Source organism: Solea solea, chromosome 20 (assembly GCF_958295425.1).
Source record: "Solea solea chromosome 20, fSolSol10.1, whole genome shotgun sequence".
Taxonomy (NCBI): Eukaryota; Metazoa; Chordata; class Actinopteri; order Pleuronectiformes; family Soleidae; genus Solea; species Solea solea.
The window spans coordinates 4,856,689-5,114,506 of record NC_081153.1 but is presented as its reverse complement, the minus strand read 5'-3'; the positions used below and the strand labels follow the sequence as shown (position 1 = coordinate 5,114,506).

The 257,818-nt window shown below is 41.1% G+C and overlaps 16 protein-coding genes, 1 long non-coding RNA gene and 4 other non-coding genes across 36 annotated transcripts; 8 read left to right on the top strand and 13 right to left on the bottom strand.

Annotated features, from left to right (window-relative positions):
- Positions 1 to 4,988: 4,988 nt before the first annotated feature.
- On the top strand, positions 4,989 to 63,425 carry gatad2b (GATA zinc finger domain containing 2B). Of its 3 annotated transcripts, none has more exons than XM_058618678.1 (11): positions 4,989 to 5,148; positions 40,753 to 41,142; positions 46,507 to 46,642; positions 48,246 to 48,377; positions 49,202 to 49,330; positions 50,986 to 51,156; positions 51,725 to 52,094; positions 52,191 to 52,393; positions 53,075 to 53,185; positions 53,642 to 53,855; positions 55,403 to 63,425. In XM_058618678.1, exons 2-11 carry the CDS (start codon positions 40,754 to 40,756, stop codon positions 55,537 to 55,539), a joined length of 1,992 nt encoding a protein of 663 aa, XP_058474661.1. In that variant the 5' UTR covers positions 4,989 to 5,148; position 40,753; the 3' UTR covers positions 55,540 to 63,425. The 3 variants fall into 3 exon arrangements, with proteins under 3 accessions (XP_058474661.1, XP_058474659.1, XP_058474660.1); XM_058618676.1 differs by having other exon boundaries at positions 53,615 to 53,855; XM_058618677.1 differs by lacking the exon at positions 4,989 to 5,148 and adding an exon at positions 30,190 to 30,285 and having other exon boundaries at positions 53,615 to 53,855.
- A 19,104-nt stretch (positions 63,426 to 82,529) lies between these two features.
- On the bottom strand, positions 82,530 to 86,187 carry txnipa (thioredoxin interacting protein a). The gene is made up of 6 exons (XM_058619948.1): positions 85,826 to 86,187; positions 84,842 to 84,917; positions 84,576 to 84,720; positions 84,103 to 84,462; positions 83,713 to 84,015; positions 82,530 to 83,614 (listed from the first exon to the last, which is right to left on the bottom strand). The coding sequence occupies exons 1-6, from the start codon at positions 86,079 to 86,081 to the stop codon at positions 83,567 to 83,569; spliced, it is 1,188 nt and encodes a 395-aa protein (XP_058475931.1). The 5' UTR covers positions 86,082 to 86,187; the 3' UTR covers positions 82,530 to 83,566.
- Positions 86,188 to 89,164: 2,977 nt separating this feature from the next.
- Positions 89,165 to 93,424, bottom strand: LOC131447958 (uncharacterized). The gene is made up of 9 exons (XR_009234107.1): positions 93,293 to 93,424; positions 92,136 to 92,205; positions 91,782 to 91,814; positions 91,552 to 91,596; positions 91,161 to 91,223; positions 90,536 to 90,603; positions 90,058 to 90,109; positions 89,624 to 89,661; positions 89,165 to 89,330 (listed from the first exon to the last, which is right to left on the bottom strand). It is a non-coding gene; the product is annotated as an uncharacterized LOC131447958 (long non-coding RNA).
- On the bottom strand, positions 89,883 to 90,015 carry LOC131448018 (small nucleolar RNA SNORA18). Its single transcript, XR_009234148.1, has one exon. It is a non-coding gene; the product is annotated as a small nucleolar RNA SNORA18 (small nucleolar RNA).
- LOC131448011 (small nucleolar RNA SNORA8) lies at positions 90,355 to 90,492 on the bottom strand. The gene has a single exon (XR_009234141.1). It is a non-coding gene; the product is annotated as a small nucleolar RNA SNORA8 (small nucleolar RNA).
- LOC131448017 (small nucleolar RNA SNORA18) lies at positions 90,995 to 91,128 on the bottom strand. The gene has a single exon (XR_009234147.1). It is a non-coding gene; the product is annotated as a small nucleolar RNA SNORA18 (small nucleolar RNA).
- Positions 91,347 to 91,486, bottom strand: LOC131448012 (small nucleolar RNA SNORA8). Its single transcript, XR_009234142.1, has one exon. It is a non-coding gene; the product is annotated as a small nucleolar RNA SNORA8 (small nucleolar RNA).
- Positions 93,425 to 94,454: 1,030 nt separating the features above from the next.
- Positions 94,455 to 99,516, bottom strand: chtopa (chromatin target of PRMT1a). The gene is made up of 6 exons (XM_058619339.1): positions 99,286 to 99,516; positions 98,027 to 98,118; positions 96,820 to 96,970; positions 95,941 to 96,115; positions 95,685 to 95,828; positions 94,455 to 95,372 (listed from the first exon to the last, which is right to left on the bottom strand). The coding sequence occupies exons 2-6, from the start codon at positions 98,089 to 98,091 to the stop codon at positions 95,158 to 95,160; spliced, it is 750 nt and encodes a 249-aa protein (XP_058475322.1). The 5' UTR covers positions 98,092 to 98,118; positions 99,286 to 99,516; the 3' UTR covers positions 94,455 to 95,157.
- Positions 99,517 to 99,575: 59 nt separating this feature from the next.
- On the top strand, positions 99,576 to 104,495 carry snapin (SNAP associated protein). Its single transcript, XM_058619340.1, has 4 exons — positions 99,576 to 99,735; positions 101,526 to 101,572; positions 101,670 to 101,788; positions 103,950 to 104,495. Exons 1-4 carry the CDS (start codon positions 99,620 to 99,622, stop codon positions 104,055 to 104,057), a joined length of 390 nt encoding a protein of 129 aa, XP_058475323.1. The 5' UTR covers positions 99,576 to 99,619; the 3' UTR covers positions 104,058 to 104,495.
- Positions 104,496 to 105,743: 1,248 nt separating this feature from the next.
- Positions 105,744 to 116,834, top strand: smad10a (SMAD family member 10a). Its single transcript, XM_058618646.1, has 13 exons — positions 105,744 to 106,059; positions 110,524 to 110,599; positions 110,696 to 110,936; positions 111,299 to 111,473; positions 112,545 to 112,568; positions 113,204 to 113,404; positions 114,373 to 114,630; positions 114,816 to 114,914; positions 115,003 to 115,056; positions 115,157 to 115,340; positions 115,979 to 116,147; positions 116,259 to 116,397; positions 116,495 to 116,834. The coding sequence occupies exons 1-13, from the start codon at positions 106,056 to 106,058 to the stop codon at positions 116,704 to 116,706; spliced, it is 1,836 nt and encodes a 611-aa protein (XP_058474629.1). The 5' UTR covers positions 105,744 to 106,055; the 3' UTR covers positions 116,707 to 116,834.
- An 11,405-nt stretch (positions 116,835 to 128,239) lies between these two features.
- On the top strand, positions 128,240 to 132,221 carry pex11b (peroxisomal biogenesis factor 11 beta). The gene is made up of 4 exons (XM_058619723.1): positions 128,240 to 128,437; positions 129,363 to 129,478; positions 129,565 to 129,766; positions 130,226 to 132,221. Exons 1-4 carry the CDS (start codon positions 128,382 to 128,384, stop codon positions 130,617 to 130,619), a joined length of 768 nt encoding a protein of 255 aa, XP_058475706.1. The 5' UTR covers positions 128,240 to 128,381; the 3' UTR covers positions 130,620 to 132,221.
- A 72-nt stretch (positions 132,222 to 132,293) lies between these two features.
- Positions 132,294 to 137,894, bottom strand: ilf2 (interleukin enhancer binding factor 2). The gene is made up of 15 exons (XM_058619721.1): positions 137,756 to 137,894; positions 137,309 to 137,368; positions 136,367 to 136,409; positions 136,008 to 136,112; positions 135,832 to 135,909; positions 135,621 to 135,723; positions 134,810 to 134,875; positions 134,505 to 134,621; positions 134,261 to 134,339; positions 134,073 to 134,160; positions 133,389 to 133,450; positions 133,184 to 133,298; positions 133,003 to 133,093; positions 132,721 to 132,882; positions 132,294 to 132,492 (listed from the first exon to the last, which is right to left on the bottom strand). The coding sequence occupies exons 1-14, from the start codon at positions 137,758 to 137,760 to the stop codon at positions 132,731 to 132,733; spliced, it is 1,164 nt and encodes a 387-aa protein (XP_058475704.1). The 5' UTR covers positions 137,761 to 137,894; the 3' UTR covers positions 132,294 to 132,492; positions 132,721 to 132,730.
- Positions 137,895 to 138,419: 525 nt separating this feature from the next.
- Positions 138,420 to 146,806, bottom strand: si:dkey-81h8.1 (uncharacterized protein LOC100034657 homolog). 4 transcript variants are annotated; one of them, XM_058618329.1, is made up of 9 exons: positions 146,605 to 146,806; positions 144,903 to 145,005; positions 144,697 to 144,810; positions 144,123 to 144,179; positions 143,218 to 143,355; positions 141,944 to 141,991; positions 141,673 to 141,786; positions 141,477 to 141,566; positions 138,420 to 140,549 (listed from the first exon to the last, which is right to left on the bottom strand). In XM_058618329.1, the coding sequence occupies exons 2-9, from the start codon at positions 144,996 to 144,998 to the stop codon at positions 140,439 to 140,441; spliced, it is 768 nt and encodes a 255-aa protein (XP_058474312.1). In that variant the 5' UTR covers positions 144,999 to 145,005; positions 146,605 to 146,806; the 3' UTR covers positions 138,420 to 140,438. The 4 variants fall into 4 exon arrangements, with proteins under 4 accessions (XP_058474312.1, XP_058474314.1, XP_058474313.1 ...); XM_058618331.1 differs by having other exon boundaries at positions 138,420 to 140,546; XM_058618330.1 differs by having other exon boundaries at positions 144,903 to 145,002.
- A 1,924-nt stretch (positions 146,807 to 148,730) lies between these two features.
- Positions 148,731 to 163,255, bottom strand: sema4ab (sema domain, immunoglobulin domain (Ig), transmembrane domain (TM) and short cytoplasmic domain, (semaphorin) 4Ab). Of its 3 annotated transcripts, XM_058619730.1 has the most exons (16): positions 162,988 to 163,255; positions 161,714 to 161,876; positions 160,062 to 160,289; positions 159,223 to 159,383; positions 157,725 to 157,784; positions 157,393 to 157,491; positions 157,203 to 157,296; positions 156,765 to 156,887; positions 156,513 to 156,640; positions 155,620 to 155,801; positions 155,225 to 155,369; positions 154,911 to 155,100; positions 153,688 to 153,803; positions 153,390 to 153,553; positions 152,716 to 152,810; positions 148,731 to 151,538 (listed from the first exon to the last, which is right to left on the bottom strand). In XM_058619730.1, the coding sequence occupies exons 3-16, from the start codon at positions 160,156 to 160,158 to the stop codon at positions 150,703 to 150,705; spliced, it is 2,490 nt and encodes an 829-aa protein (XP_058475713.1). In that variant the 5' UTR covers positions 160,159 to 160,289; positions 161,714 to 161,876; positions 162,988 to 163,255; the 3' UTR covers positions 148,731 to 150,702. The 3 variants fall into 3 exon arrangements, with proteins under 3 accessions (XP_058475713.1, XP_058475712.1, XP_058475715.1); XM_058619729.1 differs by lacking the exon at positions 162,988 to 163,255 and having other exon boundaries at positions 161,714 to 162,028; XM_058619732.1 differs by lacking the exon at positions 162,988 to 163,255 and having other exon boundaries at positions 148,731 to 151,523; positions 161,714 to 162,027.
- An 896-nt stretch (positions 163,256 to 164,151) lies between these two features.
- LOC131447845 (uncharacterized) lies at positions 164,152 to 166,991 on the top strand. Its single transcript, XM_058619927.1, has 2 exons — positions 164,152 to 164,855; positions 165,170 to 166,991. The coding sequence occupies exons 1-2, from the start codon at positions 164,794 to 164,796 to the stop codon at positions 166,989 to 166,991; spliced, it is 1,884 nt and encodes a 627-aa protein (XP_058475910.1). The 5' UTR covers positions 164,152 to 164,793.
- An 87-nt stretch (positions 166,992 to 167,078) lies between these two features.
- Positions 167,079 to 174,780, bottom strand: s100v2 (S100 calcium binding protein V2). Its single transcript, XM_058619796.1, has 3 exons — positions 174,620 to 174,780; positions 170,177 to 170,308; positions 167,079 to 168,844 (listed from the first exon to the last, which is right to left on the bottom strand). The coding sequence occupies exons 1-3, from the start codon at positions 174,626 to 174,628 to the stop codon at positions 168,674 to 168,676; spliced, it is 312 nt and encodes a 103-aa protein (XP_058475779.1). The 5' UTR covers positions 174,629 to 174,780; the 3' UTR covers positions 167,079 to 168,673.
- Positions 174,781 to 179,734: 4,954 nt separating this feature from the next.
- On the bottom strand, positions 179,735 to 185,767 carry thap7 (THAP domain containing 7). The gene is made up of 5 exons (XM_058618523.1): positions 185,687 to 185,767; positions 183,613 to 183,692; positions 183,017 to 183,154; positions 182,791 to 182,901; positions 179,735 to 182,251 (listed from the first exon to the last, which is right to left on the bottom strand). The coding sequence occupies exons 2-5, from the start codon at positions 183,690 to 183,692 to the stop codon at positions 181,012 to 181,014; spliced, it is 1,569 nt and encodes a 522-aa protein (XP_058474506.1). The 5' UTR covers positions 185,687 to 185,767; the 3' UTR covers positions 179,735 to 181,011.
- Positions 185,768 to 187,458: 1,691 nt separating this feature from the next.
- LOC131447844 (protein TMEPAI-like) lies at positions 187,459 to 193,809 on the top strand. Its single transcript, XM_058619926.1, has 3 exons — positions 187,459 to 187,849; positions 192,332 to 192,483; positions 193,336 to 193,809. Exons 1-3 carry the CDS (start codon positions 187,840 to 187,842, stop codon positions 193,807 to 193,809), a joined length of 636 nt encoding a protein of 211 aa, XP_058475909.1. The 5' UTR covers positions 187,459 to 187,839.
- A 4,930-nt stretch (positions 193,810 to 198,739) lies between these two features.
- Positions 198,740 to 224,566, top strand: arhgef1a (Rho guanine nucleotide exchange factor (GEF) 1a). 8 transcript variants are annotated; one of them, XM_058619793.1, is made up of 23 exons: positions 198,740 to 199,044; positions 203,871 to 204,033; positions 205,043 to 205,110; positions 205,257 to 205,287; positions 205,427 to 205,559; positions 206,756 to 206,865; positions 206,962 to 207,105; positions 207,504 to 207,754; positions 208,888 to 209,013; positions 209,138 to 209,255; positions 209,549 to 209,625; positions 210,265 to 210,436; positions 211,313 to 211,389; positions 211,490 to 211,662; positions 212,532 to 212,599; positions 213,568 to 213,756; positions 214,748 to 214,834; positions 215,314 to 215,363; positions 215,931 to 215,990; positions 217,984 to 218,034; positions 218,936 to 219,289; positions 219,381 to 219,549; positions 220,463 to 224,566. In XM_058619793.1, exons 1-23 carry the CDS (start codon positions 198,982 to 198,984, stop codon positions 220,489 to 220,491), a joined length of 2,763 nt encoding a protein of 920 aa, XP_058475776.1. In that variant the 5' UTR covers positions 198,740 to 198,981; the 3' UTR covers positions 220,492 to 224,566. The 8 variants fall into 8 exon arrangements, with proteins under 8 accessions (XP_058475776.1, XP_058475773.1, XP_058475775.1 ...); XM_058619790.1 differs by having other exon boundaries at positions 205,257 to 205,317; XM_058619792.1 differs by having other exon boundaries at positions 205,254 to 205,287.
- Positions 224,567 to 228,167: 3,601 nt separating this feature from the next.
- tpm3 (tropomyosin 3) lies at positions 228,168 to 237,831 on the top strand. Its single transcript, XM_058619916.1, has 10 exons — positions 228,168 to 228,413; positions 229,888 to 230,013; positions 231,151 to 231,284; positions 232,168 to 232,285; positions 233,007 to 233,077; positions 233,547 to 233,622; positions 236,337 to 236,399; positions 236,730 to 236,799; positions 237,245 to 237,323; positions 237,565 to 237,831. Exons 1-10 carry the CDS (start codon positions 228,300 to 228,302, stop codon positions 237,566 to 237,568), a joined length of 855 nt encoding a protein of 284 aa, XP_058475899.1. The 5' UTR covers positions 228,168 to 228,299; the 3' UTR covers positions 237,569 to 237,831.
- A 3,074-nt stretch (positions 237,832 to 240,905) lies between these two features.
- si:dkey-240h12.4 (death-associated protein kinase 2) lies at positions 240,906 to 257,177 on the bottom strand. Of its 2 annotated transcripts, none has more exons than XM_058619548.1 (12): positions 256,903 to 257,177; positions 249,508 to 249,664; positions 249,129 to 249,350; positions 248,864 to 249,002; positions 247,755 to 247,884; positions 247,180 to 247,228; positions 246,865 to 246,891; positions 246,062 to 246,214; positions 245,115 to 245,160; positions 244,925 to 245,014; positions 243,999 to 244,085; positions 240,906 to 243,875 (listed from the first exon to the last, which is right to left on the bottom strand). In XM_058619548.1, exons 2-12 carry the CDS (start codon positions 249,567 to 249,569, stop codon positions 243,795 to 243,797), a joined length of 1,086 nt encoding a protein of 361 aa, XP_058475531.1. In that variant the 5' UTR covers positions 249,570 to 249,664; positions 256,903 to 257,177; the 3' UTR covers positions 240,906 to 243,794. The 2 variants fall into 2 exon arrangements, with proteins under 2 accessions (XP_058475531.1, XP_058475532.1); XM_058619549.1 differs by having other exon boundaries at positions 256,913 to 257,177.
- Positions 257,178 to 257,818: the final 641 nt, after the last annotated feature.

The window sequence follows — 257,818 nt, the reverse complement described above, 5'->3', positions numbered from 1 at the left end:
CAAAAACCACATGAAAAAACCTATCTTTGTGAGGACATTTTGATCTGTGTCTTGACCCCTGCTGCCACGACTTTAAAGGGCTTAAGACCTGGTTTTAGGTAAGGCGCTTAGTTGTAAGGGTAAGGGTAAGGGTAAGTGCTAGGCACTTAGTTGTGATGGTTAAGGGGAAGGGGAAGGGGCTAGGGAGTGCATTATATCAACGATAGTGTCTTCAGTAAGATAGAAAAACAGGTTTGTGTGAGTGTGTGTCTGTGTGTACACTTGTGTATATCTTTGTGGGGACCAGAAGCGTATAGGACATTTTGGCTGGTCCTCATGTTCTTTCACTGCTTAAAGTCAAAATTACCAAAGTGTTGATACCTATTACGGTTTTTAAACAATAACAGTTTCAGTTTTGTACTCTTTTTTTTTGGACGTTTTCAGATATTAGAATGAGTGTGTATTGCGGCGTTAGAGTGGCACACTCTAGCTGAGGTCCATGAAAAAAATCACAAAAATCTCTAAACAAATTCTTCTCCTCCCACAATTTCCAAACTACACAGACAAAATGTTTGTTTTCACTTTCATATGATTTGCAGTTTTTCTTAAAATCAGCTAAAAGCGCCGGGTTCTGTCCAAACCTCCCATTGACTCCCACGTTAAAACTCAGCCATGAAGACGAGGGTGATTTTAAAACTGTCATTTCTCTGTCAATTCACACCCGTTTTTCACAAATTTAAATGTGGGAGCTCCTGAAAGTGTCCTGACCTGATTTTCACTGTTTTTTGACAGTTAGAAACAAATGTTTGAAAGGGGGAGGGGGCTCAGGAAGGGGGAGGGGTTTGTGCAACCAGCTGCAAGAATCACTCTCTCTCTCTCTCTCTCTCTCTCTCTCTCTCTCTCCACGTTTTAAAGGTTCAATCATCAGTTTAATTATTATTGTTCTGAAGTATTTGTGTGTCTCAACCCTCGCTGTGTGGGAGTGGAGTGAAGCTGATGACTAATTCTATTATGTTTGAGGTGTTGCCACCAAAACAATAAACACACTTAAATATGGTTCAGAGCCTCGGTATAAGCCTCAGGTTATCACTGTCACATTCTTATCTGAGGGGAAGATGTGATGAATACATGAATAAATACAAACCAAACCATGTAAGGTTTGGTTTGTACGTGACTGGATGTAAGTCACGTATACTTAAACTGCATGAAAAAAAAAAAAAAAAGCATTTTATTGGAGTTAAGAATCTTCATTAATAATATTTGTATAATACACTAAACACTAATGTTCATCAATAAAGATTTTTCAAAATTTTTTTTTTAAAAGTACATAATTTAATAATAGGTTACTTTGTTGTTGTTGTGTCACACTGAAAAAAAATAAATTCCAGCTTGTTTACAGAAATAACATATATTATATCTGTGTATTTGCCAGTTATGCAAGTCAGTGGATAATTTTCTTTTGGAGGTATGTGAAATTTGTTTGGTAAAAGTCGTGTTTTATTCAACTTTATTTCTTCTAAATATGTGTTACAATAAAATTTGTATTATTTTTTCAGTGATATCTCTGACAAATATGTTCATTTTTAAATTCACTGTCTAAGGAGCTAACTTACAGTATGAATATACCTTATAGGGCTGCAACTAATGATTATTTTCATAATGGATTAATCTGTTGCTTATTTTCGATTAATCGAGTGCTCTCCTCCTCTGTAAAATGTCAGAATTTTTACCAACATGATTCAGTTTTAATGATTTCTTTGTTAATGTGCAGCAAAGGAACCAGAAAATAATTACATTTAAGAAGCTGCAGTATCAGCTATAAAACACTCAAACTGATTATCAAAATAGTTGGTGATGAATTGAGTTACAGATTAATCATTGGTTAATCGAATAATCATTGCAGTCCTGATACCTTATAATGCAAAAACATGTTAATATGCTGCCATCTACTGGTCAAAGAATGAATAGCTGGTGGCTCAACTCCATTGAAGGGATAAAAACGAAACATCCAGATAATGAGAGATGTAATTGTTTTTTTTTTTTGTTTGTTTTTTAACATTTTTAATCAGTTTTTAAACAGCTGGACTGTGACACTCAAACCTTCATCCCATAAAGGTTTTTATTATCAATATCACTATCAAATCTACTTAAAGGTGGACACTAAATTGGCACAGAAGCTCGTACAATTTGGTTATTGACAGCCCAGGCAGCATCTGCAAATAATATTTATAATTACATTTATAATTCATCTGCCAAAGTTACCAAACACGACGGTATTCCAACCGCAAAATGGAATTAAATAAGTGAAATTATAGCGATGTTATAGAGTATTTTATAATGTAATTTCAATTAGAAATGTTCTAAAGATGAATAATGATAATAATAATTATATAAACACAATATATAAACGCACTAATTTGATTGAGCTGAGAAACGACAAAGGAAATACATGATAAATAATAATAATCCTTCCAGTTTCAATAGGTTTCTTGCAACCTTGTTGCTCGAACCCTAATGAGCAAAAATAATATTTTATCTTGAAAATCACTGATTTAAACTGAGGTTTTCACCATTTAGGTGGTGCAGTCTGTGCATGTGTTCATCTGTGGACACTTGATGAATGGGTCATACAAAACTATTACTACTATTAATGGAATTTATTTAATATCTTTATTCGTTTTAAGATATTAGAATATAAGATTCTCAAAAACGTTTAAATTAATAAATCATCATTAAATAAATAAATCAACAATAGCAACACAAGTCTTACTCAGGGAGTGGAGATCTTTACTGCATGTGGCCACTAGAGGGCTCAGTCTCCACGGTCATGGACATGAGCAACAACATCTTAACTTGAGTCATTGTCCCCAGTGATATTAACATGTATGTCACAGCCTGTGTTTGCCTCCTGTGGTTCATCACACAGTCGACAAACACTTTCCACCCCCATTCAAAAACATAATGTGTGAATCACATGACACACACACACACACTATACCTATGTATAAGTATCGCAGGGGTCAGGGGTCACCACCAACTGTTAGGGTATATATAATAGTGCCAGTCCTTTGATGTGTGTCACAGTTGAAGAACACTGTGCAAAAGGATGATGATTTTTCTCACAAAACAGAACATTTTTCAATTAAACTCTGAATTCTCACTTTTTCCTCTTGAAAGGAATTCTATGACTAAACAGAAATTCTTCTCTCGTCTCTCATACCCCAGTGAATAAATGATGTTCACCCTTTTTCTGACCTATTCCTTTCAGGATTTATTTGAACTGTGGTTGTCACATTATCAGTACTTATTTTTAAATCTTGTAAACTGCCCTCTGGGGGCCACACTGTTGGTGTAGTGGTTAGCACTCTTGCCTTTGCAGTAAGAAGATGCAGGTTCATGACTCAGTCAGAACAAGGGCCTTTCTGTATGGAGTATGTTGTATGTTCTCCCTTTGTGTGTGTGTGTGTGGGGGGGTTTCTCCAGGTTCTCCAGTTTCCTCCCATAGTCCAAAAACATGCAAATTGACCGTAATGTGGGAGTGGGCGGTTGTTTGTCTCTATGTGTGGTGCTGTGATGGACTGGCAATCTCCAAGTTAAAAGATGACTCGTTCTACCACTGAGCTACTGTCACCAACACATGTTGAAAAGGTACTAAATACCAATTTTCCACGACATGGTCCCAGCACAACTCGCCTTGGCACGGTGATTCCATTAGTGATAGTACCTGACACTTTTTTCAGTACCTGCTCTGACGAGGCGATACTATGCGTGACGTCGACAGAATGTTAGAATTAGAATTTTATTTTATTAATCCCCTTAGGGAACGTATTCCTCTGCATTTGACATTTGACCCATCCTAGAATTAGGAGCAGTGGGCTGCCACACTGAGTAGCTCCCGGGGAGCATTGGGGGTACCCCAGCCCTTTTTGGCCAGGTGGGGATTTGAACCGGCGACCCTCCAGTTACAAGCCTAGTTCCCTTTCGACTTGGCCACGGGTTGGTCACTGATTGGTCAGAGAGTGTCGCCACTGGAAGAGTCATGAGTGCGATGTCCAACACAAGAATCAAACCGAAGAACTACGCTGAGGAAGTACTGAACGATTCTTTTTCATGAACTGATTCTAATGATTCAGTTACACTGAAAACAACTGGTTTACAAGTCACCAGTTTGTGTGTTTGTGTCACGTTAAAAAAAAAGCCATGCTATGATAAGGAGGTACTACATTGTAATGGAAAACAAATGAACTGTGCCGCTCCACGATGAGGCGTGCCGGGACCATGTAGTGGACAAGCGCCAGATAGTCAAGCACCAACTCTGAGGTGGTGGGAGGGAGGGGGCCCCAAGATGAGTTTAGGGTCCCATAAAGGTTTGGGCCGGCCATGAATGTCTGTGAAAATGGCAATGCAGTCTCTGAAGTCATTTTGATAACGTGCCAATACCTGAAACAATCATACTTAGAACAAAAATACTCACAACTATCCTTTTAATTGCATCGCTCTTGCGTCATACATCATACCTGTTATGTTGTGAATAGTTTTTTTTTTCAAAAAAGGATGAATAATAGTCCTTGGTCGATGTCTAAAATGCTTTGGACTGTCTCGCTTTAGTGGTGACGTTTCCTGTCACAGCTGTTAGCCCCGTTTTGGGTCTTTTGTCACGTACATGTGCACGGAAGAACGCCGCTATAATCCCACTATTACAACAATCCGGGTTATTTTAACCCGTGACACGTGTCAAGGAAGTCGGCGGCGTCTAATCTCCCTCATAAAGCGAACGACAGCGGCTTGTAAAAACAGGCCGCTACACGCCGAATGCTAATCAACACTTTTGTTTCTTAGCCCCACTGGAGGTAACATGGCTCTCCATCTCAGACACAGACAACAACACAAGAACCCACCAATCAGCGCGGAGTCCGGCGGCCAATCAGGTGCCTGGCTGCGTTCAGCGGAGGAAACAAACAGCCAATCAGCGGCGTGTCTGGGTGCTCGCTCAGCCAATGAGCTGCCGGTCTGACTGCACCGAAGGGGTGAGCGTCTGCCGAGGCCCAATCAGCGGTTTAGTGCTGCCTGCCGGTGCCGGGGACTGGTGGTGAGGAGCCGCTGCAGCGCTGTCAGGACCGGACCGTGAACCCGGAGACGGTACACACTGAGGCCGTAAGGAGAACACAGGTGAGTCCGAGGATACGCGCGGGGCCTGTCTCCGGTCGGGGGGGACGTGTTTTGAAATGGCAGCGGCGGGATTCGTGTGGCGGCGGGACGGCAGCTAACGAGTCGTCGTGCCGCCGGTGGTGGATACGCTGATGTGCTTTGATAGACAATAGAGCGGCGTCTCCTCGCTTATTTATTGATACGAGGCTGACATGTTGGCGTCCAGCAGCCGTTCGCCTCCAACTGTTTCACGTTTACATTTAGCGGTGTGGAGTTTCAACGTTTAAAAATCGCCACCCGGCGCCGTTGTGTTTCGACAATAACCGACCGTGTTAACGGAGACGTTTTTGTGGGGGGGTTTACGGTGGTGATGGAAACAGTGAGCGGAATGCCTCTAGTCGCTTTTCATTGTTTGATCCGGAGTCTCTGGGGGTTAACTGAGGCTGGAGAACGAGCCAGCCTCCTCCGAAATACTTGTTAATGCTCGTTTAAACAGCACCGGGATGAGACGAGATGTTCCAGCGGCGGTAATGGACTTAAAGCCGCGGGAAGTAGCGGATTACACGGCGCTAGGAGGAGGCCGGAGCGGCTGATGGCTCTGAGCAATTAGGAAGAAAAATTCGAAATGCATCAGCCATTTACGTAGACACTCAACTGGCTCCATATGCACCTAAATGGCTGCCTTGCGCCCGAGAGCATTTACCTCCACACACTGACTGCAACCAAGGGCAAGGCTATTATTCGGGCTGCGAGGCTTATTAAAGGAGGTAGATGTCTGGATGACGTTAGAGAGACAAAACGGGGATCAATATTTAATGTCTGCTGCCTATTATTCTGCAGTGAGTGTACACGAGCTGCTGCACCGGCTCCTCCTCCAGATTTACATGAGGCTCAGGCATTCACATGTCTGGGTCCATCTTTGACATGGACATAGGTTGATTAATGGTCACATTTAAACTCCCACTTTCCCCTCCATTACAGAACATTTTGCACAAACTTGACCCCATGTGAGTTTGTGTCAGTTCACTCAGCAGCAGTGGAATAAAAAGTTGTCCAGTAAAAACTCATATTTTTTATATTTTCATCACTGTGGTGAGGTGTTTGTCCACAGTCAAACTCCCCCCCCCCCCACACACACACACACACACACCACAGCCTTTTTAGTTTGCAAGATAGAAGTTGGCAGAGACCTTGATACACACAGTCAGCCCTCCACTCACATAGTGATAGTAGTGGGTCCGCATGAATGAAAGGTCCTTGCGGTTGAGGAGCTGTGAATGAACTGTAGTATTCTCAATGATGGAGCCCTTCCTTTTCCTATTTCCAGCTCAGAGTCCCCTGGCAGCCCCCAGCAGCAGCAGCATACAGATGAAGCCTGCCATACTCTGACTATGACAGGCTTTTTACTGTACCTGCAGACTGTTGCTGGAGTACTGTCATTTTTGATGAGTGTGCAGCCGGCGCAATAAGGGCTCCATGTGTTTTGAGGCATCATTTAGCTGCTGGTGCTTGAAATATAAGAGATTCTGGTTTCTTTTGCCAGCATGTATGCAGACATTGGATGTTCATTTCTAGGGTCAGGTACTGTTCACACTTGATTCAGCCTTGAATTTGGTTCCCCCTTTCAGCATCGTGTCTGTGATGGTTTGGTACGGTACATATTTTGCGTTTCCTTTTAGGAATAGTGCCAAAATAACTGCCACCAACCGTTCCATTTTTTGGCACCAATGTAAAATGGTATGGTACGGCCCAGGTGGAGCGAGACTGGACTCCATCCACGACAGTCCGCTGATTGGAAGACATGAAAAACGGCACTCCTGCCTTGCGACCGCAGTCTATTCTCATACAACGCTTTGCGTTGTTGTCTGCTGTGTCAATTTCGCTGCTGTCGCACGACGTATCTCACCGCCCACGCCGCCATCGGACACACCTGCCTACCAAGTAAAAGTACTGTTCTCAGTCGAAATGCAAGCTTGACAGGGCTTTACTATTCCAAACCGTACCATACCATACCATGATTGAAACAGGGATAGGTGTTAGGAATTGATACGGTTGTCTTATTGGTCAGTATCAAAGCACATCTGGACAAAAATGGGTTGGGTCCAAGAGGGACCAAACCAGACTCTTAGTTCACATTTCTCTCCTCATTTAGCTGAGCCTTCCGGTACTTAAATTGGGCGTTTCATAAAAACCTGCATCAGTTACCCAATAGTGCCCAAGTTATTGGCTTAGTACCGTTAAAAATATTTAGTTTGGTACCCTTCCCCCCGTTACCTGCTTGTGAAATTGTAGTAATAATGTTGTATTAAACCACCGTCTCCCAGTTTGTCTGGATTTGAAGTGACAGTAATATAGTTGGACTGCTATTGTGTCTTTGAGGGCAACATCATCATCAATATTGAAATTTGAGGCTGATGCGTTTGTTTCTGCGAGTCATGAAATGTATAAGATCAATAGCAGGATGGTTTTAATTTAATATGACACAAACGGCTCACAGTTATACTGTTTTATTTTCCCCAAACTTTCTTAAACAGCTGCTCACTCAGGGTTTTTTTTTGTTTTTTTAATTGTTATTAAATGTCGCTCAATTGGAAAAACTGCTGCATTCTTTCATAAAGTGCGTATAAAGTGAGGATGTGAGGCAGCAGGACATTGGAGTTAAAAACACATGTCATCAATGTGGCTCACCGATGTGTCTGTAATAGTTTATTTACAGTCTGCCACACATGAATAACGTATCAGGCTTTGATATTATTCAATACAATTACATTGGACGTCAGTTTGGCTCCACATGTCTGCGTTAGTAGGATATCGCCAGACACGTCCAATAAGAAAACTGTGGCAATAAAGAAAGTCGACCTTTATGTTATTGACAGCATTCCTCTGCTGCATGCTGGATTCATAAAGGCACCGTTACGCTGTTTTTATTACATGTAAAAGCTGAAGGTAACCCAAGGCTTTATGGCTTTATGACCCAGGATTTCACAGGTTTTCATCCCAGTCAATCAGTGCAGACAGCAGGTGATGTCACTTATCAGTGGGCTGGTAATTACGCCGCGTCTGTGTTATTATAAGGTTCTTATTCACTGGGCGGTTCAGCAGAATTCAAATTATAGCAGGGAAAATGAGTGTTTGTTTATCTTCCAGAGGGAGTTTCTGTGGCATGTCGCACTCCGTGGTCGTTTCTCTGTTGACTCGTGTCTGAGGGTTCAGGTGAAACAGTGTCTGACCGTTTTCGACACAGACGTTTTTTTTCCACACACACTGAAACAGTGGCAGTGTGTGTTACCAGGTTGCTTGTGCTCGTTGGTAGATAAAGTTCTCATATTCTGCACAGGAAATGGCTCGCGATCGGGACCCGGCCGCATAATGTACCGCATAGTCTGCAGAGGTTTACACAATAATGGTGGAGACAAAGTTGTTTGGATTTCCTAGAAGCACATTTGTCCGTTTCTGGTGAAATGTAACCTTTTAAGATTTGTATTTGTAAACAAGAGATGTCAGATCAGAACCACCTCCTTTTTTCGCCTTCAGTTGACCTAGAATACAAACTTTTTAGACTTGTGTAACACAGCTCATTGTGTTGATGACGGGTTCACAAGAGAGACGGAATTGTAGTCGTGCAGGCAATGGATTGCAAATAGAAATGTTTGCCCCTCTCTCCTAACACACACACACGCACACAACAGGTTAAGTGACTGAGAAACGTCATCGTCAGTCGGTGTAATTTGTTGTTTATTGCACGTTCTGCACACAAAGCCAAACCGGTCACGTATTACCATTTGTGTGTGTGTGTGTGTGTGTGTGTGTGCGCCATTATATTGCATTAGCGCTAAAGATTAGGTAAAGAAGTACAGGGTTACAAAATGACTGCAGCATTTTCTGTACCCACACACAAGTGTGTGTGTGTGTGTGTGTGTGTGTGTGTGTGTGTGTGTGTGTGTGTGTGTGTGTGTCGGGTAGAGCTGATGCCTTACTCTGTATTAGTCAGATACTTAATCACTGGATTGGATAAGGGGAAAAAGAAGAAAAATCTGATACCATCCAAAAAATATCACATAAAGGCTGCAAACATGTACATAGACGTCTTAATGTGGGCTGCTAATTTCTTTAATTATTTTTATGAATTAGTTACACATTTGGAGCATTGGGTTATTGATATGATTGGTTATGGATAGGAAGTACATACATCAGCTCAAACAACTTAATGGTTTAAAACATGTATGCATGTTATATAAGGATCTGACAAGACTCCGACGTATTGAGCCAACCTTTTATGTGCGCTATGTACAGTCACATTAGTTGTTGTTGTTATGTTAATTCTTTAGTCCATACCACTTCAGGAAATGCTGTTTGAAAATAGCGTTTTAGTCTGGGGGAACAGACAGGATGATGTCATACACGATGACACCCGCGTTGACTTCCTGAAATCCAGGTTTCCAGTTCATTGTTCGTGTTATTTTCTTGATTCAACTGCCAATGACAAGCGAATGTGAGTAGTCAACACTCTGGAGTGCGACCAAAAAAAGTCTATGTGGTCACAAATTGATTCTGACAGGGTTTTTTTCCCCAACGCAATTCAAAAACGCAGTGTACCACTCCATTCATTCACCTCCCTGGTGCGTGGGGTGGTGGTGACTAAGGACATACTCGCTATCGTAGACCACACTATCGCACTATCGTATAGTTGTATTCATTATAAATTATTGCCATTAATTAATTAAGTGTATTGTGTTATGTGTTTGTGTGCAGCCCTATATATTCCCTACCTCAAAAAAATCAAACAATTTTCCCTGTTGACCTAACGGCGAAAACAATGCCACCATTTAATGTGCGTGCATGCATGTGCTTGTCTGTACACACACACACACGATATTTGTTCTACAAATGAAGACAAGCGTGTACCTACACCTTATGCGTGTTTACGTAAGAATTTAATGTATGTAAATTTAAAATTGTCATCACTGAACACGACATGTGAACACCTCCTTTTGAAGACATTCAGATTCCCCTCATTCATCCATCCATCCATCCCTCCCCCATCTGTGATGCCTCCTTTACCACATCACTTGGGTGGAGGAGTTTATAAGTAATCTATCTGCGGCGCATAACCCCCAAATACTTCCACACACCACTTTTAACGGTTTGTTTTCTTCAGTTAGACAGATATGGTCATGTATCGCGATATGATTGTAATTGCAACATATTGATTATCACAGAATCGTTGTACCGTGATATTATTGGTATCGTGTATCGCGAGGTTACCGGTGATTCCCACCCCTGACACTGAATACTTTATTAATCCCCAAAAAAGGAGTCCGTGTTCGGTGTGTGACACGGCAGCGTGGCCGTCTTGACTCTAATGTAATTTGTCCTGCCACACTTCATAATGATAATTATATAAAAGGTCTGTAACTTGATGTTTTGCTCTTTGCCCAGCTGTGGCTCTAATCAGAATATAGTAATTAGGTTGAATTAATTGAACATGCTGTGCACGGTGGCTTTTTTATTTTTTTGACTTAGTAGCTTTTAACAACTCCAACAGTCGTTCCCGTCCTTCAGCTGATTGCATCACAGAGTTGCGTCCTGTAAGTTTTTAATTCGTTACATATGGCATCATTTTATGACTATTTCAGATTTTGCAGAGAGCAGAGCTGCTGCTGCTTTATAATAACAATGGAGTGATTACATATGCCCAATGTTGAAGGAGTTACACCACAGCTGAGGTGAACAATATGTGATTAGGACACCACCAACTGATGGCAGTAGTTTTATTTTTAGTATAATACACACGATTATGTAGAAATGTTTGGAATTTTATAAACCTGTGAAGACTCCGCTGTGTCACAGTTGAGTCTTCACTCGACGTCCCTTTGTGTTTGAGAAGATTGGAATCAGTGAAGTCACGTCTTCATTAAAGGAGCAGGTGTAGCTAATACCTGTGTTTTGGCACTAATTGATGAGTGTGTGTGTGTGTGTGTGTGTGTGGACTGTAATGAAACGGGGGGAATAGTTTTGATCCGTCGGTTCTTCTCGGTTGTGGAGACGGCTGAGCAGTCAGTAGCAATGCAGCTGTGGCTAATCCAGCCAGTGAATAAGCAGCGTGCACATCAGTGCTGCATTGCTGTGCTGCATTTAGCCAGGTGCAGCACAAGGTCACCCCCAGTCAAATTGTCTGAATGTAATTCTGCCAAATGCTCCTGTGCATTAAAGGACACGTCCAGGTTTAGGGACTTTAACGAGGCTCCTTTTCTGCCGTGTTACAAATGTGATCATGACCAAATGTGTATGATGTGGGTGGTTGTTTTTTTTCCCCTTTTAGATTCTAGGTGCAGATATTGATCAGTATTGTAAGATGAATACTAAGATGGGGGCAGTGACGAAACACCAGTTAGTACAGAGGCATTGTGCAATGTTGGGGTCATTCTTGGATCTTCATCGTTCACCTGAGTCAGACAAAATCATAAAAAGACACAAATTAGGTTCAATAGCGGTACATGTTGCAATCCTAGCTGCAGCTTATGATTATTTTCATAATCGATTAATCTTTCGAGTATTTTCTCAATTAATCAGGTAATCGTTTGGTCCAGAAAATGTAGAAAAATGTTGATCCGTGTTTGTCAGACCTGGAAATTCTGATGTCTTAATCATTTCTTTGTTATATGGAGCATAGAAACCAGAACATATTCACATTTAAGAAGCTAAAATCTTGTTTTTAATAATGAAAAAAAAAACCTCAAACCAATAAATCGATTATCAAAATAGTTGACAATTCATTTAGTAATCGATTATTCAACCACTGCTTCTATTGTGCAAAAAATTTCTCTTTTTTGTGTCATTTTTAAACCGATATTAACTCCTCAACATTCGCTCTGAAGCAAATCTCATCTGACATTTTATAGAAATGCTTATCGATATCGACTTCTGTTGCACCGTTATCGTGATATTGACTTTGGCCTGATTGCTCAGCCTGAAACAGAAAGGTTTGCTTCTTTGTTCTGTCTTGTAATAACACATTTTCTGTTCAGTCGTTGTTGTTGTTGTTGTTGTCACTGCTGCAGTGCTGGCACAGTAAACTTGAGTGTGGACTAACGAGCTAATGTCATTCATTTCCAGTAGTTTTTCAGTGCTACTGTGTTTCCACAGGTGAAACGTGTTGCCTTCATTTTTACATTTTATATCATAATTACACAAGTGCGTGTGTGTCATCTTTGTCAACTTTTCCAAAAGCCTTTGACTCCTGTTCACCGTTTCCACACACAAAGTCGAGTAACTACCCCGTTCAATCACACTACAAACACCAGTGGGTAAGCGGTTAATATTGATTTAATTATGTCCAATTCATAGCTGTTTTGTTTCTGAATCAGAAAGGACTGTTGGGTTAACGGTAAGCGCCACACACATTGTTGAGGAAAACGTCTAAAAGTCAGGTTTAGGCTCAGTGGGAGACAATGACAGGATGTTTTAATCATAAATTACCTACGTAATTCCCTTTTGACCTGATGAAGACCAGCCGTGAGTTTCTGTCGTGTTCCAAATTTCCTTGGAGGAGTTTGCAGCATGATATACTGTGTGTGTGTGTGTGTATAATATATTAAACTCACACTCTCGCTGCTCTGTGTCAGCATGCTTCCCTCTCATGTACTGACCTCAGAGCAGCACTGACAGCCGCTGCCTGCTGCCCTCTTCCATGTGGTCTTTTAATATTAGCCGCGCTGAAAGTCAAACTAACTGAGCGGAGCGAGGCCAAGGATGCTTTTGTCTCACACGGATCTCCCACTGTCGTCTCAGTCAGGATAAATGAGTGAAACTGGTTAAATACTCTAACTTTTTAATCTACGGTTTTCTGACTTAGACAAATAACAATTAGTTAAAAGAGTAAATTTTAAAGTTATTACGATGGTGCTTTGCCCACCTTGTTCCATACATTTAATATATACAGAACAAAACATCTGTGGTTTGTGTATTGTGTGCGCGCCCATGTGTTGTGTCTCAATAGCACTGGAGTTGAGAACCTGCCTTCTCTTTCTGAAAACACAGCTACCAGCAGGGACACTGGGAAAAGCAGATTCACTTAACCTAACAAACGGCTTAAACCTTTGACAGCTTAAGAATGTGTCTGCCACTTTAAAATTAGCTCTGAGACGACCTTTTCACACTGGAAGTAAAGTGTGTGAACGGCTCACTCTTCCTCTCCAAACTCCATGAAGAAAAATCAGCGTTTTTATCTCGCTGTTTCATTTGAAGAAGTCACAAAATGAGACGATTGCTGTTGTGTTGTGTTGTGATGTGACGTGATTGCTGATTTTCTCAGTGGACTTTGGTGTGGCAGAGTGAGTGTTAACAAACCTCTCTGTACAGTCTGAAAAAGACTTGTTTTTTCCTCCCCTCGGTCTGGCCTTTGCTCTGATCTCCCCGCTGTACTTTTAGGAGGAGCTCATTTGTAGACACTACAGTGGTGCTGCGAGTCTGTGGGGACTGGTTTTGTGGTCGTTCTCTGGTCCGTGTTGGAATTTTCATACCGGGGATACGAGCTCCCCGGTCTCTGGTCTCTCTGGTCTCTTTGGTCTCTGGTCACAGTCGTCTTGCATCACATTTGCTCTCCTCCATGTTTGTTTGTGTGTCGCTGTCATGCAGATTCCACCCCCACCCGCCCCCGCCTGCATGCGGCGCGTTTAAGAACGTGGAGTGAATTGTAGCAGAACGACGTAACGCCATTGTCGCCCGATGCATTTGCTCTATAGTGTGTGTGTGTGTGTGTGTGTGTGTGTGTGTTAACGAGCTTTAGCGTCGGAACAATGACGCATTATCCCATTAACTACCCCAGGATGCAGCGTGATGATGAGAGGGTGAATTTGAGCTGTTGTGAACGATGTTGTGTAATTCAGCGTTGTCGGTCAGGGAGTAGTAAATCTAATATCTCTGCTGATGAGTTGTTGTTATGTGTGTGTGTGTGTGTGTGTGTGTGTGAACATGTCGTGTGCGTGTAGTTGATTGTCTCTGTTGTGTGCTGGTGCTGCTCCTGGCTGCCACATTTTCAAAATGTCTGTCTACCTTTGTGTGCCTCGCTCTGACTAAATGTCTCATGTTCCCGCTGTTTTTTCTCTCTCTTTCTTTCTTTTCTTTCTTTCTTCTTTTTCCTCTCATTTGGCTGGTGAGGCAGTGTATGCCCCACCCTGTGGTCTGAAGTTCTGCTCTCACTCTTTTCTTGACAAAGTGCCAGCTCCTAAAGGAAGAGATTTTCCTCTTTCTGCTCTGAAAACACCGGGGCTCGCTCCTCCTCCTCCTCTTCCTCCTCCCACCCCCCACCCTGGCTCTCTCTCTCTCTCTCTGACTGTCTTACTGTGTGACGTCTTGACCACTAACGGCTACATATTAAGAGATAATTCCATACCCTGAGGTTACAAACCGGCTCAGACTGGCTCAGTGCGTTTTGACTGCGCTCTGTTCCCTGCGTTAACATAAATACATTTAAAAAAAGAAAAAAAAGGAGAGAGAAGAAAATGATGTGTGCCTTTGTTAAAGGAACTTGAGACTTATTTGCAGCAGGAGTGAAACAGTGACAAGAACAGCACCTCTGTTGTCTGAAAATAAGCAATCACCTTCTAAATACCTTCTCGTTTTACCTCCCGGAACAAATCCCACTTTCTATTTTCAGCTAAATTTTTCTGTCTTTTGTGTAAAACTCACTTCATCACAAAGCATCACAGGAGTCCACCTGACAAATATACTACACTGTATTTCAGTCAAAACACAAACAGGAATTTAAAACCGCGTGTAAAAGCCACAGCAGACGTGCTACCCGACGAAGCAGTATAATCTTAATCCACGAATCCGCTCAGGCCTCAGCCTAAATCCAGATTCACACTGGATGTGTGTGTGTGTGTGTGTGTGTGACGGCAGCAGCGCTGACCTGCTGCATCATCACCTTCCGTGGTTTTACAAAGGGTTTGTCTTTAAAAAAAATCATAAAACACACTTTTAAACGCACTCAACTCAATACCAGGAATTTTCAGTATGAAGCCGCTCGGCGCTTCACAATAAATCTTTCTTTAAACTGTAAAGATAGGTTACGTTCACTTTATATTGTGTGAAGAATAGGTGAAAGTTCTATTCACGAAGAACTAATGTAGCAGTTTTAAGCGATACAGATTCTAAGTCGACCTATTTTTCGAGTAAAATGTCCAGTGTGAGTGAAAACACCTGAGGTTATTACCTGCTGGGGAAAATGTATACACTCTGCAATACATTTCTGATTGTTTGAGCTTCTTAAATGGGAATATTGTCTGGTTTCTTTGCTCCGTATAACAAAGAAATCACTACTGATCAATATTTTTCTACATTTTCTGACATTTTATGGAAAATACTCAATAGATATATAATGGTTAGATGCAGCACTAGAAAGGATCTTTATTGTCATTATACAAGCGAAATTGCGAGGTCAGGTGGAGGGTCGGCTCCAGCGCCTTCTTGCTGCGAGGCAACAGTGCTAACCACTACACCACTATATTTACATGGGCATCACCCAATAGTGTAAATAAGTGAGAAGAAGCTCGGTTGTGTTCAGTCCTGGTTTGAACATCAGTCCCGAAAAGCTCCAATTACAACTGAACACCTCAAAAGTTTGTCCCGTCGCACTCGGCATTAAAAATACATCCCAAATTTCTCTCCCGTGACCACTTCGCGATCTCATTTTCCGCCCCCGTGTGCAGAAATCCAAGTACGGCCGCTTCTTTTTCACAAAGACAAAAAAAAAGATGTGGTTTTAGCCAGTTCTTGGTTTCCTGTGTGGTAGAGGACGAGAGCTGTGAGCGTGTTCTCTCCTCCAGGTGAACCTCCTCCTCCTCCTCAACCTTTGGTTTTAAATCCCAAGTCAAACACCAAACCCTCCCCCCCACCCTCCCGTATGTAATCTGTATTTGTTTACTGCAGATCTGTAATCACCTACCGGCTGATAAGCAGAAACATTTTAATGGCAGTCTAATTAATGTTGACAGCCTGTAGCTACGAGCTGAAAATGAGATGAGCGGGCGAGGCTTTAACATGGCTGCTTAAATGTGTATAATGAACTTAAAAATTTAAATGATTGGCCCGGCTGATTTTGACAACTTGTTTTTTTCCGGATGCCGCGGCTCTGGGGACGGAGTGCAGTGTCGATCAGTCAGTCCTGATTATGCCCGTCCTTGGTCGAGACATCCAACCCCTAAAGTGTCTTTTAATGCTTTAAGAAAGGTTTTTTGATCCAAACACTGGAGTTTCTGAGTCAGAACTTCTTGTAATTGAGTCGTCTTGAGAAACCAGTGAAGGCGCTCAGCCTTAATATTATCGTGTCAATGTTTTGATTCAATTTTTACACTAATTCATCCTGAATTTTCTGTATTAACGCATATGGCTTACCTTTCCATTAATTGGTACAAACACTCGGATAAACATGAATTTTACAAACTAATGCTTCTGCAGAATCGAACAAATCATGATGCAGCTTCTGTTTTAAACAGGATTTAATCGTGAAAGTTAACCTCGGAGACCAAATCGAGATGTTTTACTCGGTATACTCATCACTCCTGGAAACATCTATATCTTTTTGAAGCTAAATAGAGCTTCTTTTTTTGGTTCTAAATTGTGATCTGGTGCTTCCTTTCCACCACCTGTGGACCAGCTGCATCAACCGTCTCCACTGAAACGGTCAAATCAAACGCAGGTGAGCCCAGCCTTGAGAGAGTGGAGAGTGTGCAACTGCTGCCAAAGAAAGTCTTCACTGTAGCTCCGAGTTAAACGTTTAAGTATTGTGACATTTCGGTTCCGTCATTTATTAAATTATATATAAAAAAACAACTGTTTTCAATTTTCTTTTTTTTGTATAGCCCACCATATCACAGTAGTATTACAGGCCCAGCAGATCCCACAGTATGAACTCTCTCTGGTGTTAAAGCAGGAGTCGGTGTTTACAGCCTCAGTGAGAGCATGAAGCAGGACTATCCCGCTGTTGAACTCCAAAGAGAAAAAAAACAAACACCCTGAGAGTGAGCTGCGTGAACAGCATCCAGATAAACTTGTCTTCTCCCTCGTGCCAAGTTTGATGTCAGCAAATAATAGTAAGCCAGTGTTAAGTGCACGCTTTGCAGTGCATCTGTCTTAAGTCCTCACTGGTCAGTGCAGGCAACGGGTCAGTCTGTGTCTTGCTTTCTCAGCCCACTTCTATGGCTGCTCTGTGTAGGGCCGGGTACCGAACTTTGGTTCTTTTATGGCAATGACCGAAATACTTGATACTAGAGAACCTGGAGAAAACCCACACACACAATGAGAACATGCAAACTCCATGCAGAAAGGCCCGGGTCATGAACCGGTCCTTTCGGGTCGTCTTGCTGCAAAAGGCAAAGAGTGCTAACGTCTGTGTGGCCCTGCTCTTCTCTACCTGTCTATATAAATTACAAACATGTGCGTATTTAAAATGTAAATGAGAAATGAACTCACCGCTCAGACAATCTGAGCATGATGGCACTTGTCATTGGCATTTTTTAAAACATGCAGATGATTATCTTACTCTGGACTAATGCAAGAACGAGGTGTCATTAATAACAAAGAAGCCCAGAAAAGATTGTAACCCAACACAGTCCAGTGAAGAAACTCAAAATAACACAAAAGGGCACAAAAAGAAATGTAACCGTGGAGTGAAGATGGTGGGGGGGGGGAGGGACGGAGCACAGAGAAGACACGGCGAAGGGAAAGAGACGCAGCAGAGCAACATGATGTGTCATGTATGTGTGGGCCGACCTGATGCTCGGTGCTAGAGGTAGATATCAGTTGTTAGCAGTGCAGTGTTAGTCACGGCTGACTACACGGCAGGAGTTGGTATTAATGTTGGTTAAGTGATGGTGATGTGATGTCCGCCTTGTCCGCCATCTGTGGACAAATGTAACAAAAACATGTCGTGTGCAGTTTCGTTTGTGCCGTGTAGTGAGTCAAACACATTTAAATGTAATTTGATTGCCTAACGCCTTTTGTTGTATTTGTTTGAAAAGCAATGTGTGGAGACGCACCAGGTAATTGGTTTGGCAGATTAATCAGCTCGATATTTGACATTTCTTTTTTATAATATGACCTTTTCCATCCAAAGATTTCTGATGACCCGTTTTGTGTATTTAAAATTAAATCTAAACATGATTTTTATGGAGAATACCGTGTATGTATCGGCATCGGTCAGAGAAAAACCCACATCCGTCGACCTCTGAACAGATTCTTAATGTAGTTTGGCAAACCAAAGCGATTGGGAAGTGTTTCAGTTGATGGCGTCTACGTGTGAGGCGTCAGTAAATGAGCGCAAACGAGAGACGTCACGCTGTAAAGAAACACACAGTGTTTTAAGAATGATGAGCTTTTCGTGTGTAGCTTTGTAGAAGATGTCAGAGGTTCTCGCGCCACGTCGCTGAGTTCATGCCATCTGACCGTTAAACAGTCACAGAAGTCTGGGTATGTAGCGATCGAACGGTTATCAACGCGATCAGATTGAGAGCAGACGGTTTAACGTGACGTGAAACACTCGCAGTCATGTCGATGACGACCTTTTGTGGTATGGAGTGTGATGGTATGAGACGAATCCCCGACACGGTTTCCTTTCTCTCACTTCCTTTTGCGCCGTTCTTTGTCTCCAATGGCACACACACACACTCACCCCCTCCTCCCCTCTCCTCCTCCTCCCCTTTGCCCTCTACCAGTGCCCCCCCCACCCCCCACCCATCAGTGCTCTCTCCACCCTCACACGCACATGCACACCCCCACCCCTCAGGCGACAGCAGAGCAGGAATTGATTAGTGGCACGGCATAAAAATAGACGACCGGTCGTCATAGCAACGCCCACAATGAGCTGTTGTCTTGTTTAATAAAGAGCAGTGTTGTGTCTGAGGTGCTAGGTGGAAGGTGTGTTGCCGTCGTGCTGTGCATCCAGACAGAAGGTGGAGGTGTGCGTAATCGTCACACTGCAGTCCTGCTGAATGGGGACTGGTGTGTGTGTCTGTGTGTCTGTGTGTGTGTGTGTGTGTGTGTGTGTGTGTATGTCTGCGAAGTCAACAACGCACCAGTCACTTCAACCCAAAACAAAGCAGCACCACCGGCATCATCCTCCTCCTCCTCCTCAACTCTCATTGGCTCTGAATCTGCATCCCACAACCATCAGCTCTCGAGCCGTTCCACACGACCAATTACAACTCTGTTGCTATGGGCTCCGCTCTGATTGGCCTCATTAGTGTCAAAAAACTAGCCATATGCAAATGTTGATCATATTCCCAGAAGTCCTGTCATCAACATCCTTTACATACAGTCTTTGTGTGCGTGCGTGTGTGTGTGTGTGTGTGTGTCTGTGTGCGTGTGCGTGTGCGTGTGCGTGCCACTGTCTCCTGTTGGCATAGGGAGGGGTTTGTTGTTTCTGGACATCTTTCCATCTCTTCTAGCAGCGGCTAAGAAAGCCAGATGGTGACTGCCTCTGGTAAATAAACTGTTCTTACGCCTCTTATCCACCTTATGCATATCCTATATGCAATTGACTCATTCTGGTCGTCCCACAATAAGATTATATCGCCGTAAAACAAGCCTGTGGTACAATATTTACATTAAAATCGCATTGGTGTTCAAGGTTTATTGTGATTTAGGGCTGTGTCTTTGCAAGATTTCGGGGATATGATACATTCGCCAACACGGGTGACAGTACCATTTCCCCAAAAATAAATAATAATGAAGAAAAAATCATACACATTCACAGCTTTACTAAGCTCTGAGTAGCTTGTGAAGTCCACCCCATCCACGGTGAGTGACTTGAGCTTTTGTCTCGTTGTAAAGACCTGGTAATGGTGTTTGACTAAAGAATGTCCTTGACGGGGAATTGTGGCTTTGACATGTTTACTAACTTCCCGAATCTTTTGTTGTCCACTTGAGAAACTTGTCGTTTGGTTCTCGGGGCTGTGTGCTCACCGCTGGTGAAAGGTTGTGATCTCTTAAGCTCTTGTGCTGTCACGGGGGAAGTGGGATTGTAAACACTTCCTTTTTGGATTCTTTTTTTTTTTTTTTTTTTCCTTTGCATGTTCTCAAAGCTTTTCTGGCTTTTTGAGTATTACTCATATGTCCCCCCACCCCCAACGTGTAGGTTACTTTAGTTCGGCAGTGTCTGCACTTTATTTTTTCACCTCTCCTGAGTTCCTGAGGTTGCACACTACAAATATAAAAGCAGCTGCCGCATCCACACTTTCACAATCTTCCATCCCAATCTTCACAAAGGCGGCGACTGAGGTGAAGAGAAAATACAGATTTTTGCGACCCGAGTCGCTGGTTTATTACCAGTCGGAGATAAATCAGAACAAAGGCTTTGGAGCTCCATTATGCAGTTAAAAAAAACGGTTTTGCTAACTGTTGTAGGAACGGAGCTGCACACGGATGACCTAGATGGTTATTTTAAGATGCATAGTACAGTAAGATATATGATAGGTGGCTACGTGAGCCGCCCTGAGACACGACAGTGCTGTGACAGTGCTCACTCTCAGGCCTGTGGTGACTCAGGACGGTCAGCCGACTCCACTGATGGACTGAGAGGACGAGAAAACAACTGTGTGTGTGTGTGTGTTTTTGTCGTAGAGATGATATCCGTGTGGACACGCAGTGAAGAGTGCGAGGATACTAATTTATTCAGTTTGTCCCTGCTGCAGAGTGAACACCAGCTCACAGCTGTCTGCACATGTCTACTCAACATAAACAGAAGAGATGAATTAACGAGCTCATTTTTTTTTTTTACATGGTCTGTGTCGGTGATTAATACATGTAGAAATCTGGATGTTGGTACCCGTTCATAACCAGTGTCCAATACCGATAGCGCATTCCACGTTATTTACTGATTATCAATTAAAAACACAATCTTTTTACTAGAGCTGAAACGATTAATCGGTTATTAATCGATTACTAAATTAATCAACAACTATTTTGATAATCGGTTTGAAGCTTTTTTCATGATTAAAACAAGATTTCTGATTGTTCTGAAGTTAATCATTTTGGTTTGTGGACAAAACAAGACATTTGAGAATGTCAACATTTCCAGGTTTGACGAACACTGATCAACATGTTTTAAGGTTTTCTGATATTTTATGGACCAAACGTTTAATCGTGAAAATAATCATTAGTTGCAGCTCTACCTTTTACCTATTTTAAACAGCTAAGCTGTCACTCACAGAACTGTAGTGTTGCACTTGCCACTTTACTCATTAACAACTCTCTCAAAAAACATTATTCTCCATCAGCATGGCAGCCTTCACTCACTTATATATCTATTAAGTATATCTCTATAGAACGAAGAAGAAGTCGCCTGAACTTGTGACGCTTCTTAACTTCTTTTTCCAACATCCGATCATGTGATGTTGTCCCGTGTTGTACTGATTCGGAGTATTGGTTTGGTTCATACCGAATAACTAGAAAATAAAGTTTAGGCGGTGCAGTTTATTCTTCTTAAGATACCAAACGATGATCAGATCAGTAACTTGAAACAAGGGTTTGGAATCGTTTGTTGTTGGGTTTTTTTATGCTTAACTGATTCTTTTAAAACAATAGCTCGTATGAGTACAAATATAAGGGGCCGTCCACAGGGAAACGGGTTTAGGTGAATATGCATACTTTTTGTGTTGGAGAGGCGTTCCGTCCACATGGAGGCGGTGTTTTAGGGGACCTGAAACGGTTTTCTTTTGGAGCTATTTCCTGAAAAGTTACCATCTTTACGGGGAACTTTTTGAAAATTATATTTTTCCGTCTGGATGCTGCCTAAGTCAGCATTGTTGACAAAAATGTATTGCAAAATTAGTTGCTGACAATTGTGGGCCACTTCATTGCACATCTTTTTCATGGTGTGGAGCTAGATGATTGACTTTTGGAGTGGAGCGGTTAGGTAGTAGATATGGCACACACATTTTGTGTTTAATAGGAACAGTACCAAAATAGTACCAATAGTATCAAAATAACCAACCCCAACTGTTCCATTTTCAGCACCCTTACCTTTGGGTACTAGAGTTAAAGGTACGGTACAGTAGTTTTTTGTTGATGTTGCAACGGTACAAAGTCACGTGAAACCTGACCCAGGGCTTTATCGTTCCAAACCGTACTGTACCAAACCAAACCGTACCATGATGGAAACACTGTTTAACAGCTAACTAAACAGAGGTTTTTCAACTTTTAAGTTTCAGTCTTTCAGCAATTATCACCATAAAATGCCACAACAATTAAAGATTGAGTTTTGCTCTTGAGAGACAGTTATTAAAAAACAGTTAAACTTGTTTTAAACATGAAAACATCTTATTGAATCATTGCCCAATCCTAAAACTGACAACACTGTCACACACACACACCAAATGCAACTCTTGTGTTGTTGTTGTTGTTGTTGTTGTTGTGGTTGTGTTGATGTCCCAGACAGAAAGTTTCCTTTCGTGTTTTTCAACTTGCAGCTTCTACCTCCCAGAGATAGAACGATCTGTGAGACAGTACACACATGTGAACCAGTACTCTCGAAGTTGTTGTTGTTGTTGTGTTCTACCTAATCACCAGCATCCTTGGATCTTCCTCACAGATACTCATGGGTATTGAAATGGGGTTAGAACCAAATGATGAGTCCTTTTTTTTGGATTCTCCTTCGGTTTGGAACATTTCGGTCGGTGTAAAAAACCATTTGGTATCCAGCAGTTTACTTTGTGTTTTAGTATTCCATGAAAAATTAGTGACTGTCATGTTTGCGATTTTTTTTGTAGATTCTATTTAGTAGGAAATGCTGTGTGGCCCATGTTCAACGCCATGGAGACCGAATGTCCTCCGCTCTTTGTCTCAATTGAGCTTCTGCTTTTAGTAAAACAGAAGATGTTGGCGAAACAACTCTTTACTTTGTGCTCTGGAACCGTAAAATAAATAAATAATAGAGCATGTCTTGTGAAGAACATACGCTCTGTTCTGAAAGGTCTCCAGTGGACTTTGAAGCAGAGATGGGGGGTGTGGGGGGGGGGGCATCACTGATCCAGATGCTGTGCGGGTTGAGAGTGTACATCTTGCTGCTGTTCACCCGGTGTAACCTCAGCAGGAAGCCCCACTGTACACACAGCCTAAAGCTCAGCACTGCCACAGTTAACATGACCTACATGCTGACGGATAAATGCATGCGACATGATATAGACTGCTGATGTGAACTGGAGGTATCGTGTGTCACTGTCGGGGTTATGACACAGCAGCCATTTTGACCCCTCCTTCCTTTCGGACTTTATTTGAATAGGAAATTTGCATTGATATGGCAATCAACGCTGTAATATGTGCATTACGTGGTAAATACGTATGTTCACACTAAATGTGATGCCAGTTTTTCACATTATGAGATTTTGGGCTGCAGCGATTACTCAACTCATACATTAAAACAAGGCATCTGATTTTTTAGCTTCTTTAATGTGAAGATTTTCTGGTTTCTTTGCACCATATAACAAAGAAATCACTTGTGAACAAAAACAGGACATTGAGTTGAGGTTTGGGAAACAGTGGTCAACAGTCTTAAACATTTTATGGACCAAACCTATGAAAATAATAGTTATTTGCAGCCCCAATGAGACTGCATACAAAGTCGAGTCCAGACAATCCCACAAAGGCGTGAAATTTGCATTGTTTGCTCCAGTCGAGTTGAGATATTTGAACTCGGGAGGGAAAATTTGCCTGTAGCCATATAGTAAAAGCCAAATAGGAATTCAGAGGTTCTTCCAGGGTCCTGACGTTGCATCAGAAATTGTCTTTACATGCACACACTGAGCGTATGGATGTTGGATTTAACTGGTAACCTCACTTGATTTGAGCTGTTGGACGCACTGTTCATTAGTTGTTGTTGTTGTTGTTGGTTTAGCTGTAGCTTTTAGCCTCAGGCGATTAGGAGGAGGAGGAGGAGGAACAGGTTGTGTTAACATTACTAAATTCAAATAATCCTGTGACCACACTCGCATTAGTAATGCAACACAAAATAAAAAAAATCACCTCAGTCGGTACTTCCTGTACCCAAGTAATGGAAATGACACAGTTTGGTGGTAGAAATGTAGATCCTTTGTTTTGCAGCTTGACCTCCTCTGCTGGCTAAAAGTCAGGACCATTTATTATGTCCATTTTTATTATTAAATGACAGAAAAGGAAGTAAATCACTATGTTAGAGACTTAACATGATGTTGGGAGACGATATTTATTATAATGGAGTAATAACCTTTACTTGTGTGTTGTCACAGTGACGGCCTGTTATTTATTTTGGATTGGTTGCCGTCCTCAGGAGGGCGGGTCTTATATAATGTGAGCTGGCCTGAGGGCAGACAGGCGCTGTAGATGAATGTAACAAATAACTCTCTTGAGTGAGAATGATGGACAATGAACATTAGCCCTCGCCCCTGTTGTATTTCTGCTTTCTTGCTTCTGTGTGTGTGTGTGTGTGTTAACCTAAACAACGTCAGGCTCAGTGCACTGCTGTTGACTCGAGAACAGGCCTACAATTTTTCCTTTTGATTGGCAGCAACAGGGCGTCTTTAATATAAGGCCTATAGGCTGTGTTCAGATCAACCACTCCTCTCCTATTTGAATGAGGCCCGTCTGTTGATACAGTCGCAGTATCTCTGTAAACAATGTAGAATTCAAATAAATCAACTTCAACTGTATCATGGCATCATTTGCAGAGTAAGATGAGATGAGATACAGTCGATGCAAGAGCACTTTACGGGTTGATTTCTGCATTCTCATAAGAAACTGGCTTGGAAACTAATGCTGTGTTTCCATCGAGTGGTCAAACAGGGCCTTGAAATCCTTGAAAGTCTGTGGATTTAAAACCCTCTCAAAGCCCTTGAAGGTTTTTGTCTCCCACTGCCGATGCCAACTACTGCTTTTAGCACATTCCTTGAATTTGAGTGAATTGGTCCTGGAAAGTCCTTGAATTTGGTGTCAACTAATGTCTGGCAACCTAAAATAACCGCCCCTACCATGACATTCTTCAGGACCCCCTTCCCTTGGTGTACCAGAGTAAAATGGTACGGTGAGGTCAGGTTGGAGCTCTGCCCCCGAGTCCGCTGATTTGGCGACAGTTAGAGATGTTCCGATACCATTTGTTCCCTCCCGATACCGATTCCGATACTTGTGCTGTGGGTATCGGCCGATACGAGTACCGATACCGATACCAGTGTGTTTAAAAAGAAGTATGTAGAGATGACCATTAATCGATACAGAATGACCCAGGAGGAAAGTATGACAAAGGTCAGAGACAGTAATCTGTAGACACCGTGTGGATACGGCAGTGGAAGTAGGGGTGGGCGGTATACCGGTGTCATAGTCAGCACCGGTGTGACATTGCGCCATGATATGGATTTTGCAATACCGTCAATACCGTGATAAATCAATTGAGCGCCAATAATCTCCTAATTCTAAATAATAATGCATTACATTTTCTTCAAACGTTCAGTGCTCTGAATATCTGTCCTTATATACTGTATATCTTGTTGCAAATAAAAAAGTAAAACATATTCGGTGGTAAAAGGGGAGTGGCCATTAAATTAGCTTAACGAGCACTTGCCAGAGCTGTACACGGAGGTACGGGACAGAGTAATGAACGAAATTCGCCACCTTGACGCCTACTCGGCCACTACTGATTTATGGTCCAGCCGGACTACTGAGCCATACATTAGCCTCACCATCCACTTCATTGACAATGTCTGGAAGTTGCGCAGCAGATGCCTCCAGACTGCCTTCTTCCCCGAAGACCACACCGGAGCAATAATTGCGTTTCTGACTGGTGCTTGGATGAAGCGCGTCTGATGTGTATGACAACTGACAGCGGTGCAAACATGGTGCGCGCTCTGGAAATTAATAAATATACGAGACTAGCATGTTTTGGACACAGACTGCACAACGCTATTGGTAAGTTACACTATGTAAACCTAACATTTTATATTCAGAAAATTTGTCAAGTCCTTTTATGTTTGTATTAAAAAAAGAAAACAAAAACAAATTTAAGGCCACCACATTAGTATTGTATTGTTCGTTGTTAGTATTGTTTAGCCGTGATTCCTCTGGGGACCGGATCAGAAAGGAAAAAAAACTACAAATATCAGATTAAAATATTATTAAAAAATATGTACTCCTCCCAAAACCTACCAAAAAAAGTAATACCGTGATATTATACCGTCACCGTTCAAAAGATGAAAAATACCGTGATATTAATTTTAGGTCATATCGCCCACCCCTAAGTGGAAGCAAATGTAACCAAACAACAGCTGACATACATGGAGTCTGATTGACTGTCTAGAGCTAGATTGCTATATATATACACACATATATATATATATATATATATATATATATATATATAAATCATTGGTCGTAAGGTTTGGCTCAGGTTAAACCCTCTGTAAAACATGAACGAATACAGCAAATGGACATCATTTATTTGTATCAGTGATATGTTATTTCGTTTTTCAGCTTGTACGTTTGTTTTCACTCTGGTCCAAACACCGCGGCACTGGCAGAGCTTCATGTTTCCATGACGACTGACCGGGAAAGGACGTGCGTGACATCATTTTTACATGACTCCAGATTGTTAAAATGAGTCTCTGAAGTAACGCTAAACTTTAAAAACAGAGGCATACATACGCAGGACACAGGTATGCTGGTTCGCTGTAGCGCTGCTCTTTTTGTTTAATAAACGGGCCACTCCAGTTTCACTGTAGACGCGCTAACGGAGCTAGCGCAGCTAACAACGCTAACGGCGCTAACTGGTAAATACTGCCAAACCGCCGACATGATGAGCTAACGTTAGCTCCTTGTCTACAGGTGTCGGGTGATCAGTTCTTCGTCACACCTCTAGAACAGCACAGCGCAACTGTTTCAAGAGCGGCGAAGAAGAACCGCGTCAGAGCTAACAGAGCTCTATTAAATAACGTGGTATCAGATCGGTGCATGGACTCCAGTACTCGCCGATACCGATACCCACATTTTCGGCAGTATCGGAGGCATTTCCGATACCGGTATCGGAATCGGAACAACTCTAGCGACAGTAAAACGTCACCCCCTTGCGACGAGAAACCATTATCCCTTGAAACTGCTGAACCACCTGGTTTAACTCCTCTTATCTTTTCAACCATATTCCAACCATGTTTGCAGCTGTCTGTCGCTTCACAGCACAAAGTTGAATCACTTCCTGTGCGCAGCATGGGCATGTTGTCAGGTGACACGAGATATAAACGCTGCTATATTGAGAAACACAGAGGGAGGCTGATTAATCAACATTTCAAGATTTTGAATGAACTTTTAGGACAAAAGAAGCACAAGGAACAGATGTGGTTGGTGAAATGAGGGGAAAAAGAGAGCAGAGAGACTACGCTCTTGGTCCCACCGTTGAAAATGAAAGGTCTAAACGGAGACAGTGACCACCGACGACATTACACGACTGTGTCTTGTCTATTTTTGTCGCGCTACAGTGCGTAAATCAAGCTTTTCCTCCTCCTGCTGAGATGGTGGTAAACACTTAATTTCATGTTGTAGTAGAGTTTGGGGAACTCTGTAACACGGAGGACATTTTCCCACCATCCTCCACTGGCCTGTCCCCCTTCAGACGACTGCACACGCAGCTGTTATTTCATTGGTTTGTGCTTCTCAGAGGTCGGGGTGTGTGTGTGTGTGGGGGGGGGGTTCACTGCCGGGTTCAAAGTTGAAATGATTTGAACTTTGAGCACAGTGCTCAGTGGCAGTTTCCAGCCCGGTGCTACACCAGCGCAGCGCTTTAACGCCTGGTTGAGCGCCACCGCTCGCTCTTCCCATAGGACAACAATGGCAGAGTCGTTGCAGAGAGTGTTTTTTTTTTTTTTTTTTTCACTGATCATGTATGAGCTGCTTTAGTACTCGAGATAAAATAGTCACGGTGAGTATTTACACGCTGATGTACAGAGTTTTTGGCATCAGATGAGGCCTTTATTCACATCAGTCTGTTGGTACAAATGGACTTCCTGGATCATGTTTCATTGTCTCATGGGTACATTATATAAATCCAGCCCTTCTACTGTTTTTTAACACAAGGTTGTTTTCTGAAACCCTGTATAATAGAGAGAGTAGGGCTGAACATCGCAATATTGCAGTAAAATCTGTCTCAGATGACCATAGATTACTGCAGATTGAAGAAAAGTCTTTGTTTCTCACCGATCATTTTAAATATGTGGTTCAAATGGAAATTAAAATATTAATGTAAACATAACTGTTCCCTCTGATATCACGAATCAGAATCATATCGCAGTCGCGTTTCAGTCCGAAATAATCACAATTTTATATTGTTTTTATTCAAAATCGTTCAGCTCTAATGGAGAGTAGATTCACAAGCATTCATTTAGGGCTGAAACAATTACTCGATCAATTTAATCGATTACTAAATTAATCGGCAACTATTTTGAGTGTTTTTAAGGAGTTTTCTGATTTTTCAGCTTCTTAAATGTGATTATTTTCTGGTTTCTTTCCGCCATACGACAAAGAAATCCATTAAAAACAGAATGGTTTTTGGACAAAACAAGACATTTGAGAACCTCGTCCTTTCAAGGTTTGAGAAACACTGATCAGCATTTTCTGACATTTTATGGACCAAAACGATTTCTCGATGAATCGAGGAAATAATCGACAGAATAATCGATTATGAAAATAATCCTTAGTTGCAGCCTCACATTAATTACATAATCTGTACCAGAAAATGATTGGAATAATGTTAATTTCAATCCAAAATTGTGGCTCAGCTGCTTCTCATTGGTCCCAAAGTTCTTGTTTAGTCGAAGACGTCGAACAGTGTGTAGTCAGTTTGCTGCGTCAAGCCAAAGTACGACGCCGTTTTTGCTTCAGGGTTCTGCCGACGTTGTGCCAATGCCACCATTTTACGCCCATCACCACCATTTTGACAGTGGGATTAATGACGTCAGTGGAGGTGTTTTGGTGATCTGCTGCACCGGTTGCACCTTTTCTTTCTTTCTTTTTTTTGTCTTTGGGTAGAGATGGGATGTCAGGCATGGCACGTCGAGCTCCTGCACCTTGGCGATAAGCACGACATCAATGAATCAAACAGTTTTTTGGGGGGGGGGGAATGAAGCGCGGAAACGCTTCCCCGGTCGTGTGTGAACAATTCGGGAGTCCACGAGGAGGAGAAGGTGAAGGTGGTGGAGAGACACAAGGCAGACGGGGAGGAACGGAATTGCATCAGCCAAATGAATTGTCATGATGCAGATCATGCGTGAAATGAGCCGCAGATTCCTCAATGCAGTGGCAACGGGCCTTACTGCTATTACTCTCAGTTACTTTTGGACGTGGGCCTTGTTTGATGGTCGGGCCGCACCGGACACGACCAGAGGGCGCCGCTATTCCCGTCCAAGGGTCTTGCGTCGTCATGAGCGCGAGGAAACGACGCTCTGGTTTAATTCTGAGGAAGACATTTTAGCAGCCGCCATCAGATCGACAGCTCTGTGCATAAAGAAGTGTGTGTGCGTGTGTGTCTGTGTATGTGTGTTGGGGGATGGGAGGAGGGAATTAAGAGTTGGCATTATGTCAGGAGAGAGCTGCCATCGCTGCCTCTTTTCTAGCACACACACACACACACAGCCAACAGACAAAGACTTGTGCGAGGATTGCACAGGATGAAGAAAGAAAAAAAAAAACACACCCTCTACTCTCAGTTTGTCTTGGCTGTGTCACTTCTTTATTACCCCCCCCCCCCCCCACGTACACACACACACACACACACACACACACACTGACATGCTCCTGCACACATGCCTACACAGACTTCATGTGCACTCCTGATTGGCTGCTGTAATATGAACAAATGAATCCCTCAGCTCTGGCTACATTTAAGGGGCCCCTGAAAGTAAGCATGTGTTTATTTTTACAGTGAGACGAGGGGGGGGGGGGCAGCGGCGGAGGAAAAGACGGAGGGTTTGAGGAATTGGGGGAGGGTAGAGTTTTCTTTGTGGTACAGTACAGCTGGAGCAGAGTAGAGGGGGGTTACAAAATCCTGCCTTCTGTTGGAATGCAGCGCTGTACGTGGATGTCTGGACACCGTCTCCGAGCTGTTTTATGACAGAGGGCTACGTCTCCACGTCTCCGCCTTTCTCACCCGTAGTAGGAGTCTTTCTTAAAAATCGTCACTTTTAAGATTTTATCGTCTACCTGTCCCGTTTTTTTTTTTTTTTTTAGGAAACTGTGATTTTGTGTGTGTGTGTGTGTGTGTGTGTGCGACGTTTGCCCTCTATCACCTTCCGGTCCACTGTATTCCTACCTCTCCACCACCATGTCTCTTCTTTTTTTTCTCCCTTTCTTTTCCATTATTGCATTGGCCTGGCAGCGTGCCCAAATCTAGAGGGGTGGGGTGGGAGGTAGTAGGAGGGATTATGGGAGGGTTGGGTGAGGGGGGGGGGGAGTTTGAAGAGAAAGAGTGCGCGGCTTGTGTAGCAGCTGACTGAAACAGTCATTATATTATGTAAAGGCAGGCGGCGGCAGCAGCGGCGGTGGTCGGGTGCGGGGTGGGGTGGGGTTGGTGGGGTGCAGTTAGTGACGTGCGGCACAAGCTCTGCCCTGATAGGCTCATCAGCTCCATTCTGAGCAGCGCTCTGTGTCTCATTAAAGGTGGAGGCTTGGCAGAGAGGTTGCAGAAGCTGCTTGTGTTTTTTTTGTTTTTTTTTTCTTTCCTCTCAGCAAATGGAGGCGACGACTGGGCCCCGCCGCTGCGTCACAAATTAATTAGAAGAAGAAGAAGAAGAAGTGGCAGGCAGGGTGGTGGTATTGTTGCGATCATTAAGGCTCCTCCCTGTGTTAAAGGAGGCTGCTGTAGATGAGAGGAGGATAACAGAGATGTGAGAGGAGGACAGAATTAGCAGATTAGAAAAGCGCCACGATACAGAATGATGAGTGGGGAAGATAGAACGACACCGGCAGGAATAATCTGCTAATAGGAAGCCGATGTAGAGATAACGGGGCAATTATGGTCGCTGTCTAAACAGTCAGCCATGCTGTCAAACAGGATTTTCCTTTCTTCTTCTTTTTTTTTTGACATTTCCAGCGAGGCTCTCCAGGTGTTATTGACGCCTTTTGTTGCAGTGCTGGAAATCATCAAAGCGTCCATTTGCATGTTGTCTGGCCGTCTGTCTCTGAGCAGCAGGAGTCTGCGGATGCCGAGTCCCGGTCGCTCGCAGGACGTCAGTCGTAGTCCCGGCGTCTCATTTCTGTCTCACAGCACACACTCTGTGAGACTGTGTGTCACACAGAACTTGTGCTGTTGAGCAATTCATTATGATAATGATTCTCCAGATCTAGAGCTTAAAAAAATGACTCGATTAATCGATCATTTAAGTAATTGTCAACTATTTTGATAATCGATTAATCGCTTTGAAGCTTTTTTCATGAATAAAACAAGATTTCTGATTGTTGTAGCTTCTTAAATGTGAATATTGTCTGTGTTTCTTTGCTCCATATAACAAAGAAATCATTAAACCTGAATCATTTATCAAGATATTCGAGATCATCATCATTTCAAGTTTTTCGTTTCTTGATTAATCTTGAAAATACTCGACAGATGAATGGATTATGAAAATAATCGTTAGTTGCAGCAAATCACAAATCAAGTTTCTGGGGCATCTTTATCAAAATGTGTAAATGTAGGGTTATGCTGCAATGATTAATCAATTATTCATTTAATTGACAACAATTATAATAGTTTTTTAGTTGAACAAACTCTGTGATTTCAGCTTCAATATATTCTGCTTAATTTGTCATTTTCAACATTGATCGACCTTTTACCCGTTTTCCGACATTTTCATGGACCAAATCACCGCGTAGTTCATCAAAAAGATAACGCGGCAGATTAATCATGAAAATAAAAGTATACAATACATGTTCATAGGTTTGAATACCACAAACTCAACCCAAGGTACCATGGGATTGCAGGTATATGGCTGATCACCATGGAGTCATGTTGGTCCACAGTCGACCGGTCGTCATTTACCACATATGTGTAAACTCGCTGCTCCTTCATTTGCAGAAAAAGGGCTGAAAGGAGCCAAATCACTGGCACATGTGTTTTAGGAAGCAATAAAATAAGGAGTCCAATGCAATGTTTCTTTTCAAATTGTGAACAATGAAAGCAATAAAAATGTCTTTTACAAGCCTGAACATTTTTAAATTAAGACGCAAAGAAGCCCGTTTTAAAAGTTGTGAGTGTATTACTGTGGACGGATTGTGGAAGTGTGATTTAGGCAGAGCTTTGCCCAGTTCAGTTCCGCGACAGTTCCGCCATAAAGGGTGTTTTTGAGGGCTTTGCGTTGCCGGTGTTTATAGTTCTATAGTTTCTCCCCAAAGGCCGACAGGCTGAAGAGATAATGGCAGAGAAGAGCTCCGTCTCTCCCGCCGACTGCTGCTGCTGAGGCCGTGTGATCTGACGGTGTCATCCAGTGAGGAGGACAGGGAGTGGCAGATTATGTCCCGGGTCTTGTTTATGTGCGAGTGTGGGGAGAGAGAGAGAGAGAGAGAGACAGCTCTGCCCCTGTGAGACTCCGAGCCAGTGAAGCACAATGTAATGCAGTACATTAGTCCGCTCTGTGTGGAGCAGTGGGAGAATTGACTTAAGCAGCTTCGCTCACAGGGCTGGTGAAATTCCCACAGAGTTGCAGAGTTGCTGCTGTGTCTTCCTCAGCAGTGCAGGTGAAGCGCTTGTTCGTGTGAACTCTCTTTTCCACACGGTCTCCGTCCCCGCTCAGAGGACAGAGGACGCTGTTGTGTCTCCTGAATGCTCATTCACGTATGCAGGGTCGTTAATTGCCAGGTGATTTTATTAGCGCGGCCTTCCACATTGTAAGCCGTCGTGTTTCGTTTTGTCTTCAAATCCCCAATCACTGTTGTATGTGTCCAGGATTGATTTTTCACTTACTACAAACCACAGTACAAGGCATGGGACGACTTTTTTGTTATTTTTAGATCCTTAAACAGGTGCAGTCTTCTGTCTGCACTCACCGTGGTCACATGCATCGCAGATCAGATACACATTTCTTTCATGAATACGATGATAGATTGATGAATGAACAAATAATAAGTCACATGGAAAGGTTCAGGCACTGTATGCTGCTGAGTTTATCAGAATTTTCAAGCCAATTATTGGTATTTTTCTTCTTTCGCGATTCACACGATAATAAACAAATCACCACGATGAATTCATTTTAATCCCAGTATTCCCATATGCTAATCAATAATATTGTATATTGTCAGGACACGGTAGACGTGTAGTGTTCTCTACAAACACTCTTCAATTCACATGTATTTGTACAGCGCCAAATCATAACACACATTATCTCAACATCATGGAGAGCACAGAAACTCAACAATTCACACAATGAGCAAACACGAGCATCAGTGGTGAGAAAAAAAACTCCCTTTAACAGAAGAAGAAATCTCTGACAGAACCAGACTCACAAAATAATCACAAAATAGTGGCTTTGGAGGTGAACATTTGAATTAACTTTTTTGAATTAATTTTATTTTCAGAATAAAAGCCCCCGTTTTGTAACAATCGATTTGTTTGGAGCCAGGTTTTTATTAATTACACAGCAGAGAGGACATGGCACATGGCGTCGCCATATTGGAAAAAAGCTATTTTATTTAGCTATATTATTGTGATCTTTTCTGCATCATATTGCGATTTAAATATTATCATAAAATAATGTAGTCATTTTCAGCAGATTTAGCTCACATGCTGCTCTATTGCTGCTTTGTTTGTGCTTTAGAGGTTAAAAATCCTTCATTTAGATTCAACAAAGTCATAAAATAACATATAGCTTAAATACGCCCTTTAAGACATCGTCGCCTTCAGCAGGTGTTGGGTTTTATTTGGTGAGCTCATTGTGAAGTGGCGAAAATCTGCAGTGTTTCTAGTGAGTGGACAGAAATGGTGAATTATTATTCTTTTAAATTCTGTTAAAGAGGCTTTGTAGAAGATTGACCTTACATCAACTCTCCCTGGGTCCTTTTTTCAGCGTAAATACCCCACTAAGTTTGCTTGGATTCGTAAAATGAATGTCAACATTAATGAGGCAGACAGTGTAATGAAGATGGTAGCATCTGGACGTAACACATACGCACACCTTCAGTAGAGTATTTGCCCACAGTGAAACGGTTAGAACAATAAAGATCAAAGGGGGGGAAAAAAGCTTCACTGATACCGAGCTGACGCCTCGTTCCTTGTAAAACGTCTGCTATAATCTGTAACGCCGCTTTATCACGCAGTCGGAAAATCCTAAAAGTCCTAATGGGGGTATAAAGAATGGTCCCCTTTAATCACGGCGTTGCATTTTACACAGTTTGGGACAAGGAAAAGTGCCCGGGGGACGAAGAGAGAGTGTAGAAAATACAGTCTTAACATAGAGATCCGTCTTTTACGAGCCTGTCCCTCAAATTACGCAAATAACTTCGAGGTAAATATAGAAGAGTTTTTTTAATGCTCTGTAGCACTGGGGTCAATAGATACAATATGCTATTTGACGACTAGAAACTTTAAAAACAGGTGAAATTGGACGGTTCGTGGACAAATGTTACTGAAAATGATCTTAAGTCTTCCTCACATTGTATTTATTCTTAACTTTTGACAATGAGACATTTTTCTTCTTTAATGACAACGTGAGTGAAGTTAAGTTACTCATTTTTGTAAAAGACTATAATCTGTAGTGAGTCAGGAACGTGGATACTCCCTGATACTCTCTGCTTCTCGCTGCTTCTGCTCTTACATGAATATGAAAGTTATATGTTTTTTTTTACTAGTATTTTTCACTCCTGGGTCAAATAACTGCATGCGTGTTTTTACCAGCGCTGTGCCATCATTTCCATTAATGTTTGTAATGATCGTTACTTTTTAAAACTTGTTTTTAGTTTGACAGAAAATAGAGGACGTGAGGGGGAATTAAGCTTTGGCTGTGAATGAAAAAAACATGTATGGACTAATCCTTTTTATAAAAGATGTTCATGAATCATGTGATCATAAAAAAGTCAAATTCCTTCTCTGGTCCTGATAAATGCAGCCAATAATGCTGATTCTGTTAATAGATAAATATCAGTAAATATGATTTATTGCCCAATAGAGTTGAAACAATTGCTCCATTAACTATTTTGATAATTTGATAACAAAGAAATCATTAAAAACTGATTTGTGGACAAAACAAGACATTTGAGAACATCATCATTTCCAGGTTTGTCAAACACTGATCAACGTTTTTTAACGTTTTCTGATATTTTATGGACCAACCGATTACTCGATTGATCGAGAAAATAATCGTCAGATTAATCGATTATGAAAATAACCGTTAGTTGCAGCTGTAAAATGTGAGAGGGTAACCTGATTTATAAAAATCAGTTTTCCGAGTTTGTGTCTGTGCAGTGTTTTTCTTTCCTTTATCTGCACGACAAGGGATTCATTATCAAACTTAATCATTTCGTAGCCCAACAAACTTTCAACTTCAGCGGCCCAGAAAGTTGTGCACGGACTTGGCCGGGTCTACCTTACACAAGAGAGATTAAAATCTTGACTGGAGTTAGTAATATTATATTTTTAAAGTAAAGCAATGATGATATGTCATGAAGTTGTGAGGAATGAGGTCAAAGATAAGAGGAAAGAAAAAAAGAGGAGATTGCAACATTGCAGTTTGGTACCTGCCAGAACAAAAACAGTAGTAATATTGATGTTTTTTGGATATTTAATGGATAACATTACATTTAATGCTGTTTTAGCTGAATGACGACCTAAAGCAGTCGATGTGTGAATCAGATAAGACTCCGTACAGTCTCTCTGTAACGTCTGCAGTTACAGTTGACTGTTTGTGCTTTGTCACTTCCTCATCCGACTGCAGCACTCCACTGGATAACTGCCTCCGTGCTGGTCACATGACTAAGTTCATGTGCTCATAAGACTTGTCATCTTTAGAAAAAAAAAAATCTTCCTCGCTGGTATGAATCACATAGTAACACACACACACACACACACAGATTTCTCCAATGTACATATTTGTTCCCTTCAAGTACAGAATCTCAGGCTATTCTTAGTCCGCTGTGTTTAACCCACTTCCATCTGAATGAGCTTATACAGTCAGCTGCTCATATCGTCCGATTACTTCTTTATCCCTGTTTCATCCTGGCACGTCGCTGCACTCGTTCTCAGCGAGAAATTGACGAGTTAAAAACCTTCATTTGACTGTGAGGTAGTGTTGGATATACTGTAAAGTCCCTCTCCATTGTAGCAGCGTATACTGGGGATACTTGAGGGTTTTTGTTTTTTTAAAGTGTGGTTGAATGAGGTACTGACACATTGCAGGTTTTCAGACACTGACTGAAAACATGGCTGCCAGCAGTGACTGCAGGGAAACACCTCACCTCATAAAATCTACATCTGCTGGAGTCCATGTCACTGGTTCCCAACCGTATTTCCTTGAAGCCCCCAAGACAAACCTGGCCCCCCAACCTAAACCCCTGTCCAAACACATGCACCAAAAGGAATAAATAAGTAATTACAAAGGTTTATATGTAAAAATTAACAGCAGCTGTAGGTCTTCTCTTCGGTGCTTCCAGATGAAGATCAAGATGAACTCTTGAGAACTCTTGAGATGTTGCCTTGTTTTCTTGTTTGATACCAGTAAGTCTTAAGTACTTTTACATTCCTCAGACATAGATATTTTTATTGTACAGATGCTGACAACAGGAACGCAATCAGCCATAGCCCATGGCCAGGTGGAAAGGGAACTTGGCTTGTAACTAGAGGGGTTGCTGATTCGAGTCCCACCAGGTCAAAATGGCTGGGTTACCCCAGTATAGGATGGTGTTTAATGCAGAGAAGGAATTTCCCCTGCAGGACTGATAAAGGACTAATTTATTTATTTATTTATTTATTTATAGCCGCTAACTGAACTGATGAGACTTGCTTACGCAGTAATGGTCACAGAAGTTCAGAGGTCACAGCCGTGTTGGTTAAATAAGTAGCTTAATAACAATAGCAAAGGTCGGCCAAAAATGGTTTTAATTTGGGTGATGCCAATTTCTGGTTATCCAATAGTGTGTGTGATTTGGGATTTTCTAAATTTAATAACCTCACAACCTCAGAGTAAACAAAGCGCTCCACCCCCATGTGATCTCTGGCGCCCTCCAGAGGGGGCCTTGAACCTCAGGTTGGGAACCATAGGTCAGTATGTTTGCAGCTTCAGCTCACCATTACACGGCCGTTTCTGTCTGGAAACTGACGTTTGTAAATCACTCTCCTCCTCTGGTTAGTTTGAGTCACTCAAAGGTAAATCTGAATATAACACATTCAAATTTGCACACAGAGGCTCCAGTGGATCAGCAACTACTGTGTGACTTTGGTGTGAGGAGTAAGAAGTTTTCAGAGTGACAAAAACTACATTTTCCACACTGTAGACTTGACCAGGTTCTTGATTGTATCGGATGCCACCATCTCATTTCTACATGTTTGTAGACTGTATTGATAGCTATTATTTATTAAAATGGAAGGTGCAGGTGCTACCACTGCTAAACAAGAATTAACTTAATGTATTTTGAAAGAAAGAAAGAAAGAAAGAGCCGGTGGGCAAGTTATGTAACTTATGCTGTGTGTAAAACGGGTAACACCAACTACCATGGCAACCCGACTGGTCAGATTTCCTGTTCCACCTGTAAATGTGAGCTTTTCAGATAAAAAAAAATGACATGTTTGGAAAAAGTCTCCCAAAAAAGTACATGTAAGTTTGTTTTCCATCATGTTTTCAAATCTGCCCGTGCAGACTTAAAATGTAGCCTCATAGTTTTCAACGGTAGCGCACCAGGGTCATGTGGAGAGCAGACTTAGCTGGAGCAGAATTGATGTGTTTTTAAATAGAAAAAAGTAGTAGAATACATGCAGCCTAATCAGACTACATGGTATTTTTGTCTTTCACGATGGTCACTGTCAGATTAGCCGCCAAAGTGGCCCGGATTCTTGCCGGGTCTTATTTAGGGATGGGCAACATTCCAAGTATGACCCTGGCCAATCATCATTCACGCGAGTTCATAGGTCATCAAATATTCACCGGGTTGCTGAAGTGCTTCCGCTAATTCTCATCAACATTTTTGTTTTTTATAACTCTGTCATGGTCGTCGTACGTAAGACGTCAAAGAGGCAGAGGTTGTGTTGTCAAAAGCTCAACGCAATGTTTTTCGGGGTCACTACTCCACCTAACGATAGTGTCCGCATCCTCTTCTCCATGTTTATTTCTGTGTGTCACGCCGCGTCAGGGCACTCTGTTTTCCTGTCGTTCAACGTCCAGGAACTCGTCGTAGGAGATGTTGGACTAGGCGGGAAAATAGGAATAATTCTAACATGCTGGACTTCTTGTCAGGGTGTCCTCTCTACTGTGTTGCACATAAAATCAGCCTGAATTTGTGTCGCCTGATTTCAGCATTAGCTGTTTCAATAAAAGGATATTCATGTGTTACTTGTGATGGGCAGCTTGAGACAAAGGGAACAGGAGAGTTTAGCCCAATTTATCATTCCCACATTCTGTGACTCGTCTTCCCAGTCTGCTTCTCATCAACTGACTAATTTTTTAGACCATAATCATTCTTTTATGATTCACTTTTTTTGGCCTATGGTCTACAAGGCTGCATATTTATAACGGGGTTTACGCTGGTGCTTCACAGCGAGGTTCTCAAGTTTGAATCTCCATATAGTCGTGGCCTTCCTTCCTTTCTCTATGGCGTTTGCATGTTCTCCCAGTGTGTCTGTGGGTTTTCTGCGGCTACTCCAGCTTCCTCCCACACTTTAAAGACATGCAGATTGGGGTTAGGTTAAGTTAAGACTCCAAACTGACCATAGATGTGAATGTGAGTGGTTGTTTGTCTCTTTTGTGCGTTGGCCCTGCCTCTCTCTCGCAGCGTCAGCGAGGATGGACCCTCGGAGGATTTGTAGAACAGATAATGGTTGGGTGGATGTTATTTCCAGGAGTGGTAGTCTGCCCGATCAGTTGCCGTTCTGATTCCCGCGTGTGTTATTTTTGGCATAAAGTTGTAAATCTTTTAATAATTCTGCCTTTGAAATCAAGCCAGTGCTCTTGTGAGACGGCAAAGCAGAAACCACCCTCTCTGCTGCTCTGATGTGCTCCACCCAGCCCTCCACCTACATCCTTGTTGCATATACTTGTTGTGTTTGCTAATAGAAGAATCAGGAGCTTGTTAGCCTGTGACTCAGAGGCGGTGACGTCTTCTATCAGTGGATACTATCAGGAAGCCTCAGTTTGAGATGACTGAGTCATCTCAGGACTGGTTGTCCTCTAACCAGAAGGTCAGCATTTTGATCCGCGGCTCCTCCACTCTGCATACCAGCGTGTCCTCGGGGCCAGACACTGAACCTCAAACCGCTCTCGCAGACTGTGAATGGGTTCTGAATGGTGCACTTACTACATGTGAATGGGAAAACTGTAATGCAAAGTGATACGCGAGTGTCCCGAAGACGAGAAAAGCACCACATAAACACGGACCGTTGACCGTTGCGTAAACATTTAGCAGAAAAATGTCGAATAGCGGCTGTAAATTTCCACGTCTGACTCCAGGATTTATTCCTCTCCGACTGAATGTATCCGTGGATATATATATATATATATATATACACTTTTCCTGTATTTACACCTGTTGTCAACAATACTGTGGAGTTTACTGTTAGTCACTGAGGCTCCGTATGTTTATGTACGCATGTTGAAAAATAATCGTTGCTAAGGTAAACTGCGAGCATGGATGATTCTGCGACGGTTGATGCAGGGAAACAGAACATTAACCCTTTAGAGCAAAGAACATTTTGGCTGCTTTTTTCCCATTAATACAGTATATACAGAGGCTATAAGAATAAGTGTCTTATGTATATCCTTTTTTTTCAGCACAACCTAGACAATCTGATGAAACCATATTTTAAACATTGGGGGAAAAATGATGTGTAGAGTTGAGCAAACATGTCTAAACGAAAGTTTGACAGTTGATGCACACGTGACATCATTGCGATGTTATTTTTCATTCTGCCCAGTGTCAAATGAAGGTCTTTACTTTTTGTTCCTTCTCTCTGAACGGCTTAATTTTTATTTTTAATTCAAAATAAATGTCATCACAGGTTTTTTTCTGTGTTTCCCAAGCTGCTGCTGCTGCTCTGATTTTATTGATGATTTCATGTCACAAAGTCACCAACACTAGTCAAAGATGACCTGTGTGCGAAAGGTGACGTCACAAATGCACCAACCACCACCACCGTGGAGCTCAATGATAATTTAGTATAATTTACTTCAGTCCCTCATTCAAACTCAACAGCGAGTGAACGAAAATGAAATCAATAGAAATGAATATAAATATTCTATTATATAAGTCGTAAACAGGAAAGTTGTGGCTAACGGCTGCCAGCTTCGTGTGACACCAGTGTGTGTTGTTTAAACTTCGACATTTAAAAAATGGGAAAGTGCAGTTGGGTGTTTTGAGCTAAATTCAGCTGTGTGTCTTACTGTAGACCCTGACGAATGACGTCGGTGGCTCTAACTCTTGTGTCCTCTCCTCCAGGATGGAGCGGATGTCTGAGGAGGCGCTGAGGCTCAACCTGCTGAAGCGGGGCCTGGAGTCCCCCAGCGAGCGAGAGGAGGCGCTGGCCAAACGCCTCAAGATGGAGGGTCACGAGGCCATGGAGCGCCTCAAGATGCTGGCGCTGCTCAAACGCAAGGACCTAGCCGACCTAGCGGCGCTGGAGGTGGCGGGGCCCCTGGGAGACGGGAAGGGCCCCGGGGCCAGCTCCCTCCACCACCAGAGCCTCATGGGCGCCGCGTACGAGGAGAAGCTAAACGGGAGTCTGAGGCTCGGTGGCCACAGCGGCCACAGCGGCCATGTCGGACCCAGTAAGAACGGGAAGGAGAACATGCTGGATGAGCCGGTGGATATGAGCGCTGGAAGAAGATGGTGAGTACATTTACACGTAAGGAGCGGGCGGGCGGGGGATGGGATGGGATGGTGTGAGTCGAAAAGCCTACAGGGGGGAATAAAGAAACCACTGTTTTCCCTCTGAAACACTAGTATGTACAGAGAGCGAGACGCCCTGCGCTGTAATGCAGGATTAGGAGTAAACCATCTGTGAGACTAGTTAATATTCTGACAACTTAATATCGAGGGGTTTATTTGCATGACAAAGTGACATAAATGTACATACGTGTATATAACACTGTGAGGGCGTTCTAATCTCTCTGGGAAAAAAACAGTTTCACCGTCAATAAAACCCCACTGTTAATCCCTGCGTCGTTCAGAAAGTGCTGTGTGAGAGTGAACGTGTTTTCAGAGTGTCACTGTGACAGTGAGGCGACATCCCATAATGTGCGACAACATGATTACTTGAGCTCTGCCTGTATGTGAGACGTAGGGCTGGTCAGTGATAACATCGACATATACATTATTTTATCATTATTTTTAACCTTAATTTTACGAGGTAAAACATAAGTGCCAGAAAAAACAGATATAAACTAGAGCTGAAACAATTACTCGATTATTAATCGAGCACTAAATGAATCGTCAACCATTTTGATAATGGATTCATCGGTTTGAAACTTCCTTCATGTTTAAAACATGATTTCTGGTTGTTTCAGCTTCTTTAATGTGAATATTTTCTTAATTTCTAACAAAGAAATCATAAAAGAACTGAATCATTTTGGTTTGTGGACAAAAGGAGACGTTCAAGAACATCCTCATTTCCAGGTTTTGACAAACGCTGATCAACATTTTTGAACGTTTTCTGACATTTATGGACCAAACGATTACTCGATTAATCGTGAAAATAATCGTTCTATCTCCAACATACTTTGAGATTGAAGTCATATAATGAATTTGAAATATTTCACTTGTTTTCTGTCCATAGGAAACTGAGACTTTCACTTGAGAGCAAAAATCTGTCTTTAATCTTCACGATAATTATGAATCTCGCCTGATTTATCATAAGAACGTGTCTTTTTTGGCCGTCTTCTCCGGCCCTAATGAGAACACGTCTGCAAACGTCGCTCCAGACGTTCAGCAGAACTTCTCCTGACATCTCCACAGGTCAAATTTCCCCCAAAATAATGCTGCTGGACGTGGCCCATATGAGAACATAGCAGGAATAGCTGTGAACAATCCACAGCTGTCCTGACTGACCTGAGAGGCCGTGTTCCCGCTGTCTCGTCACCTGAGCAGCTGATCGAGCGATTCCTTCTACCAGAAGGAGCACAAGTGATAATACTGTACAAAAAGAGGCGACATGCAACACACGGGCGTCTGTGCTTGTGTCTGTGCAGCGTCTTGACAGAGACCTTGAGATTTACTTCACCTGCCTGTCTGGTGTGTGTGTGTGTGTGTGTGTGTGCTCTGCTCAGGGGAGAGATACAGATAGGGATTTAACCGTCAGTCAGAAAGACGTTTGACTCGAGTCAGCTTCATTTCTAAAGCACATTTAAAAACAACCAGGGTTGTAAATACACTGTAAAGTAGTTAACTAATAAAATGGTCAAAAAAAATGTGGTTAAATATAGAGCTGCAACTAACAATTATTAGTATTATCATTATTATTATTATTATTATTATTATTATTATTATTATTATTAATCGTTTGTTCCATAAAATATCAGAAAACCTTAAAAAATGTTGATCGGTGTTGGTCAAACCTGGAAATGATGACGTTCTCAAATGTTTTGTTTTGTCCACAAACCAAAATGATTAACTTTTAATGATTTAAAAGAAGCTTAAACATTCGGAAATCTTGTTTTAATCATGAAAAAAGCTTCAAACTGATTAATCGATTATCAAAATAGTTGTCGATTAATTTAGTAATCGATTAATTGTTTCAGCTCTAGTTAAATACGTCTGGGAACAATATTCTCATCCTTAAAGGTGACATAGAATGCTTGTATCACACATATATGTTAGTTATGGAGGTCTACTTACATATATTAACTTGTTTTCATGATTAAAAACCTCCTAATCGCTGCAAACGAGCCGAATCAAAATATCTCCTCACTGACGCTCTCGTCAGCCGCGCTGTTTCAGACCAAAACCACACCCCCAGAACGTGGACTGTGTTGTGATTGGCCAGCCAACGAGAGCTTTCCTACTGTACTGTGATTGGCCAGGTACCTGGAAGTGACGTAATTGATAGGCCAGCTCTCAGATACACAGCTCCCCCTCTGGCACGGTGGATGCTCTGCATCTCAGCAGCTACAACGAGAGTAGTTCTTCTTCTTCTGCGGTTGAATGTACGCAACCGGATGTGCCCGGACTAGTGCCCGCACCAGGAGGCGCTACGGTGGTGAGAGGAGTGGTGAGGATTTTTGATGACGACATCAAACTACGGAAGTGCCGATCCGCTTCGCGGAGCCCAGGAAAACAATACAACACTATTTTCTCAGCAGTGGCTGAACTGTTTGTTCTGAAACTTTAGGGTTTCATAAACGAGGTAATGACGCAGATACACACACAAACGTGTGCGTTAATTGGAGCTTCCGGTCTATGTGGGCTTTAAGTAAAGGCCGTGGAGAAAAGGGTCATTGTTATAATTATTCCATAGTTTGCTAATTCCTAAACGATTGAATAACTGCCACATATGTTGTTGTTATCTTGGAAAAAAGAGGCATAAGCACTCACTCATTGAACATTTTTTTGGTCACAATTCTTCATAAAATCAAAATAAAATCAAAATAAATCCAGACGGCCTGATTATCATGACGGTCTTAAAAGGGTTTAAAAAGGTTGATTGAATTTAAAGAAGTCTTTGAGCATGGATTCACTTGAATCACAACATACATGTGAAGTAAAAATCACCGCAGATAAGAAAACGATCATATTCCAAAACAATACTGGCAGCACAAAGCACAGGAAATGAGACATTTAACCTGCGACTCTGACAGACTCGTTTAGAATAGCAGTGTAACATTTAAAATAATAATAAAGTTGAATCATCAGCTGCTATTTTTACATGTTTATTGTTATGTAATGCGTCTATGTTTAGAGTGAAGGTCACCGCTTTCCTTGCTGCGTTGCAAGATGACGTCGAAATCTAAAAACCTGCAACTGGTGGTAAATGTAGCGTCAGACATTTATAAGACATAGAAATAAAATAAACCGTAAGCGTTTGCAGCTGCTGCCTCTCACAGTTGGACCACACGGGATTGCACATGCTGTGCATTAAACTCTCTGTCGTTCCGCCGCGTAGCCGCTGCTGGAGTTCACGTAGGGTTTTCCCCCCACGACTGTCGACATAAGTAATAACTTTTTTCTTTATTCTGCGACGCCTGCTGTACTCAAACTAAATGTCAGGACTCTTCAGTGTGAAGACGTGCATTTGTCGTTCCTTCAAAATATGTCACACAATAATAGCCTTGTTACAAAAATAACACAAACTCTATAAAGTACTGACATGCTTAAAAGGTTACACACACACACACACACACACACACACACGGAGCGAGTGTTTGACAGATTTAGACATCATCACTGTTTGTCTACTTTAAAGTTAAAGTATCTCCTAACATGACGCCAACATGTGAACTTTAAAGGCCACGAAATGTCAAATTTCACAGTAATGTTCCCAAAAACATGACTCGGGAACAGGCAGAGGTTGTGACTAAGGCCTATGACTATTTTAATTATCGATAACGATGATTAAAACAAGCTCTCTGATTTGTAAACGTGCATATTTTCTACTTTCTTTTGCTCCACATAACAAAGAAATAATTAAAACTGAATGATTTTTTTTTTAATTTCTGGACAAAACAAAAAAAATCATTTCATGTTTTGGGAAACACTGATCACCATTTTTCAACAAATTCTGAATTTTTATGGACCAAACAACGAAAACATTCATCGAGAAAATAATCGACGGATAGTCAATAATGAAAATAATAATTATTTGTTAGTTGCAGCCTGAGTTGTGACCATATTTCCTGTATTTGCAATGACTTCAGGACACATTATATACACCTATTTAGCGTTGAAACAATTAATCGGTTATTATTTGTTTACAAATTCACAACAATTCGACAACCATTTTGATAATGGATTAATTTCTTTGCTCTGGATAACAAATAAATCAGTAAAAGTAAACATTTGACATTTGAGAACATCATCATTTCCAGGTTTGACGAACGCTGATCAACATTTTTTAAGGTTTTCTGATATTTTATGGACCAAATGATGAATGATGAACGCGATGAATTGAGAAAATATCGACAGATTAATCAATTATGAAAATAATTGTTAGTGGCAGCTCTAGAATTATTGCTATTTTTGCTTTAAATAACTAAAACAAGCCAAACATCCATTCATTTAGATATAAATGTAGCATTTTGCTGCATTTCCACCAACACTCCCTCACTCTCTTCCTTCTTTGTCAATGGTTTTTGTCCTCCATGTCCTCACACTGAAGAGGAAACTGAATTTGTTATGCAGTTTCTTCCCTTTGAGGATCTTTTTCACAAAAAACAGAATCACAAAATCTTAATATAATCAAGCTTGACTGAGTCAGATTACATTTCAGCTCAGCCAGGCCAGGATTAGGAGGTGCAGCTCTAGGTCAAGTCAGGTTTAAGTAATTCAGATTCATGCACCTCTGAGACTCTCTGTATCAGAACATAACACTGTTTTTTAGCGCAAAATGTTGAATATTTAACACCCAGAGAAAAAGAGCGACCAATAAAAGGCAAAGTGAAACTTTCAATATGCAAAACAGGAGAACGCAAGTAACAAAAAAAAGTGTCAGAATGTGTAATGAAGAGTAGAAATGTGTATTTAACCACAGTAACTTTCTCATTTACACAAATTAAATGATGCCACGCTCGTGGTGAAACATCTTCTCCCTGATGAAGAGTGCGATTGTTAAACACCTGTGTTCATATTGACATGCAGAGAGGAAAGGGAAGTCTTCACAGAGTCGGTGTAAAAGGAAGCGCACTTCATCTGTAAATAATATCCTGAAACAAGTTTCTGATCAGAGTGACGCAGACTGAGCAGATGAGGCACCAGGATCGCTTAAGCCTGGCTGTTGATCTGGAGCAGGGCTAGCTGCACATAATCAGTCTCCGTGGCAGCATTCGTGCCGCTGCTGCTTTCGTGAAACAGAGTCTTTGGCGTAACTGGAAAGTCCCGTCCGCTCGTCTTTAAGTTCTGCGGAACAGCACTCAGGGGGTTGGGAGATGTTGTAAATCTCAACGTCTTTACATCTTTGAATGAAGAAACCGAAGCAGATAAATCTCTCTGTCGTCGGCTTCGTGACATTGACGAAACCTAATTTTTCTTGCCTTGTTTTCCCAGTTTAAGTGACGCGGATCGTGACAGAAGAACTCCATCTCCTGACGTAATCATCCTGTCGGACAACGAGGCATCCAGTCCCAGGACAACACCTCGCCCTGAGGAACGCCTGCACCAGGCCAACCTGGACATGTTCAAGGTAAAAAACTATCCCTTAAAAAACACACTTATACTTTCAACTTTTTATCAAGATTTTGGTTGCTTGTGGAACATTGTCGGGCAATATTGAAAATGCATGCCCTGCCAACGGCAATCAAGCGCTCCCTGATCTTCCATTACAGCTGCTGCTGTTTCCTTCACCATGCAGCTCCAACTGAGTTTCCTAAATGCAGTCGGGACGTGTAACGCTAGTTAAAAGACAGATAGAAATCTAACAAGAAATAAGCTTAAATGTGTCTGTTTGTGTCCAGAGTTACCATGGCCGATGAAAAATGCAAAAAAGATGATCCAAAGTTCGATGTGAATTAGAATAACATGCACAATACATAACCAAATCAATTAATTGTATAAATTATATATATACTGTGTATATATACCTACATATATAGATGTATATATTCTGGAAATTGTCTAATGTACATTCTATTTTAACTTTTTATAGTCTTATTTTTAATATCTTTCTATATTGTACTTTCTTGGAAATGCATGTTTGTTATATATTAGCTTTATCTTTACTGTCTTTGCTGCTGTGACAATGTAAATTTCCCCACTGCGGGACTAATAAAGGACTATCTTATCTTAAAAGAATTAAAGATTAATTTGATGCCTTTACCATTGTTAAACCATATTTTTAAGCCATATGATAATAATATACAAAAATAAGAAATGGCTATAACACTTATGCTTTAACTTGAAGAGATACAGTTGTTGTTTTTTTAACTTAGAGAAGTATATGCACGTGGTGTGTGTGTGGGCTAGCACTGTTGCCTCACAGCAGGACGGGTGCTGTGTGGCTGGTGGAGTTTCTCTATTGAGTGTGCATGTTCTCCCTGTGTGTGTGTGTGTGTGTGTGTTTGTGTGTGTGCGTATATGGGTTTTTCCTCCGGTTTCCTCCCACGTGTCCAAATACAGAGGTTAAATAGACACTACAAATTGACTGTAATTGTGGTTGAATGGTTGTTTGTCTCTATATGTTGGTCGTGTGATGGACTGGTGACCTGTCCAGGTTGTATCCTGTTTTTTGCCCTATGTCAGCTGGGTTTGGCACCATTTTCGTCCCTGTGACCCTCATGTGGAGAATAAAGTGGTAGACTTAAACTTGAAGAAAAAATATGTACTCAAAAAAATGATTTTAATAAAGAATATGCACTTATTAAAATTATGCATTCGTCATCTACCGCTTTATACTCCACATGAGGGTCACTGGTGCCAATCCCAGCTGACATAGCCTGAACAGCAGGGTCCACTGGACAGGTCGCCAGTCCATCACCGAGCCACACACGAGCAATCATCGTCTGTCACTCGCACCTATGGGCAATTCGGTGTATTCTGCATATTTTTTGGGCATATGGGAGGACACAGGAGAAAACTCATGCAGGGAGAACTCCACACTGAAAAGCCAGGACCAGGACACAAACCAAAAATGCACTGATACTCGACTTTAAGAAATATACAATAAGCCTATGTACTACATATCTGCAACACATGACTTGGCTGTTGTTACCTTAGTTAACCTTATAGGTGTGTGAAAGTCCACCATGTGTTGCTGCTGCTATATATCTGATTTGGATGGTTTGTTCCAGGGGAAGAGCGGCGAGGAGAGGCAGCAGATGATCAAAGCTCTGAGAGAGGAGCTGCGTCTGGAGGAAGCTCGTCTTGTGCTGCTCAAGAAGCTCCGGCAGAGTCAGATGCAGAAGGAGAATGTGGTGCAGAAGGTCAGTGCTGCTGCTGCTGCTGCTGATGATGATGATGATCCCACACAGATTTACACTCACCTCTCTGCTGAACACTTTAGCTGCTTTCAGTTTTCACAACTGTAAGTCAGACTCATTCCCGTCAGAGCCCCTTGCACCTTTACAGTCTACCAGACACTCGCTGGCCACTTTATTAGGTACAGGGGAGACCTAATGAAGTGGCAGGAGTGGTTACTTGAGTTACGTCGTACTTGTAATCGTCCTCCTCTGAACTCTGAGGCGTTTTTCTCCCGGAGAAACAACGCTCGCAGGGCATTTTCTCTCTTTCACGCTGTTGTCTGTAAAAGACGATTGTGTGTGTGTGTGTGTGTGTGTGTGAACATCCCGGTGCATCAGCACTTTCTGAAATACTCCCCGACATGCGTGCCGTAGCGCGCAGCTGTGCAGGTTTACCTTACACAGCGACAGGTGAGCGTATATGACATGAAATGGGATCTGACCTCAAAGTGTTACATCTGTAATTGTATGCAAAGAGGTGAAAGCCTCTCATTAAAACCGGGGAACACGATACACACACGGCGAGCGACGTTTGTGTGATTAGTGTTACACTGTGGTATTTAATTACGGTGAATTAATTTGACGTCGTTATTTAAACACCCTCAAATATGATTGACGTTGCATTTCACTTGATTAGTTGATAGTTTACCCTTAAACCAAAGAGACTAGAACCCGCACAGAAGCTCCCAGTGTTCCCAGTTTAAAGAGAACATTACTACAGAACAATCCTCTGTTAAGTGTGTTGCCGTTGAAGTGCTCTGTTGATGTCGCGTCGTCGCTGTGTGCAGGTCGCAGTGGTCCAGAACGCCTCGTCCTCGGTGCAGCCTCCCTCCATCCACAGCTCTGCTGGCCTGGGGAAGCTGCCTGTGAGGCCGGGCCTGCACAACCCGGAGCCCCAGAACCTCCGCACTGCACAGGTCTGTGTATGTTTTTACTGTTTTATTCAATGAGAATGCGGTTGAAACTGTACCATTTAAGCACCATGGAGGCACGTGGTGATTATATTGGACAAAGGAACAGAGAAGGTTCATGGCTGTAGTGACACAAGGGAGAGGACAAGATGGAGGCAGGTGATTCGCCATGACGACCCCCAAAACACAAATGTCATTTCAAATATTTGGAGAGTTAAAGTATGCATTTCTGCAGCTAATCCAACGGTTAAAAAAGATCACTCGACAGAGGTTTTTGCTCTGAATCGTTAAAGGAGTTTTAACTCAACAAAGTGTTTTTCCCTCTTACACGTTCAGCCACATCATTAAACCAGGCAATGCGTTTTAATGCCGCGGCTGATCAGCGTGCTGTTGGATAACCGCGCATGTTTTAAAAGAGGCTGAAAATGAGCACATTACAGTATTCTGCTTTAACACGTTATTAAAACCAGTCACGGGTTTTATTGTTGTGTACATGTTGATTGTGTCTTAAATTCCTGTGAGTGAGTCCTGGGAGCAAATACAGCAGAAACGTCTCTTCCTCGAGGTGTAAGTCAAAATATTGAGTCTCTTGTTTTCTTGTGTTTGATTTTTGAGCTCCTTCAGCTTTTTGTGTTTGCACACAGACGAGAACCTCTCTCTCTCTCTCTGTGTGCGTGTGCGTGTGTGTGTGTGTGTGTAAGATCAGGGTTAAGGTGTTGGTGTGGACTAACATTAGGTCTGGGTCTGAGTTATTTTAGTGTTTTAGTAGAAGATCCTGCTCTGATGGTGGAGACGGTCGCTCTCCTGCTGGAAGCTTTTGTTCTTCCCCGTGTTGCCGAGCTCCTCCATTACATGTTGAGATGTTATTAAATATGCAGCAGATCTCTGTCTTTATGTGTGTGTGTGTGTGTGTGTGTGTGTGTTGATGTTTTGGGGTTTGTAGCCACTAAGCAGCTGCTGCCCTCTGCTGTCCTTAATGTGTACTGCGTGTTTAAACATTTAAATACTGGGTCTGTGAAAGCAGACGTTTCTTAAAGGAATGATTAATTTGGGCAAAATTGTGTAAACGTGTTCATATCCTATTATTATTGTTGATATTATTGTTGTTATTATTATTGGGTGTCAATCAGTTCAGTGTCATTTTTTGAATTGTCATTCATTCAGGTTTAACAAATCCGAATCAGCTTTATTGGTGAAGTATGAGTGCACATACAGGGAAATTACACTGAACTGAAAAAGGAGACACAGCAAGTACAATAAACGGACAACTGACTGTCAATAAGTTAACAAACTGACAAATGATTGAAGGGGCTTGGTCTGTACAGCACAGCCTTTATTTTATTTAACCTTTATTTAACCAGGTTGGCCCCATTGAGATCAAAAGATCTCTGGCCAAGAAGGTAGCAGCATCATAATTACATGAAAAACAAATTAAAGTCACATAAAACAGTTAAAGCACACAGACTGAAACGATTTCACTGGAGCTTTGAACTCATTCAATGTAACGAGGGCTTGAATTTGAAGTTCAGATTGTAATTTGCCTCATGCATTAGGTGCAGATGATCTAAATGATTTCTTGCCCACTTCAGTTCGTACTTTGGGGACGAGAAACATAGACGAGATTTCCTCAGAATCATGACATTGTTTGCCTCCGTCCACAGGGTCACACGGTCATCAGGTCAGCGGCCAATGCCAACCTGCCACCGATGTTAATGTCCCAGCGAGTGATCGCCCCGAACCCCTCCCAGCTGCAGGGTCAGAGGGTCTCCTCCAAGCCTGTCATGTCCCGCTCCGGCTCCGGCAGCTTGGCCAATGCCGTCAGCTACCAGCAGGTATTCAGTCGTCCTGGATTGTTTGTTTTTGTTTTTTTTTATTTTTGAATGCAGTATATCCTCGATGTGACCCCCGTTTTGTCCACAAACCAAATGATTTAGTTTAAATGATTTCTGTTCTGTTATGTGAAGCAAAGAAACCAGGGAATATTCCTATTTAAGAAGCTGAGAAATCAGAAAACTTGTTTTAATTCTTTAGCAAACGCTCAAACCGAGTAATCTATTATCAAAATCGTTGAAGTTTAATTTAGTAATCAATTAATAAACCAGTAATTGTTCAGCCCTAATGAATTTGCATCTATTTACATCACTTTTCACTGAATTTAAGGCCTTGATTTTTGGAAAATGAACGGTTCCAACCAGCGATGAGTTAGCCACACTTGGCAGTCGTGAAATAAATAAGATAGGTTTGCTACTGATGGCTAATTAACGAGCTAACACCTGAAAGTCATTCAAATCATTAAATTTGACAGAAAAAAAAAACAGTTTCCTGTGGGGTGAGATGTTTTTAATCACTTTACTTATCACTTTAATAATGCGATTTCACACATCTTGCGTGTCCCTGCAGGCCAGCCAGCAAGTGGCAGCTTCCCAGCGCTCAGGCTCCAGTGCCATGTACATGAACCTGGCCCACATGCAAGCGGCGGCAGCAGCGGGGGCCGGCGGGGTGGCAGGCGGCCTGGGGGGAGCCTCCGCCGTCAGCCCGTCCACCCTGTCCGGGTCGGCCAGCGGCGGCGTGAGCTCCATGGCCGACCAGGCCAGCAGCCAGGCAGCGGCCAAGCTGGCCCTCAGGAAGCAGCTGGAGAAAACCCTGTTGGAGATCCCTCCGCCCAAACCCCCCGCCCCACTCCTCCACTTCCTGCCCTCTGCCGCCAACAGCGAGTTCATCTACATGGTGGGGCTGGAGGAGGTGGTTCAGAGTGTGCTCGACAGTCAGGGTGAGCAGCTCTCACACACACACACACACACACACGCAGAAACACACCCACACTTTGTCTCAGGTGCTGTTGGCTAACGCTGAGTCTCCTCCGCAGGTAAACTCAGAGGCTCGCTGCCCCGCATGGAGCCGTTCTTCTGCGCCCAGTGCAGAACCGACTTCACTCCTCACTGGAAGCAGGAGAAGAGCGGGCGCATCCTCTGCGAGCAGTGCATGACGTCCAATCAGAAGAAGGCACTGAAGGCAGAGCACACCAACAGGCTGAAGAACGCCTTTGTGAAGGCTTTGCAGCAGGAACAGGTCAGCGGCTCTTTCTCTGTATATATGTCGGCGTTCTTTATCACAAGATTCTGGATACCTGAAATATGCATCTGTAAGGAAACAGGACATTCAAAAAGTCACACACACATGTTTTGTCCCTAAAATGCAGACAATGATTTAAAAACAAAGATATTCTTTATTTATTGTCCAGTCTTGGGGAGAATGCATAATACTGTGTAAATAGTACATAGCAAATAGTTAATAGTGTTTAAAACAAGTTAAACTGTGTAACAGGTCAGCAAGAAAGTTACAACACCATGAAAAAGAGCATGTTTTTATCTTGTGGCAAGTGGAATTTGTTTCTAATGTATCATTATGCAAAACATCACTTATAGTTTACTCACATGTGTGTGTGTCTCCATAAACTGTGATCTGCAAGTTAAGTTTTTCAGAGCCGCTGATGTCGAGTTGTTTGTTTTTAAACATAAAATAATTAAAGCAAAGCAGAGAAACACGACTGTTTGGAGCCAAAGCAAAGAGTCGAGAGAGATTTCTCTTCATGATTGTGTGATTTAATGCTTCACACTGCAAAACAACAGACACACATTGTGTTAAACCACTAATGACCGCAGAGAGCACACGTATGCATGTGAATGTGATGATTATTATCATTACTATTATTAATAAAGCACTCACTGTGTGTGTTTGTGTTGTTTTCAGGAGATTGAACAGAGGCTGCAGCAGCAGGCGGCGCTCTCTACCAGCTCAGTCCCCACCGGACCCAACGCCTCCAAGACTGACACCATGATCCGACATCATGCTCTCCGCCAGGTACACAAAAAAAACCCCCACTCAGGATAAGTTTTTGATCAACTTTAGTCACCAATAATGACTCTGTGCTCTCACTGTTTTTACAAACATTGAGCTTGTAACGAGAATTGAATTGTTTTATTAGCAGGATTAAGAGCTGTCAGGCGATTTTTTTTGAGTCTTAACAATAAGTTTTGCCCCCAACAGATGCACGTCCATACTGTGATGCTGTGGCATTTCTAAAATGTGTAAATTAGTCCATGTGCACATCTGGGATTGTTAAAATGCAAACGGGACATTCCTCAGAGCATCCTGAAGTCCACCCTGAAACTTTTGTGTGACTCCCTGTGAATGCACCTCGCACATGTGTGATGTTTCTCTGCTTCAGTGTTGACATGCAAAGGCTTCACCTTTTTATAATTGTGTCATTGGTGCTTCATGTCGGTGAAGTTCAGGGCATCTCTGTCCTTCCACCAGGCTCCTCAGCCCCAGGCTTCCCTCCAGCGGGGCCTGTCCAACTCAGCGCGGGGCGTCCTGTCAAACTTCTCTCAGGCCTCGCAGCTGTCGGTGGCCAGCAGCCTCATGGGAATGACTAATGCCAAGTACTGTGGCAGCGGCGGAGGCGGCAGCAGCAGCAGTAGCAGCAACAGACTGCAGCATGACAGCCGTCGCCAGATCTACAACATCCCAGGTACGGACTGCACGCTCGCGCTGTGTGTGTGTGTGTGGTGTTTCTGTCTTTATTAGACTCATTAGTGTCAGTGCAGCGATCACCAAACACTGGGACTGGACCCACACATGGGTTTCCTCACAAGTTTTTAGTCAAGTTTTTTGTGTAAATGTTTTAAATAGCACGTGAAAAACTTAGTTTTAGTTCATTTACAAAGTGTCTATTGGAAAATATTTGTTTACCAACTAAAAATGATATTAGTAGGAATGGGTCATGATGATGTAAAAGGAAATTTCCTTTTAATTTCCGCAAGACATAAGACGAGGCGGATCTCAGAGTATATACTTGTGATTATGAGGTATCTACCGAATGTATGGTCTATGGAGAAAACACACAATTGTAGTAAAAACTAGGAATGAATCTTTTGAGACGATGTTATAGGAGGTGAAGCCTCAGGAACTAACTTTACTAATGTTTCAACTTTCAATAGTGTTTCTGCATAGAATGCCCATCCCTAGATATTAGGTGATACAGATATGACTGTAAAATCATGATTTTATGTTAAAAAGTGGGTACTCTTACAGAACGTTTTGGAAACACTGCTCAGTCTGAAACTACTGTACCTGTATCATACCTGAATGTATACGCTAACATAGTGTCTCTAATGTTGGACAGTCGGTTAACCATTGTGGTCCAGGCTGAGTTGTGAGTGTACTCACTAATTTTATTGTGAAAGAGCCTTTTTTAGGCCACGTCCAGACGGAAACGGCACGGAGGCGTAAACAATCTTTTTCTTTTTAAGTTCCCCGTAAAGACAGCTTCAGGAAATATCTCTGTCCACACGGAACCGTCCTGGAACCACTCAAAAACGCTGTAGTATATGCAGTATATGTGGTATACGCATATGCCAGAACTGTAACATTACACCGAAAAACAGAGAAGAAGACACTGGTACACATTACAGATATAATAAGTGAATGGCAGAGGGAATGAACCGAGCCAGAGGAAGAAAGGGAAATAATGTCTGCTTGTGGACGGGCCCGTAGTGTCTGACCTTATTGAAACTAAATAAGTTATTCTTATTGTTATTTTTCCCTCTAAATTAATCGCATTTGAGAGCCTAAGGCAGCCCGTGGCCAAGTGGAAAGGGGACTTGGCTTCTAACTGGAGGGTCGCTGGTTCAAATCCCCACCCGGCCAAAAGGGCTGGGGTACCCCTGAGCAAGGTACCCAACCCCCGGGCGCCACTCAGTGTGGCAGCCCACTGCTCCTAATTCTAGGATGGGTCAAATGCAGAGGAATAATTTCCCTAATCCCTAAGGGGATTAATAAAATTATTAACTCTGGGAATCAGTTGTGGTGAAAATGAACTTGTGTGTGGTCATTTAGAATCTGGCATGAAAATTGGGACACGTGTGTTTCCTATAAAGACATGTGTCTCTGTGCAGACGTCTATAAAGACATGTGTCTCTGTACAGACGTCTATAAAGACATGTGTCTCTGTGCAGGAGCAGAAGTAAACGCTTGTCCTCAGTGTCCTCTTCATGTGTCTGTGTCTTGTCCCCGCAGGGTTAAATATTGCTTATCTGAACCCAGCGGCAGTTGGAGCCCACAAGAGCAGCAGCTTAGCAGACCGACAGAGAGAGTACCTGTTGGACATGATCCCACCTCGATCCATATCGCAGTCCATCACTGGACAGAAATGAGCCCCAACCAGTCCCCCGCCCTCCCCCGTTTACTGCCCCTCTGATGTCACGCCCATCCCGCCCCACTTCTACCCCCCTCCCATACTGAAGCACTCCCCAATCAACCAACCACCTCCCCCCTCCCCCCCCCTCCACCGCATGCAGTGCCTGTCCGTGTGCCTACCTTAAACCAACCCATGAAAACCCAACCAGTCGGACAAAGACACTAAAACTGTCAGTGCATCTCAAATGTTCTTACGACAGTAAAACTCTTCTTCGTCAACGTTGTTTAACAATTATAATTCCCATTATTATCGCTGTTGGTAGCACTATTATTATTGTTATTATTATTATTATTATTATACCTGCTTCAGTTACTATTACTCATTATGCTTTTTTTTAAATTTCGTAAGTATTTGGTCCATTTATGTTCCTCTGCCGTCGCTCCTTTACTCTCAGGAGCGACGGCCAATCATCGTTTTACCCCCCGCCCCCCCTCCTCCTCTCAATTATTAAGCTTAGATGTGACAATTTGCTAGTAACAGAAGATCAACAGACTGCATTCTGGTTGCTATGCAACGTTAAGTTCCGACAACTTTAGCTCGCTAACTTGAAGTTTAAAAAAAAAAAAAGAAGAAAAAGGAAAAAAAGTGGATTTTATGTCATACAGATAAGAACAAACCCAGAAAAAATAAAAGTTAGAAAGTGTTCTGCATGCTCTTGAAAAGAGCTTCCTTTAGAAGTGAAGAATGTGAGAGCAGAGCGCCCCCTACTGTACACTCACTGTTTTTCTTTTGTTTTTGTGTTTTTTTAACACTGACACGCAGCTAATGTCCCACCTGGAGTTTCAGGGCAGCGTCACTTCTAATGAACTGGAAGACGAGTGACAGAAGGTGCACACGTGTACAAAAGAGAATCCTATGTGATCCGCGTTTTTCTTTCCTTTGCTCCCACCATTCCTCCTCCTCCTCCTCCTCCTCCTCCTCCTCATCGTCGTCCGTTTGTCCGCTTGACCGCTTGAGACGTCCTCGCCTCTCTCTGTTAAACAGTCGGCAGGTGGATGAACCACGCGGGACTTTACTGCAACTGTGTTAACCCCGGAAGCGTCAGCCATCAGTGGACACTCAGGTCCACACAGACTCCAGTGAGGAGGGAGCTGACGGGCGCCGAGGAGGACGTCGTTGACACCCACGCGAGGGCGCCATGTCTGAAACAAGTCAATTTGCCCCATCCACCCTCTCACCCCAAATCCATCCTGCCTCGCTACCTGCCTCTAACCCCCACCCCCCCCTTTCATGCCCCGCCCCCCTCCCCACTACCTTCGAGAAATCAAAACAAACTCTAATCTGAAGGTGGAAGCACACACATACACTGTGTCTCCAAGCCACAGATTTTGTACGTAGAAACCTGCAAATCTGGATTCCTTTGCTTCTCCTATTTGGGTTTTTTTAGATTTCCCCCGACCCCTGACCCCCCCTCCCTCTTCCCATTCTTTCTTTTTTAGTTTGTGTCCTTCTTTTCTGCCTTTCTTACTTCCTTTCTTTCTTTTTTTGCGGCGTCTCCTAATAAATTGGCGGCGTACCTGAGAGGTGTTAGCCCCCTGGAGACGATAATAATCAACATAGCTAAAAACAGAACCTATTGAAAAAATCTGTATGGATTATGTATAGATACCTAGCTTCAGATTTAAAAAAAAAAAACAAAAAACAAAACAAAAAAAAAACAGAAAAAAAGGGATGTGGATTATATCTTTTATGGGAGAGACATGGATCAATCATTGTGTGCACACTCTTGCACACAAGTTCCCTGACTCCAGAGGAGCACTTTGCATATTTCCAATTGGAAAACCTTTTTTTTTAATTATTATTATTATTATTATTATTATTATTATTATTATTTTATTTTTTTGTTTTTTTTTAATGGAGAGGGAAAGAATGTTACAGGTGGGAGTGGCTGAAGTGGCAGCTGACCGATGACCGACCACAGTGAGGGGACGTGACGTCAAGGTGTGTGTGTGTGTGTGTGTGTTTTTTAAATGGCTGAAACAATTCATCCTCATTTATTATATTTGCCTCACACGGGAGGTGATGTTTGCCTCACACGGGACACATTTGCGCTGTCCCTTACTTTATTAACAGTTACATACGTGTGAGATATGAGTGTTTACAACAGATACTGCAAACTCCTCACCGCCGGTTTTATTTTTATAAACATTTAAACACTTCTTTGGTTAGTTTTTGTGTGACAGCAACAGGCAGGGATTAAAAAGTGTCTGTAAAAACATTATATACACTGTATGATAGGGGTCTCAAACTCTAAATCTGGCCCAAAGTGACCAACAGTAAACAATATTTTTATAAATAATAACAATAATAATGAATAAGCTTATATTTATCACATTATTTTAAGCTTGTCTAAGTGTTTTAATTACAATATGTCTACTCTATTTTATTTCTGTCTGGTTTTGTTATTTACACTTTTACTTTAAAATGTTGTGCAATATCATACTAAATACTTTTAATTGCAACATCATGGTGGATTATCAGGATAGGATTTTAATTTCTAACTACTAAACAGGTCATTTTGAGTTTGAGGCCCATGCTGTATAATGTATATCTCTGTTTTGCTGCCTTTGTCTGACAACAGATGGCATCTGTTGTTAACTTCCTCTTTTGAGAGGAGTGAAAAAGTCCTTTTTTAAGTTTTGTTAACCTTCAGTATTTTCCCAATCTGTATCTGCAGCAACTAATAACTCTGCTGGCAACTCAGGCATTTAATTAACCCAGTTTGACCCCTGTGTGACCCCGTCACACTCCGTCATGTAGTGTGAAATCACAGTGACTCAGAATCCCAATCACATGTCGGCACATGTCAGGCTACGACTCTGAACGTCTCATAGCGTGAACTTAATCTTACCAGTTGTTTTTGGCGTCTGCAGTTTAAATGTTACAAAGTGATCCAGTTACATAATGACACTGATGCAAAAGGTCAAATCAAGACTGTGTTTGTACCTGTTTTGTCACTGAACTATTCAGTCTGTTGTTAACATAATGTGTCATTCAGAGGCAACTTTTCCCTTTTGTCTCCTTGTTATGGGAGCAAAGACGCAGTGAAGACAGAAATACACCTGTCAGTCATTCTTAGTGGCACAATTCAGAGTTGTAAAAACATCTTTATTGTTGTTATGTCATACTTTTAACCCACAGAGGAGCACAATGACAAGTGTTTCTCAGAGACTGTCGGTGTCTAATACAGAATAAATTAGGTTAAACAGGTAGGTAAACATTAGGAGATGTCCTCAGGCTGGTGCCCATGTCAAGACAACACGGCACGGGTCCATCACTGGCGATGCAGACTCACCAAGCGCTCGATAACAGTGCAGTTCATTTTGCGTCGGTTCAGTAAATCCTGATCCGACTGTGTGTTTATCTCTGTGACGATTCTGTCAACTCATCAACTATCAATTTATTTTGGTTTTGTGTCCTGCACAACTTTTGACAATCGAAAAAAAATAATTGTGTAACATACTGAACTGAACTGAACTGCACTGGGCTTAAACTGACAAACTAATGACTTTCAACTAGAACTGAGCTCAGTATTGAGAAGAAACTCTTAACGTAAACTAAAATGGTCACCAGTGTAAACATTAAACACTTGCTAACTGCTCTTCTAATATAAAAGGCAGCATGTTAGCTATGCTATGCTAAGCACAGCCACATAGCTAACGTGGCTTAACATAATATAGCAGTGCTATGCTAAGTAAAGCCACGTTAGCTAACGTGGCAAAACAAACACTTAAAAATGAAGCTAAAAGCAAGAGAAGCTATGGCAACACTTAAAACACTCCTCCTCAGATTAAGCTAACATTTAAAATAATCTAAAGCACTTCACATGGAAGAGTGTGTGTTCGTGTGGTTGTGAGGGTTTAAGCCAGAGGTTTCAAACCTGTGGCCCAACACTTAATATCATCATGTTTTTATTTTATCACTAGACTCATTTTAGTGTTATTTATCATTCCACATCAAAAGAAACACTTTTATTTTGAATTTGTGGGAAATATCAACATAAATATTGTTATTTTGATGCCCTGGTCATTTGAGTTTGAGACCCCTGGTTTAAAGGCATAAGATGAAAAGTTTAGGTTCAGGTTGTCCTTCGTTGTGATGGAGAGGGTTTGTGTAAGTGGTACGCAGCAGATAATTATTATTATTTAGAAAGTTAAAGAGTGTAGTCATCCGTCAACACTACTGCTCAGTTTCCATAATCCACATCAGACCAGAGTCGGCGCTCTGTGTGTGTGTGTATGTATGACAGTGACAAAAACATGGGTTAATGCTCTGTCAGCTTAAATAATGTTATATGTTTAAGTTGTGGATGGTAGGAAGGGCCACTTCTTGCTCACATGAAAAGCATAGTCGAGCTAAAACTACAGCTTGACTTGAGTGTGTTGTCAGTAGAAGCTTCCAGCAGCAGTGATCGTCTGTGTCAGTTGTTGTTAATTGGTGAAGCTAATCAGCTAAAATGGCTAACAAAGGCTCTTTTTGCTCAATTTGCTCAGTCATTATCTGCCACTGCGGCTAAACGAGAGCTAAGAACATCACTGTCAGCTGCGTCATGTGAACACAAAGAGCGTGGGAATCTGTCATTTCAACAAGACGGCTCACGGAACTGTCGGTGTTTGTTGTTTTGAAAGTTGGAGCCTTTTTTAGAAGTTATTGTCTAAAGCCTCCCCCACACTAGAGGAGCGTCTCTTAATCCCTCACACTACAGATGAATTTGGCCAAATATTCTGTTTACATCAGCCTAAAATCAGAAGCAACCACCATTGTCAGAATGTCCAGATTGGGACCAAAATCTGTCCAATTGTCTTCTAGTGTGGGACAGATTTGAGACTGCGTTGACACCTCAGTGTGTTATGAACTTGGTCTTCAGCCACAGTCTGATAGTTTGTCCTGGATTGTTGATGGAGGTCTCTGTCTCTCGGTTGGTTGGACCGTCCCCTCTGTGTCCCGGTCCCCTCACGTCGCCCTGCCCTTCACTGTCGCGACGTCATCGTGGTCTGATGATAAAACATGGGTCACTACTCTGAAACTACCTAAGGTTATATTCACAGGTGTTAAGTGAAAATCATCAGTTTTTGTTTTTCCCCTTCGATGGAACACTTGAAATTGGATGTAGAGATATATTTTTTTGGACATCTGGATCAAATTTATAATTTTTGGATGTTTTGGTCTCCTGTTTGCGGACACGCTGAAGTTGAAGGAAAAACGAAACGATAGTAATAAAAAGAAGCTCCGGTCTCTCTCGCTCTTCTGCAGAAACATCCTCACACCTTTGTATTTGGACTGCAGATTCTTTTCAAACGTCAAAAGATTTTTAGATTTCCAAAAAAAAAAAATCATCCTTTTTTTTTTTTTTTTTTCTCTGATGTCTCTAATGAGTTCTGTTTTCTTTCTATTGCAGTTAAAAAAAATAAATGTATTGACTATGAAATAAATGACACGATATTTGCTAGGTTTGAAGTAATAATGACTTATTGTACATAAGCATTTTTTTTTCCTCCCTTGTACTGAAAAAAAAAAGAAATTAAATGGTTGTATATTGTGTAGAAAAGCAAACAAAAAGCCATGAATATTGTGAAGCTTGTCATTTCGTTTTGTGATCACTGTGTATTATTGTGTAACTAATGTGCAAAATGTTTGGGATTCTTTTTTCCCCCCTCTCTCTCTCTCTCTCTCTCTCCCCCTCTCTCTCTCCCTCGCTCCCTGTCCCTCTCTCTCTCCCCTGGATGCATTTGCTTTGGTCTCGGCCTCGTTGGAGTTTGCAGGAAAGTGTTCATGGCTTCAGACAGACTGTCACACTCACACGTCTCAAACATTTCATGTTTCCTCTCGAAGCTTTGAAGCTTGAAGCGACTCTTTTTTTTTTTCCTCCCCCTGCTTTGATGCTTTGATGCTTCACTGTGTGTGTGTGTGTTGAATTAAATGGACCTTCCCGATACAATAGTTGGCTCCAACGTCAGACTGTTGCATCTGTTTTGCTTCTACTCAAAGAACCAGCGTGGTGTTTCTGCCGTGTTTTACTGTAAATCATGTGCTGACCTCTTCTTGCTTATACGTCCACATAATTCAGGGCTTTTTATTCTTTAACTGGACAGTTAAAATGGTACAGAACAGCTCGACTGACCCTGGTATACTCGCGCGTCAGGGTCCTGTAGTATCCCACTTCACCACCAGGTGGCGGTACAAGTCTGGACACAGGGAATAGAACGGAATAATCGGACACGCCTGGTTCGAGCGGGTCACAGCTGAAAGGTCCGTCGGCAGGGGAGTCAACTTCTTCTGTTGTCTTAATGTTTTTTTTTCTGCTTGGTGGGCGGGGCTTAATGCTCCACCTATCAGTCGGGCGAAAGTTCAGTTTGCGCATGTTTGGGGTTAGGGTTGCTTTGTGCGTTGATGACACAATTGGGTCAAGTATACGAGGGTCTTAAACCCTGATCTGACGTCAGACGGTGATAGCTGCATCAGCTACGTGAATAGTGTGACATCATACCGTCGTGATACAGTGTAACCTGCCAATTCAGCTGTCGTACTCGGTACTTGCGTGTTTTCCCGTTCCTTTTCTTTGTTGCCTGTGAAGTGACCGTTCTGTCGACCCGACCTATGGAAGTTGACTTTCCAAAAATAAGAAATTAGGTTTCCGATTACAAATCCCATTTTTAAGTCGTAAAAGGATATTTTATTGATTTTTCGCAACCACAAAATTCTTAAAAAAAAACAGGCACCTGTTGGACCAGCTGGTGTCCACTCAACGGTCATGGTCTACAAAACGTTGAAACCTGAAGGGATTTAGACCATTAACTCACTTTTTCCGTAGACTTCCGTTTGTACAAAGTTAGTTTTTTGCAACGACTAGAGTCGCCCTCCAGTGGCTAAAACTGAATCGCAGCGGAGGCGTCGCCTGAAATGTGTTCCATTCACTTTGAATGGAGCGGCATTGAGCGTTGCCCAACTGTAATTGTGAGTTTGTGCGGTGGAAGTTGAGAAAAGTTTAACTTTCCAGGGAATTACATCACATTTTAACATGTAGTTTTTACGGGGGCTCCCCTGGTCCCTTCTGCCCTTGGCCCTGAAAATCTCTAGAAGCACCCTTGCTCAGGTCAAACTGTGTCGGCTGTAAAACTGCGTTTCTGCTCAGAGGAGAAAAAGTTTCGTTTAATTCCAGCGCTGTGATGAAATGACTGGAAATCAGAAGCTGGGAGGAGCAGACTCAGTTTTTCAACGACCCGGGGTCAGTTATTTACTCATGATTTACAGTAAACGTGGTTCTCGTTCAGAAGAAGAAGAAGAATCCACTGTTTGTCTGAAGCTTCATTTTCCAGCCGTGTCTGGACTGAAACCTTGAATCAGTGATCACTTTCTCCTGCCGAACACACGCCGACACATGTATGCTCCTCTGCTGTTTCGGCTTTCTATTTCTATTAGTTATTGTTGTTGACGCTAATGCAGGGAAACATTGAATTGCAAAAAAAAAAAAAAAAAATCACTTTGGATTTTACCTGTCAGAGCGTTTTGTTTTTTTACCGAATGATGATGACAGTGTTTGAATAAAAACATCTGTGACGCAGAAACAGAACATGAAATCGACCACAGTATGAAGTGAAGTCCTTTTTATTTTCTTCTGTTTGTTTGTTTTTTGCTCACATCAATCCTGACCTTTTGCACATACTTGATATTTAACGGTCTTCAAAAAAAAAAAGGTAAAAGAAAATAATGCTGTTTGAATACTGCCAGTTGATTGACAATTATGCATTGATTGAAAAAATAAGCTAATTTTGGAGGAAATAACTTTGTAATATTTATCTCTTGCAAGCTATGTTTAATAAAGGTTGAAACATTTGCTTCCAAGTGTGCCTTCATTCACCTTTTGTCATAAATAGGACCACTAAAGGTAAACTTCAGGGGTTTTAGGAGGCAGGAATACTGGGGCAGGGTTTTTGAGTGGGAAACTGAAGTTTGTAATCCACACCAAACCCCATAGAGAAAATGTGTGTTTTTAGCTTGTGAGGTCACAGGAGCTGCTGTTCTACTTGTGCCTTGCTTGGTTAGTTTTTAGCCCTAAGATAAATCTAAACTAACAATTTCAAAAACTTAAGTCACAAAATAACATTTTCTGGACTTAGTGAATGAGGCAGAAGTGAAGTAACAACTCTATCTGTGCCATGATGTGAAATCACTGATTTTCTCTATGGGCTTTGGCGTGTGGGGGGAGAAAGACACACAAACTTCTATTTTTGGTCTCAGAGCAAGATAAAATGACAAATATGTTCTGAAGATATCTCAGACTAATGTTTCATTAGTTAGTAAGTTACAACAAAGATCATTTGTATCTCATATACAACCACAATGTGAGAAAATATTGTGACGATTATTTTCTGTTTGCTGGAAAAAATTCTTTTTTTCTGCACATTTTTACACAAAAGGTGAACACACACACACACACACACACACACATGTCGTGGTGACTCATTAGTGTCACTCATGTTGCACCTGTGCAGCTCAGTTAGAAGAACATCTCAATCACACAGCTTTAATACTACAGTTTCCCCCAATTTTATAGCCACAATTATACACACAATTCCACTAAATCAATGCTTCAAATCTCTAAATACAACTTGAATCACCTAGAAACTCTCAAAAATACAACATCCTGATTATGAATTAGTGTCACTCATGTTCCACCTGTGCAAACCTGTCACTCATGTGTCCCAGTATAAAAGAGTCGTCAGGAGACTTGATTTAACGCATTTCCATGTAGTGTGGCTTTCAGTTTTCTGAAAATGCAAAACTACTTTTTGTCAAAACTGCACTGAAAACAAACAACAGCTTTTATATACTTACGTCTTCCGGGGTGTTAAATAAACACTGATGTTTATTCAAATACAGCCATCTAAAGCACGGGTTCTCAGGCCTGAAACATTTAAAACACGCCTGATATAAAGAGCTCTCTTGGCTTCGTGAGGCCATGTTTCACGTCCGAATACAAACATCTGTGTGGGAATGAGTTCAATTTGTCCTGTTTTTGTGTGAAATACAGAGGGCTGCGTTTATACACTGCAACTCTTTCACGTCTTATGTAGCAAAACATTAAAAGAAAACCAGCACACGGAGATAAAAGAGTTCAAAAGAGTTCATTTTGGAGGAAATAACTTTGGAATATTTATTTCTTGCTAGTTTTGTTTGATAAAGGTTGAAACATTTGCTTCCAAGTGTGACTTCATTCACCTTTTCTCATAAATAGGACACAAAGTGACCACTAAGCATAAAGTTAAGTTTTTTTTTAAGGGGTTTTAGGAGGCATAAGTGCTCTTTTTCTGCTGCCACTTAACAACCTCATTAAATATATGCCTGCTTAAGACTCTGATATATGAGGAATACTGTTTTTTCAGTGGGAAACTGAAAAGTTTGTATTCCACACCAAACCCCATAGAGAAAATGTGCGTTTTTAGCTTGTGGAGTCACAGGAGCTGCTGTTCTACTTGTGCCTTGTTTGATCAGGTTTTGTCCCTAAGAATAATCTAAACTAAGAATTTAAAAAACTGAAGTCACAAAATAACACTTTCTGAACTTACTGATGGAGGCAGAAGTGAGGTAACAACTCTACCTGTGCCATGACGTGAAATCACTGATTTTCTCTATGGGGTTTGGTGTGGGGGGAGAAAGCAGTTTACAAAGTGACACAAACTTCTATTTCTAGTCAGAAAACATAGACTGCAAGATAAACTGAAGTTTGTTTAGGGAAGGGAACTGAGAGTGTGTGTGTGTGTGTGTGTGTGTGTGTGTGTCCTATACCAGCCACTAGGTGGCAGAAAAAAGCATGAAGATACTTTTATTCCAGGAAGCCAGGAAGTCAAGGCTGTGTGTTCATCCAGGATATGGTGCACATGAAATAAAACAAAAGTATTGCATGTGTTGTTTTCTAAAGCTTTTAAGCCATAGTTCAGCTTCGTCAGTGACAACATGGCTGCCAGAATGAAAGGAAAGGAAAAATAGATTTTTATCAGCAGCTGTTTATAACTTTATAACTTCATAAGTTCCTTTTAAATAGAAACAAATGTCCATGACATTTAAACCATTTTAAAAAAGAGTTCACGCAGTCCTGAGAGACAGAGACAGACAGACCGACCGACAGACAGACAGACGGGGACAACAGCAATCATTGTCCTAGTGAAATGAAACGACTGCAAACACAAAGAAGCGTCTACGAAAAGTTGCAGAAATTAGTTCTTCTGCTCAAAAAAATGACTTGCTTCTTGTTGTCCCCGCACGTGCGTGTGCTGCTGCTGTATACACACAAGCGCTCCCTCAGACAGAGCCCGTTTTATTTCAGGGTGAAGAAGAACGCAGCATACAAATTATTGTACGATATGTTGTTTCTGTTCCCAAAGACCAAACACAGGCAGAATAAAAACATTACGTACTGCAGCTTTAACTTTGACTGACTTTTTTTACCAGGAAACTGGAGTTTGTGTAACTTTAAAAACATAAAAACATCACATTCAACCCTCACGATCATGTTTGTGTGATTGCTTTATTTTCACTCGACTCGTATCAGCTCTGCTGCTTCTCACAGAGACCGTGTTGTGACTTAAACGGCGATAACACAGCTGCACAGGAATGTGTGTGACAGAAGCTTTTCCCCTCATTTCCCTCTGACTGTGTGTGTGTGTGTGTGTGTGTGTGTGTCATGTGAGCAGTGATTGAAGCATCTTCCCTGCCCCAGACGTCTTCCTCTGTGAGGAGGCTTTCACTGAGCATTCACAGAGGAAAGTGGGACTGCTCCTTTAATATTCATCTCATGCATCATTCAAGGACACTTGAACGTCCACAGGTGACTTTGGGACTCGTGTTTGTCAACAGTTTGGTCATAAATTGTCATTTTTACATGATTTTGTGATTCTTTTTATTTTTTTTTTTATTGTTGTAATACTCACTTTGACCACAAGGGGCTGAATAGCACCACATCTCCCCAGTGTAAGAGCACAAGGAACATACATGTCCTTTATTTGTGTGTGTTATGAAGTTGTGTAACCGCGTGTTTCGCGCGAGGTGTGTCACAGGTTTTATTGTTTACTGTCCTAACTTTTATTATTGTTGTGTATCATATCAGTGTCAGTGTTCCAGGTAAATCAAAAACACACACAGTCCACTGAACACATTCATTCATTTGTTGACTTGGTGACTCACTCACTCATTTATGATTAGGGCCCGAGCACGAACGCCAGGGCCCGAAACAGGTGAGGAACCTATTGTTTTCCTTCAGATTATAATTATTATTATTATAATAATCTGCGGTCAGTTTTTAGCGGGTTAAGTTCCACCAAATTTCACAAAACTTGGTGGGAACTTGTCACAGCCCAAGACAAACAAAAAAGTCAACCGTGACCACGGCCTCAACTCAACAGGAAGTCAACCATTTTGAATTTGGCGTCTATCTTAGTGTCCATCTTGGCGACCATTTTGGCGATTTGCACGCTTTGTAAATGAACAAACTCGTCTCAGCGTGTTTATCGTAGCAACATAGAACAGACTTTTTCTTCTCGTTACCTTAATGCAAACATTTGTTTGGTGTGACTCTGCAGGTCAGGTGTGCACCAAAGGCAAACACCTGCAACACCTGCAGGTCTGCACTGACATAATCTATTGCCCAACACACAAAGGCGGTCATGTGACCTGAGAAGAACGGCTGTAAACAGTGACAGTGGGTGTGACAGTGTTTTTCTAACATGAAGCTCCGTGTGTATGGCTGTAGCTCTGTCTCAAGGACACCCCATACAGGAAGCCTCTCTCACTCACACACACAAACACACACAAACACACACACGCTCACGCGTCTACAAAACAACCTGTAAATGTATATAAACAGTGTTTCCACAGCTCATTTTCCACCGTTCCACCGACACGTCCCAGTCTCTCTCTCTCTCTGTAGCTGCTGATGTGAGTCCAGTGAAACTGAATCCACAGCTGCTGCGTGCAGATCACATCTCTCCATCTGCCGCACAGGTTTGAGGTCAATGCCAACCATGGTGCGTTTCTATTTGTGCTGCACTGAACTTGTCTGTGTTGTGTGGGTTCGTTCTCCAAGGCCTTGTTTAGACTGCAGACCAAACTTACCAACCATCTCCACATTTATTTTATTTAGTTTAAGACAGATTTAAGAACCAATCAATCATTTACAATGTAAGAAACAGGGCAGACAGAAGGGACACGAAATATTAACCCTTAACCCTTTAACACCAAAATGTCCATCTTGACTTTTTTTGCTTATTTTAACCATTAAAGGGCCAGAAAATGTCCTGTGAGTAAATGCTTTTGCCCATTTTTCCAGAATAACTTCCAGTATCTAAGCAGTTGTTTACAGTTTACTGCATGTTAAAGAAGTGTATTACCAATTTAAATTGAAGAGAAACAAAAGGTTTTATTTAAAAAACAAAGCTTTTTTGTGTTCAAATTTGAACAGTATAAAACATATTTAAAATAAAATTTGTTTGAGTTTTTGTCTCAATGTCCAAAAACTGGTAACAAAAACACTGATTCTCCAGCTTCCTACAACAGCACAAGTGAAATTACAGTAATAACCACACGTTGGCTTCGGCGTGCAACTTCTCACCTTTCAGAAACTGCTGGAATTTTTCCGACAGCACAAACCGTGGCGTAATAACGGTTAATGCAAAGTGTGCCTGTGATGCGCTCGGTGTTACAGGTATTTTTAGTTCCTAGGGACATTTTCTGCCATTCCATTTTTTATTGTTGAGCCATTTTGGCTGTGTTGAAGGAACATAGCTCAAATTTGCCAGAGGATATACATTTTAGGTAAACTTTAGAACTGTCATCTCAGTTCCTTAAATTAGCCTGAAATGGCTAAGCTACACACAAAACTTACTCATTTGTTCCTAGTGGCAAAAAATGTCACCTTCCCAAAAACTGTGGTAAAAACATTATAAATTAATATTTTTTCTACTTGAAATACGTCGATCTTTTAAAACTACTTCAGCCTGAAATATGCATATCAAATATAATCATATTTTTGCAATTTTAACCCTTTAAATTCTCCTTCTTTAAACTCCACTGTTTTTTTATCCAAAAAAAAGCTGCAATCATTTCCATAAAATACATTTCAAGGAGAATTTGATTATAATTATTATTACAAATTGGTTCATGGAGAAATTAGTCTGGAATTAGGAACTGTTAAGGGTTAGTTAGATTTTTTAATAGGTGGTTTTGAATCTGCTGTAGTGCTGTAGAGAATAATAAATAAAAGACACAAAAAGCTCACATGAGGCAATTAAATATCAACCTTAAAACAACTAGAGACATAAAACATGGGTCAAAGTAACAGCCAAACACAAACTAGTGTCAAAGTCCAATAAAAACAGATTAGTTTTTGACGTCTTTTATTTCTCTATCTATCAGTTTCTGACGTGCTCTTTTAAATAAATTGTTGTCTCTGTCTTTATGTCTCTCTCTCTCTGTGCAGCACCTTTCTGTCCACCTCCAAGTATGAAAAGCGTTGTGTAAACCAGACTCGCTTGTCTTGCCCTACAAGGAAAGGAATTCTTAATTGTTAGTTGTTGATGAGTTTGTAGAACAAGGGTTTTTCTTTTTTCCAGTAAGCCCAGAGGAGGACGACGACTCAATGTTGACAGACCAGTCTCATAATAAAGGTCTGTCCTGGCTCATTAGAACCCAATCTGGCAACCTCGCTGCTCCTGTCAGGGTGGTGTGTTCCATGCTAAAAGAGAAAGAAAAACGACACCTGTTATTCACAGAGAAACCAAAAGTCTCTCATTTATGTTTCAGTGCTGGACAGCTGCTGTCCCCTCCCTGCCGTCCTCCTTTAATGTGACACCTGTATGTCCTCATCACAGATTATATAACCTGCAGCCTCGAAGACGGGGGAAAACACTGCTCTGACTAAACATAACCTGGCCGCTGCTTCTCTGTCACTCAGGGTTTTACATACTTGTTCGCTCGGTGCTGTCATGTAATCTAACCAGCTGCACAGAGAGCGAGAGAGAGAGAGAGAGAGAGGTTGACTGACTGTAAAGAGAGCGAGGACACTGAGTTGTTTCACCACGAGATAATGGAGAAAAAAACACGACATACAAAAACAACAGAGTCCAGGCAGAGTTATGTTTATGTTTGTGGTGATTTGTGTTGTTGCTCTGTCAGCCAGCATGTCCCCGTGTGTGTGTGTATGAGAGGGGGGGGGCTTAAAGGTTATATTTGGGCTGTCTATGTGGGTCAAAAGTGTTTTCCGCGGCGACCCCCGTCTCTGCCCACTCACTGGGCTTACCTGGGTACTGAGTGGGCACCATGGAAACCACGGACAAACCTGACTGGGACCCACATTCTCGGCACAAATATAAACCTTGTAGAGGTCCATGGTGAGAGTGAGAGACTCTGTGAGGCCTGACAGAGGGAGCGTTTGTGTGTATACAACAGCAGTTTTTAATCACCATTTTTAATTTTGGCGTTCCATTTTGGCGATTTGCACCCTACGAAAATGAAATTAAAAAGAATTATTATTGTATAATATCTGAGACTTTCTGTATATATAATATCTGAGACTTTGCACTCATTTATTTTTAAGGTGAAAATGTGAATTACACCAGGGCTCTATAGCATCCCTATTAAGGCTGAACATGGATGGAGCAAGCCAAAATTAAGAACTTGTCACAGACCAAAACGAACAAAAAAGTCACTTGGGACCATGGCCTCAACCCAACAGGAAGTCGGCCATTTTGAATTTTGGTGTCCACACTAAGTAGATAAACAAAACTTGTCTCAGCAACATAAAAAAAAGTGTCAATTTGTCATTTTTCTTCTTGTTACCTTGATAAAAATGTTTGTTTTTGACGGCAGGTGCAGGTATGCACAGGAAACTCATTTGACATGTAACAGCTGGACACAAAAAAACAAAAAAACAGGAAACAAAGCAGAGTTGTGATCTGCAGTAACTGCGGTGAACGTTGTTTAGTGACATCATGGGCGAGGTGTCGATGGTGCAAGAGTCAAAAGCAAAAGGACATTTCTTATGGTATGAAGGGCGCTATAAATACAAACAGTAAATACATCACGCCTGGTTTTATTGTTTTACTCTGACGTCCTGCTGCTTTAGTTGCTCCGAGTTTTACTGTTTCATGTTTGTGCTGTTTCTTTGCTTCGCTTCATTCTTTCAGAAAACACTTTGTGACGTTGTTATTATCGACCGGTTTCCTCCCACATGCAGAAAAACATGCAGATTTAAGGGGGATTGGGCAAATTGGACGCTCTGAAGTGAACGTATGTGTGAGAGTGAGAGAGTGAATGGTTGTCATTTACACCAATATTTGTTACTTCTATATTTTTATTTGCTACTATTTTGGTACTTCCAGTCACTGACCATGTAACATTATATATGATACATTTAATACTTGTATAAATGAACATATTAACTTATATATTTGTGGAAATGTGGAAAAAAGGTTCACATTAAAGTTACCCTGCTTTTCACCCTGTGTCAGCTGGGATTGGCACCAGCAACCCCCACATGTGGGAGGATAGAAAATGAACATGCTTTTTTGTAAAACACTTGCAGCTTCAGCATCACATGACGAGGGTGACTCAGGACAGTGGTGGCCACTTATCGTTTAATGTGGTCACATGATTTTATCACATGAGTCTGTCCTCCCTTTCCTGCAGCAGCAGCAGTAACAGTAACAGTAACATCAGCAGCAGCAACAGCAACAGCAGCAGCAGTAACAGTAACAGCAGCAAAAGCAGCAGTAACGGGTCAACAACAACCCCACTCATAGTCTGGTTCTGTTTGCGTTTTCTTCCTGTTCTTCTGGTTTTTCCCCTCTCTCTCTCTCTCTCTCTCTCTCGCTCTCTCTCTCTCAGTGTTTGCTCATTGATTAAACTGTTAATCAATGAGATCTAAGTAAAGTGCCTTCAGATAATATATGGTGCCATAAGGAACTATAAAAAAATTAAAAATGTCCACGTTCAGTAAAAAAATAAATGGCCTGGTTCCATATCAGTGCAGTCACTCCCTCTTTCAAGGAAGCAAAAACCTGCTGACGCATGAAATCCCTCTGAGAGTGGACGGATTTTCACATTTGTCGTGTAGAGTGTAGAAATAAGAAGTGTGCATGTGCGCGGTTATAAAAAGAGGACGTTGGATGGAGGAGGTGAAGTTAATGTCACACTCTCCTCCAGAGGAAACTTGTTTTTGCACTTTTTTTTCAGCTGAATGTGCACAAATATATGCATTCCACAAAGCCTCAGTCACACCCACCCACACACCCACACACACACACACACACACACACGTACAGCACATACAGGATGTGCACGTGCTCAGGCTCTCCTTACCTTCAAAGCCTCCTCATGTCCTCATATCTCAGACTCAATGTGTGTGTCTGTGTGTGCGTACGTGTGTGTCTGTGTGTGTGTGTGTGTCAGTGGAAAAGTTTGGGTGCTTTTTTTCTGCACCGAGGATCTAATTTCTTCCCTTTTTTTCCAGCCCATGCAGACACGAGAGCAATGACTGTGTCTGTGCAAAGTTTGCATCTTCTACCTGTGTGTGTGTGTGTGTGTGTGTGTGTATGTGAAATAGGGCCCGAGTACAAATGCTAGGGGCAGAAGCCCATAAAAGACAAAGTATGTTGAGATCTGTGTTTGATAAATGCCTTGTTGATCACAGAAGAATGATGTTCTGCAGGTGCACATGTGCAGACTGGTTCTCAAAAAACTCACACAACCACCTTCATGACTGAGGTATGAAGTTGAAGAGAGAAAATCCAATAGAGCAAAGGTGATTAAACTTTCTGGCTCATTCAATCAGGAAAGAAGCTCTTGAAGACCTGAGCTTAGCTGGTGGAATTAAAGGAAAGCGAGCTTGTTGTGGTCAGAGAAAATTGATTTGTATTGGCAAATTTGCAACAAGATAAAAAAAATGTGTGTCCCATGAAGACCCCGATCTCTCCTGAGCTTCAGACCTGTTTTAGGGACGACCAAGAGCAGCTCATCTTGATAACTTTAGGGACTGTGAAGGAGCGTAAAGCTGGAGTCAAACAATAATAACTTAAAATGGATCCTGTAGTGTACTGTGATGAGCCAGGATGGCAGCGATGTGCTCATATATCTGTGACAGCAGCCACTGAGTTAATGTCACAGACGCTGAATAAAGAGGTGGAAATAATCCCAATGAAATATCAAAAGGAAACTGTGAGTAGAAATCTGATGACATCTCAGATTCACCCGAGACCCAGTGCCATGCTCCGCCCGCATGCTCCACACATGCCCCGGGGGCCTCAGCCAATCAGAGAGCGCGTGGCAGCAGACTCCGCTCAATAATAGGTCCTCTGTGAGTGCCTTTTTCTGAATGGATGAAGCAACAGAGAGAAAGAGAAGTGGTGAAACTGGTCTCACATGAGAGAAAGAACGACCATGTGAGAGAAGAGACAGAAGAGAAGAGCAAATGGAACAGGATATGTTTACCACATCATAGTCAGGGCTGTAGTAAGAAATAACACTTAAAACACATATTATAAATCATTTTCATTCATCAGACCACTGTTCTGATGGAGGCATTTATGTAGTTTACTGAACTTAAAACTGAAAAAAAAAAAAATTGCAGAAAATTATATAAATGATTGTATACTACTATAAGTATGTAAGTAATTAAACATAAGAATTAAAGCTGGAAGTAGCATTGTGTGGGCCCCTGCAGCCACTGTCCTGCCAGCAGGTGGTGCTATATATGCCCTTGACTCAGTTTTCATGTGTTGATGTTTTCTGGATGGGTTTCTAATCTCACCTGTGAAGTTTCGAGCCGATCAGTCGATGTGCGGTGAAGTTACAGGGCACTTTCTGTTGTGAAGTAAAAACAAGTCAGTTCAGTGGATGTTCAAGAACAAAAATGAATGGTAGTTCTTATCAGTGCCACACCTCAACACCTACACCTGAAACTATGCATCACAGGTAACTCATTAATGAGTCAAACTTTATTGTCCCCGGGGCTGTAGGGAAAAATCAGGACGTGTTCAGTGAGACACAATAACCAGTGATCAAAAGTCTGGAATATCGATAACGATGACAATGTGAAAGGACATTTCAGGTCGTCACACTAACACAAATTAAACCTGTTACATGTAGACAACATCAGGATGAGTCACGGTGAGTCATCACAAAGTTTCAGCTTGGACACACAACCTTTGTTAAATAATAAATCAGGAAAGATGAATTTATTACAGGGTAATAAGAGAAAATTAGTCTTTGTATAGAGTCTTTTTGGTGCTTAGACATGACGTCAACGTCTTGAGCAGCAATTACGAAAATCTTACTTACTTACAAAAGACGATGACGATGATGATGATGATGATGATGAGAAGATTGCTCTGACTCATCCTCTTCCTGATTTAACTTGAAGTCCTTCTGTTGCAGTTTGATAAGTGTGGGGATTTTTTGTTGTTGTTGTTGTCAAAGTAAGCACAAGTGTAACTTTACTGTCTCACAGCCTGTAAATGTAAATGTCTTTTAACTCGTACCATGACAATTGGTGTGTTCCATTTACAGCGGAAGTCAGAAGTGGGAAGTGGGAATGAGGTCATCTTCCTGTGACTGTGTTACTGTGAGAGTAGCACAAAACACACATCATGGAAATGAATGTAAATGACTTCATGTTATAGAAATAAGTGAATGTAGCGGAGTGTTGGAAATCCTTTATCCTATCCTTGGAGTATCCCACTTCACCATCGGGTGGCGGTACAAGTCTGACGGACGTAGGGGATAGGACGCATTCCTACCAAAGAAGAAGAGAACCATGCTACAGCTCACTCGCTCACTTACTTTTTTCTGCTACTCCACCTACTGGTGAGGTGGGAGTTCGCGCACACGCTGCCCATGCACATCCGAGCGAGCTCTACCAGGGCCTTAAATCAGAATATGTCAGCATCTGCTTATTCTGTTGAATTATTCTCCTTATTATAATCCTGTCCCACACTAGACGATAATTGGCCAAATTTCAGTCCAGATCTGGTTCTCCCGACAATCGTGGGTTTCTCCTGATTTTAGGCTGATTTACAAATATTATCTGGCCAAATTTTTCTGTAGTATGAGGGATTAACAGACGTGATTACAACGTCATCGGACGCATCAGAGTCTTCTATTAAGTATTACTAAACATGTTTGATATTTTTATGACTGAACAGCGATTGAGGGCGAGAGCAGAAATAGACAGATGTTGTGTACTTTTTGGTCAGAACAGTAACTTAAAGAACAAGTAGATTTTGTCTTCTCAGCCGTGACTTCATCCATAAACGGTTTATTTTGTGTTTCTCAGCACAAAACATCGCACACACACACACACACACAACGGCTATTAACCGACAGTCCGCCTTCAAGTCTGTGTACATACTGAAGTCCCGTTAAATCACGCGAGATTCTGTGAGATCCCAAATCCCTTGAATCTCCTCCCTGACATAGTTTGGACTTCATCATCTAGTCTGGATTAAAACATTGAAAAATGGGTTACAAAGTTTGTTGTGTCTGTGGTTCTCCCATGTTTTTTTTTTTTTAAGATCAAGTCAGATTTTAAACTCCTCTAGTGTGGGACAGGCTTTAGTCTTTGTGCTTCGTGTTGAGCCCCCACCTTCCTGGAGTAAATCACTGTAATCCAGACCAAGATAAACCCAGTTTAAGACAAAGCATGATGGAAATGATTGATGTTTTTTTTTTTTTTAAACTGGATTTTAATCTCACAACTTTGGCTCTAAAGGCCAGTAACTAATAAAAACTGCAGTAAATATACAGTTAAACACGATAGAGATGTTTGGAATAATAAATAACTAAGGTATCACATGTCTCTAATTTGCTCCTATTGGCTGCACCTGTGTTGTTCTCACACAGCTGAGGATAATCAGAGGTCAGAGGTGATAAAGGCACCAGCGAGTGTGTCTGTGTCTCCACAGAGGCAAGTGGGCTGGGATTGTGGGTGGGTTTGCTGATTCATGTCAATACTCAAGCTTTTAATATTTGATGTTTAAATGAATTAGATTTAATGTAGATGTAACACAAAGGGAGTCACGTTGCTTGTTTCTACACTTTGAGATGACATGTAATACAAATGAAGCACGTTCACAAACACTCTGAGTTGTTCATAACGTCTTTTAAAGACACGTTTTAACAACATTTAGTATGTTGCAGCTGAATATCTTATAATCTAAAGTGATTTTCTCTCTAATCCCCTCCCTGGGTTCTTATTCGAAGCTTCCTCGTCTTTGTTTTATTTCCTTGAAATAATTCCTTTGTCTTTTATCAATAACAACCCAATCATATCATCGTTAATAACCTCACTGTCCTTGCCAAGTTCCTGCCGATGACTCACACACAGTCTCACTGCTGCATAAACAGATCCACGCTAAAACCGTGCCAATACAGTGCATGTGCTGGCTGCGTGTGCGTTCAAGTTCAGTCAGGGAACACGCAGCTCGTGAACACGCCTGCCCTCGTGGACAACCGCCCCAGCCAACGAGGAGCGAGGAGCAAGGCAGAGCTCGGCCAATCACAGAACATGTGCCCGAGGACAGAGCGAGGCACGCAGCGTGCTGCTATCATGACACAATAGGAATGATGTGGCTGAACACGTCGTGTCGTGTCTTGTTGAGTCAAAGAAACTGTAGTTGATCAAGTCAACACGATGAGTCAGGGGTGTTTCCCTGTCGGATTATTACAAATGACACCAGAATATCACTGACTTGTGAAGCGTCAGTAATTTGACAAAAGTTTGGACAGACATCTGTCTGTGTCATAGTTTCACTTTCTGTTAAGCCATGGGGGAAATGGGGGAGTTTCTGATTCAATGCTGTAGACCAGAGGTCTCATAGTCACATGACCTGAGGGCCACTGAGTGAGTGTCTCGTTTGCTCAGTAGGGGGAAAATATTTATAATTATGATGATATTTCACATAATTTCCAAATTAAAGTGTTTTGTTTTGATATAGTTCACAATATAAATGTATTTATGATGCAAAATAACTCATTTGTTCAGCACAAATGGGGGGGTGAAATTGATTCAGGGGGCCACATGTGACTCAAAGGGCCGCTCAAAACTCACTTTTGCTAAAGGTGTTGGGAAGTAAATGAGCCGTTTTGTCGCCATCGCAGAAAATTAATTGGCGCGACATCATAAATATCAAAAGTTCAATTTAAGTCAGACTAAGACAATAATTCGGTTTTCTGAATATCATGTAAAAACCTTAGTCTGACTAAAAACGAGCTAGTTTGAGGCATTAAGTCTTTAAGTGGTCAAAGGAATCCAGAATGCAGTATTAGTCTTCAAGACCTGCGTTATTTTTATTTTTGTTGATTTTACTCAGAACTCTTAGATGTGCCCATAAGTCCAATTTTCCAGTCGGCTTTGTGTCACTTCAGTATGGAATTGGCGTCACAACTTTTGTGACAAAAGGTTTTCACGTCACATGTTAAAAGTCCAATTTTAGTTGGACTAAGACAATAATTCGGTTTTCTGAATGTCATGTAAAAACTTTAGTCTGTCTAAAAACGGGCTCGTCTTAGTCGGACTATGAATAATGCGACTCATAGTCCAATTACTCCTGCATGTCTATGCTTAGTTGGACTGGAGTCGGACTTGGTGTTCTACGCTTGCACCAAAATGTCCCCCCCCGGTCTTTGACCCGGAGGTAGAAGGAGACGAGTAAAACCTTAGGGGGCATCTTTCTTCTGACAACTGAAACTAGCTTATAGAGAGAGACACAGCGCCACCTACGGAGGCGGAGTCAGACGTACACGGCCAATAAAACGATTTTCTTCTCAGATTGCCTGTCTTAGTCGAGCACGACTAATCTACATGTGCATGTAAACATAGTGAGTGTGACATACAAACTACAGAGCCCCAGAAGGGACAAAACATTTGTATCTCGCAAAAGTACACAAAGGTGTTTTTTTCTTGTCACTTGGTCATTAAAGGATTTGGCAGATCTTGCCTGAGGTCCCTTAAAGGTTACATTCACATTACCAGACTGAAAAGACACACATTACTTCAGCTTTACTTTATTGTCCCCATGGGGAAATTTGTGGTGCAGCCAAGGTTTCCACACATAAACACATAAAACTTTATAAAAACATAAAAAAGTGCAATGACAAGGAGTCATATTACAGTACACGGTGCACCGAGAATAGCAAAGCAGTCAATTCGGGTTGCTATTAAACAGAAAGAGCTCCATAAACACGTTTCTTTTATTGTGAATGATATATCCTCACATATCCAGACAAACACTTTTATTTTGAAATGATGTCAAATATCATCTCAAATGTCATTATTGCTGGAGTTTGATGGAATATTGAACTGTTGTTTTTCCCCCCACACAGTTGGACTTTATCCAGTCCTGACCAGACTTGAAGCTCAAGTGGCCCCCAGGGCGTCTGAGTTTGAGACCCCCGCATTAAGTCTTTTAGTCCTTACAGGTGCAGGAGACAGCAGATGTCAGGGGAAATCAGAATGTCAGTTATTTTTTCATTTTTGTTGATTTCACTCAGAACTCCAATAAATCCATTCGTCCAAATGTTCCACTCATCTTTGTGTCACTTCAGTACCAGGTCTGAGATCTGATATGTGGTCATGCAACGTGAATGAGAACAGTCTCTTTCACAGTAAAGCACTGCTTTTGTTTTTGTGTCAGAGAGTGACACTCCCCAAAATGACTCCACACATAACTCACAGAAGTGCAATTTATTTATTGTGAAGCAGATGAAAGAGAGAGAAAGAGAAGGTTGGGTCATAGAGACCGCAGTGTTTTTGGTAATTACTCCGAAGTCCACAGGGGGCGACAGAGGTTCTGTACTGGACTTTTTGACATTAGCTTGTTGCTCATGTAAAACATGAGCAACATTTCGTCATTGTGAAAAGATTTCCATCGTTTACATGGACGCAAAATGAAATTTTCTGATAATTATTATTATTTTTTTATTTTTTTGAAATTATCTTTTTATCTAGAAAGGCAGGTTTCCATCACATACGATAAATACAACTGTAGTCATTCAAGGTCACAGGAAAGGATGGATGCAGACAATCCTGATGATTTTGTCCATATTGTCCTTCTGGATATTATTATTATTATTATTATTATGACATGTGCAGTGTTTAATTCTCTGGAAGTACAAGTTGAAGAAGAAGATGTTCCGTGTGTCTGCTCGTCCCCTCGCTGCTCACTATAATTACATTTTCTGGGCCACACGGGTGGTGTAGTGGTTAGCACTCTTGCCTTTGCAGCAAGAAAACCCGGGTTCCCTTGTGTGCGAGGGTTTTCTCTTGGTTCTCCAGTTTCTGCAGATTTGGGGATTAGGTCAATTGGACACTCTAAATTGACTGTGTGGACTGGTGACAGAGTGGATGTTCCTGCGATGGACCGACGACCTGTCCAGGATGTGACCCCCGCCTGTCACCCTAACAACACATCACATTTACATGGATCAGACACCAAACAGATGACGTATGTTTATTCCGATGACTTGTGTCCATGTAAACAAAGCTATTGTTAACACTGTGCACTCGTGACAAATGAATGATGGAATGCCGCAGACGGAAACGGACAGAAGGATCAGTTTCTCTTCCATGTTGGTCTTTCTTGGAACACACATGGACACAGAACATGTGCGCTATATTTTCCTCCTCCATGCCGCTAACACCCACACCGATTGGTCAGCGCGCCTGTGGCACCTGCCCACTCCCACTGTGGCACTCACACACCATGCAGCCACACTTGGAAAGTATTAGATGACTACAATCCTCCACCACCTGTCATGATCGTTTATCTCACAATACACTGTAGTGAAAACCTACTACAGTTAAAAATAGTGCGTGTTTATTCCAGTGGCTAACATGTCAACAAAGAAGAGAGACAGTAGAAAATAATAATACTATCATCAGCGGTGGAATGAGTTATTGAAATATTCTACTCAAGTAAAAGTTTTTTAGACGAGTACTTCAGTTAAATAGTGGTATTTTTGATAACATTTAACTGAAGTACTCGTCTAAAAATGTACTCAGAGTAAAAGTTACTAAGTTACTTTTTTAACAAGGCTGGGGACACAAATCTCATTGTTTTTAATTAAAGGCAAACTTTACTTTTACATATTAAAGTACTGACAAAATAAAATATGTGAACACATAATGTGTCAGTCAAAGTGGGTCAAAGGTCACGACTATCTGACTCACTCAGGGACTTTAATTAGTCCTGTCCTCATCATTCGCTGCCAAAGTTTTCTTGTTTTTTGTGATTTAAAATATAGTGAAGTACAGAACTTGAGTAAAATTACAAATTAAAAAAATTACTAAAATAAAAAGTACAAGTCCACAAAAAACCTACTCAATTACAGCAACGCGAGTAAATGTGATTTGTTACTTTACATCTCTGTTGTTCAGGAACACTGATAATTTAATACATTTATGGACAATTAAGGCGAATTAAAACAATTATCATGTAGAACAGAGCTTCCACCGCCACTGTACATGTTCATGTGTCTGTTTGTTTTTGAATTGTTTTACTTGTTTAGTCCTGTTTTTATATTGTTATATCATTTAAAAAATATATATAATACCTTTAACTTGGTGTCACTATTGTTGAGCTATAGAGTCACTATAACAATAACAACCTTTTTTATTCTATTATGTGAATTTTCCTCTTCTAGTTTTTAAAGCAACACTAAAATAGTTCAATTTAACACAGTTCTAATTCTAACTCTTTCAGAGTCACTTAAAGCTAAATTGACTGCGTTCCACTCTTCACGGTCTTTTCTATTTTCATTAAAAAAGGTTGATGATTACAGTCAAATACGCTCTGTTAGAAACAAGTTTCTTCCTTTTAAATAAACCAAAGTTTTCATTCAGGTACAAAGCAAGCCACGTCCACGCCACAGTGTTGTCGCTGCAGCCTCCAGCAGAGGAGGAGGAGGAGGAGGCGGAGCCTCTGTCCTTATGAGATTCACAGATAAACAGTCTCCTTATCTGCAGCCGGCTGCTGCTGAGAGAAGTCACTGTGCTGTCGTATATACTTCAACATGCAGGAAGACTGTACGCAAGTGACATGGACGGCTACACTGTGGCCGATGTTCATGTCACATGACACGGGCATAACAAACAAGTCAACCCAGGTCCACCCTGGTCACATGGCAGTCTTTGTCTCTGTGTTTCACGCCTCACACGTTGTTTTAAAGTGAAAACTAAACGATACAAACAGTTTAAATAAACTTGACTTACAATTTCTAGTTGTTGTCTAAAACACTGTTTATGATGAATAAAACTCTTCCTGTTTGCGTTCAGACATCCTTTAAACTAAGTTTTAACTCATTTTATGTTTTGAAACTAGCAAAGTGAGAACAAATATTAAATAAATGAATACTGTTTTGAAGGTAAAGTTATGGAAAAAGTTTGAAATGTAAACGTCAACATTTCAGATTCCGGTTCCTGTGTTCCTGTGTGGGAACGCATCAACACAAGATCTAAACACCTGCTATACTAAGAAACATGTTTAATCAGCAATGTGTCTACATATCTGACGTTAGGTAGAAATGATTATAGCTGTAACGCAGACGCTGGTGTCAGGTGAGAGTTTGTTTTCCCGAGGCAGAATAAGCACGGACAGAGACAATGCTTTCCCCTGAGAAGACAGACATTCCTGGCATCTCTAAAGGCTGAGGTAGAAGTAAACAAAACAACTGTCTCAGCGACGTTTACATAGCTGCTGATAAACCCAGAAACAACACATCTGCTTTCAAAGAAGAGTCAGAGTGTTGTCAGTGTGAGGCCAAAACCAGATGCCTTTTCTGTGAAATATTATTCCCACATATCTTCCTCTTACTTTTAGCCGATTTCAAAAAGTATATTCTTCCCATATTTATATTTATTTATAAAAATGTGAATGGATATAGAATGGAACCCTCGAGCCTTCAGCTGGTCACTGCGAGCTTCAGAAACAGCAAGTGGGCTTCACTGACTCAGTGTTGTCAACTGTACACGGCTGCTGCTGCTGCTGCTGCTGCTGCTGCACCACCGTTACCACAGACTGGTACACAACGATCACTTCACGTCCTCTCGTTTCCATTTGTATCACGGGAATGTGGCAACAATCCAGGTGAAACTTCCCCCCCGCCAGGCTCCTCCTTTAGAACTCCAGTGATTTCCCCTGGTCACGCAGCAAACAAGTGCAATCCCGCCCTGAAACTTCCATCGGATGATCTTGGGTTTGTGACGTTTTCACAGCTTGTTGTCAGCAGACAAGAAAGCCTTCAAAAGTGGTTTCCAACTTAGTCAATGCAGAGTTTTCCACATTCATCCATTTTCCTTCTGATGGCCCGGGGTCGATGCTGGAGCCGCTGGTCCTCAGCCGAAGTCGGGCAAAAGTACAGGGTTTGTCCCGGGAAGGTCACCAGTCCGTCGCAGTGTCAGCACACTAATGAATGAATAAATAAATGAATCCTTTGTCAGTCCCGCACGGGAAATTCCTTCTCTGCATTAAGCCATTCAACCCATGAGCATGCAGCCACTGAGCAGAGCCCATGTACCTTGCTCCGGGGGATTCCCCAGCCCTTTTTATGACCTGGTGATGACCCTTTGGTTACAAGCCAACTTCCCCTTTACTTGGCCGTGCGCTGCCAGAAATACAGGGACCAATTAGGCTCATCCCCAAGCCGTCATGTTATTGTGCTGTGAGGAGGAGGAAGTCCACGTACCCAGGGAGGACTCGCACACAGGGAGAACAGGGAGAACACACTGCCTACCTCAGTTGAAGCGGTGATTGTCTTGCTGTGAGGCAAACCCGAGTCTTGCAAGGTGGTAAGTCATTAACAGTGGCAGCTCTATTTCCCAAGCTCTTACTTCTGCCGTCTCTTCCTGGTCCTAGAGGGGAACAAAAAGAGCCACAACTACACAGGAAGGAGCACAAACTCTGGTTTTGTTTTCAACATGTCTTTATTATAAAACTAACCCATAGGGTGTCATACAAAAATACTTTGAAGTATCAAGGATGCATTGCAAACATACAGTGATTTTTCTTTGCGCCCTGAAAAAAAAACCGGAAGACGTGAAACCAAGCGAGGAGGAGGAGATCTCACAGTTAAATGTTGTCCGGGACAACTGCAGATTTCTTTACAATATACAACGATTATCCTCACGTGAGGAGCGACATCAGATCGCACGTGTGCCGCGTATAAATGCTGTTTGGCACTTTACGAGAACTTACATCTGATCACCAAACTGAGCTATGAAAAGTTCAGTGAGATGACCAAACGCGCTACAAGATAAACATTGTCCAAACCAAACAAACATAATCTCATGTAGGCAGTATCTCAAAATGAACGCAACTATCACAAAAAGTGCAAAAAAACATGGGAGAAACCAATTCTTTTCTTTTTCAAATATTGGTACATGAGTAATCTTGATGCAGCGTGAGAGTCCATTTCCTCAACACGCCTCACATCTCAAAAGGCAACATTTGTAACAAAGGTTCCTCAAAGAAACCCGACAAACGGAGACCTTAGCTGGAATGACAAAAATCATCATAAGAAAGCAAACCCCAAGAAGCAAGGATGACACAGCAGGCCGTGGGGCTGACACATACAACACTTGGCCCCCAGTTTCTCGTTCACAATTATAAACTTGGCTGTGAACAAACAGCAAGACTCTATCAGTCTGAGTGTCTTGGAAGGAACAGCTCCATCCAGAAATGAATACACCTCCACGTCTGCGACCTGAAGACCATCAGGAGGAGGAGGTGCAGCGGAAGATCAGCATGTGTGATGTAGCGATGCAGACAGCCTGAAAGACCAGGCAAGCGTCCTCCTGTCCAACTCTATGGTCCTGACTTTACTTCTCCAGCCAACACATCTCTGAGTTTGGGGACTTTCTGTTCCTCTAAACGCTTAACGCTCTTCAAAATACACAGTCCCTGAGAATAGGGACCAGAAGTTTCACACTTCCTGTAAAGGCTTCAGCAGACTGGAAGCATGCGGCCAGCGCCGTTGTACTCCTCCTCGGTCTGGACAGAACAAAAACACAACAACGTCAGGTCACTTCTTAGAAGCTTGGCAGAGAATTTAAAGTCACTTTCTTGAAAAACTCGGTTGAGACACCTACCTCAGTGTACACCGGAGGCGGAGGGAAGGTGAAGGACGGCGAGTTCATGAAGATCGGACTCTCATCTCCGTCAAAGTCATCCAGCAGTGGCGTGAGGGGCTGTTCCAGGCGGCAGTCGTGAGTTATGTCGGTGTAGCTCGGCGGGTCTGAGGGCAACCTGAGGGACACCCAGCTCTGAGAGGCGTTACTGACCGAACCCTCCTGGCTGCTAATGCTGTTGCAGCGGCTGCCAAGACCCGACGTCCCGATGACCAGCGGCAGCTCCAGGATCAGCTTCTCGCTTCCAGGGATGTGAACATAAATCTGCAAGAAGATGACGTCACATGTTTAGCAACTAATGTTCATTTCTAAGCGTACATCTCCAAGTGCGTGCAGGACCAAAAGGCTTACCATCAGCGCATACTCCACACGGATGATGTTGCAGCTCAGCATTGATGGTTTAATCTTAGGCACCCGGATGGTCTTTCCCTGCCAGGCATCACACATGCCAGAGATGATGTGGTTCCCGCGCACAGCCGACAGCTTCTGGCGGGAGACCTTGGTGCGGCCGTTGGCCTGGTAGATGTGCTTGGCGATGATGGCGGCCTTGGGCACCACGATGCGGGAGCAGGTGTTCTCGAACTTTGCGTTGATGCAGATGTCTTCGCCTTCACAGAAGCCGCGGCGGTCAATTTTCGCGTTCAGCGACACCTGGCCATCGGGGATGAACATGATGTTGACCTTCTTCTCCTTTGCGCCACCTGTGGGAGACTAAGACGACAAAAGGAGGTGGAAACATTAGACATTTGTAGACACAAAATAACCTGAGCACTAGTGTAACAAAGCAGAGAAATAGAAAGTTGTTTTTGTGTTGATGGACTCACCAGCAGGTCTGGGGTGTTGACATCCAGAGGCTCCTCCACCTCAAAGGGCTTCTTACACTCCAGTGAGGGCTGGTCTGCTCTTTCTAACAGGGCCTTCACAAAATACTGGACATACCCAAACTTCCCTTTGTAAGATGACACCAACCTGTGAGGACACGTGAGACACGGCTTTAATCACACACAGTCCTTCAAGAATCAACTCTGCATCTATCGTTAATGATATTATCTGAAATAGAGTATGCTGCTGCTGCTGCTGCTTCACGTACCCACTGCTCGGAAGATCAATTCCAAAGGCATAATCGTATTTGTTGCCAGGCCTCAAGAGCACAGATCCATCGGAATCTGAACAGAAGGAAAACAAAGTCCTTTCATTAATCCTCAGTGACACCATGATTCCCAGTTCAAGTTACCTTGACTACCGTTTCTAGAGTAGCTGGCTAACACTGGCAGCTGTTCCCCACAAAGTTTGCTCAAACAAAGCTGATTACAAGACAAGTGAGTGCAGTCAGCGTAGAACAGTTTACAGTGTTGATAGTCATTTAAATGTTGCTGACTGAGTTTCATTTTGGTTACCCTGGATCAAGTTGCATACTGACTAAGTATCAATGACCTGACTTGGGCACAAAACATGCAAATATAATCACATACACCTCTACTGACAATATCACAGATACATGACACTGGCTTCACATTCATGAAAGAAACATGTTGTTTTACAGAACCTTTCTAAGGGGTTCGGATTAAGGATCCTTTACTTTACGTCATTATATCTCTCTTTAAGTTACCTCCCTTTTAAACGTTTAGATTCTGATGTGAGTTTTATATATGGCAGGTTGTACTCAATTCCCTTGTGAGTCGCTTTGGATAAAAGCGTCTGCTAAATGACATGTAATGTAATGTAATATCTGAAAATGTCTCGTTTCTGTAACTATCTATGCTGCTATCTTGACCAGCACTACCCGGAAGAAGAGATCGTGTGTCTCAATGGGACACTCCCTGGCTAAATGAAGCATAAATGTGCTTAACAATACAAAAACAATGAAAACTACATATAAAAGGTATAAGAAAACATTAAGATAAAGAGGTGGCAGTTAGTGTTGAGGTGCAGCAGTGATAATAATGGCAGGTTTGATGATCTGATGTCGCAGACTTGCACTCTTCTCATTCTTACGCGACATTCCCCGCAGCAGAGTGATAACCACACCGCAGATAACGTAACCAGTTCCCGTGAAGGCTTCGAAAGTGCGTACCTGTCGGTTGATCGTCCAGCCGCAGGACCTCTTCGTGGCGCAGGTACTCGGCCTCCTGTTTGCACCGCTGTTTGCCTTTCGCGTAGTCCACTTTAGCGCAGCCGCGAGCCTGGACCTTCACTGCGGACACGCGCGTCACTTCGTTCACTTCCACTTCGATGTGGCCACACACTCGCTCCCCGCCGCAGTAGAATGTCTTACTGGGGTCCAGGAAAGTGATTCTGAAGGTTCTGAGCCTCTTCGCCATAGCCACCATGACTGCAGCTGAGAGACGTGGAAGACTTGTGTGAGAAATAATTCACGATAATGTGGTTAATGTACCGTTACTGACGACGTTCTCCTCCGAACTGAGTTGTAAACAAAGGCGGAGCGTTGGTTTTTATATGACGAGCCTTACTTGGGCACGAGCAGCCAGGATGAACAGCGTGGCTCAGCGCGTGGACACGGCGCTCATTGGCTGAAAACCTTTGTTTGTGTCGGGCCCGACCAATCAGCGGCGAGAGTCGACGCGTGGACACCGCATGTCCTCGAGACTACGGGACGTGCTGGGCAAATGCACAGGAAGTTGAAGGCGCGGACGAAGACAGTAGGGACAGGAGAACATGAGTAGTAAACAGACAGAGGGAGGGGTTGTGGACATGAACACCCGGTCTGACTAATGTGAAACTCCTTTGGCCTACTTATAACACACACACACACATATATATATACACGTTTACGCAGCTTCACAGAAAACCCCTGCGCTTTACTGTTCTATTGATAGACCATCATAGAATATTACGACGTTGGCGTTGTTTAAACAGAGGTTCATATATACTCCCGTGTGTCCCCTGTACAAGAGTCTCTGTGGAGTCTTTTCTCCCTCCTTGTGAAGAATAGAGGGCGGGACTTAATGTACAGACTGTATCCTTTCGAGGAAACGTATACTGCTACCCAGAACTTCTGGGAACGTTTCCTTTTGGTTGCGGGAACGTTCCCTGAAGGTTCCCCCTCCCTTAGGTTCTCCTGAGGTTGACACAGAAGGTTTTCCTAACGTTAGTATTTGTTTGCTGTTACCAGTACTTTACTTTGTCACAACCTTCATACAACCTTTAGAGAACGTTCTCTAAAGGTTCCCAGATTGTTCCCATTCCTGGGTTTTATGTCACAACCTTCATACAACCTTTAGAGAACATTCTCTAAAGGTTCCCAGATTGTTTCTATTCCTGGGTTCTATACCACAACCTTCATACAACCTTTAGAGAATGTTATCTGAAGGTTCCCGTAACATTACTTTGTCACAACCTTTAGAGAACGCTCTCTAAAGGTTCCTCATATCATTACTTTGTCACAACCTTCATACAACCTTAGAGAATGTTTTCTAATCCTAACAGGAGAACGTCTCACGTTATGCTCCTACTACCCTCAGGGAATGTTCTCTAAACATTCGTTATTTGTTCTTTGAACGTTGTAAAATTGACTTGAGTTAAATACGTAAATACCAGTGGTGGAAAGATTACCGAAATATTCTATTCAAGTAAAAGTACCACTGATAAGTTTTGATAAGTTTACTTAAGTACAAGTAAAAGTACTGTTCTAAAGATGTCCTCAAGTTGAAATAAAAAAAGTAGCTTGTACAGTAAAAGTTACGTTTTTAAATGTTTTATTAAAAGTGCTGACAAAATAAAATACGAAAACACATAAAGTATCAAATGGGTCAAAGGTCACAAACTTTCACCTGTCCCCATCATTCACCTAAAGAAAATCTTTACATCCATGTTGACTTCAGAGCTCACGAGGCGCCATTCACTCCTGTCCTTGAAAAGCAGCTGTTGACAAAACAATAAGAACCATATGGCAGGCTGCTGATGTTGAAAGTAAACATTTACTGTATATACAAAACCATCCTCTGACATTTGCATAGAGTCACATGAACGGCACAGTTCGCTGTTGTTGCCTCAACGATGGAAAATATTCTGGTCAAGCTCCCCTCTGCAAACTTTCCCCTATTTGTTAGATCATGCCAGTGTACTGCCAGAGGAATTTCCATCATAACAAACTGTGAAGTGTTTGTGGTTCACTCGCCAAACAACTTCTAATGCTGTTGTCGGTGCCTTGTTTCAGAACCCATAATTTAACCGTGTCCCATGATTGTCCATACTTGTCCATCTTGGGGGAGAAAAAAAGAAGGAAAGGAGGTTTTGTTCAGAGTTGTCATTACTCACTCCTTCTTACCCGTGATTGTGTAATGCTGCTGCAATCTTTGGTAAGCAGGTGCTATTAAGTGTCTACAGTTAAGTCAGTCTCACAGGTAATTGAGCTGCAGGTGTGACTTGATCTGCAGTGGGTGCACAAGTTTAACTCATTTCACTTTATATGGAGAAATGACAATGAGAGGTAGGTTTTGTCGCCTTCAGCTTTAAGGTTATTTGCATGTTTGCAGACACAGTAAGCATGTGAAGAAAAAGAAATGAGGGCATAACATGAGACCTGAACTCAACAGGTTGCTTATTCTGCCAGTGAGTGGAAACACACTGCCCCCTAGTGGACAAGATAGTTACAACTTAGATGGGATGCATTTAACAGGGAAGGACGTGGAAAACAAAACAATTGTGGGGGTAAACTAACCCCATTAATTTCTGTTTAAGTACTTTTGTTTCCATTGTTTATTTTTAAATTAGTGCAATTGTATGCATTGCCTTGTCATTGAGTTTTATTTCAAATCATTATTTTCATGTGGCAGAAATAAGTGTACAAATGTAAATCACCTAATTGTTTGAGCCAGGTCAGCAAAAGTAAACATCTTCTGAATTGCAGGCTACATAGATTCTCCTGGCTACATTTTTCATAATGTAAGCCCTTTAAGACAAACAGTAAACTTTCTCATTTAGTGACCTGAGCCCCTTCAGGTACACACAGAAGTGACAGAAGAAGGCTTACTCTCATAGCTCTGGATATGAATTAAAGCCACAGTCAAAGGATCACGTCAACAATTTCACTCCGTGCCAAGTCAGATCATGAGCCTGCAATGTCTTCATGTATCACAGGTTTTCAACTACAACCAGAGCTATCAATAGTAAATCAAGTTCCTCTAGCACTTTTCAGGACACCAAGTTAAGACTGTTAAAGCAATGGGGATGCCAGTTGGAACAGGTGGGTCTTGAGTGATATGAAGGTCTTTAACGAGTCAGAGTTCCTGATGTGTTGTGGAAGGGACTTCCAGGGGGTAGGGGGCAGCTGCAGCAAAGGCTCAGTCCCCAAAGTTCTGCAAGTCCACCTCCGGTCTACCCAGTTACCAAATGGTACAGAACTGCCAACAAGGCCTTCACATATTTGTTCTTAATTAGGACAGAGTCAAAGTGAGGACAGCAATGATATTTATTTGATATTAAGTTCAGTTGAACACAGGATGAGACTGGATGTAATGCAGCTGCTGCATCAAGTCATTTTAGACGTTGCTTCCATTTCGGGTGGAGTGACAGTAACTCTGTAGACACGTCCCAACAGCTGCTCCACTCTGCTAGTGCTGGAAATGGAAGTAGGTGAAAGGTTACACAACAATAACATCCAATGTTTGATCCAACATGATACACATGGTTTATATTTAGGAGGGAACCATCACATTTAGCAGTAGAGCAGAGATGGGGACATGTTCCCAGCAGGACTACTCAGCAGGATGCTGAGAAGCCCACTGGGATGGTTTTTGATTTCTGGTCAATTCCACAGCATGTCAGGAACAGTGAGTCCTGAAAGCCTTGGTATATGACCAATACGACAAACATTTTTACCTCTACCACACAAAAAGTTAAAAATACACACCTTACAGTGGAAGATCCCCCTCATGGCTCCATTGTTACCTGAAACAAACAACCTGTCAAATTCAAACTCCCATTTTTATAGTCACTTTAAACTGTTGGAACAAAACATTGTACTATTTAGATTCTAACAGTGGTTAATATGGATGATTCTGTCCTTTTAAAAAGCTGATCCATCATTCAGTAACAGTTACAACAGGCACCATAAATGTCTGTGGCCTCTCAAAAAGACCGACACCAATACAAACTGCTGAATAATAAAAAAATGTCCTGCAGTAATATCCCACTATGCTCATAGCAGGTGAACACGTGGATAAAGCGACTACAGATTTCCTCTGTGAGGCATTTCCAACGACATGACCCTACAGTTAAAGGTCCGTCGGGATAGACCTCAGCTTTCACTCAAATCATTTCTACCTACTGTTGACTCTCACTCACCTTTGCTTCTCAGGTCTGGGATCAGAAGACCATCATCTGCTGTGGCTCACACCTGGAGAATCAAACAGGAGAGTAAGCATCAGTACAAAGACGTGAACAGTATTTTAGAGCGACACCAAAGACAGGTCTGGTTTCTTGCATTTAACGCCATAAAAACCCTAGTTGGCAAAATCTGTGCTAAGGGTCATTGTTTATCCATTTGCCATTTGACACAAAGACAGAAGCAGGCTGTGGTGGATGCCTTTGAAGGAAGAAACAGTTTGGTGCAGGCAATTCACCATGTACAGACTGACACAGAAATGTTTCAACAAATATACCAGGACTCCAAACACAGACGGCATGGAGACCAACGATGCCAGCTGTTGATTTTGTCTCGCACTGGTTTATGAACAAACCAGCTCACCGGGCAGCTGGCTGCAGATACCACACAGTGCTGTTAACCCTGATCACAGGCAGTCACTTCAAAAAAGACACTTACCGATGTCACAAGCAAGTGCATCTCCTCTTTTCTGCCATCGAGGGGTTTGTGGGAGACAAACCTGGACTCTGCAACAAATTACACACAAGCATACATCAAAACAAAGCATGGGACAAACTGACATTGTTAGGTCAATGCAGTTTATAAAACATAGCAAAATTAATCTATACATTCAATATTTTTGGACATGAGACCCCTACACATTTTAGATGTAATGTCTCAACTGTCCACTCAGGACAGTTGAACTTGCTTCTGTCCTCCATTTATACAATATATTGTACATATTATTTTCTGATGGTCAAAATGACTCAGCGCCCTCCGCTGGATCATGTAGTAATTACTTTGAAGAGTTTTTTTAGGCCATGTATTTTAAGCTCCAATGAGTTTTTACAGTTTGTTTGAACTGCGTCCTCTTTTTTGAAATTCAGAAAGCTGTCTGGATTTAAAGTACAGCTGATCACATGTCCTGCAGTAATATCCCACTATGCTCATAGCAGTGGACACGTGGGTAAAGCACAACTACAGATTCCCTCTGTGAGGCATTTCCAACGACATGGCCCTACAGTTAAAGGTCTGTCGGGATAGACCTCACGTCATTTCCACCTAATGTGCTCCCCCCACTCACCTTTGCTTCACAAGCCCTGCTCAGGTCTGGGCACACGAGGCCATCATCTGCTGTAGCTCACACCTGGAGAACCAAAAACCCAGTCTAAATGTCAGCTTTCATGATGAATAAAAAAAACTCAGCTCTGCACTTCTGTGAATCAATACTCGTGGAGTTTCATTAAATACAAAAATAAATTTCTAACATGAATGTGTTTCAACAAATATACCAGGACTCCAAACACAGACGGCATGGAGACCAACGATGCCAGCTGTTGATTTTGTCTCGCACTGGCTTATGAACAAACCAGCTCACCGAGCAGCTGGCTGCAGATACCACACAGTGCTGTTGCCCATTTAAAAACTTCCTTCAGAGTCATATGTACACAACTATAGGAGGCCTCTGCACTTACATCATGTTGCTGCATCAACGCAGGAGGCCAGAGCTGTGAGGACACCTGCAGGGGGGAAGAGGAGGGATGGAGGTGAGGGTGTGTTTGCAGCACCAACATATTCAGTGTCAAAAGCAGCTCATGCGTCGTTCAGAAAGGCAGTTGTCACTCACACATCAGAGCAGTTGAACATATTTTGCCAATCATCATAAACACTTCCAACAGCAGAGTCACTCTGTAATATAGCTTACCCATCTCGTGGCTCTCATGTCCTGCCCCATCACCTGAAGAATGACAAGGTAAACGAGTTTTATTCACTGCTAGTGAAAAATACAAGTGCATGTCACTTGAAAAAGTGAAGAAGCTGTAAATTCCCATAAGTAACACTGCTGTAGATAAAACAGCAGTGGGTTGCAAGAGAATAATTGCTCTAGGCACTGTAAGCCCTCAACAGCCCACCTGACAGGACCAGAGCACATACTGTGCCAAATACAGTATTGATATTGGTTAAAGGTTAAACAACCAAAGATACATGTTAATCTTTACTTTTAAGATTTGATGTTTATTCTTTAATACCAGCCATATTACAACAACCAGATACTAACCTCACATTCCTGAGTGTAACCACACATGCTTGGAAAATTACTCCATCACACTTAGCATCACTGTGGCCACCTGCAAATAAATGAATCAATTTAAAAAAAAAAAAAAAAAAGAAGAGGAAAAAAGACATTTCCATCTTGAATCAAACTTTATTTTAATGGCTAACAGAAGGTAAATGTACCAGGTCTCATTGTCACCATTCAGCAACCGACAATGCAGAGGTGAAAGCAAAACCAGACTTTCTATAGCCACAGTTGTCCTGGGACCAGCCCACTGCACAGGATGATCCCACTGATTGATCTGTACACTGTGGCACTGGTGTAGGACACACTGGTATAGAATGATTAATCTATTAACATGCACAACTAGCAATATAAACATCTACTTACATTGTTAGTGACTTTCTTAAAAATAAATAAATATCCTCAGTTTCACCTTGTTTTACTTTTAATTTAGTATATTTTTTTACGATTGCTGAAACGGAAACAACTTCCCACTAACAAAAATGGGAATCCAGTATGATACTAGCAACAGATCACAACTTCTTCAGTCTTGTTCAGAACTTGGAGAATTCTCTTCACACAGTTGTTCAAAGTCCAGTTATTAAGTCTCTGAATTAAAGCTGTGAGGATTTCCCTTCCCTCCCCCATTTAAGAGTTGCAGCGCTCTGTTTTACTTTGAAAACCGGATGTCGACATCCATACAAATTTGCTTGATTCATTGGTTCGCAGGCTTTGTACCGTAAGAGACTTTGTAAGGAGGGCGTTAAAATTCACCGTCAGGTAGTTACTTATGTTACACAAATCTATTCTGAATATGTAAAACAGTACAGTAACGAATAAGGTACTACTGGTGTATAACGTTCAGGTACAGTGTTGTTAACATTTAAAGCATATTTCACATAAGCTACTGTAAAGGAGTGTTTTTTTATGTTGACAAATACACATATTGCCGAGTTAGGAAACGTGGAAACTAAAGAGGCCCGTATCCCACGTCTGCTAGGTAGCACGCCAGCTAGCACCTAGCTCGCACAACGTGCCGCCCTGCGTGTGACGACCACGTCAAATAAAACCACACGCAACTGTATGCGCATTTGATAATAATCTGCGTTCTCTTCAGTGGATGTTTTGAAGGTATGGAGAATTAATGTATTACTTACGCTTATCCGCGGCACCCTGACTCGCACCATGATCGGAAGGAAGACAGGCGAGAGAGAGACTGTCCGAAACTGTTGCTAACCCATTTATAGGCTGCGTTACGCCAATCAAAGCTGCTTTGTGGCAACCGCTAATGCGTTCAAGGCAGCTCGGAAATCCTAAAATCCTAAAACTCGCGGACGGTGGGCCACCAATCTATTTCATGCAGCCCTCAACTTACTGTCTGTTTTTTTTATTTACTGACTAATTTTGCATCACAAATACATTTATCATTATATACTTTTCCATATCAAAACAATCACTTTTATTTTGACATTCTATTAAAGATCACACCGAAAACCATTGTTGTGATATAATTATGGAACGTTGTGATATGATTTTAAGCTAATTTCATCCACTCTGATTGAACTGTCGTTTTTTTCCCCTCAAAAAGTTTCTTCCACTGCACTCGCCCCCTCCTGACCAGACAAGATCCCGAGTGGCCCCAAGGTCATTTGACTTTGAGACCCCTGCTTTGAGCAAAAGATTTTAAAGTTTGAACGCTTTCTGCAAGGGATATTGTGTTTAAGGACACATTTTCGTCCACTGTGACTGTGGTTACAGGTTGCAATCATTTTCATGACATTAATGGATATTAGACAGTATTCAGCAGACAAGATAGTAATTGGCCTCATTCCAGATCTATGGTCCCGTGATGATTTACATGAATAAAATACAATTTAAATACTTATTATATTTTGGTAGTTTTGTGACGATAGAAAACAATGATCAAATTCAAATAAATATGCCATAAGCCTGTTTTTCTGTCCTCACATAACTCCTAAAATGACACAATTTGAATGAGTCGTCAAACAAAACAGGACATTTTTAAGATCTTTTGAAATAAGGATGATCTGACCTCGCTGGCCTTGTTTTATTATGGGGATCAAGCACTGAAATGTTTGGGAATACCTGAATTAAATCAGCACAATGCTCTGGCAAGGAATTTGAGCATTTGCCTCCATAGATTAACTTATATAAAAAAACACTTACATCTTTAATATCCTTTGAATCACTGGATAAGTTAATATATATATATACACTAGTGAAGTCACAAATTAATGTGACTGAGGCACAACTGGCTAATAAATCAGGGATTAAAAATGAAATCAACTGACAACAGCATTTTAATTAAAACCTCTTTTACTTGCTTTGGGTAATGTCATACAAATGTTTTTCAGTACAAGTTCAGAATGCCAACACTCCACTGAAGAATGTTGACATGTGGAAAATATGAAGGAACAACATCAATGTACTACATCATTCAAATACAAAATAAAGACAAATGGATACTTGGCTTGAAGACATTTTGCTTACATTCTTTTCAACAACTAATTATTGCAACGTTTTGCATTGCGGATATTCTTAACAAAAGCCAAATTAATAAACTCCCGAAGGTCTCTGTAAAACACTAAAAATAAAAAGATAAAAAAGGTTGTTTTTTTTGTAAAAGGTGAAATTCAAAATCGCATTGACAGGACATTATCACACCTCATGAACCAGCTTTAACAATTAAACATAACTGTGCTAATTATAAAAAAAAAAATTGCTTCATGACATACATTTAAGTGTAACAAGTGTAAAGACAGCAGGGTTTTGTTAATGTTTAAAAAGGTCCCTTCACACAGTTATTCCCGAATGACAAGCTTTGCAGGAGCAGGTTGATTGAATTGACTAGTGGGCGGAGCACACTCGGATTTCCTTCAGAGTCCTGGACTGACACTCATCTAAATTATGAACACAACCTTTTCTCGGCACATCCAACACTACACTGAATGTGTAAGTTCAAGCTCAACAGTTCTGCAGTGACACCACATGTCCTTCAGGATCACTCCATACTGTCTGGGTCTGCCTGAGCCATGTAGGCATCCAGTTCTGCATCCAAGTGACCTTTGGTCTTTGACATGTAGGCATCCAGCTGGTTGTCCAATTGCTCACGGGTCACAACGGGCCGGCCGATACCTCGGCCCCGACCCCGACCACCTCGGCCGGCGAAACCACCTCGGCCGGCGAAACCACCACGCCCACGCAGTCCACCCCGACCTGTACGGACAAACAGCAGAGGTGACGATGACGATACAGCACTGATCAACTCTCAGCAACACAAGTGGTTTTGGTTAGGCCCCATTCATTGCATAAAAACAGTCCTAAGTAGGACTGTTCACACCTGGCATTTAAAATGCATCTGGGTCCTGTGACCTCCACCCAGTATTCAAATACACACAGACATGAAGATGGTTTGTGAGAACACAATGTCACCAAGTCTGACTGAACAGACGTATCAGTGTAGATTAATTAAGTCTAAATGAAAAAAGAAAAGAAAAAAAAAACAAAAAAAACTTTGCTGGCACTGACCCCTGGGTACTCCTCGTAGCGATCCTCGGGATAGAGCCCCTCCTCTGCCAGCAACTCCACCACGTTGCCTTCCTCCTCTACGCATAGCCAAGCGGCCAGCAGAGCCACGGCCTCGCATGGGGGAACCTGTAGGGACTCGTTTCCCTGTGAAACACAAAACTCAAGTTACCACCCGGTAATAAGAATGTAGCCCTGATGCAGCAAGAGCTCTCAGTTTGATTAGATGAGATCACTGTGTGGGGTAGTGGATATGTACCTCTTAGGGACAAGGCGCCCCTCATTAATCCTCCTCTAGCTCGTCCTCTGAGGTTTCCCCTGATCATCCCCCTCATCGCTCCTCTGCCACCGACGGGTCCTCCACGCATCAGAGCTCCGACCGGGCGACCCAGCCTGGCCTGGATGTTGCTCTTCCCCAGACGCTGCTTCAGACTCTAATGCAAGTTGTTCACAGATGCAGTTAGGACAAAGTAAGTGTGCACAACAAAAGGAGGGCAACACTGTCAAACAGCCATCCTGTACATGGAGGTGGGAGATGTTTAGGCCAGCAGTGCACCATCATCCAGCAGATGGCTGTGTTGCCCACACACTGTATACAAAAGCATAATCCAGACAAATTACTTCAGCTTTAAAAGCTGCATTGATCATTTTGTCCCTTCTCAAAAGCAAAGAATAGTATATTAATTATTAAATAAAGGGTCCTTTAGCAGTTTCACATCCTTCATGTAGAAATGCAACACTTACTCTGGACTGGTCATTAAAGAGATCATTTTAAATGCAGCATATGTGGTTTATTTTTTCATCTGCATTTTATTTTTCATTGCTAAAAACATGCTTCTGGCTCTGGTTACTGCAAATCCGCTCAGTCTGTCTTCAACTGGACGTGTCCGTTGCATTCATAGCGCACATGTAGTTGCAAAGAAAAGCACAACGGACGCATTAATTAGGTCGTCAGTTTCGGGTAAACGGATTTTGTAATCATATAGCACTACTGAGGAGTCTTGTCTTAAGCTAGGGTTTCAGCAGATGCCTGAGCAGCATTTGATTACCAACATCAAATTATAAAAAGACCTATAAATATTCACATTACCAGTCAAAAGGTCCACTGATTCAGCGGCGTCTTGACCGTTGATCTCACCTGCTTGTGGCTCAGAGCAGCTTGCACTGACGGCCTGTTCTCCATCTGCTGGGCCAGCCGACGATTGCGGGCACTGGCCAAATGCTGCTGTTGCATGGTGGCTCTTATGCTTACCGCAGTGGGCTGCTTGTTCTTCAGCATGTTAGTGAAGCTTTAGAGGTGGGAGGGGAAAAAAAGAGGGAGGACGTAAAAGAAGGGGACAAGGGATGCACAGGATGAGGAAGCAGGGTTCCACATCAAGTCGATTCTCATTTAACGGATACAGCCACACGCTTGGGTGGCGCCGTTGTCATGCCAGACTTATTCTCCACTTCATGGCACTCACTCTCTCAAATAACATTCCAGAAACATTTTTACTTGAATTTAGCAAGTGTTTTCAAATAAGCACAATAAGAAAGACAAACTGTAGATAGAAGGAAAGAATCTGCAAGGTGCAGAGAGGTCGAGCGAGAGACAGTAGCAGAGACAAGGTGCCAGAAGAGAAGCACAATTTGCCACTTACAGGCCTCCAGCTGACTGCCTGGGATGTCCTTGTACTGCAGCAGCAGAGGCCCTGGACGTGAGGAGTGCTTTGCCACCCAGCCACTTACAGTATGGACCGTGACTTGTCAGAGCTGATGGAGGGGGAGGGATGCTCTGTCACGTCCAATCTAGGACTGAGTAACCAGTGTCTTTTAGACATGAGCAAAGAGGAAAAAAGTGTAAAGATAGAACAGAAGATAAAGGAATGTGTGCTTTACTTGACTTGAGAGAGGCAGAAGGGTGCCCCATCTCCCTGGAGAAGCTGAGGCATTTTTTCTCCACTTTTAGTGAGTATACTTGATGTATACTGTTTACCAACAGGGAGCAGGAGTGCCAAGGCATTTGTGGGACAGTGGTCTTGTCTAGCATAGGCTTACCAAGGCTTACCAGGTATGACCACTACCCTCTTCCCTTGTTTCCATGTGTGCACTGCTCACACAAGATATTTCGCTCTTGTGAGGCTATTCTGCTCCATGTTGAAATCGCATTTAATTCTGCTGGTGCTGCATCGACAATCAATGACATGGTTGAGTAAGCAGTGCACACACTGAGGACAGCGAGAATAGCATCCATGTAGGGTCCAGTCCCCAACAGAAGCCTTCCGTAGTCAGTACCAGAACCTTCACAAGCCATGGCAGCCCTGGCATCTGGTGTCTAACTGTTGACAGGGTGCGTGGCGCCTCACCGTTCATTCAGGGACACTTTGGTGGTGCTTTTCAGGACAACCTTTTGAGAGGTGGCTGCATTCATTTTGACAAGACTTGGATTCTCCAGCTCCTAGGGAAAGATGGGACAGAAAAGAGAAGGTCATCTAGTTGTAATAAGGAGGAAAGAAGGCAGTTACAAAAATGCAATAATGTTGTCTCTACACTCTGCACAACAAGCGTGTAGCTACAAATGATATTAGGTCTTGTCTAGATTCTGTGGTATTGTTGCAATTCCCCATCATGGAAACTTGAGGGTAAACACAATCTCTTTCGTTACCATATTTGGCTTAATCCAGCTACTGTACTTATTTTAATTATGTCTCGTCAATGGTTATTTTTTAGCCACTACTGTAACCAAGGGTGAATCTGCCACTTCAAATAAGCCTCTTTGGGAATTTCCCATTTTCAGGATCAACAAATATGTGACGTTTGTCCAAGTCTGCCTTAAATAGATCATTGCAAATTAAACACTCCTTCAGCAAACACTAATGACGGTGGCGTCTTCACCAGCTGCCAGCTGCCTGTCTCTCCCCATCTCTGCTGTCTCCCCCCCCCCCCCACACACACACCTGAGTCTGGACAGACAGCACAGGTGTTTCCTTCTCACCATGTGTCACTGAGCCTTGAGGAGTAGTAGATGTTGTTTCACATTAATGTTGCAACCAAAACTTATTTTAACGATGAATGAATATTTTTTATTTTTTTTTGATTCATCGGTTTGTTGATTGAGCCATAAACCCTTTAAAAATTGTGAGTGTGTCTATTGTTCCCAAAACTCAAAAATATACCATGTCCCTTTAAACGGCCACAGAGCAAATGCATTGAGGAGCTAAGAAAACAGATAATACGAGGCTGAGGTCAAAGGCGATTATAAGAGAAACACTAAACTCGATTAGCAGACTAAATGGTGGTTAAGTTATTAATCCGATTAATCGTATAATTGTTGCATTGCTTCGTTCACTCTGGTTCAGTAGCACTTCGATTCGGTCCACTGTGAATAAAGCAAACACAATGAACTCTACGAGGAAAGTGAGCCACCCTCAATGGGTTTAATGTTTTACAGACAAAAACTCGGCCTTTCCTCAAAAATGTGATCTTAATCCCAACAAAGTGGGCACAATCCAACACTGTACACTAAAACTTGAGTCAGTGTCTACGGCTCAAATCAACCCTCTTCACTATATATTCTCCTACATGGCAAATGTTAGTGGAGATGTAACGTATTTGTGTTACTTACTGTGAAATGTTAGCGTCGGTCGACAGAAAAGCCAGCTGGCTAGTGCTAGTGCTAGCTTTTGAGCAGCTGTGTGAGCAGCACGGAGGCCGTGCACAGTGTCTAATATTCTTCGACTGAAACGGACACTAAGTTGTGTTCGCGACCGATCTAAACAGCCGGGGTGGACGGAGGGAAAACGCTAAAGACACGGTTTAACGACGCCTCTCCCTAAAATGGTGCTACCGCTGTCGTCCGTCCTGAAGCTCCTGGAAAAGAAAATGGAGAGCGTCTTATGACTTCACCGTCAATGTGACGTCACTTCCGGTTCCGCCTCCACTATTATTGCTATGCTAAAATGGCTGCAACTGCAGTAGTCGACGCTTCTTCGGGCAAAGATGCTATTGCCGAGGGGCTGCTCGACCTTCTGAAACCCGCTATCCAGCAGCTTGACCTTCACGTACACTCAGTCAGGTAAACCGCCGTTACTACCAACACTGACGAGCTAATATACTACTTTAATGACGCCATTTAATCCAGGTCTGCAACACACTCCCAACTAGCTTACTGCCCCCAGTGTGTCTCGTGACTGATCCTGCTAGGATTAGAATGAATTTGTATATCAAATATAACTGTTGAGATATTAAACACCACAAACCAGTTACTGTTGAAAGTCATAGTAACAGCTAAATTCAAACTTCACCTGTGTTACTCACTGTATCACCATAAACACTGACTCGGACATTTAGTGTGTAGCATGAGGAAGGTTTATTGTCATACATTGAGTTTACTGAATTTGATTCAAATTAAAAAACATAGTTTGGTTTTCACAAATGTAGAACAAGCCTTTCATTTTGCATAAGCTCAATAGAGGGCTTGTGTCCATGTTTGGGGCTAGTGGTGACGGAGGTGAATGTAAACAAAAGCTGTGTTGTCACTGTGAAGTCAGACTGATTAGCATGCTTAAAAGTCTAGTTAAGCTACAGGTGGACAAGAGAGGGTCTGTATGGAGACAGCAGACGTTTCACTGCATTTACAAAAGGCTGAGAACATTTAACAGTACAGTAACAATAAAAGATGGAAAATACACTTTTGTTATTGTTTTTTTCTTTCAAATTAAGCCCTCTAAATGGAATATCTCTGCTTTATATCTCATCTTGGTTTTGTGCAGTGATTTACTAAAGCAGTTGCCATCCACAATGTTATACAACTGCTTCCATTTTCTCTCACCATTCTTTTCTTCTGTATGACACCCACTCCTTGGAAGACCTCAGATTATCTCATCTTTGCTTCCAAATTTTGCACATTACCTTTCTTGCCTTATAGATCATCGCAGTCGCAAAGCTGCTTTGAAGAAGAATGAGAGGATGATGAGACTGAGGAGATAACTGATGCAAGGAACTGTGAAGAGAAAGACAAATGTGAAATTATTAGAAGAAAACCACCATCTTGGTGCCTCACCCACACCACGCCACATTAATTCCCCACATTGTTTTCAAAAGGTTTTTTTAGTGTACAGCCTGCCCATAAATTCATATTAGAGTCTTACCTGGTATGAACCTCCACTGACTAATTCTGTACTGAAATGCAACATCAAACAAAGTTTTAAGTGCTTCTGTGATATGTTCCAGTTGATGGACTGTGGATCTGATGTTGAGATTTTAGTGTTTTAGTGTGCATATCTAATACAAATTATATGTACTGGTTCACCTGTAATGTTTTCTCACATGAGCTAGTCACAGTATTCTAGCAGGAATTCAAACTTGGATAATTACAGATGGTTGCAGTCAAATTATTAATACTTTGGTGAACAATGTTCTCTGTAATGGACAACATACGGTATTTCAGATATACTGTACTGGATAGGGGGGCTTGCATATGTTGATGGATCAGTCCATATTGACACTGGTTACATAACTGCAGTAAAGAAGCAGAACGAGATAAGGTGTCTCTTCTCCAGCAGCCGAGAGCAAATATTTTGATTGTGCGTGGACAGTTGAAGGGAGTAATGTAACACAATGAAAAGACAAGCAACCGTAATTAAGTCAAAACTTAGTTTTCCTAGTAGTAACAGAAACTATCGAATTTAGATGTACGCGTCATGCTATCTCCTGCCTCAGCCTGATCACTGTACTGCAGTATAGCAACCAAAATAAAATTGAATCTGCACAATGCCGCGCTGCAATCCAGTTTACGCGTCACTGCATTCCTCCTCATGTGTTCATGTGTGCACTTGGGCTAATGTTACTGTTTATCATTTACAGAGAAAGCCAGGTGGAACTAAGAGAACATATAGACAACCTGGCGACAGGTAACTCACGGGTATTCACTCACTGTACAAATCAGTAGTTTCTGTTCATTTTAAATCGACGTTAACTTTGTGTCTTGTCCATGTGTGTTCTTTGCAGAGTTATGCAGGATAAATGAACATCAGAAGGTGGCTCTCGACCTGGATCCTTACGTGAAGAAGCTGCTGAATGCAAGACGGAGGGTAGTGCTAGTGAACAACATACTGCAGAATGCTCAGGTCAGTTAGGGTGGGGCTTCTTTTCAGTTCTTTAAGTTACACTATCAAGATTTTCACAAAGGCTGTGTCATTTGAATGGTTTCACTGATGACTAGTATTGGTGACATGCTGCAGCCTTCGTAGAGGATCATGTGCAAGACATTCATCTGAGAATGCAGTCGCAACTAATGCGTTATATCTTGTACCTTCCGTGTACAAGGACAGGACAGCTCACATATGGCACTTTTACACTACACTTTCCCAGCACGACTCGCATTTTCATAGCACTTTTTTTGATTCTCCATTAGCAATAGTACCTGGTACCTGGTACTGTTGAGGTTCCAAGCAAGCTGAGCTGATACTAAATGTGACATTTGTGTGTGTCACAGAGGTTGCGCTAGACCTTTTCATTTTGACTGACAGGGTCATAAAAATCCCGTCATAATCAATTTTTACCGGTCACTTTAAATGATAATAATGACATATTCAATTGCATTGTTCATATTGCAGTGGAATATGAACAGTTAACCTGTGGCCTAAACACACAGTCTCACACCTTATTCCTGGTCCACATGGACTTAAATCGCGTGCCTGCTTGTGCGTAGTTGCGCGTGGTAGGAAATCCCGCAACATGCGCTCCTTCTGCACCAGTGGATCAGCTGCACCGGTCACAGACGCGCTACAAAGCCTCCTGTCCATAGCTCTTTAACACGCTGTCAGCACTACAAGGATAGCGAGATGCATTGAGTACGGTGTCCGGGTCAGAAATTATGCTCAGATTCTCCGATGGGAATCTTTATTTTGTCGCACAACATTTTTCTATCGGCCCTCCTCAGCCAGGAGAACTCCCGCTCCCACTGAACTCGCCTAACCTCCTTACTGCCGCTTCCTCGCTCCGCTGAGGCCAAGGGCTGAGTTTGTCCTTCATCTGCATCTATCCCTCTTTTTTCACCTCTTTTATCAACATAGTTTTTAGGGGTGTGAATTGCAATCTGTCAAAATGACGGATGCTCTCAGATTTTTCCGTCACCGTTTTAAAAAAAACGGTCAATGACGGAAAATATTCGGTTAACGCGACCCCTGGTGTGTCATGTATAATACATCGTCACAGCAGTTTCATACAGTCATGCTATGATATAAGTACCAAAACTATATAATCCCAGTCGGTCCTAGGCCATCACCACATTCAAGTAGACTGGATGGGAACACTCCATGAAACTCCATCTCCATGAATGAATACATGAAGCAGTCAGTCTGAGCCTGTTTCTTAAGATCCTGACATTGGATTGCTCCCTGATAGCACAATCTTGAGCCATCAGCACAGTATGCCAGTCCACAAGTGATGTCCCCACCCTCTGTGTGACACAGCTAAGATAAGCCAAACAATGTCCAGAGCCTTCAGCGTCTCACTGCAAACCTCCTCTGCTGCTTACAGCCAAGTATCTTCTTGATGTCTTGGCGAGTCTTTCCCCATGTTTTCTATCTCTACCTTCACCCAGGAGGATGTGATTTTTTCCTTTTGTTCAACCAACAAATTCCCAACTCATAGCCATCTAATCTCCTGCTCTGCTAAAAGCAATTTAAGCCAAGCCCTGCTCCCTATGATGCCAGATTGTTTGCCTGAACGTCCTCAAGGTCAGCAAACGGTTCTTCTCCATGGCCACGCTAAACTCTTTCCTCTGCAGACCAAAGCATTTTTTTTGCCTTTTGGTACCTGTCTGCTGCTTTTGGAGACCTGAGAACCAACCAGGCCCAAAAGGCATCTGTCATCAGCTAGACAGCTTCCCTCACCACCATTGTCCACCAGTGGCTTCTCAGGTTACTGAAATAACAGGCACAAGTGACCTTTTGACCACAAGTCATAGCAGACATATTCAGGAAAGAGGTTTTGAACACGGATTTCATGCTTTCTCTCCTGGGATGTGTGTCCTGGGAAGTTTTTTCAAGCCTCCTCATGGACAGGGTTCTCAGCCAGATGTCTCCAGTCCTCTGTCCCACTAGTTCTCTAGCTCCACCATCTGATCCAACTTTCAGTCATTGATTTGAGGTCTAAGATGTTCTGGTATTAAATGCAAAACTTCTTTCTAGTCACTCCTTTTTGGGTTTATATGTCTCCACCACACAATCTTTGTGTAAACACACTTAACAGCAACATAACCCAAATTAAATTCTCTGTCCCTAGGAGCGCCTGAGACGACTCAACCATAATGTGGCCAAAGAGACGGCGCGAAGAAAGACCATGCTGGAGGCTTCAGGAGTGTTCACAACTCGCTCCCCCAGTAAACCCTAACTCTGCTCCTTCTGCTCTGCACGGCATATACTGTGAACTGTCTCGACCAGAAGTGACGGGTCACTTCAGGGAACTGTAACATTAAGACGACAGGTCTTCCTTTTACGTTCAATCACAAGCTCATGTTCGGCTCCGCTTTGCCTGGCGTTATCACAATAAAATTGTGGGCCACGATTTGCTCGGCATATACGATATTGTTCAATTCCCTGTCGGCAAAACAGATTCAGCCTCACAGTGTTGCTGCTGACATACTCATACTACATAAATGTCTTATGCAACACGGTATTTGTTGTCATTGTATAATAGTGATTGCTATATTAAGAAAGTGCATAAACTCTACTTACCTGCCACTTAATGTTTTTGTGCAAAAAAACTGTTTTTTGAAAGTTGCTTTTTGTTAACATGCTGATTAAAATAAAGCAAATACTTTAAAGTGTATTCCGTCGCTAAAAAAACCCACACCGTTTTTTCTATATTCTTAAACAAAGTCCAGAGTCCAGATGGTTACACTGGAGGAAAGTCGAGCCCGAGAATTAATGCACCCATTATAGTGCGGCCATCTGCCTCGACCCGTTGGGGGGGAAAGGAACATGGGGGACAGAGAGGTAAAGGAGAGGTGGGGGGGAGAGAAAGTGAAACAAGGATGTGAAGTAGAGATTGAAGAGAGACCAGGAGCATATATATAACAGTTGTGTCAGGTTATAGGAAGTCTTATGTAAAGTACCTAAAAGTGATACTTGAGTAAAATGTTACCATAAAATGACTTGTGTAGAAGTTGAAGTAACATTTTATATCGTTACTCAAGTAAAAGTCTTAAAGTATGTGATATTTACTGTACATTTACTAAGCAACTTAGGCAAATTGTCTTTCAACAGGAAGTTTGTGGGTGCAATTCCTGTAGCTCTGCTAGTCTATTATGTGTCCTTGAGCAAGACACTTAACCCCCATGTTGCAGCGTGTGAATGGGTATGAAAGATGTGTGAATGGGTTCAATCAAATCTGATTTGATTTGGAAGTAATGCATAACAAAGATAGTTCAAGAAGTAAAGTAGTAAAAGTAGCTTTAAATACAAATTATAGAGTAAAGAACAGATATGTGAATTTTTTTACTGAAATACAGGAACGAAGTATTCATAATTTGTTACATTACAAGGCTAGTTATAGGTTTAAAGACGGGACATTCCTTTCTTAATCTGTTATGACATGTTTATACTACGACAATGCCATAATGATAATGACAATAATACTCATGCTACTGATAATAATAATAGCTTTGAAACTGGACCTGCAGCCTGCAAGGTGAGGACACCGAGAGAGAGAGAGAAAGGACAGGAAGGAAAGACACAAACATGAAGGTATCTGGTGTCTGTTCTCTTGTTTTTCATCCAAAATGTTCCATAAATTCACCCTAAATTCCAAATGAATGGCAGTCAACGCTAGGTTGTAGCAGGGATAGCTGTGTGTTGGGGCGGGGGCGGAGGAGGAGAAGGGGGGGTGCTAATCTCAGCGGCGCCACCTTAAAGAAACAGTCTCGCGGGCCTGTCAATCTAGACGCACCAGACAGACCCTGGTTCGCGGCCCTGCTGTGAGACTCGCCTCGCCATTGGCTGAGAGCGGCGGCTCCTGTGAGACCTGGCCGCCCATTGGCTGCGGCATGGCGAGACGCTGGCGCGCACGGCGTCTCGCCTCTATTGTTATTGTGGCGTGCGCGCGAGGAACAGGCAGGCAGGATGCACGAGGAGACAGCGGGGCCGTGATGATAAAACAACACGGAGGAACTCGCGCAGGCTCAACATCTGGGAGATAAACAGCGTCCGCGAGTTATTAGATTCACCCGCGGCTGTCGCTGTGGAGCGTTTAGCCCCGTGAACACGGAGCCGCACACGGGCTATAAACACAGACAGACAGCTGTGGTCGCCACAGACAGACACACACGGACAGCGCCGTCTCTGAGACTCCGGCGTTTTTCTGTCCAAGTTCTTCTCTCCGCTCCGGCTCATGTGTAAGTACACGCAGACATTTATGTTCGTCCCGCTCTCGCCAGAATCACGACGAGACCAAACAACCGACAGCACAGCGAGGGAGGGAGGGAGGGAGGGAGACAGGCAGCAGGAGGAGGAGGGGGGGACGTCAGTCAGTCTGTGGCTAAATTGTTGCTCTTTCCCCGCAACAAATGTCCCACTCTCCCCGTGGTCACGTCCACGCTCCAGAGCGCTGCTCAAATTCGTCAAAGACTTAAAAAGCAGCCACGTGTGTGCATGTGTTATAAATGTATATTTAATCAGCTGCCTCAGTCTGAGACATGCTGAGACAGCGGGGCTGCGTGACGCATGTTAACCGATATGGGATGTCAGAGAGGGGAGTGTGTTGTTGGCCTGGACACACACACACACACACACACACACACACACAGGTAACAACACTCACTTCATTATTACACTGCTCATCACATTAGTGTGTGTGTGTGATGCTCTCTGTGGGCATGAGGATACGTGGACAGAAGGTGTGTGTGTGTGTGTGTGTGGGGAATATTTGACCAAAACAATTGATGTGGCTGTTAAATATTCAGCTAAAATTCGCTAAAAGACCAGTGTGTAACAGCCTTATGTTGACACTACCTTGAATTAAGTGTATTTGAATCTATTACTGCTTTATTCTTATTATTCTTATTGTTATTATTATTATCATTACTGCTTTAACATGAGACAGTTTGGTGTTTGTCACTGGAGAATGTGCCTTTTACACGTACTTTAGGTAAGGGCCTTGGTTTATGTAGGCAGCCATCTTCCACTGCCATGGTACTGTCTATAGCAGCCCATTCAGGTTTAACCAGGCAGTGTATTCTGTGTGTTTTTGTACACCAAAGCTGAATCTTCCTACTGGTGTGAGATAATGTTGACGGAACTTTCCTGATGCACTCAAGGAAAGGGACGGGGTGGGTGGTAGAGTCCTCTCTTTTTGGCACTTTTCCACTTCACAGTTCCAGCACAACTCGACCTTTTGCTTTCCACCTGGTACCTATCTGGTACCGGGTGCTTTTTTTATGCTGCTTTTTCACTACATGGTCCTGGCACGGCTCAACTCTACATGGTTTGGTTGGTTTTCCATTACAATATAGTACCTCCTCAACGTGGGCATGGCTGTGTGAAACTGCCTTGATTTTTGGTGTGTTTCCACAGGCTCGACTCGCTTGGCACGGCGCGGTTATTTTGCGTTTCCACTAGTGATAGTACCTGGGACCTGGTCCCTTTTTAGTACCTGCTCTGGCCGAGGTTCCAAGCAAGCTGATGCAATACTATGCGTGACGTTGCCAGACTGCCGGCCACTGATTGGTCAGAGGTCCGACACAAGAACCAAGCGGAACAATGCCAAACTGTAGATCAGTTAAAAAGACTTAACAATCCTAAAAACGTGGGTTAATCTCCAACAATTACCAGGGAAATGTGTCCAAGTCACTCGTTTGTGTGTGTGTGTGTGTGTCGTGTGTAAAACGAAGTCATGGCAGTTTCATGCAGCCGTGCAGTGATGACTTCGCCAACGTTGAGTAGGTACTATTGTGTAGTGTTGTGTAACAGAATCATTAGAATTAGTGAATTAAAAACATTAGTTCAGTTCTTCCTCCATGACCAGAGCACAGACTCTGAACTGAAATACAGCGGCAGGGTTCGTGACACCACTTTCAGCAGTACTGTTTCTAAATACACCAGAGTTTAGATTTTAGACATTTACTTTGCTAAATGTTAGAGATTAACACATGTTTTCAGGATTGTTATGTCTTTTTATCTGATCTACAGTTCGGCATTGTTCGGTTTGATTCTTGTGTTGGACGTTGCGCTCATGATTCTTCCAGTGACGACACTCAACGTCACATTTTAGTATCTGCTCAGCTCGCTTGGATCCTCGCCAGAGCAGGTACTAAAAAAAGTACCAGGTACTATCACTAATGGAAAAGCAAAAAAAAAACTGTGCCATGCCGAGGCGAGTCAAGTCATGCTGGGACCATGTGGGGGAAAAACGGCATAAGTCTATGGTCTCTACATTGTAATGGCAGTTTGCATGCTAATAATGCAAATTTTAATATAGCAACCTTTCTCTCAAACCTTGAATCTTTACGTGTGCAGTTATATACAAATGTATGTTTACATACAGTATACCACCCTATAATCGTTTAGGGATTATTATTCATTCCCAGACATTTATCAATCAATTAAATATTTTAAGCTATCATTGAGGAATCAAACAAAAATAACCAGCAATTATTCACACCTGACACCTGGTGAAATACCACACATTTTCTGTTTTAACAATCGCACAAAAAACCTGTTGTTTCTCTTGTAGTGAGCTCATCTGTCCTGCTAAAAGTGGGAGTAATTTTTTCGACCTGGATTGTGTGAATCAGAATAAATATTTTCACTATGTTACTGTAATATAATTATTATTACAGCAGCACTATAGCGATCTGTTTTATTGTACAAACAAACGATAGATTCACTTTGAATATGTGAAATGTTGGTTGTTTAACTGATTTCTTCAACTTTTGCTTTGGAACAAATAACACACATTTAATTATCTGTCATTTATCATGAAAACTATCTATAACAATAACCCTTTTTAACATTAACTTGTTGCCCCTTCCTTCCTCAGAGCACCTTGTAGTTTTCTAATGGGTTTCTAATAGTTATATAATGGTTATATACATATAAGCTCCGGTTCCTTTGTTTGTAAAGCCTGGGTATGTTTCTCTGCTGCACAGATTACAGATTCTACTGTGTTGTATATACTAGTTTATTCAGTACTGCTGTAATTGAACAGTGTGTTTATTGAATAAACCTGATGTGATGACATATCACTCAGAAACAACCGTTAACTACAAGAGGCTTGATTTATTTATTCGCCTCATAACGATTAAATGATTAAACTAAAGTTTAATATCTAATTTTTCCTACTCAGCCAGCTTCTGTAATGTAAGATTAATGTGTGGACCTCAAAGCAAGTGCAGCAATAATCATTTTTTGTTGTGTAATGCAATCGGTTTAAAACTTCTTCCCCCACTCCTTTTTGTCCTCCTTTTTTTAATATATTTGTTTGTTGTGTTAACTTCTTTCATTCTGTTTATTCTTCTTATTATTATGCCTTTATTTGTCTGTTTATATTCGTTGGTTCCTGTTCACATGTTCAAATAAACCTTCAAATCAATCAATCAAAGGTACAGTAGTTGGTACACATCCAGTAGTTTTAAAACATGATGGTCTGCAACCTTTAGTATGAAAAACTATTTTTCTTCCCTCTCCACAGAAATGAAATAAATCTGGAGCTGCAAAACCTATTTGACCCATAAAATGAAGATAATGACATGGATAAAGTTTCTTATACTGATATATTACATTTCAAATAATGAGATTTTGTTGCATTCATGAAATTTAAGCGCTACAAAAAGAAAACGGTTGACATTTCATTGCTGTTTATACCCAACAAAACATATCACTGCAAAAACGCCTCTAAAAACAAGAAAATATATCCACTAATTACTTGTTTCAAGCAAAATTATCTGCCAGTGCAGCAAAAAAATGGCACTTGTTAAGTGTTCTTGAAACAAGTCAAGTTACCTTCAGCCTTAATAAGCAAATAAGTCAAAAAAAGAAGACCTAGTTCTTCCATTGTTTGTGGCAAATGAATGAAATTAATAGTCACCCACTTATATATATATATATATATACTGTATATAAATACAAAATAAAACAATATTTGGATTTTATGAAGTTCATTCTTGAGAAAACCTGCCCGTCATAAGTCTGTGGATAAAAAAGACGTACAGGACTCCAAACGTCAATATCACATTTGACGTACACATTGCATGTGACACACAGAATATTCAATCTCTATAAGAGGTTTTCCGTCTTATAGGAGGCTCTAGAGCCACAGGTTGCAGACCCCTGTACTGTACTATCCTGTGTGTCCTGCAGTGCGTTAATAATAAAAACCAAACTGCATCTCTAACTGTGATTCATGCATGGCGTGTCACTGTACTCACTGTAGAGTGATTATTTAATCTTAGTAATAATATGTCAATGATAATTAGTCAATAATTGTTAATCATTAAAACACAATTAAAGGCTTATGTCATGTTCAGCGTCTACATTATTTACCACTGAAGAACTCTTGTAGCTACAGCTTTTCTCCAGCAGGGGGTGGCATACAGCAAAAAGGGAAGCTCAGTGCAAGTTTATGGTCCCAGACGTGTGTTATGTCTTTACGAGATTAAGACCAGGGATGCACTGATACCAGGTTTTTCCGACTGAGTACAAGTATGATTTGAGCCTCTCTTTGAACAAAATACAACGTTAGATACTGTTGCCAAATACTGGTATCAGCATCAGTGCATCCCTAATTATGACTCTTAATTATAATTGTATACAAACAGGTGGGAGTGAGTTAAATTAAAAAATGTCTACCTGCTTATCAACAGGGACTGATTCAGAGCTTGGACATCACAATGCCAATGAAGTTTCTGGTCACTCATTGGCTGACCAACGTAATACTAGGTAAGAAAGTCTGCAAATAGAGCCTTTGGTGTGTGTGGCGTGGTCACTCCTCCAGCATGAGTGGTTATTAAGCCCCCTGTTCTTGTGGCATCGCAGCATCATGTCAGTGAATCCCCCGAGCAGCAATGACGCCTGCCTCAGCATCGTCCACAGCCTCATGTGCCACCGGCAGGGCGGAGAGAACGAGGGCTTCGCCAAGCGGGCCATCGAAAGCCTGGTGAAGAAGCTGAAGGAGAAGAAGGACGAGCTGGACTCACTCATCACTGCCATCACCACCAACGGTGTCCACCCCAGCAAGTGTGTCACCATCCAGAGGACACTAGATGGACGGTTGCAGGTCAGTATTCGTGCATTATTTTGTACGTGTAATTCCATATTTTAGGTTTGCGTATATGAGCCATTAAGTAGAGGTTTATATAGTAATTGCAACACTGCGAGCTGTTTCACTCTCGCACACTGTACTTACTGGGTAACTACCACTGTCCATGAGCCAAAACCGTAGAGTCAGTGTTCAAAGACATACTGAGGCTTCTGCTCTGCCCTTCTGCTTTGATGTGTCTGCTGTGGAAATGGAAATGAATGTGTTGGTAAACCTTTGTCCCAGACTCAGGCTCAGTCCCGACTGCCAGAATCACAGAATTCAAAGATGTAAACCTCCACAGAGGTCTGAGTGTTCTGTGTTCTCTCTTCTCTCCTCAGGTGGCAGGAAGAAAAGGTTTCCCTCACGTCATTTATGCACGGCTGTGGCGCTGGCCTGACCTCCACAAGAATGAACTAAAGCACGTCAAGTTCTGCCAGTACGCCTTCGACCTGAAGTACGACAACGTGTGCGTCAACCCCTACCATTATGAAAGGGTGGTGTCCCCAGGCATCGGTAAGTCATTCTTTAAAAACAACTCAGTACAGTTTAACATGTGGCTGTCCCTTTTTCAAAAACATCTACTTTGAACACATATTCTGTGACACACGATTAAGACAGGAGTTTCAGTCTCACGGGCCACATGCGGCTCTACACTCATTTTAATATATTTTTATTATAGAAGCTTGTCTAGTGTTTTAATTGCAATTACAAAGTAATTCTTTTTACTCCAAAACACTGTTAATGTTCTTTAAAGATTCATTTTAGGTTATTACTGGTTCAAAACAAACACTTTTACTTTGAAATGGCGTGCAATATCATCCTAAATATTTTTAATTGCAACGTCACGAAAGCTTATCAAGATATAATTTAAATCTTGTATTACTGAACAGATACTTTTCCCCCAAAATGTTGGACTTGACCGGCCCCCTCCTGACCAGACAGAACAGTTAATTTTGAGTTTGTGGCCCCTGCTTTAAGATATTCATGCTTTCTCCCCACCTGGCCACAAACACAAAGTTGACAACATTTGTTATAATTACTGTAACTATTGGGTCATACAAGGTTAAACTCTTGGTAATTACTTCAGGCGATCTGCTGCACTTCTAGGCTGTATATTTTGAATTTGAACAGTATGGAATTAGATTTGTGTCAGTATTTTCAAACAACACTTTTCACAAAGCGAGCAGCACTTTATGAATTGAGCAAACAAAAATGAACCACAAAATCAAAATACGCAAATTGCAAAAATATTGTATTTTATTTGTCTGAAAATGATGATCGGAATTTTGTTTGCTCTGAATCTTTTGTATACATCTTCTGTAAGTATACTTACAATTATGTTGTCGGATGTTGACAGGGAAAACTTAGGGAACGAGTTCCATACGTTGCAAACAAAAAGTGTATTTTCAAACAAATAAAAAAATTGACAAAAATCTTATTCCATAGAACAGCTTCCCCCCCCCTCCCCCCAAACGTTGGGTCAGAAATCACAAAATAACAGCTCTAGTTAAACATCGCCTGATTCTTCATTATCTGTGTCACTGCATTCACTCCTTCTCTTGTCTCTTGTCTTCTCTCTGACAGTTGGTCTCAGCCTCCAGAACACAGGTGAGTTATTTTTCCACGACTTGATGGTTCTGATTAGAAGACGGTGGGGCTGGATGTGTGAGAGGAAGAGGTCGCAGCAGCAGCAGGAGGAGGAGGAGGAGGAGGAGGACGGGTTTCTCATGGACCTCAGTACATAGAGGCAGTCTTGATTAAAATAACCGTAGATCACTGAAAACCTGTGGTATGTTGTTGTTAGTGGATCACCAGTATTGCATAATCAGAATGGTCTGACTACACCATTATCATTCTCTTAAAACCATACCATCATACAGAGCCAGCCCCCCCCTTGTTGTTTTGGTGTAACGTTGGCATGTGGGGACATTTATGAGGAATTCCTGTGCAAAGAAACAAAAGCCGCAGTAAAACACATAAAAGACAGTTAACGACTGTGTAATTGCGTGATCAAAATCCTCATCGAAATGTGGAATTTTCAGTATGTTTTTGGTTTTTGTGAAAATTAAAAAACACAGGAAGTGGGGGGGGGGGGGGGGTGACGATGCTGGGGATAATGGCAGGCTTATACCCACAGTCCCTACATCTGCTGAGTCAGGGTGGTTTTTCTGCTGTTATTCAAAGACATTCACTTTTAACAATTATGAAGTGTTGAATATATTTGACTCCTCCTCTTCCCGCAGCAGCACCAGGCGGCCTCATCAAAGAGGAATACATCCATGACTGCATACAGATGGACCTTCCGCCGGGCATGCCGCTGTCCGACCATCAGACGGCTCCTCCTGACCACTACGGCCAGCCGCTGCCTCCCCCACAGATGTCCTCTGACCCGCTTGGACCTCCACCTGTCAGCAGATACACTAACCTGCCCGTCTCACCCAAAGGTCAGCTCATGGTTTCCAATGAATGAATGGATGGTTGACTTGTCCGTGTTTAAAATAGTTGACCACGGGGCTGCTATTGTGGGCAAGACTGAAGGAGAAATCACACATTTGTTTGTGGACAACCCTGGCACTGTCAGAAGATGGCAGAGGAGCATCTGTCATGCAGGGCTGCACAATGAATCGAATTTTAATCACGATTCGATTAACATGATTGCGGCGATATTGACAGCGTAATTAGACATGTGTTGTATATGTGCTGTGAGCAATGAAGGCTTTAGAAAATTAGAAAAGACAATGGACAAGAAAAGTATTTGATTTCCTCACGCAATTATTCCTCCAGACTGGCATTATCTGTCATTTCAAATATACATATTTTGTTTATGTATATTTTGCTTCCGGGAAATAGACTCAGACTTATTTAAGTTTCATTTTGATGCAAAGATTTGCACATTAGCTGGAACTTAGCACACCGTGGCAGCAAAGGCAATGGGTGCTCTGTTAATTTAACATTTGTTTAAAAGTGTTGACACTATTTTATAACTGTCTGTGCTAAGGTGTAGCACAACAACGAACCGATTAATTGATTACCAAAATTGTTGACGTTTAATTTAGTAATAATCGATTAATCGAATAAACTCGTCACAATATTTATATAGTGACGAATTTTAATAGTTTTCCATGTGAATTCTTTTATCAATGGTTAAAACTTACTTAACTTTACAGCAATGATGTCCCTCGCACAGACACTCACACCGACATCAGGGTCGTCACTACACTCAGACTCCATGAAAACATTATTTTGTCCTTGCAAACAGTGATGACATCACTGTGCATTTGAATAAAAGGTGGAGGAAGCAGGATCTGCGGTCTCATGTGGTCTCAGAAGACGCATCCATGCTAGTTCTAATCATAATCATTATTATTTTGAAGTCTGGATCTGATGTGTTCACGTGTTGTCCTGTCTCCAGTGTCCTGCTCTGGCCCCATGCTGCCACTGCAGGGAGGTCACGGCGACGGACGTCTCCAAACGGCGTCTCCACAGGCTCAAGTCATGACGCCAGCACCCCGACCTCCGACCCCGACCCAGCCCCCGCCCCAGCAGCAGGCCACCCAGCAGCCTTCGCAGCCGCCGCACTCACAGCAGCCCTCTCTACCCACGTCTCACTCTCATGGACAGAATGGATACAACAGCAATAAACACTCTCAGAGTCAGCCTGTCTTCCACAGTGAGTTCACACACGCACACAGACCTCAGTATAAATCTGGCAAATGATCTGTTTTTCTGGTGTTCTGCCATCTACTGGCACAACTATTACTACGGTGGCAGCAGGATGCACTGAGTCACTGCCTGCTGCTGCATGTATATATCTATATATCCACATATCTCATTCTTTACTTCCCTGTAATCCAGCCGTATGGACAGGCAACAACACGGCCTCCTACACTCCCATAGGACCCCAGCAGAATGGACGTCTCCAACAACCTCCTCTCCATCACCCCAACCACCACTGTAAGAGACACGTGTGACACAAATCAGACCCACTCACGCTGTTTCTTCTCATCATTAAGATTTTAAACTCGTCTTCTTTGCTTTTCAGGGTCACAGCATCACGCCTCAACCTCTTTCCCTCCTTCTGTGTCCAATCATCCAGGTAAGAGACCCTTCATGTTCATTGATACTGGTGCTACTCCCGTCTGCAGTCCTTCACAAACTCTTTATTTATTTATTTATTTCATTTCAAATCCTCACAGGACCAGAGTTCTGGTGCTCCATCTCCTACTTTGAAATGGACGTTCAGGTGGGCGAGATGTTCAAGGTGCCCTCCAGCTGTCCTGTGGTGACCGTGGACGGTTACGTCGACCCGTCGGGGGGCGATCGCTTCTGCCTCGGCCAGCTGAGCAACGTCCACCGCACGGACGCCAGCGAGAGAGCCAGGTGAGCTGTTCGCTGTTCACACGTGTCCGTGTGTCATTAGAACGAGATATACATATAGAACGAGACGTATAATAAGATAAATATGATGTTAGAAATGTACCTAGTGGTCGTTTACAGTAAAACAGAAACAGGTTCTTGTATTGTTAAGATATACATAAATAAACAAGAGCTGAAACAATTAATCGATGAATCGATTATCAATTGATTACTAAATTAATCGACAACTATTTTGATAAACGATTAATCGGTTTGAAGCTTTTTTTCATGATTAAAACAGGATTTCTGATTGTTTAAGCTTCTTAAATGTGAGTATTTTCTTCATTTCTTTGCTCTGGATAACAAAGAAATCATTAAACGTTAAACATTTTGGTTTGTGGACAAAACAAGACATTTGAGAACATCATCATTTCCAGGTTTGACGAACACCGATCAACACTTTTTCAACAAGGTTTTCTGATACTTTACAGATCAAGCGATTAATCGAGAAAATAATCGACAGATTAATTGAAAATGATCGTTAGTTGCAGTTCTAAAATACACCTACAGTTGGTGCTGACTCTGCACTGCTACTTGAATCAAGTCAGGAAGGGAAAGAACATAACTGTAAATAAAGGGGGCGTTTTGTCTGTGTGGTCCAGGTTACACATAGGCAAAGGCGTGCAGCTGGAGTGCCGTGGCGAGGGCGACGTGTGGATGCGCTGCATGAGCGACCACGCTGTGTTTGTACAGAGCTACTACCTCGACAGAGAGGCGGGCCGAGCGCCAGGCGATGCTGTGCACAAGATCTACCCCGGCGCTTATATCAAGGTGTGAACTCGCTCGTATTCATTCGTTATAACTGCAAACAGGAGGGCAGAATAAGTATGCTGTGTAAATATCACTGTGAAGGATACTACAGGCTGCTTGTGTGTTGCTCAGGTGTTTGACCTGCGACAGTGCCACAGACAGATGCAGCAGCAAGCAGCGACGGCTCAGGCTGCAGCTGCTGCACAGGCAGCTGCTGTGGCAGGAAATATTCCCGGTCCAGGAAGCGTCGGCGGCATCGCGCCTGCAGTCAGTAAGTGTGGCTCAGACTTTACTGAATGACATCCTCGTTCTCGCCGGAAACGGAAAAAAAATCCTGCTTCAACACACATCGTCTCGTGTGATTCCAGGTCTGTCTGCGGCGGCAGGGATCGGCGTGGACGACCTCAGGCGACTGTGTATCCTGCGACTCAGCTTCGTGAAGGGCTGGGGGCCCGACTACCCTCGGCAGAGCATCAAACACACCCCCTGCTGGGTGGAGGTCCACCTGCACCGCGCTCTGCAGCTTCTAGATGAGGTGTTGCACACTATGCCACTGGCAGACCCCGGGCCTGCCAACTGAAGACCAAACCTTGTACAAATTCCAATCAGGATTCTCTGAATGTGCGCACACAGACACACGATAAGATGGTTTCGCTTCAGGCCAAATATGTAATTTAATTGATACACACACACACACACACACACACACACAAGACAAAATCAATCAGAAACACACAGAAAACAGAAATGTTGCTTGTTACAATCAATGCACACACACACACACACACACACACACACACACTAAAACCAAAAGGTCTGTAGCTGTAACACAGACATAAATGTGCTAATGTCTTTGGGATTTTTTCTAATGCTTTACTCTACAATCTAAATTCAAATGCAAGTTCTGTGAAGGGTTTTGAGTTTGTCTCTGTACTGAAGACAAGATGTGTATGCACTGTAACTGAAATCCAGTTCTCCTGTATGCATTCTGGATTTCTCCTCACTTTAGTGAGTGTTCCCTGCACGTGCACTCGTGGGATCAGACACGTTTGCCGTTTGTCTAGGATTTGATTAAAAAAAAACTCACACCCACACATCAGCGCATACAGTCGCTCCTGGAAAAAAAACGAGAAATCCAGAATGAATCCAAGCAGCGTTACACTTCTCTTCATGTCCTACCGACAACAGAAGTGAGGAAGAGCCAGCGTTAAAGGGACAGTTCAGTTGTAGTGTGGTCAGAGGCCGGCAAATGCTCTCAGAGAAAACACAGGAAAACAAATTTCAGCCTCTAAACAAAACTATATATAATAAAATGTACCCTTGCTTAAGACTTGACGATGTCTTAAAAATATGTTTTCTGCTGTCAGACAGACTTTTCTGACTCTACACACAACACCCCATGGAAAAAAATTAGTGATTTTACATTATGGCACACTGTGGATCACACTGTTGTCACCATAACTAAGTTCAAATGTGTTTTCTCATGAATTATTTTATTCAAAACGACATGAAAAATGTAGGTAAATTGAGGCAAACAAGATGGTGTCCACACAAGTTAAATGCACTTTTTCTTCGATGGACTTTGGTGGAGATGGAGAAACTTCCGTTTCCGGTTAGAAAAGTCTGTCTCGTGGAAAGAAAAGGAATATTATAATATGCAAACTTAAGCTGCCGCGTCAGCTCTGACTGTGTCAGTAAAAAAACTGGACTGTCCCTTTAAGGTCTCGCCTGCGCTCTTCGTTGTGTGTCCATCTCAACTCGAAAACTGTTAGCTCTCTTATTACGCTCCGCTGAGACTCTGTTATTTTTGTACCAAAAGTCTAAAAAGCCAAAAACAGTTAGCTTTAAAGTAGTGTTGTTGTTCTCTGTACACAGTGCTACCCTGTATATAACCAAATGGTTGGTGGGAAAATCACCAGAGCCAGAATACCTCATTACTTACAGTGCAAGCTATTCACAGTTTAGTTTCTCTGCTCTGCTCATCGCTGACATGCCGTGAGCTCAGGTGCGACGTCAGTCTTTTCGAAGGTCACAGCGGGAATGGAACCAGTGACGAGAGGCGTCTGGGAACATGAAGTGTCTGCAGACCAAACATCCGACTCTCCAGCCTTGTGCTCGTGACACCGGTGCCTTTGTGTTCTCTGGTCTCGTCTCTTCTAGACAAAGTAATCAGCAGTTTAGGGATTGTGCGTGTTTGGCCGTGAGAAGAGAGTAGGACTCCTCCTCCTCCTCCTCCTCCTTCATCATCTCTGTTGGGTATAGATCACACAGCTCACATGGTTTATTTAACCTGGATTTATGGAGTCACTGTGACTCTGTGATCATAAAACAGTGGGTTATGAGCTGAATTCACTAAGTGTCTATTATTAGTGTGTCCTTCTAACTGGTGCTAAATGTATTTCCCTCTAAAAACAACGTAACATCAAATTAGAGAGGCAAATTAGTAACCAAAGTACAATGAAAAACAAAAATTGAATTTTTTAAAAAAAAAAGATTAAATAATACAAAAAAAAGAGTAATAGTTCATGTGGTGATTATTTAAAGCTGCTGCCAGTGATATTGTCAATTTATGTCTGACTTCCTGTCTTCTTCCCTTCTTTTTTACATTAGCTCATGAACGACAAACGGCCTGAACTTGTGCACAGAAACTCTTCTTCTTCTTCTCGGGGAGTTCTAGCTGTTGGTTTGATGGAAGTTTCTTCAAGATTTTACTCTCTTGAGACCGGAGCCTCGTTTTTCAGCCCATTATCACTGAGTTTGCAAGTCATGGGCTACTAATCGCCCCCTAATTAATGGTTGTGTGATTGGCAGTTGTTGATATTCAGTTCCAGTGCGGGTGATGGTGGCTGAAACCTGTGGGTGGTTTTTTTTGCTTCCCATCACTTTTGAGAGAGTCTGTGAAGGTTCTCAGTCGTGCAGATCAGCCGCTTTTCCCAGAGCGACTCGACTCGCATCGGCATGGCACTGTTATTTTGCTTTTCCATTAGTGATAGTACCTGGTACCTGGTACCTGGTACTTCTTTTTAGTACCTGCTCTGGCGAGGCTCCAGGCGAGCTGAGGGCGTGGGTGTGACGCTGTCAGACTGCTGGCCACTGATCGCGTTCGGTGTGAACTAGGGCTGCAGGATTCTGGGAAAAAAAATGTGAATCACGATTTTTTTTTTTGCTTAGAATTGAGATCACGATTCTCTGGCATGATTTTTTTTCCACAGATGGAAATGTTTATTGTGCTCACGAACAAAAGATTAAAAAAACATTCAATTAGGCTTTCAAGTAAAGTGCCTGAACATGGCCCTGCATAATGAGCTTATTGTTGTTATTGTTATTATTATTCTCGTAGTGGCTTCAGTGTTTCCACTAGCTCGACTTGTGACGGCATAACTAGGGAAAATGTGTGACGTCGTCCGAGTGCCGTCACAGGAAGAGGCACGAGAATCAAACCAAACAATGCCGAACTGTAGAATCCTGAAAACCTGGGTTTATCTCCAACATTTAAGCAAAGGAAATGTCTAAAATCTCATCATTTAATAGTGAAGTCTGGTGTATTTAGCGACAGCACTGCTGAAAGCCCGCCATCGCGAGCGGGGAGCCGAATGCGAACCTTTTTTCGGCACAAACTCGGGTCGGGTGCTTGTATGATTCTCGTCACGACCACCAGGGTTTTCATCCACCTTCACACTTTCTCCAATGTTCTGTGCCGCACTCACTCAGCGCCGCTGCTTGAAACTCTCAACTGCAGACGGGCGTCCGCCTCCGCTGACTCACGTGAGAGAGAGAAGGCAGCGACAAGGAAACTCAGAGAGGAAAATAGGATTGTTTATTTGCGTTGCAGCTCATGAAATAAAATGCAGAAGAATCGTCGTCATTTATAAATGAGATCACGTGTATTTGTGAATCTGTGAATCGAGATCGCGATTTTTTTTTATCAATTTATCATGCAGCACGAGTGTGAACACAGCATCAGACTGTTGGCGTCACACAGACCTCAGCGGTCGTACACACAGACGTGGAAAGTATGACCTGAGACCACCGTCACTGAGCAAACAAGCAGCTGTTTAAACACAGATTTTTGAGTATTTCACTGACGGCACCTTTAACGCTCACTTTCCAGGGCAACACAACCTGCTGCAGGCCGAGCGAACGCGGAGCAGGTGACAGGTCAGGAATGTGCCCTTGTGAGTGCACCACGTAGACAGATGTGTCCTGTGGCAGCCGCACCAGACTAGACTAAATAAAAATGTACCGCTCAATCCGCACTGTGCCCGACACAGGGAACATGTTCTGCTGATGTGGATCTAGAGGTGGGAGGAGGAGGAGGAGGAGGAGGAGGAGGAGTGGGGAGTGGTGCGAGGAGACGTGCACTCTGACTCTTGTCAGGAAACTGAGAGACATTTAACAGTTATCATCTTATTCAGCTGCTTTACAAAGATCAGCCATTAACATATGCATATTTGTGACTTGTGCCTTTTGTTGTCAGTAGTAGATGCACCAACACTGGACTGCAAGACAAAACACAGCTTTGTGTTTCTTCACCTGACGTTTGATGTTGCACATGTTTTTTGTTTTTTTTTTGCCAGCTGTTCAGAATCGTGGTCCCCTCAGGTTTCTGTGTAGCTCATCAGGCCGGTTTGTTTACCTGAGTCGTATATTGTTTGTTGCCTTAGTCGTTTGTGCGTGTACAATATGAATGATTACGCTTTGGCACTATCTTTAAACTCTCAGCATGGACGACACAACAACAAAAATAGATGTCATTATTTATCTGTGCTCCTCTGCCCACATTCAGGGAAACGTTCAAGCAGACTCTCTTTTCTCTCACACGACGATCAGACTCCCAACAATCATCATCTCATCCGCTCCACTATGTGTCCAGAAATGCTTTGCCGTCGTATTCAGCTGTGTGAAGTGATGGATCAGGTGTTAGAGAGTGTAACGTCTACTTCATACAAATGCAAGGGAAAGAGGAGAGGCTTAAACCCAGGTACACGTCCGTTATTCACACTTTATTCCGTATATATATATGCTGTATAAGATGGATTGGTTTTCTGGCTTGAAAACAAAGATCCCACGTTTGCATGTTCAGAGCTAGAATTGGTTTTGCACCACTTGAAAAATGACAGATTGTTTAAAGGAACTTCAAACTATTAAGACGCGTGTGCCTTAATAGATGAAGATTAGCATATACGTGTTGATGCCATAAGTGAGAACGAGCAATTCAAAAGTTCCAAACCTTAAAGTCAGAAACAATAGATGCTATAGATTCACAGACACTGGGTCAGGACCCGCAGATTATTGGTTTGCCCAAATAAACTCAAGCCTTTCCCCACACTAGAGGATTCTCAAATCTGACTTGATTTTAAAAACGTGTAAAGACTTTTTTTGAAACCGATGATCGGTGTTTTAATCGTGAGAAAGACTTTTTTGGGATCTCACAGAACATTTGCACGATTTATCGCAACTTCAGAATATAAACAGACATGGAGGCGGATTGTCGTCGGCGTCGTCAGTTAACAGCTGTTGTGCTGAGAAACTGGATGAAGTCATGGCTGAGAAGACCGAATCTGCGGTTCTAAACAAAAAGTTTGCGACATCCGTTTTCCGGTCGACTCACTCTCATTGGTTATGGCGAGGTTCTGCTCACGCCCACCAATCACGGTTCAGTCGTAAATATCCAACATGTGTAGTACTTACGATTTGAAATCATGAAGACCAGAAGATTTGTTCAAATCAGCCACGATTGTCGGAAGGGACCAAAATCTGTCCAATTCTCCTCTTGTGTGGGGACAGAATTGACTGAATTCTGAAGATTTCTTAACGTAACACATGCACAAAATAAACTAGTGACTCATTCAGGGCTGGTTTACTTTTACAAAATAATACCGGACGTTACAAAAAAAGTGGGTCCCATTTGAAAGGTTTGCGAAACACTGTCATAGACGGTGGTTCCAGCATCTTAGCAGAGCTTCAGTTACGACGTTCCAATCCAACTTTACTGTCACCGTGGACCAAAGTGCTGCACATTATAATAAATTAAGTCTCACATGAGGCAATAAAATACATAAATAGATGAAAAGACATAAAACATGGGTAATAGTAAGCAGCCATACCATAGAACACAATAAATATTTAATAGTAAAATAACGTTGACGACTTCGAGTGTCGTAAATAACAGTTGAACAACTTTTACCTTCAACACTGCCTCATTAACGAGGCTGTAACTTATAAAGACTATATGAAGCGTGTTAAATTCAGATTTACAGACCAGATACACATATACACTGAAGACATGAACGCTGATTAAAGGCTCGTTTGAATGTCAAGGAGCAGCCGATAATAATGGGACGGGTTCTGTCCAACGTCACCGGCATCAGTCGTGAACTGCGGACGTGAGCTCAGTTGGAGATCGTAAAATGGCGACTTCTGCTCCTCTTGGCTTAGACTGCTCTGGTCTTCTATGTCCTCGGGACCAGATCTTCCAAACATCTTATAATCCGTCCTGAACGTGGGACGTGGTCCTGCTCCAGTTTTCTTTTCCTTCTCCGTCTCCTTTCTGGACGATCTGTTGATCTGTTGACCCTTTTGTCTTAAGTAACTTAAGTACTTTTCATTGCTGCCAGTGTGAATATTCTTTTAGCCTGATAAGTCTTGACTGTATAGCGACAGTTGGAGAGAAAGATGATGTGATGTTTTTCAGATTAAAGCTTAGCAGAGCAAATGTGTTTAATATTAATAGAACACAGAGTTTGAGAAGGTCATTTGGTATTTGGTATTTTGGCCCCAAACACAGTTTATTTCCCAGTTTATCTCCCCTGATGTTCAGGCAGATGCTACACAGAGAATGCGGGTGTAGTTATAATTGAAAATAGTAGTTGGAAAACTGAGTCTACTTCTCTCTTGCCTTATTCTGTCAGTAAACGTTTTCCTGAAGGTTTCAATCGCCGGTTCAGTAGAACATGATGTCAATTTTGTAAATTATTTTCCCCATTTATGGGAAAACGGACGATAGAGCGCGGCACATAGTTGGACACCATGTGAGTGACAGCTGGTATAGGGCTGAACAACTCATCGCCTATTCGCAGGAGGCGCAGTATTTGTGTTAAATTACCATTTCAGGTTAAATATTATCCTGACATCACACAGTAATCATTTTAAACATGTTACTCAAATGAAAATAAGAATAAACACCTTTCCCTTCAGTCAAAATAATCACAATTAAATATTTATATGAGATTGTTCAGCCCTACTGTGAGAAGTGAGATGTTGAGTCGTGAGCTGTGAGTGTGTCTTTTTCTTTATCGCTTCAGGAAATGTCTCTGTCCACACTAAACCCCTCCCAAAACTACTTAAAAACGCTGTAGTACGTATGCCAGGCCTGTAAGTGGCGCTGTAACGCTGCTACACCAAATATGGAGAAGACAATGTTATACATCGTACATTATCACAGAAACAAACAACAGTGTTGCCAACTTTGTGACTTTGTTGCTATATTTAGCGACTTTTCAGAACCCTTGGTGACTTTCTGCTATAATGCAAACTACTTTCCAAGAAGGAAACAGTCAGTTCTGCCTCACAAGTGAGCTTCATCTAGTCGTCATTTTCCCAAAGTACAGTTTCAGGTTTCCCAAAACGTTGTTTACGTGCGGACGAAACACAAATACGATACAAAAAAAAACTATACGGATTCACCTAGACTGGTTTCTGTGTGGACCGGCCCTTAAACTCTGCTTTTATGGACACTTGTTTTGTTGCGTTATTTTGGTCAAACTCTCTTTTAGACTCTTCTTAGACTATTTCTGCAGGTTTTCTTTGTCGCGTAGGCAGGCAGTCGCCAGTGCTGGAGTAGCAAATCATTCCACTGAAGGGACCTGTATGCAGAGAAGGTGTAGCAGAACAGCCAATAGGAGTGTCTTCTCTCTCTGAAGAGCTGCCTTGTGATTGGTCAAAAGTCTCACATGATGCCACAGATTTAGTTGCTGCGAAGAGAAGAAGTGTCATTCTCTCTTATGACTTGGAAAGGTTGATACGTAATAACTGGTCATTAACACCCAAGATAAATTGTTTTTACTGTACCTTTAAAGCTGTTGTCTCTCCAGCTGTGTACTCTAATGCCACTTTTCCACTATATGGTCCCGCCACGACTCGACTCACCTCGGCATGGCATGTTTTTTTTGCTCGAGAATCAAACCGAACAATGCCGAAACTGTAGATCAGTTAAAAAGAATTAAAAAAATTCTGAAAACATGTTAATCTTTAACCATTTAAACATCTAAAATCTCAATTTTTAACAGAGTCTGTGCTGCGGTCATGCAGGAAGTACTGAACTAAAGTCTTTAATGAACTGATTCTAATGATTCAGTTACACAGAAAACAACTGCTTTACAAGCAAGGTTATAATAGTTTTGGATTTTTCATTAGTTTTACTTTTTTATTTCATTTTGACTTTTTGTTTTTAAAATGAATTAATTTTAATTAGTTTAGTTTAGAGCGGGTTTGCTAGTTTTTATTTTTGTAAATGCTTAGTTTTAGTTCAGTTTTTTGTAATATGGAGTATTTGTGTCTCAAATACAAGCTTTCAAAATTGCTGGCACACTTCACGTGAACCCAAAAGGATTATTTATGTATGAAATTAATTTACAAAAGATGAAACCTAAGCACCTTTTCGCGACAATTCTAATTATTTTTATTAACACACAAATCAGTTTCTGTTAGTTATCGGGTTTTTAGTTTCCGTTATTTCGTTCGTAAATATAATTACCTTGTTTACAAGTCACTTGTTTGTGTGTGTGTCGCATGTAAAACCAAATCATGGCACTTTCACTGACTCCGCCCACATTGAGGAGGTACTACATAGTCATTGAAAACCAACTAAATTGTGCCGTGCCAAGGCGAGTCGTTGCCGGGACCATGTAGTGGAAAAGCGGCGTTAGTGACACCAGTACCAGGGACCACAGATATCTGCATCACTATGACATGAAGCCTTAAAATCATAGCGTCCAAACCATTCCACGGGGGGTTGTCTCTACTACTACCTCTGGAGTGATGCATTGTGGGTAGTGTGTGTGTATCATGCAGGTTCTCTCAGACTTTATGTTGCAGTGTTAACTAAAAAAAAACAAAAAGAGAACACGTGGAGATTCAACAGCTTTAAAAACGGGTTTAAATATTAGAAATATTCCTGTGTTTTAAGTCTTTTTATGTGCAGGACAAAATGTGAAACATTTCTGGATTCATACTCTAAAAAAAAAACCCACTGATGCATTTATCATTCCAGACTGTTGTAAACACACACACATGCACACACGCACACACACACTCTCCATCCCATTCATAAATCATCACCCGTGTTTATTCAGACACGTTTCGACAAGATTGAAAATGTGTAGTAAAGAATTGAATTTGGCTATATTAGATTATTGTTATTTTTCATTTTGTAGTTATTTTATTGTAAACATGTGCTGCTCTTGTAATGTCGACTGAATATTAAAGTAAAAATAAATCAAACAAATGCAATTGTCATACCATACAGACTTTGTCTCTTTTATGAATTATTGCCACTGTGTTTTAACACTGTACACACACAACCAGCTATAACTATACTATGACTATGACATGACATACTGTACTATGACTTTTTGGACGAGATATTAAACTATGAATCTTGGTGTGAGTTTGCACGAATTTTTTGTCTCATTTTGGACAACATACTATACTATGACCTGTTTGACTCATTTTGGACGATTTACTATACTATGACTTTTTGACTCATTTTGGACGACATACTATACTGTGACTTTTTTGAGTGATTTTGGACGACATACTATACTATGACCTTTCTGACTCATTTTGGACGACATACTATACTATGACTTTTTTGTCTCATTTTGGACAACCTACTATACTATGACTTTTTTGACTGATTTTGGACAACACTATACTATGACTTTTTTGTCACATTTTGGACGACATACTAGACAATGATTTCTTTGAGTGATTTTGGACCACATACTGTACTATGACTTTTTTGACTGATTTTGGACGACATACTGTACTATGACTTTTTTGACTGATTTTGGACGACATACTATACTATGACTTTTTTGTCTCATTTTGGACGACCTACTATACTATGACTTTTTTGTCACATTTTGGATGACGTACTATACTATGACTTTTTTGACTCATTTTGGACGACCTACTATACTATGACTTTTTTGTCACAATTTGGATGACGTACTATACTGTGACTTTTTTGACTCATTTTGGACGACCTACTATACTATGACTTTTTTGTCACATTTTGGATGACGTACTATACTATGACTTTTTTGACTCATTTTGGACAACACTATACTATGACTTTTTTGTCACATTTTGGACGACATACTAGACTATGGCTTTTTGGACTGATTTTGGACGACATACTATACTGTGACTTTTTTGACTGATTTTGGACGACATACTATAACTTTTTGACTAATGTTGGACGACATGCTATACTATGACTTTTTTGACTGATTTTGGACGACATACTGTACTATGACTTTTTTGACTGATTTTGGACGACATACTATACTATGACTTTTTTGTCTCATTTTGGACGACCTACTATACTATGATTTTTTTGTCACATTTTGGACGACCTACTATACTATGACTTTTTTGACTCATTTTGGACGAACTACTATACTATGACTTTTTTGTCACATTTTGGATGACGTACTATACTATGACTTTTTTGACTCATTTTGGACAACACTATACTATGACTTTTTTGTCACATTTTGGACGACATACTAGACTATGGCTTTTTGGACTGATTTTGGACGACATACTATACTGTGACTTTTTTGACTGATTTTGGACGACATACTATAACTTTTTGACTCATGTTGGACGACATACTATACTATGACTTTTTGTCTCATTTTGGACAACCTACTATACTATAACCTTTTTGAGTGATTTTGGACGACATAATATACTATGACTTTTTTGACTAATTTTGGATGACATACTATACTATGACTTTTTTGGCACTTTTTGGACGACATACTATACTATGACTTTTTTGGCACTTTTTGGACGACATACTAGACTATGACTTTTTGGACTGATTTTGGACGACATAATATACTATGACTTTTTTGACTAATTTTGGATGACATACTATACTATGATATTTTTGACGGCATACTATACTATGACTTTTTTGGCACTTTTTGGACAACATGACTTTTTGACTCATTTTGGACAACACTGTACTATGACTTTTTTGTCACATTTTGGACGACACACTAGACTATGACTTTTTGGACTGATTTTGGACGACATACTATACTATGACTTTTTTGTCTCATTTTGGACAACCTACTATACTATGACTTTTTTGTCTCATTTTGGACGACCTACTATACTATGACTTTTTTGACGGCATACTATACTATGACTTTTTTGGCACTTTTTGGACGACATGACTTTTTGTCACATTTTGGATGACATACTAAACTATAATATTTTGGTGCGATTTTGGACGACATACAAAAAGAAAAACATACCTTATTTTCCCCCTGTGAACCCAAACACAAACATACAAGGACATTTTTGACAATATGAAGATTTCTTTTTTCGTCTTTATTTGGACCGTTTATGTCAACATATTAGGACATTTTTGACAGTATGAAAAAACATTTTTTTTTCAAAAAATCTCATCAAAACAGACCCCGAAAAAAATAAATCTCATAAAAATAGAGCCTGTTAATTTGAAAAAATGATTTTAGGTGATTACAATACACTTCCATGCAAATATACTAAACACTAAATATAAGACTGTAAAAATACCATTAAAATTCAATCAAAACATTTTATATTAAATGCTTTAATGTTTAAGTGTTTCCAGAACAATGGAGTATGAAACATGAAACATATACATTTAATTAAGTAAATCTTATTGTTCATCTTTTGCGTGGAATGTTGTCAGTTTGAATGTTTTGTACGTTTTTCACAACGGGGAACAAATAAGATGATGCTGTTGCACCTGCCTCCGCACAGCAGGTGGCGCTCGTCACGTACCAGCCTGGTCACTTAACGAAGAAGAAGACAAAGCGGTAGCGGAAATGCCTCTCATCTGGTGGACGGACTTGCTTCTCCAGCTCGGTTAGCACTAGATGCTGTTAACTGCGCCAACGTTGTCCTGTTGTGAACACCTAGTTAAGAGCAAGGTAACTGCTAGTTATCGTTAACCACCGAGCAGCCGCTATGGACTCGTGGCTCCGCTTCTCGGCGCAGAGTCAAAGCAAAGAGCGACTCTTCAGGTAAAGTGAAGCTCGAGTGAGTGAGTGAGTGAATGTGGTGAAGTTGTTATGTCAGGTCACAACTGTCATCATGACTGACCTCAGTCTGAACCCTGTGATTGTCATAGCAACTGCTTATAACCGTTTCTTTAACAACGTTATCGACTTACAGGATTAACAATTGTATCATCTCTGCATCATGTAGACTACAGACAAAATTATTTATTCATGAAGTAGTTGGAGTGTTGTTCTTTTTTAAATAAAAGTGTTTTAAGTCTGAAATGTGAATATTCTCTGGGTTTTTTGCTCCATATAACATAGAAATCATTCAAACTAAATATACATTTTGGCTTGTTGACAAAACAAGACATTTGAGAACATAATTTTGAAATTTGGGAACACTTTCTTAATCCAGAGGTCTCAAAATTTCCACTTAATATGAAGTTATAAATAGGTTATTTCAAAGTGCTTTACAATAATAATAAAAAAGAAAGAAATACTCCAGCAGCAGCATTAAACGCCTAATTAAATACAATAAAAAACATTCAAATAGAGGTCAAATAAATTGAAATATAACAGAAAGTTGCAGTTTTCTGCAGTTAACTGAGATGCAGCAGTGATTCAAACACAGGTCGGTTTTCAGGCTAAATTTAAAACAATGAATTGATATTCCAGATATTTGGGGCATTAAAATCAGAACTATTTATTGTTCCATATTTTAAAACAAACACTTTTCAAAGTGAAAGGATGTGAAATATTGTCATAAATATTATTAAGTTTGACTTTTTTGAGACCCCTGGATTAGTCACTTACTTCCTGTACATGTGCGGTCATATAATTGGGGATGATTCTAAATCTTCTTCAGTCAGTGATGTCATTGTCACAACATGGTGGATAGAAGAGGCACTGAATGTGTGTGTGTGTGTGTGTGTGTGTGTTGTTGCAGGGCAGCTCAGTACGCCTGCACTCTGCTGGGCTACACGCTGCAGAAGGGCGGCACAGCAGCCGAACTCAGGAAAACCGTCAGTCAGCTGGAGGCACACATGAGTCTGACGAGGAAGTGTGAGTGAAGCAGACACACTTTGACTTTAAACTGAAGAAGAAGTGTGACTGATATGTGTGTGTGTGTGTGTGTCCGTGTCCCGCAGTGATGCGTCTGGGAAACTCGGTGGAGGCTCTGGAAGCCGCCAAGAGAGCCATACACCTGTCCGACAGCGTGCTGAGGCTCTGCCTGACCATCAGCCACCTCAACAGAGCCATGTACTTCGCCTGCGACAACGTCCTGTGGGCTGGAAAAACTGGCCTCATCTCCAAACTGGACCAGCACAAGTGGAGCCAGAGGTCTTTTAGGTGAGCGTCCTGTTTCTCTCTGCATCAGACAATTACAGTTATTACTTATTTGTATACGTTATCTTTATTTGAAATATGTAAGTGCACTGCAGATCACAGAGACAGGCTAATTGATGGTAAATAAATTAAGTAATTTTGTGGATAATTAATGCCACTTTTCCACAACATGGTCCCGGCACGCCTGTTTCTGGAGATCAAACTGAACTGCAAATGAAGAGAGGGTGTGTGTGTGTGTGCGCTAGTGTGGGAGTACATTCCACCAGAGAGGAGCCTGGTAACTGAAGGCTCAGTCACTTCTGTTATCAGTGAACTGGTTCTTCTGGTGCAACGAGCAATTCTACATACGGAAATGTTATATTCACACTTATTTCTGAACAGATTTAGACCCATTTTTGACCTCATTAAGCCAGAATCTGATGACAGGGCAGAGCCTCAGCTCCTCTCGTCTCCTCTTCACAGGTATTACCTCTTCGCTCTCATCCTCAACCTGACTCGCGACGTTTACGAGCTGCGACTCCTCATGGAGTCAGAAGCGCGTTACAGAGCCACCAAATCCTCGCCCAGCACCACCCAGCCCGAAGAGCAACTGATCACTCCCGCCACTCCGGTCACCGCGGCGCTGCCCTTCGTGTCGGTATGGCTCCGCAGACAGCTGCACCTGCTGGTGACGGTGTTGTACAGCAACCCACCGCTGCTCCTGGACCTGCTGAAGAACAGCTGCGATATCTTCATCCCACTGGACCGGCTGGGGATTTACCCCACGGGGTCGGGCTTTGTCGGTGCCTGTGGCCTGACCTCCTCTGTCCTGTCCATCCTGACCATGATTCATCCCTGGCTCAAACTCAAGCCATGAATCCCAGACAATGAGTGGAGACGGACAGTGGAGCCACAGAGACTGATCATCAGGCTGTGAAGTAAAAGTTTGTGATATGGAAGCAGGACATCTGAATACTTCAGGTAACATTAACATGAGTGACACCGCGCAGCTCATCACTGAGCATCAGCAGCAGCTCTGCTCACTGTCGTCCCATCGTAACACATCATTGTCTCCCAGAAGTTCAGAGAGACAGAGGGAAACGTAAATAGACTGTTTTTTTGAAGTGTGGTTGTATAAACGAGTCTGACACATAGTCAGCACTAAGAAGTTGAGCACTTTCAACCACTTTAAATACCTTGAAAATGTGTTGAACCTTTCATCTTTTCTGACTGGAAACTGAAGCCACTAACTCACCACCGTCCACGTCTGTTGAAAGCAGAGCTCCTGCTAAAATAAACACAAACAAAAGGATTTCCAAACACCTGTTTGAACCGCAGTGGATTAATTACTCCTGCATGATGTGAATAAATAGATTTCTTTATGCCATTTTGTTTGTAAAGTGAAACAAACTTCAGTGACAACACTGACAAAAGTCAGTGTTGACTGTATTTCATACAACCACACTTTAAATACCTGAATTATCCCTTTAACAACAATCGTCTTTTCTATCTACGGACGTTAAGAATAGTCGCCTCTTACGACGCACCTCTTCATAATCTCGCTGATTTCCTTATACCCTTGTGTGATATTTAACCAAACAAAATGTCTGCCATGATATTGGACATTGTTCTTCAGTCGTGGTGTCACCTGCATATGTACGACCGATGTGGAACAATGAGTGAAGACACTAGACGTGGTGTCAAGCGGGGAAAACTGATTTCACTGTGTTTCTGTCAAACCTTCTGCTAACAACTTAAAGTGTGCAAGTACTTGTCCGTCTCTGTTGGGACATGTCCAGTCCAACACTTAAGAGACATCAGCATGTAGAGTTAAGTCAGCCGACTGCTCTTCAGTCTAATCATACTAGTCTTTAGTTGAGACAGCGTCGTGTCTCGCATGTTACAACTCTTTTAAAGTTTTGAGAATAAATCTAAAGAGGATAGTTCAGGGTTATTTTGTGGTTGTATAAAGCTTGACTTTGCTTCCTCTGTGTGCTTAGACACATTCAGGAGACGTGAGGACAGGTAAGGACAATAGAAAAATATCAGTAAGTTCAAATTTGTACATTTGTGACCCACAGGCCAGAAGCTTCCTTGTCTCTGAAAGCTAAAAACACAGATTTTGTCTATTAAATTTAGAGTGTGAGGTTTACAAAAGTGAATCAAACTTTAGTTCTTTTTAATGGAAAAGGCTGTTAAACTGTAAGAAAAGCATTTAACATATCCCTTAAGCTATTGTTGACTTAATGACAGACATTTTTCAAGATTCATCTATTTAAGTAGCAGTCAACTGTATATAGCACCATGTATACAGTTTCCTATACAACCACACTTCAAAAATCCTGAACTATCCCTTTAACATTACGGTGTTTCAGGTACAAACCGGTTTAATATATTCTTAATTAACAAACTGAGATTTTCTAAGCTTCAGTGTGAACTACTGTGATCTACAAAGACAATAAAATGCACTCAAAACTAATGAGTCTGTTATGTTCATTATTATTATATTACTGTAACTATCTAAAATCCTCAGAAAACACAAGACTCGAGCCAAATTAAAAAAATGTTTACTAACTATTACAAAGAGAAAAGTACAAAGCAAACACAAGGTAAATAGAAAAAAAACAAAACAATAAAAGTGAGGTGAGTCTCTCTGAGCACGTCAGGTGATCAGTGGCTCTCAGGTCCCAACACTTCCTGCTGGTGTTCCCGTCCAGGAACGACTTCCTCAGCAATGGCCAACACACACACTGTGGGAACACAGCAGTGTGACAAGTGTGAGCGGAGGGGGAGGGGCTGCACATGTAAATCAAGTACATTCACCTGTAGAGATCGAGAGTGTGTGTGGATCTATAGCCAACACCACACAATCCTGTCATGCGGAACCATAACGACGCCAAGAGACTGTCTAAAATGTTAGGCCGCTTTCCCACTACATGTGTGTTGTTGGTAGTAGTAGAATGTAGTCATGCGCCCACCTAGTTCTCGTCACTCCTGCGTCTCCATGCTCTCCTCCTCTCCGTCTCCTCCCTCCTCCAGCGCATCATCTTCCTCCTCCTTCTTCTCCGGAGGTTTCTCGTAGGCCTTCTCCGAGGGCGTGACGATCACGCCGTCCCACGTGGACATCTCTGTCGTCAGATCTGCAACAACACATCATGAGTGAGCGCTGCTTCCGAGGACTGCGGTTAACTAAAAATCACACTGTAGCTTTAAGGTGAGCAGCTACAGCTGCCTGATGAATGCTGTGAAAAGAGTCTTACAGCTGGCATCGCCCTCCAGACCGAGGATCTTCCTGTATCCTCCATGAGAGAGAACCCTGACCAGAGTCTGTGCTGTGAAACACACCATGTCCTGCACAAAGACACACAAACACAGACTCAGTACTCTGGGTTAAACACACACATCTGGTGAAATCCTTGCAGGATCATGGCTCAAACGTACCTGCTGTTCCAGAGTCATGACCGTGTGCACTCTGAAGTTCCCGCTCTCACATGGGTCAGTGATGCCCACTGAGCCTGGAAGGAAGAGACCAGCGGCCAGCATCTGCAGGCAGCGCCTTCAAAAACACAAAAAGGTCCAGCACAATGTTCAGAGACATGTGTCCAATGAATGTGTTGTGGCTGTACCCTAATGAGATGTAACTGACCTGTAAGCGACATTGAGGGACAGCGGCTGCCTGGACGGGTTGTTCATCACAGCAGAGTGTCCCTGCAACACAAAGAGTCCCCAGCAAATTTAAGGCTCGAAAAAGTCAACAAAGTCGCACACACTTATTCATAAAATCTGGCCGTGTTGTGTACGAAAGCATTAGGACTGGCGTGGGATGTGTAGTGACAGACAAAGGTGTCATCTGACAGTTTGCGCTCTGAATTTTGTCTCACTGGTTTCACACTGGGCGTGTGACAACAGCACCGCTGATATGCTGCAGTCTCACACCTCAAAATACTTTTAAATACTCATTTGTACTAGGACTCTAGCATCGTACAGTGCTGAACATATTTCACAATTAACTGGTGTGGAATGGAATCAGGGAAATGCTAAGGTGCTTTTACTTTGGAACAGGAAGTGCTGTATTTTTTTACTTGGATGTTAAAAATGTTGAAAAAAATACAATTTTCACTGTATATTTTGCTGCAAGACTCAAGCGAGACTTGCCGAAAACAAACACGTACACACACACACACTTGTATTTATATTTTAGCTGATTATTGCCATTTTAAAATATATCCTGTATATATCTTTTCTGCTATCTGCTGCAAAATGTTATTATTTTTATATCCATCTAGCTATCATCTATAAAGCAGGCTTAAAGAGGCACTGTCGGTCTCACCAGCAGGTCCAGAATCCAGGGAGTGAGAGGTTCAAATCCAGGGAAACGCACCCTCAGGTCCTTGAGCAGGCGGATCAACACTTTTACCCTGAACGTGACATGAAACAGTGCATTCAGTTTAAATAATATATTGTGATAATTAAGCAAATGTTAGTGCATTATTGTTTCTGCTGTGGCGACTTCCTTACGTTGACTGAGATGCATTCTCCTCAAACCAGCGAGCGTGGCGGATGGCGGCGAGCGCACTCTGCAAAACCTTGATGTCCACTGTGGGAAAAAAAACAAATTAGACTTAGACTTAAACTCAAGCGTCTCAGGCTAGAGCTTCACTTTAACTTAAGAGCAAACACAGGGTCTGTGAGAAAGAGTTAAGAAATGATGTGTTGCTGTGTGTGTGTGTGTGTGTGTGTGTGTGTGTGTGTGAGCTCGTACAGTGCAGTTCTGGGTCCAGCTTGCGCAAGTTTGGAGGAACGGTGGTGATGAGGATCTTGACGGTGGCATCGGCTGAACTGATCTCAAAGCCTGTCTCATTTGTCAGCATAGACAGCACTGAAATGATCAGACACACACATAGTATGTTAACATGACATTAGAAAATGTTTATTACTGTTTTAGTCTGACTAAAACTGGACCTTTAAAATGCATGTAAACATGTCCCTGTGGACACCATGAAGTGGAATCACACTCCACTGGATAATTTAATTATGACGTGAGCAGCTGTCCCACGGTGCGTGTACCTTCACTTGGGTCCTGTGTGCGCAGGGTATCCACGACTTTGTTTCCGAGAGCAGCAACTGCCTCCACTTCAAATGATAATAATAAAAAAAAAAATCATTCAACATGACAGGAAAGAAAATGTTTCTTCACATTAGAACAGACAGACTGACACAGGGACCGATCCACATATTTAATTGTCTGTTACAGCTGCAGTAACATGCATTATTTAACCTCAGTACTGCTCACATGGACCAAAAAAATAATTAACATATACCGTTTTGAAACAATTTTCCAACTGCTGTAGGTTACTAGTGTATACAATGATGAAAAGTCACTGTAAACTGGTAGAAAACAAGTTAAATTCAATATAGACAACAGAGAGCATTAGGTAAGCACTCAGAGCTAAATCTGTTGAGTAAGACACGGATGGAGATCAGGTAAACTTGTGCAACCACATTATTTAATAGCTGTAAATGTTCAGCTGTTGGAATTATTAAGAGAGGAGTTTGTTTAAGACAGAAAGACGGCAGCACTTGACAGCTCACTCAAAAAAATTAGGAACCAGAAGTGAATATTGTTTTCCTGATACAGTACTGTTGCATCAGTTGGATTCTTTTGTCAGTAAAACATGTGTACAGAGCAAAAAAAACATGATAGAACAGCAGCCTAGAAACAGCACTGAATGGTATGTTCAATTCAAGGTTCCACACAAAAATAAACTCATAGTATAAATTTAACTGATTAAAATGGAAAGCAAGACCAAGCAAGTGACAGGGAACAATACTTCCATGGGCCTAAAGGACTAACACGTATTTCAGCAGCATTACTCACATGTAGGGAGAATCTTGAGGATTACGACCAGGTCAGCGACATTGTGTCCACTTGTCATGGTGCCCTTCTTGTAAGAGCCCACCTGACGCACCTCTTCAATTTGCTATGAAAGAGAAACCGGTTTGTATTTATACAAGTACAATGTACACTTGTGTTGTTCTTATAACTAATAATCAACATTCAACATGGTGATATAAAAATTAGGACTCACCACTTCAAAGTTGCCAGGAGCAACAATCAGGTTGTCAATGACGTTATTGATCTTTGTGACCAGGGACAAGATGGAGGACTAAATGAAAGCAGGAGACAAATGGATGTCAACTCCACAATCTGTTCAGTCATGCAACCAAACAAAGCATGTGGTGGGTGCAGGTGTGACTGACTGACCTGCTCTGCAGGTGTGGGACTCAAGTCCTGGTTCCTCTTTAGCAGACACTCGCTGAACGCTGTCTCGTCGGGTGCAGGTTTTACTCTGGGGAACGCCATCTCACACTTGTGAGGAAAATAAAACAAAGTCTGTGTCAGTATTCAGTGATAAGTAAACTTTGTCACCTGAAAATATAGAATATATATCAACAAATCATTTAGTCAATTTATCTTTTAGCTGAAAACACATGTGCTGAAATCATTCAATTTTCTGTGTCGACATTTCCTGATAAACTCAAAACAGTACATGGATACATCACTCACATCACGTATATTGAATAACACACCAGAAGGAGCTGTGTTAACACTTTTGTACTTACCACGTAAAAATCGAATGGGATGTGTGGGACAAATGGACGGTACCTACACAGGAACAAAGAAAGAATAGACAGTTTTTAGTCAGACAGATTATATTTGTACAGTTACACATGTTGTGTTCATGAGCTCAAAGCCACAGCTTATTCAAAAAAAAAAAATTAATGTGCAGGTTAGGGTTGCAAAGGATGGAAAACATTGACAAATTAATGCATTGGGCCGACGTGGTCAATGCTGTGTTACATACGGTGTATATGTCTATTATTCTGAACAGGATTGTAACCACTGACAACATCAATTTAATCCCTTTACTAGCAGTGGAATCTGAGAAATGCCTTGTCTGGCAGTAAAAAGACAGAAACAGCCTAAATCATAACTGATCTGAACTCTCTCTGGGAACAATGTGTCATCAAAAAGGCCCAGAGGAAATTTACTTATGACCATATACTTGAATTTACATTACATTAATGCCATCGGGGCACGGTTATGTGCAACCTCCCAGGAAGACAAATGATAGAAAGATATTCAGTCATTTGTTCCTTCTGCTGTCACATTGTTGAATGCAGAGTTAGCTTAACTTGAAGGGTTATGGTTAAGAGTTATGTGCAATACACCTATTTATTGAACTTATTTATGTATTCAAGCATATATATGTTTGATATTTATCACTATCTTTTTTGGCCTGGACAGTTTTTATTTTCTGTATTTTAAGTTATTGTTGGGTTTTTAACCTTGTTTTTAGCCCAGTTCAGCTCTCCATTGCTGCACCTTGCATTTTATTTATTTATATTTTAAGTACGTTTTTCTCTCACATGCCATGTAGTTTCCTCACGCACTCTGGATTTGTGTTCTGGTGAATGGTTGTGTGTGTGAAACTAAATTGCCCTATGGCACAGGTGTCATTGATGTGCAAACGAGCATAAAATCAGGTCTGAAACTGGACTCACCCCTGCACCAGACCTCCGCGGGATCCGAAGCGGCCTCCGCGGCCCCTGCCCCGGTCTCCTCTGGACACAAACACAGATTTAGAATTCAATCATGGAAGCTATGTAGCTCAATAGCTAGGTTCATTCATTCATCCATACATACATCAACCTTACTTATATTCGACCAGTCATGGTCAATCTGTTGTTAAACTAATCACATCGTGTTAACATATTCGATTCTCTGAGAGATTATATCCAAAAAACAATTTACAGCGAACATACATGTGTAAAAAACAACAACTATTTACGTAGCTATCGTTAGCTCGCTAGTTAGCAGCCAGCGCTCAGACAATGCACGTCGCTGGAGAACTAACACAGAAGCTGACAGTCGGTCACACCAACGGAACCTTTTACACACAAAACTCACAATGGCAGTGTTTTATATTGTGTTTGTGTGTAAATAACTACCTCATTGCGTACGACGTTTTGACTGTTAAAGGTGGAAAAACTGAGGAGAAAACGTTCACCGCTATGCAGGGTCCAGCTACTGCTGCTGCTTCCGGTCTTTCTTCTTCATTGACGCTATTACGAGCAGCCCGACACGCGGCAAATCCACCAACTACTGCCACCTGCTGTCCTGGGGCTGAAGTCTGCCACTAAAAAGCCAAACATCCAGAACACCTGATTATCGCTGTCTGCCCGACAGAACCAAAAATACATGTTCTTAAAAAGTTAAAAGGAAAAGTTCTTATATTAGACATAACGGTGTGTAATGTAATGTAGTGTATTAAAATCAGAGTTGGAAAGTAATGAATCATATTTACTTGCATTATTGTATTTGAGTAGGTTTGTTTATGTACTTGTACTTTTTAAAGTCATTTTTTAAATGTGTAATTTCAATTTAACTTTACTTTTGTTTTTTTGGGAGTAATGTACTATGATTTAAACCTTTACTCTGAGGACATTTATGTTACTGGAGTAGAATATGTCACTACCTTTATTGGCTTATATGTGTGTCGTTTAGCCCTCATTAGGGTAACTACCATGTGGTTTAAAAATGTGTCGTACAGAAACTTTTCCCTTTTTGGGCAAACATCAACAAATGAGGCACAACACAGACTCTTACACAAAGTTCCATTAACCATTGACTTTATTTGTCACTCGTTAAAATGTTCATACAGTCATTTACAGGTAAATCATGCCAGATCCAGTGGTTTCCACAGATATGAACAAGCCAGTGCAGGACGACTGAGTGACATACTGACATTTTATTTTGAATCCCGACTCTTGTGATTTTATGAGAAAGAAGTACTTTGTTAACAGCGACCTTATGACAAAGTACAGAGCAGACAGACGGAAGAGTAGGAGAGTTTTAAAAACTCTTTCTACCCCACTGCTATCAGAATAGTCAATAGCTGAACGGACTACACTAAAGTCATCTGTTTACATCTCTGTCACTTTAAATCTTACTTGTCACTTTAAATCTGTCACTGCCACTTTACATCTGTTAGTTGCGCACAGCACCTTGCACATAGTAAGGTTCCCTGATCTGTGTTCTCTTGTATATAATGCAGATATTTCTCCTGTATATGCATATATTTACATATATTTTTATGTATATATATTTTTTTATATATTTTTTTTCTTTATGTATATCTATATACTATTTTTATTTCTATTTCTTTGTTTACTTTTTGCTGATATTTTTGAGTGGACAGCAAAGTAAGAATTTCATTGTACAGGGAAACGTGTTTCTTGCTGTGCATATGACAATAAACACTTTAAATCTTGAATCTTGATACATTCAGTTTTTTGTGGTTTTGTGACCTTTTTAGGTTTTTAAATAATGCCTGTGTCATTATCCATCTCTTTAATAAGTGATAAATAGTGTATATCCACATATTACAGCATTTTAATTGGGGGACGCGTCTGTTTTAATCTACTATGAGATCCAGCAGTGAAGGGACAGTTAACTGTGGAGTGGTATTGATGGTTTTAGAATAATAATGAATTAACATAAATTCAACCAAAAGTTTGTACCTTTATAATTGGTATTACAGTCAAATACATTGAAGCAAAAGAGGTTAAAGTGCTTGGCAAAACAGTATAGTGTCAGGTTACAAGGAGCATCCCTTTTTCTCTACTTATACTAAATGTATACACATTATTATATTACTGAAGTAAAAATATCCTGTGTTAGTTTTATTTCTCTGACTATACTTGTGTGAGTTGGCGTTAGCATCTGCAGAATAAATCAACACTGCTAATAACACGGATTCATATTATAAGCACAAAGTTCTGTACTGTACTGTAGACGCAGCAGTGCTAACACTGATGCTGTGTTCATGTCATGCCACAAGTAACTGTGATAGTTCATGGTTTTTTTAAGTGTGGTTGTAAAAAAAGTGCTGACACTACTACTTTCACTACTTTATCTCACCATCAGACAATCACCATTCTGCCTGGAAACTTAAGTTTCTGCACAATTTTCACAATGGACTTTGGTAGGTGAAGAAACGGTCTTCACCTACACCAAAGTCCATTGTGAAAGTCACTGTTTTTAGCTCACAGGAAACACCAGAGCAGCTGGTCTTCTGACTCCTCATTTGGCCAAGTTTGTATTACTTTGCGAAACCCTGAAGAAGGTTTTTCTAACACTAAACTCACAAAATAACACCGTTTAACTCACTGAGTTAAAATATGAGGCAGCGGTGCAACAACGCGCTCTGTGTGCTGTGATGTAAAATCGATGATTTTCTCGATGGACTTTGGACAGAGAAGGTGAGCGGTTTACCGGGCCATCATATTCCAGTCACAAATGCATGTCTAACAGCAGCATAGCCATGTTTTCAGTGTGACTGTCCGTGTCTCTGGCTGTCACTACAAACAAACAACCACACTTAAAAAACCCTGAACTATCCATTTAAAATAGAGGATATTCACATGTAAAACTTTTTTTGATCTCATGATGTCGGCTCTTCCTGTCACTGTGGCTGTAGATTTATTCCCATCACTGTGTCACCTGAGTTTTAATCTGTGAGTCTTTGTGAGATTAAAGAGAATCTAATGACCACCAGGGGGAGCCTGACAGGATTAGCTGACATCCGTGAGGTGACATGACGCGACAGCACAGGGAGCAGAGTGGGTCAGTTCACGGTTCTGACGCCACAGTGTCGATGGGCTCCACCTGCGGCTCAGTGGGCGGGGTGGACAGGTAATCCATCTGATCCGAATCTGGTTCAGTCACCACTACTGCCACCTGCTGACACACAGAGGACACACAGGGGGAAACGTCAACATGGCCTCCAGAAAAAAACAACACATTCAACAGGAAGTTCAGACATTTAAACCAGAGGTGTCAAACTCACGGCCTGCGGACCACATGCGGCCCTCCAAACCATTTCATGTTTTATTTATTGTGCATCATAAATGTGTTTTTTTTATTGTGAACTATACATTGATATTGATATTGAAAACAAACTTTTATTTTGAAATTCTGTGAACTATTGTCACAAACTATTGCAATATCATGATTGGATATTGTTATGTAATTTTAAGCGTATATCGCCCATAGTTGCTTTTTAACTTGACCGCCAGACTTGATGCTCAGTGGCCCCCAGGTCATTTGAGTTTGTGACCCTTGATACAGACCAGAGGTCTCAAACTTGTGGCCCCTCTGATCCATTTCATGTGGCCCTGTATGTAATGTATTTTTTTTTTAGTTAAGAGATTAATTTTGCATCACAATCACATTTTTTATAATCGTGAAATAAATATTGTTCCATGTCAACACAGTCAACACATTTATTTTGAAATTCCGGCTCCCTACTCGTCAGACTAGACGCTCAATGTACCCCAGGTCACTTGAATTTAAGAGCCCTGATTTAGACTATTAACTATTAATTACATGTGGACTTAGTCTTCTGATTCACTGGTTGAGAACAACCCGGAAGTAAGAATATACTGACTAACCACCAGGGGGTGACTCTTGTCAATTTTGTAAATATGTTGCCAAACCTCAACACAGCACAGATTTAATCAAATTTAAAGGTTCAGATTCTTACGTGTGACATCATGTGACGACTTATTCCGAGCAGACCACGTGATCGGATCACTTGGAAAGGACGTTAACACGAGGTAAACGGCCGGCTCTTAGACATTTAGTCTGTTATTCATATATAAAAGTTACCTGAGATGGTTCAGCTGCAACTGGAGACGCCTGCACAGCTGGAACAGGTGGAGGGCGAGTCTGTGGATAGACGGGTCTCTGGCTGGGAGCCTGCAGGACACCATGTCGTGGAAAAAGCAGCATTAGTTGTGGAGTTGTTGTGTTTTACTGCCCCCTAGAGGTCTTTAAATGAAACTTTAAAGGCAGCGGCGCTCACCTGAGCTCCACCAGCGGCGAGGACGCTGAGTCCAAACAGCATGGCTGTGATGCAGATCAACAGCTCCAGCACCAGGAAGATCACCAGCGTCCCCAGGATGCCGTCAATCAGCAGCTAGACAAGAGGAGTCCAGGGGAGGAAAAAGTGTCAGGAAATGGGAACAGTGACTCGTGTGTACAGTAAGTGTGAGTGCCATGTGCTTCACAAAACAACATAATAACAACCTATTCTGACTATAGTATGAGGTGTAACAGTGTAGTCAGTCACTTACTTTACACTTTTGCTCGATCAGCCCGGTGCATTTCCTGAAACAATGTTGCTGCAGTAGACAGTAGAGACAAAGAAACATGGAGTCTGCTCGTTCACAACATGGCTTCTGTGAATTCATGTGATTCTTAAAGTCATAGTTCAGGTTTTTTTTGTTTAAAGTTTGAAGGTTGAATGAGCTACTGAACTGTGTGTGCGCCCCCTACTGGCCCCCACTGTGCGGAGATTCAGTCAGACAGGCATGGTTACGCTCAGTGAGAATATGTAGGGACACATTTGCCACCCACACCAAAGTCCATAGAGAAAATCAGCATTTTCAGCGATTTCAAATGCCAAAGTCAACACATCTGAACATAGTGATGGAAGCAGCGGTGGATTAACGACTCCCGTGTGTTGTCATTTAAAATCGCTGGTTTTCTCAATGGGATTTGGTGAAGGAGAGTGAGTGGTTTACACATTTCTGTTCTTTTGTGGAAAACATGTTCCTTAGCTATCACACTTAGATTTTATGTGTCCCTGCTGGCGTCCATGTTCTCAGTGAGGGGACGTTCCCATGTCTCAGGCTGTGTCCAGGTGCAATGCAACTACACTTAAAAACAGGGGATTAAAAAACAAAAAACAAAACCCTTTAATGTGCATTCAGTGATGGCTCTGCGTATGTGCTGCAATGCCTGAAAAAGTCCAGTTTTTCCAATATCTTCAACATGTGGAGCCTTATTCACATAATATCATGAAAATACTGTGTAAAAATGTCAAATGACAACATGAGAGGTTTACACTTATTTACTCCACATGTCCTTCACATTTGGACAGTTGGTGGCAATATTTGTTCTGTTTTGCACATTTACAACAAAAAAATGTTTGGGTTTAACAACACAACGTATACTATGTCATTTCAGAAAAGCAGAAAAAAAATCAAATCATTCATTCAATTTAATGTGTGAGTCTATTCTGTCTTTTATTCGGGGACAAATTCCTGTCCTGCAAACATTGTTTCAGCCTCGCACCAGGCAAAACAAACACTGTCATGGAAAGATCCAGACGCTGTGATGACTTTTTAAGCCCAATCTGATTTGTTGATTGTGAAGTTATTAATGTCAGTCAATCACAGGGTGACGCTGGTCTTGGAATTGAATGTGCTTTAACTGTGAGGTCTGATCAGGCTGTAACACGAGCTGCCACAGAGCCAGAGTCACCTACACGACATCTACTGACATGTCTGTGTGTGTCTGTCTGTGTGTGTTTGTGTGTGTGTGTGCGCTGCAGAGACTTTATTACCACAGCGTGCAGCTCCAGTGTGCGGCAGTGTTCACAGTGGTACGAGTCCTGTCTGTACGGCAGGTGTTTGGACATCAGACCCAGCGCAGCGGTGGCAAACGCGGCACTGATGAGATGCAGCACGAGCATGCACTTCACCTGTGAACAAGATGAAATAATAACAACAACGGTAAAATAATTGTCATTATTGTATATCAATTACTAAATTACTTTAACTCATTTTATAATCGATTAACCCTTCTGTGCCACAGGTGCACCCTTGGTAAAATGCTGTAGGAATAATACACAACTCCTTATATGTACATCCTGTTCAAAAAAAAAACAGGAGTAGCAATAATTGTGCAAAAGTCACAAGATAGACGGTTTTTATTTCATTTTTGTTCAATCCAAGTGAACTTTGAAGTCTTTGTGTGTTTATATAGTTGGTGAAAATGAAAAAAAATATATAATTTCATCAGATTGTCTATAGGTGGTGCTGGAAAAAAAGGATATAAGACACTCTGTATTGCACATATATTCTTATAGCTTCTGTATATACACATCGTTTTAACCCAGTAATGGAAAAAAGCAGCCTAAATTCTCTATGCTCTAAGGGTAAATCAGTTTGACCTTTTTTTTAGGTTATTAAAAACGTGTTTTCTGATTTCTTTTCTTTATATTAACAAAGAAATCATTAAGACGGAATCATTGTTGGTCTGTGGACGTCTGAGAACATTATCATGTTGAGGTTTCTCCTGGTATACTTGCTACTTTGCGCTATTGATGTGTCTCGATGACACTGGCGAGCAGAGTCGAGAATTGAACCCACAACCTTCCGGTTGAAAGACAACGCTCTCTCTACCACTGAGCCCTGGTGTCTAAGCCATGCGCAGCTCCGAGTTCTGTGGTGTGTGGAGAAGACTCACCCAGAAGAGAGTAGGTCGCCTCCCGCTGTGCACCAACACCGACCCAGACAGCGTCACCTGGTGGTTTGCAGTGGAATTTCAACAAAGTGTTTTTTGAAGAATTGAGAAATGACATGACATTCATGAGGGGTGGCTGAGTGAAAAATAATGACAAAGTACAATACTTGTGTATCTGCAATTTACTTTGCTATTTACATTTCTAGCAATGCTGACTTTACTAAACTTTACTTACTTTACTATATTTACTAAAATACAAACAAATGATGTACTTTTATTGCACTTTGACATTTGAAATCCATTTATAATGAGCTTTTCTAGTCTTGATGAGCTTAGCAGAGCCAGGAATTGAACCCGCAACCATCCAGTTGAAAGACAACTCACCCTACCACTGAGCCACCATGGATCAATCATTACTTTTAATATTTAAATACAGTAAATGTCATATACTTTAAGTACTTTTACTAAGTCATATTATAAAAAAAAGTGACTTCAACTTCTACCAAAGTCATTTACTGGTAAAGATACTTGTACTTTTACTGTTTTATACACAAGACTGTCCATGTTTAACGCTGACCTGTATGACAACGATCAGGAAGAGGGCGATGTCTCCAGTGAAGTGGACCTCGTGGATCTGGAGCACGGACGCGCTCAGACACAGAATCAAAGCCGCAATGACAATCTGGATCGCCTGAGTTTGGAGGTGAAAAGAGAGAGAAAAGTCACACTTGTATCACATTTAAAATCAGTTGTTCCTCTCTGTGGATCACAGACTCCGCTCACCCCCAGAGTCTTGGGCTCCATCTTCAGGTGGGACTGCAGTTCCCCCGGGGAGAGCGTCCCCCTGACAGGAAGTGGGTCTTTATCATTGCTGTCCATCTTGCTGCTGAAGGAAAAACAGCCGTTAGAAAATGGCTGAGTCATAGAGAAAAAGAGAGAAACCTGATTGTCTCCTTTCACCACAACCTGCCGAGGCAGATGTGGCCCCACCCACTCTAAGGCCCCGTCCCAATTCTCATTTTTTTTGCCCCCCTGAAACATAGGTTTCAAAGAGTGAAAGTTAAAATCTAGTTTTGCAAAAATGGGAAAGCCCTTTAAGAACATGATTGAACATCACATCGCACATCTGCAAGCATGTTTTCATACATTTAAGAGGTTACATTTTCACCTGGCTTGTAAAGTCAGGATTTATGCTATGTTCAATAGCATTTGCTTATCGTCAGGAAAAAAGGATGTTACGAAGAGATAAACTCACGTGAAAACGATATAAAATCTATGTAAACGTCTGGATTCATAAAGTACGAAGCTGCACGAAAGCCAACTAAAACTAGACTTTTATTTATTTACATGACTGAAATGGCACCAAACTAAAAGTTGTTTTGGTCTGATACATAAGCACAGGTGAAAAACAGAAAAATGCCCCATACTGACAAGCTGAAAGGGGATGTACTGCCACCTAGTGTAGTGGAGGTGAATAAAGGAATAAAAGCAGTGAGTGAGTATCCTCCTGTTTCTCTGCTCTCTGCAAGGCCATTATTAAATTAGATAAAAGGAAAAACTATCATCTACTTTTATATAACTTCAAACAAAACTAGCACAGGAAACAATCAAACAATCAACACAGTCTTTGCAATATGTACAGTATATGTATAATATGTGATATGTTAATTGTGATGAGTGTGCAGTTTTGCAGCCAGATATACTCCTTGATGAAAATCCAAATATGGAGGAAAATAACAAAGGGAAGCACAAAATGGAGTCTGTGTAACATCCTGGTGAACCGTGTCTGTTAAAGGTGCTAAATATGCAACATTCTGGGAAACAGCAGCACAGAGTTTGTGTCTCAAGGACAACCTGTCCTCGTCTCCCATGAAGACACGTGGAGACATTTAATCACAAATCAAACAACAGTAAATAAAAAAATACTTAATTTTAACATTTTAATTGACTTTAATTCTGGGGTGTTTTCATGTGTGACTTCACAGATTTTCACCAGACACTGATCTAAGAATAAACATCATCACATATGTGTGTGTGTGTGTGTGTGTGTGTGTCCTTGCAGGTTGACTCCCCACTAACAGCCTTGAGTCAGCAAAACCTTCAGAGACGCAGACATGACAGTGCACACTGTGTCATGCATGAGCAGTGACACAGTGGATTGAATGATTGAATGAATGAGTGCATGAGTGAATGAGTGAATGAATGAATGAATGAATGAATGAATGAAGTCTGCAGCAGCAGATTCGTGACTCTGGTCTCGCGCAGTCCACTTGGCTCAGCTCCAGAAACACACACGAAGATGAAAACGTCCCGCACGACAAGATGGGACTGTCTGAGAGTGAAGACATGTCCTCTGTAAACTCATGTCCACACACACACACACACTGTGACATCAACAGTAACAGTTCCTGTTTCCAAGGACAACCCCGTCTCTGTCTCTGTCCTGCACCGGGACGCAATGCGGTGAACATGCAGCGGCTCTTACCTGGACTGAGTTCCTACAGCAATGTCTCTCTTGTCTTGTCTCTTGTCTTGTCTCGGTGAGGATGGACAGGAGTGTGTCCTCTCACTGCTGCTGCTGTCAGTGTGTGTGTGTGAGGCTGTTCTGCACGGTGCTGCAGCAGCAGCAGCAGCAGCAGGGTGTGTTCAGGAGCTGGATCTCACTGCGCCAAAAGTGATGCTGCGACTTTCTTTCTTTTATTTATTTATTTATTTACTTGCAGACTTGCTGTCCGGCGCAGCTCACACACACACACACACGCATGACTGCAGCCACCTCACCTCGTTATATTATATATAAACTCATAATCTGTGATTGATATGGCACTTTATTATTAATAATGTACACGTTTATAAGGGTGAGCTGGATGTGACGGGACACAGCCTTACCAGGGGCGTTAAAACGGGAAAGTAAGTGCCTGGGGGGCCCCCAAGCTGGGGGTGGGGGACTCTTTTAGATTCAAACTGTTGTCAAATGAGTTCACACATTGTTGATGAAGCCTAAAGCCCGCGGTAGCGGACCTTGGTATACTCACGCATTAGGGTCCTGTAACATCCCACTTCACCATTGGTTATTGGTACAAGTCAGGACGCAGTCCTACCAAAGAAGAAGAAGAAGAGGATGCATGGGTCCAGAGCTTCATTGTGCAACCATGGCAACGAGAAAATCTCACATAAACACGCAAGCCTGACTAAAATCAAGATCAGATATCAGATCAGACTAACATACCTGCATAATGCAATTCATAGTCTGATTACTCCTGCATGTATGAGCTTAGTCGGACTGGAGTCAGACTTTTCGTTCTGCACAATCACGCATGCATCACCCGTCAGGGTCCTGTAGTATCCCACTTCACCATCGGGTGGCGGCACAAGTCTGACTAATGGATCGTATCCACTGAGGGTTAAAAGTGTAAATTCCATATGAAACAAAGGCCATTTTCTTCTTCTTCATGTTGTGACAGCTGCTGCTCAGTGTTGTGTTGAGGAACTAGAAAAACTCAACCCCCCCCATCCATCCACACACACACACACACACACACACACAAAAATCCCAGCTACAGTGTAAAGATAGGATCATCTGGTACTTGGGAAAAGCCACTGTCAAAATGTTGTACTGGTGTAAATCTGTTAAACCACATGAACGGCAAAAATAAAAACGAATTTACTATAAACAGTTATTTTAATACAAAAAAACTCTAATCTATATAAAAAATACTTTAATTTATTGTACTTTAGATTTGGCTGAATTTGTTATGGGTACATTTTCACTGAAAATCTACCCACATGTATTATATAATATTTTGCAAAACAAATGTAATAATCATAGATACTTTAGAAGCTCAGTTACAAAATTAAAAACCTCTATATTACTAATTTGTATGACCACTCACAGCCATACTGTAGTATCTTCAAAGTCCACCAGGTGGCTGTGGCCAACACAAATGCAATCTGTACATTATATACTGTGTACGTATACACACATATATATAGATATATACATAACTATTTTGATAATCAATAAAGACATTTTTCATCAATTTTTTAAATAATTAAACAAGCGTTCTGATTTTTCAGTTTCTTAAAATTCTTAAGATTTTCAGGTTTCATTGCTCCACATAACAAATAAATAATTATTATTAGTCATTTTGGTTTGTGGACCAAGTTTTATCAATTATTTCGAGGTTTGGGAAACAATGATCAACATTTTTCAACATTATTAAGTGATGCACAGAACAGTCAGTCACATAAAAAGAAAAGCTGTCAAAGAGATTAACTCATTTCCAAGCCATCGCAGACTAAAGCAGCCGTTTGTTCAGTCGTTAAAATCAGTGTTTCCTTGCGTCCCTGCGGGCAGCCACGTCGCATGCTGGTAACAATATGATGAAACATTTAGTTAAGTATAGAAATGAGGGTGTGGACAAGCACCTGAGGATGTCACTGTGACGATGAGCTGTCACTGTGACGATCAGTTGTCACAGTGTCTACGTGCTCGCACAGAACAGGACAAACACAGAGGACACGCAGCACCGCTGCAGCAGTGACGTCCTCCAAACCTGGGACCAAAGTCTCCACTCGTTTCCACCTTAAATAAACTGTGAGACAAGCAGCTGCACGATCAGTAAAAGCCTGGACTTTCTCTTTATTCATTTATTCAAGGGTGTCCAAAGATTGTCAGACCACAGTTTCATTAAGTTACTCCTGAAACAACAGAAACACAGACAACAAACGCTTCAGTCGCTCACATTTCTTCTACTTGTAACACAAACATCAGAACGTACCTGTAACATGAGGCTGTAACATGCTGAAAGACATCACATTGTACCTTTATGACATTTATGGTGACTTGTAACAAAAATAATTATAATTTTTATACCTCACCTGTATTAAAATGTAGCGTCGTAGGATTTGGATTAGGTTTTTGAAGAGGATCACATTAAAAAAATATACAGAAAAGGAACAAGAGCCATCAATTTCTGACTACTCTACAAAAGAAATATTCAAAAATCACTTTGTACCGGATCTGTTTGTACCTTCTATTGGCAACGACATGTCCAGAACATCACAGTATGTATGCATGTCTGCATGAAGTGATAGTTGTTTTTGTTTTTTTGGAAGTGTGGTTGTTTGAGGTAATGACACAAGTGTGTGTTTCTGTAAAGTGCTCACTCTCTGCACCAAAGTCCATGAAGAAAACAGTGATTTTTACATAAACGTGCTGCCTTCATCAGTAACTTGCCACGTGTTATTTTGTGACTTTTGGTGTTTGGATTTACCAAAAGCCTGTGTAACGATGATATAAAAGCTGCAAACACATAAACCAAAGTAGTTGAAAATTATTATTATGTTATTAGGCAAGTCTTACGATAAGTAGCTTAAATTTGTTTTTCCCTTGTGTCCGCATTGTTAGCTATGTTTTCAGAGGTGTGTACAGGCACAACTGTGATTTACTGTGCTTTCCCTCATCTCTACGTCTTCAAAGTGTAGCTGTTCGGCCCAAAAGCAAACTTCAGAAAACAATCCACTCTCCTGAAACTAGGGCGATTAAAAGATTTTATTTAAATATCATATTGCGATTATTTTGATTGCAATATGAGTTGTAACATTTGTGCAGAGCTGTGCAAAACAAAGAGGTTTTCTTCAGTGTGTAGAATATGATGTGTAAAGACCAGAAGGTCAACATTTTATCTAAAATCCTGCGATTTCACAAAATTGCAGTTGGTCGTATTGCAATTTTTATAAAATTGAAATCAATTGTTCCGCCCTACCAGAAACACAGAAAAAAACAAGAAACACTTTTCACTGTCCCTCAAAAGATTCTGCAGTGCTCTGTGTAGCCCGAGAGCTTTGAGAATTCTTTTGTATTCTGTTAAATGCACTTTGAGACGCCCGTGGGTCACGTGTTCTGTTCACATATAGTATTTTTTTATGCACTTTTCACTGTGTGCTACACACATTTGTGCTGGTTTTAAAATGTGTCATCACCCGCTGCATAAAGTGACTGACCGCAGCTAAATTTCTGGGTTTAAACAAGTGCAGTTTGTCCTGGAATAGCCCTGGCGTGGGGTTTCCTGGTCCTCGTTGAGTTAGCAGGACTCCGTGAAACGTTAGCACTAACTAGCCCTTCAGAGAGTTTCCAGAGGCACACTTCAAATGGAGGGTTATTTTCCAGATTAACCCAATCCAAAGAAACCAACGTAACCGCCATAAAGTGAACACCGGCGAGCATGTGATGCAGCTACACTAACTACAAATGAACTTGCTGGCAGTCTTTTTTACAAACCACTAACTAGTCAGGACATTTTTAAGACTCGTCTCCACCTTGGCTGCAGACAAGTGCTTAATTATGCCTTTGTAGCCCACATGAGCACAACAACAGTGTCATACCGGCTTTTATGATGATGTATCGCATTCTTTATAGTGGTAACTCATCTCAAAAGGCCCATGTTTCACTACTCCATACAACCACACTTAAACAAACAAACAAACCCTGAACTATCACTTTAAAAGTACCACAGGTAGTAACCACCATCTCCGACTGACCTCCCGTCTCATTTGTAACAGTTCAAATGTCCGAGACTGGTCAGATGGGAGTGTTGGGCAAATGTCCGTTAGAGCCCGTGAGTGCTCCGTTACAGCCCGAGCCGCCGGCATGTCCACTGTGTGGACTCTGTCCAGTGCGTTTATTTAGACACTGGTTTCTCCTGAGGGCCTCCTGCTCCACAGGGGTCCTTCTGTCCGACTCTCTGCTCGGAGTCACCGCGTGTGGAGCAGTCGTCCTGCGGCAGCGCTGCCTGATGACGTACATCAGCACGGTGATGAGCAAACTGAGGCAGAGCACCAGCAGGACCGATACAACCACCAGCTCCTTCAGGTAACAGGGGTATCGAGCCGACGGCAGAGGCTCTCCTTCCACAAAGCCCGACTCATTCTGTCCAGATCTTAGAGTCCACAGGGTCACGTTCTTTCCCCGCTGTCTGGGAACACCCTGTGTGTCCCGAGTGGACTGTGTTGGTTTAGTGTCTTGCCGTCTTGTCTCTTTTGGTTCAGGCCAAAACCCAGTCGTGTTCTGTCCGGGTCCAGACCTGGACACAGCCTGCGTGGCGAGTGTGGGGCGCGTCCGCGGCCTGGTGTAGCTGCTGGTAGTCTGAACGACGGGGCTGCTCTTCTGTCTGACGTGATAGATGGCCATAGTTTGCTGGTAGCCGTTCTCTGTGGACAGGCAGAGGTAGTGACCCAGTGTGGCGGGGGTGGCCACAAAGCTCAGACTCCCGTCTCCCAGGTGCAGGTACAGGTCTGAGGACAGACGGCTGTTGGGACGCTCCCACAGCTGCCGGGACAGCTTCGATGCCGCGGGACACTGGAGCCGCACGACCTCATTCAGAGCCACGGGCACCAGCTCACCTGTGGGACATGAAGCTGGAATACAGATTACAAGTCACCAAAACCCAGAATAAACAGGAGCCTCCATGCTGCTCGTCAGTCTCATTGGATATGAAGAAAAGGGACCTGGCAGTTTACAAATTAGCTTATCCACAGCTCCATGGGAAATGTTGCTCTCCAGTGACTTCTTCTGTCTACAGTGAGTTTAGATTCTCTCACAGAAATAATGATACACCATATGGGGACAGTAATGACTTATTCAAATACATATAAATGACTTTAATATGGAGTTGCTTCCCCCTTTCGCAGCTATAACAGTTTCCACACTTTTTGGAAAGCATTCTGCAAGATTTTTAAGTTTTTCTATGTGAATTTGTGCTCATTCATTGTGTAGAGTAAGAACCTGGCTCGCAATCTCTGTTCCAGTTCATCACAAAAGGTGCTCATTGGGGGGGGGGGGGGTTGAGGTCAGGGCTCTGTGTGGGGCCAGTCAAGTTTTTCCACACCAAACTCATGTCTTTATATTCCTTGTTTTGTGCACTGAGGCACAGTCATGTTGGAATAGAAAATGATCTTTTCTCCAACTGTTGCCACAAAGTTGGAAGCATAGCATTGTCCAAAATGTCTTGAAGACTGAAAACCCTGAATTCAATATTTAACAGGTGTGGACGCATACTTTTGTCCATGTAGGGTTCATCATGTATCGCATCTATTATACTCTATCTGTCATGTGGACTGGTGGCATGTTGCAAAAATTCATCTGCGAGTGAATTAAAACAAAAGATGGGCATGTGTATTTGATGATTCGCTTGATTATAAAAAAAAGTCGACCAGTTGCTGTGACGATACAAAGATACAAACAAATCTTTCTACTCTAAAAACTGATTTGAAGGTGCATTTATTATCACACGGTGGCAGCAGAAGGAAGCATTTTGTTAGTGGACTGCATGCATGTTCATATAAGTGATGAAATTTAAGAGGTTCCTTGAATGCGTCTCGTTTGCAGCTGGACACACACACAGTGAACCCTGCATTAGATCTCATGCGCTGGAGTTAAGAGTATTTGAATATTCAACAAATTACACTACTGAATATTCAAATAGCATTGTTTTGCTACAAATGCCTCTCCCTAATTAAAAGGCTGGACATCTCCTAGTGTGAACACAGCTTTCTACAAAAGCAAAGCAGCCGAGCAGAAACCAGTGACACTTACCTGCAGACATCTTGTTTGGACCAAATCTGGCTCCGTGTGTTAACGTCACAGTGTTGCATGTCTCTTCTACATTTCCTCTCTCTATGTCCTGGGCTCTGTGGAGAGAAAAAAGACAAGTCAGCAGAGATTATGCACAAGTTGAAAAAGTTACTATTACATATAAATATTAAGTCTTCACAATCTGCATTAAACCTTTTTCCTGGTCTTTCGTGTCTAGTGTGATTGGACAGCCATCTGCTACAATGATTACATTACATGTCATTTAGCAGACGCTTTTATCCAAAGCGACTTACAATGGAATTGAGTACAATCAGCCAGGGGTGGAGTCGAACTTGCGACCATTGCAACCATGATGTGTTCCCACACAGGGTACCGGTCTTAACCACTGAGCCACTCCACTCCACTCCCCTGTTGATTAATCTATTATTGTCTTATTTTCATAAATAAACACAAGGTATCTTGATTTTTCCACTCCTTAAATGTTAACATTTTATAATTTATTTGATTCACGTAAAAAAGAAATCATGTAAAACTGAAAAATGTTGGTTTGTGGACAAACGAAGACATTTGAGAACATCCTCACTTTTCTGGACCAATCAACTCATTGATTAATCCACAATTTGATAGATTGATAGGATGGTTAGAATGGTATTACAGCAGGCGGTCGTACTCACACACTGGTCTGAGTGTTGGACGCCTCCACGCAGGCCCTGCTGGCAGTGTCCCACCCACAGAAGGGGTCTCGGGCCAGGACACACTGAGCACAGGTCCAGTAAAAAGAGCAGTTTGCTGTTGGAAGCCTCACCACACCCTCTGATGTGCCGACATAGATCACACCCTGCAGCGGGACAAAGGAAATACAACAAGTCAAAACATTTCTAACAAATCTAAGGTCCACCACCACCTGAACACACACACATACACACACACAGAAATATAAAAACCACATAGTTGCACTAAATCATAGTTTACCTTGGGTACAGAGAGCTTCAGGCTCTTGACAGGCTGAGGCCGCTCAAAAACCTGGACCTCCTCGATGATATGGGCCCCACTCTGCAGCAACACTGATTTGTGCAGGTAACCAGTCTCTGAAACAACGTCACACTTCATGTCAACACACGAGACAGACTTACTGTAGTACAACAACAACAAAACACAGAGTTTAAAGGAACCCGAGTGTGTTGTTGGCAGCTTTGTCTGAGGGGCCAGTGATACCACAAACTTAGAGACGTGTGTTCAGAGGAACTTACAGAAACAGGCTTTCATCTTTCATATTGTATTTCACTTATTTCTTATATTCATGGAACTTGCTTGAGTACTGTATTTTGTTCTTTCACGCCTGCGTGTTGGAATGACAAATAAAGCTCATTGAAACCTTGACGTGTCCAGTAATGGGTACTGGTCATGTGACCACACCTAATCCAAGACACTGTCCATGGTGCTGAAGTATAGGTTTGTAGGTTGTGAATGCTTTCCTTCTATAATATTATATTATACCATGTTGAACAAACACTTTTACAGTTTTGTTTCTCTCTCTCTCTCTCTCTCTCTCTCTCTCTTGAAAAAAACAAACAAAACAACAACCACAATTTAATCTCATGATCCCTAAATCATATTGTTGTTCTTATTCACAGTGAAAACAGTAACATTCACAGTGTAGGTTGGCAAACCTGGAGAACAGTCGATCAAAGATTAGAGGAATGGGTTTCAGATAGTTAGACCTAAAAAAAACTGATTGAAGACTAAATATCAGGAATTTTGCATACAACCATATCAGAGTGTATCCACTTGTGAGATAGAGATAGAAATCGACATTTCTTTGTTACACAAAACAGTAATAAGCTGTATTAATGAGCTTTTTGAATCAAACTACTGTATGTACTTTGTGGAGGAAAAACTGACAGCATCATCCCTTCATATGTAGCTTGTGCAAAAAAAAAAAGCCAGTGGATGCAACGATTAGAAGGAAGAAAGTCAGTATATGAGAAGAATCTTATTAGGCTGAACCTTTAAGAAAAGGATCCAGGTCAGAATCAGACCAGTGTGTTTTTCCTCAGAAAGGCAACAAGATGCTCCCACAATTGCGGACAACTGGGCAGCTTTTGTCCCCCAGAGCAATAAAAGTGAGTAGTGTTGTTACTTTGACATTTCAATAAAGTTAGTTGCATTGTCCAAAAGGGAGGTGCTTGACCTACCTGTGAGCAGAAAGAGGACGGTGTATTCTCTGTTGTTGGCAGCCTGGACTCTCTGGACAGTCAGGTGACTGTACTTGTGCTCAGCAGACACCATGGTCAGACTTCTCCTGACGGGCCGCACGCTGTCGTCCGCCAGAAAGTTCTCCTTGACGAAACGCAGGGCGTTGTCAGATGCGTTGTGCAGTCCACACTGGCAAACAAGACAGTTAGACATTAGCACAAATGACATAGACTTGTGTAGTCTGTGTATTTTCTGTGTGTAGAATTACATCAGTTAAATTCTATACCAGGGCCTTCAGATTTAGAACATTTACCTCTCCTGGATTTGCGACCTTCTCCTGAACGCGGGTGCTCCACTGCAACGTGTCTCGGTTCAGGACTTTGTAGTTGCCAGAGAAAACTGATTTGATGTCACTCAAGCGAAAGGAACACACCGCAGACCGCCCAGAGTTGACAGACCTGTTGAGAGAATAAGAATAAAGCCACGTGATTATACAGCACAGCACACAACAACTGATCTCTGTGAGCGTCCTGTAAAGAAATGACAGGGAGAGAATATACAACAATGCTAATACTCGAGCGCTACGAGTCGTCATGGTTTAGCACGTGTGTCAAACCTACGCAAAAGCAATCATTACAGCTAAAAGAAGGAGCCGTCTTTGGAAGTAAATCCTAAGAGACACTTTTGTTTTGTTTTTTGCATACTCACCACTGCGAGGTGAAGATTCCGTAAAATAGTGTCTCGTCTGTAGATGCTCCCTCTGCCGGTGGGAGGGTGTCGATGTCCTGGATCACATTATACGGGAGCTCGTTGTCCGCCTGGCACAAGAGCTGAGCTTTGGCGAATGTGGTCCAGCGTCGCTGCAGTGTCCGCTGACCGCCGACGTCACTCTGACACGCGAGAGGGAAGAGAGAAGTTTTAATAACCGTGTAAGAGCCCAATAAGCAAAACCCAGCTTGCACTGTTAAAATTCACATTGGAACGTTTGAACTTTACACATATTTACTTCTGGGATTTTGCAGAAACAAGTGTTTGTGTAGTGCTTTATATTTGTATTAAAGAAGTTGTGCTTTGACTTTCTGATAAAAAAATGTTAATCAAAAAACACTCATACTCCAAACTGAGCCAAGATCCTCTGCAATCATTTCCGGAGATGTGTTTAAAACTTGGTAAATGGCACAGTGGCCTCAATAAATGTGAAACGGGAGAAGTTTGAAACCAGCAAGTCTCTCCATTCTTCCTACAGATATCGTCCAGTCAAACAACCAGATAATAAGGCATGGATGGATCTGGAGTCTTCAAAATGTCTTTAAGCCTCATTAAATGCGTCTTTCAGGAGTTCACACAAAGTAACTGTGTGGTATGAGTGTTTTCAGGTTTAGTATCTGAATGTCCTTGGGAGTGACTTAAACTCTAGAGAGAATAAACTGCTCAAAACCAGGTGTGCTGAGACTGGAAGCTGTTATGACTAATGTATCCAAACATTTCACCAAAATGTCTAAAAACATGTTTTCATTGCTTTGCGTCTTCCATTATCCATGTGAGGAAAGTCAGCCTATCTGTAAATATCAGGGGAAAAAACTTAGTGATATCATTCTTACCATGCAGATCTGAGAAACGCGAGAGACGATAAATTTGTCGATGAAGTCGTACTCTCTGCCTACTTCACTGAAGAAGAAGTAGACCTTCTCCTCGTCGGGAATGAAACTGGAGCTGATGAAGGTTGGATCTGAAGAAAAGGTGGTATAAAAATATGTGGAAAAATTAAACACAGAACTATGACGGCAAATGGTCTGCGTTTACCCAGCTCTCTCTATCTCTTAATCATGATTTTTGACGGACGACACACTCACCTTCCAGCCATCCTAACGTGTCGTCCAGCTTCAGGTCGACACGTCTGCCCTCACTGAGGTGTCGTGAGATGACCGGCCGGTTTCCCCTGTAGTCTGCTACTGTCCCAGTGTAAAGCTCCCCGTCTGATACACAGAGAGAAAACACACAGGGTTTAAATCTATCTGCAAAACTGAAATGAGTTAGTAAAGAGGAATTTTAACCATGGCCACCTGGATATGTAAAATTAATTTTCAGCTATTTGACCACAACTTTTGGAACGTGCATTTAGAAATAGCCACATGCACTAGTTGAGACCAAGTACCACCCGAGGAAACTCGTGTACCACTGGTGCTACACGTACCACAGTTTGAGAACCATGGACTTGGACCATAGCTGCCATTATAACAGCAGAAGTAAATGGCATGGTCTGTATTTGCCTAGCGCTTTGACTTCCTCACCTACGATGATAGCCGTGTTGCGCTGGTAGGGGTCGTAAGGGCAGCGACCCCTGCCTTCATCGGGCCTGATGCTCATTGTTAACGTCTCTGAGTTCTGGGGAGAAAAGAGGGGCAAAGGTCAAGCTGACATATCCGACACCCAAGTTAAACAAACCACTCGGTTCAAAAATGTGTGCACAACCACACGTACCACATAGGTGCAGCGTGGACTGAAGGCAAATGTCCCACAGGCATAGATATGGGAGGCGTTCAGGAACTGCAGCACGCGGATGAAGTTTGGGCAGTCGGCCTAGATTAGAACAAGCACATAAAGGACACGTTCGATGTCGCACTCAGCGGCAGGAAAAAAAGAGCAAACAGTGTGTTCCACAGCAGGACCTTTGGATTCAACCCTAATATTTACAGAAGATAGACCGGGATCTAATGCTTCAATCGATATAGACTCACATTAACAGTTTCTACACCTTACTCATTCGCACGTCCGACTGGATGGAGTTAGGAGTGTGTGCATCGTTTACTTACCATTTCCTTGCCTTTCATAGAACATTGTTCCAGGTCTTTGTCTGAAGGCCTCCAGTCCAGCTGAGAAAAAAAGAGAAGAGAGGCACACTCGTCATGAGGGGAGCCGAGATTCACAGCTGAACAAAGAAAAACAGTACACGGCTGTCAATCACGGGGAATACTCTGGCATTTTGTTCAATAGGTTTACAGCATAAGCTTTTAAATGTGAATGAATAAATATCCATTTGATTGAAGCCACTGCCAAATGACTTCACAATGTACACATGTCTTTCTGTGTCAGGGTTCTCAAATTCAAATGACTCAAGGGCCACATGAGCCCATATGTGCATGTAAATACATGCACCACAGTTTGAGAACCATGGCTCTAATGCCGCTTTTCCACCACATGGTCCGAGCACAACTCGCCTCAGCTCGTTTTCTTTTTTACTTTTCCATTAGTTGAACTGAGCCGATACTATGAGGGACGTCGTCAGACTGCCGGCCACTGATTGGTCAGAGAGTGTCGTCACTGGAAGAGTCATAAGCACAACGTCCAACACAAGAATCAAATGGCTTTTTTCCACTATGGTTCGCCTTAGGTTGGTTTTCCACTACAAAAACAGTACCTACTCAAAGTGGGTGGAGTCATCCCTGCACAGCTGCATGAAACTGATGCGACTTTGTTTTACATGCGACACACACATAAACAAGTGACGAGTGACTTGTAAACCAGTTGTTTTCAATGTAAATGAATCATTAGAATCAGTTCATTGACCGGAGCACAGACTCCGTCTGACACGGTCATTGGACTGAAATACAGTGGCAGGGTTTATGCAGCTCGCCGCTCACCAGTCGCTATCGGCAGTGCTGTCGCTAAATATGCACCAGACTCCTCTGTTAAATATTGAGATTTTAGACATTTCCCTGGTAATTGTTGGAGATTAACCCACGTTTTTAGGATTGTTAAGTATTTTTAACTGATCTACAGTTTGGTATTGTTCGGCTTTATTCTTGTGCTGGAGGTCTCTTCCTGTGATGGCACTCACTCTGACCAATCAGTGGCCGGCAGTCTGACAACGTCATGCATAGCACCTACTCAGCTCGCTTGGAACCTCGCCAGAGCAGGTACTAAAATATGCTCGTGGAGATGCAACTTAACCATGGCGTTCCAAGGCAAGGCAGTGGAAATACACCACAATCGAAAGCCAAAACTGTAGATCAGATAAAGACTTCAAAATCCTGAAAACTATCTCCAACATTTAGCAAGCAAATGTCCCACTACATTTTCAGTGGAAAGGGGTAATTAAAGATGTCAAAAAGCAGAATAGTGTAGACAATGAGCATGTTTTTACTTTAGCTATGTGGATTTATAATGTAGGAAGGAGCACAGGTTTCACATGTACCAACATGAACGTGTTCCCACACTGGTAACCAAAACAAAAACACAAGAGAAGCTTGGAAGCACACACACAGACAAACACACACAGGGAGAGTGACGTCAAAGTGATTGTTCCCTCACCTTATTCCTCAGAGTGATTACATCCTTGTGGCCGACGTCCAGTGCCAGCACAGCATCCCGGGCTCCGACATACAGCACGTCTCCGCCCTCGCTGAGCAGCAGTGTGGTGGTGTTGCTGACATCATCGCTACTGAAGCGGGTGAGATGTCTCCCGGGGCTACCTGATGGTTCACAGCAATTAACACTAGGGTTAGATGTTCCATTCACTTCCCACAGAATAAGCAAAAACATATAGAATTTAACATACCTTCTTACATTTACCTATGATTTTATATTTACTCTGGTTTTCTTTTAAATCCATCCATCTATCTTTACCCTCCACATGAGGGCTGGTGCCAATCCCAGCTGACATAGAGCAAAATATTTTAGGGCTGCAAAGATTACTAATCAATTACTAAAATAATGGTCAACTATTTTGATCATCGATTAATCAGTCTAAGGTTTTTTTTAAATAACTAAATCAAGCTCTCTGATTTTTCAGTTTCTTGAATGTGAATATTACCTGGTTTATTTGCTCCATATAACAAATAAATCATTAAAACTGAATAACTTAACAAACAAAGCATTCGAGAACATCATCATTTCCAGGTTTGGTAAACACTATTCAACATTTTTCAAGATTTTACAGACCAAGCGGAAAAGTTGCAGCCCTAAAATCTTTTTTTTTAAAAAACAATTTGTTATTGGTTGTAATGATCAAGGCAGTGGAGATTAATATAATAATCTGGGAATTTTACTGTCATGGAATGTGTTTTGAAGCAAGCCAAACCAAAGTGGTTTGCAGCTACATCGCTGCTTTGCTGCCGGGCAGAGGAAACACAAATCAAGTCTTCACTCACCGAAGGGGAAGGAGACTCTGGGAGTCAGTCGTGTCAGACACGGAGACAGAAATCCCAGCAAGGCCACGGTGAAGGACAGTACGCTGTGAGTCTCCATTAAAACAGGACGAGGTCCGAGGGCGAGCACTGGCTCTGAGCTTCACCCAGACTGTCAAAGACTTGGTGGGAGTGGTGGAGGTCCGAGCTGAAGCCACATAGTCCGATTTGTAGAGCAAACCATCACTGGACCTGAGACACACACACACACACACACACACACACAAACACACACAGTGTCAGAACTAATTCAGACTCAAACCATTGCATTGAGGACATTTTTGCTGGTTATTACAACTTCAAACAAGTTCGGGCATCTGGTAAGTCCAACTGGGAGGAGAGCTAGGGACAGACCAAGGACCCAGTGGAGAGATTATACCTTCTTGTTGGCCTGGGAGAACCTGGACTTAGTTAGAGGGTTCAAATTAAGTCAATGCAGAGTCATATGTATGTTCAAAAACCATTGTTGTTTGGACATGTTGCCGTTGTGAGGATATTTTAGCAGGTCCTCTCAACGTCAAAGAGCTTTCTGAGGGTCAAGACTTTGTTTTAATGTTAGAATTAGGTTAATTGACAAGACAACTTGTGTGTACTTAGTTAGTGAGAAAAAATGTAGGTTCAAAAGGACACGCTGACATTTTAGGAGGTCCTCTCAACTTCAAAAGAGCTTTCTGTGGGTCAAGACTGAAGTAGATCATTGCAGAGTCCTAACAAGTATCACTGCACAAAACCATGAGAGTACTACTTCTTTCTTTGTTTGTGAGGACGATTGTTTCTGTTGAAAACAATTGTTGTGAGGACATTAAAGGAGGTCCTCTCAACTACAAAGAGATTTCTGAGGTTAGAGGGTTCGAATTAAGTCAAAGCAGAGTCCTAACAAACTTGCACAAACATGTGTTTTGAGTGTGAGTGTACATGTTATGAGGACAAATTCATGTTCAAAAACCATTGTTGTTTGGATGTGTGGTCATTGTGAGGACATTTGAGGAGGTCCTCTCAACTTCAAAGAGCTTTCTGTGGGTCAAGACTTGGTTATAATGTTAGAATTAGGTCTCCCTTAGTTTGTGTTCAAAACAATCACTGTGAGAACACTGACAGTTTAGAAAGTCAATGGAGAGTCCCATCAAGCTGCACAAACATGTGTTTGAGTGCGAGTGTACACGTTGTGAGGATGAATTTATGTTCATAGACCATTGTTGTTTGGACATGTTGTCATTGTGAGGACATTTTAGAAGCTCCTCTCAACTTTTTTGAACGCAAACGTGAGTGTGTACATGTCTACATTATGTTATTAGCACAAATTAAGGTACACAAAACATTGCTGTGAGGATAAATTGTCATCATGAGGACATCTAAGCAGAACCTCTGAACTTCTCCGACCTTTCTGAGGGTCAAGACTTGGTTTTAGGGACAGGTATATCATGTCTGTGAGGGTCCTAGCATGTGTGTGCGTGGGGGACAGATTTGTAAAGTGCGTCACGCTGACGAAACACGTGGTGGTCAAAGTTTGGCTATACACACGCAGCTGCTGTGTGTCCATGTTCATGTTCATTTTGTGTGTCGATATAAGTGTTGTGTACTCGTGTAAATGTCCATGTCGTGTCCCTCTGCTTCACCTTGATGCTCGGATGGAGTCGCTCCGCTGCTGTCGGTTAAATTCCTCCAGCTGATGCTCCAAATGTGATGTTACATGTGCGGCTCCGAGTGTCCTCCGTCACCGCAGTCAGTGTCCTCCTGTCTCTCCGTCACTGCTCCAACACACGCCCGGCTCTGTCCGTGCTCCAGTGAAAAAGTGGACACGAGAAACGTTAGCCGGCGAGCAGAAAGTGCTGACCACAGTTGAGCCTCTACTATAACAACAAAGGCTGCGAGAAAGAGAGTCTCCTCCCGTTTCATGGTCCTACTGTCTCCAAGCGCCACCTACCGGCGAACGCCACACACTCCACCATAGGCCGCCCTCCTTTACAAAGGCTTTTACGTTACAAAAAAAGAAGCCTGTGAACCAACGAATCAAGCTGCTTTGTAAGGATATCGACATCCGGTTTTCAAAATAAAACACAGAGAGCTCTCTATAGTATAAAAAAGAAGTCTCTATAAGTTCTCAACAAGACTGATAAAGTTGTGTTCAGCACATAGATATCTACTAGCATACTGGAAATCAGACGTTTTTACTGTTCAGTTTTAGAGAAATTTAAAATTAAATGTCTCACACTAATTTTAATCAAAAAATATAAATTTGAGCTGAATAAAAACTATCATTTTTGACCAGAACTGACTAGGTTGTGTTCAGGACATCAATGACTACTAGCATACTTAAAATCAGACATTTTTACTGTATAGTATAGAAATGAGCACTTTTTTAATTTACAAAAACTCAAATTTGAGACACAATAAAAAACAAAATTTTCCATAAATTCTGGACTAGGACTGGACTAGGTTGAGGTCAGGACATCTATGACTACTAACATACTTGAAATCAGACATTTTCACTGTTCAGTTTTAGAGACATTTCAAATTAAAAGTCTCACATTAGCACCTTTTAAGTGAAAAAGAATTCTCAACTTTGAGACGCAATAAAATGTTTCAATAAATTTTGGCCAGGACTGATTAGGTTGTGTTCAGTAACATCTATGACTTCTAGCATACTCGGAATCAGACATTTTTACAGTACAGTTTTAAAAAAAATTCAAATCAAATCTTTAATAAAGATATGCTGCAGGTATGGAGTTTCTTGTGGGACTAATGACACTGAAAGTAAGAATACTGTTCTGCACTGATTTTTCAGTCTGAGTACAGGAATGAGTTAAGGTAAAGCCTGTTCTGGTGTTGTTGTGTGATACATCTGCATGATTAATACATTTGGTCCACTGTGTGTAATCTGTGCAGGTACCTGGATGTTTTTCCTTGTTCTCTGTCCTTATATGAAAAATCTTCTTACGTTGGTTCCCACCAAGTTATCTCAGCTCGTCTGATTTGTCCACATACAGATTAACTGTTGCTGCAGAACTGGTCAAAGCACAACAACATCTGAACGCACACAGAGGATTTAGTTCTTTTCGAGAATCCATTCTTCTGTTCATTCTCAATCCACCTTCAGTTCCTAGAACTCAAAATATCTACCAGAACTGAGCCCTAAGCACCAAACTGTGGCATGTAAAATGACCTATAGACAGGCTCGGTGGTGAGTGCAGCAGGGAAAGGAGAAGGTAAGATGGCTAATGAGGAGAAAAGAAGATTGGAGAGGATTAGCAGTGACCTGAAAACAGCCATGTGGTAACAGGCTGCGCGCCCTCCCAGCGTCAAACGTGAAGCTGCAGGCAAACAGGAATACATCACGAGACAAGGTATACTGTGTATAATGTCTGTCACCTGCTTCATGAAAACACATGACAGTGGCATGAGCAAAAAATTATGGCACTGAGTCAAATATTTTTTGACTTAACACCATAATATTTTAAATTAAATACTGATTAAAAATACATGGAATCAACATGAAATTGAGGAAATCTGGTATCAACACTTGTTATGTTACTGCACTTTTTAACTTTTTTACACATGTAAATATCTATTATTGAACATTGAAGTATGTAATAAAAGATACTGTATTTATTTGAGATATTTTATTTTATTTTAAAGTTTATTATAGTGTTCACAATGCCCACAAACTTCTGAAAAGAAAACCTTTCATGAGCTCAGAGAAAAAATATGTATCAGGACATGTAATTTTCAAGCCCTACTGCGCACATACAGCACATGTATGTGTTTATGTATTTATCATCATCAGTCAGTCATCATCTACCGCTTTATCCTCTGCCAGAGGGTCGCGGGGGGTGCTGTGCCAATCTCAGCTACATCGGGCGATAGGCGGGGTACACCCTGGACAGTTCGCCAGTCCATCGCAGGGCCACACACAGATAGAGACGAACGACCATTCACTCTCACAGTCACTCCTATGGTCAATTTAGAGTGTTCAATTTACCTATCCCCACATTGCATGTTTTTGGACTGTGGGAGGAAGCCGGAGAACCCGGAGAGAACCCACGCACACACGGGGAGAACATGCAAACTCCATGCAGAAAGGCCCTTGTTTCAACCGGGGCTCGAACCCGGGTCTTCTCGCTGCAAGGCGAGAGTGCTAACCACTACACCACCGTGTGGCCCTTTATGTATTTATACTGTTGTTAATTCAATTTAGCTGAAAATATAAAGAAAAGATCTTTCCGTAGCCGACACTTAAAGTGACGAGACAAACCCTCCTAACGTGTAGATGATAAAGTGTGCACTCATAAAACACGTCCATCATTTCCATAGTAATCTAACCAAATGTGGATGGAGACGTGACGCTCCTCCAGTTCACTTCCTCTTCACTTCAGCTGCTCTTCAGGAGACACTCACAGCGATGCTGGAACCCTGGGAATTTCTTGTCATTGTTCAGCTGTCTTTGGCAGCGCGAATTACCGCCGGTAAGTTCAACGTTATTAAAAGGTTCTTTTAATAATGGAGATCTGAATTTGAGCCATATTGTGTTTTTTTGTTTTGTAAAAAGACTTGAAGTCATGAAACATCTGCTTACATGGAGGCATGTCTGTGACAGTGACATTTTAAATGGAGCCAACAAAAGACATTTTAATTTTTAGTACATCTAAAGATTAATCTGATCATCAGATGAGAAAACATTTTACATGAATGGTTAAGAATGTGCCGAGTGTTTCCTGTATTTACAGATTGGAGTGCTCCAAGGAACCCTGATGGAAACAGGTGAGACTCTACACCTCTGATTTGCATTATCTGAACTGATAAAACATGTCAATGTGGCTGCTGTTCAAATATTAGAAGTGATGTGACTAACGTGAAGATCCCTGATCCCCTGAAATAATGAGATTGATGTATTTCCTAACTACTTGAACTCAGAGAAAATAAGAATAAAGAAAATAAAGTTACCATCCAAGATATGGCGCCTCTTTTAAAAGCCATATCAGACACGTCACATATTTCAATGTAGCACAGTGTTTCCGTCAGTGCAAGTATTCAATCACCGAGTCATTATTGACCCAACATGTATCTACTTCCAGGACATATCATGAGATGATTCCACCAAGGTTTGACCGACCACTGTCTCCAGATACTCCAGATGCTGGGAAGTGGCTGATAGATCCTGACAGAAACTCCACATTTAAACGAGGTAGTCGTATCTCCCAGGATGCCCTTCCATTTTATTTGACTCACTCTGAGAGTTTAAGCCACAACGACACACTCAAGACAGAAAAAACGTCTAACCAGCGACCTGTGACCGCCAGAGAACACGATTATGAACCCAGACACGAGATTATAGTTATTATGGAAGAAGATCCTGCAGTGATGGAGTCGGCCGTTTACCTGTACGCGAGGCAACCCGGTGTATCTGCTCTGCTGAGGTACAAGAAGGGGGCGCTGCATGTTCTCAGAGGAAGACATTTCCTCCCCACTGGAAATCCTAATGTCATTCTGGTTGGCCATGGCGGCACAGAAGGAGGCTCAGCCCAGCTGGGTGGTCACAGCTCAGAGGAACTTGCCATTTTTGTGTCCGTCTTAAAAACCCACAGCATCTTGGGTCATCTCAGCACCATCAGCCTCATCAGTTGCAACCTTGGAAATGAGCTAGACTTTGTGCTGCAGCTTCTACAAGTTCTCCGGTCTCTGGGTGTAAAAACAAAGCTGCACCTGTATAACTCCTTCCTGTCGGTTAGCCCTGATGGAGAGATGATGACAACAGCTGACGGAGTCTGGAGGTCTCATGACCTCAGCAGGAGAGTCACAGCTGAACTGGACCACAGAGGGGATCTGTTGACCAGGGTGGAGCTTGGCTGTGCAGGCCCCGTGTTCCCGGACTATGAAGGCCATGTGTTGTATCTTCAGATGTTTGATTGGCCGAGACACCCTCAAATGTTTGTTCCAATGGAGCTGCGGAAAAAATATCCATCCATAGAGTGCCTGGAGGGTCTTACCTGGAGCTTGTTCTTTGAGGAGAGTGAAAGACGACGTGCTCCCGACTATGTCCTGGACCACGGTCAAAGACACATGGAGGCAATATGGCTCATAGAACCAGGACTCAAAGAACAAGAAAGCATCGTCTTTAAGCATATTGTTACCATCCAGGACCTTCTTGTGGAGATAAGATACCATGCCCGAGAAGAAGTTGCATCAGGCCTTTTTTATGTCCTCAATGATTGCATTTACAAAGTACACAGAAAGAGTCTCAGAGTAACTGTCGTAGGCAAGTTTATAAGCACTGAAAATGTGGCAGAGATCGATTATTTCCTTCTGAATTTCAACAGGCAGCAGAACGAGTCCTCGCTTCAGGAGCTCAGAGAGGGGCTCAAAGCATCCAAATTCAACGACTTCTGTCGACAGACGTTCCAGTACCAACAGTGCAGCTATAACTGCGAGCGATGGGGCCGCTACTTCATGGTGGCAGTGTTTTCGGCATCCGTGCGCAACTTCAGAACCTTCTCGCTGTTTCTCATGAGCGTCATAGGCTGCGAGGTGGGCCGCTTGCGGGGGACCGACAGCCGCCTATGCACGGCGTTCGTCGAGGACGACCACCCCATGGTTACAGAGCAACCGTGGCCCGATCACATGCGGCGAGGATTCTACGGCTGCGCGGTTGACAACTACGGCACGGCCCCGCAAAACATTCAGATTTGGTTGGATCAGGTGGTCTCGAAGGAAAACGCGCTGTACATCAAGTCCAAGCAGATCATGAACACGGTCGACCACGACGAGCAAACAGAACTGGCCATATTCGGGAAGGTCAAAGTCATGAATAAGTACGTGTTCTCTTCTTATCTGGAATTCTTTCGTGGGACACCTGAAGGGAGGAAGCTCAAGAGAGGATGCACTCCCACTTTCCAATGACAACCTATATCCACAGAAATTATATGATCTTGAAAATATCAGCATGAAAAAAACACAGTAAATAATTTAACAATTAAAAAAATCACGTCTGGTTATTATTGGTGGTTTATTACATAATTGTTTTCTTATAGTGTCACAAAGGTCGGATTACAGAGAATTGCGAAATATAAATACATAGAGAATGCAGAATCACAGAGGACAAAGCGTTGCTAGTAGAGACTTAATAAAGCACACACTCTGGAGATGTTTTTGTATGAGATGATTAGCATCGTATAAATGTAAAGATTCAGATACAACAATTTAAGTCACCGTGTTAGCCATCGACGCAGAGGCCGCGACAGATACTACGAAGCAAGAAACGTCGCAATCATGTCTGTGCAAAAGGAAGAAAGAAAGAGATCTCGTTTAAATGTTTTTAAAGAGTCTGGAAAAAATACACAGCAGTTCCTCTACATTTCAAATCTTCAAATCTGTTGCATGACGCGCCTGCGTATTATTATTATGAGACAGCATTCTTCTGCAACATGCAAAGTTGGTTATACTATATGACTGCGGTAAAAAAAAACTATATACTCTGCATTGACGCAGTTAAACTAATGACATGACCATTGCAAAGCGAAGAATTGACACTGTAAGACCATGTTCTTGTTCCCTTCCTTTCTCAAAATTTGCATTCATTCGATGGAGTCCACCTTTTTTTAAAAAAAACAAAACAAAACGAAAAACAAAAAGCAAAACTGTTTGTTTGCACTTGTCACACCTGGAGCTTTGAGCTGTGTTGGGTGAATCAGTGGTGTAGGTGTGAAACAGTGGGCCATTCATCCAACTGATCTTATGGGTGGAGGAGGATCTGAGGGCATTATGAATCACCAGGTAATGGGAAAAAAAAGGAAAAGACAAAAAGAAAAGAAATAAAAGTAAAAGGTAAAAATTATCACAAATAATATGATGAGAGTGACAGTGATGGTGCCCAGCAGCCTTTTGCAGCAGTTGATTCAGAGTCGGATACAAAGAAAAGTGTCGGATCAGCAAATCGTAGTCTGGCTCAATGTGCGTCAAACCGGTCCGACGACATCTACAGACAGACGTGTTCCAGCCCATTCAGACCGTTAGTGAGTGTGACGGGTGTTCTGGCTCTGACATGCAGATGTTTTAAATATCACTTACAGTTACGATAGAGCGCGCTGAAAGACTTTAGGGGCCGTTCAGATGAAGCGTCTCAGCTGTGTGTGTGTGTGTGTGTCGACGTCACAGTCGCCTCAGCAGCTCCTAGGTTTTGGTCGCTTTGGAACAACAGAAGCGACACAACTGTAAGCTGTGGTTTTAAAAACACTTCCTCCGTGTGTGTGTGTGTCTCTAGACGCTTCATGTGAACGGACCCTCTGAGTGTGTGGTAGACACTCGGTGTTCGATTGAGTGTGAGACGCGTGAAAGAAGAGTGAATTTAGCAGATGCAAAGGACGCTGGGCGGCACACTGTCAGAAATGTAATGTGTCAAATGTGTTCAATTTCAATTCCTATTTATTTGGTGGGAACAGTTTGCTGTGTGCAGACAAGACTTTGCACCCTCAAATTCTGTCCCCGATGCATGACGAGGAGAGTGACGTGTGTGAGTTGTTTACTGGGTTCGGAATCCAGGGCAGAAACATGCTTGCTGACGTGTTGGGCTGAGAGCCGGTTCTTCACAGGACGACGCACTTGCATAGGGTGCCTGTCCCCGGAGAGGTAAGGCTGTGCTGTTTCTTGGCTAGGTCCTGGATTAAGTTCCAGAAGTTCTGGAAAGAGATGCCCTCTCCGTCACCTACGCCCATCAACTGCATGACTTTACTCAGTCCCTGTTCTGAGCCAAAACCCTGTGGGGAAAACAAGGACAACACATTTTTTTTTAGACTGAACCAATTTTCAGCTGACAAATGAGAACCTGGTGACCTCATAAAAAAGAAGGGAGTCATCTCCTGAAAAACACCACACAGGCGCAAACATGTTCCTGGCATTACATTTACGACGTCTATGATGTATTTTCACAGGAAGCACATAACGGTGGAGAAAAGCCAAAAGTATAAATGACAAAAAAAAACAAAACACCTTATGTGACCAATTGTCACGTGGAGTAAAGTATGCTTGATGTTTGCTGCATGTTTCCTCTTTCAAATGTGCAACAAAAGACTGGGAATGTTTTGCAACATTCACAGAGAATGAAATGAAATGAATGGAATGTTACACAGGTGAAGAGGTTGATTCACAACAGGTGGCAATGATAACAGTTTCAGCATGAAAGGGGCATCCTTGGAAGATTCAGTCATTCACAAGTTAGGGTGGAAGAAAAGAGGTTTAACCACTTTTTTCACCACAGTTAAAGAATGTTTCTAAACATGCAAGTGCAATTCATTTAGGCAAAAGTAAGTGATGAAGGTGTTCTGTGTCAATGTGAACAAGACTTGGAACCAAGAATTACCTTATTATTATTGGTTTGACAGAGTGAATTTGTTTTATAAATTATAAGAAAAAGTCATGTTTGAAAGTCACAAAATACTATTTCTAAAAAGTGGTCGATGAGACAGAATACTAGATGAAGAAACGCTGTGACTCATTAAGTGGGCGAGGTTTACTCTTTCATCATTTAAAAAGTCCAAAAACAATATAAATGACATGGTCTTTAACATTAAAACAGACAATTGTGACAGGACAGTGTATTTTTTAATTCCTTTAATCCAATAGGATATGGAGAATAACTGAATTTAGTCCACACAAACAAATTCTGGCAAGTTGTGGCTATAGCTCCATGACTTATAGTGGACAAGTCCTAACTAAACCAAACAGGAATGTAATGGTTCATCAGATGCTCTAATTCTGAAAGTCGTACAGTGTGAACTTGGTTTTTCTGATGGTTTGGAGTGACCTTGTTAGAGCAGGACACATAGATTCACCAGTTCCTTCTATATTACTTAAGGTAATAAGGGCCAATCTGGCAGATTTCATACAGTAAGTGTGTGTTTGCTGGTGTGTGTATGGGGCTTGGTACCTTGCCAGAGCAGGTACTAAAAAGTACCAGGTGCTCTCACTAATGGAAAAGGATAAACATAAAGTATGTGTGTGAGGTGAGCTTAGCTGCCACGCCCAGCTGCTGAAGGCAGTGGCCGACTTGGCTGAGGCTGAAGCACATGGGAGACTGACGGCAGGTTTACCTTGGCCAAGGTTGGCAGCTGGGAGGACAGCATCCCTTTAAATTCATCAACCTTCAGGGTTGGACTGTTGTCTTTTGAGGAGCCATGGAACTGGGAGACCAGTGTGTGGATGGCGTTCTCTAGCTCGGAGCACTGGATTATAAAAAACAGAAAGAAGAAGTCATTAGCAACAACAGTACAGTAATACCACTCAAACAAACGTTGCTATTGGCTATCTGCCCCAAAGCAAACAAATGCAGCTTATTGACCAATGAGAACAGAGAATGGAAAAACCAGGACTTTCAAAAACAACCAACTGGATCAGGTTTGGCTACCAAATGACTCCACCCACCTGTCCCCCTAAGCATAAATTTCAGTTTGGGTTTTATTTATTTACTACTGCAGTTCTTTGCCGTTTATTCAGCCACTGTCTGCAACTACCAGTTCAACAGCAAACAGACACAATGGTGAACCTAATGGTGCATCCTTCAACAGCCAATGAGCCAAGTCTAAATGTGGTTGTCAATTTTTCCAAAAATAATGTTACATGATGAGATATTCCTTGGATACTCCCCACCCAAGAAAGGTCGAAAAAGGATGTCCAACTTTTGCCCTTTACCTGAGTTTATGTCATTGACTAAAGAACAGCTTGTAAAAATTGTTGTCGTTGTAGTTTGTTGTAGTGTTATAACCTAGTTGACAAAGGAATCTAACTGGCTTTTGACTGTTCCTCAACATGAACTACAATGTCAACAAAGTGCAAAATTCTGCAAAACTCAACCATTTAAAATAAAGCAATTTGCCAATAATAAATGTTACAACTGAACATATACATTACAAAATCAGACCAAGGGCCACACTTTTTGTGGTTATATTAGGAATTGGAGGCTCGGATTTGGTAAAACTGGAGGATTTACAGAGGTTTCACCTAAAGAAAACTATACCAGCTTAATAATATGTCTGCCATGTTATCAGCCTTATCCAAATGCAATCGTTTATTCTCCCACACCAAAGTCCATTGAGAAAATCTGCATTTTTAGCTCGCTGGGACAGGACAATTGTTGGTCTACTGCTGTAATAATTGGGAAGTTTCTGCCTCCGAGGTAAATCTGAACAAAATTTCTAAACAAACTACACAATTTTGGCCACTGGACGGACGTTTTGACGTTCCAACAGTGAGATAAAGTTGTAGACATATTCTTAAAATGGCAAAAACTTAAGCTTGTGTAGATTTTGTGAGGTGAGCCTGAATCACTTTGTTTTGTGTGTCAGTACCTGGTACAACCACATCCATCCACTGTCTACCACTTTATCCTCCACATGAGGGTCACAGGTGCTGCTGGTGAGAATCCCAGCTGACATAGGGTGAAAGGCGGGTACACCCTGGGCATGTCTCCAACATATGGAGACAATCAACCACTCACTCACACCTACGGTCAATTTGGAGTGTCCTATTCACCTCTACATGTTTTTGGACATGTGGGAGGAAACCAGAGAACCCCCGGAGAAACATGCAGACCAAATGCCACACAGAAAAGCCCCAGACCAGGACGCTAACCAGCAACAGTACTACTTTAAATAATAATAAAAAAAACTAAACTATCCGTTACCGAGATGATGTTTTTTGACTCAAAAAATATCACTTTATAAAGTTATCTGATAAGTCACACAGACTATTTTTGTGAATTCACTTGAAGTGTTCTCTCTCCTGTGGGTCCGTGTTTAGTCTCTCCAGAAGGCCACACCAGCCTTTTACAGTGGCGGTAATTGCTGTAAGTGTGTTCACCAGCTGTTCTCTGGACTGTGCCAGTCTGCTGTAGTGGACCTCGGCAACGTTTCTGTTGCCCTGGAAAATGATGCTACTGAAGTGGGAAGTGGTACTGATGAAGAGGGACGACGCTGAGAAACACAAGATTTGAACAAGCCGTGTGACCAACACTATGGATTAAGATGGCAGCCTTCCTGTTGGGTTCGGATCGTGGTCGTAATGTAATTTTTTCTTCATCCCGACCTTCTTCACATGTGTACCAATTTTTGTGCATGTATGACAAACCTGCTATTCGGGGTGAATTTGAACAGTGGGCGGCGCACTTATTTGCCCCTCCCACATCCAATTTTCGTCCCACATTCACCGAACCACTTTCAGACAGAGTTTGGGGCGTGGGGGAAGCCCTCAAAAACGTGATTAATTTGGCAGGAAAATAAGAATAACTCCTTTAATTTCAATGGGGTCTGAGTGCACAACCCTAAAAACACAAGAGCTTCTCCTCACACTGCTGCACACTCGTACTCCTGAATGAGAACTGGTTTCCTCGTAGCCATCAGTGGAACACACTTCAAGTCTTGCTACAGTTATTCAATACATGTGGGCCAACAGCTTTGTCAGAAACCACACCCTTTCTGACTGATACACCACAAGCTGCTGCAAGCCCTCCTCACCTAAAAGTAAAGACTCTCCCAGACAGCACCACAACCCTGAATACACACACACACACCGGTGCAGTTATACGTTGGAATATGTACACACACTTCTTTATATAAAGCTGAATGATGAATTTGGTCTCTGAAATCTATCAAAAAGACTTTAGACAGTTACTTTGTATAGCAAAGAGCATTCGAGGATTGAGTTCTTGTGATTTGTTTGAGTTACAACAAATAAAATGAGGACGACTCCCGCGTTTTTATTGGCCTTTCACCACACCTTAGTCTCATTTGCCTCCAGCTCTGAGATCCTTCACAGTGACTTCAGAGGCTTAAGGGCTTTATCATTTATTATGTGTGAAACTGAGTGGACTTCTTCCACTCCCCCCCCCCCCCCCCCCTCTGCTGTACAGGGACAGCATATGACAGCAATGAAAACTACTCACAAGAGGTTGGTTGGGGTGAACTTTCACTATCAGAATAATCAGGAATGGACAAAATTGTTGATATTTCACACACCAGTGACAATGCTGCAACAAACAGGACCTGATCATTTCTTATGATTTTATGCTCTAGTTATTTTGCTCATATTTACAATTATTACAATATTATTAACAACACTTTATTTGGTCAGGAAAAATGCAACTGATAACATTCTGTAGCACTGCAGTGAAAGCTCCGCCCACAAAACACCTTAGTAGTATATTTTTGTTCAACATTACAATATTTAATAAACATTTTTGGTAGAGTCAGTCCATCCTTTTCATCCATACGGATAGAAAGTTAAACTGCTTAAAGCAGATATTGTACATGGGAGGCAGCTGTAGTGCAGTGGTAGAGTGGGTCATTTTCCAACCATGGGGGTCAAGAGTTTGATCCCTGGTTCCTCTAGGCTAAATGCAGGCGTGTCCCAGGCCCTGGGCAAGACAATTAACCCCCAAACTGCCAAACATATCCAGCCACCGGTGGTTGTACACAAGTGTACTTCTGTTGCTAATCCCAGTGCAGATTATTCGTTTAATCATCATTTATCATTTTACTACCATCTAGTGTTAAAAAAACCCAAAGGTTTGTAGTCAATAACACAACGTTAATATAATTTAAACTATTGTTACATTTGTGTCAAAGGGAAACTCCTAGGTGGTGGGAGGGGGGCCTCCTCAAATCAAATTCACTTTAGGGCCCCATAAAGGCATGTAGGCCCCTTTAAGTTCGTAGCTTTTTCTGTAGTATGATGCATTTTGCAACTATTTTTCGGTTTCGAAAATAATGTGAAATATCATCATAAATACACTTTCTTTTCCACTTGACCGGCCCCCTAACCAGACACTCATTGGCCCCCCCAGTTCATTTGAGCTTAAGGCCCCTGTGTTAAAAGGATTGTGTGTGTTCTTTTAATCTAAATTGGAGTGCTTTGGCACAGAGGGCAGGAAAGGAGGAGAAAATGTCTCTGTGAGGCTGACAGGCCTGACATGAGGCCCTGAACATGAAGTCACCAGACCAGACTGAGGGAGGGAAGGCAAATAATGAGGAAGGTCTGAATTTAAAGAGGATGTCAGTGAATGAGTGAGTGAGTGGACAATCCTGGGGCCCCACACCCACACTGAGTGGAGTTTCAGTATCAGAGACAGTGAAAACTGTGCTGATCTGGGTTGAGTTTCCTGAGACAGGGCTTCAGAGGAATGACAGCACAGTCTCAGGGAGGGGCCGCTGGCAGCTCGTCTCCACGAAACGACTGTTTTTTAAAAAGTAGCTGAGCTGACGCGAACTCAGAGAGCTGACACAGCACAACTTGCATATATACACGTATATATGTCATTATTTAACCCGGGAGAGTGAAAAATGACACGTTAACGTCCCGCTCTCGCTCTCTCACTCACTCCCTTCACTGCGTGTCACTTCCCAAAGTTCGTCCATTTGGAGAACAAAAGTGCGCGTATTCTCGCGAGAGAAGGAAACACACCCAAAAGTTAAGTTTTTCTGGCGTTAGCAAGCGCGGGTTTTGAAGTTGTCAGTGGTAAAAGAAGAGTTTAAAGTTCGTACCTGAGGCATGTTGACTGGAAGTGAAGGTTTTTTTTTTCTTTCTTCTTTTTTTCTCCGTGTGGCTCGTTCTGCTTCTGCTGCTGCTGCGTGTGTATGTGTGTGTGAGTGTGAGCTGCCTCTGTCACAGCTGGCCTGAGTCCTGGATCCTCCCACAGCAGGAGAGAGAGAGAGAGAGGGGAGAGAGACACAGATACACACAGAGAGAGAGAGAGAGCGGGAGAGAGAGAGAGAGAGAGGACAGGAAGAAGGAGCTGAGAACAACATACCTAACTTCAAACACCACCACAGCCTGGACACTCACATGCCAACGCCTATACAAGAGTCAAACTTAAAGGTCCAGTGTGTAACATTAAACATGGGCGGTATATATCTTTTCAGCTAGAACCTTTGCTTTACAGAAGTCACCATCTTGTGCAAATGTCAGAGAGAGTTTAAATCTCTTGGTTGGTTTGGTACATATTTACCAAAATAACCAGCCCCAACTGGGCAGGTACCATTTTTTTTGGTACCCTTTCCTTGGAGTAACAGAGTAAAAAGCCTGTGGGATACTTGGCATGCGATTTGCATATCGTGGACCGTGGTATACTTGCGCGTCAGGGTCCTGTAGTATCCCACTTCACCATTGGGTGGTATAAGTCTGGAAGCAGGGAATAGGACGCATTCTTATCAAAGAAGAAGAAGAGAACGATGTCTGGTTTTGGGCAGCTAGTGGCTGAAAGGCCCGTCGGGCAGGGGAGTCGGGGTGTCGGCCGGTTCGAGGGTCTTCAGGTCGAAGCTCGGATGACTATCCTTAGCGTCTACTACCTCTGTTGTCGAAATGTTTTTTCTGCTTGGTGAGCGGGGCTGAATACTACACCTACCAGTGGGGAGCAAGTTGAGTTAGCGCATGCGCTGTCCACGCGGGTCCAGCAGAAGTATACCGGGGCCTTAATGCCGATTTTTCCACTACATCAGGGGTGTCCAAACCTTCTTTAACGAGGGCCAGATTTGAAAATGTGAAGATTTCAATGGTCACTTCAGACCAATTATCATTTTTAAATGGCAATGTTGCCACATCTAAGCCATGCAGGAGTTAAAAAAATAAAAAAAAAATGTGTGCCTTTCTATCACACTTGGAGTCAGATATCATATAAAAGGATCGGTGGCTGTATTTGTCTGTCACGGCTGAGTTTCAGACACTGGACTCTGGTTTCAAAGTGCAACTCCTTACCAGATAAAGTAATGTGGATGATGCGATTTGGGCCGATTTTCTGGTTGACTCTGTCCCGGGCTATAAATAATACATCATAAAACCAAAGCTGCGGGCCGTACAAAATCTGACCGAGGGCCGTGATTGGCCCATGGGCCGCACTTTGGACATGTCTGCACGACATGGGTTCCAAGCGAGCCGACCCGATACTAAGCGTGACGTCGTCAGACTGCCGTCCACTGATTGGTCAGAGAGTGTCGTCACTGGAAGAGTCATGACCACGACGTCCGACACAAGAATCAAAGCGAACAATGCCGGACTTTGGATCAGTTAAAAAATACTTAAAAAATACTGAAAATAAGCGCTCCAACAACTTTTAGAACGGAATGTCTAAAAGCTCAATATTTAACAGGAGGAGTCTAGTGTATTTAGCAATTAGATAGCGATAGAGAACAGATTGGTGTTTCTGATATAAATTGAGCCAGGCCTGGAAGGGTCTGAAGCAGGATTGTTAAGTTTCATCTGCAGTTTATTAAAAAACGTAATGTTTCGGGATCGCAGATGTCGGTCCTTAACTCGTCTCATCAGATGAGTGCGGACAGACATGCTCATTTGATATGCAACACATTTGCTGAGACAATCTTTTCCATCTCTGAAACGTTTTGGCAATTAATGTTGACATATGTTTTATGACTTTTATTATCCAACTCCCTTTTATATTGTTGCTTTACTTCGTGTGTCATTTAGGGCTGTAATGACTATCTATTATTAATCATCTACCAAAGTAATCATGGACTCTTTTGATAATTGTTTAATCAGTTTGAGTGCTACGTTATGTTTGCTTTTGAATATGAACATGTTGTGGTTTGGTTGTATATAACGGCGGTTTGTGGAAAAAACACGTTTGAGGACGCCAGAGGCAAATTGACTGTTTTATTTTTTCACAGTGTTTTATGCATTTAAACCGAATCAAATAATGCATTGGGTAATAAAAGTTTGGGGATACAGCATTGTCCACCATGTCTGGAGCGGCGCTTACTGATCAGATGACTCATTCAGTTTCATGCACATGTCTCTCCGTGTCCATGTTTCAGGAAACGTTCCCCTCTTTAATCACCATCACGTGTCACGTTAAAATACGTTGCAGAGGCCACGGGGTGCTGTGTTTGGATGCTCTGCCGAGGCTCAGCCGTCCCGCTTGCATTCGACAGACAAAACTCATCCCACATCTGGAAACCTTTAGTAAGAGTTGGACTTTTTTTTACGCAATCACTGCCTGCCTGCAAGTTTAGGCTGGTATTCTACTTTCCTTCCACACTGTCGTTGCTGTTAACCTCTTCACCACCGTCCGCCCGCCTACCGACTCATGCTCATGTGACACCGGATCCTTGTGATACTGTGATACTTTATATGCAAATCTGTCCACGGCCCACGTGAGACATGCTGACTGTGGGAAATGCCCTTTGGAAAAGTAGATTTTGAATTTGAAAAAAGGAGGAAGAGAGAGAGAGAGAGAGAGAGAGAGAGAGAGAGAAGGAAACTGGCATGACCACATTTTTTTTTCTTTCTGTGCAGTTAACAACTTCAAACAGTCAGAGTTGGTGCAGAAGTTTTTTTTTAACGTAACTGCAAGAAACAAGCGTGCACAGGACCCAGCAGAGGTCCAGTGGGCAGCAGCGGATCGTCAGCACGGACTGAAAGGAGAGTTTCTTCCTGACTGGTCAGATACTGTCGAGTGCAGCTGATGTCCTCGAGGTGAAGGGTGTGTCCAAAGAGAAAAAAAAAAAAAGAAAGAAAAGGAAAAAAAAGATTTCAACACCAGGGATCCACCCCCCTGCCCGAGCCCCTCCTTCTCCTCCAGGAACTTGAATATCTGAGTGGGAGGAGTTGATGCCACACCCAGTGGAAGAAGCCACAGTGAATTGTTTCAGTATGAGACCATCATCATTTCCCACTGTTTCATCCTCTGAGTTACTGCGCTGAGCTCCTCGCACATGCTTCACATTAACACACACACACACACACACACACACACACATAAACACAGACACACACATTAAACTTTCAGTCAACATTCTTAACATGTTACACACGTTGATATAAAACACAGTGAACTGATTATACAGTCTGTTTAAATTTTTTTTTTTTTGGTAATCTTTTAAATAAAAACTTGCCAGGTGTCCGTGTGTGTGTGTGTGTGTGTGTGTGTGTGTGTGTGTGTGTATGGGCAGTTTCTGGTTAAATGTGCAGGGGTGTTTCAAGTGACTTTCGGGACCCAGGCAAAAGGGACCTAGGAGGCTCAATACTGAAACCCGGCATGACTAATTTATTAAACATGTCACTGTTCTTTAGCTACATCCATACGACAATATTTACATTTGAAAATGACAATTTAGTTACACTACAGTGCGTTCATATTAGTTTTTTTTAACCTGTAGAACCCAATATAGAGTGCCGTATATATGTTTTTAAGCACAACATATAGGCAATCGGATGAAATTATATATATTTTTTAATTTTCACCAACTGTATAAACACACAGATCTGTGCCGCGTGAGCACTAAGGTTTAATAACACGTAAACACCTTTCTCACAAAACAAAAACGGATGTGTATTATGGGATGGGACTGTTGTGCCTGTAGCCTTTGTCGAATCCCCTGAAGTTTTACTGCTGCACTGAAATGACAAAGCATTTGTAATCCAGTACGGGGCCTCATTATGGGGTACGAGGCCAATCATAGAATTTAAGGAGGTTATTACCAAACTGTAACTGTTGTGAAATAACAGAATCAGCTGTTCTTTAGCCCCACCCCTCTGCTCAGGGTCCTGGCATTTGCCTGTGTTATTTACCCTGTCGCAATGCGTGAGCTCCAAGTTTGAATTTGGGATTACACTTGGTGGTGATAGAACCTGTTTACGTAGCACTTTTCTAGTTTCAATACGCTCTCTTAGCTTACATTCACCCACTCACTCATGTATATGTATCTTTATATCAACACCTAGGTCGAATCTAAGTTTGACGGTCGGCCGTTAAATCGCATGAACAGTTTTGGAAACACTTGTGTGACAAGGTTTGTGATATAAGACGACAAAGTGCAGGAAAATTCATACGCTTAATGTAGAAAACAAAGTCAGACTAAAGCAAAGCAAAAGGGGACAGAGGTAAAATAGGACACGAGGAGCAAGTGAACAGGTGAAAGTAACACGGGCGGCATAACAGGGAGCAAAACAAACAATCGGACAGAGAACAAAGAGAAACATGAGTATTTATACACACTAGGGAAGAGAAAGACAACAAGCCACAGGTGAAACTAATTAGGGTGGGGCAGGTAATCAAAAAGGCGGGAAAAGCAGACAAAAGACCAGGGAGTGATAAAGTGACACGACAAGACAAAAGGAAACAGCATGTGTCAAAATAAAACAGGAAAATCCGCAAGGACGAAAACACAACAAGACAAAAAAATAAAACTCTGAATGAAAGTGAACGTCCAAATGAAGTCCAGATAAATCAAAAACACCAGAAATAAAACAAAAGCCCAGGCTAGTACCGTGAAACACTTTAACTCAGCGGAGTGTTCCAGGTAAATGAGGTAAAAGTTTATATAACTGCAGAAACATTACAGCAACAATTGACATGTTCTCCTGCACACGTGGAAGTGTAGACATTAACATAGAGGGCGATTTATTTGTCAGCCTAATCTGACAAATGCAACTGTGATTCAGTCATCATGATGAAATGTCAGTAAGGTGTGTCCTTGTCTTTGTTTGTTTTAAATTGAGTTCATTCCAGAGCGTGAAATGATTCACAACCGAAGGGCCGAGCCAAATCCACGGCTGTATAAACTGTTGTTCTTTCAAGATTTGAAAAAGAGTCCACGGGGTTTTCCCCCAACTCTACGTCACAAAAAACACATGAACACTTGCACTTGAGTTTCTTATCAAAGTATTTTATTAGGAGCATGGTGTATGAAGACATACACAGAGTTCACATTATGCCTGTGCGTTTAGGTCCACATCACGCTTGTTTTCATTTGTTTGTGCAAAAGGATCAACATAAAATATCACCATAGTAAAGAAATAACAAGCAATAAACAAATACAACCCCGTTCTCTTCACCCTATGAGCCCAGCTACACTTAGAGGATACAAATAATGTCAAAGTATTCAAACACGCCTTGGCTGACATCAAATTCATGGACTCTTTTAAGGACTTTCCGTGACCAATTCCCTCAAATTCAAGGGCCAAATGTGCTGACACAGCTTCGCCCATGATGGCGTCCACTCACGTCTCTGCATCTGGACGAGTGATTGTCCTTGGCATCTCGGGCAAAGCCAGACTTTGTCATTTTGGATTTCCCAGGCATCACGTTGTCATTTGCTCTCTCTTGTTACTCGCTCATTGTTTCTGCATGGAATCTCATGTCAACAGCGGAGAGAGACACTGCTAGTAATTATGACTCAACGTTTGTCCTGCATAGGCCTTGTCTACGTACATCAAGCAACGCAGGGCTTGAAACAGTAGGTGGCGTCGTAACAAACAAGGGAGATATTTACCTAAATATAAAATTTTAAATGAAATTCAAGCACTTTCAATGAGCCATGTATATTTAGGACAATTTTTTGATGAAAGATTGAAGATGCTGAGCAGGTATCAAAGGGAGAGGGCATCATTCACTAATGAGCATCAGTCACATGTAGGGGGAATTTTCAGGGGTATATTCCGTGCAGCCGCTCCCTGGAATGCTGCACTTAGTTTCTCAGCAGAACATGCAATATCTAACTTGCATTGAAGGGATTTTTGAAATGAACGACTCACATGGCTCTCGTTTATAAATCGTCTTTGAACTTGAGTCCCAGTCTATTAAGGAGTCAAGAGGACATTTCTGTAGCGTTGTTCAAAGGCCCATTGTCATTTTAGTAATTGCAGTTTCTGTTTTTACTTGATTCTTAAGTTTAAAGAAAGTAAAACGTTGTTTTCCCTGAAACATTGTGTCCACTGATCATGTCTTGAATAAACCTGATATAATAGACATTTTTCACTGATTGTTTTAAAAATAACATTATTTGGTCACTCACTTTAGAAGATATTTTTCTGTAAAATAAGTTATTTTTAATCTGCATACATGTTTCCAATAAAGAGAAATGTATGATCATACACTGATTGACTCTAGTGAATCTGTAATGAGTGAGTGCCGTGTCCACTGTCAGTTTATGAACTCACTGCTCAGCTGAAGGTGAAATCCCTCCAGATGTTCTTTAAGTTTCTCTCTCATGTCTTCTCTCCTCCTCTCCACCGCCGCACTGCTGATGACACAGTGCTGCTCCTCTTCATAGGCTGCTTCAGTCCTGAGCACAACTCCACCACTCGTGTCACATTTATGATCCACCTCTGACACCATTATGGTCTGTGCTTCGTTGGTGAGAAAGCTCTGCAGTCCATCCTCGGCAGGAACAGGAACCAGAAGGACGCGTCCTTCTGTGATGTCCTGTATCCAGAGCAGCTGCTGCTGCTGCTGCTGTTGCAGATGTGGGTGATACTCCTGACCCTCAGTGTCACACTCTTCTATACACACATCTGAAAGGAGAAGCTTCTGCTGAGAGCCTAAACACTGAACACTCTTCTGGGGAGTGGCAGGTAAACACACTGCAGCAGGGACTACCAGGACAGAGTCACTGGTGTCTTTCTCTTCCAGAGGCCTCTCCTGCCTGAACGTTACAGTGTCTTCAGCTGTTCTTTGAATTGTCTCGGAGACATTATGCTCTGGTAAGTGTCCGTGTGCTTGAACTTGCCCTCTTCCACAGCAGAGGCAGTGGCTCTTCTCCTTATCAGTCCACCTGTTAGTGTCTGGAAGAAAGTGACTCCCCAACTCCATGCGATCCACACACCTGTCCTCAAACAAGCCCACATCCTCAATTTTAGACTCATTCTCACTCTCCTCCTGGTTAGGACCTCCTTTCCCCCGTCTCCTCTCACCCCCCAGCGTCCAGCTGCCCCTGTGGCCGTTTTTACAGCCATCTTGGGACACAAGCAGAGTGTGTTTCAGCTGTTTGTCGCGGAGCCTCAGCACTGTGTTCCGCAGGCGGCTCTCTCTCCGCCTGGCTGCATGCAGCTGACGCAAGGCCTTCTCCAGGCAGTCGATGGCCTGGTCATAACGCCTCCTCCACAGCAGGGGGCAGAGCTGTGCGTAGCTATGCTCCTTTGACAGGTAGAAGCCTGGGGGAGGAGGCAGGCGCCGCATGAACCGCGTTGGAGAAAGGGGACGAGACTCTGGTGGTGAAGAGGGAGCGTGTTCTTCCGCACCCGATGGCTCTCGGGGAGATGTGGGCGGGTCTTCATGAGTCTCCGACTGAGATGGTGTCACTGACCTTTGAACTGTGGGCTCTTCTGAAGACGGACCCTGGTCTGACTCATGCTCCTGGTTTCCCGAGCGGAGTCTCCGGACTCTACAGAAAGAACAACACACTCTTCTCAGTAGGGCTACTACTCTACTCTCTCTGGTATGCTACTGGGAAAAATAATACAGAAATACAACTATGTTTGTAACAATCTGCAGTCTCATCATTAGATGTCACTAATTCTTACACAATTGACCTTTTACGGTGACCTTAAAGTGGTGTAGTGCTTATTATTCACGCGTTCTTGGATAATAACGGTGCTTTTCTTGAGGCTAAAACAAACAAAGTAGATCAGTGTTCACTTTTCGTGGAAACTGAAAAGACAACCTCATGTCACACAGTGACACTGAGTGTGTAGAGCACAGATTTCTTTTACAGAAGTTATTTACAAGACACAGTTGTCAAGTGACATCATTTGGCCACTTCCCCTGTGTGTGGCTGCTTTACCATGACAATGAAAACAAATAATGTGAATCATGTGCCAGTGTCATGTTACAAGCTACACTATCTTTCATATTTTCAGGGTGAGAGTGGTCCTTCCACACTCTTCTCTCTCATGAGAAATGAGAAGAACCAGTTGTGTTCACCTGACGGGCTTGGCCTCTTGTTTCTGCGCTGTTCCCGCACGTCGGCGTTTTTTTGCCGCGGAGGAATCAAACACGGTCGGAAATGCGTCTTCCTTCAATCTCCTGACCCCACTGTGAGTTTAGGAAGACAAACACAAACACATTTAAAGGGCCTGCTATCAAAACACTGTCAGCTGAGCTGCAGAGAAGATTAGACTCCCTTCATGTCCTGAGTCGGGTTACAGACCTGCAGCTGGTCAGCTCAAAGCTCTCTGGGGTGAAGTGTTTGGAACAAAAGTAGACAAATTTGGTCTGAGGGTCCCAGGAGTCGGTGCGGTGAGAGTTAGTAATCCAAAGGTTCCTCCGTGTGGCTCCTTTTGGTAATCTGACAATCACAGTGACTCATATTACATGGTGTGATTACAATAAGTGTCACATTATAAATACATGGAAGAAGGAAGAAGGGATGATCATAAAAATAACAAAAACACAACATGCACACAGTGTGTGTGTGTGTGTGTGCTTGCATGCGAGTGACAATGTGGTTCATTGTTCACTTCCCAGGTTCAAATTGTCATTAAATACCCGCACAACCATTGGAATGTTAGCACGCCAAAATTCCAGTGTGAAGCAGAGACACTATTAAAACACCAGGGCCATGTGACTAACAGGCCAAAGGACAGATTCCCATAAAAAAGTATTTACAATTGAACAAAAATAACTTCAGACATTAAATACTTTCTGTTTAAACAATTTGCTGCTCTATACACAGCAAATTTGGGGTCCATGTTGGGACTAATCAAGGATTATCTTATCTTTTAGATGCAGTGAGAAAATGTTAACCTGTGAAAGGTGATTCCAGCATTTCGAGTGTCACGGTTGTCCCGCGATTTGCAGCCCCCTGCTGAGCAATGTCTTGGCATCTGAAAGTGACAGAAAAGGAATGAGTTTCATAGTGGTTCATAATATAACCATGAAAATAAGTCAAAACTGAATATCAGAGAAGTACATGCTGGTGGATAATGTGAGACAACAGTAAGTTAAAGCTGTAGTATGTAAATGTTAATGTTGTTTGTGTATTCCTACGCTGCACACATGAGGCGGATGAAGTACACAGCGCGAGTAAAGTAAGACTTCATATCAGCTGAAAACACAAAGAAGCACACAAAGACAAAAACCTTCACAGGTGGATACTACAGCTAAAAATATACCTGAAAGTTCAGCAGAACTTCACGACTAAAGTTTAATAACAATCATAATTTTAGCTTTGAACATGCACTGCTAACAGCGCCTTCCTTTAAGCTGAGGACAGTCAGCACTAGTTGGAGACACACATTACAACATGAGGTTTGATCGAAATTCCAAATTCCAACGACATTCAACATAAATCATGTCGTCTGCTGAAACCAGTCTGTTAGTGTGAACTCCAAGTCTTTTCAGAATTGCTAATGACTGTGAAAGTTGTGTAGTTTGTCCCATTTTATTCAACTGCCTGACTCCTGGACTTTCATCTGTCTGTCTGCCTGTGTCTACCCCTGTACACGTCAAGGCTCATTTCACAGTTTCCTGGACAAAGTCTGGATAAGTTACATTATGAAGACGGATAAATGACAAAGAAGTGTAGAAAACACTTCATACGTCAATCTCCCTCCCCCTCTCTCTGTGTGTGTGTGTATGAGACTGGGGAAAGCTGGGGAGAAAAACAAGGTCAAATCAGGACAACAGTGTTGAGGTGATTACTCAGACGTCCACAGGGCGCGATAGAGGTTTCACACTGGAACTTTTAACAGTTTAACCTTCTCTAGTTAGGTCATTTTCACATTTTCTGATTGATGTGCATTAAGTTAATGAAATATATTTGAAATGTTTACTGCTGAAGTGCTAGTGCAACAAAACAAGTGCTGTGAGGACACTGCAGAATTAATTTTTCACTAGATTTCCACAGTTTTCTTTAAAATCTAGATTTTCCATTTCCAATGTAGCCCACACACACAAGACTATGGAATCAAGAAGGGCTGCAACTAACGATTACTTTCACCATCGATTAATCTGTGGATTAATCAATCAATTAATCGATAAGTTGTTCGGTCCATACATAAAATGTCAGAAAAATGTCGAGAAAATGTTTTCAAACCTGGAAATTTACATCTAAATGTTTAGTTTTACTGATTTCTTTGTTATATGGAGCAAAGAAACCAGAGCATATTCACATTCAAGAAGCTAAAAAATCTGTAAAATTGTTTTAATTCTTTAAAAAACAACAGCACAGAGACCGATTAATCAGATTTTTTTTAATCAAAATTGTTGACAATTAATGATTTAAGTAATAAATAATAATCCATCTTTTCTGTGTAATTTCATAGGGGAAAATAAAACAACATCTGAAATTTGAATAACAATTTGAATATCTGCAATTGAAACTCTATTTTGAAAGTAAAACTCACATTAAATAATGTTTAGTTGATGAAAAGTCAACTGAATTTATCATGTGAATATATATGTATATGTAAAACTTTCTGCCTCACAAATGTATAGGTTTTAACATTACTTTTAAGGGCATATTTAGCTCATATTTATCACAACTTCATCTCCTTAAATGTCCATGTTCGGTGTGTCGCTTCTGTGTCACCACCTGATGGCGCTAGTGGACTCTTTGTACAGCTAACGAGCTTCATTTATATGAAGAAAAGTTCATTTTGATATTTGACGTAAAAAAACCTACGTATTGTTAGGTGGCGTATTACGTCAGATTTTCAGACGTAAGCAGCTGGCACTGACACGCAGCGGACTCTGACGGGAAAACATGAAATACTGAACTGTACGTGTCACGTCGTGTTCCCTCCACTTCTCTGCTTCACGGCGTCACACTGCGAACATTCTAAAGTGTCTGAAATGACATAAAGAGTGCAAACATTACCCCTGCGCAGTAGAGTTCGACCTCACGAAGATGGCTGTTCCTCTTCGCTCACCTTCTTCCTCCTTCTCGTCCTCCTTCACGGAGTTTTAATCGCGGCTGGTAAATCCACTCGTAGGCGCAGTACTGCCACCTGCTGGACTGGAGTAGTTTAGCTCACTCTGGTGAGCTGTGTTTAATTTACAGCTTTGTGATCAATTTAATTTAATTTAGAAAATGTTTATATAGATGGACTATTTTATTTTACACTTAAATATCATGATTCACATTCCAAATGTATGTTTTTCTGCCCATTTAGGAAATTAATTTCAATATTTAATATTTAATTAATTATCATATTGATTGTTGTGCTTTTGAAATAAAGTGACTTTGAGTTTATGAAAAGTGCAATATAAATACAATTTATTATTATAAGTATTAACAATATGTATACATACATAGCAATACTATAAGGTAAGATAGAGGCAGGTCACTGTGGCAACCCCTAAAGATAGAAACTGAAAGAAGAAGATAGGCTTGTATTTTGACTTGAGTTGTGTCTGTAGACATTTTTTGGAATTAAAAATCTGCTCCAACAGATTTAAATGTCCAGTGTGTAATATTTATTGGCAAAAAAAAGTATACTACTTTGAATATACTACCTTGTATGTGTATGTGTGACAAGGGCCTTGCTTTGCTTTGCAGAGGATGCCATTTTGGGTCCCCCATGTTTCTACAGCAGCTGGAGCATGTGTGTGTTTTGCCTTTTGAAATAAAAGTTTACTTTGCAAATGAAGAAAAACATAAATGGAAATGGCCCGTCAGATGTTGTTTACATCCTACATGTACAGTAATGGCCACAATGACAGTAGTTTTAAATTAAAGCTATAATATGTAACATCTCTGCATTAATATATCCAACAATGATGAAACGTGTCATTTATTTTGTTCATTTGTGTACTGGCATTAGCCAAAATGTTAAATTCTCATTTCTATTCATAATAATTGACCGTTTTGAAATTTGAGTCAGATTTTAATTACGTTTTAATTTTTGCTTTATTCTGTTATCATAATCATAAATAAGGAACATATTCAGTACTACTAGTTACCCAGCAAATTGTTGTACTTCATTGTGTGTATTTTTGACATTAATGGATCACAAACTAATCATTGCCAGTTCATCAGTTCATGGGAACAACAATCTGCTCCACAGCTTCATCAGAGCCTGAGCTTCTGTTATTGTTTTGACTGAGAGACCCCTACTGGCAAAAATCACATACTGTGCCTTTAGACCGCCCAGTGAGCATTGTAGATAATATATACCTTTTTATGTTTTACTTCTTAGATGGATAGATAGATAGATAGATAGAATATAACACATTCAACAGTCTCAAGTTGTTGTTTTTTGCCATTTATTGCACATTGATATTAACAATGTTTTTTGGATATTTTTGTAAATATATATGATTCACTCTAGTAAGTACATATACTAACATTTTGTTTCCATCTTTAATTAGTCAGCAATGTCATTCATTGTCTTTATTTGAAACAGTTCTATATACTAATTATTTGTATATATATTAGTGTTATATTGCACTGGATGATGATGTTGCAGACCTTTGCTGGAGTAGTTGTTGTCTGTCTGTGTGAGAATTTGAATTAAAATGAATGTCTTCTACTGTGTGTGTGTGTGTGTGTGTGAGTGAGCGGCCACGGTCACAGCAGGGTAATCTGATCAGTCTGATGACTGTCTGGCTCTGGACCCTCCCCTGTCTGACTGACCGGCGTCTGCCATTGTTACCAGCTCCCTCCCCCCAGGATCACTGACACACACACACACACAGACACAGAGACAGAGGCAGTAACAGTAACAACAGAAGAGGAGACACCACAAACACAAACAGTGTTGGGATGCGGACAGTCCATGTTGCGTACGGAGCTCCGGGCTCGTCATGTAGGCTGTGTGGCCGCAGTGGTGGTCGCTGACTGGCGGCTACTAACCGCAGGAGCAGAGAGGCTAAGCTTGGCTCGGCGCGGCTCGGCTCAGCTCGGCTCGGCTCAGCTCAGCTCCCTGTCATCTCTCGGTGTGTTTCCCCCTGCTGCTCCCTGGAAGCTCCAGCAACTCAAGGTCAAATGGTTTTTACTGCAGCGGCTACACTAGAGCGCAGGACCAGGGCATGGATATATGTGAGTTACTACACTGTCACTGCGTGTGTGTGTGTGTGTGTTTAAAGGCTGCTGAGACAGAGGTGTCTGATAAAGTGTAACATTATGTTTAAATAAAGTTGTTCATTGTGTCAGTATATTGGTATATTGTTACAGTGAATGTGTAGAATAATTCAGTAATTTTGTGGCTGGGTGAGATGGACAACATCCTGCATGCAGGAGACACAGCATCGTGGTCCTGGTGTGTGTCAGTGTGTGTGTGTGTGTGTGTGTGTGTGTGTTCTTATATAGGTGTCTTTGTGAGGACCACATTTAAAACATAAACACATAACATTTTGGGAAGGTGAGGACATTTTGGCTGGTTCTCGCATTCTGTCAACTGTTAAAATGGCCTTTTCAGGGTTAGGCATTTATTTTTGATGATTAAAGTTAAGGTAAGGGGCTAGGAAATACATTATGTCTATAAGTGATTGCACTACAAATGCTGTGCAAACATGTTTGTGTACTTGTATGGGTGTCTTTGTGAGGACTACGTTTAAACCATAGGTATTGAGGACATTTTGGGATGGTGAGGACATTTTGGTTGGTCCTAGCATTCTGTTAACCCTTAAAATGGCCTTTTTAGATTTATGACCTGGTTTTAGGTTTAGTCTTAGTATTTGGTAAGGGTTAGGCATTTAGTTGTGATGGTTAAGCTAAGGGGCTAGGGAATGCATTATGTCTATGAGTGTCCTCATTACGAATGCTGTGCACACATGCATGTACATGTAATTGTACCCAGACCACTTAGCTTGTAGCATAGTCTTCATAGAGACCAAAACCTTGTCCTACTGAGGCAGAACCTCATTTCTGAGGAACTGGTTATAGTGAGGGATTAGATTTGAATTGTAGTTAAGGTTAAGGTTAGGCATTAACTGGTTATGGTTAAGTTTAGGGAACACTTAGTTAACGTTGTCCAAATGAATGGAAGTCAGTGCAGTGTCCCAGTGAGAATAGCTGTACAAACCTGTGTGTGCGTGTGGAGGAGTGGGGGTGTGTGTGGACAGTCATACAGCTACAAGGAATGGGATGATATATGATTTTATTGTGCATTGAACCAAAAACACCCAACCCACTCACAATAAGTTGATCATGGTAATTTTCCATTATTGCGAATTAAACACTGAACAATGCTGTTTAGATTGCCAGCATAGTATTCTAGTCATTTGTTTTGAGGGTGTACAAAGGGGAAGACCAGTTCACTTTATATTATGTATCCAATCTGTGATACAGAAAACCAATTCAGAAACAATTAGTTTAAAAATTCATGTTGTGACTTGAAAATGTCGTCTCGCTCACCAAAATACAATCCTAGTGATTTATTTTGAAGCTATGGAGCACTAGACATGACATGGGGAAACATATGAATTAAAGATGTTAGTGAGCGTTGTGATAATAAGCGCTTGTGTTAACTCAAACATTGTGCATTTCCATTATTGCGACAATTATCAATGGAGAGAATTGATTAGAGTGACTTAATAATGCTGTCTCGCCCATCAACAAACAGTCCTAGTGATTTGTTTTGAAGTTCCACAAGGGGGAGCTGTTAAAATGTTGGGAACAATTACATATCCAATCTGAAAAAAAGGGTTGTTTCCAAAATGGAAAGTTAAGTGATTTTAATGGCCTGGACAAACAGACGAGGCAATAAAAAATCAAGGTGAATTTATTGCGATAATTGTGAAGGGAGAAAATTGTTGTGACTTAAAAATGCTGTCTAGCCCATCGACATACAGTCCTAGTGATTAATTTTCACAAGTTTCACAAAAAGATAATTCGTTTTTTAGTATAAGGTAAAGTGGTCCAGAGTGGATTGTGGTTATACATAGGGAAAGTCGTTACTATGTATCATACGTGACTTGTTGTCTAGCCTATCAACATACAGTCCTAGTGATTTATTTTCAGGTTTCACAAGGGGAAGCCCTTTAAATGATGTATCAATCAGTGATGTAATCAAAAACTTCTCACTAGAATGTAAGGTAAAGTGATCTCTACTATACCTCATATATGTATATATATACACATATATATCTATACATATACATATATTTACATATATATATACATACATATATACAAACAGGAAATGTATCCAATAAAAATACTGATAAATAATCACTCTAATCAGTTATCATGTGGCCATAATTAGGTTGCATGATGCTGCATTTGGGTCATTTAATTTATCTTTCCATGTATGTAAGGTTTATTTTTCTGTATCCTCAAAGTTCTATCTATATGTCTCTATTCATTTTATTCTAATTTATTTAATTTTATTTAATTTTATTTTATGAAAATAGGGTCAGCAGACATTAATGGACATTCATATGTAAATGTTCCAGGTTGTAGCCATTGGCTCATTTCCATACGTGGTCCCTAGACAGGTTGATTTAACATGAGGGACACACACACACACAAAAGGACATCAAATTACAAGTATAGCCACAAAAAGACATCAAATTTGGCCAATACTAATAATAATAATAATGATAATAACAATAATAATAGTTACAATTGAGGATTTGCACATTACCATGTGAAGTGCAATGTTGATCGCATTGTATTTCAGTGGTTGCACATTATCTGTTTATATGTCTGTTGTTGTGTTTAAGAAAACAGCAGAATGTGTTTATTCTAAACTGTCAGAGCTGCAGAAAACAAGAGATGAGAAGTGTTTCTGACACTCGTCCATGTTGGACGTGTTTGGATTGATCCTGATCCACCCGATGTTCACCCTCACTCGCGTCTTTGTCCCGACATCAGGCTCATAACAGGGGAGCAGCGTTTTACATGTGCGTCAGTGACAGACTAAATGACACCCACACCCACACATGCACACAGACACCAGGTTTATTAGCAATGCACCAGACTCCTCATTTACAGCCAACTGCTGTCTCAGCTCGCTCACCTCCCCCTCCCACCCCAGGGTCAAGGGTGAAAGGTCAAGGCCCGTCAGTCACTGGCAGCGTCTGAGCCCTTTGTCTCATCTCCTCTGCTCCGTCTTTGTTTGGCATCAAACATGCACACACATTATCCAGTCTGCAGTGTGTCTGCCCAGACATGAAATGAAAACAGCTGAACCAACTAACATTATCAATAAATAAATAAATAAAATATCAAAAATGTATATAAAATGTCAACAAATGAGAGGTTGGTCAATTTTTCCACAATGTGCTGCTCAACGTCCACACATCGTAGGTTCATGAGAGGTTTTAAACAAATAACATAGGCTTTTGTAAAATAAATTGTTTATGGTGCAGATATTCTATAATTTTGGTGGTGCCCTCATTTTAAGTAATTATATCATTAGTGTTTAAAAATATACAAACATAACATACAGACTGACTGCTTGCACTGCCATCAATTTTGCTTTCTACCTATATTAGCTCTTTAAATTGTCCATATGGAACCTCTATCGCCCCCTGTGGATCAACGAGTAATTGCCACAACACAGACACAGAATGGGACTGTCAGCATAAACACGGAAACAACAAAAAGATTCTTGACTAAGAAACACAGAAAGAGTCGTTCGGAGCTGATAGGCTTAATCAGATGATTATCTATATTTAAAATGAACAAACTGCAGTTTTAAATCCTCCATCAAAATTAAGATTTTTCAATAAAACCATATAGTTTTAAACAGAAGTAATGCATTTAAATTTAGTTTTTCACTGTTTGGTTCTGTGTGAGCAGCAAACCCAAAGCAGACACTGAACTGACAACAACATTTTATGTATTATGTTGTTTTATTTTGTATTTTCTGGATTATACTTAAAAATATATACAGGACATATTTTCACTCAAATGTTGAGTGTCTGGATGATTAAATTCTTATATTCTTTCTTATTACATTAATGCTTCTTTTACTGTATGCATCCGAAACTGACGGCTGACTGAAATAAATTAATGAATATACATATATACATATATACAGACCACCTGTCATAAAAACAAGAAAAAGTACATATTTCAAAATCAAAAAATTTTATGGCTTGGTATTTGGGAAAAAACTGAATTCACCTTCTTTTTTTATCATTCAACCACTAAAACAAAATTTTCTGTTTAGTAAATAACTATAATAATCTGACATCTTAATGTGCTTTACTATTTTGTTTTCTGTTGTTTGTAAAACAGTAAAGATTAAAATTCATGGATAACAATAAATATTATATTTCAGCATTACAAATACCACTTTAGTTAAAGAGCTTTTGCATAGTGGTGTTTTAACCATTACAGAAACATAAAAACATGATTTGGATAATTATCAAAGCTGTTAATTTAGGGCAGCTGTGGCTTTGGGTGGTGGTTTAATGCACGTGTTAAGCACTTTATGTAATGTATGCAGATGTATGGATATTTAAAACCCTGTGGCATCACTCACAGACTCAGTGTTGATTGGGACAATGTGCAAATGCCTTATTTCCTCTAATGTTCTGCTTGTTTCTCTCTGTATATGTGTGTGTGTAGCTGAACTGGAGTTGGTTCAGATAATAATAATCCTCCTGGTGATGACCCTCGTCGTAGTCATGATCATCTGTCTTCTCAGCCATTATTGGCTGCCGGCCTTGGCCTTGATCAGCAGGTTCAGCCACAGTCAGAGAGACCAGGCTACACAGACGGTAGGTGACACTGCTGACGATACAATGCATATATGTCTTTATTTTAACAACACAACACATCTACTAAATGTCTACTCCCCATAACTCCACATTCTAACAAAAAGAAATTAGAAGTTTGGAAGCGCAGCTGATTGATTTAGGAAAAATACTTACATACATTTTAAGTCAGATTGAATGACTAGTAAGATTTAATGGAATCCAGGGGTGAAGTCGCATACTGCAACAAACTATTCGTAATATCAATTAATCACAACAGTTCTTAATTTTCACATGATAATAAATGAATGAAAGCACAATTTTAAATGTTGTATTAAATATGTGTTTGTAACATTGAACACGCTGGATTTTCCTGTAAGTGGAGAAAACTATTTACAAAATTTACCTCATATTCTATTGGAAAAGAGTGTTGATTTGTTTATTTGTTACATTTGACACTTTATTATAATTCTTTTATACTTCATTGTGATATTTTTAACAAAAGCTGTCTATTTTCTCTTAATATTTTATATTTTATTTCCCTCTAGAGCTGCAACTAACAATCATTTTTCTTGATTAATCGAGTGTAAAATGTCAAAAAAGTGTTTCTCCAAACCCACACAAATTATTTCTTTGTTATGTGGAGCAAAGAAACGAGAAAATATTCACATTTAAGAAACTGAAAAATGAGAAAAGCTTGTTTTAATTCTTTAAAAAAAATATAGATTTTAAATCAAGTGTTATTTTCCCATAGACTTCCATTCAAATGAAGTAAATTTTGCATCCAGCAGCAGAGACGCCCCCTGGTGGCTAGACAATATATTATATATATATACACAAACGCATGCTTAAAATGAGTGTTATCTCTGTGTCCAGGTGCTGCACAGCCGTCTCCACAGCGACCTGCCGCCCTTCATGCAGCAGCAGCAGCGGCGCGAGCGGCAGCAGCAGCAGCTGTATCGCCTGCAGCCCACCTTTCCGTACCTGCAACAGGAAATCATCGACCTCCCTCCCGTCATCTGCCTGTCAGACGGCGAGGAGCTGCTCCCTTACAAAGGCCCCTGCAGTCTACAGCTGCGGGACCCCGAGCAGCAGCTGGAGCTGCGGCGAGCGACGGTGCGCGCTCCGCCAAACCGGACTGTGTTTGACATCGACCTCGTGGATATTTACGCGCACAGAAAGAGCGCGCCGGAACCCGGCGGTGACGACCCCGGTGTCAAAATGGAGGATCCGCCGCCGTCCTACAGTGAGGTGATGTTGGACCGCTCCACACTGCGTGCGGACGGCAGGTCAGAACATGACGGCTCACTGACGGACGTTCACACTGACAGCACTGACTCGTACAGCTGAGGAGGACGAGGAACTGAACTGACGGTCCCTGCTCTCGCCTGAAGGGGGAGCAGTCGACCGAATACACATGACGAACAGAGCGTTTGAATCGGCTGCTAAAGTGTTTGCTTGGTTGTCTATTTTTGTATGTTTTGCTGACACTGTGAATATCCTGAATGTTTTTAAACAAATCCCTCACCGATCCAGGACTTGAGATACAGACTATGTTCACATCACCAGACTGAAGTGAATTATGCTTAATTTTGGACGATACCACTTTTTTTTGCGTCCAATACCAATGTCACAAACTTGAGTATCGAGCGATACCGATAATAGTCCGATACATTTCCTTTTTAGAGCATTTATGAGTCATTTCAAAGACATAGTTCTCCAACTGTGTAACAAATATTGTTCTCCCCCAAAAAGAGGAAATAAACAGCCGCCAACATGACTCAGCAAAAATGGTTTTGCTGGTTTTTGACATAGGATTTTTAGATTGGATGGGATTCTACATTTTTATCTGTCTGAGTGGTTTTGACCAATATCGGACCGATGCTGATATTTTGTCATTTTTTCACAGCTGTGTGGACACAGAAATCCTTGTGTTACTTCACTATGTGGTTCTAGATCTGATTACGGAGCCAAATCATCAGTAACGGGCACAAGAAATGGATTTTACGGCAACGCGGCTGGTGATGTGAACGTAGTCGAAACATTCTAGAAAAGTCTAGTCTGGGGAAAAAGTGGGACTAAACATTTCCTGGACTTCGGTGTGTTTACAACAGCTGGGGGAACTTTATTCTGGGAACATTCAGGTGAGGAGGAACGAACGGTGCCTGGCTTGTGCATGTCATTCAGAATAAGAACTTTCCCCGAACTGTAGTGTAGTGATGTCATGCAAGCAAATCCAAAGTTGCACTAACTTGGTTAAAAACACATAAGGCTTTTTTTATCATTATTTGGATGTGAAGGATTTTTTGACTCTCAGCCTGTTTCCTGCGTGAAAGTGAAAAGTTTTTTTGCTCAGTGCCAAAACTCTGAGTTCATGCTTAAGGCCTTTGCACACCAGCCATGATTTTCCTGCTACTTATTCGCACATTTATTTTGTATTTTTATGTATGTATATGCAGTTAATACATACAGAGACTGACTCTGGACTCTCATTTTCCACATTCTCTTATGATTATGACATGATTGGCAAGTAGGGGCTGAACAAACAAAAATGCATCGATTCATCATTTGTATCAAAATCACGATACAGAGGCGCGATATTTCTTTAAATGACCATTTTAGATCAAGTGTTGTCCTGACCTGTACACGTCATATTCTACAGACTGAAGAAAACATCTTTGTTTCTCACAGATCTGCACAAATAAATATTAAATATCGCAATTTCAGTTAAAAATAATCACAATTACATGTTTATATAAAATCGTTCAGCCCGAATCTCAAGAAGTCTAGGACTATAAGCAGGTTTCTTTTGAATTTCCTTGAGATTTTTTGGGATTCGTTGGGCATTTCCCTATAAAATATTTGTCTTTATCTAAATATTTGTTTGGCGAGTGACTCTGGCTGAGGTTTGCACACACGCCAAGTTTATTTCTAAGTCTGTCCTGGTCCAAACCCAAGGAACTTTCAGTTGACACGTGTTTAAAGGACATCTCTTACTGCACTTATCTGTTCTTGATGCTAAGTTTGGGGTGTTCAGCATGTTTTGCCCAAACACAAACACAGAATATAAGCGGTGTCTTTGTCGTCTGATCAGTAAATGTAACGCTCTACCTCCTGATCCACAGTTGCCCCATTCACTTTTTCTCTTGAAAAAAGTACATCATATATTGTTGTACAAACGAGGATTTCCAGTTCCACACTGTTTTCAAAAATATGATGTTTTCAGCAGTTTCATTTCGTTACACGAGAGTCTCACAAAATTTGACACGAGTTCCAAAGAAGCTATGAAGGAACGTGGGTGGAAATGTGTTTTAGTCTTTAATATTGTGTTTCCTTGGTCGCTTGTGGGATTTGCTACAAACCCGATGCAAAAAGAGTATCTATTATTTATTTATTTGCTACAGCTATGAGTATTTTTTACATTTAAATGTATTCTAACCTAATTTTTGTGTTTTTTCTCTTGCTACTATTGCTGCTTTTTCTACTCTGCTTTCATGTGTCACACAGAAATACAAAAATATCTTTGTTCTGACTTTATTTTCCCCGTAAAGCAACTTAGATTTGTCTCGTGATTTCCAGTTAATGTTTATTTTTTTCTGACTTGCATAAGGAGAACTTGCATGTTACATGTTTATGAGTGAATGTCGTGCCTGATGGTGATCGTGCACTGGCCACAGGAAAACTACTACTTGAATTTAAAAAGAAAAAGCTGCCACCTGTTTAGTGCCTCACTTCCAATTATGGTGCTACTTCATCACTCTGAGTCTTCAGACTTGATCTGTAAAGTACTGTATTATGCACATTATGCTACAACGTGGGAAGAAAACACCCACGGAGAACAGTGGTAATATTTTAATAATAAGAACATTAAAGAGAAAAAGAGGGGAATCCCTATAAAGCTGTGTTTCGTGTGGGTTTTATTTATGAGGAAATCTACATCATGTGGACAAATCTGTGAGTCTTGTTTTCGGACGATACATCTCGTCAGCCAGTGCCCATCCTTAACGCGGAGACCTACAAACATCTCAGTGTCCACTTAGACCACCACCTGGACTGGTCCTGGATTACTGAGGCACTGGAGGTTGTGGTCCTTCAAATGTCTGCTAGTTATTTACCCTTTACTGGGCAAAGAACTACATTGGGTAACTTCTGGAGTTACCGTGTGTTACCTTGCGTTACCTCCTACAAAAGATCCCACAAAACATGTGGATTTCACCTAGCCAATGGATGGATGACTGCTTTATCCTCTACAGGAAGGTCTCGGGAGGTGCTGTACCAATCTCAGCTGACATAGGGCGATAGGCGGGGTCACACCCTGGACAGTTTGCCAGTCCATCGCAGGGCCACCACAAACACTAGTGGCATCAGTGGAGAGAGAAAAAAACTCTGACACAACCAGACTCAAAGATGTCAGACATCTGCCTAGACAGGTTGGGGTGAAAGGAAGATCGTCAGAGATCCACAGAAAGTGTCATCGTGGAATTTTGACCAATCAGTGGACGCTAATCAGTGAAGTCCTGGAAGGCAAAAAGGTACGGTCATTACGGTTCGGTCTTCTCCTGAATCTACGGCAATATCTCAAAAAACTAATGATGGTGAGTTGATTGTGTTGGTGCAGGGAAGGTCAGGAGTCCTCGAGGACCACCACTGGGAAACTCTGGTCTAAAATAATGTTCCTTTCGCTTTATTTGAGTACTTCATGAGAATAACACCCTTTGAACAATATAACAAAGGGGGGAAAGTCTTGTTATATCCTCCAATAACAATATTTTTTATTGTAAACTGAGTGTCTCCTCCTGTAAAGGATAGGCGGAGGCTGGAGAAACCAAAGAACAATAAATATCACCCTCTCCACAAGATCCTGGCTGCACAGAAAAGCAGCCGCAGTGAGTGGACTATTCTCATAGTTATTTGCAGCTGTGGATGGGTTTTTGTTCACGACTGGGACGACAAAAGGACAGCGAGGACAAGTGAAGTTTGACAGAGCTTATGCAAGCTGTTATGGAATCATGCCACGCACAAGCAAAAGTGTCTGTGTGTGTGTGTGTGCATCTGTTATTTCTGGTGTGTGTGTGTCAAAAGCAGAGTTGCATGGAACTGTGTTGAAACATTTCCTCTCCTTCCTCATGGCGGGGGGAAGACGCTCAAACAAGCACCTGCTCGAACACACACACACACAAACACACACACACTGGTTTCCAGCACTTCAGAGGACATCGCATTGACATTTCCCAGAGACCTTAACCATAATTACTTCTGGCCTAATCCTAATCCAGACCCTAACCCATGTCCTAACCTCAGCCTAACTTTAAAACACATCTTCATGACGGGGAACTTGATTAGTGGCCCCATAAGGAAAACACGTCCCCATAATGTGAGATTTAGGTCCTCACAACCTAAGGAATACCAGGTACACACACACACACACACACACGTTTGTGCTTCATTCAGAGTGAGGACACTCATAGACATAATCCGTTCCTTAGCCCCTTACCCTAACCTTAACCATCACAATTCCAACCCTAAAACCAGGTCTTAACTCCCCCAAAAAGCCATTTAAAGATGTGAGGACCAACCAAAATGGCCTCACTCTGCATGATTAGTACTGTTTTAGGTCCTCACAAAGCCACAAATACAAGAACTCTCTCACACACACACACAAATGTGTTGTTATATATTAGTGAGGACACATCAGAGACATAATGCATTCCCTAGCCCTTTACCTTAACCATCACAACTAAGTGCTTTACCTCAATCCTTAACTTAACTCTAATCTAAAACCAGGCCTTAACCCCCAAACACCCTTTCAAGACGTGAGGACCACCCAAAATGTCCTCAAAGGGTCCTCTGGTCCTCACAGAGCTGTAAATACAAGAACACACACACACACACAGTTTAATATCTTAGTGAGAACACATCCTAGATATAATGCATTCCCATAGCCCTTTACCTTTACCTTAACTATCACAACTAAGTACCTTACTGTAACCCTTACCTTAAACCTAATCAAAACCAGGTCTCAACCCTGAAAAAACCCTTTAAAAGTGTGGGGCCCAGACAAAATGTCCCCACAAAGATAGGTTTTTACCAATTCTATCTATCTATCTATCTATCTATCTATCTATCTATCTATATATCTATCTATCAGAGAGAATAATAGTGTATGCCAGGGTTTTCACAGACAGCCGAACACTCTGTGTGTGTGTGTGTGTGTGTGTGTGTGTGTGGGGGCGGTGATGATTCAGTGAAGTCAGTTTTCTCGCAGGAACAGCCTCTTCACCAGCAGCAGAGGCACACTGCAGTTGGCCAGTGAGGGAAAGGAGATTTGAGATTTTTTTTTTCTTTCCCGACAAGAAGAAGAAGCAGAAAAAAAGAAAAGAGAGAGAAGCGTTGAGACGTGAATATTGGGACGTTGTGTTTTCCTGACGTGTCGACTGAATCTGAGTCTTGAGTCTGTCACTTTGAGGGGAGATTAAAAAAAAAACAAAGCCCCCCCCCCAAAAAAGGAGAAGAGCTGTCACTATGTCAAGAGTTGCCAGTCTGTCCAAACTGCGGCAGGAGAGGATGAGGGAGATCAACATGCGGGTGAGTGAGAATCGTCCGTGTGTATGTGTGTGTGTGTGTGACGGTGTGTTTTAATAAGAGAAGGTAACTCACTCAGTCACTGAGCAGCTTCGTATGTTGTTTATTTTATTCTCTTTTCCTGTTTCTGTCACTTCCTCCTCGCTTCTCTGTGTATCACTGCTGTTGAACGCTGCCACTCAACACTTCCTCCAGCCCATGTGACCCAGGCAGGGCCTGCACCTCATGACAGGAGCGTGGGGGCCCCTCACACTCACAGGGGGGGCCCCCCGCCCTCACATGGCCACACCACACTGCTCTGCATCATTTTCCATTAGTGCGGCATGTACTGTCAATGTAGGTGGTGTGTGTGTGTGTGTGTTTGTGCACACGGAGCTCTTTTCTCACTCGATATTTGAGTATAGCAACTGTTGCCATAGAAATGGCAGAGTGAGTGTGTGTGTGTGTGTGTGTGTGTGTGTGGGGAATATTTCTGCTTTCTTAGAGAATACTGTGGGCCTCAGAAATGCCTCAATATAAGAAAAAAAGAGAAGAACTCACGTCGATTACATAATCTGCCGGCTTTACGTGAACCACCAGCTCCTCCTGCTTCACTCCTGAGCTCCCACTGAACACAACCCCTATATTTATCCATTTAGATAAAAGATACTGCTCCAAATACACGGCACAGGAAAAGGCCACAGTCCAGTTATTTTCATAGAGCACAAACGTGTGTCAAACCCGAGGCTAGTGAGGCCACATCTGGCGCACCATATACCATGTATTTTGGCCCACGAGATAATGATGTTACGATAAAACATCAAGTTAACCTCGCCTGAAATAGAAAAACAAAATAAATGTGGACTTTGTAAACACAGAGCCTGAACCAGAGGGGGGTTATAAGGGGGCTTAGCCCCTCATTTATATCTCGCTCCCTCTCTTTAAGCTTTAGTTTAAAGTCTAGGGAATTTTTTTTTTGCAGCAGTGCAGCAAATGATTGATTAAAGGTGCTTTAATACCAAACCTTTTGTTCCGAAACCGGTTTCTCCCCGAGATCGGTTCTAAAGGTCCTGCGTCAACACAGCAATCGCACACCCTTCCGGGCACAGGTTGGGTCTCAGCTCGGTCGCCCAGTGGCTTGTTTGCAGTGTGTACTCTCAACAGTAAAGAGACACCAAACCAATCAGGATGGAGCTAAGCCTAACTCGTCTTCAATGGCTTTGCCGAGCTCGAGGCGACTTTAAACGCTGAACTCAGTGTGTCACCGAAGCCCAGGCGTAGTCGACTCTCTAAAGCGTGCCAGAGAGGTGAGGCAAAATACGGCATGGTTGTGACACCAGCCCTGAACGCTCAAAATATATCTACAGCAAATAAAATGCCACTAAACTTACAAAAAACAGACTTAGTTCACCTCATGGACGTTCAGATCTCTCACCAGGACCTCTCAAATCAGATCTTGGACAATTGTTATGACCAGGCCTAGAAGAAAGCCCGATCCCAACATGAATAAGGAGACTCTGCAGATCCACTGCTATGGGTTTGTGCTTCAACACAACCTGAACGCACCACACAGAATTTGTTCGAAAATAGGTGAGGAGGAGCCACTCACAGTGTGACACCTGTGAGATGTCGTACCGGTGCAACGATGGAGGACATCCAGCAGCTTTTGTGGCTGTTTGTCTCAACAAGACGTCAAACTTTGCATGACAATAGACAAAGAAACACTGGTCGCAGCTCAACCCTGGCATTATCGTACCATTTTACTCTGGAACCCCACGGAAGAGGTGCCATAAAAATTGTACGGTATTGGCTGGTCATTTTGGTAGACTACTATTCCCAATGGAAATACACACAAAAAAGCACGTACTGTACCAAAGTGAACCAGAAACATGGCTACAGGCTCTCATTTGAACCGTTACAGATACCGTACCCAAACTATTTTACTCATTTAGTTGAAGTGTGTAAGTGTCCGTTAGATTCAAACCCGAGTCAAATGAGTTTACACAATCTCTACCAGCTACACCCAACTCTTTCTATGTGTGTCTTTGTGTGTGTGTGTGTGTGTGTGTGTGCCAGCATAGCAAGGTTTTGATCTCTTTGCCTGGTGACATCCCTGCGCTTCACACAGGAAGTGATGCATTCTTTGTAATGCAGTCATAGGCAACTATCTGCTACTGCTGTTGAGCAGTTTGATGGGAAATAAATGATTTGTGTAAACACACAATCAGTCAGGTCTGATGCTTGTTGACAAAGCCCGTTTTCAGATGAAGGACGCAACCCACTGATGATGTTAAACAGTTTCTGTTCACAAAGACTAAAGAAGCAGAGTAAATGGAACTAAAATGGTGTAAAATTGTGTTAAGTAATAAGTCAGAACGTCAACATGGCGTGGTTTGGAATGATAAATCCTTATGTGGCTTTAGTGACGTCTGCATTTATGCTCCTTTAAACTCAGAATGTAATAGAAAGTAATAGGTTTTCATTTTTTTTTTTTTTCAGTGTAATAAGGTCACAGATGTCAGTACAAAAACAGGCTGCAGTTATTACATGTACTAATAATATAGACATTATTCATTCGTCAGCTGTGAAGCCACAAACTTGTGGGTGCGGTTTCCTTTTCATGTCTCAGTTCTTTGTGTGTGTGTGTGTGTGGTGTCGTCGTCAGTGATATGTCGGTCAGAAAGGCTAAACTTAAATTACCCAGGGTGCAGTGCTGCCACTGATGAATTGATCTGGGTTAATGATCCACTTCCATCCTCACACAGTGGAACACGACTGCTCTCAAAGTGGACCACATCACACACACACACACACACACACACACACACACACACACGTCTGATACACAACTGTGATTACAATAATAATTGTTTTTTTATACATATAAATAGACAATATACAGCTATTTGATGGCATATTATGGTCATAGTGAGTGGCTTCATGTAAAATATGACAGTACAGCTTTAGTTTTGAGCTGCACTGAGATGTTTTCAACATTATACCAACTTTAGTCTCCTCATTTCTCCTCGTATGTTTCAGTAAGTTTACTAAGTATGTTTAGTCCTGTTTAGTATGTTTAATGGCCCCTTTCCACACTCCTGCCAACTAATATAAATGCTATACATTATTTTATTTCTTTGGAATAGATGAATTGTACATTTTTAACGTGAACGTGAATGATAAATTGCTTCATATCAACACTGACACTTTTATTTTGAAATTCTGCAAAATATCTGCCATTGTGGTAACATGATGGAATTTTGTGATGGAATTGTAAGCTCTTATGAATAGTTTTTAAAGTTTTTCACTTTGACCGGCCCCATACAGATGCTTGGTGGCCCAAAGGTCATTTAAGTTTGAAACCCCTGATATTTGAAAACCGGTAATGGAAATCAAAACTAATCAAACCAGTGACCTTTAAGATCAGATTTTTGCTTCCATCTGAGAGCCTTTCTGATTTTCCTTGACTTTATTGCTGCATTTAAAATTTTTTTAAATTCTAATGGGTTTATTTATGATTTTGGTTAGTTAGTAATTTTTGTGTAAACTTATTGTGTTGTTATTTGAATTATGGTGTGTTTATCATCATCGTTATTATTACAGCACATTTGCTTTGGGATTGATTGAGTTTATTAAATGATTATTTGTTTTTGAATAGATTTTAGATTTTGTTTAGATTTAACAAAAGAATCACTTCATAAATTCTACACCTATTTACAACTATGATATCATGAGAATATCATTTCTTCACACAAGTACTCGTGGCACTTTCAGATTGAAATGAGATAATGAAGGTGATGTCAACCATTTCCTGGTAAATGTCAAGTATGTATTCAGTATTTATTTAGTGTGACCTACCCTCACACTCCTATAACAGCTATAGCTCCATAATCTTAACATTACTATGATTTAACTACTCAATTCTTGATGAAATGTGCATTTAAATGTTTAATAAAGAAGTTCATGTCAAACATTATGTTTATATGTCATCATAAAGTAGAGTTATAAATAGTTAGGGTGTTGCAAACTGTCTTTCTCTCACTTCTGCTTTACTGGGTGTGTTCATGTGATCACCACAACAAGGAACTTAAAGCTGATACAGATGCACAGATGTGTGTGTGTAGTCTTGACTTTATTGTACGGAGCTTGATGTTAGGGTTAACTCTATAGTGTAAACATTAATTTTTAACCTTTATTTAACTATAAATAAAACTCCTTGAGCTTAAAATTGTCTCTCGCCAAAAAAATGCCCTGGCTAAGACAGGGTTACATCTATGCAAACAACATACACAGCAAAATATAAACAGAATACAGAATACTACAGAAGAGTATTAGGGCCACATGTAAAAATATTTTTTGAAATAAAGTAAAAAATAAAATCAAACAGCACGAATTCTGAGATAAATCAGAAGTCGGAATTCTGAGATTAAAGAACAAGTCAGAGAAAAAGTCAGAATTCTGAGATTAAAGTCTAAAGAGAAAGTCAGAATTCTGTCAGAATTAAAGAAAAAGTCTGACTTTTTTCTCAGATTTCATGCTGTTTTCTTTTCTTTTTCCTTTCTTTCAAATTTTCTTTTACCTGTGGCCCTAATACTGTTCCATAGAAACACCATGTAAAATCAGCAAATTAAAAAAAATCTATATAAAATGCAAACACACAAAATGTTCTATAGCCAGATGTTTCTGCCTCAAAGACTTTTAAATCAATCATTCAATTTCATTAATTTCTTTCTTCATGTTGTTGATTGTATTTTCATTACAGACCTTTACCAACAACAAGAACAAGTCCAATGTGAATGGAAGCAGAAAAAAGCAAGCACATTCACATTTTGTGTCTATTTCTTTTCCAGAATAAAGAGAGAGAACAAATGAGGGAACGGGAGAAGGCAGCCAGAGAAAGGGAAGCGTGTTACGGCAACGGTCACTTGTTCACAACGTTGACGGTGTCAGGAACTACACTGTGCACGGCCTGCAACAAGAGCATCACTGCCAAGGAGGCGCTCAACTGCCCGAGTAAGTAACAAGTCCACGACACACGTACTGTTCAGGTTTAACAAAAGCATGAGTAATTTAACAAAAGTGGACAAAGACAAAACAGGATCACACAGGTGAAACAAGTACAGGAAGCAACTCTCTACCAACACTTGGACACAAACAGAAAAGCCAACATGTGAATCACTGACTTTATGTGAAACAAATAAGACAGAAGTGAAATGAACAGAAAAATTTAATTCTGCTGTGAAATTTTGATCGTGCCTGTTTCTTGGTGCCAATGTCGTCAGGTGCAGGACTTGAGCTGGTATCAGTGGAGTAACATTTGGGTGGATTGAACCTTTAAAACTTGAAGTACTTCGGACAAATTCATATTTTTATGGAATCAACCTTTAAATCTGTACAAGCCCCTCCCCCTCCCAAAGACCTGTTTCTATCAAAAACAGATGAAAAACAGAGAAAGCAAAGTCAGGAGGCTTTCAGGAGCTCCCACATTTAGATTTGTGAAAAACGGGTGTGAATTTACAGAGAAATCACAGTTTTAAAATCACAACACAAAAGGTTAGACAACAACCATAGCAACATTTTTATGTAAAAACTGTCTGTGTAGGTTGGAAATTGTGGGCAGGAGAAGAGTTTGTTTTAGAGATTTTTGTGATTATTTTCATGGACCACAGCTAGAATGTTCCAAACTTAAACTGCGATTGTTTAAAAACTATAATAGATATCAAAACTTTGATTTAGGTGAGGAAAGTCTTAAGTCGTGTGACCTGTTTAAAGTTTCAACCACGTCTCTCCGTTAAAGTACAGCGACGCTGTGAGGCTCCAAAGTCAGCTGGGTTGAGATCATTTTTGATTTTTCCCCATTCATTTCCTATGAGAACATTTTTCCAGTCCAGGCACAAAACTCATCACGCTGCAAATGTTTCTGTGGCCTTTTTCATCATAATCCCACTTTTCAAAATACTACATTACTGTAATGATAAAACATTTTCAGCGTTGATTGTTCTCATGACTTTTTTTTTCCCAGCATGCAACGTCACCATCCACAACCGCTGCAGAGATACTTTGCCAAACTGTGCCAAAATGAGACAGAGGGTAAGAAGACTTCAAATGTAACTTCTGTGTCATTAGAAACTTAAAGGCGGTCAATTATTTGCTAGTCTCTTGACTCTTGTATGTTGATATGTTAACATGTTCAAAACTAATTTAAACAGACGTTTTGTCCTTTGTTATCGCAGCAGCAGAAGACAGTCCTGTTGAGGAATAACTCAGGTTTGCACAACGTCACACTGCGCGCAAAAAGTAAGACTTTGACACTTCAACATCCTTTTCCATAAATAAATACGCTGCTCTTGCTGTCTCCTGTCTCCTGTCTCCTTGCCCCCTCCTTCACATCTTTTTCCTCCTGAAGCTCCAGGAATGCGTGAACGTCCAACCTCGGCGATCTACCCCTCCGAGAGCTTCCGACAGACCCTGCTGGGGTCACGGCGAGGTCGCTCCGGCCTTTCACTCTCCAAGAGCGTCTCCACCAACAACATCTCAGGGTGAGCGACGCTTTTATTGACGCAAAAACTATGAAAACCAGCCGTTCCTGACTCTGACTAAACACCTGGAATGGCTTTTTTTAAGAATATTAACTTTTCAGCGCAGAACTGCTGAGCGTTTAACAGCGTTTTGACTGATTGTCCAAGACCCACAAAACAGTGTGTTCTATGACTATGCAAACACCGAAATGACCTAAAGAAAGAGTAGACTCTCTTCTTTGATCTGACGTCGTTGGCAGTGAACAGTTGTATTTCAATTCCCGTCTATAGACGTCAATGTGTGCCAAGGAGTTTAATCTCTAAAGTGAGTTATTTTTCACGCACATTAAGCTGAACTGCATCTGTCAAACTGTTTTTAGCCACGAGAACATGTTTAAAAAAGACTCCTAAGTTGATCTTTTTCAACTGATTGATGAGTTGGTCCATAAAATGTCAATTTATTTGAAGTGTTTCACTACTTATTTAAAGAATTTCTTGCTAAGTGTAATTATCTTACACTTGCTGATCATTTCACTTGTTTATAGTCTATAAGTATTTATTTCTCATGTTTAGACAGTGTACATCCTAATATTGTTTTACTAAGGCTTATTTTCTTATCATCCTGCCTGTGTCATGTTCCTTTTTGTGTCACTTCATTTCTTGTTGTTGTCGTTGAATAACTTCTTGTATTTTGGAGTTTTAGTTTCAATGTTCATTGTCTGGCTGCGTGCTATTCCGGTATATGTAATTTCGTTTGGTTTCCTGTACCTTATTATTTTCGAATAGCATCCTCCTCCATTAGTTCCTGTTCTTTTTGGTTTAGTTTTGTTTAATCCAGATTTATCCTCCTCAGTAAAATAATATTCTATATCTAAATCTACTTATTTCTGTTGCTTCCCGCTCCCTAACGAGCCAGGGATCGTAACAACCTGCCTGTCTGTTCTAGTTTTCCTGCTTTTGGTCTAAATACTTCTCAGGTGGTCACTATGTTTAGGGACATACCCTTTCGTATTAACTAAAATAAAAGAGGCAGAAATTGATGCCGATACTGCGTCTGCACACTTGCGAGGTAGAGGCAGGTCGCTCCCTAACTACGGTTGGTGGTTGAATCCCGGACTCTTCTTGTCTCTGTGTGAACGTGTCCTGAAGAAAGACACCTGGTGGGTTGAATGAATGGGTGAATGGCACTTTGACTTGTGTGTGTGTTTATTTCACAGCGCTCTGAACGACGACTCTCCTCTGGGCCTGCGCAGGATCCTGTCCCAGTCCACAGACTCGCTCAGCTTCAGGGCCAGAGCCATGTCTGTGGAGTCGCTCAATGATGACGGTGACGAGAACATTTAAACACTCTAACACAAACACAGATTACTGTCTTTTCTATTCACATGGTAATAAAAGTGATGGGTTTTTCCCTCTCGTCCAGGAGACATTTACTATACGTCAGTGCTGGAGGAGTTGGAGATGGAGATCCAGGACTTTAAGGCAGACTCGTGGAGCATGGCTGTGGACACCAACTATCTGCAGGCACATCGCAAAAATGTCATCAAGAGGCAGGACGTCATCTACGGTAACAAGAACATCAAGCAGTTTTTGAGATAGACAATGTTGTCAAGAACCTCGAGTTTTTAAAGACCTTGTCGCAGCCTATTTAACAGAAATTTGAAACATGCCCAGGTCTAGATATGAACTGTGGAGGTGACCGGGCCTTTTCAGACTCTGGAATAAGCTCCTCCCCCCTGAGGTTAGCGTTATCACTGACCTGGGCCATATTTCTTCACAATGGCTTTTAATATCACCTAGTATTTTGGTGACAGTTTTGTAAAGCACTTATAAAGGGCTATAGAAATAAAGTACATTACATTACCTTTCCACACACTGCCGAGTAAGCAGATAATATCTACATTGAATGACCACATTATTGAACACTGCAGTAAGTGATTGTGTTGTGTGTTCTTTTCCTCTCAGAGCTGATCCAGACGGAGCTGCACCACATGCGCACGCTCTACATCATGGAGAGGGTGTTTCAGCAGGGCATGCTGGACGAGCTTCAGCTGGAACTGAGCACCGTGCACTCAATCTTCCCCTGCTTAGACCAGCTCATCAGAATACACTCTCACTTCCTGGCACAGCTGCTGCTGCGGCGCAACAACAGCCTGCAGCCTGGATCCAGCCACAACTTCACCATCCACGAGCTGGGAGACATTCTGTTACAGCAGGTGACTGTGAAAAGACCGCGTACACGAGGTTCTTCTGACAGACTCCTTAATTGCGTGTGTTTAAAGCCATTACTGTAACAACTAATGCCATTTTGAATTGGGAAATGAATCATTGCTTAAATAATTACAATTAAATTTTAAGCAAGTATTTAAAATGACAGACTTTTCACCTGAAGCAGATGTATTCCCATTAAGATCATTTGCTCTCGCATCATCCTCCTCTTCCTCACATAATGTACTTCACACACTGGTATAGTGAAATTAGATTAAGTTCTAATTATTATTATTTCATTTATTATTATTTTTTTGCTATATTTTCTTCACACTTTGGTCAAAATTCTTCAGCTCCGCTCTGATCACATACCCTGGTATAAACAGTAGAGCTGTATTTCTGAAGTTCCACCGGAGGAAGCTCACGTACCGCTGGTGGTACACGCACCACAGTTTGAGATTCTTTCGTTATAGTGCAAGTTGTGTATTCATTTTTTTTTTTTAAAGTGTATTTAAATTAACTGAAGACAAAACCACACAAACCCATTTCAGTGCGACTGCGAGTAAATATTACTCACGATTTTCATTAGTGAAGTCAAGTCAACTTTATTTCTAGTTAAAAAAACAAGTTAGTTAAAGGCACAGCCACATAAAAGGTATAAAACATAAAATCAATTCACAAAACAGAAGTAAAATAGTGACATCATAAAATAGTAAAATGGTAAAACACTACATAGAAGTGTCTGAGTTGACTATTGTTTTCATCCTGAAGTGATCTGCACTTAATTAAAACTGTCAATTATCTTTTATCAGATGATTCATCTGCTGCCATATATTCAAGTATCTTAGATTAGATTAGTTTAAGCTTTATTGTCACTGTGCAAGAACCAGAAGATGTCATTTGGAACAATCACCATCAGCAGTTAAATACAATATAACTAGTAAGTAAATACTATAACTACAACAATAAACAATAAAATATAACAATAAGAAATGGATGAAGAAATAAGAGACCGTAGAGACATTTCAGAAAATTTGACATATGGAGGATGTTTTAATTTTGCTCTCAGGTGGTTGAATCCAACAATGAAGAACTCATTCCCTGTAACTCACCAAAATATGTGTTTGTGTTTTGCTGCCAGTTCTCAGGCCAGAGTGGCGACGACATGAGGAAGACTTACGCCGAGTTCTGCAGCCGCCACTTAAAGGCTCTTAAAGTCTACAAGGAGCTGCTGGCTCGAGACAAGAGGTTCCAGTACTTTATACGAGTGAGTTTACACAGAATCACAGTCAGGTCCTTTCAATATTTGTGGTGTAATGAACAGGAGATTATTTTATTAGCTGCAGAGTTTGCTTCCACATGAAAGTGTGTCTCTCTGTGTGTCTTGGCAGCGGGTGACTCGAGGACCGTTGCTACGTTGCCACGGGGTTCAGGAGTGCATCTTGTTGGTGACTCAGCGAATCTCCAAGTATCCTGTCCTCATTCAGCGCATTCTGGAAAACAGCACCGGTAAATCTATGACGAGTAAACTCAAGCACAGTTTGATTTGTCCATGTAATTTAACGACAACAGAGGTGACGTTTAGTGTCATCCAGACATTTTAATACATGGTTCCAAAAAGTCAATATTTTTAATTAAATCTCAAGTCTTAAGACTTGTTATGTATATAAAAAAAAACTACTAGCAACCAGCGATAACGGCAGAGCAAGTCCTTTGTTTTTTGTGTTTCTATAAGCAGTGCAATGATATAAACTGATTGTTACCGGGACTAAAGCATGTTCTCGACTCTGTTTCTCCTCCAGAGGACGAGGAAGAAGCTGCTGCTGTGGCCCAGGCGCTCAGCAGAATCAGAGAACTCCTTACTTCAATAGACCAGCAGGTGAAGCACATATTATCATGGAGATGATTATACGATATATCAAACTTTAAATGATGGTTAAAACATTGTCCAGTCATCAGTTCTTGATTAATTCCCAAATGTATCTCAAAGTTCAAAGTACTCTTTATGGGCAAACTGACCTGGTCTTCTTTAAAACCCTCGGGTTTGCACTCACTTTGCAACGCCACGTAAACCAGTCCTGTTCTTCTGATTCAAGAGGAACATACCAACAGATACAAGTGAAGGTTAAAATTGATTCAATGAAACATTTTCACAAAAGTTCTGCCAACACCAACGTTTGTGCGAAGCTTGTGAAGAAAAGTCGAAGCGCTTGGCGAGATTTCTTCCAAATGCCATCAGCCAATTACTGTTTTTTGGCAAATGGACTCTTCTTTCATTAGCAGCAGTAAAACATGCATCGTTCTTATTCTATTTTTGACCACTTGTCATAACGGGAACATGACTTCTGCCTCCCTGCAGAAATCAATACAAAAATAAGACACATTTAATCCCACATTCACAAGAAAGTTACTACATTTTCTTTGCTTTTCTTTGATTGAAGGGACAGTCGTTGAACCAGAATCCATTCATTTAAGTTAATTCATGTTAAATGAACAACGACTGTCGTCCTGGTTGCAGGTGGAGGAGATAGAGAAAACACAGCGGCTGCAGGAGATCCAGGCCAGACTGGACCCCAGATCTGAGGCCAGAGTGAGAGACGGCAGAGTTTTCAAGACCGTGGAGTTACTGCGACGCAGACTTGTCCACGAGGGAACCCTGTTCTGGAAAACCCCAGGATCCAGACTCAAAGGTACGACACACACGCTGTGATCATGCGAGTGCAGTCTGCTGCTACTACACATTTAGTTTAATTGAAATTGGGTGCGTTAAATTTGCTCCTTCAGAATTAGAGAAACACCCCAGGATGAAAAAGAGCGATAAGATTAAGAAAAAACAATATTATTAGCAGCACATCTAACCTGTCAAGCCCTGACCATTATTATTTTCAGAGAAAAACACCTAAAAAGACATACCCCACAAGTAAATGAAGAATTACTACACAACATTAAGGTTCATATGCATGTTCTTGGCGTCTAAGGACATCCAGCGACCTCAGAATCTATAACCAGTGAGTAAATTGGACTAAACCAAAGGAGAAAAGTGAAATTTTAGTTGGTTTTTTTGACAGAGGATAACACCATGCTAACAGTGATTCCATGCACACAGACGCCATTTATTCTATTCAGCATCTCCTTGACTACAAATATACCAAATGTGATTGAATGTGAATTTGAGCAAAGGGCAAAGCAAAGGGCAAAGCCTCCACAAAAGGTTTTTAGTAAGCATATCATCACCAGGCAGACACTCAATTTGGCACAAAAGTGTGCCACACAACAACCAAATGGATCATTTTGCCTCCAAATGGAGGGGTTTCATTATACTAAACATGTTCTTAGTGATAAAATACAGAAAATACAGTGAACAAAATACAAATATGTAATAAACAAGTAACAAATATGTAATAAAAACTTTGTTGCATAACTACGGTCATGCAAAGTGCGCTTGTGCCAATGTGTTGTCAGCGATACACTCGGCGTTAAAGGTTAAACATGAACCGTTAAATACAACACTGATGTTTCATATGTTTCTCTCATTCACATGAGTTCTGGTGTGTGTGTGTGTGTAGATATACAGGTCTTATTGATGACGGACATCCTGGTGTTCCTGCAGGAGAAGGACCAGAGGTTCATCTTCCCAAGTCTGGTAAGAATAATCCCAGATTGCATTCACAGATGGCCTCATTTATTGCACAGACTGTTCTCTCTCACACGCTCCCTCACGTCTCTGTCGCTGCGTCGTCCAGGACAAACCCCCGGTGCTGTCCCTGCAGAACCTCATCGTGAGGGACATCGCCAATCAGGAGCGAGGCATGTTCCTCATCAGCGACTCCTGTCCGCCCGAGATGTACGAGCTCCACGCCGCCACCAAGGAAAACAGGAACGTGTGGATACGACACATCCAACGCACAGTCAGCAAGTGAGTGAACGCACCAACTCGTACGAGCATACGGTGACAATCAATACAGTACATCATCCATCCATCTACTACCACTTTATCCTCCACATGAGGGTCGCAGGAGTGCCGAGCCATGTTTTATCGTCTCTTTTTGTTACTGAAACCCCAGACATGACATAGGGAAAAAACTAGAAATACTAATTTGTGGCCACGAAATAAGCAATTTTTGATTTTCTACATAGATCTCTACGTGCAGTTGCAGGGAGCGTCAGTGTTTTATCATGTACAGTTCCACTGTGACATTCACAGAAGGGAAAATAAGTTCTAGCTTGTTGCTTTTCGTATTTTGCGGCCACAAATTAGTATTTCGTGTACACTTTATACCTATTTCATGGACACAAATTAGAGTTTTTGCCCCCCCATGACACATCTGGGCTCCGTAATTTTTCTCTACATAACATCTTCTCATATCATCTCAAAAAACGTCTTGTGAATGTGAATGCTATTTGAAATGTCATTATCTCCACAGGAAAACGTTTCCTGACTTCAATCTCACTTTATTCTTCCCTCTGTGTCGGCATCAGCCAGAAAACCGACTACTTTTTATACATACGTGGTTTATGCCTCAGACAGAGCAAAGCAGCACATTCACTTCCTGCTTTTGAGCAGCTAAAAAAGGAATAATATGCATCACACACATATACGCTGACATTATAAATGTCACTGTTTCATTGATCAATAGAAAAGCTAGTGTTTCTTTGTCTTCAGTGTGTTGTTATCGACTGTTTCTTTACCTTGTAACGTAATACATCGTATCATTGTAACGTATAAGTATAAGACACTGGACTGACGATGGCATCTGTGTATCTCAATCGCTGTTGTGTGTTCAGGTGTCCGTCAAGGGAGGAGTTCCCTCTCATCGAGACGGAACACAAGGCCCATCTGAGGAGACTCAAAGGTCAGGAGACGAGAAACACAGTCACAGCAATTAAATCAATCACACTTTCATTTCCTCAAAGTCAGCTGTTTCAGGTCACTCTGGAGTCTTACCCAACTCGAGCCAGAAAGAGTGCTAATTAACTTGAACTTGACAGGCTTCCTCTTTCCTTGTAACCCATTTAAAAATAGTAAAAAAAAAAAAGTGTCCCAAATCATCTTAAAAAGGTAGAATATTTATTTATTATCATGTAAGTAAGTTGTTCCAGAGCCAGAGAGTTTGATTTCCAGGAGATACTGTAGCTACTGTATGCTGTGTTTTGCTTGTGTCATGTATCTTGTAAGTACTGTTGTTGGTGGCTCCGTGTGTCCGTCTGTTTGATTGTTTGTGTTTACGCACTTGCACTTGCCAATATGACCAACAGAGGCCGCCAGAGGCTTGTTGCATGAATGGGGTGAAGTCTGCCATCTCTGATTGCCTGGTTTAGTTTGCATTCAACAGTGAATAAAATCCCAAATACATAATTTAGGGGCGTCATTTTAAGAAAGCACATCCAGAAGGTCTGGATTTACAGACATTCCCACAGGCAATGGATTAGTGTGCTAATTTTGCTCCACATTTAACGCACTCACACACACACACACACACACACACACATATCTGGTGGCATTGGGATGAAAGTTATTCAGCAGTATTGGTGTAATACAAGTTCCCGTCTTCACACCATGCCAACCTTTATATCTTCTGCCTGACATCTCTGACACAGCGTCAACACAAAGTTTGGAATCATGCAGACGACAGTGAGTGAGCAGAGAGAGAAACATCTGACAGCTTAGCTTCACTTTATCTAGAATTATTCATTAAAAAGCAGAAATGTCATCACATTTGTAGAAGACTTCCACGCACATTTTTTGCTCATGAGACTGGGTAAGAAGAATACGTGTGTGTAAAATGAAGAGTACAGTAAAGTTCTCCCTGATGTTCTACAGCCGATCTCCATCAGAAGGACCGGGAGGTGCTGGAGCTCCTGCAGGAGAGGGTGATGGTGTTCTGTGAGCTGGCAGAGCTGACCAGTGGTCAGGAGGGACTTCATCCTCCCATCACTCGCTACCTGTTCCGCGCGGACACACCCCAAGCTCCCCGAGCGGAGAAACTGCTACTGGATGCAACAGCTGAAGGTACAGTACGTGCACATGTTTGTTTGCATAGAAGGTGGATCATGTTTCCACCCATACTGGAGAGGACAGAAGAAATAAGCACAGACTAGTATGAACGCTTCAAGAGGACCTAAAACCCCCAAAACACCATTTTGTTCACCCTAAAAAGTTGTGTATTTAGTTATTTAGTACTGTTGTTGATTCATTTTCTTCTAATTAGACAGACACACAGACAGACAGACGACTTTATTAATCCCTTTGGGATTGAGTCACACTTTACAAGAGACAGGAAAGAAAAAAACATCCCAGGTACCAAACACCATAAAATATAGAATAAAATAAAGTAAAATAAAAATATTAAATAAAATAAAATATAAGATAAAGATAAAAATTAACTATGCATATAATATATATGTAAACATATATATGTACACACATACAAACACACATGCATACACACACATATGCATATACATGTACAGTATATACACACATACAGTTGCCCAAGGTGTTATTGCACATGTTTTTATGAGTTTTCAGTAAATAAATGTTACATTGGTAAATAAATCTATATTAAAGAGAGAGAGAGAGAGAGAGAGAGAGAACTATAATGGTGAGTTGAGACCAAAATGCCAATGTAAATTATTCATGGGATGAGACACAAAAACACACAAATGATAAGTGAAATGATCTGTTTTCAACTCAAAAGGCTAATATTTATATTTATGACCAATATTTGCTTCATGTGAGAGAAATCAGAGTCTTTTTTATCTAAAGAATAAAGTGTTGCTACTGTATGTGTGGACTGGCTGGGTCTGAAAGTGAGCAAGTTCTGAAAATATGGATCTGTTTCCTTACTCAAGCTGCCTCCACCCTCTTTTTACTGTCTTGGCTATGAGAGGTTCCATCATCACATTGATGCGGTCTAAGTATTTTTGCAGAGCTGCTACTGAACAGAAACATGATGATCTCTGCAGAGAAGACGCTGTAATACGTCTGTGTGTTTCCACAGTGGACAGACTGAGTGAACTCCTCCTGGGCTCCAGTGTGGACATACCTATTCTCTGTCATCACAACCACAAGGAGGTGGCAGACACCGGTGAGTCCATGTGATTTTAGCTGACTCATCGTCGGTGCTGTCCTGCAACACAAAATCATTCCTGTCAGAAGTGTTTCTAAAGTGTGTCTGTATGTGGTACTGACACAAGGAGCCTACAGTATATCACGTACTGTATGATGAGAATTTGAATCATCAATCATCATTAATCAATTTTAACCCTTTGATACACGCCATCATTTTTCAGTCATTATTTTAGTGGTTGTTGTTGAGTTGTGTTTGGTGCATGTAAAAAATGGGTCATATAGTCTTGTAGCCCAGATTCTGCGGTTTAATTAGACATGCAACCTCATTATATTATTTCGTGGTAAGTGAAGAGCCTCTCTTTGTTCCTTGAAAAATAATGTTGCTAAAACATTCATTCTTGCTGTAAATGAGCACTTGACTGACTCAAAAACAAAAATCTAATCCTTTTTTTCCATTGCAATCGTAAAATAAAGTCCCATGTTGTCTTTGCTCAGGTCCTCAGGATCTCCTGCTCAACGGAGCCCATGAGTTTTGTGTCTCAAAGGTGAGCTGGAGCAACTAAGTCATGTGGAAAATATCAGATACCGTCTGTTTCAGAGACTGAAATGGATGTGGAAGTGGATGTTTTATCATGTTTTGCTTAAATCACAAACCCTGAACAATATTTTCTGACATTTCAGAAACGATTACTCGATTAATCGAGAAAATCAAATTAATTGTTAGCTGCAGCTCTAGAGGAGTCGCCTGCAAACAGGCTGCTATTGGACAACACCAACTGTCAATCACAGTGGTGACATAATTTACTAAATCGACATCATGTGCTTATCGAAAAGAAACTGAAACTACCATTAATGTTGTGGGCTCATTTTCCCATAGACATCCACTAAAACAGCAGAGTCGCCCCCTGGTGGTTATTCAGTATTTTCCTACTTCTTGGTGGACATTTTGTACAGGTTCTATGATTATGAGGAAATGAAGAGGATTTTTAATAAATAATAAAAACATGTTTTAGCTTTAATTACATCCCCCATTTCTTATCTAGGGGATAAGTTTCACATCTATTTTAACTTAAGTACTAATATACTACATATCATATTTCTACCCTCGACAGGACAGCATGAGGAGTCAAGACAAGACACCTTCCTCTGTAAGTAAGAGGCTTCAAGGAAACGTAAGTTTGTGTGTGAGCGCGTGTTCATTTCTGAGTGAATCCCATGTTTTTCAGATGTACATATGACTTAAACTGCGTAGTTTAAACAAAAACTCCTCCCCAACTATGACTCAAGGAAAACAGCTGTTACTCTAAACATAGCCAAATATCACACGAGTCTCACATGAACACATTCAGAACAACAGAGCAGAGAAAGAATGAAGAGGAGGAGTTTATATACTGGCCTGATTGTTAATGAGCTGCAGCTGAGAGAACAGGTGAGTGAGGTAGAGCTGATGGGGTGGGCGTGGCCAGCAGGTAGAGTGGAGTGGAAAACTACTGATCCAGACTGAAAGATATCGCCAATAAACTCATTCTTTCTTTCTTTCCTTAAGCTTCATTTAGCGAAGTGAGGACATTTTGAGAAAGTGAGGACATTTTAGCTGGTCCTCGTATCTTTATCTATAAGCGCTTTCTTGGGGGTTAAGACCTGGTTTTAGGGGAAGGGTTAGAATTGATATTAGGTTAGGTTAAGGCAGTGGTTCAGGAAATTTTTTCACCCCCCAATTGAAATACTATTGAGAACCTGATAATCATCATCATCATCTACCGCTTTATCCTCTACCAGAGGGTCGCGGGGGGTGCTGTGCCAATCTCAGCTACATCGGGCGATAGGCGGGGTACACCCTGGACAGTTCGCCAGTCCATCGCAGGGCCACACACAGATAGAGACAAACAACCATTCACTCTCACACTCACTCCTATGGTCAATTTGGAGTGTCCAATTTACCTATCCCCACATTGCATGTTTTTGGACTGTGGGAGGAAGCCGGAGAACCCGTAGAGAACCCACGCACACACGGGGAGAACATGCAAACTCCATGCAGAAAGGCCCTTGTTCCAACCGGGGCTCGAACCCGGGTCTTCTCGCTGCAAGGCGAGAGTGCTAACCACTACACCACCGTGTGGCCCGAACCTGATAATATTAAATTTAAATTTATTTATTTATTGATTTATTCATCTGTATAAACCATTGTTTGAGTTGCCCCGCCCTGCCTCTCACTGACCCCCCCCCCCCGGTCAGTACGGTTAGAGTCTCAGGTCAATGTGTCCTCTGCAGTAGGACATAAACATGTTCATCTAGATTTTATGACTAAATTGTACTGACCTCACACAGAAACACTTCAGAGGAACTGGACCATTTTAGGGCTAAGATTTGAATTGATTTGTTTGTTTAAAGGTGACATAGAATGCTTGTATCACACATATACATATATGATACCCTAATCGCTGCAAACGAGCCGATCAAAATATCTCCTCACTGACGCTCTCGTCAGCCGCGCTGTTTCAGACCAAAACCACACCCCCAGAACGTGGACTGTGTTGTGATTGGCCAGCCAACGTGAGCTTTCCTACTGTCCTGTGATTGGCCAGGTACCTGGAAGTGACGTAATAGATAGGCCAGCTCTCAGATACACAGCTCCCCCTCTGGCACGGTGGATGCTCTGCATCTCAGCAGCTACAACGAGAGTAGTTCTTCTTCTTCTGCGGTTGAATGTACCCAACCGGATGTGCCCGGACGAGTGCCCGCACCAGGAGGTGAGTGGTGAGAGGAGTGGTGAGGATTTCTGATGACGACATCAAATTAAGGAAGTGCCGATCCGCTTCGCAGAGCCCAGGAAAACAATACAACACGATTTTCTCAGCAGTGGCTGAACTGTTGTTCTGAAACTTTAGGGTTTCATAAACGAGGTAATGACGCAGATACACACACAAACGCAGCGTTAATTGGAGCTTCCGGTCTATGTCACCTTTAAGGCAGTGTTTCTCAATCCTGGTCCCTGAGGACTCACTGCCCTGCAAGTTTTAGATGTTTCACCTGCTCTGACACACCTGATTCACACAATCAGCTCGTCAACAAGCTCTGCAGAAGCCTGATCACGACCCTTTCACATGAATCAGGTGTGTTGGAGACGCATTTGTCAGTAATAAGTGTGTCGTCTGTGTTTAACAGGAGATCTGTCAGAGACTGGTGAATCTCAGTGTTTATCTTCACGCACTTCAGGTGAGTACATTTTAACATACCACCAATAACTGATACATATGTCTCCAAAAGATTAAATCCAGCTAATAAAACAGCCACACGGGGCGCCGTAGTGTTATAAAGAGCTGCGGTAAAATTCACCTCCTCCTCCTCCTCCCACCACAGTACACCGTTATTTAAAATAAATCAGTGCTGCTGAAGGCACCGTGGCAAAAGAAAATCTCTCTGTGTGTTCAGCACAGATTCTATCGAGATACCAGCACGCAGTGTCAAACTGCCAAAATTCAATATGAGCATGAGCTAATTTTAAACACAGCCACTGTCGACGCTCCAGAGAGAGAAGGAGAAAAACATGGAGGACAAGCTTCTTCTTTTCCCTCACTTACTTTACTATTTGCAAGAAAAATACAATTTTCTCAGGAGACAAAGCCAAAGTCCTCAGTTTGTTATTTACCTTAAAAAACAACATTCTATTCCAGAAGGACATACCAGACAATTGTAGCTAATTATTACACAGTAATTGAGTGAACAACAGGTCATCGGGTGTTTGTATGTCCTGTTTTTCCAACAACAACAACAGCATGACTCAGTTTTAATGCTGGCAAAGTTTAAGTGGCTTAAATTGGATGATCCTTCTTCTACCTTTACATGGAAATCTCTGATTTCTGAGGAGGTGAATCAAGAAAGAAATACTTTTTTTTTACAGAGATGGAAGAAATTAAAGTCCACATTAAGTACTGTACATAATGTGGACAAATTCCAGACGTGATGACACAGAGTACGGGTTTGATCTGTCATCATTTAACCATATTGTCTTATTTTGTCTTGTTTTGCAAGTTTCTCTAAATGTTTGTCGAGTAAAATCTTTATTGATGTCAATGTCATTGGCTCTGTGAAAACTGAATTCCCTCCTGTCCTGCAGGGTGCGATCATCAAACAGGACTCAATCCTGGAAATGCTGCTACAATCTCAGGACACCACAGTGCCGGCTGGAGGAGGAGGAGGAGGAGGAGGAGGAGGAGGAGCAGCGCGCCCTCTGTGGCGAGACGGCGGAAACCGCGAGGCCAACGTGGGGTCATCCATCGGGGAGCTGGCTCTTCTGCAGAGACAACACAGTCTGCTGCAGGACGAGCTGCTGAGACTGCGCGACGCAGAGAACCGCTTCAAGGACAGCGAGAAGGCCCGGGCCAAGCTGGAGAAGCAGGTCCGACACATGAAGGTCTGCAGTGGAGGACCTGCACCTGACGCCCAGCAGCTGGAGGAGCAGACTTCTCAAGTAATGACAATATATAGGACAGTGAAAAGTGAGTTAGAAGACCAAGACGGTTTTCACAGAGTCTTCCTCTTTCTGTTTCTTGCTGTTGCAGCCTGTGTCTCTGCGACCTGGACGAGACGACTTCCGTGCAGCTGACACAGTGCAGGCCAGACCGGAGTCTGACTGCGCAGCAGATGGTCTACAGGACGGCAGTGATTTGGAGGTTGACATGACATCGGATGATGATGACGATGACGATGAGACATCGGAAAACTCCAAAGGTGGGATCACTGACATGTAATTGTTTCATTTGAGTCTACGAAAATGGGCAGTGGACAGTCATAGACCGTGTGTGCAAGAAATGGACAATAGTCTTCAGATTTCAAAAGTGAAGCCTGGGACGTAGGACTGAAGTAGCGATTGGGAAAATGAAGCTAATTCTCATTTGATTAATGTCCTCAGTAAACATTTTCCAGAGAAATGGTATCAATCCGCAGTTTAAGGTCTTCTTCAATAGAACAAGATGTTCCTTGCTGTGGTGAGGAGAGCACTGAGCCTGAAAGAAAGGCTCTCAACTTGCTGGTTGATCTTTGTTCCAGCTCTCACCTATGGTCATGACTGAAAGAACGAGATGGCAAATACAAGCGGCCATCTTTTTTAGAGATCTTCAGTCTTAGAGATAGGATGTCTGAGGAGCTCAGACGTCTGGGAGAGGCTCAAATAAAGACAAGCTAGCTGACATGGTGTGATCGTCTGGTGAGGATGCCACTGATGCGTTTCAGGGGAGGCATTCCCCATTCAGGGGGGAGACTGTTAGGGGGCAGACCCAGGACATGTTGGAGAGACCAGAAAAGGTGTTGGTGGAAGTTGAGGAGAGGAGTGTCTGGGCTTCTTGACCTGGACCTAGATAAGCTTGTGCAGATTTTCCTATTTAGTGGGCAACAGTCGATAAAGCATGAAGGCGGACTGTCAGCATCGTCAGTCAATAGATGTTGTGTCTGCGATGTTTTGTGCTAAGAAATTCAAATAAAACGCAGGCCCAGGACGTTTCCTGGTGTAACAGACTGTAGTTTTTTGACTCGAGTTGAACTCGACTAGGACTTATGATTGATAACCCAAGTTAGAAAACTTCAATACAATGTCAGTTTCTGTCATTTCAGAGGAACGAGACTAAAGTCTAATTTTCTTTTCCAGGTCTTCATGATATTCCAGAGGACCTGTGACTGTCGGCAGGTCACACATGGCTTATAATCAGCTCATAGCGATAATTTAATGTTACGCCGTTTGACTTCAACAGTTTCTCTCCTTTCTGCAAGTCTTAATATTTATTTAGCTGCTTTTGAGTTGATGGTTTTGTGACAGTGACTTGTTTTATTTTCCTTTTTTTTAATGCTTTGGATTGTTTGTTTCCTTGGTTTGATACAATGACTTGACTAAAGGGCTGTGGGGAATGGATCTTGCTCATATGTACAGGTTTGTATTTGTACTATTGTATCTTGATATTTAAGGATCATATTGTTTGCAACACGTACATTTCTAAGCTTTAGCGACTTTTAATTGTGCAAATCAAAATGCACTTTGTCAAATTTGCACAAAACATGCAGGGCTCGTTACTTTTTATCCCCAGTATGTGGGAATTTATTAGTCTTATTAGTATTTGGAACAGATTCCTTTCAGCGACTCCAGTCGCCTAAATATTTACTCTATGCTGTAACTGTATATTTAAAATAGTAAATACTTGATTTAAATAATTGGAATATACATGTTTGTAGTTTAAAAATGGCTGGAAATCTATTTTATATTATAGTGAAGTGATCAGTATAATTGACTGAGGGGATTTAAAGACATTTTAAGAGAGCAGAATTATTTGTAAGATATAATCTGAACAGATTTAACATGGAAAAGCTTCAGAGATGCTAAATAATATAAAGGAAACAGACATATATATAAAATCATATATCATATAAGCTCAGAGACTGACTCCAGTCTTCTTTGGCTTTGATGCAGTTAAAGGTACAGTGTGTAAAAATGAAGGTGTAATTATTTTTAATTTGAACAGAAATTGAAAATAATTGAATGATACTTTTTAAATGAGTGTTCAATAATAAATTAACAAATATCTTCATTTTGGTTACATTCATATGAAAAGTAAACATCAAGCAAGATCATTTAACACAAAAGTGCCAATAACTGAAAAAGGAATAGGCTAAAGCACAAGGGTAAACCCCCAGGAAATCAGTGAAAATACATCAAACATTACACTTTAGAGTTATCAATTCACACTGTAAGCTGTCATTTTTATTTATTTTTTAATTTTACATTTCAATTTTTTTAAACCAAAAAGAGTTTTAAATAATTGAAATTTGTCACTGCTAGTGTCAAACATAAATAATCCTCTTAAATTTATAATTTCCTGTGTCTGAACGCAAACAGGACACTGTATTATTCTGTCATTGCTCTTTTCTGAAGTTTAATTCACCTGATTGTTGTTTTTCATTAACCCAGATTGAGACAAACTAAACATCTTTTGAGTTTTGACACTAACTGAAGGCTACATAACGTGAGAATTAATTCATTAATGCTAAATTTTACACACTGTACCTTTTTTAAATTGCATGTGAACGACATTCCGAGAAAACAGGGTTGAACTGAATGTATGTCCAGGTGACACTGAACAGAAATATCCAGATAATAATGAGATGTCAACCATTGCCCAAAGTGTCTTTATGTCATACAGAGATAACATTCTAAAGTCCAAATACACTTTCCATATTATTTATAACGTGCAGTTATTACCTAAACAAAGCATCACGGTGTCATCCTTGCCTTATTTGGTCTTCTTATCTTCTGTAAGTGCTTCTACACCCAACTTAAAGGTCAGTGCCTTTTAAAAAAAAAAAAAAAAAAAAAAACCTTTAGAAATGACTGTTACACGAGGAAATGAGGGTTTAAAAATGAACATGTGAATCCATTTTTGTGCTGGAGACACTTCACTTTATCAATGTGAATGTAAAACACTTTTCTTTAGAGGACTGACTCACATGCACCGAACACAAGAGCCAGAGGTGGCAAGGAATGATGTAAAAATACTTTGTTACTGTATTTAAGTAGATTTTTCAGGTATCTGTGCTTGAGTATTTATTTCTCTGATGACTATTTACTTTTACTCACGATATTTGAAGACATATTTCTGTTCTTTCTACTCCTCACGTTGTCAAAATGTACCGGCCGGTTCATTTTTCAACCTCTTCGGATGGCGACGTGACATAAAAGACGCAAACTAGAGAGGGAAAGGAGCAGAGTGAGTATGTGCCCATGGCCTTATTTTAGAGAGCTACTCAAATGTATCTGCGCCAAGAATGATGTCTTGTGCTAACCTAAAACCCACTAGCTCATGTAGAACCTCTGCTCACTTCTTTTTATACTAGCAGCGGTGCAGGTTGCTAAAAAAAAAAGACCCTATTTCGTTTGCCGTTGTTAAAAAAGGTATTGTACATCACTGAGAGTAAATTATTTTTACTTTTGTATTTAAATACATCACAGAGCCTGTACTTTGAATTTTAAGTTGAATCAGTACTTTTACTTTAACCAGAGTCGTTGTTTTACACAAATATCTGTACTTGTACTTAAATACAGAATGTAAGTACTTGCCACCTCTACTAAGAGCCATAACACAACTATATCTTGAATGTTTTTTTCTTGCAATGTTTCCTTTCTTCCTTAAACCAAAAGTTAATGATACATTTCTTGAAACAATACATTGAAAGGGACAGTGACATAACATGTTTTTTGTTTAACTGATACACTTAGCAGCCCTTGCTATTGCTTTATTGAATTATTAGCAGACTGCTAATAATAAAATAAAGACCAAGTAAAAAAAATAATGTGTTTTTTATTTTAGCTTTGTACTCTAGTGCTCGTGCTAAAATGAATAGAGCCTTCTCAAAACATGACACAGCACAAATACTTCCAATGACACTGAAACAGATTCTAAATAACATCAATAAACTATATATATAAAGATAAGAGTAATTAATTCTCTTCACTCGTTGATGGATTACTTCATTGTTTCATTGTTGAAGCGGCTAACCTGTAGTTTGGATGATTCTGTTTTGCAGAGGAAGACAAATAAAGCACGTAAAATCATACTGTCTATAATAATTACATCGACATAATCTAGAAGCATGTACATCTACTAAAGTAGTTAAGGAGGTATTTTTTTTTGAATGTTGCTGTCTGATTTCAGGTAATGCATTGATAATAATATAATCTATGAAAAAATATAGTGAAAATCCAACATCCAACAATCACTATGGTACGCTTGTTGGTTTGATGATTTATGGGATTTATGCCACATTTTCACACGTTATATCCATCTTTCCGCGAGCTTTAGCTGCTTAACGCGTGTGTGCATAACAACACAGGGCACATAAGGCACTTGCTTTTGCATGTTTTTTTTTCCACAATTGTTTTTTTTTTGCAACAGAGCTCTAGATCTATCTATCTATCTATCTATCTATCTATCTATCTATCTATCTATCTATCTATCTATCTATCAATTGTAGTTAGCTAGAAATCTAGCAAGATAGCTAAATAGCTTGCTTGTTGTTAGCTAGCTAGATGCTACAGTATCTAGAGGAGATTAACCCATCTATCTATCTATCTATCTATCTATCTATCTATCTATCTATCTATCTATCTATCTATCGTAGTTAGCTAGAAATCTAGCAAGATAGCTAAATAGCTTGCTTGTTGTTAGCTAGATGCTGCAGTATCTAGAGGATATTAACCTATTTATCTATCTATCTATCTATCTATCTATCTATCTATCTATCTATCGCTCTCTCTCATCAGTCGGCATATATCTTCAGGTTATACCAATATTCCTTTGTGATTGATTCAAACTGTCCACAGTTGTCTCTCCGTCTCAGAATGCACTTGATTCTACTGTACACGACTGTACATGTCTAATAATATGAATGTATTGTAGGCTGCATCTCTCTGGATCTCAAGCTGAAAAATGTAGATTTTGTAAACTTTAAAAAAAATTTAATAATAATAAAGTGAATGATGTTCAAAGGCAGAGTGAGACCTAACCCTAAAACAGGGACTATTGTACTTCCTTTTGCACACCCGTGTGTTACTCATGTGAATTGTATTACCAAAATAATGAAAATAAAAACAAGTGTGATACGGAATGTATTTTGTGTTGTGTTGTGTCGTGTTGATTTTGACATCTACCACTGAGATGATGCTGCTTTATTAAACTGTATAAAGAACATTCCCTGTAACTGTGAACCACAGTTGTGTATCTTTGTCTTTTTTTCAGACACCAGACTACTTTTTGAGAGACTTTTGTGGAATGGCATAAAAATCTGCCTGGAAAATGTAACCAGTTATGTATGTTTTCTGTGGTTTTTAGACTCATAAGATCATTAGAGATAAAGTGTGATTTGCCAATAAAAGTGCATTGAAAAGACAAGACTAAAGCTGCAGAAAACAACAATTTGTTTTCAGGCCTGATTTAAATGCTCCGACAGTCTGAGCAGACCTCAGGTGTTCAGCAAGTTTGTTCCACAGATGAGGAGCAGAAAGAATAACTGAATGCTGCATCAGCTTTGTTTGGTTCAAACAAACCTGTCCCTGATGATGCGTCATAGGGGAACTCATAGAAAGCTCTTTACCTTCATCTACAACTTATTTTCATGTGGTGTTGATCTAAGAGTCTTGGATACACTATATGTGGATGGAAATATAACCTGGATGTACAGCGAGTGGAAATAAGATATACAGTACATTGATTACCTTTGAAATTAAGCTTACGTTCCACTACACATTGCAGCAGATTGCATTGCACTAAAAGGTGCAACGCTGCCCTCCACAGTTTGAAGCTCCCCATCACATTTTAACCCTTAAAAAGAAACAGAGATTATTTTGGTTGCTTTTTTTACTATTACTATGTTAAAACATATTTACAGAGGCGATAATAATGTGCAGTAAAGAATGTTTTATATCCTTTTCTTCAGTACAATCTATAAGCAATGTCATTTTCACACGTTAGCGAAAAGCACTAAAAAGTCTTTAAAATCGGATTGAATTTGGGAAATTTCAGAGTTCACTTGACTAAACTATTTATTTATGCTATTTATTACTATCTATTTTGTGACTTTTCACAATTTCCGCTTTTCCTGTTTTTTGTTTTTAAAACTACGTGATATAAAATGAATCACAAACTTTGACTTAACATAACACAAAAAAAAATGCATTTTGTAGAAGATGTGACCTATAAACACACACACACACACACACACACACACACACCCAGGATGTCCATATATGGAGTTGTGTATTATTCCCACGGCAATTTACCGAAGGGTGCACCTGCAGCCCAGATCAGAGTTGCCCTTCATCCTTATTCTCTCCATGTTTCTTAATCGAGATCTTAGTGGTTCTTCTTCTAAAAAGTAATGTTTCTGTCACTTCCTATTCTTACATACAGACCAGTCGCATGAAGAAATGACAAGGTGAAGATTCAATGTTAATTGATCTTAAGGGGAAAAACAAGAAAGCCCCCGATTGTAACTTTAACGGGGAATAGTTTAGTCGTTCAGAAACAGCAAACACGGCAATAAATCTGTTCTTTCCTTTCTCTCTCTGTAATCATCACGTCTGCCCGTGTATTTGTGTCCATAGCTGCAGACTCTCTCGTTCTAATCCCCTTGGACAATGTCAGCCAAAAGATGTTTATTAATAACTCAACGGCAGCACAGAGAGAGGGAAATAACTGTCAGCGTCATCCCTCTGGCTTTATATCCTATTCATCCCCCAGGAGGAACCCACTTATAGGCACTAGAGGCCAGGTGATGGACTAGAGTTACAACACACGCATTCCCTCCCAGTGTCAGCGTGTATTGTATTTGTCCGTCTGTCAGGGTCTGTTGACCCATCACTGTTCATTAATGAGCACCAACAGATTTATTAAAGGAAAGTGTCTTTGCTTTCAATTTAAACATATTTCCTTAGACAGACAACCACTGAAACTAATGTTTCTGTAGTAAATAACTATTTGACATTGTAATCAAGACATATGAATGTGCTTTACTATGCTTTCTGTTGTTTTAACAATAATAATTACATTTTAGCATTAAAAATGTAATTTTATTTAAAGATTGTCTACATAGTGGTGTATTAACCATTACAGAAACATACAAAAATGCTGTTCATTTAGGGCAGCTGTGACTTTGGATGGTGGTCTAATAAATGTTTTTAATCATTGTATGTACTGTCTAATATACGTTAAATCAGGCTGTAGCTCTTACCTGACAAATCAGTCGCGTGAATGTCACAGAACAAACACATTCATCATCACACAGGTGACTGTGATCTGAATGATTGACAATCAGGAGTTTCAGAATCAAGATGGACCAATCAGGATCAGAGCTGAACCACACTGACACGCCCACAGGACAGAGGGAGACAATGATTACAATTCTTTGTAATAGCAATACAATGTATTCCATGTGTGATGTACATTAGTCAGTGTGTGTTGTATATTCTGTGGTTTTCTTCATAGCTTGGTTTTAATTATTCTTATTTGTCCTCAAAATAAATCGTGTTTTTTGAGGACTTTCCCTTGCCCTAAAACTCACAGAAATTTGTGACCACATCAATCCAGGTGGGAATTTACTTCCGAAATGCCATGGGTCAAGAAGTGAGAGGGCTAAAAAATATGAAAAACAGCTTTCATTGAGTGATCTTTTGAAATGTTTCAATTGGAAGCAGGTTGGTCATTCTCCTCTGACATGTAGCATCGACAAGGTGTTTTCAGCCAGAGAACTGATGCTCACTGTCTGCACATTCTCTAGTTTTCAGGCCGTCCTCTGCAGATTGTTGTGTGTGAACATTTCAAGAAGATTAAGTCATTTCAGAAGGAGGAAAATGTGTTCTACTGTATATTCTAGGGTATGTGATCGGAGTGGAGCTGAGGAATCTATCTATCTATCTATATCTATCTATCTATCTATCTATCTATCTATCTATCTATCTATCTATCTATCTATCTATCTATCTATCTATCTATCTATCTATCTATCTATCTATCTACCTACCTACCTACCAACCTATCTATTTATCTATCTATCTATCTATCTATCTATCTATCTATCTATCTATCTATCTATCTATCTATCTAATATCTATCTATCTATCTATCTAATATCTATCTATCTATCTATTTATCTATCTATCTATCTATCTATCTATCTATCTATCTATCTATCTATCTAATATCTATCTATCTATCTATTTATCTATCTATCTATCTATCTATCTATCTATCTATCTATCTATCTATCTATCTATCTATCTATCTACCTATCTATCTATCTATCTAATATCCACGATACTACATTCCTTTCCCCTTAAGAGTATCTACTTGGGTGGACTTAAGGCCAGCAGTTAACTCCCTTAACTGTCCACATATTACACTGTGACATGTAATCCTGCATTAATCATTTAAATTAAATTAAGTCAATATTCAATACTGGCTCCTACTAATCATTGACCATAAACTCACCTGGAAATCTGTCCAATGTGTTTCACTGTAAACCTGAATGTATATCATTCTGATTTGTTCCAGCATGCATTACTTATCTATCAGATGTGATGGTGTACTGTGAAGCAAAAGAAAATCAACTTTTCTATTGTGACTCGTCACATCACACGACAGGACTGACAGTGAATCTGAGGTCTCGTCTAAGAATGGAAACACTCATACGTCCATACATATGTTGTTAGCGCCGAGGTGCATTTGTCAGTGTGTGGGGGGTCAGAGGAGGGTTTTAAGGGGATTAGAGATGGAGGAGTGTCTCCTCCTCGGTCTCATATAAATGCCCTCCCCGTGTCTTTGTTAGAGTTTGGTGTCTCTGCCAGTTTACCAGGCTCTCAGGCCATTTGTCTCGCACCCATTTGTCTTTCCGCCCTCTTTCTTGTAACTTTCTGCAAAAACAACACAAAAAAAAACACAGCCAAAATGGAGGCCATCAAGAAGAAGATGCTCATGCTGAAGCTGGACAAGGAGAACGCGCTGGACCAGGCTGAACAGGCCGAGGCCGACAAGAAAGCAGCAGAAGACAGAAGCAAACAGGTGAGTTAAGAGCCGGAACACCAGAAAAGTGCTTGATTATGGGTTAGCAGAGGCAGAGGAGGAGTTTTTAACCTTTGAATCCTTCAAGTGAGGCGTCCTCTGTGTCTTCTTCCGTCTAATAATGAAACACCTGTATACCGAGTGAAGATATAGGATAATTTATGTTATTTAAGGCTTTATTCTAACACAGATGTCTCCACTAAGACCTGAATCTGCTCTGTATCTGTGTTGTGTAAGACCTAAAGTAATGAATCCCTGAAGTCGGGACAGATGCCAGCCACAAACCTGGAGCTCTATTTTTGTTCCCCGTTGTCTCTTTTTTCCAGTGGGCATTGTGTGAGCATCTATTTGCATCAGATGACACCGTCAGAGACAGACACACTATAAAAACATTATTTTAACTTTAAAAAATATACAAAACCTGATATGAACTTGACTTAACAGTCTTTAACGCTAAATTAAATTATGGATATAGAAACAAGTTTTGTCTGTTTAAACATTATCTCACTGTAGTTTCTGTCATTTCTTCTTCATGCATTCACTTGTGACATGAATCCTTCTCTATCCAGATTGAATATCCAGCCACAGATGACGAGTGAATGCCCAGTATAAACAGGATCCCACTTGACATTTGACACACCGACACAGACCTGATACCTTCTGTATCAACAACAGAACTTTACCTGATCCATTCAGAGTAACAATTCAAACTTAGGGGCCCAAAAGGTCAAGTCCTTGGCTTCTAGGAACGAGAGAGGCCTTCATTAAGATTTATTTATAGATAAAGATTTATTTATAGAACCATTTATAGATAAAGGTTTACAGTTATAGGCTGTGTGTTAGTATGTTCGTAGTTGGTGCAATCGTGTTTATGATAATTCACTACAACAGTGAGATGCACAAATATAACAGTTTTAAGACATTAATATAAACTACTTCATATGCTTCTAAATAATCCTTTCAAATCAATTTCTGCCAATAGATAGACAGACACAGAAAGGTCCAGTGTGTAGAAAGCAGTGACATCTAGTGGTGAGAATGCAGATTGTAACAAGTCCAAGACAAAGAACTGCAGTGTCCTTTCTATACTAGAAAGTATGTCATTCTTCTTTGTTTGTCTGTTTTTAAACACACTCTCTCACTTTGTTTGTCCTTTTAGGCTGCCGTAGAAGCAGAGCAAGGCCCTTGCCTTAAGTATAAAGTACACAACCAAAATTATTGTTATTTTAAGTTTTTAAAACCCTGTACAAACATGTGTTTGAATAGTATCGTCAATTTCTGCCAATGAAATGATCCACGCTGGATTTTACAATAATACACAGAGGAGCTGTCTTCATACACAAGGACAAGAGTTAAAGAGGACACGCTCTTTAACGTTAACTGCAACATATGAGATGAGAGGATATTATGTTCCAGGAACGTGACAATCCCCACATTAATGAAATGATGTGTTTGATCTCTCCCGCTTCGTCAGCATGAGGACGAGATCCTGCAGATGCAGAAGAAGCTGAAGGGGACGGAGGACGAGCTGGACAAATACTCTGAGGCCCTGAAGGACGCCCAGGAGAAGCTGGAGGTGGCCGACAAGAAGGCCGCTGACGTAAGTGAACGTGGAAAAGTCGTAGACGTCATGGTATCGTAGGCTGAGAAAGAGTCTTTTTATTATCTGCCGCTCACGGTGAACCTGTGCACATCCCTCACTCACTACATTGTCATGAACTGGCACCGAGTGCGAGGCTCTGATAAAAGCCGCGATAATGCCAGTGTAAACCAATCCAGGCCGATTCACCGCGTCTCCCCTCGCATTCCATTCCCATCATGCTTTGCATGGAGCCCCCTCAGCTGTTGCGGGGATTCAGAGCCCTATTTTGGCCACGGTGCCTGCCGTCCAACCTTGACTGGTGAGCTTAACAATGGTCCGAGTCCATTTTTGGTCCCGATTCCATTCCTCTTCGGTCAGCTGAGTGATAAATGAATTATTTTCTATAAATATCACAAGATAATGCTGTAAAAATGTACATTTCAGAGAAGCAATCATCTTTTATGTCCGACCCCCTGAGGACCAACGAGCAGACTGATTTAAAATCATAAGGATAATAGATGGAGACACATTCCAGCCTCTTTTTGAACACAGCTGAGTTAATCCTGACTCATCTGACTCATAACAGAAGAATTGATTTGAAGCATGTAGAGAGAGTACAGCTATCAGCGCGGGACACTGTTCTGTCCTCAGAGGACGCCTTGATAAGAACACAGAGAGAAGACAGAAACGTCCAACATTCACCCTCACGTTCACACAATCCCATCATCGTCATAATTTAGAACCACAGAATTGAAGTATTTCTCATTTCCATAGCTAAAATGATCTGTATTTATTAATAAGAATAAGACAAATAATGGTAAAATATAGAGGTTATAAGTCTTTGAATATTTTAAGAAAGTGATCGGTTACAGCATCAACTTTTATTTTATAAATGCTTCTATATTTCCATATAATCCACATATAACCAATATATCTTAAATATTGAACTGTATACCACTTCTGTTCTATACAGTAACTTGAACAGCCAACACAGATTTGGTCCTGTCGTATTGACACATCATCATCATCGTCATCATCGTCATCATCATCGTCATCGTCATCGTCATCCTTGTTGTTGTTTTTGTGGAGGTGTTAGCAGGACACTGGTGTGTCTGACTCACTCACTCAGCGGTGCTTGTGTTCCTCTGTGCTCAGGCTGAAGCAGAGGTGGCTTCTCTGAACAGACGCATCCAGCTGGTGGAGGAGGAGCTGGACCGAGCTCAGGAGAGACTGGCCACCGCTCTGCAGAAGCTGGAGGAGGCCGAGAAGGCTGCAGACGAGAGCGAGAGGTGCTCGACACAACCGTTTAGGCCTCTGTGTCACAACAAGAGGGACATTGACCTCAGTATACTAAGTTCACAGTGGTTGATCTTCTGCTCAGGGCCAGTTTAAAGTCAGAACCTTGCTGTCTCTCTGAAGAACACTGAGGCTCAGTCTAATCTGATTTATATACAATATAATCAAGTATTTCATAAACAGGCTCATTCTCTCAAGTTGAAGCGCTGTAGGACTCTGAAGCATCATGAGATAACATCTCCAAAGATAGAAAACACAATAAAGCATTGTGTCCTGCAGTTCAGGTGTCTGCCACCATGGCACGCGCCACCTGTCAGAGTCAGTTTTCAGACTCTGAAACAAGAGTCTTTCTCAGAGAGGTGAGTCACTACTCGCTAATTAAGAAAGAACAGTAGCTTTTATTCTTTATATCTTTTATATTTAAGTTAACCTCTATAGTGTACACAGACCAGGAGTAACACGGAACAGCCAATAGGAGCTCACGCTCACCTGTGACCTGCCCTGTGATAGGTCAACGTCTCCTGAGACGCAACAGATTTAGTTGTAAAGCTGTAAACAGAGCAAAAATATTCAAATTATTTTGAAAGGTTATCGTGAAATATAGATCAATAACACCAAAAAAAAAATCCTATATACTGTAGCTTTAAATGACTTCAAAACTTACTTGATTAGCAGATAAAAAGACCTTTATACCATCAATATGACTTAAAGACAGGAGAATCTCCCAGTGTCTCAAACCAAAAGCAAAGTAAAACTGGATTAAACTGACATTTTTGATTTCAATGCTTCCGTACATTTCTGTTTCTAGGCTAAATGGAGTACATTGTTGTTTTCAACGTGTAAAAACTAAATCATGATGTTTGTGTGTGCCTGAAGGGGTATGAAGGTGATTGAGAACAGAGCTCTCAAGGATGAGGAGAAGATGGAGCTGCAGGAGATTCAGCTGAAGGAGGCCAAACACATTGCAGAGGAGGCCGATCGCAAGTATGAGGAGGTGAGTGTTCCAGCGTTTCACCTCGGCGAGTCTGTTCTCCAGCAGCTCAGAGGTCTCAAACTCGCTGTTGTTGTCATTTGTCGTATATCAAGAACGGTTAATGATAGCGATTCAATTTTGGGTTGTGAGCATCAGGAGGCTTTCGCAAGCTCCCACATTTTGTGAAAAACGGTTGTGAATTTACAGAGAAATTACAGTTTTAAAATCACCCTTGTCTTCAATTTAAAAAAACAAACAAAAAAAACCAAACTCCAGAGCTGAGTTTTTACCATGAGGGTTAATGTGAGGTTTGACCAGAACTGTCTGTGCTTTTAGGTGATTTTAAGAAAGAAACGTCATATAAAAATTAAATCAACCCACAGCAACGTTTTTTATGTAAAAAAATGTCCTTAGGTTGTAAATTGTGGGAGTTTCTTTAGAGATTTTTGTCATTGTTTTTGTCATTGGCGCAATACACACATTATAAAATCTGAAAACGTCCAAAAAAAGTACAAAACTTAAATTGCGATTGTTTAAAAACCGTAAAAGGTATCAAAACTTTGATTCAGGTGAGAAAACCCGTTTAAAGTTTCAACCACGTCTCTACGTTAAAGTTTGACGACACTGTGAGGCTGAGTTGACATGATTCTTTTTTTTACCGTTTCCCATTCATGTGTATGTGGAAATACTTGAATGTTTAAATTTGAAATGAAATAACATTTATCATTTATCATTTTTTCAGGTGGCTCGTAAGCTGGTGATCGTAGAAGGAGAGTTGGAACGTACAGAGGAGAGGGCGGAGCTTGCTGAGGCGTGAGTATTTACATTAAGGCCTTTTGCTTTAGGTGGTGGGGTAATAATCTGCTTCTATTTGTCACGTAGATGTGTCATAAATGTAACATGTTTTCTTCAAACGTGCAGCAAACACAGTAGTAATAATATCACCTGGTAACTTCATTTCCTAAGAATTAAACAGTTAAATTAAAAACTTAACATGACCCTTGCCTAAAGTGCATATTAAAGGCGTATTTTAAGTATTTTTATCTATTTTAAAGAAATCCCACTCCGCTCTTTTAAGTAGGTTTCTACTAGTATTCTTGGTCAATATCAATGTCCAGGAACATTAAAAATAAAGTTTGCCAGTACCTGAATTCTACTTCCACCTCTAGGCTATGTACTGTATGTATTTTTTTAAAATTATAATTATTATTATTTGCTGTTTTCAGTTTAGTTCAAACCACTTGTCTGTTTTTCTCTCCCTTGACATGGACATGAAAACAAGTAAATGTGCCGAGCTGGAGGACGAACTGAAGAACGTCACCAACAACCTGAAGTCTCTGGAGGCGCAGGCTGAGAAGGTACGAGCAGAGAAACACTTCACTTTTGTTATGTGCGTGCGTGTAGTGGTGAGAGGGACAAATAGAAGGAGAATAAATGTGAAGAGAAACACATCACGGATGTATCCTTACTCATAGATACTCTCATAGATCAGGACCCACTGATGAGTCATGGAAGAGGTTTTTTTCCAGCCATTCCCTTAAAAAATGACTAAATAACACATTTATCAACCATATCTCTTGGAAATGGCTGGTTTACCTGATCGAAAACAATAAAACAGTCAGAGAGGAGATATTCTGCACATATATTCTCATTATGATGACGTTATAATAATCCATACAAACAAAACATGTTAATAGAAATGTTTATTTTCTATAGGAACTGCATATTGGTCACACTGTTGGAGTATTTTAAATGGCTGTTTCCAATCATTACTTTTATTTCTTTTTCATCTTTTTCACCATTGTTATTATATCAAATTCATTATTGGTAGATACTCAAACTTGTGGCATTGGTGTGACTTTGTCACAAAAGAAAGAAGCCAACACGCGCGTCATCAAAAACTCACATCGGGATTCGTCGTTTCAAAACGTTCACTAAATCTCTCACACAAAACTTAATATCGTCAGATGTAGATTTCAAAATAAAGTACATCAGGAGCACGGTCAAAACTACAGAAACACTCAGCTTCAGAAACTGGAATCATTCAAAATACTGTCAAAAGTATTTCACAACAGTACTGAACACTAACAAAGTGGTATTGAGTTCACCCCAGTTCAGGAAACACTTCTTTATAGACAGTATTTTTAGTCTCAGGGATTATTAAAGGTGACACATACGTCATAATAACTTAAATAGCTGCGGTTTAAGTGACACTCAGTCATAACTGTGAAGGATGACATATGTCTCGACACATGACTGAGCCTTTTAATTTTACACACAACAGGTGTTGTATAGTCATTCCTCTTCACACAGCTGCAGTAACCACTAACTCTTTCAGTAAACAGAAAAGTATTGTTCCCTAACTGTGCCGCACTGATAAAAGCAGAATCTATCTGTGACGATGGCCGGGTGGAGGACTGGAATTGTTCCAGTCTCCTCCTCCACCTCCTCCTCCTCCTCCTCCTCGTGTCGGTGATGATTAGATTTAAATCACAGAAGGCTGCAGACGGTGGAGTCACAATCTGGCATCAATGAAAACTGCTTCCTGTCCTTTTGTCAGTGTTGTAAAAGTGTGGGGAAGATTTTCTCGACACACTTTAAAACCAGACAGTCCCGATGGTTTAATGACATCTTCATCTCTTCATGGCCACTGTGGACTATCTTCTAATGCAGTGTTTCTCAATCTTGGTCCTGGGGTCCTTGAGGACCAGGATTGAGAAATACTGTTCCAGTGTTGTGATGTAACAAAGTACAAATACTTGGTTACTGTACTTAAGTACGAAATCCACATATCTGTACTTTACTTTCTTATTTATATTTCTAGCGACTTTTACTTTTACTTCACTACATTTCCTCTAACTGTCTTTGTTACTCGTTACTACCAAATAAAATCAGGAGAAGAAGAAGAGTTGGTATTATGGTCTGTATTTATGTATATAGAGCTTTTCTAGTCTTGATAACAGTCCCACGCTGCAACATGGGGGTTAAGTGTCTTTGCTCAAGGACACATATAGACTAGCAGGGCCAGGAATTGAACCCACAGCCCTTTCAGTTGGAAGACAACTCGTCCTACCACTGAGCCACCATGGCTCAATCCTCATTTTATAAGTACATTTTAAATCAGAAAATGACTTTTGATACTTAAGTACAGTAATGTCATAGACTTTAAGACTTTGACTTAAAAATGTGACTTCAATTTCTGGTAAAGATACTTGTACTTTTACTCAAGTATCACCTTTAAGTTAGTACTTTATCACAGGACTGTTGTGTTCTTATGCAGACAATAGAGCAGGGAAACATCAGGGAAACACGGCTCTAGGATAAGTTGCTCATTTGTGAATGTGAATGATTCAAAGTCTTTAAAGCGATGCTAGTGAAGGTCGTGATTAAATGAATGAAAGAAGGTAAATATAACATCTCCTCATTCCTTATGTCTGTGTGAGAACGAGAGACTTATATAATCTAATAAAATATAATATTGTGACATCATCAGCAGCCACTGAAGCAAAAACAAAAAGGTGGAAGATGAAGAAGCTGTGTAATGTCTGACTAGAACCACTAGGTGGCAGGTGACCACCAGCAGGGGCATGGAGAGGGAGCGTGGGAGTGGGTATGACGCAAGAATAATGCAGTAAACACAATTAAACACAAATAAACTATGACTATTTACAGAACGATACATAGATACTAACATTTGGAGAAGAACATATGAATGAATGAGCATTTAAAATCATTTAAAAAGTGACATTTGTGAGTTGCCAAAATGAGAAATGCAGATTTTTCTGTTATTTCTGAAGTCAACAACAAAACACAGTCAAATATGTTGCTCACGTTAGTATTTTTGTTACCAATGTGGCAGCAAAATGGAGAATGAATGAATGAATGAATGAATGAACACGCACAGACGTGTGTTAGTTTTTTTTTAGTTCATTCATCTCTTTGAAACCATATCCGTGGTCCCTCCCTAAACTTAACCTCAGATCCTCTCTGTGATTAAGGTCAACTCAGAGTTGACGTGTGGAATTTCATTCACGCAGATGTGAAATCTAAACTACGTTGTGTCTCACTACAGTATTCTCAGAAGGAGGACAAGTATGAGGAAGAGATCAAGATCCTGACTGACAAGCTGAAAGAGGTGAGACAATTAAACCCGTTTCCACTTCCTGACAAACAGCAAATCTTACCAAGTTTATTTAGTGTTTGTCACAGTGACATAAACAACTTCCTGTTCCTGTGAGTGAGGTTGCACAGTTCATTCAGTGGATTCACGTATTTAAACTCAACATAAGTGACCCTTAGTGACCAAGAGTCAGCCACGAAACTTAGAAATGACTTAAGTTATATTGTTTTCTTAAAGTAAATTCATCTTTTAGACTCTAAATGTGGATATATGGAACATTTACATGCATACTGTTGTTTTAGGGTTTATATAAAGTGATTTGTTGACATGTGATTTGTGTGTCAGGCTGAGACCAGAGCTGAGTTTGCTGAGAGATCTGTTGCCAAGCTGGAGAAGACTATTGATGATCTTGAAGGTTCAGTATTGATTTTATTTTTAATTTTTGTGTGTTCTGGAACATGACTTTATGCTGTATACAAAATTACTAATACTATTATTATGAACACGACTAATATGAAGTATATTATATATGATTATGCATAATATTTCATATTTAATGATAAGTCCTTGGTTGTTTGTTGTTGTTCTTTGCATAATTTGTCATAAATGAGTTATTTTGATGATAATTTTATTCTAATTCTATTGTGAATAAAAAAGGCAAATTTAGAATTAGAGTATGATAATCCGTGGTTTACGACTGCCCTTTGACCTCGCAGTTTGATAACATTCTCCTGTGACGACATGTTGTTGTTGTGAGTAATAGAGACTTATGAACAAGTATTTATAGATTTCATTTAAGATTCTGTATATATATATATATATATAATTTTCACTTCCTGTCGTCCTCCTCTGCTGCACAGATGAGCTTTACGCACAGAAACTCAAGTACAAAGCCATCAGTGAGGAACTGGACCACGCCCTCAATGACATGACCTCAATGTAAGTCGCATTAATTAGAGACACATTAGTGTCAGTGCCACTTTTAAATTATTATATTACAATGTTTGTACTCTGCTTGCTTTACAGTCAAAATCTTAAATTGTTCCACTTTACTTTTATTGGCAAAAAGCACAAAAAAAAGCAAAAACTATTTTTATTGCCAGGATTAATACCAAAATGTTAAAAATGTAAGAATTGAAAGTGCAAAATGTTGAGTCATTTTCCCGCTTGTGTTTTTCAGTTAAACGTCATGAAGCTCCACCGTCCTGTCAGGCTGTGGTTTCAAAACTCAGCCTTTTTCTGCTGATCATCACTGACGTCCCCCTCCTTCTTTCTGTGTCTCGTTTATGTTTCCTCATTCCTTCAACTGTTTAGGTGTTGAAATCTCTCTCTGTTTGTGCGACTGTTATTTAACGTTGTCGTCTCTCCTTTACATCTGAAAGTTATCGTTCGTGTATGTTTCTGTATCAGTCTTTGACGACTGAGGGAAAGAAAGTGTTTCACCAAATGCATCCGTGTCTGTTTTTGTTTGTTCAAAGTTGTCACTTACTCAGTGTTTGTGTTATTTTGTGATACAATAATGCAGATTACCTTCTGAAGTATTACTGAAATATTCTACTCAAGTAAAAGTTCCACTATGTTGACAACATTTGACTTAATTACAAGTAAAAGTACTGGTCAACTCAAAATAAAGTAAAAAAAAAACCTCAGAGTAAAAGTTATTTAGTTACTTTTTTTAAAACAAGGTTGGGGTTCTTTCTTGTGTCATGCAAAAAGGACAAGGGAACACAAATGCTTTAACTTCCTCACTCATTCAAGGATCTTAATTAGCGTCAATTCACCTGTCCTCATCATCATTCACTTGTCCTCATCATTCACCTGTCCTCATTATACAAGTAAATGCTTCACTTGTCCTCATCATCATACACCTGTCCTCATCATTCACCTGTCCTCATCTTCATTCACATGTCCTCGTCATCATTCACCTGTCCTCATCATACAAGTGAATGATTCACTTGTCCTCATCATCATTCACCTGTCCTCATCATCATTCACATGTCCTTATCATCATACACCTGTCCTCATCATCATTCACATGTCCTCATCATACAAGTGAATGATTCACTTGTCCTTATCATCATCATTCACATGTCCTCATCATACAAGTGAATGATTCACTTGTCCTCATCATCATTCACATGTCCTCATCATCATTCACATGTCCTCATCATCATACACCTGTCCTCATCATACAAGTGAATGATTCACTTGTCCTCATCATCATTCACCTGTCCTCATCATCATACACCTGTCCTCATCATACAAGTGAATGATTCACTTGTCCTCATCATCATTCACCTGTCCTCATCATCATACACCTGTCCTCATCATACAAGTGAATGATTCACTTGTCCTCATCATCATTCACCTGTCCTCATCATCATACACCTGTCCTCATCATACAAGTGAATGATTCACTTGTCCTTATCATCATACACCTGTCCTCATCATCATTCACATGTCCTCATCATACAAGTGAATGATTCACTTGTCCTCATCATCATTCACCTGTCCTCATCATCATTCACATGTCCTCATCATCATACACCTGTCCTCATCATACAAGTGAATGATTCACTTGTCCTCATCATCATTCACCTGTCCTCATCATCATACACCTGTCCTCATCATACAAGTGAATGATTCACTTGTCCTCATCATCATTCACCTGTCCTCATCATCATTCACATGTCCTCATCATCATTCACATGTCCTCATCATCATACACCTGTCCTCATCATACAAGTGAATGATTCACTTGTCCTCATCATCATTCACCTGTCCTCATCATTCACTACCAAAGTTGCCATTGAGTGAATTATTATTATTTTAAATGTTTTTAATTCAGGCCAACCTTGTTTTTAACAGATGGGATTTAAAACATAGTGAAGTTCAGTCCTTCCATAAAAACATACTTGAGAAAATTACAAATATACTTATACAAAATTACTTTAAAAAGTACAAGCACACACAAAAACCTACTCAATTACAGTAAAGATTACTTTCCACCTCTGCTTACACCACACCAGGTTATTCTCATCAGTGCATTTCTTTTAAATGAGGTTTCATATTCTCCTTATCTTTATGGCTTAAATGACTCATCTGATACAACGGCTGAACTATAGTAACAAAGGAAGAGAAAGGAAATACCTGTAATGATTGCAGAGTGGATCAAAGTGCAGGACACAACATCAGGGCAGGTTTTCAGGGTGTGATTAAATGATGAAAGATGACAGACACAGGTGTGCGACTCATGTGACACAGGTGATGATAATAGACCAACACAAGAAAACACCAGGATTCAGGAAGTTACACTGAAGTGAAACACAGACACAAAATAAAACAGGAAGTTAAAAGACACAGAAAAGAAAATGAATGACAACACTTTATGTCACTCATTCATCTGCCGTACTTCCTCTGCTCTGAACGTTTACGCTGGACACAGAAGTGCAGCAACAATAGCACAAGATTAAACAACTCAATTACCTATTATTTACCTATCATTCATTTTGGGAAGTGAAAGAGAACATACATATACGTATATATGTATATATAGATATATATATATGTATATATATATATATACACATATATATGTGTATATATATACATACATATATATACTGTATATATATATATGTATATTTTATTTTCTTTATTTTGTAAAACAGTACATTTAAAAATGAATGGATAACAACAATAATGATAATTATATTTTAGCATTTAAAAATATAATTTCAGTTATTTTGGTACATGCAACAGTAAAACCTCATATATATATATACATATATATATATATACACATATATACATATATATGTGTATATATATATATATATATATATATATATACATACATATATATACTGTATATATATGTATATTTTATTTTCTTTATTTTGTAAAACAGTATATTTAAAAATGAATGGATAACAACAATAATGATAATTATATTTTAGCATTTAAAAATATAATTTCAGTTATTTTGGTACATGCAACAGTAAAACCTCATATATATACATATATATATATACATAAATAAAACACTGTGGGTGTAGTATTTCTGTCTGACAACAAGACTACGGTGGTTTGTGTACACACCGGGCTGCAGAGGATATTCTCAGTGTTACTGTGGTAACATTTACAGGTGAGTTTTCCTCGGGTTTCAAAGCTGAAGTCCTGGCAAACTTAAAGCCACGTTAGTGTCCAGTCACACAGAAAACAACGGTGCAGCCATCTACACTCACTTCCCGCGTGAGTCTTATCAGTTACGACTTCACTACTTCTGCGACTGTTTCCCGTCACAACAAGTTCCACCTCATACTTTTAACCCTCTGTGCTTCTCATTTGTCTCAAATCTCTCTCTCGTCTCTCATACGGCGCTGAGATTCATTACAGATCCCTCACACACCATCGCACCTTGTCCTCAGCTGCTCTTCATCACATCTCTCCTCACAGAGGAAGAACCTAGTTAAGAACTGTGATTGTGGTCAAAGTCAGGGTTAGACACTGAGACAGAGACACAGGAGTGAAACATAACTGTATTTGTGTCAATAAAACAAATGTGATTACATAGTTAGACTGATGTGATTATAGATTATAGATTGTGGTTCATGACACAAAAATATAATGATTTCCCAATGATTTCAAGGATTTTTCTTGCATTTTCCTGCTTCTATAACGCGTTACAGGACAGCACACAGAACATGTACATTTACCGTAACAACTAGGTTAATAACAACGTCTATCGCTGGTCACTGCAGTCGCATTAGAAAAGACAGATTCATGCCATCAGAACCAACAGCTTTGACACTATTTCATATAAATACAACAAAAGTATATTTAAAAATAAAATAGCTGCATATTTATATCACAAATGAATAAGAAGTCAAGTGTGGGTTAAATAAACATCATCTCTCCCATCTCTTACCCATATAAATAAAAATGTAAATACAACTATAATAATAGTATTTATAGTTCTTTTTTGAATATATAATGTAAAAGCACACAAATGTCACAGTGTCAGTGTGAAACAAGCTCTGGTTTTAGACCAAAACACAGACAATTGCAGCAGAATTATAAGCGGTAATGTCGTCTTGTATCAGTTCCAACTTTTTTCATTTTCTTTGAACTTATTTTAACTTATGTTGCTCACAAACATCTGCAGAAACATCACCTTCATGATTTTTCTGAAAATGAACATAACATTTAGTAGTTTAAACGATACACACACACACACACACACACATTAAACATAGGTCATAATATGAGCATTATAATAAGAGTTTATAGCAGAAAAAGAGTTAATATCACAACAACGAGAGACATTTTAAAAACACACACCTGAGGAGGAAATGATTATTTCCGCCTGTGAATCTTTAATTGTTTTTAAAAGAATTTCCCAAATGATTCCACAAAAACAAACTCACACCAGATCTTGACACTTGGAAACGCTGTGATAACTTTTATATAATCCTTCAACAATCCTTTTTCTCCAAGTCTGAAGTGATTTATTCTGTTTTTGTTCATGACGCGTTCTCGAGGGACAACTCAAACCCTGAGTGTGTAACGTGGAAGATAAATCCTCAGTTTGAATTTGATTTGAAAGGTTTTGAGTGGGTTTGTGCTACGGCTCAATAAAAACGTCAGTTCTACTACCCTGGTAGTTTTTGGTTTTTGTTTCGATTAATCGATTCATCGATTACTAAATGAACTGCCAACAATTTGACAATCGATTCATCGATTCGAGAGTTTTTAAGGATTTTTCAGCTTCTTAAATGTGAATATTTTCTTGTTTCTTTGCGCCATAGAACAAAGAAATCATTAAAACAGAATAGATGTTTGGACATTTGAGACTGAAGATGTTACACTGTGTCTAACGTGGGAGATGAATCCTCAGTTTGAACTTGATTTTAAAGGCGGGGCTAATCATTTTCACCCTAGTAGTTGTTTTTTGTGGAATGATTAAATTTCTGTGTGCCAAAGTGAAATAATGGAAGTATCCTAAATAAAACTAGGATGTTTGAAAAACACGTGGGGAAACACTTTTAAAACAATGACAAAGGCAGAATAACTTTGTCCTCAACTGTCAATCATGAGAGAACTGAAACAAACACAAACACAGAGAAACGTGCTCGTCTTCACTTGGTGATTTAAAAAACAAAACAAAAAAACCTTCTGTAAACTCCCCTCACATTTCATCATCGTGAGGATTAGAGATGAGATTTAGTCCCAGTTAACATTGATCATAATAATATTAAAAAGAAGAAGAAGTAGCCAGAGGAGCTCAAACAAAATCATATTGCAGCACTTGGTTTCCATGGCAACTGAGCAAACGTGTCACGAGGAGTCGTGCGAGACTTAAAAAGCAGCTACTGCATTAACCTTGAGATTGAGATGGGATTTTTTTTTTCCTTTCCATTTCACACTCATTTGAGCTTTTGTGAGAAAGAGACATTTTTTACTAAAAAGAGAAAATGATGGCGTCAGTCGTCCCTCACATCACTGACGTCATGTTAAATCACTAACTAAAGACAATATTTCAGCGTGAGAAAATGAGAACATTGCGTTATTATGATTGTTATGAAGTAATCCATGAGATCTGGGAACACAGTGATACCGCGGTGACTCATAACGCGTCCGTTGTTCTGTAAGAGACGTGAAGTGTGTGTACACACTCCTAATCTCTAGTAACAGATTATTTTCTGGGGTAGTTCAGTTGCTGACGGGTTAATTATTCATTTATAGATCTCCATAGAGACATTGTTATGAAATTGTAAAAAAGTCCAAATAGAAGTTGTTCCCAGATCTCCGTTCACATATAAATGATCACAACTGACGAGAATCAATCCATAAATAATCCATAGACTTTACGGTTTTAGCCAAAAACACTTTATCTGCATGCGTTTTTGTGTTTCACACGTAACAGACACCGACAATGATGTAAGTACTGCACACTCATCAATATCAAAGTCATGGAAGACTTAATAAAACCACGTCTGGTACAATCTTTTTTTTTTTTTTCTGTGCATATCGTGTAATCTCAGAGTGGCAGTAACAATCCGGACAAACACAGTTTATTCTCTGAGAAGAGTTCGTCAGACGAGGTGAAAGCAGGAACCTTCGTCTAAGGCCGCTCAGTTTTCCCACAGTGTCCATAAACTCCTCGCTGTCTTCGCTTTAAAAAATCCTGAACATGGATCACCGACAAAATCACGTCGTCTTTGGACCAAGAACGTACAAATGTCATCAAAAATCTGTCCTTTACTTTTAGACTGAAACTGCTCACAGACACACACACAGACACACAGACACACAGACAGAAAAAGACAGACAGAGTGGAGGTCAACATTTGTTTGTCCACTTCCCTTCACCAGGATCAGGGGGACACACGTGTGGACCCGTGCTTCTCTATGAGCTGCTGCTGAGTCGTCGTCGCAGCAGAGACGCAGGTTTGCTCTCAGTGTCCTCCACGTCGCTTTCACATTGTCTCTGCAGACAGACATCAGGACACTTTAGATTTAGATCTGTTTGTCCACGTTTAGGTCAAATGTCTTGTTGTTGTGGTGAGATTGAGACTGAGTCTATAAGCAGAGTGAAGTGAAGTGGTCTCACCTGTAGTGGATCTGCATCAGCGGTGCCCTTACACAGCAGCCTCAGCTGCACCAGCCTGTTACACATTCGCACCATGTTATAGGACATCTATGGAGGGACAGAGACAGAGACAGAGACAACTCATTATCATTTAACCCTTCATGCACATGCGGCACAGATAATTACACAACTCCACAGGGAGTTTTAGTTTTATTCATAAAAACGAGCCATTTAAACCGAACTTGGGCAAATTTCCAAATGTCACAAATTCCATTTTGCTCAGGTGTGTTTATAAAGTGAAAAAAAGAAGAAACATAATTTTTAAAAAAAGGACAGAAGACACTGCACTGCACTTTCGTATAGCCTCTGTATATATGTGTATATACACATACATATATCTATATATATATATAGATATATATATATTTATATATATTATATTATATATATATATTTTTCTACTTTTTATTTTATAACAGTACATCTTCAAAAAAACTAACTTGTCTGTGCTGTATCTGCTTTTGATATATTTGACTTTTTTTGTCTTTTGTTGTTGTTGTTCTTTTTAATATTGTATTAAAAATATATTGTCTTTTTTTGAATGAAGTCTCTGGGCGTTGCTGACAAAGAGCTCGCTGCTCAGACCATGAATAACCAATAATTATAAAGTATCGGCATCCGTCGAGATCCCTCATGTCTAGTTATTGGTGGCAGCTGTGTGTAATAACAATAAAGACTATAATAATAAATAATAATAATAAAGACTTGTGTGTGTGTGTGTGTAAAATGGGGGGAGACTGTGAACATGTGAGGTCTGCTGCTGCAGAATCTCACGTTCAGAGAAGACGACACAGCGTCTTGCAGTTTTGTAACTGGTTGTGTGTAAGTATCACGCGTCGTCATCTCCTTCCTCCTCTCCCTCTCTCTCTCTCTCTCTCCTCACTCACCTTCCATTTCCTCCTGGCGTTGAAGCGCTTAAAGCTCTTCATATTGATCGAGGATCGATTGCGCTTGGCCGCCTGTTTGCGCGTGATGGGCTGAAATGGACAACAACACATTTGGACGCATTAAAAACAAAACAACGTTTGCGGTACGTGACGTCACCGAGGACTGAAGAGGAAAAAGAAGAAGAACAACCTTAATCCAGGGATGAAGCAGACTCTCCTCAGCTGTCATCCTGTCACTGCAACAACACAGGAGGATAGTGAGAAGTAACAAAGATACTCCTCTTTTATTATGTATATATATACACATGTATATATATATATATATATGTGTGTGTGTATTTTGTATATCATATAAAATAAAGACATTTGTTGTCTTAAAATGAATCTTATTGCTGTCGAGTCGTGGGCTGTTAAGAGTTTATGACTCAGATGTTTATCTGCTATTGATTGAAATGAATAATCCACAGGATTTTGAATGTTTAATCTCATTTGTATCATGTGACCACATGAGAAAGGTTCATTTAGTTCATTTATTTCATTGGGACGATTCAAAAACATCAATAGGAGTTCATTTATATCCCTGAACCCCAGAGTGGCAGATTTAAAACAGAATAAAAGGTTGTCAAACATGTCGGACTTGTCTCTGGACTGCTTTGCTTTCTCACAGCACACGTTATCCTCCTCCTCCTGCTGCTGCTTAGTGTTGTTTTGCATCTCTTTTACAAATAAAATCACCCTGAGCCGGACGCAGCAGCCAGTGTCTGTGATAAAGACGTGTTTTAGGGAAACTTATGTAAACAAGGACATAAAAACCATGTGTGAAAGGTGGAAAAAATAAGGTTAAGTGTACAATCATCTGATTGTATGAATGATTGTTTTTCATTAACCCAGTAACAGCCTTTTATGGCTGTTACTGGGTTAATGAAAAATGGGCAGAACTGAAACTCAGTTAAATAATCTAGATTTGATTAGTTTATCTGTGGGTGAAAGTGTACGTTGAGTTGCCTCGTTAATAGGCCAATTAAAGACGACAGTTTACTCGCCATAATCCTTTCACTCAACAAATAAATCACGTTCAGCGACGTGCGGAAGAGAAAACGGCTTATAACAGACAGATACTGTACCTATACAACATACTTGGGGTTTTCCACCAAGAGTTTCTGGATAAAGTCTTTGGCCATGGAGCTGGTGGTGCTGAAAAACTGGGCATAAAACTCATATTTCATGGCAAGGACATTGGTCAGCGTCTCCTCATTTGTCTCACCTTGGAACGGTGACAAACCGCTCAACCTGTGGGACAGAGTGCGTCAGTGTGAGACACGTCCACTACACAGTGCTTGAGACATTAAAGACACTAAAAATGTATCATTTCCTTTTTGGTTCTGGAAAAAAAACAACACACTTCCTCCCTGCACCAAAGTCTATGGAGAAAATCTGCCAGTTGAAATCACAGCACACAGGAGTTGTTGATCCACTGCTGCGGCTACAGTGTTCACCATGTGCTAAAAACACTGATTTTCTCAATGGGGTTTGGTGTGGGAGAGGAAGTTTACAGCTGAAAATTCAGTCAAACAGTGACAAACAGATTCTTTAAATACTGGTGACTTAAGCAGGTGTAGATTGTAGTTAGTGAATATTTTGTTAAGAGGCTAAAACCTGATGCTACAATATCTTCATTTTTGAGGTTATATTATGCAGTGTTTGCTCAGTTTAGATTATTTACGAGTGAAGAAATGCCACAACTTCCAAGGAAATTGTGCATATATGTCGTTACCACTGCTTAAATGATTCCAAATCTGATAAAAGCTTATCACAGACAGTCAGCTCCTCCACATTTCACTTTAGAGCTTTAAAGCCTGCTGGTATTCACTATATCATTACTCATACAAGTTTTGACACGTCAGCCAACAACACACACAAACGTATACAACTTAACTTACAATATGTAGGTAATAACTCCGATGCTCCTGCAGGAAAAGGACACACAAACAACACACAAACGGTCACGTTAAGGCGTTTAAACCTTTAAAGCGATGATAAACGCGTTGTAGTGTTGAACTGTAAAGTGACAAACGAGAGATTGTGTGTGTGTGTGCAGAGCATCAGCGTGCCCCAGCAGGTCACTGAGAGAAGAATGTATACTGAGGAGGAGACACTGAGAGTGGGCCTGAAATGTCTGCAAATGCCAAGTGTACGTTATCATATCAATAAGGATTTATGGCAGGGTGTGTTGCAGACGTGCATGTGTCGCTCACCACATATCTGCTGTTGTGCTCAGAGGTTCTTTTTTGATCACCTCAGGGGCTGAAAGAGAGAGAGAGAAGAGTTGTTTTAGGTCACATGTGGTCGCCTCTGGTCTTTTCCCATGACTGCAGCCCTAGGTCTGATCGATGGAGGAGATGTTGATGATGATGATGATGATGATGATGATGGGCTACAAAGGAAACAAACCTATTCCTTCAACACCTCCAAAACTAAGGAGATAAATGTCGGATTCTTGGCGGATCAAGGACAAAGCACCAGAAAGTGGAGCAGGTGGACAGTGTAAGGTTTCTGGGAGTTACGCTCACATGGAAAAGTAACTCGTCACAGCTAAAACAAACAGACTAAGGAACAGTTTCTACCCCAGAGCTGGTGCTTCCATGTCCACTCCCACCATAACAGTGCACAGACACTTCATTATCTCATTAAGCTGTTACCAAAGATTATTGTTTTTTAATACTGTTTTTAATACTGTTGTGCAGAATCAGCCGACCACACTTTCTTTGTACACGTGTACAACGACAATAAAGATCAAAAACACACTTTCAAACGAAAGCCTGACGCTCACCGATGTACTGCGGCGTGCCACTGGAGCTCTTGTACACCTCGTCCTGTTGGAAGTGGTGAGCCAGGCCAAAGTCGATGAGTTTGATGTTGGGGTTTGGAGACACTTTGTCTGACAGCATGATGTTTTCTGGCTGAAGGGACAGACGAGGTTTTTGTTATGGTGAACAAATGTCATTGACGTTTAAAGATTAAGTCCAGCACTGATTTTCTGACGTGTTGTGAAGTCGTTTTCACATCGTGAAAGCATTCATTAATACAGTTGTTTGGAAACACGTGTTAATAGAATACAATAGAATAGAATAGAATAGAATACTTTATTCATCCCCAAGGGGAAATTGTTTTAACAAAGCAGCAATACAATACGAAAAAAATATTATAAACATAAAATGTAAAATGTGCAACAGTGGGAAAAAAAATAGTGCAATAATAAAGGAATGGCATTAAGGAGTGCAATGGCATGTTAGTTGTTTTCGTGCAGGTTATTCAGACATGAAGAAATCAGTGACGCTGTCCTCACTACACTCTCTCCCAAAGTCCTACTACAGGTGTTCTTCCTCTTTTTTCCCCAGATAAATGTATTTATTAAAGCTATCTGGAAATGAAGAGGATTTCTCAGCCACCATTCAACCCAAAATGGTCACCTTCCTGTTGGGTTTCGTACATGGTCCCTCATTTACTTTTTTGACTCTCCCAACCTGATAAACGCGTGTGCCAACTTAAAAACCTGGCACCAGACGACCTAATAGAAGCCCTTTGGGTCTGTTTTTAGCCCCTCCCATTTCCAGTTTACCACGCCCATTCACCAAACCCCCTTCAGAGATCAGTTTTCTCTGGAATGCACTCCCACTCCCAACTCAAAACTTACTTACTCACATGAGTTCTTAGATGTATCTTCTTATTTAAAAGGTAAATAAGAAGTGAGTTGAGTAAGTGAGTTTTTGGGCACACTGAGGCCCTCAAAAATGCGATTTATTTCGAAGAAAAAGAACTCCTCCAGTTTCAATAGTGCTTAGTGCTCTTACACAAGAAGAGTTTCAGGAACAAAATGACACTTTCTGAGTTCACACTCGTGTTTCAAAAACAGGAGAAACATTCTCAGGCAACTGTTACCTTGAGGTCAAAGTGGCCGATGTTCTTGCTGTGCATGAATCCCAGTCCCTCCAGGATCTGCTTCATGAACTCAATGGCCTCGCTCTCCAGCAGCATCTCCTTGTCAGCGATGAAGTCAAACAGTTCCCCTCCGTTTACGCTGCAACAACACAATTCAGCGCTTAGTTTTTGTCCGTTCGTGGTTATGGACGAGCGGGAAAAAAAATGACTAAAAGGATTCAATGATGAAAGGAAAACATACTAGGAAAAAATCTCGTCAACTCACAACTCCAGGATGAGCACCACCTCAGCTCGACTCTCAAAGACGTCTTTGAGGGCCACGATGTTCGGGTGTTGCAGCGTGTGCAGGATCTCCACCTCCTGCTCCACGCAGCTCCTCTCCACGCCCAGGTGAGTGCACGCGCTCTTACGGATCTTCATGAACTTGCCGGCCCAACTCGTCCCAGAGGCCCGCTCGCGAACACGTCGCACCTCCCCAAAATGGCCACTAGAGGGAGCGAGGACAGTCGACAGTGAGCAGCTTCCATGGCTCGTCTGTGAGCTCTTTAATAGTGAAAGTAAATCATCTATTGCACCATAAGACACACAGGAAACCATCAACACCGGTTTAAAATAAAAGATAAGCCAGTCAGTCCTATCTCTACCTTCCCAGAACCTCTCCGATCTCATACAAGTCTTCCACATTGTCAGGTTTGAAGACGGCCATGTTGATTTGCCTCGATGCCTCTGGTCCTGTGGTGGAGCGCTGCTGGCTATTTCACAGCCAACATGAAGTGGTTCATGATCCTCCAAGTTCTGCACCTGTGAGTGCGTGAGAAGCAGAAGTTAGACATTAAAATACATTTTTATTATTTTAAAACATCAGACGATCGTTTTTTTACCCACGTCAGAACAAACAAAGCAGCAACAGTTGACGCCTAGTTTGACTGGCAAATAGGTCACGACGACAGATGTGGAAATTTCCATTTCTACACAACCTGGACCTTTATACACATCACAGGGACACCTGCTGACATGAGGATCAGCCAAAATGTCCCCACTCCACATGGTTTATACAATTTTTGGTCCTGGGTTAGGGGTAAAAAACTACAAATGCAAGAACAAACACACATGGAGAGAGAGAGAGAGAGAGAGCGAGAGAGAGAGAGAGAGAGAGCTATCCCTTAAACATCTCTCCCTGGCCTTAGTAAAAAAATATCCCTTAACTTAACCAGTTCCAGTTCCTGTCTCTTTAGGACCAGGTTTAGGTCCTGTGAGGACAACTGGAGGTCCTGACGAGGTCAGTGCCCCGAAAAGGTCATAAAGAGGCAACAAATACAAGAACGCACACTCACACAATTTGTTTTACACAACCATGTCCGCTTATCAAATTAAAAGTAAACAAACCAAGGTTCAAATCTTAAATTCACACCAAATCAAATAAGTGTTGTTTTAAGCAGTGTTTCGCAAAAATGAAACACTAAACTACACTAAAACATCTGTTACACTTCTCATAATAGTTATTTTTGCTCCTATGATCCCTTTACGCCTTGTAAAGAGAGAAATGAATGTATTTTCAGATTTTAGAAAAAGTAAATAGTCTTTACATTCTTATCTACAACTGGAAATGAATGACATCCAAGTTCCATAACTCCAAATGTTATACACAACACTCACAACACACTCACATAACTACACACTGCGTTTATATTGTGCTGCAGCTCAGTGAAAAATCAACAAGCCGATGTCACTCTCATGACCTATGGTTCCAAACCTGATCGTCCTCTTTCCTGAAAGCTAGAAAAACACAGGTGATGATGTGCATATGTGAGTAACACACCCTGAACTGCACTCTTCCTCATGCTACCTTATCTGCTCCCTGCTACATATCTGTTGCTACTCTATGTTCACTGCAGGTGCTTTTATTTGATAGATTCTGAAAAAGGCCAATCTGAGAACAAAGATAATCAGAGGAGGTCAGAGCAGGCTCTGCAATTTACCACATTTACCACATTTACCTCACCTTCAACAACAATGACAGGACAATGAAGACACGTCAACCTCCCTTCACAAACAAACAGAAAAACCTGCACGTGTTTAAAGAGTGGGGGAAAGTCAGGAGGTTTCCATGCACAGTGCTAGTGAAAACTGTACAGTATATTAAAAAAAGTCAGCAAGTATTCTCGGGGAAATGATCGGCCAGAACTTAATATAAGACTCAGTGTTTCAGCATAAAAACATTTTTATGCTGAACATCAGCTCATCCAGGGGTGTCCAAACTTTTTCAGGGGCCAATGGTCCTTTTTTTCCTTTTTTTCCTTACGTAACATTCACATCCAATTGCACTGTTTTATAAAAATGTAATTTTCATTGTCACAATTATCATTTTTAAATGGAAATGTAACCACAACGGCTTGCGCAGGAGTGAAGAAATGAAAAGAAAGATTGTGTTTCTTTCCGCATCTGGAGTCAAATAACATACTATGAGATTAGAGCATAAAGCCCGGGACTCCGGTGTCAAAGTGCAACTCCTTACCAGCTGAGCTCATGGGGGTGACATGTGACCAAGGGCCATTTTTTTGTCCAAGTCCATCCCTGGCCATAAATAATTCATAATAAAACCGAAGCTGTGGGCCGCACAACGTCTCACCGAGGGCCGTGATTGGCCCCCGGGCTGTAGTTTGGACAACTTTGGGCTCATCCTTACTTTTAGTTATTAAATAGAACATTCAAATTAATCCATTACCAAAAATACCTGACATTAATTTAGTTGGACCAGATGTGACACCAGCACGATACAGTGTAGCTCCCTCATAAACCCTTAAAACATACACAACACAATCTGTGGACATGTTGTGTCTTTTAAATATAATTTAGAATAATAGGTGCAATAATAATAATAATAGTAATAATAATAATAATAATAATAATAGGTGCAATAATAATAATAATAATAATAATAATAATAATAATAATAATAATAATAATAATAATAATAGGTGCCTTCTGTGACCATCCTGTTGTCCTTCTCATTACCATAACTCCTACACTCAGGACTTCCGCGGAAACAACCGTCTAATCACAGACGAGCTTTGCCAGCGCGTAACACGCTTGTGGCGAAGTCAACTTCTCGGTCCCGTAATTCCCGTAATTGAATAATAATAACGCCAGATATGGAAAGTGAAAGTTATCTTGGGGAAAAATGGGGCAATTTTTGGACAATTCTACAGCCATAAAATCAAAATAAATCCAGGATTATCGAGGGTTAAATCAAACGTTTCGATGATGGAAAGGCAAATAACTGCAGAACATACCAAACTCATATTTGTCTACTTTCTACAGCTGATAAACGCCATCAGACTACAGTGGTTGCAGAGCAGCTATAGATCTACAGAGACAAGACCAGACAAGACATTACCTGCAGTCCCAGCTGTGCTCGTGTGTATTGTAGCAATAACCTTGACAGTTTGAGTTTTATCTGCGCAGTAACCCTCTCTCTTTTCAGCTCGGCATCTCCACTGCACCACATTTTACCATCTTCAGTCTCACTTCAGTCATGAAACACGTCTGAACATTTCCTCTCGTGTTGTTGCGTCCGATGATGCCTAATTCATAATTTATCTTGTAGAACTCAAAGTTACATGTATGGACGTCCAGGAGTCACCTGACACCACGGCTGTACTTTTAAAAAGGAGCTCTCTGCACTGCAGTTCTCACTGAATTTACATTCAGAGGAACATGCACCATATAAAGGGAAGTGGTTCTATTGTATTTTAGAAACAAGGTGTTTATGGTTCGCTTTGGGTCGACTCTCTTTCTCTGTAAGACAGAGTAAGAGGTGACTGAGGGTGAAAAAGGGGCAGAGTGACAGTCTCGGTCAGTTACATGACCGTGATTCCAGAGTTGAGAGATCATCTTTGGTCTTCAGCCAGAACTCACAAACTCACAGACTCCACTCTGGCTCTGGACTAAAACAGGAAGTGCTTCATAGATGGACCAGTAAAATCATTTCTGAAACAATCAGGTGACCACAGGGGAGAGGGAACATGGGGGCTGATGTAATCTTTCTAATTTGCAGTGATGGGACTAGAGAGAGTTTAGAGAGCAGATTATGCCACCAACACAGAAATACAGCTCATTATTCAGATCCACATGCTACCGGACTTGTTCATAAACACACTCCTTTTTTCAAAGTGATTGCTGCATTAACATGTTGAAACTCCTGCATTGATAAAACGATAGTAAAGTATAGACTGAAATAAACATGGACTACTTATTTAGTTTGCACTGAATGGATGTTTACTGCCTGGCCTTGCAGCTCATTATGATAATGTTAAATTATTCAGACATGATGTAGTGAGTGAATATCATCAAAGACACACTCTCTTCGTTCAGTTTTGAAACACTTCCATGCGTTTTAACCCTTAAACACACCTGTTTGGCTTTTAATTTCTAGAATATTTTATAATTTGTTCATGCATATTGTTAAAAATTGATGCCAGGTTGTGCATCTCTTTTTGCATGTTTTTTTTTGTCTATTGTAAACTACACATAACACACCTATGGACAAAAATGTCCACATTGAAACCCCGTTCAAATCGCTATTTTTGATGCATCATGACAAAAACTTTGAATTAATGTTTGATGTGTGTGAAGAGGACTTATAAAATATAATATAATATCTGAAAATAATTATCAATAAAATTTGTATAGCTTAATTTTTTATGAGGGCACTTTTTTATATTTTTGTATTTTATGAAATATGACATTGCAAAAATAATACCAATGCATATAAACATATGTTTCTGCTAATCTTTCACATAATATACAAAGTGCCAATAATATAGCAAACCAAAAATAATCCAGTTTGCATGAAGTATATTGAAAATAATCAATTTATTGTGTTTTTTTTAGAACATAAATGAAGGTCCATCATTACAAAAACTTTTAATTAGAGCAATGTAAGGGTCAAAATGTTAAAAATGCATTAATATTTGATATATGGCAAATACTCACACTAAACACACCTATGGACAATAATGTCAAACACATGGCAATTTAAGGGTTAAAATCTTTAAAAATGCATTAATATTTGACAGGGACATGAACAAGGAATGAACACATTTTGGTGCCCTGGGTGCCCTTTTTTGAAGGCACATTTAAGGGTTAAGCTTTCATCAAAGAGCAGGATGTTACAGGATGAAGTGGTTGCATCAGTTGCTGCATGGCCTGTTATTTGAATCCTCTTCACAATTCTTAATGCACCGGATTGTTTACATGTCATTCTATTAATAGTTATTGAAAAAAGTGAAGAGGATAAGAAATAGATTAAGCACTCAAGTTTGAAATAAAGTGAAAATTTATTAATATATCCACTCCCTTGAATCGGATCTGCTCCAGAAGTTAAAGTGTTCTTCTCTGGATCAGACTGGATCCGACTGGACCAAGAGTAAAGAAGATTGGTTCAGGAGTTTTTGAATAATTTGACAGATGCTACTGAAAACAAATCAAACAGGTGCAGTTACCACTAATTACCTTGGCACAACTCTTAGAAAAACACGACATGATTATACTACTAACTACATGCTGTATGTGAAGTAATCAAGTGTGTTATTATGAGCTTTTCTGGCATAAACACTGACCTTGTCAGGACCAGCAGTCCTAACAAAGACCAAACCTGGGTCCTTATCTGAAAAAACTTGTTAGGATTAGGGCTAAGAAGAAGCTTGAATTGTATTAAGTTAAACGTTAGGGTTGGGCATTAAGTGGTTATAGTTAAAGGATAACTCTTTGCTTAGTCTGTAGTTAGGCTATGAGGACACATTTTATTTCAAAACTATCCTTTTTTTTTTATCCTTCTGAGGACATTTTGGCTGGACCTGTCACATTTAGGGCTTTTTCAGGGTAAGGACTTGGCTTTAGGGTCGGGTTAGAATAAGATGGAGTTTAGGGTTTGGTTAAGGGTTAAAGTTAGGTCTCATTTGGATGGTTATGGGAACACTTTATGTCTATATGTGTCCTCACAATGAAGGCTGTATGTGAAAATGCATGTATGTGTGTATGCCCATGTCTTATTGGCCGTGTGGACCGACTGTCAAGGACATTTTGACCTTGTGAGGACAACTTTAACAGGTTTTTTGGGGATTAAGACCTGGTTTTAGAGTTAAGGTTAGGGTAAGGGGCAAGGGAGTGCATTATGTCTATGAGTGTCCACACAAAGAATGCAAAACCAGCATGTGTGTGTGTGTGTGTGTGTGTGTGTGTGTGTGTGTGTGTGTGTGTGTGGTGACATGCTGTTCATGTTGCATTGAAGTGAGTGATTTCCTGATATGATGTCACATCTGTCACACCCCAAGATGCCCTATAAGTAAATATCTTGGGGGGGTGGCTTAAAAGTGCAATATGCAAAACCCTACATCCCAAGATATCAGGGAAGGAACCCTGCTTTTTACTGTATGTGTGTTGTTATTGGAGCCTTCATTGCTGCTTCAGGTTGTTGACAGAGTTCACAAGTTGAGCAAATTTGAATATTCACATCCTGTTCGCTGTAAAACTTAAGAGTTTATGACACAAATGTTCCACTTAAATGTAAAAACAAACACAGTGAGTCAGGAATGCTCTCCAGGGGCAGAAAGTAGGTCAAAATGTGAAGGGGGTCTCTCTGGATTTACTTCCGAAAAAATAAATCCTTCTTTGGCGAAAAAGACTCCAGACAGAGAGAGACGTCCTTTCTCCTCCTACACTCATGAGTAACTTGATGCAAACATTATGATACACGTCTGTTTTAGTTAAACAGACGTGTTCCACTGTTTCAAGTGGAACCAGTTTGATGTCAGCCGTCACCATCACTTTTATGTTTGTCGTGGCCGAATCAAAACTATTTGGGCTTGTAGATGGAGGGTCACCGGTTCAAATCCCTGGATTGGGTCAAGTGCTGTGTTGCCCCTGAGCAAGGCACCCAATCCCCATTACTCTGTGCTCTGTGCTGCCAACAGCTCATGTGCCCGGCTTGTGTGTGTGTTCACTTCTCGTGTGTGTGTGAAAAAGGACGGGTTAAATGCAGAGGTCAAATTGTTTGTGCAAAAAACACAACTAATTCTAATTCTAAATAATCCAGATATAGTTGTTTTGTGTGGCTTTATTGTTCAAATGCTCTCTAAATCTTATGTGTATATATATATATATATATATATATATATATATATATATGTATATATATATATATATATATACACATAAATATATATATACATATATGTATATATATATATATATACATAAATATTAACATATACATATATGTATATAGATAACTTCTAGTGAATTTTGTGGTTATTATTCTCCCTCTGCCTCCTTTCTTGTTCAATACATGCAAAAACCTCAAACATAACGTTTTAATTCACTTATGAAACTCATCCTGGGCACTTGTTTGTGTTCTCGTCTTATCAGAGCAATAATTCAATAGTTCAATGACCTTAAAACAACCTTAGTGAAAGCAGAAAAGTGACATTTTCAGCATTGTGTGTGTGTGTGTGTGTGTGTGTGTGTGTGAACCCCTTCACTTTCTCATTTCAGCTTATTTTTAAAAAAAATGAGAAATGAGCAGTAAACACATCATGTATCTGTTTCCCTAAAGTGTGTAAGTGTGTGACACAATAACTGCTCGTGTGGACGAGAAGCAGAAAAACAAAACTTAGTGAATTCTCTTCTCTCTTTCTCTGTCTTTCTCTGTCTTTCTCTCTTTTCTCTGGGGAGCAGAAGAATTTCACAAAAACACCCCACAGCACAGAAACGCTCCTTCCGGGACACCGTACCCTTTCTAATGTGGATTATTAAATAATTAAAGTAAAGTGTACATGTTCTTTACTCTCTCATCATAATCCGTTCCCTGTTTTATTGGCACTACAAATAATCCAGACTGAGAAAACACCCGCGCTCACATTCCTCGGGACTAATGAGGGACAGTGAACGCCTCACACAGCACATACATTACATACCTTCATATATATATATAAATATATACGTAATGTTAAAGACAGACATGTTGTTGTCACACTGACCATGTATTACCGTGACGCTGCATCCACCTGTGGTGGCCTGTGAAGCACAAACGGAGCGTGTTCTTCACCGGCTCAGATGTTCCCATGAAGAGCGGCGTCTCTCGCTGCTTCTGCTGCGGTGTTTCGCTGCTCCTCTGGCGGGGGAGGATGACCCGGGATGAGTGCACTGCTGCTGCTGCTGCCGGAGCTTGTGGAGCTGGAGTTGGCCGCTCAGCTCGACCCTGAATGCGGAAAACACCTACATGCACAGTTTGATGTCATGTCCGATTTACCGCAATTGCAAGTTCTACTCTGCGACCTGGAGGGGCGTTTACGGCACCTCCTACCGGTACAACACACTCAAGAACCACAGAAGTTTTTATTATTATTATTTGTCAAATGATTTCTTTGTTATGTGGAGCAAAAAAACACCGAAAATATTCACATTTCAGAAGCTAAATAAAATCATTAATTCTCCGCCTATCCTCTAGACCAGAGGTGTGAAACTGAAACTCAAGTTATAATGTATGTTATATTTAGTGATACATACATTTTGCATCATAAATACCTTGTTATTGTGAGCTATATATGGTTCCACGTCAACACAGACACTTTGTTTTTAATTATGTGAAATATTGCCCAATAGTTGCTTTTTGGTGATGATTATTAATGATTTCTTTGTTATGTGGAGCACATTTAAACCAGAAAAATATTCACATTTCAGAAGCTAAAATAAAATCATTAATTCGCCTCCTATCCTCTAGACCAGAGGTGTGAAACTGAAACTGAAACTCAAGTTATAATGTATGTTATATTTAGTGATACATACATTTTGCATCATAAATACCTTGTTATTGTGAGCTATATATGGTTCCACGTCAACACAGACACTTTGTTTTTAATTATGTGAAATATTGTCCAATAGTTGCTTTTTGGT

Excerpts from the sequence above, each read along its gene's own strand:
- si:dkey-240h12.4 (XM_058619548.1), bottom strand. The coding sequence starts at position 249,569 with ATGGCCGTCTTCAAACCTGACAATGTGGAAGACTTGTATGAGATCGGA. Across the intron at positions 247,885-248,863 it reads TCGGCCACTTTGACCTCAAG|CCAGAAAACATCATGCTGTC; the intron begins GTAACAGTTGCC and ends CTGTCCCTTCAG. Across the intron at positions 245,161-246,061 it reads CTCTTGGTGGAAAACCCCAA|TGACAGGATGACAGCTGAGG; the intron begins GTATGTTGTATA and ends GTGTTGTTGCAG.
- chtopa (XM_058619339.1), bottom strand. The coding sequence starts at position 98,091 with ATGAATGCAGCCACCTCTCAAAAGGTTGTCCTGAAAAGCACCACCAAA. Across the intron at positions 96,971-98,026 it reads AAAGTGTCCCTGAATGAACG|CTTCACTAACATGCTGAAGA; the intron begins GTGAGGCGCCAC and ends CCACCTCTAAAG. Across the intron at positions 96,116-96,819 it reads CTGCTCTGAGCCACAAGCAG|AGTCTGAAGCAGCGTCTGGG; the intron begins GTGAGATCAACG and ends AACTTGCATTAG.
- arhgef1a (XM_058619787.1), top strand. The coding sequence starts at position 198,982 with ATGTCAAGAGTTGCCAGTCTGTCCAAACTGCGGCAGGAGAGGATGAGG. Across the intron at positions 211,390-211,489 it reads GGTTCATCTTCCCAAGTCTG|GACAAACCCCCGGTGCTGTC; the intron begins GTAAGAATAATC and ends TGCGTCGTCCAG. Across the intron at positions 215,364-215,930 it reads ATGAGTTTTGTGTCTCAAAG|GACAGCATGAGGAGTCAAGA; the intron begins GTGAGCTGGAGC and ends TACCCTCGACAG.
- thap7 (XM_058618523.1), bottom strand. The coding sequence starts at position 183,692 with ATGCCAAGACATTGCTCAGCAGGGGGCTGCAAATCGCGGGACAACCGT. Across the intron at positions 183,155-183,612 it reads GCTGGAATCACCTTTCACAG|ATTACCAAAAGGAGCCACAC; the intron begins GTTAACATTTTC and ends TGTGATTGTCAG. Across the intron at positions 182,902-183,016 it reads TTTGAGCTGACCAGCTGCAG|TGGGGTCAGGAGATTGAAGG; the intron begins GTCTGTAACCCG and ends CTAAACTCACAG.
- txnipa (XM_058619948.1), bottom strand. The coding sequence starts at position 86,081 with ATGGTGGCTATGGCGAAGAGGCTCAGAACCTTCAGAATCACTTTCCTG. Across the intron at positions 84,721-84,841 it reads ATTGATCTTCCGAGCAGTGG|GTTGGTGTCATCTTACAAAG; the intron begins GTACGTGAAGCA and ends GTGTCCTCACAG. Across the intron at positions 84,463-84,575 it reads TCAACACCCCAGACCTGCTG|TCTCCCACAGGTGGCGCAAA; the intron begins GTGAGTCCATCA and ends TTGTCGTCTTAG.
- snapin (XM_058619340.1), top strand. The coding sequence starts at position 99,620 with ATGGCTGCAACTGCAGTAGTCGACGCTTCTTCGGGCAAAGATGCTATT. Across the intron at positions 99,736-101,525 it reads CTTCACGTACACTCAGTCAG|AGAAAGCCAGGTGGAACTAA; the intron begins GTAAACCGCCGT and ends TATCATTTACAG. Across the intron at positions 101,573-101,669 it reads TATAGACAACCTGGCGACAG|AGTTATGCAGGATAAATGAA; the intron begins GTAACTCACGGG and ends TGTTCTTTGCAG.
- pex11b (XM_058619723.1), top strand. The coding sequence starts at position 128,382 with ATGGACTCGTGGCTCCGCTTCTCGGCGCAGAGTCAAAGCAAAGAGCGA. Across the intron at positions 128,438-129,362 it reads AGCAAAGAGCGACTCTTCAG|GGCAGCTCAGTACGCCTGCA; the intron begins GTAAAGTGAAGC and ends GTGTTGTTGCAG. Across the intron at positions 129,479-129,564 it reads CATGAGTCTGACGAGGAAGT|TGATGCGTCTGGGAAACTCG; the intron begins GTGAGTGAAGCA and ends CGTGTCCCGCAG.
- LOC131447844 (XM_058619926.1), top strand. Across the intron at positions 192,484-193,335 it reads GAGACCAGGCTACACAGACG|GTGCTGCACAGCCGTCTCCA; the intron begins GTAGGTGACACT and ends CTCTGTGTCCAG.
- tpm3 (XM_058619916.1), top strand. The coding sequence starts at position 228,300 with ATGGAGGCCATCAAGAAGAAGATGCTCATGCTGAAGCTGGACAAGGAG. Across the intron at positions 228,414-229,887 it reads CAGAAGACAGAAGCAAACAG|CATGAGGACGAGATCCTGCA; the intron begins GTGAGTTAAGAG and ends CCGCTTCGTCAG. Across the intron at positions 236,400-236,729 it reads TGACTGACAAGCTGAAAGAG|GCTGAGACCAGAGCTGAGTT; the intron begins GTGAGACAATTA and ends TTTGTGTGTCAG.
- gatad2b (XM_058618676.1), top strand. The coding sequence starts at position 40,754 with ATGGAGCGGATGTCTGAGGAGGCGCTGAGGCTCAACCTGCTGAAGCGG. Across the intron at positions 53,186-53,614 it reads GACATCATGCTCTCCGCCAG|TTCAGGGCATCTCTGTCCTT; the intron begins GTACACAAAAAA and ends ATGTCGGTGAAG. Across the intron at positions 53,856-55,402 it reads CCAGATCTACAACATCCCAG|GGTTAAATATTGCTTATCTG; the intron begins GTACGGACTGCA and ends TTGTCCCCGCAG.
- smad10a (XM_058618646.1), top strand. Across the intron at positions 110,937-111,298 it reads CACTAGATGGACGGTTGCAG|GTGGCAGGAAGAAAAGGTTT; the intron begins GTCAGTATTCGT and ends TTCTCTCCTCAG. Across the intron at positions 111,474-112,544 it reads GGTGGTGTCCCCAGGCATCG|TTGGTCTCAGCCTCCAGAAC; the intron begins GTAAGTCATTCT and ends TCTCTCTGACAG.
- ilf2 (XM_058619721.1), bottom strand. Across the intron at positions 134,161-134,260 it reads GAGAATGCATCTCAGTCAAC|GGTAAAAGTGTTGATCCGCC; the intron begins GTAAGGAAGTCG and ends TGTCACGTTCAG. Across the intron at positions 133,299-133,388 it reads TCCCTCAATGTCGCTTACAG|GCGCTGCCTGCAGATGCTGG; the intron begins GTCAGTTACATC and ends GTGTTTTTGAAG.
- sema4ab (XM_058619730.1), bottom strand. The coding sequence starts at position 160,158 with ATGGAGACTCACAGCGTACTGTCCTTCACCGTGGCCTTGCTGGGATTT. Across the intron at positions 153,804-154,910 it reads CGTCCTCTTTCTGCTCACAG|AGACTGGTTACCTGCACAAA; the intron begins GTAGGTCAAGCA and ends ACGTTGTTTCAG. Across the intron at positions 152,811-153,389 it reads TCCAACACTCAGACCAGTGT|AGCCCAGGACATAGAGAGAG; the intron begins GTGAGTACGACC and ends TTCTCTCCACAG.
- LOC131447845 (XM_058619927.1), top strand. The coding sequence starts at position 164,794 with ATGTGCCGAGTGTTTCCTGTATTTACAGATTGGAGTGCTCCAAGGAAC. Across the intron at positions 164,856-165,169 it reads AGGAACCCTGATGGAAACAG|GACATATCATGAGATGATTC; the intron begins GTGAGACTCTAC and ends ATCTACTTCCAG.
- s100v2 (XM_058619796.1), bottom strand. Across the intron at positions 168,845-170,176 it reads AGCTGCCAACCTTGGCCAAG|GGTTTTGGCTCAGAACAGGG; the intron begins GTAAACCTGCCG and ends TTTTCCCCACAG.
- si:dkey-81h8.1 (XM_058618329.1), bottom strand. The coding sequence starts at position 144,998 with ATGGACAGCAATGATAAAGACCCACTTCCTGTCAGGGGGACGCTCTCC. Across the intron at positions 143,356-144,122 it reads GGCGACCTACTCTCTTCTGG|GTGAAGTGCATGCTCGTGCT; the intron begins GTGAGTCTTCTC and ends TCTTGTTCACAG. Across the intron at positions 140,550-141,476 it reads TTGCAGCTGAACCATCTCAG|CAGGTGGCAGTAGTGGTGAC; the intron begins GTAACTTTTATA and ends TCTGTGTGTCAG.